General features: G+C 40.5%; 4 protein-coding genes across 5 annotated transcripts; 3 read left to right on the forward strand and 1 right to left on the reverse strand.

Moving 5' to 3' along the window:
* Window positions 1–63023: 63023 nt before the first annotated feature.
* Window positions 63024–181223, forward strand: gabra3 (gamma-aminobutyric acid type A receptor subunit alpha3). The gene is made up of 11 exons (XM_080866706.1): window positions 63024–63313; window positions 94455–94552; window positions 127367–127488; window positions 132988–133055; window positions 151119–151339; window positions 159246–159328; window positions 160122–160265; window positions 162408–162560; window positions 164919–165124; window positions 174619–174657; window positions 174803–181223. Exons 2-11 carry the CDS (start codon window positions 94470–94472, stop codon window positions 175109–175111), a joined length of 1428 nt encoding a protein of 475 aa, XP_080722832.1. The 5' UTR covers window positions 63024–63313; window positions 94455–94469; the 3' UTR covers window positions 175112–181223.
* Window positions 181224–199268: 18045 nt separating this feature from the next.
* Window positions 199269–220367, forward strand: tmem164 (transmembrane protein 164). The gene is made up of 6 exons (XM_080867805.1): window positions 199269–200113; window positions 209595–209644; window positions 211992–212058; window positions 213696–213774; window positions 217029–217129; window positions 219843–220367. Exons 1-6 carry the CDS (start codon window positions 199676–199678, stop codon window positions 220047–220049), a joined length of 942 nt encoding a protein of 313 aa, XP_080723931.1. The 5' UTR covers window positions 199269–199675; the 3' UTR covers window positions 220050–220367.
* A 10625-nt stretch (window positions 220368–230992) lies between these two features.
* Window positions 230993–249021, reverse strand: ammecr1 (AMMECR nuclear protein 1). The gene is made up of 6 exons (XM_080866069.1): window positions 247149–249021; window positions 242303–242413; window positions 238702–238816; window positions 237978–238068; window positions 237763–237859; window positions 230993–236072 (listed from the first exon to the last, which is right to left on the reverse strand). The coding sequence occupies exons 1-6, from the start codon at window positions 247619–247621 to the stop codon at window positions 235958–235960; spliced, it is 1002 nt and encodes a 333-aa protein (XP_080722195.1). The 5' UTR covers window positions 247622–249021; the 3' UTR covers window positions 230993–235957.
* Window positions 249022–254439: 5418 nt separating this feature from the next.
* kif4 (kinesin family member 4) lies at window positions 254440–271020 on the forward strand. Of its 2 annotated transcripts, none has more exons than XM_080866796.1 (31): window positions 254440–254656; window positions 255432–255576; window positions 255704–255818; window positions 256001–256191; window positions 256274–256363; window positions 256481–256647; window positions 258061–258155; window positions 258296–258415; window positions 259311–259486; window positions 259618–259679; window positions 259792–259924; window positions 260106–260164; window positions 260340–260445; window positions 260702–260809; window positions 260954–261130; window positions 261394–261497; window positions 261590–261734; window positions 262828–262938; window positions 263081–263164; window positions 263292–263405; window positions 263501–263656; window positions 264780–264877; window positions 266079–266208; window positions 266342–266512; window positions 266599–266718; window positions 266832–266909; window positions 267617–267718; window positions 267797–267964; window positions 268169–268294; window positions 268917–269024; window positions 270246–271020. In XM_080866796.1, exons 2-31 carry the CDS (start codon window positions 255454–255456, stop codon window positions 270432–270434), a joined length of 3726 nt encoding a protein of 1241 aa, XP_080722922.1. In that variant the 5' UTR covers window positions 254440–254656; window positions 255432–255453; the 3' UTR covers window positions 270435–271020. The 2 variants fall into 2 exon arrangements, with proteins under 2 accessions (XP_080722922.1, XP_080722923.1); XM_080866797.1 differs by having other exon boundaries at window positions 268169–268282.
* Window positions 271021–280955: the final 9935 nt, after the last annotated feature.

A 280955-nucleotide genomic window follows, 5' to 3' on the forward strand; every position in this document is an offset into this window, starting at 1 on the left:
TGTGCATTTTTGCGATGGCCAGCAGGGGGCTACTCCTCTGTTTGTGCAACTGAAGTGCCTCAATAAACACTCTCCTCATGTGTTAGTTGTCTCAGTATGTCGTTTTATAGTATATTTAATAGAATATAAAGTTCATTATTTTGAATGTGGTCCTATTTGGACTCAAAGTGATGACAAAACAGGGAATGGTTTCGAGTGAGGCTAACTTGTGATTAACTAGCGAACATTTTTAGTTGGGTCCATCTCTCACATGTGATATCTGGTTTCAAAAGAAGCGAGACGTTCAACGCTAAAATGTTCAAGTTTTTTCTTTGAAGACAAACTAGCTCAATGTATTCTCATTTTTAATTGGTCTGCTCATGTCTACGTGCCAAGGCAACAGGAATTGTAGGTTTGATAAGTGCTACTTGTCCACATGTGTTTCATTTGAAGGCAGTTCAGCTCTCATAGGATACGTTTTTGAGCCACAGTGGAGCAGTGGCAGTATATAATGGAGCGTAATATGGAGTTGAAACCTGTCTGACAGCAAGCTAGATGAATACTTCCAGTGTCTGGGCATGCACAGTCTGCTCTACATTATAGACAGTTTTTCTCTCCCATCCACAGCATTCCCTGATTAATGCGATTAACTCTCATTGGCATCTATGACAAGGAGACCCAAGTCCCTGAGATGTGCATGTTCCATGCACTTTTTTTTTTTTGCGCCATTCATATGTTGCATAACACGTGTGAGTTACTGGGTCACCCTTGCTCCTCAGATATAAATAGTATCACATGGTTAATGCATTGGTGCCTTCCAGTCACTCGCTTTTCCTCTTGCTGTTGATAGGCATCAGTCAAACGCCCCAATCGACTCTTAGTAACACATGATGCTGTATGTTTAACTCAAGTGTTTAGACAACATGCTTTATCCTTTCTTCATACAACTTCACCATCAGTCTGGGACATGAGTGGATAGGTGTGTTTTCAATGGTGGTGGGGGGGAGGGAACTTAATGAGAGTTCATTTAACATTAATTTGTTGTGGGATTTTTTACACTCCCTCTGATTAGAGAACACAATCAAGGCTTCTCGCGAAGGGGTTTAATTTACAGCAATGAAGTCCTTAACTGTGAGGTGAAACAAAAGCTTTAGCTCATGTTTGTTCATTCTCACTGTAAGAGGGATCCCTGTGACTAGTTTAAGGACAGAAGCTTGATGACCTGAAGAGGCTGAATATTTGGAAAGATAGCAATGTTGGTCTGAAACTGGAAACCAGGCTTTACAATATTCTCATAAATACGTGTCAAAAGTATTTGCTCATATGCCTTCAAATTCAAATTCTTAGCATTTACTATGATGTTGACCCACCCTTTGCAGCTCTTCAGCTCTCCTGGGAAAGCTTTCTACAAGGTTTGGGAGTGTGTTTCTGGGAATTTTTGACCATTCTTCTAGACGCACATTTGTGAGGTCAGACATTGATGTTGGATGAGAAGGCCAGGCTCGCAGTCTCTGTTCTAATTCATCCCAAAGGTCTTCTATCTGTTTGAGGTCAGGACTCTGTGCATGCCCAGCCCCTGAAATACAAACCACACCATAATCCACCATCCACAAACTTTACTCCTGGCACAGTCAGACAAGTATCATTTCCCTGGCAACCATCAGACCTAGACTTGTCCATTGGATTGCCACACAGAGAAGCGTGATTCGTCACTCCAGAAAACTCGTCTCCACCGCTCTAGAGTCCAGTGGCGGAGTGCTTTACAACACCATTGTGCTTGGTGATATTGGGCTTGAATGGAGCTCCTTGGTCATTGAAATCCATTCCAATGAAGCTCTCTACACACTGTTTTTGAGCTAATCTGAAGGCCAAATGAAATGTGGAGGTGTGCACCAATTCACTTTGCAGAAAGCTGCTAACCTCTACACACTATGCACCTCAGCATCCACTGACCTTGCTCTGTGAGTTTACATGATGAATCTCTTCATGGCTTAGCTGTTCCCAGTTGCTTCCACTTTGTTAAGTGGCATCCTATCACTTATTGATTGATATCCAAGATGGCGCCGCGTATGGATGCCCTGGTGCTTCAGTGCGTTACTTCTGTTTTGTTTTTGTGCATAACTTCTGTGTCTGGGCACTCCTCTGGATATTCTTACACCAGAGAAGAGCTTCTTAACTACAGGACTACAACACCTGTGGATTTACTTCCAATATTTGTCGCATCTGCGGCAGATTTACTGCAGACTCTGATCAGGAAAGTGAGACGCCGAAAGAGAGGTAAGCGAGCCGGCGCACTCGTGCGTCTGAGGAGACGTGGACTGCGAACTGCTCTTCCTGGGATCTTCCTTTCCAATGTTCGCTCACTCAGGAATAAAATAGATGAGCTGGCCCTGATGAGAAGCATGAACAGAGACTTTGCCTCCTCCTGTGTCTTATGTTTTACGGAGTCGTGGCTCTGTGAGGACATCCCGGACAGCGCGCTCAAGCTGGAGGGCTTTCATCTGCTGCGCGCGGACCGGCAGGCCTCTCTCTCTGGTAAGACCAAAGGTGGAGGTGTCTGCTTCTACATTAATAGTGGCTGGTGCACAGATGTAACAGTGATTGCTCAGCACTGCTCTTCCTCTCTGGAATACCTTTTTATTCACTGCAAACCGTTTTATTCTCCGCGGGAGTTTGCTTCATTCATCCTGGCCGCTGTTTACATCCCGCCAGATGCGGATGCGCAGGCAGCTCAGTGCGCACTCGCGGAGCAGATACTGCACATGGAGCGGACATTCCCGGACTCTCTCATCATTGCTCTTGGGGACTTTAACAAAGCCAATCTGAGCCATGAGCTTCCCAAATACAAGCAGTATATTAAATGCCCGACCAGAGAGGAGACCACTAGACATTAGACCACTGTTACAGCACGATCAGCGGGGCCTATCGTGCGGTACCCCGCGCTTCACTCGGACTTTCTGACCACGTCATGATCCACCTAATCCCCGCATACAGACAGAGGCTGAAGCTCTCCAAACCTGTCGTGAGGACCAAAAAACTGTGGATCAACGAGGCTGTGGAGGAGCTTCGCACGTGTTTGGAGTCTACAGACTGGGACACAATGAAGGCTGCTTCTAACAGCTTGGACGAGTTTACGGACACTGTCACCTCCTATATCCACTTCTGTGAGGACAGCATTGTGCCATCACGCACCAGGGTGAGTTATAACAATGACAAACCCTGGTTTACTCCTAAACTCAAAAAGCTGTGGCTGGAAAAGAGAAAGGCATTCAGAAGCGGAGACAGGGACTGCTACAGAGAGGCCAAGTACAGGTTCACTAAAGAAGTGGATGTTGCTAAACATCAGCACTCTGAGAAGATGCAGCAGCAGATCTCAGAGAATGACTCAACTTTTACTGCCGTTTTGACGAGTCATCAGGCAGCCTTCACACCTCCAACGGCCCCAACAATAGAGACACTTTGGACACTCATTCCCCCACCTCTCCCCCCTCCATAGAGCCATCACCACCTTCAAACACTTCACCTACAACACCCCCTCCTCACCCCACACAAAAGAGGATTTCACACCACCTCCTCCCACCACAACTCTTCATATTCGTGAAGCAGGTGTGAGGAAGCAGTTTAAGAGTCTGAATGCTCGGAAAGCTCCCGGCCCAGACGGTGTGTCTCCTGCCACCCTCAGACACTGTGCAAACGAGCTGGCCCCAGTGTTTTCTGGCATTTTCAACTCCTCACTGCAGGCATGTCATGTGCCTGCCTGCTTCAAGTCCTCTACCATAATCCCTGTCCCCAAGAAACCTAGGATCACTGGACTAAATGACTACAGACCCGTGGCTCTGACATCTGTGGTCATGAAGTCTTTTGAGCGCCTGGTTCTCTCCTATCTCAAGACCCTCACGGCCCCCCTCCTGGACCCCCTGCAGTTTGCATACAGAGCCAACAGGTCTGTAGATGACGCCATCAACATGGCCCTACACTTCATCCTGCAGCATCTGGACTCCCCAGGAACCTACGCCAGGATCCTGTTTGTGGACTTCAGCTCTGCCTTCAATACCATCCTTCCAGACCATCTCCGAGGCAAGCTTTCCCAGATGAATGTGCCTGATCCCATCTGCCGGTGGATCACTGACTTCCTGTCGGACAGGAAGCAGCATGTGAGGCTGGGAAAGAATGTCTCGGACTCCCGAACCATCAGCACCGGCTCCCCTCAGGGCTGTGTTCTTTCTCCCCTGCTCTTCTCCCTGTATACTAACTGCTGCACCTCCACCCACCAGTCTGTCAAGCTAATCGAGTTTGCAGATGACACCACCGTTATTGGACTCATCTCGGACGGGGATGAGTCTGCCTACAGGAGGGAGGTAGAACGTCTGGTGTCCTGGTGCAGCCACAACAACCTGGTGCTGAATGCCCAGAAGACAGTGGAGATTATTGTGGACTTCAGGAAGCACACAGCCCCACTCCCCCCCATCATCCTGACTGACACCCCCATCACCTCTGTGGACTCATTCCGCTTCCTGGGTACCACCATCACCCAGGACCTGAAGTGGGAGCCCACCATCACCTCCGTCATTAAGAAAGCCCAGCAGAGGATGTACTTCCTGAGGCAGCTGAAGAAATTCAACCTGCCAACACGGACGATGATGCAATTCTACACTGCAATCATCGAGTCCATCCTCACCTCCTCCATCACCGTGTGGTACGCTGGAGCCACTATCAGGGACAAACAGAGACTGCAGCGTGTTGTGCGCTCTGCTGAGAAGGTGATTGGCTGCAGACTCCCATCTCTGCAGGACCTGTACACCTCCAGGACACTGGGGCGTGCAGCTCGGATCTCAGCTGACCCTTCTCACCCTGGGCACAGTCTGTTTGACCTGCTCCCCTCAGGCAGGAGGCTCCGGTCCATTCGCACCAGAACCTCTCGCCATAAGAACAGTTTCTTCCCCTCTGCTGTTGAACACATGAACAATAACCGTATGACTGTTCCCACCACTAACACATGACCCTACGCTGTGTTCACTGCATCATTTCATGTTTGGCACCGATCACCACCTGCACTCATGTATATATCTATCTATCTACTTAGCACTTTTAATTCTTATTCTCATTTTTATTTTCATGTCTATTTAAGCTTAATTTATAACAGTATTTATAACAGTATGTTTGCACTGAAGCACCGCAGCAATTTCCTAATGTTGTAAACCCGCTCAACATTTGGCAATAAAACCCTTTCTGATTCTGATTCTGATTCTGATCATGGTACCACTGTGGAATTCACTGAGCTCCTGAGAGGGATCCATTCTTTCACAAATGTTTTTAGAAGCAGTCTGCATGGCTACGTTCTTGATTTTATACACTTGGGGCCATGGAAGTGATTGGAACACCTGAATACTTTTGAATAATTTTGCCAATATAGTGCATTTATATATATGAGTGATGGGATCAAGATGAGTGCAAATAGACACACAAGTCTGACAGCAGCATTCAAAGATCCACAGGTGATTTCAGGTCTTCAAACACAAGCAGATACACACAAGCCAAACTGAGCTTTGCTGCCCTCCTGACTCATGACCTAATTAAGAATGACTTGGACAACCCTCCAAAAGGCCCCTAGAGTCAGAGCAGAGCTGAAGCATTTAGCCCATGCAAAAGCACAGCGCCAGGTGCAGCAGAGCATTTTGTTTTGGCACTGGATGTATGCACTGCATGACTTTTCTATGATTTTTCCTCTGTTCGCCATAATAAACTATGATTACACTCATAGGTCAAAGCGGCACTGCGGGAGCTCACCACCTCGCGCTCGCTGCAAACCTCTGAGAGAACCAAGGTTTAACATCAGTGTGCATCACGCCGCTCATTGACCGCAGCGATGAGATCGGAGGCTTTGAAAGCACACGGCACACGACTCTGAAGCACTACCTTGAAGCAGGCTACCAGGCAATTGTTGCTATGCTACCACAGAAAGCCCAATCAAAGTGCAGTGTGTTGCTCATTGAGGCTGAACTGCACCGCAGTGTTCCAAATACTTGTGAGGAGCGCTGTTTACACTCAAACCGTGGATTGCACACAAGAAAGAAAGAAATGCGCGTTAATGCTTCCGTTCTGTCCGCCTTGGGTTACTGCAGGGGAGAAAGGAAAAAAAATACATGTAAACAAGTCAGACAGATGCATCACATGAATAATCCACCTCTGCTCAGATAAAGTATGAACTGCAGGATGCTAAGTGGAAATCCTGCTCATGATTCGTGACCTCAGACTGGCGTGAATGACATCTGTTGGTGATTATTAAACACGCTCATCAAAACCGAACACACTGGGTGTTCCACACACGGCTCGATTTGTTTATTTCTGATGTTTGGTGAGCTCACAGCAGCATATTCCAACATAACTGGAAATTAACAGATATGTTCTGATTGGCCATAAAAACAAGAGAGCCTGAAGGAAATTAGCTAAAATGTAGTATCTATCTTCTTCTTCTTTTTTTTAAGATAAAAAATGATGACATGTGGCGCTTGTCCTCGGGGAGGGGGTGGGGGAGTTGAATAATTAATGAGATTAAGCAAAGGTTACATGTATCATCATAATTGTAAAATAATCCCCCTCACCCACCCACCCCGTGTGTTTCTGTGCAGCTTCGTGTGGCACAGTCCGCAGGAGGCCGGCAGCTTTAACACACTCTTACCTGTTCATTCTTTGAAGTGACAAAACTAAAGGCTCGCAACCCCTGCAGGCGGCACACAACTAACTGACCTGAAACGCTCATTTGTCCTCCACACACCAGATGAGTGCACATCTCAAGCAGTCACATGGCACGCCAGCTCCAAAATTAGCATGGGCGAGGCGCAACACTTGATGCTAAATAGCTATTGATGGAGGAGAAGCACTAATAGGAATCTGTAATTCTGTCCCTTACCTCACCCGTGTCCCTCTGCAGCCCTCAGTGCACTATTTCACTTTATAGCACTTTTTTTTTTTTGGGGGGGGGGGGGGGGGGGGGGGGGCATATTTAAGCAGACCTTTGTGGCCTTTTATTGATACAATCACAATGAATAATTAAGTGTTTGTAAAGGTCTGGCATCAGGTTAGTCTTCTTCAATGGTTTATCAATATCAAAGTAGCATGTCTGTAATGCCAACAACACCCAGGGAGGTCTTTAGCAGGCTCAGTCTTTGTCTTAGCGTTAGAGTAAGCGGATGTAACAGTTTCTAAGGACATGCTGTTGGCATGCACGTGCCATATATATATTTCTCCTTCCAGACTTCAGCATGCCACTGATTTATCTTTTATCAAACGCAGCCTTACTATGTTTCTCTGAGGATTGGCTTCAAGCCGCAAAGGGTTATTCTGCTATCCATCTGGCAAAGGGTAGCTCATGTGATGCCCTTATTTGCATTCAAAGTGTCATCACTTCAGTTTTCCTTACGTCCAAATGTCAGAGCCTGTTGCAATACAGCCTTTGGTGTCTGGATAACACGGAAACAATGGATGTCAATACTAAAGCAGACATGGATTCTCCACTATATACTAAAAAAAAATGCGTTGCACTTCATAAATAGTAGGTTTTGTCAAAAATAGCACTGTAGCACCCCCCCCCCCCCCCACACCCCCCATCTGCATTCTACGTGGGATTTCTACATGGAACTCCTGCGAGAAAGGGTTAATGAATTCCTCACACAGATAGATATTGCCATGGAAACAGCTGCGTGACTGCTTGCAGCTTGTATACACACAGGAGGGGAAAAAAAACAATGGTGCCAAAGGTATTTTGAAATTCAGCGAGCAGAGGCTTTCCAGTGCACACAACTGCATTTTAAGATTTTTGAATTTTGATTTTTTTTTTTTTTTTTAACAAGCAACTGTGAGTGAGGAGTAGCCACCTTGTAACCTCCACCCCTGCTTCCTCCCTCCATCTCCTGCTCTCCGTCTTCCAAATTCAAAGAAATGTGATTGACACTGGAGATGCATTTGCAGCGGCCGCAGAGCTGATGCATTCAACAACGACAACAAAAAACACACGCGTGAGGTCTGGATATTGTAGATGGGAAATAATACTGTGCCATGTCATTTTGCTTGCAATAACAAAGTAAATGCATGCAGAGCAGACACTCAAACACACACATATGCACACACACACTAATACAATTCCAGCAGAAAATAATTAATTTACAATATGAAATAGACCTTAAACAATGTGCCTCGCAGCTGAGCTGAAAAAGAAGGAATGGATTGAAAATCAATCAAAGCCACCTGCGCGCACACACAGACGCACGCACACACACTGCATTTGTACACGCAATATTTATTTGTCCCTTAAGATTATACAGTCCTGCTCATGTTTTTGAAAATGGGCAGCACGGCACGTCGTGTGCTGGTGGGAAAACCTAATCCATCTCGGCACAAAAACATGCTCTTTTAGTGCCATTAGCCATCCTCCCAATACTGAGTCAATAGTCTCCGTCCAAATGGACTTTTATGCTTGAGTCTGCAAATATGACTCTATAGGTCGGCTTCTGCAGGCATTCACCACTGGCACTCAGTTGCCAGAGCAAAATAACTGTGTTTAGATTCATAAATATTTTCAGACGCATTGAAAAAGCTTTTAAGTCCATAGAGAGGAGTTAGCATAGTGATGTGAGGTGCTGTAGGTGCAGGCAGCACAGAGCGGTGTGTCGGTACACAAGCAAACAAAGAGATAGAAAATATAAACAGGGACAAGTAGTGACACTAAAGGAGGATAAGCCTGCTTTGCAACTTGCTGCTTCTTGTCCGTTTTGGACCCGGTCCTTGTGCACTTTGGAGTCTCCCTGGAACCAAAGGACATTCCATCAGCATGCGTCTCACGGGTCCCATTACACGGGACGTGTGTAGCATGCTCCATTTATTTATGTGCTTTTTTTTAGAAACACACTCAACTTTCTTCATGCTTTGCAACCACATAACTCACCAGGGCTATAAGAAAAGTCGTGCTGTTGGATACTGCGAATTTTGGTATCGATCCCAGGGCCAGTACTGCCGATACCAATATTGATACCGATACTTATACTAACCTATAAAGCCGCTTTTGTAGTGGAAAGTGGTGTGTCATGATTTATTGAGATGAATCATCATTAATTTGCAAATTCTAAACACATTTTCATGAGCACTAAATGCCCGTTATTTTTACTTTCCACAGTAATTAGTTCATACAACAAAACACACCTCTCAGCTTTTTACATATTTTGAAACTGGGTTTTTTTGACGAACTGAAGCGTAAATGCGCCTGTTCCTAAACCTCTGTTGTTTAAAGTCAACACAAAAAGGTTCAGACGTTTTTCATAGTACATGTGTGAGGTATATATATTTTTTATTTCCAAGGAAAAAAAGTCAGAGGAATACATACTGAACATAGAGAATAGAAACAAAGTATCGATGCTAACACGCTACTATCGATCTGTTACCAACTATTAATATTTGGATTGATCTGCCCACCTCTAAAGACAATGAGAGTAGAAACCACTTGTGTTAAAATGAATTCAGTCAGCCACAGCTTACATCACACCTTTATGTTCATTTAACCAAAAATGAGTCATTTGCAGAAGTCAACACAACCTCAGCTGTAGTTATTCAGTAAATGTCACAGGTTGGGGATCACACGGGACCAGACCAGTGCAAGTTTTTTGCTTTTTTTAAAACCACATTCATCCAGGTTAATTAAAAAGTGATGGACTTCAGCTACCTCTCCATCTCGTCACACAGCAGCATGAACTGTGGTCAAGCATAATTACACAGCTGTAAGGAGATCATAATTGGATAATATTTTTTAGTAATTCCTTTTGGGATCTGATCCTCCCATGGGAATTTTTAATTGATGAGATAGCTCACAGCTGCCAGAAGTTACAAGATTAGGTGACTATCATAGCTTATCACACAGACACGGAGAAGCAGGCTAAGTCATAAAGCAAATTAGTCAGAGGCTCGGTGACTTTGTCGGGCAGGTATGTGAAGAGATATTGTCTTTTTTGCTAAATGAGCTGTGAATGGACGTTATCATTTTTTTATAGCTTGACATGGCATGGCAGCCCTACATAAAGACATTTAAAGTACATTTTTAGGTCTTTTCAGTCAATAAATCAAATATAATCTTATTTAATCTTTTCTTTTCATAAGAAAGAGAAATTAGTAAAAAAAAAAAAAAAAAAAAGGATCTGTAGCACAGGAAGAGTAATGAGGATATAAACACAAAGGGGTTTAGGCAGTACAAAAGGAAATAACTGTTTCCCAGATGTTTGTTTTTTTAAAGAAATAGACTTATTTATTTTCTTGCTTAGTGAGTTCAGTAAGAAGACTGATGCAAGAGTCAAGTCTGTACAGCAGATATTAAGATACAGTGAGACGCTGATTAGCTGATCTTAGGATCTCCACTGGAGATAAGAAAGCAGTCAGTTGGATTTGTGTGTAGGTAACAAATTTGCCGGCAGCGTCTGCAGCGCTAATTAGCTAACATGTAGGCACTTCTTATCCCAAACAAAAAAAGAAAACATTAAAATGAACTGCTTTTACATGACATCATACACAAAGGCTACTATGGGATGTCACTGCCTCGGACAAAGACATAGTCTGACACATACAACACATAAAACGTAGAGCCTTAGTCACACAGGGCCAGAGATCAGTCACAAGGAAACAAAAACTGCATTCCCAGACCAATTGGTGAGTGACTGCTGGTTGTCCCTTGGTGAAATCATTCACAAAGCGTGTGTCACACCAAAAATCTCCTTGTAATTGCGTTGGTAACCAGCAGATTGCAGCGCTCGTCGATTCCTAGCATGGAAAATGCTGACTTGTTAGGAACAGCTTAGTGAAAGTGTGAAAAGTTTATTGTTCCCATTTTTAATCTGAAGATGAATAGTTCAGTTTGAAGTTTCAGTGCTAACTGGCAAGTTAGTGAGTTTTTGGCAAAAGGTCACCATCTTCAATAAAAACTATGAGTGACTGAGGAAATCTGCTTTCGGCCAAAGCAATGACAAGGAGGTTTTTGGCACAGCACCTCCTTTGTGAATGATTTTCTTGGAAATCAAGCAAAGTTGGTTGCGAGTTGGTTGCCAATCAGTCTAGGCCTGTGTGATGGAGGCCCAAGACGTCAAACAATTCTTTAAGAGAAAGCGAAGGTTCTTAGAGTGCACATTAGTTATTTGAAGCTTGTTTGCAGAACTTTGTAGAAAAGAACTTGACAGATTTTCATGGAGTTTATTGGAGAGGTGGTGCATAGTCAAAGAAAACACCCTTCCTTTACAATTTGAGCTATACAACAATTTTCTAAAGTAATGCACAGTTGAATCAGTTTCTAAGCTGTAGATTTTAGACAAAGTTTAAAAAGATGAAAATGAAAAATGAAGTGAGGGCTATGCCATGGTGATGTACTAAACTTGTTCCATTGTTATAGTTTTATGGCATTTCACCATTAGAGGTACAGCAAGTAAAGATTATCCTTATTGAATCATCCTAATAGCTTTGGAAATATTGTAGTACTTTGTATAGTTTTATTTTAATATAAATAATCTATCAGTGAGTCAATGTGTTTCCCAAGTCATCGTTCATCAGAGTTACAATGATAAATTTAGTGATCCTAAAGATATAGATAAAATCTTCACTTAATATTCACCCTTGAAACAGTTGCTATTATTAAGAATTTAGAGCCTTTAACTGTAGCCTCAAACTACAAAGAATGAAAAAATAAAAATCATAGTTTTTTGCAACTTGTTGTGATGTATCTCAGCACTTTTCAGCTGGCAGGTGGTTCTCACAAATGCTGTCAAGTCACAAGTCTCCATCATCCATCCACACCTCCAGAATCATGACTAAGACCAGTTGTAACTGACATAAAGTGATATTTCAAGAATTCCTAATTATTTCCAAGACACTTTTGTCAACTGGGAGTGGGGTTGTTAAAGAAAAGTATAGGGTAATGATAAGTAACATAAACTCAAAGGTAAATCACAAGGAGCATTTTTTGGTATGAGAACAAAATGTCTTGTGATGGGAGTAGGTCTTATGGCTCTGTCCTCCAGCTTGTAGCAGGTGAAGCTGGAGGTAAGGAGAAGCGAGGGAATGTCTTGAGGTTCCACTGAACAGAGAGGAAATCTGTATCTGTTAAGCTGCGTTGATTCATTGGAATTGATTGATCAACCCACCCCAGATATATTGTTGTCATTTTGTATGCCGGGGCAGTAAAATCTCACTTATTACCCCGTTACAGTAATGTGCAGCCGTTATTTATTGCATGCATTATTTAGTCTGCTTCACTTTTGAATCACTTCCTGTTGTATATGCCGAACTTTAACCTGCATTTCAACCACAATCCTTTCACAATACATACCTGTCCATTGGGCACACAATTATTATTCAGGGTACTTTTCAAATAAAATGTGTTCCAAAATTTAAAAAGAAGAAAAAAAATGCTAAATAAAATAGCTGTGTCCAGGTTGAGGACCGCTGGGTACAGGTCCGTGAGCCATTTGGTACCGAGCTGCAAGAGTGAATTTGTGTTTATTATTACATTTACAGAATACCATAGTTTTTGTCTTGGTCGTATCATTTTATTTTGTTGTATTTATCCGCGACACCTTAAAGGCCGGTCCGTGAAAATATTGTCTGACATTAAACCGGTCCGTGGCACAAAAAAGGTTGGGGACCGCTGCTATAAAGGACAAGTACAAAAATCCATGCGTGTCAACTTCATATTTTAATTATTTAATATTTTCATTTAAAACCAGAAAGAAAGAAAAAAACAGGGCAGCTTACATGGATGAAACATTGTCTTAAATCTTTACTGACAATCTAATTACCTCGCATCAGTCAGTCAGTGCCAGCCTGTGGAAATGTTATATCAGGCTCACCGTGTAATCTGACTAATTCCACTCTTGTTGTACATTACAAGCCATTTTGCAACCCACCTCTACCCTTTCATGTGCTATCTGACTTCGTTTTGCATTTGTTGTCACTGACTTATTCCCGGAATATTAATGAATGACTATAAAAACAATAAAATTAACCAGTTTATCATAACGTATGGTGAAGTTCTATTAGGGGTCAAAAGCCAGAAAGTTTTGGAATCATTAAACTATTGCACCCTGGTAACTCTTTTTCCATTGCGCCTTTAGTGGCATCACATTATTTAATGAAAAGTGAGATGGTTGTGTTATTTTATGCTGTATAATCCAAAGCACATGCCATGGTTCGGGGCACGTCTTCAGACACAGCTGCTTGCTGACCTTCAAACTCTTGCCTAAACCCAAACAGCTATTTACAGCTAATCTGTCAACATGCGCATTTCTGTCAACATGTCCACTTCTGTTGACACACCTACCAGTTTCTGTCAGAATCTCCACATTTCAGAGCTTCACAAAGCTGTTACTATCCACTGAAGGAAACACGGATAAACACCGCTCTGAGCAGGGCTGGACTGGGACAGAAAAATTGCCCCTAACATGCATACACATTTCATTTTGTTTGATTATAGATAGTGAAACAGGATTTAATCAAGTTGATAGAGTTGTTGTTGTGCTATTTCTTACTTGCACTGCAGTATGTGACAATAATTAAAAGCTACACTTTAACTATTAATAGTGGTTCATGGTCAAAGTAGCCATTCATTTGACCTAAATCTTTGAATCTCTCCCTTCCTAATTATGTCCCTCCATCTATTTTCTTACATTAACTTCATCTTCCTCTGTTTCTTCCTCACTTCTCCACAGCTGGTGCTAGCAACAGCAGTAGCCTCCTGTGACTGTGAGGGCTGGGTACTAGTTGTTGCTGGTACTTGTTGATTTGACACATTTTGCTGCATCTATTTTTAGTTTCTTGTAATGTTTTGTCTTTGTTTTTTCAGCTCCACCTTTTCGCCACTTCTGGCCCACGAAACTTTTTCTATAAGCTGCGTGAGCTCACATTGAAGGTAGGGGAGGGCCGGTCGCATTCAGAGATTTGATTGGGAAACCCTGTATCAGTAATGAAAATGAGTCAAAATGAGTCATTCTAACCGGCCCATCGGCCCAAAAGTACATTGGCCCACCGTGAAAATGCTCGGTATGCCAGATTATCGGTCCAGCCCTGGCTCTGAGGTTCCTTTCCAAAGAAAGGAATCTGTATTTAAAACAAAGGTACACCATATATTTTCAGTCCCCTTTTCACTAACACTGCCAGAACCTAAAACATCACTGGCCACTTAAAAATGTAATTTTTATTCTATTACTTCAGCTCTTTTAAAAGGCTTCATCCTTGCCAGGGTGATCATAGCCAAAGCTATTGGCCGCATGTCAGCCTAAAGAACAACCTCTGTCCTCTCATGCTTCTTTGGCAAGGCTGGTTGCATCATTGGTGCACATTTCCCTTCTCAGTTACAATTATTCCCATTGCCCTGCCTTCGCCAGCAAGCTAAACCCATTCTTGGGTACTCCCAAGAATGCAGTTAAGCTATCCTTGGCTAAAATCTTGAGACTGGGTTTTTCTCACAGAAATCATGGAAGGCAATCCAAAGCCAACCATTTGGTTGCACAAAAAAGCCATGAATCTGTAAAGTCCTTTGTAACTCCTCAGAAATGTTGACACCACACTAAAACATACAGTATATACTACATGAATATTTTATATTGCTCATCTAAACATCATTTAGTCTTGTACTTTTTACATATTCTTTAAGGATATTCAGTATATTAGAATGAATCATGTTGAAATGATAGAAACTGTGGTTTTCTCCTGAAGCTCTGTCTCCTGGAAAGGCATTTTGAAGGGAAAACAATTGTTCTGCCTTTTATTTTGTCTTCCACTTTGGAAACCTTTCTGTGGGCCTGAAGTTCTACACTCTGTATACCAGTGAGAGAGTGTAGACCACGTGAGACGCTGTAGTTAGCACTGCATGGACCATGGCCTTTCTCTCATTTTGTGAAATTGATTGATATTATACTAAAACTGGAGCCTGTTAAGATCCCATGTGATAGAAACATTACTTCTCACACTCAACAGAAAGTCACTTGCTTCTTACGAGGATGGACCTACATTTTTCACTGGTTACCCACACGGACACTGGTCGACTGGAAATAATAGCTTGACCATAGTTATGTGATCTTGGTTTGGATTGGATTGAGTTATACTGAAATGCTGTTCTGTGCAGTAGTGCTGTGCAATACTGCAAATTTCAGTATTGATTTGATATCAAGTAAGTACAGGGCCAGTACTGAACTTATAAAGGCAGCATATGGAGTACTCAAAGCACTCTATAAATAAAGGGATTAAACGGCGGTATTTTCCTGTTTCATATGTTCGGCTATGCCCTCTCTACTTTTGGTTTCCACGCCCCAAACAAAACACGCATTAAGAGGCTCTGATGCCTGTGTCTCAATCTCGCGGCCCATGTCACCTCTACTTGTGGCCCGCATAATGACTTGAAGAAATATTTAAAAAAATTATTCACAAAAATGATTTAATACGAAGGCAATAGGCAGAGTGTTACAGGCATCGCCCTAAAGAATGTGGCCTCATGGGCAGTGTAGTGCTGCAGGGAGAATGGACTGCCATACCCGTTATGTGTTTGTGAGCGCGAGGGAGGGAGAAAAAGGAGAGTGGAAAAGTACGACCAGAAGCGGGAGATGGAAGCATGCAAATATAATAATGACCACTGCAGCCAAAAAGAGTGACTGACGAGCCCAGTTGTAAGTAAGCTATTAAGACTTGACTGTACACTGTGTTCATGTTTTTCTCCAAAACAATAAGTTCTGTTGAAGCAGCCTTTCAACGCTCTCTCTGTTTCTCGCTAGCAAAGTTGACCCAGACAACAAAGTAAAGCTAGTTTTCGTCTACGAACCCGACATGGAACCCGACACGGAACCCGACGTATTAGCCAGAGGTCCCTTTACTATGGTTTGGAGCCGCGGACCTGTTTTATATATGCGTGAAACTGTTTTCTATACGAGATCTCTGCAAAAAGTGCAGCTTTACCTAATGTCCACCCTACCCTACTCATTTTATATTAAGATTTAAAAATCTAGTCGATATTGGTATGGCAAGTAACCTTCAGTAAAAGTAATAAATCACACGATAATAGTACATTCATGTAGTTGTAAAAAGCATGATAATATAATAGGTAATCCAAAGTATTCCGAATACGTTACTCTCATTGAGTAACGTATTCTGTAATCTGTAGTGGAATACATTTTAAAAGTAACCTTCCCAATACTGAGTGTAAGCTTCACATTATGTTACAATATGACCCGTACCAAAAGTTGGCCACAGGAGAAGAAAAGCAAGCTCTGGGTGGTCACCGCAGTCTGGAACCTGTTTAATGCAATCATAGTTAATGGGTTAGAGAGTATTAGAGATCAACAGTGGGCCATTGTGACAGATGGCGTATGCATAATGACCCACGATAACCGCTATCATCATGTCTTGTAGAGTGCACTATATTCGAGAGAACTACTCAGCCAAACCATGGACAAAGTCCAAAACAAATATGACAGCCCAGGGCCGCCATGTCCAGGTTGGCTGTTAAATGAACCACTATCAAAAACATAGCTGCCTGTTCTCTGCAGTTACAGTCTGAACAATGATAGCCTCTGCATGTGTCCCTAAACGGACAAGCCTGCAGGACTTTCCTAGCTATCTGTGTCTGCCAACCAAGCTAATAACCAGCCGAAAATTTCAAGATATGGTGGTATATCACTTTATACCAACAAAACTGACTGCTCTTACTAACTTGTAACTGGAACTTAGCACATAAACCTGCAACATTACAAGAAGACTGGCTGCCAAATTGTTATTCATCTGTTGTGAATGCGTCAATACATTGTAAAATGTATTTGCAAACTATCCTAACCTGCACAGGTCTGAATGTTTGACCAAAATATTTAACCATTTCTTTTTCTGAAAATAAAGAACTTCTTCATGCTTAAAAGCACAAAACAGGCATCTGTGCCAGGATCTGCAACTTCCTATGGATATAAAATGCTCCATCTGGGATGATATTATCTTCAGCAGGTTAGAAGGCTTTTGTTACCATATTTCACAATAGGCTGAATTTCGTGCGTGGTTGAAAATATCTGATTTAATCATCAGGAAGGAAGGGCTCCAATGCTGGACAAACAGGGGGTCAGATACATTCTGTGCTAGTCTTCCATCAAATCTTTTCAAAAACTTTTCTGTGTGGATCTCTGAAAGATCAAATTCCAATTAAAAAAAAAAATAAAAAAATATAAAATATTTGACTCCAGGTGTAATGGCTAATTATATTTCTTAAATAAATCATTTACAACTAGATGCTGCTTACTAGGATTCCAAAATAGGACATCTGTCTCCATGAAAAAAAAACAGTGTCACTTTTGTTTTCACATAGGTTACTCTGTGGTTTCCATTGAAGCCTACTACACCACCATCCACTGTCCAGGTCTAGCTGTGTATGCCTTTCATGCACATCTGTAACATATCCGGCCATTGCAATCCCAAAAGACCTGCATTTTGTACAAAATGTAAATAAAAAAAGAATGCAATGATTTAGAAATCATTTAAACCCTTCATTATGACAACTTTTTCAAACTTTATTTGTAAATCAGCAGTTAAGAACAACAAGCATGATTAGAAATCCTTTTACTATCCCCTGACCTTCTTCTTGTCAGCAGTCTAACATTGCTCAAGCAAGTACTACACAAAGTGTGACCGGTTGGCACCCATAAGATTCAGATCAGTGTGCAAGCCAAACCACTAAAGGACATCATCTGGATCATCAATTTGCACTCAACTATCCAGATCCACTGCTAAATCTACCCTGGCATAATTGGATGATAGAAATTGTAGTAAAACAACTAAGGCCACCATTGTCTGCCCATTTGACAATGTGCTAACTATGCATAGAGCCTTCATGTGACACCAACACACACATAGCTGCAGTGGCATATTGCCACTTTCAATTCTGCTGTTGACACTTTCTCATAGATTTCTTCTCTTTCTCTTCATCTGCATAGATACTGAATTGGATACTGTCACTGTTGCTATTGCTTTGCTGCTGTAATAGAATTAGGTATTAGCTTAGAGACACTGTGGGTGGCTCAGAGTAAGCTATAGTATATTGTTAATATCTATAAGCTCTGGTAATTTTTTAAAAAAAGGATGAAAGTCAAAAGTAATTATCAGCCACTAAGCTGTTTATGCCTCATTACTCATGCTGATTGTAATTACATCAATACATAGAGACATAACAATGTATCTGTTAGTAATTATATTGATTAAAATAATTAATATCATTATTTCTTTATTGTTTTGTTAAGCAGGTCTTAGTTTAACCATAAGTTTAAGTCAATACCCTCACGCTCATCCTATAACACCATTTTTATTGTTTCTTCTTTCTTTATTGAATCTTCAAGTTTCAAACTTGTCAAGCTTAGCATTAGAGCTAACGTTACAGGGTCATGAAGTCCTAGGTCTAATAACATCATGTGAAAAACAAAGTTTTCATAAACAGGACTCTGTGCAGTCTTGTATTTATATACACACTTTTCTATCCATTTATCCATCCATCCAATAGGGTCGCTGGAGTCTAGCCCAGCTACCATAGAGCAAGAGTGTACAAATACAGCCAGAAACAAATGTATTGTCCACAAGGCATCTCTGCTGGGGCATCTTGAGGTTAAATGCCTTCTTTGAGTACACTTTACTTGGTGGCTCATGAGACATTCTCAAAAGCATCGGTTGGGGCGTATAAGTGCACAGGAACGTGAGGCTTTTTCTGGAGTATGTTTTACTTAATATCCAACATTACTTTTCATTTGTATCAGGTTTCCTTCTGGCTCCTACTTTTCTAGATTCCTGTAGACTTTAGCATGGCCCTGGTGTTCCAAATCATAACAGGAACAGCTGCAGAGCCCACACTAGGGGAAAGAAGGTGTGTGCATATGTGTTTGCATGTGTGTGTCTCTGTCCATGCGCATTTGTGTGTTTGTGTGGTGTAGTTTCACCTAAGGGACTTGAGCTATCTCAAAGCAGCTGTGCTACTCTTTCAGAGAGGTGGCCTCACATAGATGGGAACAAATTAATCAGGTATAAGTAGCACATATTAGTGTGATATGGCAGTTCATCATGGGCCAAATTTTTTTTTTTTTAAAGGGAGACAAACTTGTCATCACGTCGAATCTGATTCTAAATGCATAAATTGATTAAAACTGTGTAAATATTCATAAAGCAAGCATCAGACTCAGTTGGTTATGAAATGATTTATGCCGTCATTAAGGACACGTTGCACAGGCCTATGCTACAATCACAGTCAGTATTACAAATAAGCACATGACTGACTGACTTGTTTTCTCTCCCTCTCTCTGTCTGAGATGGTCAGTGCTGAATTAAGCGCACTTGAAGCCTGATTATGCATTCTTCCGTAACGCAGCCTTCAGTGGCCACTAATTTAGAAACAGAATCTTCCCCAGGGCTTCTGTCTGCTTTGCTTGGTATATAGGGATTCACATATAGATGATTCACCTCTTATTCCCAAAGCACAGGGAACTGTGAAGTCATGGGCAGGTCCTACTGGGTCAGGGTTTGAACCTACATATTTCCCCTGGCAGGCCATGCTTTCACACTAAACCAATCCAGAAAAGTATCAGCCATTACTGCAGGCAAGCCGAGGCCTTCTCTTGTGGTGTCAAACCAAATGCAAACTAATCTGTCAACCTAAATGTGCACGGCTCAGTATTCTGCATGTCTAAGAGACCCGAGGGAAGAAACTCATATACTGTACAGTATCAAGCAAAGACAAAACCAGAGCCAACTACAGGGCCTGGAAAGTAAATACAAGTTTTTGCAAGGGAGAAAAGAGACTTGAAGTTCTAAAGCGCAGGTTGCACATCAGTGCTTGTCGATGCTGCAGTCGTGCATCAAAATATTCAAATAAACACAGCAACTTAAAATTTGTGGCTTATGTCTCTCACTGTTTCAATGCGTGACATATGACCAGCATCACCTGTCCCCTGAGTATCCCATGCCTATTTATGTGTGAAGATCCAGTGTAGGTGTGTGAAATGTGCCACATTTGTGCCTTCTGATCTCATCTGACAGAGTTGAGAAAAAATGGTGGCGACAAAACAGTGCTGATTCGTGCAGATGCGAACAGTCCTATGGGAGCCCTTTTGCACACGCGCTTCATTGATTTCCCAACTGATGGTAACTGCGGAAGCAGAGGTCAGACCCTAATGCCCTTGCAAAGATATTCCCCCTCTTAGGAGGATAAGATGTACCCAGTTAGTAGGCAACCGAGTTTAATATCAGATTGTCCACAGTGTCAGCTCTCATCCCATATGGAAAAGAAATAGAAAAAACTTGTAAAAGACTTGCATCAGATGTGGCCTACTTCATCCTGTGGTTGATCCAGGACAAGCTATAGGTTTCTTTTGGAAGCCACTGCATCATTCGTCCCACACTATCAACCCAGAAGTGGCGTGCAACTGTCTCCCTGCATATTTATCATGCCATTAGCAGTGAAGGACAAGAAAGGCCAGCCAGGGACTGAAAAAGAAGGAAGAAAAAAAACATGTAATTTTAATGGCACTTGGATTTAACTTACATTGTCCATATTAAAATATCAAGTGCTGTTCTCTGGACCTGGAGTTTTCCATCACTTTTTGTCAAGATGTATTAAAATCTAACAATGTAATGTTTTCATTTTCTCCATTCAGCAATTCTTCTTTCATTCCTAGAATACTATATAAGCAGATGAAAAATTATATAGTATATTACTAAGAACAAAAGATACCTGAGATGTACAATATAGAAGGTAATAAATTATGTTATTTTATCATTTTTTCTGCTTGGAAGGATTGTTTCTGTTTGACCAAAAAAAACAAAAAAACAAGTAAACTGCTGACATCCCTTTTCTGTTCTGCTGCTAAATGTGCTCTTGTGCAATCAGAACTTGAAAGACAAGATTGATTGATGAATGTACCTCCTTCTGCCTTGCAGTATTGATAGACCACTCGTCACACCATATCTCATCACTGGTATTGATCGTGCTGTATTTGAGGGTGGGGGGCTCTGACCTCAGACACTGTTGTGGATTGCCTGACTGTCACTTCCTTCACATCAAGGGTCACACACAGCCTTCGCCCAACCCTGCCATACCCCTATAAGCTCACGCCTTCTATTGTTCATGAAGAGCACTCTGACTGATTACTACCTTAAGTGTGCTGTGCATGTGCAAAGCTATCTTCTACATTGCAGTGGTAGAAATGCTTGGTCTAAGTAAAAGCTATTAAATTAATGCCAGAATTCCCAGAATTCCACTTGTGTTTGTACAGCAGCGTAATGGGAATACACCTGTACTAAATATTTAGCCACCAGACTAAAGGGGAATATTAGCTGGATGTGATTAATGGCTACAAGAGTTTTGGTGGCTCATTGCTAGCTAAACTTTAAAACTGTTCTAGGCAGCACAAAAACTGGAATCCATGTCACATGCTAAATGAACACAAGTCCTTGCAGCTGCATGTCATGAAGTTGTTTGGACAAAATTTGCATTTAAAACATATATGGTCCTAAAGGCAGGGGGAACTGTTGCCTTACTATACTAAAGCAGGCACATCTAATGATGCTTGCATAATAAACTTGTACTTACAGTAGTTTCTTTCCACCACATTTTTTTAAAGCAGAAGAAACAGGACAAATAAACAGCCCTTGTTTGGGTGAAAAATGGAGCAGAAGAACATATGTTGCTGCAATAAAACAAAAGTATTCTCACAAATTAAATTAGCTGTGAAATCCAAATAGACACAGCTTGGCCGGCCTTAAGATGCACTGTCACAGATTCATTCAGACACAGCCTCTGGGGAAAAAACACCTTTAAAGACAACTATATGTGCTCTAAACACATGTAGATACGTCTATTTATATATGCCTGTGTGTGTTTACATGTGTTGGTGTGTGCTCAGCTGTTTCCATGTGTTTTGCATAATAAAATCTGCTTGAAATATTGCAGGTTGGGACTATTTGTGCCTCCGTTCATGTTTGTGTTGGCATGCGTGGGACAGCTCTGGAAGTGTGACAGGTGAAGTCTCAACCTGGCCCCGCTGGGCCCACCTGCTCCCTGGCTGGCAGGTGACGCAGAGGGGGATGACTGTTGCTATAGGGAACAGGCGGACCGGTGAAAGGGTTTCTTTCAGAGGGCAATCTGGAGGACCATGGGTGAGCACTTAGATCCTCAGGGCTGGCATCTGCTGGCACTTGTGGACTGGCACGAAAGAAAACACATAATTAACTTCATTATCTCACCTGGCATTGTTAGTCTGGGTGCTGCTAGCATATTCTTAATGCTTTAATGGTGGCGCAGGTTGTGTTAAATGTGAGGGGGTTGCATCAGTCCTCTCTTCGCCTCCAAGGTATATTTCTGTCTCCTTCTCATGTTTGAGCGCCTCCTTCAGAAGCTCCCACCCCATTCATGTTTGTACCATTATAGCTCATAAGACTGTCTCCACTTCTCTCCCTTATGTGTGTTTGTGCACCTAATGCCATGAACACACAAGCTTCTGCTGATAGCATATGTTTGCACTGCCTAGCCACGTGACAAGAAGGAATCCCACATGTGGAACTGAATGCATGTCCTGTTTTTTTTAAAGAGACAGGATGTTACAACAGCTGAAAATATTTTTTGAAGAGGTGACTAATAAGGGGAAAATCCATAGTGAAAAAAATGTAGATATATTTTTGTACTGCTTAAATTACTAGAAGGTCCATCATCATACCCCCAGGTAGATTTACAATGTTAAAAAGCATTGTGGACTTCACAGTGATAGATGTTTGCAATTGGTCGAATCATAAACTAGGTCCGTGGAATGGCGAGTGTTTCAAAAGACGGTGTCAGACCACACTTATTGGCTGGGGAATGTGTCAGTGAATCTGCTGTCTCAGCAGGATCCAGTAAAGGGGTGGGGGGCTGGAGTTTGGAGAGGTGGGGCAGGGAGGTATGGGAAAACCCCCATGAACTGAACAAAACCCACAGAGATTTTCAGTCTCATGAAAGCAGGCCTCACAGTGGTAGCAAGACAAATGGCATCCAAAGTGTGTCTCATGAGTGAGGCATGGGTTAGTGCAGAATTACTCCACAACAGCACGCCCATTGGTTCAGAGAGGAAAAGACAGCTCAATCCGCTCCTGGGGGGAAGGGGCTGGTGAGAGGTGGACAGCGTGGAGGATCCAAGCGAGGAAGCATGCATAGAAAAAAATAATAATTAAGAAAAAGGACCTCCACAGATCTTCCGGTGAGGGAGCGCGCCGAAATAGAGACTTGAACAAATCTGATAATAAGATAAGTGCTGCAAATGTATACAATGTGGGGGTGGGGGGGGGGGGACTATATTAGACAATAAAGGCTTGCAATATAGTTGCCATGGAGATGAGCAAGTCTCCCAAGCCTCGTCATTTCTCTGACTCCTCCCGTGAACGCTGAGATAAAAATAGACATGGGCAGAGAACAAAGAGCTATTAAAAAAAAGAAGAAAAAGAAGACAAGAGTAGTGAAGAAGAAAGGTTGTGAGGGGAAAAAAGTGTGACGTGTGTGTATCAAAGGGCATGAGTGTTTCCGTTATCTGTGTACATCTTTGACTGGTGAATGAAAAAGGTGTGAAGCCACAACACGACCATGCTTTAAACACTGGAGTGGAGTTAGTGAAAGATACAGCCAGCTTGTCTGAGCAAGAAATTCCCATCATTCCCAAATGACATCAAGAAAGCAACAATTTGCTCGTATTCTCATTCTGTACAGTATGTTTGCATTTGTGTGTCTGTATTAGATGTGGCATGCTTTGTGTTCGTGGCATGTGATTTCATACCACAAACCTGACAGCTTCTGAGTAGAAATGTGTTACATTAAAGACCCCGTGCATATTCAATATGGCTGATTTCTGACTGCACTTTTGACTCTATGCTCCCATAATGCAACGCGCAAAGAAAAAAAAACGAACAAGTTAAAAAGAACAAGTGAGTGATGATAAATTGGTTCCTACTAATCTGTGGGTTCAAGTAAAAAAGGCATTTGCCACATTTAATGTGAATTTTTCCACATGTTTGCTTTATTTTATTCTTGGACTTTGCCTTTTTCTCGCTCTGTGTAATCTTCGTGTCATGCATTCGTTTTTTCTTAAACTACTCTTTTCCAGGACGTGAAAGCGAGGTACACGACTGTAAAATTGACATCATAATTCTCCGTGCATTGCAGTTTTGTACGTGCAGATGTTGTGTAACTAGTAACCCATGAAAAGCAACAAACCTGAAATGAAAGTAGGTTTTACTTTGTTGACTCAGGGGAGAGGACAGGCCCAGAGAGAGACCCAGAGAGTGGCAGCTGGCCGTGGCTAACAGGACAACTGCTAATGGGACACTCCATCTGCTGCTCCTGTTTTCCTGCCTGCCACCCATCCTTGTTCCAACCTCTGGGCTTCTAGAAAATGTCCTGAGCTCCGCTGCTAAATGGCATCTCATCATATCATGACAGTATTTATCATGCACAGTGACACTCCAACTTTTGTGGTGGATGAAAGCAAAGAGCAAATGATCAGATTTGATGAAACCAGCAATCCACTGTGTATTGTGTTATATACCGGATGGCTGACATCTTACTCAAATATGCAAAGGGAGTACATTTCATATAACTACATTCAATATGTAATGCTACCCTTGAACCACATTATGGCACCAGCAACATTCAGGCGGTGCTTTCATGTTTACCTTTAGCACAAAAAAGCCTCTTTGTCCTGTAAGTTTGTTTTCTGCTTCCTATGGCTCGTTCAAAAAAAAAACTATGGAGATGCCTAGGATTAATTCACTTTTCACCACATTTGTAAATAAAAGCAGATCCTTTAAAGCACAGGCACATTTTCCATCTTAGATGTGGTGTGCTGCACAACAACACCCCATTCATTTGATGCTCAAGCTGCTCAAGCCGACAAGTACATTATGAAGCGTCTGTGGTGATGACATGGGTATTCCATTAGGAAGTAAGGAGCGTCATGCCCCCCTTGGACCTCTCTAATTTCCAAAGTGCAACGCATCACTCTCCTCCACAGCATATATAATAGCCTCTTTTCTCCTGGTCTGGATTTATAGCCGCCACCAGTCAGTTGTCTGCATGCCAGACGCCAGAGTTATGATGATTACGTTGATGCGAGCGCCCCTGCACTTCCTCATTCCTTCACGCTCCTGCCTGGGTGAGCAACACATGGATCAAACCTGCCTTTGCAGCACCATCTGGTGACGACTGCAGAGATTCAGGGAAACTTCTCACATATGAATGAGAGAGAGGAGGGGGGGGGGGAGCAAAGACAGAAATTCAACTGCAACTCATTTTGTGCTCACTTCCTGTAATACCACTCTGATCCTCTGGATGGTGTCTGTAACCTGTATGCTTTCTTTCCCCCTGTAAGAGTTCAGGGATTTCATGACATGCATACAGACAACCAGCATAAGAATTCATATTGGTGCATTATTTTTAAAGCTCTCGCTGTTTGCTACACACAAATGAACTCATCTGCTCCCCCAGCTGTTAACTCTGCAGGGAGTGCTAAAGAGATAAATGTGGACTTCGTTATATTTAAAGATAATGATCCTGATTTTTTCCCCCCTTCTGGTAATGTTAACTGACTTTTTACTTTAGTTTATTTATGAAATCTATGATTTCACACACACACACACACACACACACACACACACACACACACACACACACATATATATATATATATATATATATATATATATATATATATATATATATATATATATATATATATATATATATATATATATAGATATAGATATATAGATATAGATATCAAATCAAATCACTTTTATTGTCACATCACATGTGCAGGTACATTGGTACAGCACATGTGAGTGAAATTCTTGTGTGCGAGCTTCACAAGCAACAGAGTTGTGCAAAATACAATAATGTAAACAAGCAAAATACAAGAATGGCTACATCTGAAACTAATAAATATATGTACAATATATAATAGTATATGCATTTCTGGATGTGTATACTAAATATTTTTCTACGTGTGTGTGTGTGTGTGTGTGTGTGTGTGTGTGTGTGTGTGTGTGTGTGTGTGTGTGTGTGTGTGTGTGTACACATATTTTACAAATTAAATAGAGTAAATAGTATATATCTATATATCTATATATATTAGGGGTGCAACGATACACAAAATTCACGGTTCGGTTCGGTTCGATACTTTGGTGTCACGGTTCGATATTTTTTCGATACAAAAAAAATGTTCATGCATTTTTAATTTGTCATTTATTAAAATTATAAATATATATTTTAACTCAAAAGTACAGTTTTTAAATTTAACCCTAACCCTAACCCTTATGCGCGTTTTTTATTTTGACAGCGAATGCGCACCTGCGGACCACTTATGTGCAGCCCTGGTTATATAGCTCGTCATATTGCAGCCACAGAAATTATTTTGTCCATGAAACCATAAAGCTGCACTTTCTTTTTGCCTTATAGTCTGATTTGTCATAACTTCTCCGTTTTATGGTAAGCTTTTATTTGGCTGTCACTTCTTCACCCTGACCTGTCTTATTTGGCTCAGCAGAACTGAAATGCTTTTACACACTCACTCACATAAGCTCAGCGATTCTCTGCGCGATCAACCTCTCACATGTTTAAGCTTGCTGCGGGAGATTTCACTTGTCATGTTTGCATAGTAAGCTAACGATTAATAAGACGATGTCAGAGGAATTGGTGCACAAATTATCATCACTCACAGATCAGTGCTGTCGCTCTCTATACACAGTTCGCACGATTGCAAAGTGAAAGCAAAAAAACAAGCGCAAATTCAAACGCTACTTCAATATGTCACATATTGACAGTGGCTCACCGATGCCAATGACATAATTACCCAGCTACATTTCTGAAAGAATGCAAAAGCATTGACATATATTTTTCCTTCCTACAATAGCCCGACGGGCAGGGAAGAGATAGATTTTGGTAGCCCGACTGAAAAAATCGCTAGCTCCGGGATGTCGGGCTAGCGATATTGCAAGCCATGTATCTGATTGAGGAATCACTCATCTTTGGAAAAGAGAGTTTATTACAGAGAAATGGCTCTTTCCAAAATAAAAGCTATACTATCCGCTTCTTCTGGGCTATATTCTCAGCAGCATAAGGAGAATCATGTGCTAACAGCTGTCTAAATGACTCGGCTAAAGTTAGTAGCATGCTTGTTGTTTTTGTCTTTGCACTAGGATGATGTCGGTGTAAATGTGCAGTCATATTCGTTGTGTTCCCACTAGTGCTTTCAGGTTAATCTCGTTGAAATGACCTTAACGCCACAACACGGCAAATCTCCGTTAACAAGCTACCGCCGATCGCTCCGTGCATGGGGCTAGACGGCCAACACGTTAACGAGCTAACTGCGCTAACACACTAGTTCACACCAATGTAATTGAGCATTGCATGGCACATCCAACATACTGTTTTACTTTAGTCCATGACTCGCTTACCTTCAGGGTCATACGTCACATGAAAACCAAAATAATTCCAAACGCCAGATCTGAATGAGGGTCAATTTGCCTGTTGCAAGGAGAGCTTAACTTCTGTCTCGCTAGCTTGCCCTGTGCTCTTCCTTCTGACTATGCTGTCTGTGTTGAGCGCTCAGTGGATCTGCGCTGGACAGTGCAGCCTAGGCGGAGTAGTCGAACACAGATTCACTGAGCGCTCCACACAGACAGCATCGTCAGAAGGAAAATTGATAAAATAAATTACAAATGTTGTATTGTTCGATACATATGCGTACCGAACCGAAAGCACTGTATCGAACGGTTCAATATCGATACGAATATCGTTGCACCCCTAATATATATATATATATATATATATATATATATATATATATATATATATATATATATATATATATATATATACTCCGCACAGTATATAGTATATAACCTGCCTCAGTACTACATGGAAGCTCCTGTCAGGCATCATATCGGCTAAGATGAACAGGCACATGGGTCAATACATGAGCGGGACACAGAAAGGAATTGGCAAGAATACCAGAGGCGCAAAACACCAGCTACTGGTAGACAGAACAATCAGCCGAGACTGCAAGACCAGACTGACCAACCTGTGCACTGCCTGGATTGATTACAAGAAGGCCTATGACTCAATGCCCCACAGCTGGATACTGGAATGCCTAGAATTGTACAAGATCAATGGGACCCTAAGAGCCTTCATCAGGAACTCAATGGGGATGTGGCGTACAACACTAGAGGCCAACTCCAAGCCCATAGCACAAGTCACCATCAAGTGCGGGATCTACCAAGGAGATGCTCTGTCCCCACTGCTGTTCTGCATAGGCCTGAACCCCCTCAGTGAGATCATTAACAAGACTGGCTACGGATACCGACTACGGAACGGAGCAGTTGTCAGCCACCTCCTGTACATGGATGACATCAAGCTGTATGCCAAGAGTGAACGAGACATCGATTCACTGATCCACACTACCAGGCTATACAGCAATGACATTGGAATGTCGTTCGGACTGGAGAAGTGTAGTCGGATGGTAACAAAGAGAGGGAAGGTAGTCAGAACTGAGGGGATTGAACTACCAGAAGGCAACATTGCAGACATAGAGGACAGTTACAAGTACTTGGGGATCCCGCAGGCGAATGGGAACCATGAAGAGGCCGCTAGAAAAGCTGCAACCACCAAGTACCTGCAGAGGGTCAGGCAAGTCCTGAGGAGTCAGCTGAATGGTAAGAACAAGATCCGGGCCATCAACACGTACGCCCTGCCCGTGATCAGGTACCCTGCTGGGGTAATAGGCTGGCCAAAGGAGGAGATAGAAGCCACTGACATAAAGACAAGAAAGCTCCTTACCATGCATGGAGGGTTTCACCCCAAGTCCAGCACCCTGAGGCTGTACGCTAAGCGGAAGGAAGGGGGCCGGGGACTGGTGAGTGTCAGCACCACAGTCCAGGATGAGACAACGAACATCCAAGAATACATTGGGAAGATGGCCCCAACTGACCGAGTGCTCAGTGAATACCTCAGGCAGCAGAAACCCAAGAAAGAGGAGGGAGACGAGGAACCATCATGGAAGAACAGAGCCCTGCACGGTATGTACCACCGGCAGATAGAGGAGGTGGCTGATATCCAGAAATCCTACCAGTGGCTGGACAAAGCTGGACTGAAAGACAGCACAGAGGCACTAATCATGGCAGCACAAGAACAAGCTCTGAGTACAAGATCCATAGAGGCTGGGGTCTATCACACCAGGCAAGACCCCAGGTGCAGGCTGTGTAAAGATGCCCCAGAGACAATCCAGCACATAACAGCAGGGTGCAAGATGCTAGCAGGCAAGGCATACATGGAACGCCATAACCAAGTGGCCGGCATAGTGTACAGGAACATCTGTGCGGAGTATAACCTGGAAGTCCCGAGGTCAAAATGGGAGATGCCCCCAAGGGTGGTGGAGAATGACCGAGCTAAGATCCTGTGGGACTTCCAGATACAGACGGACAAAATGGTGGTGGCTAACCAACCGGACATAGTGGTGGTAGACAAACAGAAGAAGACGGCCGTAGTGATCGATGTAGCGGTTCCGAATGACAGCAATATCAGGAAGAAGGAACACGAGAAGCTGGAGAAATACCAAGGGCTCAGAGAAGAGCTCGAGAGGATGTGGAGGGTGAAGGTAACGGTGGTCCCCGTGGTAATCGGAGCACTAGGTGCGGTGACTCCCAAGCTAGGCGAGTGGCTCCAGCAGATCCCGGGAACAACATCGGAGATCTCTGTCCAGAAGAGTGCAGTCCTGGGAACAGCTAAGATACTGCGCAGGACCCTCAAGCTCCCAGGCCTCTGGTAGAGGACCCGAGCTTGAGGGATAAACCGCCCGCAGGGGCGTGCTGGGTGTTTTTTTTTTTATATATTAGAGAAGTGCAAAGCAGCCGGTATTTGTATTTGTATTCGAGTAAAATTCAAAATAGGCATAAAAATCTATTTTTTCTTGCATTACACTTCTAATTAACGTTATAGTGTAAGTATTCTTTCATTATATCCATTATAATAATTATGGATATGCAATATTAGTTGATGTTTTTGCATAAATCCAGCAATGAACATGTAACAAGGAACATCATTGAAAAGAAAATAACAACAGCCATCGCCTCATCCATGGTTAAAACCAACAACTAATAAAATACCATTGTGAACATTATGAACCCCCCCCCAAGGACACTGAACAAACAGTGAAACTGACTTGGAGGGGCAGAACATGGCTGTGATGATGAATTGGTGCTGGTGGGGGATTGGTGCTTCTGGTGGGGGTTGGCAGACAGTAATAAGATGCTTTAAGTGCATGTGATTATGCATAACAGATGTTGACAGATGTTTGATATAACTACCTCTGCTGATCTGACTTTTGCACACATTACATATCAGTTTGGTACAGCACTGACTGTCAAATGCTTCCACACAGAACTTGATCAAGTTGTTTTGGCTGGTGGAGGACCAAGAGGTGGCTCAGCAGCAGCAACACTCTTTTCCATTTGGTTGACCAAATCCATGTGGGGAGTTTCAGCTAAGTTAATGAGCGACGGAACGCTATGCTAAGGTTAACTAGCCTATCCGGTTGTTCAGTGATGACGCGACGAATCCTACTTCCGGGTCTAAAGTAGTCTGTGTTTAATATGGCTTTTGTGTTGTTAACATGTTTAATGTTTTGTATTTTCTTCTATTTGATCTCAAAAAGCTCCTAAAACAGTCAGTGATCCCTGTTGACCTCCCTCGGCTTTTATTACCGCTAATCATTTATTTAAGCTCAGTTTTTAAAACCTTAGGATGTAACTACAGCCCAGCCCATGCAGCAGTATATGAATGACTAACCTCGTATTGTGGCTGCATTATCTCAGTTGTTCTCCTGGCTGAAGTTTGGTCCTTTTACAGCATCCTGCCATGCGATTACATTTGTTCCTGACCACCGAGAACACTCACGTTAACTTTTATCGAGTGGAAAAAAAGTTAGCTTGTTTATATTATGTTAACATAGCTGTGTCGCTAGCGGTCACGTAGCACATCATTATATACCAGCTAGCCAAACTTCAGTGACCCTACAAACGTCACTGCTGTTTCGTTTTCTGTCTTCATATATGTTGGAAGTGATAACAGAGCTGTACGTTTTAATTTGTTTCCAAAACCCCGCAGTCAGGACATGCTATATTGTATTTAGATAGAAGCTAGCAAGCTAACTTCCTGCTAACTTCTAACTCCGTTAAATGTCATAAATGTCCGTTTTCATGGATGCCTGGATGTTAAACTCAATTGTTACACCTGGTAGAGCAGAACGCTGATCATTTTATTAAAGATGAAAGACTTTAGACAGTTTTTCAACTCTCAGTAATGCCACAGTGATCGTTTGATATATGGACCTGCAGCGGAGTTTAGACCCAGAAACGGCTAGTGACGTCAGACTGAACAACCGGATAGCCTATATCTTGCTGTCTGCACAAGACAGAGTAACTTATATGTAACATATAATTCCCACAAGTGCATACAGTTCGACACAACTACACAAGCATTGTTTTATCCTTTCAAACCGGACTTTAACGTTACTCTGTCAACAGCCTATTGTCTAAATCCGGTCCCCAACCTTTGCGTCACGGACCGGTTTGTGTCCGACAATATTTTTACGGGACGGCCTTTAAGGTGTCGCGCATAAATACAACCAAATAAAACGAGTACCGGTACCAAAAATAAATAAATAAAATGTATTCATAACACACGGGAAAAGACACGGGGAAACTGAGGTAACGACAAAAACAATAAATATTAACGATAAAAACGAATAAAAACCCTGGAAACCATAAATTTCACACCCGAACCTCAACACGCACGGCCCGGTACCGGTGCATGGCCCGGGGGTTGGGGACCGCTGGTCTAAATGACCGAGCTAACAGAGCTACGTAAACAGAGCAAACATGAGAACACCCGACTGTAGACGTCGGTAATGCAGTGTAATGGAATAATCTCCAGATCTTCGCAAAAGTTATAAACTGCCTCTGGAACCCAGTTAAGGTACAAAAAAATCTATTCAACAAAAACAGCGATGTAGTTCCGACTTTTATCGCATTCACCTCTTACACGTCACTCACTCATCTGGGCATGCATGTCTAATAAGGAAACTCAGCTTTTTGATAAAATGTTTTTTCTTGTTCCCGAATACAAATATTTTTTAAAGTATTTGTTCAAAATAAGTATTCGTAAAAAACATGATATTCGTGCCTATCCGAATACCACCACCCCTAATATATATGATATATATATAATATATATAATCTTGTGATGACAGCAGCAACTCTGATGTTGGCTACTGGAATTGTGGAAGTGATTTTCTACATAATATTTTCATGCAAACATAAAGATTTGGTTTTTTCAGTGGAGTGGCTTGCAATTAAATCAAGTATTCCCAGGCCTGTGGAAACCAAAGGATATGATCAGCGTGTAAGTTTAATGTTTGCCCACAGAGCTCTTCCCGAGAAAGCAGTGTTCAGACACAGTAGGGAATGGCTCATTATCAGCACATTCGTTGCATGTGTATTTGTATGCTGTTTGTATTTTAAGGCAAGCCAAGCTATTTTTATCCAAAGACATGTGTGGCTGCTGAAGGAAAAATAACGAAAAATCATTTTTAGAAGGTGTCACTCCAAGATTATTTGTGTGATGTTAGAAGCAGGCTTTCAGTGTCACTGCAATTAAAGAGTGTACTTAATGAAGTGTTGCAGCAACAGGGTTATTATTAGATTACACAAAGGCAGGTGTATCACTTTGGTAACCTATTAACCCACAGCATGCATGCTCTGATTCTCAGCGTGTGATGGTTTTTGCCCGATTCCTTCATGATATGAGACTCACAGGATTCAGCAACACCTACTTGTGTTTATTTACAGCAAGACAAAATTAGCTTGGCTTGACATTTCTCGGTAACACAAGGCAGAAAGGACCTTAAAGTTTGAAAAAATAAAAATGAAAAAATGTCATCCTCAGGGAACAGAGGCCTCGCTAAAGGCATTTTATCTGTCTTTAGAGACAGATAGAAGACAATTCATTGAAATTAGATATTGATTTGTATTCAGTTGCACAATTTATCAAAGAGTATGGGGCAAATTTATAACGTGGCGAATGTTTATGTGTGATCTGAATAGGAGTTTATACCAAAGACTGCTGTTTTTTGCTAGTTTGTTTTTATATACAGACTTAGGAAGGCTCCATTATTGTGTCAACTAGTAGCTTAAGTACCTTTTGCTGTAGCCTGGTCAACCTGTTTTCATTCACAATACATCCCCTTCTGAAACATTGTAATGCACTGGATATTCTTTTAGCATCATTTTCATTGTGCAAGATAAGACTGCCATGAGACCAGCGCTATCACTACACATGCAACTTTGCTGATCATGGAAATGTTGTAGAAGTTTGTCTGTTTAACCTCATGAAAGGTACGTTGTAAGCTAAACCAAAATATTTTCACAAAATCTAAAAAGAGGGTGACATAAACCAGAATTTTGTCCTTCTCCTTGCCTGACTATATAAACCATTGCTAAACTATAAAGCATATGCAGAGAGGTTTTACAGCAAAGTGTATATGTAATTTTATATACAACATATTTCTTTTATACAAATCCACAAAAATAGAATACAAGAAATAATTTTCCCCTCACCCCCAACCGGTCCTGGCAGATGGTTGCCTCTCCCTGAGTCTGGTTCTGCAGGAGGTTTATATAATCTTCACTAGAAATTTATTCGATGAGTTGATGAAATTTAAAGAAGAAAATGAAACCTCTGATTTTAATATCAGTTGTGAGCCACAATTTCGCTCACTTTGCTTCAAGTGAAATAAATATGATTTTAAAGATTTTAAAGAAATCGGCAGTAGCAGAAAGGGAGTCACAGTGGCTGGGCATTTATGGACTTGCTTTCTCATTCCAACTCCAGCACTTTAGATAGAAACACAAAAAGCTTGCAGCACCAACATTACATTTATTAGCGTTTTATCCCCATAATTGATCATGACTGCAAAAAAACAAGAACTAAAAATTCAGCCTCATTACCAATCACACAGACACGCTCCATAGTTAAGAGCAAGAGCAAACAACTCCATCACTAGTCAGATACACAAGAGCCCACCCTCACCTCCGAGGGCCTGACTATTCATGCAACACATGCATATCTCCCAGCTTACATTGCAAAAAGCCACACCGCAGCTTCTCTCATCACTCTAATTTCCCTTGGGCCCTTATTTACAGTATATGAGGACGTTTTTAGAGATAGGCGCAATATCCATAGATGAAGTATCCAGATGTGTCTACTCTCTTACATGTGTGATAAAAGCCTGACCTTTCTACCATTTGATATTATGAGGCGCCGCCTTAGTCCGTCGGACTGTTATGAGGGCAAGTCATTCAGAGTGCACTTTATGCACGCTGTCTTTACAGAGGACACATGCTATTTAGAATCCGCACATAAACCTGTCACTCTCTCTGGAGACCTGCTCGTGGTGGGCGGTTTCATTATCTCTGGTGCTTTTTGCACCCTAGGAGTAGGGTGGTCCTCCATATTTTGTCCCGTTACACTGCATTTGGCACTCTAATCAGCTAAAGGGGTACATGATTTACATTTACGTCAATTCCCCCCTCATGTATCAGCACTCCAGACATAGCCAAGGTCACTTGGCACCCAAATCCAACAGATTGTCAGTTCAGTCTTAGTTATTAGAGTTGTTGTTAATATTTGGTGCTCTTCTGTTCGCCCCTTTCTCTCTTAAACTGAAATGGGATTCATAATGTATTTTCTTACCATCTAATTTATGACAGTCTTATGTAACACAGTGATATTTAACAACACTGTTAACATTGTTAATTATGTTAAACATAATTAACAATTGGACCTGTCTAATCAGATCCTAGCTGGAATTATTGAGGAGCCTGATGGTCTGAAGCATAGATTAGGTGTTATAGATGCAAATGACAGAAAGATATAATAAAAGTTCATGAGATATGAAATGGGACTAATTTCACTCTGATATTTCTGTAGGCATTAAAACTTGTTTGTCGTGTCAGGTCCGTTTTAGGCCAACCTAAGCTAGCATGTCTATCAGAGCTAAAGCCTTGTTTTCCATGGTAACAGTAAGTGCCTCCTGCTGATTAGCTGCACCATGGGACCAAAAAAAGAGGAACATGTGTCTCATGTTTGGTGTTCCCTAACAAGTTTGAGAAACAAGGCATGAGAAGGGAGTTTTTGGTGACTACACAGGGAATATACACTGAAAACATTATCAGTCATTTGAGCGTATAACCTACAAGTTAACTGTTGTACTGACCCTCATTAGACCGCGAATCCTTTGCAGCTGAGCTCTGCTGTAACTCTGATGCATTCTCTGCGGGGGACAAATATTCTCTGCTCGAGTGAGCTAAACAGTTTAAAGGGATTCCTATATATTTTTCAGACTAAAAAAAGTATTCATTTACATAGTGTTCATGGCAAATTAGTCATACTTAACTGTGCCAAGAAGTAGCAGCTTTGAACAATGGATGTGTGTTTTTGTGAATCTGGCTCTGGACACTGCTGTAAGAGAATTAAAGGCAAAGAAAAATATACAACCATCCATTTTCTTTTCTCTCTTGTACTGTGCTCATTACTTCAATAAGCAATGTGTTGCAGGAGATGGATGTTTACTGTGGTAAGGGGTAAGCGAGCAAAGCAACCAGGTCAGCAGCAATTCATTTCTATTATCTATTATTCTGCATAACATTTTTCAGTGTGGGGAATTCTTCTTCCTCAATAAAAATACAAAGAGCTGAAAGAGTTTGTTCAACCCATGTGCTGTCCTCCAAAGCTTTTCTCTGCTTAACAAAATAGAAATAGTTTGCAGCAATGTGAGACAGTAGAAAGCAGAAGTTTGGATTAGCAGGCGTTTTATGTCTTTGTCTGAAAATAAAAGAAATAACTGAAATAGCTAAAATTACTTTTCTATCACTAAGTATATTGACCAAAATATTTCAAGGCAAATCTTGCAACTTGGCAAACGTTTTGGTAAAGTCTCTGCAGTTATTGCAGATAATCATTTACTCTGCTGCACGTTCACTCATGTCTTGGGGAACGTGTGTCCTTGAACTGTTATCTTTGGTGTTATAGCATTCAATGATTAAAGAATTACTTATTCTTCAAGTGTTGAGTCTAGAACTTGAAATGTCTCTGTTTGACGGACTCGTATTTCCAGCTCTAAACATGCAACATGTCATATGTACGGTGGCCCTGGGAGGCCAAACGGACTGCAACTTAAAAAAACACCAGCAATACAAAAAATGCTGCAAAAGCACACAAAACACAACGGAAATAGGAAAAACAACAATGGAAATAGGAAAAAAGAAAACAGAAATAGGAAAAAACAGATTTCCAAAAGCACAAGGGAAGTGTTTCCTGGGAGACAATAACCCGACAGACCAGTTGCAGGAACCAAAATATGCTAAGAATTGGGCTGGGAGACACTTAAAAGAAGTGGAGTATCTATTAGTTTTGTGAGGAAAGAAAAGACGAGAGGTAAGTGTGTTAGCTTGCCATCACCAGTGTGTGAATGTGTGCGTGAATGGGTGGATGACTGGATATGTAAAGCGCTTTGGGGTCCTTAGGGACTAGTAAAGCGCTATATAAATACAGGCCATACAGGCCATTTAGCCCAACTATTAGCCTAAAAATCCATCATCAGTATTATATGAATCATGATAAAACACACCTACCATTTTTTCAGTTCCGGCAACTGGTCTGTCGGGTTATTGTCTCCCCCAGAAACACTTCCCTTGTGTTTTTTCCTATTTCTGTTTTCTTTTTTCGTATTCCCATTGTCATTTTTTCCTATTTCTGTTGTCGTTTTTCCTATTTCTGTTGTATTTTGTGTGCTTTTGCAGCATTTTTCTTATTGCTGGTGTTTTCTTAAGTTGCAGTCCGTTTGGCCTCTCAGGGCCACCGTACATATGGGTGTTATTCCTGCCTTGACATATTAATGTTCATGGATCAACCCCCATGACTGGTAACAAGCAACTTACCAATCATGCGGGTGATACTAGTGATGGGCGGAGCAACCTTTGTTCATATAGAACTGTGTTTAAAAACAAGTAGTAAGTATTTTAAGTGTCTTAATTAGTATTATTTCTTAATTAGTTTATACAATATAATAAATATATTAGCTTTCTTATTAGCCAAATTTAGGTTACTCATATTGGTTTGTTAGTGATAGTTATTCCAAATATCAGCTAACTTCTTGACTAATGCTAACTGAAAGCTCATTGATCAGCATCATTGTTGATTGTTGTGGAAGTTTTCTATTAAAATAAAGCCTGCAGACGAGCGGTGAGCGGTAGCTAACATTCTTTAATCCAAGCACACAAAGACAACAGACAACCAAGCTTGATGGAGCCCCTGCATGTCCGCGGGACAGACGGTCAGCAGAGTTCTCACTGAGCCTAGCATGGCTCTCAGTTAAATACCTTCTCCAGGAACAAAAGGCAGTACACAGCTGTTTCACACCTTAAGGTTCACACTCCCTTGCTACCTCCCAGAGTCCTCGAAGAGACAAAAGACTCTTCCTGTAGTCTGCTTCCCCCAACTTCCTTACTACGCCCCCACCATTTGTCTTACAGTATGGGTGTCAGACATGTTAAAATCCAGTGGCACCAAGGCATTATACAATAAAATAATGTGATTAATACATAAGTAAAAGAAATTCCTATACATGATCCTGAACCAACATTATTATAGCAACAGTGGAATAGCAGATTGTGATTAGTATGTAACAGCAGTGCTCCCCCTTGTATTAATACAGTGAATTAATTGCAACATATTGAACATTGAATAGAATCATGAATGGCTAGCCTTGAGAGAATGGCTCCCTGTTTATAAAATAAATGCATTTCTTTATGTAGTCCATAAAAATGCTTTATCTTTTAAATTTGGCTAAACCTGCCGATTGTGTAATATATATACTGCTGCTCTGTCCTGGATGAAACATCTTACTTTATGTCTGCCCAGAGTCTCTAGGCAGGCAGTTTTACATTCATCAGTATTTGCTTAATATTTCCTAAGTGTATTGAATTGAATGAATCAGCCAGGAGCAGAGGCCCTGGAGGACTGACCCCCGGCTGCCAAGACTGGCAATAGGGACATGGAATGTCACCTCTCTGGTGGGGAAGGAGCATGAGTTAGTGCGTGAGGTTGAGAGGTACCGGCTAGATATAGTCGGGCTCACCTCTACACATGGCTTGGGCTCTGGAACCAGTCTCCTGGAGAGGGGCTGGACTCTGTCTCAGTCTGGAGTTGCCCCTGGTGAGAGGCGGCGGGCTGGGGTGGGTATCCTAATATAGGGGATATTAGGATACCCACCCCAGCCCGCCGCCTCGGCTTGCTGCCGGTACGTTGGGGGTTTTCCCGGTGGACGAGAGGGTTTGTTCCCTGCGCCTTAGGGTCGGGGAACGGGTCCTGACTGTCATCTGCGCTTATGCGCCGAGTGGCAGTTCAGAGTACCCAGCCTTCTTAGAGTCCCTGGGGGGGGTGCTGGAGGGTGCTCCACCTGGAGACTCTGTTGTCCTGCTGGGAGACTTCAATGTTCACGTGGGTAACGACAGCGAGACCTGGAGGGGCGTGATTGGGAGGAACAGCCTCCCTGATCTGAACCCGAGCGGTGCTCTGTTATTGGACTTCTGTGCTAATCACAGTTTGGCCATAACGAACACCCTGTTCGAACATAAGAGTGTCCATAAGTGCACGTGGCACCAGGACGCTCTAGGCCGTAGGTCGATGATCGATTTTGTAATCGTATCAGCAGATCTGCGACCATATGTTCTGGACACTCGGGTAAAGAGAGGGGCTGAGCTGTCAACTGATCACCACCTGGTGGTGAGTTGGATCAGGTGGCGGGGGAAGACGCTGGACAGACCTGGTGCACCTAAACGCGTAGTGAGGGTGTGCTGGGAACGTCTAGCAGAGGCCCCAGTCCGCGAGATCTTCAACGCACACCTCCGGCAGAGCTTCAACAGCATTCCGAGGGAGACTGGGGACATTGAGTCCGAATGGACCATGTTCAGCGTCTCCATTGCCGAAGCTGCTGCATTGAGCTGCGGCCGCAAGGTGGTTGGTGCCTGCCGTGGTGGTAATCCCCGAACCAAATGGTGGACACCAGAGGTGAAGGGAGCCACCAGGCTGAAGAAGGAGTCCTATCGGGCTTGGTTAGCCTGTGGGACTCCGGAGGCAGCCGACAGGTATCGACAGGCCAAGCGGAATGCGGCTCGGGCAGTGGCTGAAGCAAAAACTCGGGTGTGGGAGGAGTTCGGAGAGGCCATGGAAAAAGACTTTCGGACTGCCTCGAAGAGATTCTGGCAAACCGTCAGACGTCTCAGGAGGGGAAAGCGGTGCTCTACCTGCACTGTGTATAGTGCTGGCGGAGCACTGCTGACGTCGACTGAGAAAATTGTCACGCGGTGGAAGGAATACTTCGAGGACCTCCTTAATCCCACTGACATGTCTTCCGAGGAGGAAGCAGAGTCTGGGGATGAGGGGAATGACCCGCCAATTTCCGGGGGCGAGGTCACTGAGGCAGTTAAACAACTCCTTGGTGGCAGAGCCCCTGGTGTTGATGAGGTCCGCCCCGAGTTCCTGAAGGCTCTGGACGTTGTAGGGCTGTCCTGGTTGACACGCCTCTGCAATGTTGCGTGGAGATCAGGGGCAGTACCTGTGGACTGGCAGACCGGGGTGGTGGTCCCCATCTTTAAGAAAGGGGACCGGAGGGTGTGTTCCAACTACAGGGGGATCACGCTCCTCAGCCTCCCTGGGAAAGTCTATGCCAGGGTGCTGGAAAGGAGAGTTCGTCCGTTAGTCGAACCTCGGATACAGGAGGAACAATGCGGTTTTCGTCCTGGTCGCGGAACACTGGACCAGCTCTTTATCCTCTCCAGGATACTTGAGGGTGCATGGGAGTTTGCCCAACCAGTCTACATGTGTTTTGTGGACTTGGAGAAGGCATTCGACCGTGTCCCTCGGGGTGTCCTGTGGGAGGTGTTGCGGGAATATGGGGTGTCTGGCCCATTGCTACGGGCCATTCGATCCCTATACAACCGTTGCAAGAGCTTGGTTCGCATTGCCGGCAATAAGTCGGACTCGTTCCTGGTGGGTAATGGGCTCCGCCAGGGCTGCCCTTTGTCTCCGGTTCTGTTCATAATTTTTATGGACAGGATTTCTAGGCGCAGCCAAGTGGCGGAGGGCTTTTGCTTTGGTGGCCTCAGAATCTCATCTCTGATTTTTGCAGATGATGTGGTTCTGTTGGCTTCATCGGGTGAGGGCCTCCAGCTCGCACTGGAATGGTTCGCAGCCGAGTGTGAAGCAGCGGGAATGAGGATCAGCACCTCCAAATCTGAGGCCATGGTTCTCAGCCGGAAAAGGGTGGAGTGCCCACTCCGGGTCGGGGATGAGTTCCTGCCCCAAGTGGAGGAGTTCAAGTATCTCGGGGTCTTGTTCGCGAGTGATGGGAGAAGGGAGCCGGAGATCGACAGACGGATTGGGGCTGCAGCTGCAGTAATGCGGACGCTGCACCGGTCCGTCGTGGTGAAGAGGGAGCTGAGTGTAAAAGCGAAGCTCTCAATTTACCGGTCGATCTACGTCCCTACCCTCACCTATGGCCACGAGCTGTGGGTAGTGACCGAAAGAACGAGATCGCGGATACAAGCGGCAGAAATGAGCTTCCTCCGAAGGGTGGCTGGCCTCTCCCTTAGAGATAGGGTGAGAAGTTCGGCCATCCGGGAGGGGCTCAGAGTAGAGCAGCTGCTGCTCCACATCGAAAGGAGCCAGCTGAGGTGGTTCGGGCATCTGACAAGGATGCCCCCTGGGCGCCTCCTGGGTGAGGTGTTCCAGGCATGTCCCACCGGGAGGAGGCCCCGGGGCAGACCCAGGACACGTTGGAGAGATTATATCTCTCGGCTGGCCTGGGAACGCCTTGGTATTCCCCCGGATAAGCTGGAGGAGGTGGCTGGGGAGAGGGAGGTCTGGGCCTCTTTGCTTAGGCTGCTGCCCCCGCGACCCGGCCCCGGACAAAGCGGATGAAGATAGATGGATGGATGGATTTATTAAATACCAGCAAGCACTGATAACATTTTCAATACTACAGCTAATTAAAACTTAATACAGTTGCAGTAAAGAGTGACATGAAAAAAATATTTCAGGGAAGAAGTTTGTTCCAGGAGAGAAATACTACTAGCACTCTTTCGACCACTGAAACCAGCTGCCTCTTCTACATGTTGTGCACGTACATTTCTGTTGTGATATTGCAAGCGTGGCATCAAGCTGTTCTGTCATAAAACCTTAAAGGACCAATCAATAAAAATTTACCAAATACTAGCATACTGTGTGCAAAATCTGCTGCCCTTTAAGAAAAACTAAGAAGCATGAACAGTTTTTAATTCTAGTGATGACATATCATGAATACAGCATTGTTTAAATTTACATTTTTTTTTTTTTTTTTTTTTTTTTTTTTTAAATGACATCAGAAACAGCAGTATGCGACATTACGTGATGGCAGAGCTTCAGTTCATCCTTTGTCATTTTTTTTTTTTTTTTTTAATAAATAGGACAGGGGGAATGAATGAGAGAAAGAGGGGGAGAGAAAGAAAGAAAACCAAAGGGGAGAAGAGACGGTGAGAAGGGGGGGGAAGAGAGAGAAAAAAAAAAAAAGAACTCCTGGGTCACCTGTATGGAGAAAAAAAAAAAACAAACAAAAAAAACAAACAGAGGAGACAGCAAACAACAAAGAGCAACATAATAATAGAGAAAACAAAGCACCATCACAATAAACTAGCTAGTCATAGATATCAATATTTACTAAATAATAAACGATATTGTGCAGCACGCAAGATAGACAGCGCACAGTGTGCTTTGAGGCCACTGAAACCAGCTGCCTCTTCTACATGTTGTGCACGTACATTTCTGTTGTAATATTGCAAGCGTGGCATCAAGCTGTTCTGTCATAAAACCTTAAAGGACCAATCAATAAAAATTTACCAAATACTAGCATACTGTGTGCAAAATCTGCTGCCCTTTAAGAAAAACTAAGAAGCATGAACAGTTTTTAATTCTAGTGATGACATATCATGAATACAGCATTGTTTAAATTTACATTAAATGTTTGTTGTTGTTCCATCTTTCATCTCCATTTACCCCTTTTCACTATATCACCATCATGTTCCCTGCTGCACCACCAGCTGACTTGCTGGAGACTGTGGTGATATGTTGCAGTTCACCAATGAAAGAGCATCAAATTAAAATAGGGTGAGTGTTCTCTGTTTGAATTCTAAAGCAGGACAGATTGGTTACAGCCATTCCCCTTGAGGTTCATTAAATATTGCAGCCATTTATTTTGAAGGATGGCAACAAGTCGGTTCCAGGCCTCATCCTGTATTTGTCCATGAGAGCTGTACAGTATGCAGTATGTCTGCAGTTGTCTTCTGTGGATATTTTCACCTATCATACAGCAAAAATCAGAGGTGTAACTAACAATATGAGGATTACCTGTACAACTTGCTACATAATGCATCATATGAGCTTCCAACCTATTTGCACTCACTAACAACCTCTTTGTTAAGGCATTGATGAATGTATGCATCGTAGCCCTGAACACAACATGAGAATATCCATCACACCACTATTGTAATAATGGAAGAAAGGCATCACAAAGAACTGCTGTCACATCAGCTGTCAGAAAAAAAGAGAGGGAGCAGACTACACAGAAGCTTTCCCTAATTCAGTTTGGATGGTAGGTGCTGATAGCAAAAACAATTACTGTAGCTATGGGAAGTGATTTCACTGAGTGCTCTGGTGCTGCAAGAGCACAAATAGCAAGGAAACAGACCCAGACTGCCACTGCAGATTAGAGTGTACCAATGAATAAGTCCCAGAGTGAACAGGACAGACCAATGAACCCGTGTGGCCACAGTACTATGATGAGTGGGAGCTTTACAGGCAGTAAGAAAGAAAACCTCACCTCTCCATTATAAACTTTCTTGTTCTTTATAAGGCTTATATTTTATAGTCGCATGAACCAGTTTAACACAGTACTTCTTAGTATATTTTAAAGGTAAAAAGACACTGGGTTGTATAAATGCTAAAATACTGAAATGATAACGGTGTAGAAAATTGTAAAAGTGTACAAAAATGCTAAGAACAGCACTCATACACACACTAAAATACCTTCTGCTTTACTGCTGTGCAGCGCTTCCCATCAAAGCTTAGTATTAAAGTCGCACCATGTGTGTGTTGGGCTCCTGTGAGATCACTGAGGGCTGTGGTACTGTAATAAAGAGCCAAAAAGAAATAGGCTGAAGAGGGGAAAGGAAGACACATGAGGAAGCAGAAAAGCTTCTGTGTACTGTGAGAAAGGGAAAAATGGGCCAAGGCTAATCCCCAACTTTACAGCTCAACATATGATTATGTGGTGCTGGAGTAATTGGTTACCAAGTAAAATGCCTTTAAGTCAACGAAATTATGTTATTTCCCTGATTTAACCTTTTTGATTTTACATTTCTTACATTAGCAGACCTGCAGTTCTTTAAACATGGAAGGATCTAGAGATTATGTGAAACCCTTTAAGCATTTAATGAAGAATATTCATAGTTTGGGCCATGAATATCTGGAGTTCAGTGAACTGCCTTTTATTTTATTTTTTTAAGTATGCAAGTGCAGTACAACTTAAAAAGCAAGAACTGTTTTCTGCATTTCTTGCTTCATTAGAAAAAAAAGCATGAAGCACATGTAATAAACTAACTCATAAAAGCCTATTATAATGCAAAATGAAACTTGTGAAACTCAGTCATGCTATGCCAAAGTAATTGAGTAATAGATAAACAATTTAATGACAGAAGAGTTCTTGGTTTTTCCACCATCTGCTATAGAAGTTTCAGTTTTTTTACGAGCAGCATTTCTTTATCGTGTAGATAAACTAAGACATACTGTCGAAATTACATTTCTTTTTCTTATATTAAGACATCTCATTTAAAGGTGTAATTAACTTATTTTCACTGATATTTAGCAATTTTTGTGAAAATGTCCAGTAAAAAAAACTGGCAGCAAAACAACAAATAATGGTTTTTGGGCTTTATAGCTCATTTCTTCCTTCATGACCTCTGAGAGAGGGATTTATTTTATAGCTTACCCATTTGGATTTTGTTTAGGTTTAAAGATAGAGGCATGGCTGCTTTGAATAACAGGTGTGCCTTCAAAGGAAACTGTGGCCTGTAGCTTACTTGGATTCATAATGAATTAGCAAAGCATTTATTAAGTGCTGGGATGTGATGAGCAAAGACTATGATCATATCAGCACCCAGGATTGAGCCATTAACAAAGCCATAATGCACATGTAATATTTTAGCCTACTAAATAAGGTTCACGTGTGAGTTAACCTTATTATTCTCACAGTACACAGAAGCTTTTCTACTTCCTCATGTGTCTTCCTTTCCCCTCTTCAGCCTATTTCTTTTTGGCTCTTTATTACAGTACCACAGCCCTCAGTGATCTCACAGGAGCCCAACACACACATGGTGCGACTTTAATACTAAGCTTTGATGGGAAGCGCTGGGAAGCGCTGCACAGCAGTATAGCAGAAGGTATTTTAGTGTGTGTATGAGTGCTGTTCTTAGCATTTTTGTACACTTTTACAATTTTCTACACCGTTATCATTTCAGTATTTTAGCATTTATACAACCCAGTGTCTTTTTACCTTTAAAATATACTAAGAAGTACTGTGTTAAACTGGTTCATGCGACTATAAAATATAAGCCTTATAAAGAACAAGAAAGTTTACCAAATTTTAAGCACTTTGTATCAATTATCATGAATTGTGAGCTTAAGACCCAAATGCCACCTGATGAAGAACAGAAAGCTACAGGCACATAGTGTGGATACAATAAATAAACATCCAAAAAAAGAAAGGCTGTGAATACAAAAGAATGACAAAAAAAATACTCGCTGTCTCACACAGACACACACACTGAGGACTAATCAAGGGAATAGGACGGTCGGTAACAGGACACAGCTGAACATAATCAAGGAAAATGCCAGATATACAGTAACAGTACAGACAAGACACGAAGTACCAAAGACTACAAAATAAAATAGTAAATTATAAAGTGAGATACTGTATCCAAGGTACTTGACACTCAAGTTCCGAATGGCTTTACTTGAATATCTAATTATGAAAAAGCAGAATACCTAAAGCAAAGTCTTTTCATTGCGTGGCTTCACAATCAACAAGCAATGGCTTTTGTGTGTTCCTAGTATAGACGTGCTACCAAGTCTTTGTTTATTTTCCTTTTGTCATCACAGTCATCAGTGATTTAAAACCTGATCAGTTTAGTATTAAAATTAATATAATTTCAGCTATAATGATTGCAATGATTGTTGCAGTGTTGCAGTTTTTTGTATCCCGCTCTCTGCCAAGTTTAGCTGTATTTCAGGCTTGGGGGGATTGTTCCAGTTAGATAAAAAGAAATGTCTAACACATATTCTGGCATTTGGCAGTTGATGCTTCAGTAATGCTGCTGGGAGAGTCATGCATGCACGGCTACACCTAAGCCACCCTTGTGATGTAAACTATGGGAGGTTTGCTTTTTTTCCCCCCTTTTTTTCTTTTTTTAATGAAATCACACTTTACAGTTTGTGATCGTGTTGCAGATACATGCTGTGGAGTTTGAGCAGCATCCTCCTGCATTATCAAGCTGTGCTCACTGCTCCTGGGACACCAGATGAGAAAGTAAGTGCTCAAAAATTCCACAGAGCTTACTGGGGGCTAGAAGTTAAGAAGTAGATTATCCCCACCCTCGGTTATCAAACATGAAGAAATCAACTGATTGCAGCGTTCGCCTTCGCTAAGGTTCAGCTCTCTCATTTTACCACGACATACCTCAGTTGGCATGAGATATTTTTTAAGGAATAAACAACTGAAAAATGTTTTACAGGAACCTTTAATATAAATGTGTTTTCTATCTAATACAGGAAAATTATAAATCAGGCAAAGAAAACAGCTGAACAAGAAGTAAAAATTTAACACTGGACTTCAGAGCATACCGGGAGCTCCTTTATATGGTAACGATATGATCCTGATGCTTTCATTTAAACATATAGTGGCAGCACCCCACCCCTCCTCTGCACAAACACATCCTCCAACCACATACACCCATATTTAGTTTTCAAACTCCACTGCAGTTTATTTCACACCTCAAACATTTAGTAAACAATTAAACAAATACAAGTAATCTGCAATAAATTACAGGTAGTAATAAAATACACTAACAACTCTTTTACGCTACATCTGCACCTACACGGGTATTTTTGAAAACGCAGCTGTTTCTATGTGTTTGGGTCTTTCGTTTACACGTAAACGACGTTTCAAATCACCAAAAACTGGGATTTTTTTTAAACTCTTTTTTTGCGTTTACATGTGGATGAGGAATACAGAGTTCGTCACCCAACATCAAAGGTATGTGCCTTTTTTCACGTCACGCCGCCATGTTATTGTTTACATGAGATGAATTGCATAATGGCAGATAGAGACAAAATACTGTTACTGTTAATCTGACTATCTGCAGGTTTTACACGCTTACATATACACACACAGTTACTGTCCCTCCATTTAGAAAGGCAGAGGCCTCACGGTGTAATCATTAGTGTGGATACTGATTAAGAATCCACAGTATTGTTCTTCTATTCTTTCTTCTATTTAGTGTGACTGCTTGAAAAGTATTCATTTGCAGTTCGGAGGCATAGGTGTGAACATCTTCTGCCCTGATAGCAGCTGGGGGGGACTATTCTCCGCCCGTGAGCACTTTGGAACGGGCAAGGTACCCACGGCAGCACCCGCTGCTTGTTGAGAGTATAAGCGATACCCGCTTTCACGTCAAAAAGTCGTCATAAATAAGTCTCCAATAACACCAGAAAAAGTCGCTAGATTTGTCGCTAGTCGCTTTTTAGAAAAAAAGTCGCTAAGGGGGTCTGAAAACTCGCTAAATATAGCGAGAAAGTCGCTAAGTTGGCAACACTGGTCACAGAGTAGACCCGCTTTTTGTATGCTATTTCCTTTATCACCATTCAACTTAGAAAAACCATTCAAGCACCATTAGATTCCTCTTCTTTTGGAGATGTGTGCTTGTATTTTTCTCATTTTGGCTGTTATGTTGTTTTTTAAATTATTCAACTTTATTCAACAAAAATTTCCCATGTATTTCAATGGAGAGACCCTTCAAATCCTCATTCAACTTACTCATTTTTAAACTCTTACTACTTCCACATACGTTGACGTAGAGCCACCATTCAAACTTTAAAACGAAGACAAGACATTCAACTATTCAACTTGTATTTATCTTTTCAATATCTATTATACTTTTTCTTCAGTTCCAGTTTAAGTTTCATGATGTTTTTTTTACCCGTTTCAGAGTTTATAATTGTTGTGTATGGGACGGAATGTTGCGGCTAGAATGAGACAGCTCAACTGCTAGAGTGAGAGGAGCAAAAAAATTAATCTTCAAATCTTTTTTAAAACTGCTGCTGTGTCCGCAGCGTTTGCTCTACAGGTATGATTTTATCCTCAAAACGTAGCCATCGCTGTCCTCTTTTATCCAATGTGTTTATTATTGTACTAGGTGTTATGGTTCTTTCGTAAATGTCACCAATGCACAGCCTCCTCCCTCCAACTCTTCCATGGATTCTAATGTTAAAATGGCTCAGAAGGTTAGTTTGAAAATCAGAAGAGCATGGTGTCTTTCCACTGTCACCACGTCCATATAATAAACTTCACAGGCATGAAGACTGAGAATTCAATAGACTAGAAATTGCTGTCGCTCATGGTGAAAGAATTTCGTCAATACGACTTGTACTTTTCATTTGGGAACGATTTGTTTCTTTTCTGTTCATTTTAAGCAGCAAAAGTGGGCAACTTTAGCAGGCCAATTAAATAGGGTATTCTGATTGGCCTGTTAAATTCAAACTCATTGTTCATTGGTGGATTTTTCTTCCGCACGCAGGTGGTTCAGATCTGGGCATTTGGAGTCAGATGATGACTTTTAGAATCATTTTTTCTGACTGAATGATTAAGACTTACTGCATTTAGCTGTCTGTTTTCCCACATTTCAGTCATTCAGTGATTAAAATAATATGAGGTTTCAATTTTTTTATGCAGATGTATTCTGACTCTACAGTTTCTTTTGTCATTACTCAGCTTTTTCTAATTTACATTGTAAATATGTTCGTCTACCTTTTAACTTTTTCTGTTAGAATGTCAGCTTTCAATAGTTCTGAACTTTTGTTTTCAGGTGAAAATTTCTGTATTTTTCATCTCATTCAACATTTTTAACTTAACATTCAGCAATTATTTCATTTCAGCTCAAAACATTCAGCTATCAGCATCCACACTGCAGTTTCTTCAGAAAATGCATTTTCTAGTTTTACGTGTAGTTGTTTTTTTCCCCCTGTGTAATAATATTCAACATTGCTATCAATACATTTTTCAAAAAAATGCCTCTCTGTGCAAAATGGGTTCAAAAACATAAACAACTGTGGGATACTGTTTGTCCGTGATTTGAACCGGGGGAACAAATTACGGCAGGATCAGCCTGATATTATTTGTATCCCGCTATAACTTTACTGTATAAAAAGCTAACATCTCCAAAATGTCAGGAGTAGTTGGTTATTACAAGAAGTGTTTGTGAACTAAAAATCAAGAATGTGGGATACTATTTGTCCATGATTTGGACAGCCCAGCGCGTGCTCCCGACGCAGGGAAAACCAATTCTGCAGGGGAGACCTACCTTGGCACTTGTGCAGGTGAATCCACAGGGAAGATATGCTTCACTATATTTTCTAGTCTTTGGCTTGGAAGGAAGTTGGTTTGGAAACATATTCAGCTATGCTTCATCTCCTGCTTTGCGTTTGTGCGGGAGCCCCATCAAAAACCTGTCCATTATGCTAGCAGTGTCCAAGCGTTCTTTTTTTTTTTTCCTTTTCATACGGCTCTGCGCCCCCCTAGGGGGCGGGCCCCACACTTTGGGAAGCTCTGGCATAAGGCATCTTGAATCACTGAGAATAGAGTCCATGATAAGTTCAACTAATCTAGACCACAATAGATGAAAGCAAGGATTGCTTTCCTGAGGTCACCAAGGGATAATAAAGGAGAAGGAGAAAGAACGAACCATCCTCTTCATGTTATCATTAAAAAGAGAGAATAGAATGAGCGTTCTTGCGGGTCAGGTCACTGAAGTATCTAGCCTGAAAGCAGCATCACTGAATTAAATCCAATATGAGACCACCTCCTGTCTCTCATTTCATTGTGTATTTCACTTTAAGCTCTAAAATAAAAGCCAAATTGATGTTACGTTATAAAACAGATTGAGATCCTGCAGGAAATGTGCAGTTTCAAATTAAAGACAACCTTCACTGTGGGGATGAACATTCTCAGCTGGCAGAAAACAAAATTTACACATTATATTCTTCCACACTAACTGCACTGATGTCTGTGGCAAGATCCCTGACAAGCTCTCCCAATTTATACTCTGTTCCACCATCTGCACTGCTGTGCCTAGTGTACCTACAGTATGCTGTCAGATGAAGTGCACTGCAACATGTCAGTTTTTATTCCAAACAGGAGAAAGATGTGTTGGGAGCACACTGTAAGGCAGAAATTCTACCATATGTATTTATTTTTCATATTTCTTATTTTACATGTTTTGTCCTCTGTCAGAAGAACTTACTAAAGTCCCATTTGGAAGACAGTGTGGAACGAAGCTGTGCAGTGCAAAGTCAATCGTTCTTAGTCATCTGTATAGACTAGAAAGACACTGTAGGGCTAGGACAGCTAATGTCTAATGAAAACTAAGCCTGATAACAAGCGCCATGGCCAGGTAAATGTCACAGTGTGGCATTCATGTCAACTAAAGGATCCACATACCAAAGGTATAGTTGTGACATCCTTCACCTGCCAGGCACTCACAAGAGATGTTTTTCTTTTTTATCAAATGTATCTATCCAGCCTAACCCCAGCAGTCCATGTATTTTTTATGATTCAAGTCTGCTGCTTTCCTTTAAGCCACATTTGATGTGGATTCCCAATAACAGCCTACAGCTGTCCTAGTAAGATCTTTCTTTTAGCTAAAAGTAAGTGATCAATATGCTAACATACTCATTCTAAGATAAAAAATGTAGGAGTACACAAAGGCACAATGAAATGAGGCACTGGAAGGGATTGTGTTCTGTACATGCCACAGGATATTTGCTACCATCCTCCACATAGAACTGAAAATGCTGCAAAACCCCAAATGAGAGACAGCACCTCTTTTTCTGCAATCAAATAGTTTGACTGGTAAGAGTTAAACTTTCTCTATAAAGACGAACTACATGGTCAATTGCGGTCTCTTTCATCTGCAGCAGACCATCCCCAGCGCCTAATTTGTTAGCATGCATTTGTAGTTGGAAAAAAAAAAGATGAAAACTGAGGCTCAGTGATATGTGGGACAGTCAAAACAGCAGAAATCAAGACCTCAGTGTCCTCAGAAAGCTTTTGGCAAACAGGGGTCTCACTATAGTATCGGACCATGGCTAAGAATCACACACGGTCTTCTTAATTGCAAGATAAGATCAAACTGATTAATTGTTTGAACTTTGGATCTTGCAGGTCAAACTGTTGTGTTTGAGATTTGTCAAGTGCTACCTTATTGCTTTGGGTATTTAACGTTGCGGTCAGACTGTAAGTTTTGTTGCCATGTGTTGCTGTAGACAACAGGATCAAACAGCGCAACCCTCCAACCCAGCAACTAGAACATGACTTTGTACAAATGTGAACCAGAAGGTGTTATGAAACCACAGGGATCACTGCAATTAAAACTGAAACACTTTCCAAGACATTAAACTATAAATGTGAACCTAGAGTTCTGGGGAACATTTACTGACATCCTCAGAGGTTCATGAATGTTTGTAGAAAATGTTATGCATTGATTTTAGAGTTATTTTAGCGAGATACACCAGTATCAGTAGACAGATAGGCAAACCTTTTTTCTGGAGTGTTAGACCCTTTCTGTGGCTTAAAAAACAGAAGCATTAGGACCAGTACAACCTGACTGTACTTTGCTATTATATAAATTTGTGGTTTGATTTTCTGAACTTTAACTGTACCAACCACTGAAGTAAGCAATAAACTGCATTATGAGGTGCGTAGCCACCCCCACAATTTATATTTTCAACTGTGGAGGAAAAAGTGAAACCTTAACCATCAAAAATAAGAGCAAAAACCAGCCATTTATCCCTTTTTGTTTTCTTGCTTGCCAAATAATGCTGCTTTCAGTGTGGGTTCAAGACCACTCTTGACTGTGTGACTGCGTGAGTGTGTGCCACTGGGAAAACTCCCCACTGTGTTACCTAAGGTAGAGTGTTACTCATTCTCTCCTCCACACAGAATCCGATCAGTAGTGGGGATATCTTCAGGGTGTGAGTCTGCATTTCCCACCTTGATGTCTGAGCTCCATTGTCCCAGTGGTAGGGGTTTAAATGTATAGCAAATCAGCTCACTGCTGTACTCCTACTTTGTGCTCACATCAAACAGTGGGTATTTTGTTTGTATATGTTATTCACAACAGCATCCCACAGTGTGATGGAACAGCCGCCTCATTATCAAAATAGTCATTTATCAAATTCAACATAGGCTCCTTAAATGTCAGGCCATGTGCACATTATCAGTGTGCACAAGTAACAGTAAAAAAACAGATTCTGTTTTCTGGTAATTATCCCTCATGGGAGTTTCGAAAGAGAAATAATAGTTCCGCTGCACTTTGCTATATCCAGATAGTGTTATTGCATGCAAGTTTTTTACTCGGTGCACAGAGTATCTTTGCTCTGTGAAGCAGTGCAATCAGAGAAATTTAAACATTTGGATCCACTAAAATAAAAGAAGCACTCGGGTCAATAGCAATCTAAAGTCCAACAGCAATATAAGCCTTTGTATAATTTAGCAGCTTCGGAGATTTTCACAGCAGACAAAGAAATCTTTATATCAGGACAGAACCAGTGAAACAGAATCTAATACTTAAAAATATATTCTTTGTTAAGAACATAGTTTGTTGGTTTGGATGCTTTTGTTAAACATGTTTATATGTGACTCTACAACCAGAGGTAGGCTATAATTTAGGACAAATATTGGGGGGAAAAAGAGAAACAGGTGCTCTGGCTTCATCTAAAGGTCACAACTTGCATTCACTAGCAACCCAAATGTTCACCATTTAACACAGTGTTAAAAGGTTTCCAGTTATTTTGTAAAGCAAAGCTAACCAGCTCTTGGGATGGCTTTCTCAGTCTTACATGTACGAGGAGGGTATCGAGCTTTTTCACCTTTTTTTTCTATCACTGGTGCTGTTTGTGTATTAATTCTTGTATAGTTTCACTTCTATAATACAGTCCTTTTTTCCCCCTTTTCTTTTTTTTCTCAGTGCTGTCAGAAAATACGCTGCAAATAAAGTCAAACCTTAATTCTGTTTGGGGATTTGGAAGATTTTTTCCGCAAGTCTTGGCATTCACGACTGTTATTAGACTGGCAACAGGTTAATGTGCAGGTTTCTGTGATTTACTCTAGTCATGTTGCAAGAGATCTTCCTTTGTTAGGTTTGCAAAAGGACACAAAATCCTTACAAGACTTCATAAGACCCCTTTATGACACCTTATGACTATTTTCACTTGTAATATCTTGTCCTTACTTTACATATTATTCTTTTATCTTAGTTAGCGCCTTAGTTTTGCTTAATTTTTTGGGATAGGGTTTTTAGTGTCCTACCTCTCATATTTATACTTTCAAGTGGGCGTTGTATTCTGTTATTATATGTTACCTTATATATGTAATCAAAGTAGTTGAATTAGAATACTGCTGTAGATCATATTATACCCTTTAATATAGAGTGTGTGAGCTGTATGTAGTTTAGTTCTCATTATACTTTTGAGTTAACAGAACATATTCACATATTAGTTCATTAGATAAATGTGCATCACTCTGTATCCTTGATCTGCTGGGAATGTGTTACACTGTTTTCTTGACATGCTTAATTGTTGAATCATGAAGAGAAGGTTGTAAGCAGGAGACTCTGTGTCTAAAGACAGGGGAGATAGATAGACCACATTCCACACCCCCACCTTACAGAAAGCAGAGAAACAACTGCCGAGGTCATAACTTAGGCGCTGTAACAGAGAAAGAATATGATGTTTTGGCTTTTACGACTAGCTGGGGGCCACTAGAGACTATAAAAAGCTGAGCAACCCGTCACCATTTTGAGACATGTGCCTGACCCTCTGGTAGCATCTCTCCCGTCCGGACGTTGTAATGCTCTGACTGTTGAATTGTATGAAAATAAATGATTGTTGATTGAGCATTTATACACCGAGTATTGTCCCTCCTTCAGCCCAAAGATTCAAAGAATTGGGAGATTTCAACAGCGTCTGCAACAAAGCAATTCCCCCTGGGACTAATAAAGTATTCTGATTCTAAAAACAAATCAGAATCTCGTTGTTGTCATTGTTCATTTTCATATCCATATGTAAACAATAAAAATTGATTAAAAAAATTATGACATTAAAAGCCAAACCCACAAACAGGTGCAGAACTCCAAAGTGTAGAACAATTATTTGGAGTAGGAACAGCGAGTGCTCCCAAGTATAGCTCGGCTTTTTTATTCAAACAGGCAGCACAGGATGACTAAGCCCTTCCATGGAGTTGGTTTTGTTGATTTAATATGCTTCACTGGAAGACGAGCCACAGTCTTGGCTGCACACGAATGCTATCTTCTGTCACACCTATGCATCCTTCTCTGAGACACACAAATGTTTCTCAAACCAGCGCTTCTTTGTATCTCTGTATGTGTGTGTGTGCTAGAAAGTGTTCCCTTTGATAACTGTAACTTTGTCCTTTAGTATGTGCTGAGGCTTTGCTGATGTGCTTTGAGTTGTGACATTTGAATCTGGGCTTAAAGTCACCCAAATTCCTCGGGGTGAAATACAGCACTGCTCACTTTGACAGGTCCGGCACATTCAGGGGTGCGCCGAAGACTTAAGGTGGATGTAGACATCAAGCCATATTGTTTCATTGATCATACAGAGAAACCCGGAGCTGACGAGATAATTGCTTCTGTGCCTTTCATTACCGCGCCTCCTCCAGTCATTGTAAAGGTCACGACCCTTCCTGTCAGCCTCTCTTTCCAGCCATCAGACAGGTTTTATTGATTGTCAGAAAATGGGCAATAATCAATAATTTTATTTTATTTCCTGGAAATAATAATAGTATTCATTAAATTTCTTAAAAGAGCTAACAGTGATTTATGTCGAGGTCATCCATCTTAATAAAAACATCAACTTTCCACCACTCCCACAAACAGAGATGAATGCATTTAGAAATACAATGACTGGTAAATGCATATTATAGCACATTATCTATTCCTGTAAGGCATCCATTGCTCGTGATAAATTTCCTGACTTTGAGTCCCAGATTCAATAAAGTCGTCTCTCTTCCACTTCAGCCACCCGCTTTTCTGTTCTGTATCTGCCTCTGATGATGTCTTTGGCTGCTGATGAAAGGCCCGGCCACATCCACATCTTTTTTAAGATGTAAAGTGTATTCAGCCTTGGCTGCAGGGTCAGGGTGTGTTTTTTGTTTATTTGTTTGTTTAGTTTTTGTCATATTTCTAATTTTTTTCTTCCATATGCCTGATCTAAAGCGTCCGCCTTCCAGTGTAAACAGAAAGCTGAGTGATGGGCAGGATAGCAAGTTGATGTTTTTAATACTCGCGTTTTCCTTTCCCTGGTGGCTGGCCTAACTAATGCCTACTCTATAATTCTTTCTTACTTGCTTTTCCATCTAAAACGCCATAATGATGTATGGTTGTCTCTCATAACACATCAATAATTAATTTCTCTTGGTTTACTTTGAATTACTACATCCTTGCGTAGCTAATGCCAGTGCTGCCAGCGCCAGCTGTATCTACAAAAAGATAGCTCTCATGTGTCTCCCCTTTTTCTAGATAAGCTTCTTTTCCTCTTCATTTTCAGAATTCATAACATTTTCCTACTTAACATGGAAAACCTTGTCTACAACAAGGGATTTGTAGAAAGCAATGTTTGTTAAATAAAAAACTTTCTTTGCCGTGAAACGTTGGAGGGAAAGAATCACGAAAGGAAATCTGTGCAGATAAAACCCTACATTCACGTAATATGGACAAACGAGTTTTGTTAACTTGTAACGAATTCATTTGATTCAAATGAAAGGGTGATGTCAGATCCACGGTGTAATTCAGTGATCTAAAGCTGTTGTGTCAGAATGACTGCTGCAGGAAATAAGAAGTCATTCTTCTGGGTATTCTCCAACACCCAAAATCATGAAAGCATAGCTTCGGCTTCATAAAATCCAAATCACAACTGCAAACTCTTTGAAGCCTATAGAGCTGACTGGCAGGCAGGTTCTCTTTCAGTGATGCTCCATGTAGCTGAAATCATCAGGGCCAGTCTGAAGATGCACATCTAAGAAACAGACACTATGTGAAGTCTACAAGTGAAAGATCAAACCTTATGTTAAGAGAATAAAATAGTGCTCAACATCACAATCTTACTAAGGCTATCCAGTCAGGGTGCATGCATCTGCATCATCAAAAAAGATTAAGAAAAAAAAGTGCAAAATGTACAGCAGGGCTCTAATGTGAGTGGCCTTGCAGCAGACATGCAGAAGGCTAACCGCTACAACGTGCAGACTTTCAAAATTTGGACCCTCTGCGATGTTTGTCCTCCTTCTAAATCTCCCTGATTCATAGAGATTTATAAAATAAAATAAAAACCACTACTCGTAGATTCAAACTCTTTTACCAATTTCACTACTAGATTACGAAGAATGTGTGTCATAATTCTCTCTTGGAATAGAAAGAGACATTTAGAATGCAGCTGCTCTTCCAACATTATTAGAATTTTATGAGCACTGTCAATAGTATTCATCGTTGTATCACTATCACAGTGGCATTCGTACAGAACTGAGCTTTTACTGAATGTCTTTCCTTTAATATTAACATTAAATGTGCATTATTCATCGTGTCCTTATTATTCTATTTGGCAACAGCAGCTTAAACCGAGAGCTAGCAGTTAGGATTGCTGTAGCTACGCAGAAGGAGTTCTGTGTGATCCAGTTTGAACCCTGGGATCTATTATGATACAAGTTTCCTAAAAAAAAATTTTGATATCTTCCAGTAAAATGTCAGGAAAATTATTGCTTTCTAGGAATTTCCACATTCACTTCAAACCATTTCATATTTAAGGAAAGGTTGTTTTTTTTAACTTGATCATTTAAATCCAAGGATTTATAGAATAATTATTAATTATTAAGATATTTTTCCAAAGCCATGCTTAACAATACTTAGACCTAGTTCATGACTTGTAAAATGGGATTCTGATTGAGTGTTTTTGGTAGTAAAATAAGACTGGAGATGTCCAGTAGTAGCCTTAGCTATTAGTGGTAATAATCAGCGATAATGAATGATTATGAATGAATGCTTATGGCTGTTTACAGATGTTGTCATATTTAGCTGATTAACCAAATCTCGATAGTTTTGGAATTGATCTTTTCTACTCTATGAAATTGCTTCGTGTTTTTTGCCTTTTTGCACGTCAGACTTTTGAGGGTTTTGTGAGCACAAAGTGTGTAAACTGAGCGCCAACACAAAATCTCATTTGAGCATTTGTCTCCTGTCAGAATGTCAGAGGTCTGAGATGTAAGTTCGCTCAGCCACTTGAACATTAGTTTCCTCCTTTTGCCACATGCAGCAGTGAACATCCAGACCCTTCTCACAGTGTCGGAGCGTTCCCCAGCAGCTCAGACAGCCTTGGAGAGGCTACGTTTTTTGAAGCTTCAGCTAGACACTTCTAGTTATTCCAAATGCAGAAGAAATGCATAAGTGTTCTGGTAGATATGAGGATGACACAGTTCACAGACTCTCTATATTAATTTTGCTTACCACAGCTTTTTTGACATAGGCTGGTCACGCTGTCACACTCATTCTGCCTCCCTTGCATGCCTTGCAGCAACAGCGTAAGAGACTCTGAGTGTTGCTAAGGCTTAGCTGTTGATTGTTTATAACTGAAGAGGTGAGGATGAAGATTTTAGGTGGGTGGGGGGTTAGATTACTAAGTAATATATAATAAAACCAATGTTTCTACAAACTGTTGTGTGAGTCTTTAGTCTGCCTTATGTTGCAGCTTTTGAGCCTGGGTCGTAATAATAACTTCTCATCTAATAAACAGTACATTTGTACATAAATATAAAAATACTTACTGTATCTGTGTATGTATCAGTTAAGCGTTGCTGTATCATGGCAAGTTAGAACAATTCTTTGTAAAATAAAGAGCACAGATTCACTACTGGGAACTCAAGTCAATCTGATCCAATAGCTCAACTGTGCGGTCTCTGGAGGACTGTTTTTGAGACCAAATATAAACTTCTGTTCTGTGCTCAACAATCAAATAGGCTTCAACACACTTCTGGGACAAGCAATACTTATGTAGTCTCACGAGACCTGTTTTACATATACATCTGGGGACGACTGCGCACGGGCTTCTATTTAAATAAGTTCTTGGCCTTCTTTTCAGCCATCTAATCAAGGACTGATTAAGGACCAGAATACTAAGAAAAATGCGATGAGCTTCAATTAAGGAGTTGATGGAATAGAAAAGCAGCCTGTAGCCCAAGCGCCAGGCACCGGATTGAGAAGCATTGCTGTAGTGCATTTGGCTCTAAGCACCTCTTGTCCTCAGAGCAGCTACACATCTTGTGTAGAAAATGCCAGAGTCCCATCTGGGATTATTTTGAGCTAAATGGTCTGAATTCAGATTGCTGCCGAGTCTTTTATTTGTGCAAGTGGTAGTCATGGCCTCATTATACATTTAAATCTCACCCCAGCAAAGTCACTAACTAAATGAAACTGCAAAACGAATGTGGGCACAGAAAAAAAAATTACTCACATAGTAAACAGGCCCTATCAATGAGGCCTAATGGGAAGCCATGCAACAGTTTTATAGCATAGTGTAAGGGAAAGAAAGTAGGTGGAAACTGGAATTGTAGATGGGCAGCTGGCCATTTGGGCTTCCGTTGCTTCCGTTGCATTTGAGTGCCTTTTTTCTTCTTTAACAGTGGGTCTGTTTTTCACTCCCAAAATACAACTAGAAAATCAGTTCATACCACCACTGAATGTTTGGTGGTAAACTTAATTATCCTCACCGCATGCACACGCAGTGCTCTGATCTCCAGCAGCAGCAGCAGCAACACAGTGTCTTCTCACTCTGCTCTGGAGAGCAGGGCAGACAGCTTTATAATCGTAGTGGGGCCATAAAGAAAAGGAGTAGGAGTAGGAGGTCTGATATTGTGGCTTTATAAATTAAAATAAATTAACTTATCATTGATGTGAACTGGTGACTCATGCAGATTTAAGCAGGTTACTTCCCCAAAGCAAACGGAGCCTAATATCCGACAAAACTGTCGACTCCTTGTGCTCTCTGTCACATCTGGAGTCTTGCAAACAGGGTGGAAGAGCTAAGCATGTGTCTATAAGTGTGTTGAGAGGTTTTCCACGAGAAAAGTCGATGATAACTATTTGAAAACGACACAGAATGGCCAAGAGACTTCCGGACATTTCTACCATAAACAGAAAGAGCAGAAAGGGTACAGAATGGTGCATAGAAATTCACCAGAATGTAGGTAATGAAAAGTCTGATGCTCAAATTGCCCTGGGGGAGGACCTCTTGACCCCCCCTTCCCCCCCACCCCCACACACCACACACACTGAATGTTTCCACCCCAGCGCTCTGACAAAACAAACACACACACGCGTAAACACACACAAACACACCAAAAAAGCTGTTTCTTACTGGAGATAAGCAAAGCTGCTGAAAGTAAATAGACTGATGGATGATGTGAGGACATATTAATGAAGCAGCAATATCTTTCAGTTAATTGCAGGGCTGACAATGATTTGTGTGGCTTGATTTCGAGGCAATGATGCCAGCACTTCCTCAGGAAACAGTCACTCCAGCTGAGGCATCATGCAGCAGTTGGATGTGGTGTTTTGTGTCAAATGTCCATTTATATAGATTCTGCTTTCCATTGGGGGTTTTTTTTCCTCCCATGAGAATAACACACAGTTCAAGATGAAAACGACCAGGGTGCCATGAGATGCCTGCAAATGTCATCGTCATAGGAGACAGGTCTGCAGAAACACACCACAAGCTGCTGTATTTGATTACTGACAGAGGAGATAGAACAGGAAGTGGCCGGGCGGTGTTGTAGAACCGCCGCAAGACGGGGTGAGCCTTAAATGAAGCGCTGACAGCTTCAATGAAATGCTTGGCACTAAATGGTGAAGGTAATTAACGCTAATAAGGATCAGCTGATGGCAAGTCGATGCGTTCTGTTTCCTGCCCAAACTCGCGGAAGGTTTCATCTCTAAATACCCCGCTTCTTCACATTTAACGCACCACGCACACGCTCCTGCTTTATGAATGGTGATGGAATGGAGTGTTCATTTACTTAAGCAGCTGCTCAAGGATGCCACAAGGGGGCTCCGCACTTGGTTAGTTACAGTGATGATCTAATCTGACAGGGCAATGCACACATCTGCAAGAACACAACACCCTGCTCCATCTTCATGACAGCAAAGCCATCAGGTTCCACAAATCACTTGTTTACCGGAGCCTCTGAAAACCTGTGCACCTGTGGCTCAGACCTGGCTACATATACACACACATCCACACGGCATAATGAAAAGTGAGCCACCTTTGCCTGAATTTTCAGTATGAGATCATTATTGTAGAAAAAACACAGCATGGAGACTCATATTCGAGAATACGAAATGTCTAAAAGGTCACACTCATTAGGTGCTGGGGGGGGGGGGGGGGGCAAAGGGTTGGATGTAACAATGAGACAGCTTAACAACATATTCATATTGGCTATGTACATTCACATCCTTCACATGGGATGCTGAGAGCAGACTTTTAGGCCAGCAGCACCTCTTGAGGCACAAGTGCCTCATTCAGGGTGACCCCAGAAGCTGTTGTTATCAAGCAATGAGAGTTACTAAATTGCGACTAAACTATGGACAGTGACTCCTCTTTAAATGACACAATACATGTCAAATCTATTTTTAAATACACTGTGGTCCTATTTCTGCATACCCCCCCCAAAAGAAAAAAAGGCTGATTCATCTTTGTCCGACTAATTAAGAAAAGCAGCCCAGACGCACACACACACCTCAGTGTCGGTCTTTCCAGAGTTTATAATTATTAGCTGGAGGACATGATTGAGTCATTCCTACTATTCTGTGCCATTTCAGTGTGATCACTCTTCATCAAAAAATACAAAATTTTGAATTATTTTAACATTTCATCTAAAAGAGGGATTTTCAACCTATAAGAAAAATGTATTGGTCCAGCTAAGGATATTATATTATAATATTTTTTAAAATCAAAGTCTTTACCCATGACGTGCCAAATGTCCACCCTGTTACAGGACATTCAATTTTCTATTAATAACTGTTTTGAATACACAGTTATAGTAATATTTACATTTTCTAAAAGCTACAATGTCCCTTTTTAAAATCTGCAAGGAAATTTCATGTTACAGTGCATAGCAATAACAGGGGTGACGGTAACAGGGGGGAGATTTTATGCTAAACTTAGCCATTACTACTAGTATGATGAACAACAAGCTAGTACATGGTGACCACTAAGAACCATTTTTAACATGTTTATTAGCCACATTATAAAAATTACAAAAAAAATTGTTTCCACTATTAATAAGCGTAACAGGTTGGACGTGTTATGCTTTGCCACATTACAAAATCTTGCTAAAACATTGAAAAAAGGGTTGATTAAAGAGTGGTACTTACTCGTCTTCTTCTTGAAAGTTTTCCCTCCAAAATATGTTACATCCGGGAGTGTCATGTGACTAAAAGAATAATCAGGTGATGTGTTCTATGGAATTCTTATCAGAGTAACAGGGGTGACAGTTGATTCAGGGACACAACATTTTTTAAAGATTTTAAGTATTAAACATGCATTAATAATAAAAAAGAACATTTGATGAGGAACATTAGAAATAAGCCAATCCAGAAATGATGAAAAATTTAGATTTTCTTTTTTTTTTTTAAGTTATATTTGTAACTGAAGTCGAGCAAGCATGACTGGGGACATAGTACTTTAGTGACTTGTGCTAAAATAAAAGTAATTTACTTTTAATGTATTTATCCTGTGTATATATCAATGTGTTCTATGGTAGAGGGGGGTTAAACATACAAGAAAATGGTTTAGAAATAAGCATTAGACAAGTTTTACACTAAATATACCATATTATGTCATTAGGACTCAAATGGCACCGAATAGTAAGAATGACCCGATTATGCCGGCTCAAGGAATTTTTGGGGGGAGGGAAATAAAGCGAACTATAAAGCACTTGGTAACTGCAGAAAGCATGGAAATGGCACATTGTGCTCAATTCATTTTATCGCCGTGGGAAAGAAGTGAAGCAGATGTGAAATGTTCTCGGCTGGTCCCCTTTTATGCGAGGCGTCGACTCTTACGCGCACATAAAACAAACAAACAAGCTTCCGCGGCTTGTGGCGTCCGTGATGTAGACACCCGAGTGGGGAACGTTATAGCTCTGGGATGCGTGGCTGAGAAGCAGCCTGGATCCTGTACCAGCGCTCTCTCTCCTCAGCTCACATGCTCCTTTGAAGAACTGGCCAGCACCTCTCTCTCTTTCTCCTTCCCCTCGCCCACAGCAGCTCCCAGCAAATCAAGTTTATTACAGCCTCTAATTACAATTACAGTCTCGAAGGGCTTCACAATGAAACAATAAATGAAAATGATAAATGAAAAAGGCACACCACCCCAACCTTAGACCCCCAGTGAGAGCGGGGAGAAAAGCCTTTCAACGAAACCTAATTAGGGACAAGATGCGAGATGCCTTAGGCTGGACCACACAGCGAGGAATTCCCCTCTTTCCAGGAAAGCAGTGGTGGATGTAGTGAAAGTTTGTGTAGTGTATTTCGTTTAAAAAATAATAATAATAACAATTTGCTGACTTGGTGTTGCACTGTTTCCATTTTGCACTGTTGATGTAAGCAACAGATAGTAGATGAAGACTGACAGGAGGCACAATTTGTGGTCTTTTTTATTGACAGAAATACAGAAGTGTGCGGATTTGTACTGTGAACTGTGAAAAAAAAGGTTCTTATATCGCCTGCAGACTTAAAATGCAGGCTTCACTGGCAGGTCACTTGCAGCAGTTTTGTCTGTTCTTGACAGATTTGTGTATGGCACGGCACACCCGGGAGTTGCAGAGTACAAGAGCAGTCTTGTACTATTTGCTGCTGACTGAGCAGAGGTTAGAGGTGGCATTACGCGCCATGCAAAAAGGGCACTTTGTTCAAACAGAGGTTGAGACGTCTTGTGTTCCTACTGCCTTGCCCAGATTTTTCCCATCTCCACTCCTTGATCAGACCACAACATCCCCCCTCCAAGGTCACAGAGTGGGGATGATCTGCTCCCATTTCCTACCACTGCAATGACTCAGATGAGATTGCTGTATCACTGTCAGCAGCAGCTCTTAGGCTTGGCATCTCTTGTCTGTCGCGGTTGGACCTTGGGCACCTGCGTCAGTGCTCAATCCGCCGGAGTAAGTGGGCCCACTCACTGCTGCCTCTCGCCTGGGAGGTTGCTGTGCAATAACTGCACAAGAGGGGCGGTGGGGGGCGGTGTGTGTTTTGGGGGGCTGGGGGGGAGAGCCCCCTTCCAGCTGTCGGGAACATCAGTGACGAGCTGATCAGTTAACAGTGAGCCCTCCCGCAAACATCCACGCGGGATTTGATCAGCGCGACAGATCACCCCTCCTAAACCAGCCCCCGGGTTCAAGGTTTGCCCCTCCCGCCCAGCGCCAATCTGAGATGGGCAGAAGGAGGGGGCGGGAAGGTTAGTTTGAAGAGGGCAGAGCTCTGCGAGAGGACGCCGCTTCCCCCCGTTATTTCACCGCTGGATTAAAAAAAAGAAAGAAAGAGAAAAATTATCCAAATCCAGTGGCCGGTAACAGCTGAGGGAGAAATCAGTCGGACCAAACGGCAGAACCTCATCAACTCCAAGGAAAGCCAGGAGTGAGAGAGAGAGAAGACACACACACACACAACAGCAGGAACATCATCCTCATTGCTGCTGGTGAGACTGTTGTTATTTTTCTTATTATTAGTCATTACCTCTGCTGTGTCTTCTGTGATGCGATTTTTTTTCCTTCTTCTTCTTCTTGTTAAGATCTCGCACACGTCGCCGGCAGGATAATTGCCGGAGACGGTTGCAAATGGGCTCAGCGGCAATGTTTCATTCACATGCAACAACTGCTGTTTGTGTAGCTACCGCAGTATAATTGATGGTTTAACAGGTCTCCCCTCGCATGCTGAAGTGGAAAAGATGCACGGTGAGGGGGATGCGCGGCTTGCATGCGACTAGCTCTGGCTCTGCTCAACCGCGACGATTTCGCCCGCGAATTAAAGTAGTAAGCAACAAATGTGAGGGGGTTGTTTTTGTGGAGATACACCTGTCACAGGGGTGGTTGAATTTTATTTATTTGTTTGTTTATTTAAAAGCTTAGGTCGACTTCTAAGGACAGTCAAAATAGCAGCACAATGCGACACTACTGCTTGAGCGGCTGTTACTTTCCCTTAATGGGCAATTAGCGGTGAAGACGCGCGAGACGTTTCTGGTAATGATTAAAAAAAAGAAGGGGAAAAAAAAAGCCGCACCTGCACAGGAACTCCGGGCTCGTGCTTTGACCCCGCGTGCTGGGAATCGTGTTCGGAACGAGCTACCGCAACCTGTGACAAGACTGTTGAGCACAGGCTAACTTAACCTTGGATTAAAAACCGTCTTCCATTAAAGCGAAGGGTCTCAACTCCACCGCCAGTGAAATAAACACCACTGCGGTTTGTCTTTTATTAATATCAGTATTTTTTTTTCTTTAATTCACCGGGACTGACAAGTTTACCAAAAAAAAAAGCAGATTAAGAGATGACGACAGTGGAAAAACAGTTCCATGTGCATGCGCGTTTTTTATTTCTTATTTAAACGATTTTCTTGCTCTTAATCATTTAAATTCGGCGTAGTTGTGTGCTTTTGCCGTAGCGCAACACGAGAGGGAACACGACTATCTCTTTCGTCATCCTCTCTGTCAGTTAGCCACGCGTGGTGTAGCTTATGGAGTGTCAGTGGGCGCACATGCTGAGCGATGTCCAGCTGGAATGATGCAAATGTAATAATGACATGAGCTTCCCAAGTGCACAAGTAAATCCAGCAATCCCAACCCCTCTTTAAAATCATGTGAAATTGGGTCAACACACACAAACAAGACACAATTAGAGAATTTGCATCTCCTGTTTGTTTGCTGCCTGAGACAAGGGTGACAACAAATGGTATCCATGCTGTCAGAGTGCTGAATGGAGTCCCTGACAGGGTAGTCCTTTGGTTCTGATCTTTTCCTTTTTTGTAATAGACAGTGTGGCACCTTTTCAGACATCTGCTCCTGCATGTCTTTTTTTTTTTAGTGTCATGGTGAAAAGGTTAACAAGCAGGCTCCATATGCAGACACACGTCAGGAAGAGCTGTGGTACACCTGCATGAATCCTTGCATTCATCTTTTCCACGCTTGAATCCAGCCTGTGTCAGAGGCCAGGAGCTGGTTTTAATTGCCAGACCTGGGAGGCGTCGCTCAAGCACAGCACTGAATGGTGCTCATCCTTTCCCTCCCTCACCCTGATGTTGCCACGTTTTTTCAGGCGTTTGCTCCTCTGCAACATCATGCATGAATGTTTTTTTTCTTCCTACCACACCTCATGTTTTGATGTGATGCACAGTCATCCGGCTCTCAGTCTTGCAAGCTACAGGGCTCGTAATGCGATGACGCCCGTGAGTGTGACCACAAGTAAATGACTTTTCTCAGCCAGTTTCTTCATCTGTTGAGACATACGGAGAGAGAGTCTCCGCACACACACAGAACCCTTTTCGCAGTGCATGGGTGTGTGGTGAAAAAGGAAGTAAACTCAGATTTATTGTCCAGCAGGGAATGTGTCAGCCAGAGCAGATTTTGTTTGAAGGAGAAGGTGCTGTCTCATCCGAGAGCTACAGATGGATGTGCCGTGCTTGTGTGAGACTTGTGTGAACCCGTCGCATCTGAAGTGATTAGAGAATCTATTTTGTAATTGCTATTGTTGGGATTCAGCATGCAGATGCAGGCAAATAAAAGACAGAGGCAGACTGTTGCAGGGATTTGCATTATTGTTACTCGAGGCACCGTAAGACGTGATGCAGTAAAAATGCAAAGTATCTTGAGTGATTAGAAAATAAATGGGGGTAATGGCTCCCAGGGAAAAGTAGTATAAGTGTTTATATTTATATATATGTATATACATATATATACATATATAATTGTGAGTTTGTATTTTGTGAGCAGAAAGAAAATAATTCCTGCATAAATAATGGCGTTACCCTCCACTTCACTGAATTTCCGTACAAGTTAGTCTTGTTTTTGAGATGGCAGTGTGTTCTGAGGTTCCACCACACAGGTCAAGTGGGCACAGGAGTCAGGCATGATGCAACGCTCAGAGGATGATAATGAAAACAGCTGACAAGAGGTAATCATCAGAGCCATCCACATACACCGAAACCTCGACCAGGACAGTGTCAGTCACGACCAATAAGCTCTGAGGGGAAATTTTACAGCTTGGCTCCACAGAGTGACAGTGATGATGAGAGGTGGAGCAAAGCAGGACCATGGGAAGGCAGAGCAGGGTTAGCACACAGATTCTGGATGCTCTCCTCATCCCGGAAAAGCCTAATGTTGTTGTTTTGGATGAAGTCAAGAAATGCAGTATGTTGAAGCTGCTGACTTCTTTTGTCTTAACTTTTTTTTTCTTTGTCTGCATACTTGGAGCTTCCAAGAATTGCACTTGCCTTAGTCTTTTTCCCTTAATGTGAGATCCAATCATTTCCCCATTTCTGTGCACGAGAGACGATTAATCACAGAAGCTCCGTTCACACAGGAATAACGTTACCACCAGACGCCCGCTGATTTATGCTAATTCCCATGATTGTCACTGATTTTCACCCTGCGAGCAGTTGCTCCTTTAAATGTAGTTTATGTTAAAGCCTCCGCCAGTGCGGTGACTTTTATTACTGTATTTTTGGCTGAGACAGAACAGTCCTGACGAGGATGATCATGTGTGGAACGCAAATCCCAGTCATTTATTTAGGAAGTAGAGAACCGCCTGCCAAGGCTGCATAAAGCGTTTTCAACAAGTGCATTATGAGCAGAGCAAATTATCATCTGCTGTTTGATAAAAGACTGCAGGAGCCCGAACTGTAGTTGCGCAACGCGCCAACAACAATTCCAACCTTTCTTGTTAGATCATCAGAGGTCAGACTTGATGTTTTATTTTTTGGATGATTTCTTTTTCTTTCAATTGAGCCGTTTTTCATAAAGGCTAAGATAACCTTTAGACGAACATTCAGCATGTTGCAGGATTCGGTACACTTCTATCTTTAATGAATTCATTATTTTTTTCAGTGTTTCCAGCTGAATGGATTTGTACTGGTGGGGTGGGGTGGTGGATATAGATGTACACACAACAAATCAATATAATCAGCTGCTTCTCCAGTGAGTCTCTTATCTTGCGGATGGACTCCACCTCCACCATGTTGGACTGCAGCTGGTGATGATATTCGCCACAGTTCACCCATCTGCTGCAGGTTGGCCTTAAAGTGGCTCTCCAACTATGAGTGGAGGATCGCTATCACCAGCTGCAGTCAAAGATGCTGAAGTTGGAGTATGTTTCTCTGAGGAAATATTCGAATGATATCAGGACAGCTGCAACATCAACCCGGCCAACAAGACAGAGAAAATACTAAAAACACAAAACATTCAAATGAGTGATCTTTAATTTATCTGAGCAGTGTACCCAAATGAAGTCTGTGTCAGGCACACGGTTACTGTTAAATGAAACGTTCTTCAGCTTTGGAGTCTCTATATAATCTGTATGCTGTAATCCCTGAAATAAAATTGTCATTTAGGGACTTGAATGCATAAGAAGCTGAAGGTTGTATAACATATAGCGTCACCTTGCTCTGACTTATTTTCACCCACTCTTCAAAACCCCACGCGTCTTTCACACTGTCAATGACCTTTAAGATTGACAGTCAAATCTTTCAAATGTCAGAATCTTCTAAGAGCCTAAAGCTTCATATTGGGACCGCCTGTTCCTGAGAGGCAGACTGTCTTTGCAGGTCCTGAGATACTCATAAAATGTCAGCGATTGTTATAGACATTCAGGATCTGAAATGGTGTTTAAAGAAGGATACTTTCTTTCTTTATAACTTTAAAAATGCGTGTGTCCGCTAAGAAATTACCTAAGTCATGCATTTATTTCATCATCTATCAGTGGAAGGGATTTAAAGTATTAAATCGGGGCTTTTGATCGAGGCTGGCAGTCGACTAAAAGGTATTTTTGGCTTTTTAAAGCAAAGACATTGAGTAGCCTGATTTTTGGTTATGATCCAGATAAGCTGAGAAACATTGCTTAAAGGTTATTGGCAAAGACGGCAAGTGTACTTTTCATGAATCAAGGTGCTTGGTAAAAAATGCAGTGAAGTGTAATGTGTGCAGAGGGAGTGGAGGCACACGGGCAAAGATTTACATGACTACATAAATTTCTTGCACACTAGTTTTTGTCTCCTGTCGTGCATGTATGGAATTTAAACCACACACTTAGAGACACAGAAATAATTCAGCCCCAGTCATCTCTGCCACAGGTCTGCCTTGATTGCAATTATAAGTGTGATGCTTCAGGTACCGCTTTTGTCACACACGCTTCCATGAAGCTACACCATCAATGCAGCTGTTGCCCTGGTAACATAGTGTTTTCGGCTGAAGATAGTGGGGATTATTGGGAACCAAAGGTCCTGAGGGGTGAGAGAGAGATGCTTTAATTGTCTCTTCTTTATTTCTTTCTTTCTTTTAAGTATTATATTTAAGTATTTGACTATTTTTTTACTGTATCAAGTGGGACTGTGTGTGGAACATCAAGATACAAGAGATCAATGTGAGGGGCATGCATGTTTGTTCATTATTATGTAACATCCTGGTGTTTGCTGCTGTAATTCTACTGGCAGTTCTTTTATGCATATTTTTGACTGAGCTGTTAAATAAAAAATAAAAAATAAAAGCAGAATAATCAAACACACAAGAGCAAGGGCAAAATCTGACTGTGCCCTTTCATCTAGATGGTGCCTGTTGAGTTTGGGCTTTGAACCAATTTAAATGGCTTCATATTATCTACCAAAAATGTGTACGTGCAAATGACCCACAGACGTTTTATCTAACCCTTCGCTGACTCGAGGCTTGGCACTGCCCTTAAGATAACACTTACTGTAGGCCTCAGCTGGAATATTGAATAGCATGGAAAACAGTAGTATTTTATCCTCTCACTTAATTCTTTTGCTTGTGTTTAGTGTGGTAGTAAAATACCTTCGAGTTGCAGAACAAGCAGTTTTAAGATGACATCTTGGGCTTTAAGATACAGCGTGCTTCATTCAGGTGTCACTAAAATTTGATTTATCAAGAATATATAGCCCGACTGATATAAGATTTTTAAAAGTTATACCGATATTTGGTCCTTTAAAAAATCAGATATATCAACTAATACTTAAATAATGCAGTAATGTGTAAGTAATCCAATGACTAGTGTAACAAATGACTTTTTCTGCTGAGTAATTAAGTAATTTATTGCATTAAATGTGGAGTAATATGTAAAACATTATTTAGGTAGCGACTAATCAAAACTCATAACAAAGTTGAAGAGTAAATCTTTACTTATCATCCATTTTCAAAAGTTTTCATGACGTTTTCACACAGCCATCTCACTGTCCAATACACATTATTCTTTTCTGTAGCCTGTCTCTGCCTGTCTCTGTAGCTTGTTTTGGTGTGTGTTGCCCTATTGAGGAGACAGTGGCTGTAAGGATCTTTCTTGACTATAATGGAACTGGGTGCCATGTTTTTGTGGTGTTCGTAAGTTTTTAAAAAAGAAGCAACAACTGCAGTAATATCTGTTTTTTAGAAATTATGATCAAGGTTCTCAAAAAGTCCACAAACCTTTCCATGGGTGGTTTCATGTGAGAACTATTTTATTTAAATGGAGCTACATCTGGCAGTCAAGCAGAGTTTACACTTAGCTAACATTAAAGCTCAGTCAAAGGAGACACACTCATCATTTACATCCTGTCAGAGTAGTCGAAGCATGAGCATCTTGTCATTGGTTGATGATTGCTTTCTTCTCCAGAGCAATATTGTTTGCAAAAGTGTTGTAGTTCAGTAGTTTATACATGAAAGTACTCACTGCAACTTTGTGGTCTTTTGAGAAACTAGGTCAAGATTTCTAGAAAGAGACGTTGTTGCTGAGTTTTTAAAAATGTAACTTTTTGGTGCTTTGAGCTCCCCAAGCAACTGCCATCACATCCCATTATATCTGTACAACAGATAGACCCAAAACTGGGCAAATTGCAGCGAAACAATCTCGATGGATAAATGGCGCTAAAGGCGAGGGGAAAATATGTAAATCATTTTGGTACCGTGAACTGTCCCTTAAAGACATAGTCTATGCAAAGTACTGTAAAGATTTCTATGTGATTCAAAGCATATTTGCATGCAGACAGTTTGTCTTTTTGCTCTCTGAGACCATAGTGTTTATTGTTTTTTATCACAAGCTGCCAGATGATTGTGTCTGGTTTTATTTAATGTGTGTAGCTTTTGGCCACCTTCATGTCATCTCAACCCACACTGTATTACACCAGGTACCGCACAGTAAAAATGTATTCTTCACAGATTATTTTACATCACTGTTGCATTGCTGTGCGCAAACATAGAGTAGGTGTCATTATAGCTGCTGAAACATATCTTTAAGATGCAAAAGGGGATTTTACAGTTTATATTACAACATAAAGTGTTCCTGTCAACAACTGTGACTATGAGATTTCTCGCCATTCGCCACAGGAAATTTGTTAGTCTAGGTTATAATGCCTGACAAACATAAATGCCTTAAACAAAGGGAGTCATTTAGGGATAAGAAATGCGACATCCTGAGAGCCGTCAAAGCAGCAGGGATGCAAGAAGAATAAATATCAAAGATGATTTTTTTTTTTTTTAAGAAAAAAGCTTTAATTGTGACACGATCTTGCTGGAAAGTGGCTCATAAGTTTTCGGAGCTCTGACAACAACAGCATGGTCACCTTTAGTCTTTAACCTTGACAGAAAAACTGTCAGGTTGCTCCTGTCTGAGGATTTCAGGCTGCACACCGAGCCATAAGGCAGCTTAAGTTCAGAGACAAGCCAGGGCTAGGTCATTCAAAGACTACTAAACATTAGGAGCTCTAAAAAAAAATCAATGCTAAAACAGGCGTCAAGTGAGATGGTAAAACAGAGGGGATGCTCCTGTCCTTTCACTTTAGTGAAAAGCTTTCAAGCAGCTTAGACAAAGCAGGCGCTGCAATATTAAAGCAGTCATTGTGAGCACTTAAAATGCTATCTAGATATTTGAAAGATCATTTTACTGTGTTTTTTATTGCAGCTATAAATATTCAAAACTTACTGAGAGGCAACAAAAAAGCAAGCATGGATTTTCTAAAATGTTATGGCTTCACAAACACTTTTATCAAGAGACAGTGCCACTTTATTAGATTTTGTATTTGCCCATGAAAGTGCATTGTAGACACAATATACATCAAAAACAAAATCTTTTATATCTCAGGTTTTCGCTGTTTGGTTGCAGCCTGCCACAAGCTTTTATTGATGTGATAGTGCATCTTGCATAAAAAATATATACTACACTAAAAACACTTTTATGAAACCTTTATACAAGAGCCAAAGGAGAGACCTGTGAAGGGTTATTCACTGTGAAACTAGGGCTATACAAACAGCAATCCCAGCTGTCAGCAGTGTCAGTTTGTCCTCTAAGAGTGATGGGAGGGTAGTGATATTTATATAAAACAAAGCCTTTAACACATGATGTGCACAAATGTGAGTAGCAAACCCAACTGTGGAAAAGATGATGAAAAGATGATGTTTTTCTGTAATCAGCAAGAATACCACTGTAATGTCCCTGAGCTGTGGAGTCAGACCTTGGCTTTGCCTCGACACATATCCATGAAAACCGCAGACAGGCAAGGTGACAACTTTGCTGGATTGAGACGCCCACCTTGAATAGGCCTGACTTCTTGCCAAGAATGTGAACACAGTTCCCTGGGAGGACAGAATGACTTGCTGTGGTGATTCTGTCCTCCTGTATAACCTGTCGTGAGTGACCCCCAGTGCTACGTGTTTAAAATAGGAAGAGCTGGCAGTCCTGCAAAGATGCAGTACATTTTCTGTCAGTGGAATTATATAGCTCAATGATTCTGTTGTCTTAACTGGGTGGCACAGTGGTGGAGAGGACACTGTTGCCTCATCCCTAGAGGGTTCCTGGTTCAAACCCCACCAGGCTGAGTTTTCTCCTGTTCTCCTTGTGCCTGCAAAGGTTTCTTCCAGGTACAGCTTCCTCTCAAGATATTGTCTAAGCAAATTGGGGCTGTTGATGCATATTCACAGTTTAGCGTCACATCAGTTAAACTTGTGGGATAGAGTTGGCAGAGGGGTTTGTTAATCAGTTTCAGCTACTTTGGTGTTAATGAAATTAAAAACATGTCCACTAGAGGGGCAACAATGAAATAATCACAAAACAGAAATAGTTTTAAAGGTGGAGGCCATTGACATTTTTTCCCTCCACATCTTTTTTGACTGTTCAGACTGTTCTAGTTTTGCACTTGGCTAGGGTCAGTGTAACTACCGGTGGCATAAGGTGATGCCTGGACCGTACAGAGGCTCTACAGGTAGTCTGGCACAATACATGCCATCGCCAGAAGGTTTGGTGTGGCTCCCAGCGAAGTCTCAAGAACATGGAAGCGATTCCAGGAGACAGACAGTTACTCTAGCAGAGCTGGACAGAAGGTCCTTAACCCATCAGCAGGACTGGAATCTGCTCCTTTGTACAAAAAGGAACAGGATGAGCACTGTCAGAGCCCTACGCAACAATGTCCAGCAGACCATTGATGTAAATGTGTCTGACAAAAAAAAAATCACAAACATGGTGACTTGAGGGCACAACATCCTCCATTGGTTTCTGTGCTCTCTGCCCAGAATCCTGACGCTCAATTAGCATTCGGCCAGAAAATACAAGAACTGACAGGCCCACCATTGGTGCCCTGTTCTTTTCACAGATAAATGCAGGTTCACCCTGAGCACATGTGACAGACAAAAAAGGGTCCAGAGAGGACGTGGTAACATGACCGGTTTGATGGTGGGACAGTGGTAGTGTGGGAAGGTATATCCATGAAGGGACACAGACCTCTATAGGCTGGGCCACAGCCCTGTGACTGCCATTACATTTTGGGATGTAATCTTGGATCCACTGTCAGTCCCTACACATCCTACCTGGTGCTCTGGGTCCCGGGGTCCTCCTGGTACACGACAGTGCCTGTCCTCTTATGGTGAGTGCAAACAGTTCCTGGAATGGATACCATTGACTAGCCACCAGGCTCACCTGTCCTCAATCCAATAGAACACCTCTGACACATTATATTTTATTGCCATGAAGTTCTATGAATCACATACTCCAGTGAGCCAAAAGCATCCATATCTAATGTGCTGTTGACCTTTCACATGCTTCCATGTGAAAGGTCAACACGCTGCCTAAGTCTGGACTGAAAAGAGCTCTAAAGGTGCACTGTGTTATCTGGCATCAAGACTGAAGCTACAGAACCTTTTGAGGTCTGTCTTTCCTCGTCATTGTGAATACCAATGCCTATGAACAAGCCCATAACCTCCATAACATACTGCTCCTTTTTGCCAGGTCCTTCCCACACAGTAACCACAGATATACTGGCTATTTTGAGTCATCTAGTCAATCATTAATGTATCGCCTCACCGGTTCTCTCTACCCACAGCTTGCTGTATATTGTAGATTTTAATGCAGAATGTTTATGTTTTTTTAATCTGCATTTTCAAATTTCAGACCTTTTGAGCTATCCTCTTCATAGTTATTAACTGACTATAGTTTCATAATTATTATTGAAACAAAGGCTTCGTCTTTTATTCTATACATTTGTGTATTACACAAGTATTTGAATGACATGACATGCTTATTCAGATGTTAGTCAGGTTTATTACATTTTCAGTAGAAAAGAAATGAGGATGAAGTGAAATTGGAAGCTTGCGTATCATAAAAAAGAATGCCGTCTTTTTCTCTTAATATTGCCCGTTCCTGCCCTCATGAGCTCACTCCTATTTTTTTTTTTTTTTTTATGTAGTTGACTTGAATTTTACCTGCAACACACACACACACACAATAAACTGGAACGGCCCAGTGGTCTGTGTTTAGTGTTGTGTGACGAGTTACGGTCAGAGTTTTCAAGAAGTAAGTCTAAAAGTTTTCAATTATGGATGAGGAAAGCAGGAAAAAAGAGCAGGGGAGCTTTAGTGAATACAAACTCACTGGAAGCCATTGTTGGGAGTTTTGCTGGCCTTGAAGTCTATTCAGAGAGAGGGCACAAAAATAAATTGTATGTACTCAAGATGCACGTCAATTCAAATGCAGCTACTGAGCTATAATTTAAAAAATGCCAAGTAATCAATGCTTACAATTATTGTTTGCCACTTGACTAATTGATTGAATGTTTCTGTGCTTAGCTGGATTTTTCTATTGATGGGTAAATACCACTTTGCAGCAAATGTTTTTTAAGTACTTTTCATGATAAAAGGCTGCTTTTGTGAATTAGATTGCTCAGTGTTGAAAGCAAAAGACTAAAGCGGTGTGACCTCACACGGACTGACTGCAGTAAGCTGCAGTAACCAAATAATGCAGGCAGGAAGGAAGGAGCGGAAAATCACGCTCAATCACGATATCGTTTTTGTTGCGATGGGTTTTTTGAGTGTTATTAAGAATTACACGTAGAAGCTATATTTTATTTTGATGATGTTAGGTAATGCAGACAGAAATAGCGGTGTTTTATACTGTCATTTTCCATAATGCTGATAGTACGATTACTATGTATATCTCAGGTGCATTCTGTGAAGCAGATGAACTTTGAAACATTTACATCTTTGAACTGATAGACGAGTGAAAAGATTATTGTGAGCGGTGCCTCGGGAATTGGAAGCACTCACAGCTTTGCTGGGAACATTGGCTGCTGTTTATTTTAAGACCAGACTGTAACCTCACAAGTTTACTTTCTATCAGAAAGAAAGAAAAGAAGGCAACCATACAAGTCAGGAAATTACGACCATGGTGCTGTCCAAGATTTATGAAGCTGGTGAAAAACTTTGTTCTTTTTTTGTTTTAGTTAGTTGTGTACATTTTGGGGCCCTGAATAAAGCAAGAGTACAAGGAGTCTTCTTTCTGTATGAAAAAAATATATATAAGCCTTTTTTAAAAACAGGTTAGCTGTTACTTCTGTTAAGATTAAAGTCCCAGTCAAAGATTATGAAGTGTAGTGATGTTATATGTGATAACTGAGCCCTGTGTAGATGTCCTTGGTGTGCATTAGATAAGTTCTTTTCCAGGACCATTAAAGCCAGTGTTCTTTATGAATTACTTGTATCTGTTATTTAAGTTACATGTTTCAAAGTCAGGATAACTATCTTCTAGTCAGTTGCCATAGCTACATTAACCTCTGGTTTTATCCTAAAACTAAATTCAAGTGATCTAGGCCACATGTAAATTAATGGATGCTTTCTACCTTTGTAACCACAATAATAGTCAACTGTGTGTGTCCAGACTGAAGGTGCTGGAGCCCAACAGTCCACCACTCCATTTGTGCTTGAAATAGTGTAGCTTGAACCATGTTCTACTGAGTCGCATTCACCACTGCTGCAGTCACACTTGTTGTTGTTGTTGTTGTTGTGTTCATCGCAGCCTCTGCCCAACCAGCAAACTCCACCAGAGTGATAACTTGCTACTCCAGCAGTCAAAGCTGCCGTGATCACAAAATCACCCTCACCAGTTTGCCAGCTTGCGTGGCAGCAGCCTGCACTTACGCCTTCCACAGAAACTCAGTCGCACTTGCCACAGTTGGACTAATGCAGTGACAATCTCAAGCATCCAGATGCACCAAGATGATGTTTTTGGTGAGGTACAGTCAGGGTTGTGCTCACCCCTTGCTGCGTTCAGCATCATTCTCGCCAGAGACGTGCTTACCTCAGCCACAATCGGTCGTGCTCACTGGAGTGCTACTCAGCCTGAGCAGCTGGCGTTATACTCTACATGAGACCGAGCAGCCATAGTCGGAGTCACACTTGCCAGAGGCACCCTCAGAGCTGCCATCATTCACACTAAGTGGGATCCTACTGGCCACACAAAAAGCGCCAGTAAACAGCTCATCCACAGAGACTCACAGCAGGGCCCAAAGCAGATTGCAGCTCTGTTCAGATTCACACGCACCTCATCCAGCTGAAGAGAAAAACAGTTATTATCCAGTCCGGGGAAAGACAACATGGAGTGGTAGGGGACACTGGAAATGCTGCGAATAACTTGCTGTACATGCGTTTGTGCACTGTAGCAATGTCTCTGGATCAAAGTTGTCTTTCCATCCATCTGTGTGGTGTAATAAGAAGGCAATGAAACTCAGTGTGCAACTTTAGATTTGTGGGATCCACATTTGCAACGTAAGGCCTTTTTTTGATGCAGCGCATCTGCTCTTGAGATAAGATTTGCTATTTCTTGCAAGCCTGATGTACTCCATGGAAGAACACCATCAGTAATATCTCTCTGTGTCATATGGAGAAATGGGTGGCCAGCTCTTGCCTATGGCAGAGCCAGAGCCTACATAATGTATTCGGCTGACTGACGATAAGTCTAAATACGAATTGCCTATTTAAAATTCAGTCCGATGACGGTGCTTGTTAAATACATTACCATTTGAAATAATATTCTTCTTGCTCACTTGGGTAATCTGTATCAGATTAAGGTAATTATTCAGGTTTCAGTGGAAATTGTTGAGTTTTTAAGATTGCATATTTCTGCAAATACTCATCAAGGTAAAGCGTTGTGACTGATGCTTTATTCCTTTCTTATTTTATAATTAATTCTTTGCAAGATATTAATAGACTTTCTCTAATGTTAAAAATGCTCTTTTCAAATTGAAATTTAGGTCGATCTTAACTGGAACAACAGATCACATTCAATTTATTTCCGCAAATGAAACAACTGTCTCGCCTTTGAAACTATCCCCATTCACTCTGCTGCACATTTATATTGTGTATTGTTATATAATACATCCTTGAATCCTTACAGTATATCCTTGTTTAGGTAGGATACAAAAACAAGAACTCATATTTAACACAATTTAGCACTAAGTGGCAAAGACAAGCCTGTAGAGCTTCAAGGTGAACTGCTGCATGGATTTTTGATTTATGGTTCAAATTATTCTGTTGGGCCAGTATAGTGCGTGTACTGAACTCTCCTGCTCTTTGTATGGCTATTACCTGGGAGTGAAACCTTGCATTCCAATTACAGTTTGGCTATATAGCTGTCATGCATGTTAGTAATGACTATAGCTTCTACTTACTCTGAATCTTAACCCTGCCTGTGAGTACTTTCCCTTTCAGTATGATCGATGATACTCTTAAGTTACAAGACTTAGCTCTCAAAAATTATTTTAAAAAACAAAGAAGAGTGGGATTTAATTTGTAAACCTTGCTATGTATGTTCCAAATTGATCTTCTTTTCATTGCAGAAGTCAGTATTTACCTTGAGGTCTATCTCGATATTGGATTCACCACGACCATCTGTCTTTGGCATCTAAATTTGATGACTCAATATAATAATTCAGCTCTATTACGTCATAGCTTTAGCACAGTTTTTCGGACTTGATCCTGAGGACGGGGCATGTACGCTTTCAAAATTTTTGGCAACCAGTTCAATAGACATTTAGCTCCAAATCACAAATGCCAACCTCATGTTTGTGCTTTAGGATTTGTAAGTCATTAGAGTTCATCGTCCGTACAAAATTTGCTCTTTTGACTTGCTGCTGCTGTAGAGGAAATGTCAGAAGATGTATAAAGTCAGCCTCGCTCCTCTGGGAACACAAATGCCTGTCCAGTATTTCACGTCAATCCATCGGACAGTTATTGAAATATTCTGGTCTGGTCCGGAGCAGCAAATTGTCTGACAAACTGACGCTGCCGCACCGAAAACCCTGCAGCTAGCAGTGAAGAATCCCTGACATGTTAATGCACGGACCGTCTTTCCTACAATAGTGATTCAAAGTGACATACAGAGCATTTGATTGATGGCAATGACATGGAAGACCCACTGGAGAATTAACAGCCCGAGTCGTGTTTTTGCACTCATGCACCTGAAAACATGGAAAGAACCACACAACTCTACGGACAAAATGAAGTTGGACAGAAGCTGTGCCCTGCTTCTTCAGACCCTGTTTAACTGATGACTTTGGGGGACTATCTGTCAGTCTTATGAATGGTCTTTTATGTTGAAATATTAATGCTGTTGCATTTTCCAGACTCACTTTATGTCCTAGAAAGCTTTGATGTAAGTCAGGGTGCACTAGGTTAATGGACCAACAAATAAATGATTCTGCAGTGGTAACAGACAACTTGTCAGTATTGCTGTCTAAAAGACCAGGTCACGTCCTCTTTTAAAACACCCAGTCGTATTAGGCTCATAAGTAGGCACCTTTCCTTACATAACTAGTCAACTTAATGCTGTCTGAATTTCATTTAGCCTTTGCAGGCTAGGGCCTCTCTCTAGTGAGTGCAAGCCTGTCCAAGACTCACTCTTGTTTCACTTTCCCTCTTCACCTTCTTTGTCTCCTTAGATAATGAGGTTCTTTTTCACAGGTACACCAGTTGTTCCACTAGCTGCTATTTAAGCTACCAAACAAAGCCTACAGAATAAAATAAAAGCACTTACCTCTTCGTGTTTGTGCGTCTTCATTTCCCCAGGTATGTAAAACAGGCTGGTGTAAAAGACTTAAAGCCAAGTCTAAATGCAGGCGATGTCATTATTTTATAGCCATTAGACTGGACAATCCACGTTTATTGTTATAATTAAAAATAAAGCAGAAAAGTTTCCTAGGTGGCACATTGTGACTCGTTTTAGGTGTCGGTGATAGTGACCGTATGATTTCTTTTAACCTTTTTGCGGCAACCAGGCCGTGGGTGCCGTTCAGCCCTTCACCAATTAGTAAAGCACACCTAGCTCGGCAAAATGAAATCCGCTGTGATGTGACAGCAGATTAAAGTAATGGTTCATTAGTGTTTCAGAATGTATTGAAGTAGCACTTGGAAAAAGCATTTTGCATAGTGCCTGAAAACTTCAATATGGTATGGATGGTACAGCTCATTAACAAAACTAGACGGTGTGAAAGTGTGAGAGGCTGAGCTGCTGTTGCTCCTGGCCTCATCTTAAAATTGTCTTGTTAGCCGTATACTTTATTGGATGTGAAAGATAAAAATTAACAGGATTGTGAGCTACTCTGTACAGAGTGATTCCTTGTTCATGATTTATTGTGTTCTGGCTTGCAGCCATTGCTCTTTTGGGAAGCGTATTCGATGGAGCTGTGACTTGGCATCTGACGGTGAACAACTGACTGTTCATAGCTGAGTAATGGATATTCTTTCCTCGAAAGCCTTTTACAGATAATTATTCTGAGTTCATAACATGACCATGAGATTAATCTGATTTCTTCGAATCTTTGATGACAGCTGTTAGCATGGTAATTTTTAATATGGGTTATGGAGAAGAAAAATGAACTTGGATTCATTGTGAAATTTCTTTCAGTGATGAAAGCCTTGAAAGCATCCCCTCCAGGTACCAAGTGTGTTGAGGCTGCTGTGAAATCCAACACTTTAGACGGTAATAAGGTGAGCGAGCGCTGTCTCAATGTATCTGTATCTACTTGTTTTTCGATTTCATTTTCCCCTGAATTTATTGGCAAAGGACCGCGATAAAAGGATTGGTTTGCTCCAACAATCAGACATCGGTGAGGTGCTTAAGAAAATGTATCAAGCGAGCAGCCAGCAGGTTAATCATATAACAATTACTGCCATCCAAACAAGTGGAGCATGCTGTGACATGAATAATGCAGGTTACCCCCACCCCAGGCCAGTTAGCAGGGTGCATCGTCACCTAAATCTGATTTCTCACGTGATAATTTAAATGCAAATGGATTTATAGTAACGAAACTGGGTCCAGACTTTGAGCCTTATTGCTTATTTTTATTAGCCCAGAGTTGCCTCAGGGCAATTTATCTTCTACCGTATACGTTATCTTCCCCATTTCATTATATCTGAATTCACATGTCCTTTCTCTCTGGCGAGCCAGTACATGGCGTATCTATTGCACGCTTTGCCAGGCAACGCTCATTTGTATTCCCATAGCAATGTCACTGTTAACTGATTGGCTAAACATGTCTCACTGTGTTCAGCCTTAGTTCTGTGCAGCAGCATCAATATAGCTTCAGAGTAAGATGACGGCAAATCTATCAGTCCGGCTTTCACGTACATCTAAAGAGATATGTTCTTTTTTCTTACTGCACCGTCAATAATGGCTTCTGCAAGGATGTTTTAATTGAAGTAGAAGATGTACACAGTCTCAGATGTGGACTGCCACCATGATGAAATTGGTTTCTCCATTTTTGCGACTGGACCATTTTTTAAAATTTAGAAATATGTAAGGAAAAGAAAAGGCAGCATTTAAAATAAAGCATTTACACACAAAAAACAGATGATCAAAGTGTCTCCAGCCTAATAGAAATCTACCATTAGTGGGGGAACTCTGTAAACAGTCAATACTTTAAACTGTTCATCTTCTCAATCCTTTCCTTCTGGTGCCTACTTCTTCTGATTGTCAGCCAATTTGATTCGCCTCCTACTGGGCAAAGACTTTGTTCCAGCTGTAATCATAATCCATTGAGGAGATGCAGAACTTGTCACAGTCTGAACTGGGATATTAATTTTCCCTCCATGTGGGGACCTGCTTTGCTGGCCATGTAATGCTTTCAGCTTTGAAGGAATTTTGCCTGCTTAAGCCGTGTGAAAATACTCCATTTGACATCTATTTTCTGCTAAGAATATATTTGTGCTAATGGTCAGAGAAAAAACATCTCTTATTTACAATGAGCAGCACATTTAAAGCTCGCGTGTTTTCGTTTCCAGTAGCATGCAAAAAATTTGTGGCTTTTATTAGGAACTATAAACGATCCAAATGTGGTACTTTCGATGTCTGTTAGTAGATCTAAAATTTGTGCCTCAGACAAAATCTTCTTTTTTTCATCTTGATAAATTAATGCTCAAGGAAATATTAGTTGACAATCAGTCTTCTAGTGATCAAAACATGTAGCATTTCATGCATTTTTGAAAGGACACCAGATGGAAATTTCATTTCTTTATGTGATCTAAAGTTATTTTTTCTCTTAAACAACCTCTGATCTTGGACAAACAGGGACTTGGTTTCGTTATCCCAAAAAGCTTTGTGAAGACTTTTTTCTATTTATTTTATGATGGTGTTAAAACTGCATTAGCAGAAAATTACTTGATTGCTTCTCAACAGCTGACAGCTGGGATAGGCCTCTCCGCAACCCTGAATCGGCTAAGTGGTCAAGAAGATGAATGGCTGGATGGATGACTGATTAACTTTTTCTGTCATTCATATTTTTCTATTATTCACACAAAGCATTTACATCCTCAACGATACCATAGAGGACAGAAATATTTTGCCTTTTGTAAAAAGTAAAAAACATAAACAGATTCTGGACAACATGGCGATAAATATATCTGTGATAGAGCAGACGTATCAGTGAGATTCTATCAAAGGTGCAGAATGGAAATGTCAAGACTCAAGGTCTTCATTCTGGATTGTTCAGGCTTTGAGCTGCACACAGTGTAACAAGGCCAGCGTTAACGCATGTGCACAGGTGGTCAGTGCTAGAAAAGGTAATGCTCTTCACCAGGAGTCCTTGATGAACTCTGACAGATTACACCTACGAGGCAGCCACCCTGTCTCCGGTTTAACATCTGCTTTCCAGTTTTTCAAGCTGTGGCGGCGCTGACTTGTGTGCAGAGCCGCACTAGTTTAGTTATAATTGTAAAAGTCGCACTGATTTACATGATTATTCTATTTATCTGATGAAATCTCTTCCTCCCAGCAGAGTAATGAATGTTATTGCAGGCAAAATTGCCCCATTACAGTATCCTTATAATCATGTTTGATTTCAGCATTTATTTTCTCAGCTCCACTCTTATAATAGGAATTACTTTTACAAATAATTGATAGCGACTGGAAAATATTGTGAATAATGGGATGCTCTCTATGACATATTAGCTTTGTTCGCTTTGCTGGGTTAGAGTGGGAATGCATTTTGTTGAGCTCTGTTGGAATCAAATTCCAGCCACTTCTTTATTGTATGCTTTGCAGATTTAATAAATGGATCTCAAATACAGTCGACTCAGCAGTATTTATAGAGAAGCTGTGCTCCATGTGTGCAAATGTGCTCAACTGGGTAAGCTTTATGCTGCAGATCTTTCCCATTTGTAGCTTGACAGGTGAGAACTTTTGATGGTGTATAGAAATATTGAATCAAGGTGTTAGCCAAATCGGCTTTATTCAGACCGAAGGGACTGTTGGATCAATCTGGCTGTGAATGTATTCTGCTCTCTCACTCTTACATGTGAAAGGGGAAGTAAAAATGGGTCGTAATTGATCAAACTGGCCGGGGAGCGGCCTTATATGGCTCACTGGTGCATTTGAACAGTGCGGTAGCTGCAAGTATGTACAGGAATTTGCACTTTCTCTCACTGTTTTATCACTTGTTTCCTCGAGAGAAGCTAAATCCCATGAAAGCTTTGCCTTGTGGAATATCAAATCTCATTTGATGTCACATGCACGTACTGTCACCACACTGTGTACATTTTATTTCCGAAAAAGTTTCAAGTACTCTCTGAACATCAAATGACAAAGGTTTAAGGGCTGTGACAGTGTTTTGCTTTCAACCACTTTGGTCTCATTTTTTTGGAAGCCAGATATCTGTTTTTCCCTCTCTGCTGTCATGTAAATGTATGCGCTCGGCATGAAAAGTCCAAATCCGTCTCTATAAAAATAACTCCATCTGTTATATATTTTTTATTATGTCCTTTATGCTAATAAACCACTGATGTCATACATTTTTCTGGCCCTGTTAACATTCAGTCAGGAGAGGATGTTTCCTTAAGTAGATCTCGGTAAAAGCAGGAAGTGAGAGACTTCGATTCCTGCCAAGTTCAGCACTAATAAAACCTCTTCGAAGTCACTTCGCTTTATATTCAGACACGATTAAATATGTTTAGCTTTCATTAAACTGGACCATCAGGCCACTTTAGCTGTTTCACGCCATAATTTTATCATTCCTTTCACCACTTGTGAACAACTCTGCAAATGAGTCAGCCAAGCCTTAGCAGTGAGATGGAAATAACTGAATGAAATATATCGTTCTCTCTCCTCCCTAAAAACAGCAACATAGACTTATTGTCATGTGGCGCTGTGTTCATAATGGATTCATTTTACTCTCATTACATGTCTGTGAGGAAGAAACCCAAATCTTGACAAATTATCTCTGGCGTAACATAATCGTGATGGGTCCCAGTAGAAACTGTTTTGCCTTGCAGCCCAATGCATTGATCATTTGGTTGAGAACAGTCTGATGATCATTATATCACACACAGTCCCAAAGCAGAGAGGAAAATCGTGCTTCTTCCCTTATTAGAGCTCCACCTGTCTGCTTTGTAGAAGGAATCATTTACAATGGTGGTTCCCAGACTTTTTTATTTGTCAGACATGGCCGCAGACAGATGAACTCACTCCACGTTCCAAATAGGTTATTATGAACTGGACCACATATCATTAATACACATAATACATCATTTGCTAGGAATTAATAAAGTATTCTGATTCTGATTGCACAGCAAAGTTTACTCTCAAGCATTTTATGGTTTTTATTTTTGTTTTTCCAGTTTCAAATTTCAGCCATATTTCACAATATCTAATAAAGTTTCACATTTTGCATTTAGCTGGATTCATACTCTCAAGCCACTTAATAGCAAATAATAACCAAAACCCATTTTTCACTGTTCACTGTACTTTTTCAACCATTCATTATATTTTGCAAATACAGTTAATCGTTATTTAGTATTTTAGCTGCCAAAAGAGCATAAATGTTTGAAAGTTTTACCATTAATATTTCAAATGACCACGCTGTTTCAGCTCTTATTTAAGCTAACGCTTTGAACTATTTATCAAGTTATTTTTGCTAACTTTCCAACTGTCTACTAGCATTTGCTATTTGAATTCCTTATCCAGGAGGCTACATTAAGCTACTTAAACACCTGTTGTTTACTTTAAGCTATTTTAGCTGTTCATTTATCTTCTTAATAGCTCAATCACACTACAGCAAAAGTACGTTGGCAGCCTCCTTTCAACTTTGAAAACAGTCACAGACTGAAAGTGAGTGCAGACTTGGTCCCCATTTCCAGAGCAACCATTTCAAAGGCAACAAGATCATGAGTTCATTGCACTTGGTGATATCAGCAGTTGATAACCAGTTAATGTTTTCACTGGTCTGACTGTAGGGAGTTATTTCAGCAAACCAATCGATGTGTTTTTTCTTGATCTTTTCTAATTATTGTTCGTGTTTGTATTCATGTTATTACTATTAATTACCAATGACATGATTGTTTTGTTTCATTACTTTAGGACTGTTTTATTTAGTCAATGATTTGTTTCAAGAGAAAGAAACGTATTCAGTTTCAGTACTTGTGCTTTCTTACGACTCTAAATCTGTGGGTTTCTCTGTATTAACTACACTGAATGAAGCTATTTTCAATTCCTAACTTGTCACTCGGTTTTGCAGCTGGGAGTAGCTCCACATGAATGTACGCTTTTAATTCTCTGTGCTTTAATATGATTTTAGACAAACCCCACGATATTAATGTGTCCTGCTATCCTGAACACTAGTGATTCCCTCAACTTTGAAGCAATGAGTCTTTTTTGATGTATGTTGTAAATAATAGACTGCTGGTAGATGCACAGTGCATAATCATTGCATCAAAGCAAATATGACAGGATTTGGGGCTATTTTTAGTTAACAGCCACATGGATTAGATAGCTATAGAGCTGTGCCCTGAATTCAACAATTACTGGAGTGATTGGTATTTATTGGCTGATTAGATTTCCTGTTTTTATTAAATGTTCCTCGTCGTCCCGGCTGTGCAGTAGCTGCAGCGGTAGTATTTTGCACACCGTGAAATGGCCTGTATAATACATTCAGTTTGAATTTCACTTTCTTTTATGTTTCAACTGGCAGTGTAACTACGAACAATAAACAAATTTGTCTCAGAGTGACATTTCGCTTGTAGGAAACTAGGCCCTGACACTTTTTATTTTACCACCTATTATCACTCAGCATAGTTGCCCATTCAGATAATTCACCTCCTTTGCGTCAAAGGCATTTACAGCCTTTAATTCTGTAAAATGTGATTGCATTATTCATAACATATGCTTTTATCCCCAGGAAAAAAATAGACTGACAGCAGAATTGAAAACAAATGTTAGAAGAGCAGGAAACGGAAAGTGGTTTAGGTCTACTGTCACTTTAGGCGAGCTATTTTTAATTTGCCAACAAAAGCACCATGTCTTTATTCCCCCTCCTTCGTTTTCTCTTTTTCAAGCCCAATCTGAGCCCCAGGGACGGCTGGAGCCCTCATTTACATGACAGGTATTGGTAAATCTGGTGCAGAATTGTATACAGTGAATAGAAGCCAGCCTTTTAGTGCCTGTTTGCCTTTTTTATTGGAAAGGACTTAAGGACACTTAATAAGAGTGATGTCTCGTATGCTTTCTAGATGAATTAACAGATAGATTATGGAGTTTATGGGCTGACTAATGAAAATAATTAGGTCATCTTTTTTTTTTTTTTACGTAGTCATTTGAAATAGTCAATATTCTGTATTTTCATCTTTTTAACTAGAAAATACTTTTTCAGCCACAAATTACAAAGACTACTTGTGGTGAAACCGTGTTATGACTGAGCCTAAGGGCACAGAAATGTCTACATATTTTCAAAAGATTTATTCACCCCGGACATTTGAAGCCTTAAAGATGACACATATGCAGTGATGAGTATGAGTGGAAGTGACTCGAATAGGTGGTAATATATGTCAGGAAATTAGCAATGCAATTTTCAGACAGATGTTAGAAGACAAGGAAATGATACCTCTGGTACCAGAGGGCATCAAGTAGCTTTTATGGGAACATAAAATCTTTAATGGCTAACGAGCCAGGATTATTTTTAACAAAAACACAGCGCAGAAGGGAATGAAAGAGAGAGGCAGAGCCTGGAAACCGAATGTGATGTGTGTAAAGAATAAAACAAAATCTTGCATGGCAGACTGCAGCTTTCTGTTTGACCAGCATTTCTTAAGCACAAGATTGGTATAATTTGACACTGGGTCTTGGCATGGCCTCAAGCATGACATGTGTTGAAATGATTAAAAGTAGCATTTCAGCTGATTTGCATGAACCATGCTCAATTCAAATGGCTACATTTACAATTCACCTCCTAATGTGGCTGCTCAAGTAATCCAGTTTTAGGTGAATTCATGTGAAATAATGAGAGTGCTCTTGAATTCTGGTTCAGTTGTCCTGATAAGATTATGTGATAGGTGGGCATGGAAACATGTTCAGATCCCGTCTCTTTCTTCTTTAAAGAGACCATCAGGATTGCGTTTCCATGTTAGAAAAAAGCCCCACTGTAATATTTCTCATCCAAAGGTATACGTGATGCTTTATTTAACAATGACAGCCACTGGTTTATAACAGAGACTGTAAGCATACATCGATTAGGCATATATGACCACCTTCCTAATATTGTTTTTGGTCCCCCTTTTGCTGCCCTGAGAAGTCGAAGCATAAACTCTACTAGACCACTGGAGGTGTGCTGTGGTGTCTGGCACAAAGATGTTAGTAACAGATCCTTTAAGTCCTGTAAGTTTCAAGGTGGGGCATCTTGTCATCTTAATAGGATTGAGATCTGGGGAATTTGGAGGCCAAGTCAACACCTCAGACTCTTTGTTGTGCTCCTCAGACAATCCCTGAGCCATTCTTGCTTTGTGGCAATGCTAGTGCAAGGTGTTCCCCAGGTAAGCGACGCAGCTGGCGATCCACATGATGTTCTTCCATTTCTCCAGGGGTCACTTCTGATGCTCGTGCTTATTGTTGGCGTTTTCGTCACTGGACAGAGGTCATATAGGCACCCTGTTTGGTCTGCAGTCTCTTCTGCAGGCAACAAACTGTATTCTGACATCTTTCTATCAGACCAGCAGTTTTTGCAGGTCTTCAGCAATTTGAGGTAGTGTAGCTCATTTATTGGACTGGACCACACGGATCAGCCTTTGCTCCACATGTGCATCGGTGAGTCTTGGTCTCCCATGACCCTGTCGCTATTCCTACCTTGGACCACGTTTGATAGATACTGACCACTTCAGACCGGGAACATCCCACAAGAGCTGCAGTGCTACTTATCAAACAGTTTGTTCATTGCAGTTTGCATTGTGATGCGGTCTTAGCTATTTAATCTGACAAGGAAATTGTGAAGGCTTGTCCTAAATGCCACCAGCAGCAACACTGAGGCATCTCTTTATTTGCTACTTCGGGTCTTGGAAAAATTTAGGTGACAAACTGCCAAGAAGCATCAAAGACTGTTTAAAATAATTGCCAATTCTCGCAAGCACAGCTGCCAGTATAAAGACTTAAAGTAGATGTGGATCTTGGCTTATCTTGGTGCTTAGCTACTTCAGTCAATATTAAGACACCCTTATTGAAACGGCTTCACCTCAGCTCCATCGCAGATATAGTGTAGGAAGATAGTCACAGGTTGGAACACTGTTAATGCGACTGCATGTTTGAACACCAGCCCGAGTTGTATTTTTGCATCCACTCATTTGTTTACTCCTCCTGTAATGATCAGTGCTCTAAGGTAACATAGAGATCAGTGATTCCCCTGAGGAAAGGGTTTGATCTTCTCTCTGTGCGGTGGCAATGGAGAGGGAGGGCTGAATCTCACAAAAGCATGATGAAAGCCTTGAAATTGCCACACGCCTGCTTCACGTGTGTGCGTGCATTCATGTGACTGCGTGACTGCTGTACCCCAGTCATCGGGCTTCTTGTTTCTCATCTTCTCAGTGTTTTCAGACTGCATTCAGTAGCAGCTTTGCCAATTTTTGAATGCATTCATTTTTAATGCAAGGTAATACCTTTCTGTAAATTGCCCCGCTTCTTATTAGCTGCATTATTAATGACCGTTTTAATTTTAAGATAGCAGTTGTTCTGCATCATAAAGAGAGCGCATATAATGTATAAAGGAAACTGTTTTATGTAGGTGCATGTACTAATATGTTTGTTTGAGTGCAACAGCAAATGCAGAAGATCCTAACATGAAGCAACAAACTGAACATGTGTGTCATGCAGTGAGTGGTAATAATAGCTTGTATGTTTTCAGCATCATTTGTTTTGAGAATATGTATTTAGAATTTTATGAATTTAGTTTCAGTTTAGCTGTAGGTAATAGTTACATAGACATGAAGGCATAAATAAAGGTTAGTTTTTTTACTCTAGCCTAACAGCTGTGGAAAGAGTCACAGTATGTGCGTGATTTCACTATGAAGTTGCGTTTATATAGTGTATATGATGTCCCTCACAGACAGGCCCAGAGAGAAGAGATCTCCATTTTTGAGCTTTTATTTACATGCATATCCAAGTCCTTTATTTGGTTTTTGGATGCAGTTCTTTAGTTGTTGTTCTGGGTTCTTTTCTGACCTCCTGATGGGTCGTGAATGTGCTCTTAGATTAATTTTGGTAGGCCAGCCACTCCTGCAAAGGTTCACCACTATTTTAAGTTCTCCATTTGTGATAATGGCTCTTACTGTGGTTTGCTGAGGTCCGATGACCTTAGAAATGGCTTTATAACCACAGATGATGTCTTTGTTTCCCATCTGTTCCTGAGTTCCTTTAGGCTGTGGTACGATCTGTTTCTTTTTGAGATCTTTAAGCCAGCTTCACTTTGTGAGGCTGTTTAAGTGATTTCTTGATTCCACATGTGTAGCAGTAATCAAACCTGGGTGTGGCTGCTGAAACTGAACTCAGCTTTCCAAAAACGAATTTACTAATCACAGTTACAGTTACTTTTTCAGGTAGATTTGGATGGACTTCTTCCTCCTTTATAAATGAAATCATCATTTGAAGACTGCATTTTGAAACATTAATGTATAAGAAATATGAACAAATCTAAGAAATTAACAGGGGACAAAATCATTTTCACGTCATTGTACATTTCTAGTTTGTGCTGTGTTAAACACTATGGATAAATATAGTTAGACATGTCCTTGTAAAATTGATGTTTGGACATTTTTACAGCAGAATTAATGGGCCTGCTCATTCTGGAAACCATGTGTTTATATACTGTTAATCCAATTATGAACTATTACTTTCAATATCTGCCACCAAAGACATTCATGACAAACAATAAAACAATGAATTGAATTTTAACTAAGCACATGCATCACTTCTTTGTCTACAGATGGGCTTGAGCCCAATAATATCATTCCAGCCAGGTCTCAAATCATAAAGTAAATTGGATGTGGAGTAAGGGATAAAAAAGACATTCAGAAAATTAAATGAATGTTACTGTTGCGATAATAGAATTTCAGTCAATAACAATTCTTGATAAAGTGAAGCATTGTTGCAAACAATTTGCAAACACTTGAAACCTGAGTTGAGTGTTAAACTCTGTTCTCTGTCGTGTTGCACACCTGCAGAACAAGTAGAATATAAACATGTGGTGGCAAAACAACAAACTAACAAGCTGTCTTTGATAATTACCACAGCAGTCTTTATTAGGGCTGAACGATTATGGAAAATAATCTAATTGCGATTTTTTGCCCCAATATTGCGATTGCGATGCGATATGCGATTATTTTTTAAGGTCTTTGTCTTCTGTATTATTAAACAAAGACAAGCAATACATCATATAGTATGGCCAATACTATATTACATTAATTTTAAACTGTTCTTTCCTGGAAGACAGACCTCTGTTATGATGACATGAGGTGATGCATGAATTGATGACTGACATTTTTATTTAACTTCTTCAATCACAACAGTATATTTGAACATACACAATAGTTTATTTTTAGCTTACAAACATCTGAGCATAAAGTGCTGACAAGGAACCCTGGTGTAAACATTAAAATGAAAGTCAGTACAATGTGCAGATTGCAGAAATATACATTAAAAAAAAATCAGTGGCTTTACCACACTCAGTTTTTCGACATCTGTGAACTACTAGACAGTCATTCAATTAAAAAATAATATTAAATAAATAAAACTAATAAATAAAAAATACACACATCTTACTGATCTCTGCAGTCAGTAACATTACACATAAAGTGCAAACATAATAGCAATTGTATAAACACACACACAAACACGCCTTTAAAGTTTAAAGGCGTGAAATTGGACGGTCTAGCCTTCTGAATCAGAAGGCTAGTTCTGATTAGCGTCACCGCTGTCTCGGTGGAGTTTAATAAACTCGGCCGTCTGCTTCTTGCTATCTAAAATATAACCAGACACTGGTGTAAATTCTCGACTGTCTCATACTTCTGTTTAATAAGTTTTCTGTTTGACGTTTAGTCAGCTGTGTGAAAACCAAGGAGGAACCCACCCGGGGGATTAATAAAGTTTTATTTTATCTAATCTAATAACTTTAATCTCAGCCAAACCGATTTACTCACGAACAAACAAAACACTGAAAAAAGCCCAACAATAACATTTTTAGGTTGTCTAAGTGACTTATATATTACATTTAACCCGAGCAGCGAAACTCCGCGGTGATCTGAAAATGATGTGCCGGGAGTTGTGCCGTTCTCGGCCGCATCAGTAACCCTCGAGCTCCCGGCTAGCTGTCGAGCTGGTGGGTAGCAGACGCCTCTGAAAACGTCGAAGCACTTTTGCAAATATGGGATATCTTGATAAACCGAGCAGATATTTGATGTTTACACAACTACTTTCTCGCCTGAAAATATGTTAAAAGTTTATTTTGTGACCCTGAAAGATTAGTATGAGTAATTTTAAAACTCAGTAGCGGCCGCCATTGCTGGAAACTGGAGTTTGGCTGGGCCGCGCTATGAATTCTGGGATATGGTAGTAATTTGGACAGCCTTCGGCGCGTCGCTGTGACGTAATCGGTCTACAAATGCGGCCTCAGGAGGATGCAGCCCATGAATTTGGACATGTCCAGAGTATAATCGCAGCCTTTGCGGTTAGAAAATTGCACTTGATCATGTCGCGATATTATCGCAAATGCGATATATCGTTCAGCCCTAGTCTTTATCTAAACCTCATCACATTTTCCGGCAGATTATTTTAAAGCAAGTTTCTAACAAGTGCATGTTGCGTGTTCACAGCTGAGCCTATGGAGCTACATTTTAAACTTTGCTGAAGTCAGGAAGATGATGTGACTTCACTGCAGAACCCAAGGGAGGAAGATGAAGGAGAGGATGAAGGCTGCCACAGAGCCGTTTAGGTTATCCTCTCATGCACACAATGTCTTGAAGACGTTTTTCCCCATCCTGTGCCCCACTTAGACTGGCAGCCACAGTTTTACTGCATGGCCTGAGTTCTTCTCCCAGATAGCCAAAACCCTTGGGCAACCATTAATTAGCGCACAGTATGCGAAGTTGTTTATATAGCCTATGCATGCTTGTTAAAGAGATAAGGTCTAATCATTAATTAAAGTATATATTAAGTACTAAACCATGCAGTTTACAATAAGCATGTGCTTAAAGGGATTCTGAAGGCTGTATAAACAGTATTATTACTGACTATTGTAGTCAAATAATTATGTAGAAAAAATAATTATTACTGGTTACAATTTCAGTTCCATAAGTGTACATCTTTAGCAAAGAGTCGTGCCTTATTTCATTGTCTGGTGTGCTAACCAGGCTCGTTTTGGATCAGCAAACGGAAACTCAGAGGGGACTGTTTCCAGCACGGAAGAAAATGAAGTCTTTGCTGATGGGGAACAGCTGTCTGTGTTCTTACTCTGTGCACCAGTAAGCTGCAGTTTTGTGTGGTTGGTGCATTAAACTGCAAAACTTCTGCAAGGTTACACATGTATACAAAGAGTGTCTTTTGAGATCACCTGCTGATGCAAGGAGATGCAAAATGCAAAAATACTGTGAAATCTAACTGTTTTTGACACATTTGTCTTCATTGCTGTTCTGTTTTTGTGGTGATGCAAAAGAACCTTATAAGCCCATGTCATTTCAAATCACTAGTGTCCTAAAAGAAATTCTCTATTATGATAAGAAAATAAAGGCGCAGAATAAATGAAGCCAGCTCTCGTAAATAAGTCAGGCCATCCCTGTTAAGCACAGAGGAAATTTATACACATTGCTTTTCTGAGTATTATTTGGACAATGTGTCATTTTTTTCTTCCACACTGATCATTTAAACACTGAGTTGGACATAAAGCGTCTTTTGATTTTAACCCACATAATAGACAGACTCACAGGATTATGTGTTTAAGACTGAAAAACACCATAAATACCATGAATATAACTTATCGAGCACAGGAGAACAGGCAGGTTATTGTTGAGGCTTTGGTGAGTAATTTAAAAGAAAAGCAGTCTTAGGTTTGGTTTGATCAGTAATCAATTCTGTACTTACAGTTGCAAGAAAAAATTTGAACTTTTCACATTTTCACTGAATAAATTGTAATGATTCAAAAGGCAGGCTGGGAAAAATAAGTGAACCTTTGTGCTAAAGCTATTTAAAGTCAGGCATTCAAATTAAGGAGATGAGATTAGAAGTGTGAGTTTTAGAGGTGCCCTGCCCTGTGAATTCAGCCATGCAAAACCCAGTTGCTGAGTCTGCTTTTCTTGAGAAAGAATGACTCGTGCAGCCATGCTTCAATCACGAACGCTCTCATCGCACCTTAGAAGAAGCTGGAAATCCTCCAAAAGCATTTCTAAAGACTTTGGTGTTTCTTTATCCACAATAAGAAAAGCTGTCAACAAATGGATGAAATTCAGTAGAGCTACTAGGTGTGGGCGTCCTACTAAGAGCACACCAAGAGCACACTGTGTAATTTTAAAAGCGTAACAGAAAGAATAGAAAGAATAAACACCTGCAGAAATCTCTACAACTTGCTAAAACATTTGTTCACAGTAGAATCAGTCAATTGCTATTACAAACCTAAAGAAAATATTTTTGCTTGTTGGTGTCGATTGTTGGTGCATCGCATGCAAGAATTTTAAAAAGGAGATTTGGGTTTGTGTCCAAATTGCAAGACAAGCTTTGTCAGTTTAGAAGTATCTTCTCTATTTTCTCAATTTTGCCTCAAGAGCCTTTCTGAAAAGATCAGACAAAAGAGTTCTCCTAAGTGGCCCTCATCAAATACATTCACTGCTATCGTTTTGTTTTTTGGAGTGGGGGAAAAAGGAGACTTTGCGCACCAACATCAAGAACTAGCCCCAACTGTGAGGCAAGGTGGAGGGAGCAACTTGGTTTGGAGCTGCTTTTTGACCTCAAGGGCTGAACAGTTTGCAATAGACTGTAAAGTAAATTGAATTAAACAGTGTTACAGTGTTACAGAAGTATGTCAGGGCAGTCTGGGACCTACAAATAAAGAAAACCCAAGGCACACAAATAAAGAACCGAATAGTTGAGAAAGAATGGAATTCAGACCAAGACTCCTGAACATAATCCAACTTAGATATTGGGGCATCACCTATGGTAATTCACGTTAATAGAACCTCTGTCACCTAGAATCCATAGTTTTGGGTCCAGTTCAATTTGGATCCCCATTACCCCTGAGATTATTTGAATGGCCCGTCTGCAAAATTCTTCTATCACTGCGCAATTCCACAGCATGTATAGGAGATTGCCATCTGTGACCTTACATCTCAAGCATCTGGGGCAATAATTACTATCAATTTTATGTCGTATGTAAGGGGTCTAATATATCCTATGAAATATGTTAAATTGCATTTGCCTGTTCCAATAAGTGGTGCCACTCTACCTCTTCATAGACATAGCCCAGGTCTGTTTTAAAGAGGGCTGTTTAATCATTAAAAGGTTTAAAAAACATTATTATCCGGAGCTTTTAAACAGCTACAAGAAAACACTGATGAGGACGGTTTCTTTTTTTTTTTTTTTTCATCAGAATTGTTGTCTAAAGGCAAAGAAAGATGCCCAACGGATTTACTTTACCAAATTGACCATCCAGCCTTGCCGTAATGGTCCATTTGATTCACCTTTTATTGTTTATTTTATTTTCACTTGCTGAATACGGGACAGACTTGACTGGGGGAAAGAAGGGGAGAAAGAAAGAGGGAAAGAGAAACAGCTGAGAAGAGGGACGGGGGAGAAGGGCAAAAAACAAAAACCAACAGAACGGGCAGAGAAAAAAAATGCATATATCAATCACCTGGGTCACCTGCTGAGAAAGAAAAAAGAAAACAAGCAGAAGAGAACAAGAGTAATAGAATAAACAGCATCACAATGATATATGGGAATATGACAGTAAATACTAAATATTAAACATTATTGTGCAGCACATAAGATCAACAGAACACAGTGTGCTTTGAGGTAGGAGCCAAAAAGGGTGTAGTTTGATGAGGACGGTTTCTACTAAAAGAGGTTCTGAGTTACTATATTTAGTCCAGTTGTTTGTGTTATTTCATCATAGCGTAGTCATGTTGTTTGTTTATAATCATGACTTAGATCGGACAACATTTTGTGAGTAATTCAGAATCACATTTATTGGCCAAGTATGTGCACAAATACAGGGAATTGGGCCTTGTTATTTTCTTTGCTCTCAATGTATTTTGCAGAGTAGACAGACTAGAACAGCATTCATCTATCCATTCTCTTCCGCTTGTTCAATTCGGGATCGCGGGGGGCTTGGAGCCTATCCCAGCTACCATAGGGAGAAAGGGCTGGATACAGCCTGGACAGGTCGCAATAACAACATGTATAGCATATTTATATTGATATGTGCAGTGGTGCAGAGTGCGAAGATGAAATAAATTATGGAATAAATAAGGAATGGAAAACTGGATATTTTGGTTGAGTCTCCAAACATAACACCATCCACTTATGTCTCCTCTTTCCTTCTGCAGACCTGCGCAGAGACTATGGCTGCTGCACGTTGGAAGCCTCAGTCAGTGGATATTGGCTTTTGGCTCCTCCTGCTCCTCAGCCTCATTCCTGAATGCAGGTACACAAAAATATATATGTCACGCTGTAATGCCCATTCAAGTTCAGTACTCGGGTGTCTGCTGCTGATGTGGGGTTGTTTTTTTTAGGACCTGTTTGATCAGGCTCGCTTCTGCAGCCTAACCAACTTTTTTTATTTGCATGGAAAATTTAAGAAATGTATGAAATTAGAATCTTAGTTGTGACTGTCAGATGCAATAACTGTAATGCTGTATGGATTACTGAACCACCTATACATTGCACCTGCTCTGCCATGGGAACCCATGCCATGAAGCTCCCGTTGCACAGTTTTTGTGCTGATGTTAACACCAGAGGAGATTTGTTACTCTGCACTTATTCCGTCCGCAGAGCATTGGCAACTTGTTGAGTCTTCATTTAATTTTCCGTGGTCTGAGTTGCTGTGGTTCCTAAATGCTTCCATTTTGCAATACTACCACTTTGAGATTGTAGTGGAACATCCAGGAAGGCAGAAATTTCACAAAGTGAATGTTGCAACAGTGGCATCATAATACAGCACCCCGCTTGAGTTCAATGAGTTCTTCAGAGCGACTCATTCTTTCCCAAATATTTTTACAGTAAAGGCAGACTGCAAGGCCAGATGCTCAGTTTATTCACCTGTGACAGTGGGACTGAAAACACCTGAATTGAAATGTTAAGAATTATGGCTCAATTCTTGTGTATATAGTTCTGCAAGAGCTTAATAATTCAGTGTATAGAGAAAAACTCATCTTCTTTTGTTCTTGCACATATTGAAGTTTTTGTACCCAAGGACCTCAGAGCACTGTGACTCTTAAAATAGAATACATGACATGTGTCCTCAAGAACAGAACAGACATAAAGTGAGTTATCCTCCCATCTAAATGCACCTAGTGCTGTCTTCACCACTCGTCTAAATTTCACTGACTGCTGAGTTAATTTGCGTTGTGCAGCACAACATAGCTATGATTGTCCATTCACAGCATTTTCACTCCTGCATCCTGTGCATATTTTTTCAGGCTGCGTGTTACGAGTCAGCGAAAAAAGAAAACTCCAGCATGTCTAGGAGTCATTTTAATCATACTCCTTGTAATTTCAAACGCAGAGATTGCACAGGTTGCCTTGTTTGCATTGTTGATAAGGTAGGATGTTATGGCAGGCAGACGCGACGGAGTGTAAATCACTTTAAGATTTTACACGCTAGGAAAGGCTTGCCGAACCTGGAAGAAAGCCGGTCGGGGAAGGAAATCAGAACACTGTGACAGGGATTAGCCCAGTTTGCTTTGTCACTGTGCCACTTGGCTCTTCTTGCTTATTAGGAGCACACAGTGCTTGTAATTACATATATTAAATAGAAATGTGGGACCAGGGGAAGGTGCTGGCCAAGCCTGGCAAGACATCTTTTTACAAGAACCTGTGCCCTGGTCTTAAAGTAGCTTTCAATTCAGCCAGGTTCATACAGTGTATGTAGATCAACAGATCTTTAGTCAGTGATGAACACAGACTAAACTGACTGAAAAAGTGTCCAGACATATAAGACAGAACTTAACTCTAACAGTCAGCTGCACTTGTGCCACATTGTTGTATTTATAAAAAAAAGTTTGACATTTATCTAAATAGATGCAGCAGAACCAGGCAAATTACTTTATTTAAGACATTCTTCTTCTTCATGAAGCTCTGGAGCCTACTTCTTTCAGCCGGCCCAAACACACATGCATGCACACAGTTCTTATTTTGCAAACTTATTGTCTCCAGTAAACAGTGTCTCAGTGACTTCACTGAACGTTTTTCACAGCTGATCTCTGGAGGTGTCACACTACCTCGAGCTAGAGTTTGCATCAAAATTTGTATCCGTACCATAACTCAGTCAAACAGGAGCACGCCGGCGTAACACACATTTTTAGAAAGAGTGTTACCTTTTCTTCTCGAGGTTTTGACTAAACTCCCCTGGTCTTAGAAAACAAGGTGTTCCCTTCATCTGCAGTACTTGGCTAAGACTGATCTAATTTTAAGGTTTACTTCAGTTTAAAAGCATCTGGTGATGGCAGCCATATCTCTATGATCCAAAAGCTCAGGCTGCAGACTATGCTAACGTTTAGTTTCTAACATATCTGATATGAGAGCACATATCCCTTGCATGGCCATCTGGCTTTGAGCACAGCAGCCCTACCCACATGCTGCTGCAGCACTGCCCGAGCAGTCAGAGAAGGTTTTAATGCATGTGCCTGATGTGACACGTGACAGGGACTCACTAAAAATCATCTTCCAGTTATTTCAGACGCAATGTAGCACAGCAGTCTCTGCTTAAAACATTTTTCTTTGGTTTAACTTGTACTACATGAGGCTTCACATTTGCTTATTTGAATAAAGACTTTTTTTATGTGTTGCCTCTCCTGAAATCTAAACCTAAACTGAAAAATGGATTTTTTTGCATCTGAAAGTAAAAGTATATTTTAATTGTCCATCAAACTTTGGGTATAATCCTCAGACCATGAGCTTGCACATGCTCCCAGAATATCTGCATATCAGCAAAGCTGTTTCTCTCTGAGAACTGCCACCTCCCTGATGCCCACTGATGCTATCAACAAGCTCCAAATCGGCTTTACTACAGTTGAAGCAGGAGACTTTCCTAATGGATTAAGGTGTAACAGACAAATCCTCTATATAAGGATCTGTCATTCTGCACATCAACAAATTTCCTCACCCCACACTGAAAGTCAGGGCATGATTAAGCTGTCCATGGACCACATATAAATGAGAAGTCTGCATAATGGCGAAGGTCCATCAGTCCTTCAGCTTGCCTCGCTTCCACTCTGCCTTCCACTTATACAGTCAACGCTTAACAAGTGTCGACAGTCAGGCCATCTTGTTGTCTGTTTTGTTTGTAATCTATTGCCAAGCTTCTGGATAACATGGCACATAATCAATAGCTATAAGAATGAAAGTGCTATATGTACACTTTGCCTGTATATTGGCTCTGAAGTTGCCCAGGCTCTGCTGGCTTTGTAAGCTCATCCCACATGAATTATTTACAGCAGGGCAGAGAGGGGCATCACTTTGAGAAGTGACCAGGTCAACAGTTAACATTCTGTTTCAGTGGTGTTGTCAAGGTTAATGTTTCACGGGTCTGGACAAGGGTAAGGTATTCATGGCGGAACTGCTTTCCTGATTGAATGACCAGCCAAATAGTTTCTCAGAGGAGTCAAAAGAAATAGAAAGTCAGAGGTTTGAGAATCTACTTAATGTCAAATCATAGGTTACCTGTCAAGATTTGCCAATTGTATACACCGCGTTTCCTTTCTAATTTGATTTAATTAGTTGGCTTATCAGTTATTTTGGCTTAGCCAGTGTTATAGGGGCCTCAATCATTTGAACAATTGAGTCACTGGTCAAGTGGTCAAAGAGCACACACACACACACACACAGATCTTTTTTCAATCAAGTTTTTCATTGAACATTAACGTCCTTTTTCACATTCAGGGGATTTTTTTAGTTTGTTTGTTAAGCAACTTAACACTGACCTATGAGCCATTCAAGTTTCGACCATAAAAAGGCACTTATGGGATGAAACAGTGTTGTGTCTACACATAATAGAAAACTTGGCAAAGAACCAATGACGTCTCAGGCACTTTTTACCTGAAGCCTTTTTGCAACACACAAGTTCTTTTCCAATTTCTTTAGCTGAAGCTTTAAAAAGGGGAAAAATAGCAGAGTTTGACATGAAGTAGTAATTCTGCACCAAGCTGATTCCCAGAAGTTGATTTATCTCAGCATGATATGCAGTGCATCCTCCAAAAATATGAGGAAACTGAACAAATGGAGGACAAACAAGTGTCAGGCCAAAAAAAACCACAATGTACAGCAGATAAACGGTATCTGAAAGTCATGTTGTTAAGAAATATGAAAAATTCAAGTCTGAAATAAATGGTACAATAAATGGACTGGTCCTTTTAAAACACATTTCTACTCTAGCTGAGTACCGTATTCCCTGGACTACAAAGCGCACCTAAATATTAGCCGCACAAGCTAAAATCAGGGGAAAATCCTGTTTTGTACATACATTAGCCGCACCTGACTAAAAGCCGCAGGTGTTTCAATGTTGACTTATCATATGTAAGAGAATATGCACAAAGGGAATTGTCAGGAAAGAGATGGCTGTTTGGAGACACATCACTTTTATTAATATTTTGAAAAACAAGTTATAGGTACATATTTGCACATGTAGTACATAACAGTAACCTATAGCACACCAGAAAAATAGATTCGGACTACCTTTTAGGCTCAGGTGCAGTGACACAGCTTTAACAAGAAGAAAAGTCAGTCATTCACCACCATCTTTCTCTTCTTCCTGCGCACTAAAACCACCAAAGTCCTCTCCTCCAGTGTCGGATACAAACAGGCTCAGGATGGCTTCGTCATCCACTCTTCTTCTCTCCTTCGTTGTCACTTTCAAAACCAAAGAAATCCTCGTTGTCAGTGTCAGAGTCGAACACCCTCAGAAGGGCCGTGGCAGTGTCCTCTCCATCATGCAGCAGTCCAGCCCTTCAAATCCGTTGGTGATCGTGGATGTTTTCACACTTTTCCACGCTGTCAGAATCCACCGGTGGAGTTGGGCATAACTTGCTTTTCGCAAGTTTATCGCCGCTCATCATCCACGCCTCCCGCTGAACGCGTACCGCTACTTTGAAGTTTGTTTTTCGAGCTACTTCGTATGGCACTACGTTGCCTGGCGGACGGACATGTGACTAACATACCACTCTTGAACCCCGATCCTTCCGCCAGGCAACGTAGTGCCGTACAACAGCGGAACAAACAAAACAAATCGTCTTACGATATGACAAAAATCATGGACAATCCATAGAAAAGCCGCACCTGACTAAAAGCCGCAGGGTTCAAAGCTTGTGCAAAAAGTAGCGGCTTATAGCCCGACATTTACGGTAATCAAAGCGCTTTATACAGCTTGCGTCATTCACAGAAGTTCTTTTTATCTAACATTCACACTCTGATGGATGCATAGACGAACATTTTGGGGTAAGTATCTTGCCTCCAGGAATACTTCGCATGTAGACGTGAGCAGGCAGGGATTAAACCAGCAACCTTCCAATTAGTAGATGACCTGTTCTACCTCCTGAGCTACAGCCACCAATAGTACTTGACAGGTGTAACTTGGCCTTCTGCAGATCCATCTAACATGCAGAAAAAACCTCATCAAAAGTAGTCTCAGGGGAAGGGTGGCTGTCAAGAAGCCATACTTAAGGAAAGGAAGCAGGGAAAAAATGTATGATAAATTATACAAGAACTAAACTGACAGACAGTGACAGAGGTCTTATGGAGTGATGACTCCAAATTTGAACCTTTTGGTTTAAAATCATTGTCAAAATATGTGGAGGAGGTCAAAAGAGAGGTACAAAAGTGAGTGTCTACAGCTGTAATAGATGTTGAATACAGATTTAGATACAATACATGCTCCGTCATGACAATGATCGCAAACATACTGCCAATGCACTAAAAGCATAGATACATAGATAGAAAAACACACAGTGGATCATCTAGATGGAGAACAGAACAAAAAGCACACAGCATCCAAAGACGAGTTTTGAATGTCCTTCTAGAAGCCTGGGGAACTATTCCTGAAAATCTCTTCACCTAGTTCCAGTTTTCCTAGCAAAATATAAAAAATTAAGGCGTGGCTCAAGAGGGAGAGAGAGAAAATTGCAGGGGCAGGGCTGTAGGTCACTTGGACCACAAACCAGCTCAACCACAAACCGTGCCAAACTGGGTCCTTTAAGAGCACCAGCAAGACGCTAATATAGAACTGAACAGGGATCATGGACAAAATATACAGTTAGATCAGGTACAGCATGAAAGGGAAAAAATTTTATTGATCCGTGCTCTAATTACTTTGAAGTTTCAGTCAATTTTATATTGATATACTGAAGATCTGGTCAATAATGTTCCAAGCAACCAATTAGCTGACATCCCCAGCAGGCATGAATCAAAATGAAGACAGAATAGATTTCCCAGTGTCTGTGCAGCTGGGTGTTAGACACAGACCGCTCATTCCTGAAAATGCACAAATGTTGAAAATAATGTGTGATCCTTGTTAAAATGGCCCCTCAGATATTACCAGTTTATAGACTTGTTGGATTCAATTTTGCTTTTGTTGTTTTAACATAACTCTGTGGGTTCTGTTCCTTTCTTTTTGGGAAAAGCTCTGACTCACTTTCAGTGGAGCACAATCATTTTCAGTGCATCCCATATTTTTTGCCACCAGCAACATCCACCCCCGACCCCTTCTGAAGTTGAGTCTGAGTCAGTAAAGCTATGGATAAACAAGCCGTACAGATTAAAATACTTAAACGTAGCGGTGCCTTTGAAATTGTCACGCCGACTCCAGTGTTGTGAACAAAAGATTGCAATAGGTTTTCATGGACTATATAGACGTAGATATACAAAAAAAAAGTGTATAAAAACGTTTTTTTACATCTTATGAGCTAATTTGTATTTTTCATCAAGTGATATGCATCAAAGTTTATTTTTTAGATCATCATCATAACTGCATCTGTGAATTCTGTTCCTCAGAGTACATGGGCTGTTTCAGTTTGAAAGTGATTTTTGTTTTTTTTATTTAGTTATTTTTTATTTTATTTTATTTTACTCTTCATCTGAAAACACAGTAGAAGTATTACAGTTTACATACTGAATTACACATTATTTGCTTGAAATTTAACAAGCAAACAGGTTCAAATAGCTGTTTGGTCAACAGCCAAAGACTTTATACAAGAAGAGCAGCTTTAGGGTTTGGCTACCAGGGGAGAAGTATGTGGAAGTCAAAGGGAAAAATTTTACTGAAAAAAAAAAAACCTAATGCAAAGAATAGTTTATGGTGAACGAGGCAGGAATAAATAGCAATCGGGAGAAATACATATATACAAAACAAGAGAAATGCAAACAAGACAGGAGGAGCTGGCGATGGCCTCCAGGGATGGCAGAGGGCTTTCTTTACCAGGGCATTTATAATGAGAGGAGATTGAACCTGTCTGTGCCTCCTGAAGTCCATTATGAGTTCTTTTGTTTTAAGCAGAGGTGGGAGCAAGTCATTGTTTTGCAAGTCTCAAGTAAGTCTCAAGTCTTTATCCTCAAGTCTCAAGTCAAGTCTCAAGTAATGTCAGGCAAGTCAGAGTCGAGTCTCAAGTCACTGGTGTAAAAGTCCGAGTCAAGTCACAAGTCTGAAATTTTGAATTTCAAGTCCTTTCGAGTCTTTAAAAAAAAAAAACGAAAAAATAATGTTGCAGTTATGCTAAATGTAAATATTAGACCATGTAATTTTTAAATCTGTGTTTTTCTCAACACATGACAAAATAGTGAACTTAGAAAATATACACAAATTGTGAAATTGCACCTCTTTAGAATGCAGCTGAATTAAACCTAGCTCCAAGAATAATTTTCACCGACAGTTCTGAGATAAGCTGCATGTTATTCTTGGATGCGGTTGTAGGACCAGCTTTAAAATCGCATGACAAAAATATCATACATATTAAAAAAAACTGCATCACCAACGTAGCCTGGACAACATTTGCTAGTTAGATGAAGTCAGCTATCTCATTGTAGCATATTTATATGCATATTTATAATCATACGGTTCTTGGAGTGAGTGCATACACTCATGAAGTTTAGTAACTTCAGGTCACTGCAACAAGCCCAGGTACAGTTTACCGCCGGATGGGTGCAGGACCTTGAAATGCACCGTGTAGAACGAAAGACCATCGTACCCAGGGCCGGCCCGTGGCATAGGCCGTATAGGCAAATGCTAAGGGCGCTGTCCATCAGGGGGCGCCACGCCAGTGCCACAAATGTTGAAAAAAAAAGAAAAAAAAAAGTTGGTACTATTATTTCTAAATACAAAAAATAATCCCACGTTAATGAAAATGCAAAGTAAAGCTTATTTAATAGAAATATTATTTGTTACAACATTACACTACACTGCTGATGTAGGGGGGCGCCACCTAAAATCTTGCCTAGGGCGCCAGATTGGTTAGGGCCGTTTCTGATCGTACCTATCATAAGTTTACCAGTCTCACAAATTGTCTTCATAAATACACATTCGTTAACCGTTTATTAATAGGACCTTTGAGCTCAAGGGTAATTAATTAGTAGTGGAAATAATTTCTGGTACGCGTTACAGAAATGTAGCAGTGACAATAATATTGTATGCTGTAATCGTACTGGGCAATTAGTGATACAAAAAACCTGTTTTATCCTGTGAATAAAAGTATATGTTTTTGTCAATGTACCATAATAACAGAAGCGAAACGCAATATTGTGTCAGGACAATTCACTATTTATGCACAATAAATAAAGGAGCATAGCGCGACAATTTCAGTTCAGCGCCAGACTTGCTTGTAACCTATATCACCAATTATGTTAAGAACATGACGTATTAACTACTAAAAAACACTGACCTTCGTGTAAATGCTTGGAGCAAACTAACCTGTGAGCTGGAGTGTTCTGGGACGTTATATTTGATCTTTGAATGGCTGCAATCCAGGCCATCCGTCGCGTCTTTGTTACTTCGGAAACATGGCTCGAACAATTTCTCTTCAACGACGTGATCCGATAACAACCGATCTCTTTACCCGTCGGCTTCCCGTGGCTGTCATGCGACCGGCTATTGCAGTTAATAATACAACAGCTTCTTGACATTTTTGTGTTTCTTTTTATCGCTGTGTGACTGATTTCAATTGAAAGCCTGCATGCGCTAGTACCTCTTGCCACAAGTTCCCAGAATCCTTTGCGGTTCTACCCCTGAATGACGTCACATTTTCAATCTCTATATAATATGCATGTTAAATTTTATATTTGGGGTGAAATATCAAGTCTTTTCAAGTAAACCGGTTCAAGTCCAATTCAAGTCCCAAGTCATTGGTGTAAAAGTCCAAGTCAAGTCACAAGTCTTAGAACATTTTTTCAAGTCAAGTCTAAAGTCATAAAATTAATGACTCGAGTCTGACTCGAGTTAAAGTCATGTGACTCGAGTCCACACCTCTGGTTTTAAGAACGTTCAGCTTCAGGTTATTTTCTAAGCACCAGTGGGACAAGTTCTCTACCTCCATGTACGATGTCTTATCCCCATCGGCGATGAGCCCACCCACAGTGGTGTCATCGGCATACTTGACAATGACGTTGGTTGGATGGGTTGGTGTACAGTCAGGGCAGACCGATTGAGGCCAGTTGGTTAGGAAGTCCTTGATCCAGGATCAGGTGGCGGGGGGATCTGAAGGTGGTCCAGTTTGGTGGTGAGGATGTCTGTGATATTTCTTTATCACAAAATCAAAGGGAGCACAGTATCTTTTGCTTTCAAATTCAGTTACCACAGAATCATTTTTAATTATCTAAAAATAATTATCAGCAAGCTCATAACTTGCTCACATATTAAGTTTTACTCTCATTAATATTAATGTGATATTTACCTTATAGTAAAACTTAAGCTACGTTCACACTGCAGGCGAAAGTGCATCAAATCCTGCTTTTCTGACCCTATGCGACCCATATCCGATCATGGTATGACAGTTTGAACAGCACAAATCTGATATTTTGAAATCCGATCTGGGTCACTTTCATATGTGGTACTGAATCCGATACATATCTGATGTTTTAGAAAGCGACTGCTGTTTGAATGGTCAACATTAAATCCGTCTTTTACGTCACTGACACAAGACAAAAGGCAATTATCAGCGCCGGAGAAGACAAACAAGAAAGCATGGCGGCGGACACTGGAGACGGAGCGAGTCAGTGGACTTGATTAGCATGTGGGGAGACAGTTCTATTCAAGCTAAACAACTCTGTGTCCATATATGCCTCTGCACGGAGGTAGCAGCCACTACTCCAAACAAAGCCATTGTTAAAGCACGGGCTCTCTTTTTTTCTCAGTGTCCTTTTTTCTCTAATTAATTTGTCAAAATTCTGTCGGTTACGACTGTGCAGAAATCGATAGACTGCTGCAACAACACCTACTAGCTCTGTAGCCACCATTTTTACTTCCGGAAACAGAGCGCGTTGTCTGCGACGTTTTCTTTTGCACATGCGGGGCCGCTCTGAGGGCCATGAACCGTTCACACTAGAGCTGTTTGCTTTCACATTTTATTTGCAGTGTGAACAACCAGACAAAAAAATCGGATTTGATCAAAAAATTGGAATTGAGCATTAAGGCCTGCAGTGTGAACGTAGCCTTAGTGTTCCTGAAATATTCCTGCAGCTCACTTGAATTTTGGTCTAAACGTGGTAAAAATGTTTAACACAGTCTGCAGAAAGATGAACAAAATACAATGGTGCTACTAGGTCTTATGCATGAGCATCACTATAATGTTTTGGATGAGGTCATGTTGATCTGGAATAAAGTGGAAATATTATTCCAAGGTGCCTTATGTTGTCATTATGCATTACAGTTGTATATTTGGAGAACAGTGTGTGGTTTTTACAAATGCATTTTTGATATGTGGGTTGGACTTGATGCATGAAGACCTTATAAATGTACATATTTTTTCGTGTTTTGAGTCTGTCTTTTCTACGTATTGTAGTGAAATCTGTTTTAACAGCCAACAAGGGGGCAAACAGAATGTGCGTAAGGTGTGTAATATTTAAAATCTTGCATCTATTTACCACTAATAAAGTGCTATTTTTACCACAGCCCTACACCTTCAAGACATCTCAATATATTGACTGTTTATAAGGCTGATACGATACGACACTTGAAATTGAATTTAAGACGAGAACATCTGTGTGTTCAGTTTTCCGTTCAGTCAGAGCTGTGCACATTTATTCTTGTTATATCACAGGAAAAGATTCATAAAATATGGGAGCCGGTGTCGTTCTGGTTATAATTAGCTATGGGAGACTACATGTCTTTAGGAATTTCTTTTTAAATGACTTGCAGATTTAAATGTGGTCAAGATTTTGTATCCACATGATGGGCTCAATGACTATATGGGAAATTACAGTGACTGGCTAGTTAAAGCTGTGCAGCAGGAAGCAATTTTTCCTTAAAGAGTGAAAAAACACATATTGCTGACTATTAGATTATTAATCGATTACATAGCACTTCCTTCCTTCCTTCAGCTGCAGTTGTACCGGTAGCTTTAGCACATGTGGTGTCGCAGGTGGTGGTGTGATGTACACCACCAGGTTGTCACATCTCATTGAAATCGGCAAGCACAATGTTGCCTGGAAGCTTTAGACAGCATCCAGGTGTGCCAGTTGATCTGGGTTTACAGTCCACTTCCCATTGTTTTTATTTTCTCATTAACCAGCTGGTGCCCATTCTTCAGACGTAACATATTTCTGTACAAATTACTTTGTACAGCAGATGGAAACAGACTTTTTTGTTTTTGTTTTTTAAGCATTAAGCGAAAAGAATAGAGACTTCTTCATAATTCATTTAGAGGGATGGGAATCAAGATCTGGTTCTTATAGAGAATCAGCTGATTTTACTTTGGGTCCCAGGGGAGGAAAATAGTGGCGCAGTTACAGCGTGGATATAGATGCATATAGATATAAATATTTTTATTTGGCTGAATATTTTCTATAACCAAGATATGTACAACTTCTTTTCCTATCACATTCAAGAGCTCATAGTGCAGATTTAACCTACATAGTTATTTAACGTTCTTAACAAATTCAGTAAGTTAATCAACAGAAACTTACTATACAAGTAAGTTTTCATAGTATCTGAAGTACTTTTTTACAGGTGACAATATGCAGCATTTTCAGGCTTGATAACATAGCTCAAACATTATCATTTTATTATTAGCCAAAGCCCCTAACCAGTACCTAGTACCTTAAAGATGACTTAATAGAAAACTAATATGGCTCCAGGTTATTACTAATAGTTAAACAACTAAGGTCAGTATTCCATCAAGGTCATGAAAAGTGTTTAACACTTCAATGTTACTGAACTTTTGAAATTCTTCCTAAAATGTTGTTCAGTGTTGTGGACGTCAACTTTAGCTGCTAATGAGGGGCGGAGCTGTGTGTCTATCTGTCTGCAGTGGTTGTGTGTGAAGTTGTCAACTGGAGGGCGTGAAGAAGTTGTTGGTATAAATACTGCTGCAAATGAGTATCTAATCTGAATTTTTGGTATCAAGTTGTATTTTGTTGTTTGTTTGTTTTTTGGACAATGCTACATTGGGTAGGTCCTCCTTGTGACGCTAGCAGCAGAGTAGGGCTTGTAGGGATCCAACTTGCTTTTTTGTGCACATGCCAAAGGAGCTTGATCGTGCTGCCACCCAGACCAGTTTCTTGAGGAATGATTTTCTGTTGTACCAACCACTCAACTTGGGTTAAAACAGGAACTAAAACAATTATGGGGATTCTTCTATAGTTTTCTGCAGAACATCTCCTCTTTCACAGCTGTTACACTAAATCTGGGATTTACCTAATTTACTACCTGTGCTCCTGGATTGATACATCATAGAAATTCTACACAAATGAGACCAACTTGCTTCCAGCTTCGTGACTTTTGCCCAGCCCACTTGGCTGTTTTATGTGACAGATTGCAAAACTTTGCAGGCACATTGCAAGCCAACATAACTCTAGTGGCATGCTGCAGGCTTTCATGCACAGAAACGGCAAAGATGAGAAAAAAAAACTATGTAATATATCAAACTCCCTGACAGGTGGCATTCTAATGAGATCATCACTTCAGCTGTCAGTGGTTCTAATGTTGGAGTTTATTGGTACAAACACTGAATAAAACAGGACTTGATCGATCTATTAATTGAATACTGAAAAAAAGTACATAATGGATATTTTAATTAATAAATATTTTAATTAATAAAGGTATGATAATGATGATAATCTTTGGGTGTAGCATTATTTCGAAAACTCGCATCACATGTTTAAGTTCAGCCAACATCAGGACATCAATGGCCTCCTTCAGAAAAAAATAATGAGACATTTTTTCATCTTACTCTTAAAGACAAATTAGTTTGATTTTCAAATTAAGAGTCCATGATTTCATTTCTAATTCTCAAATGGACCTGAGTACTGCAGATGTGCGATTGTGCGCATGGAAGGTCAGTTGAATGTCCTGGATGTTGCAGTGTAGCTGCTGTGACTGACTCACTGACCACAGGCTTTTACCGCAGGAGCTATTCTGCCAACACCCATGAAAAATGTCACGTCAGATGGTAAATGTTTGCTTCACACATTTACCTTCAACACATGATTGGATATATTGTAATAGATGACACAGTAGTGAATAGTATATACTAGTTCAATAACATTTACATTTTTAGAGGTCGGAAGATGTTTGTTTCTGCTGGAGGCAGCTAAAAACAGAGAGGGGGATATCAAGTTGAAAAGAGAGTAAGGCGGGAGAACATGTGATTCTGAGATGGAAAACGATGAAAGGATAACACTTCTGTCAAGGAAGAGAAAAAGTGCCGTTCCAGTGATTTCACCTCGCCGTCAGATGGAGATACATATGTTGGTCATAAAAGCTGCAAGATTCTGCTGTGTATACTCTTTAAAGATGGATTCCTAATCAGTAAATCATGACAATCTAAGAAACGTAAAAAGAAATAGACACCCATTTCTTTGCTAGAAATTCCATGGATTGCGACATGTATGACCGAGATTTTAGGTGTAGACTTTACTGCAAAGCGTGCTCCCATGAAATTAATTCTCTTGTAGCTGCAATATATTCAGAAAGAAACTGTGAAGTAATTCTGAATTTAAAGGTGGGAATTGTCATCTAGATCCTAGATGGCACCCAAACGCATATCTAGGATTAAAAATAAAATGAAAATGCCATATTTTCTGCACTATAAGGCACACTTAAAGTCCTTTAATTTTCTCAAAAATCGACAGTGCGCCTTATAATCCGGTGCGCCTTATGTATGAATTCTGGTTGTGCTTACTGACCTCAAACCGATTTTATGTGGTCAAAAATCTGTCAAAAAATGTTTAGTCTTTCATCTTTCATCTTTACTGAAATGATCAGTGTTGCTGCAGGAGTAACAATTAATTTTAACATCCGTTAACGTTAGCAGGAAGTTAGCTTGCTAGTTTCCACTTAAACATGATATATCATGTTCTGACTGAGAGATTTCTAAAAAAATTAAAAAGTACAGCTCTGCTATCACTTCCAACATAAATAAATACAGAAAACTAAAAAGCAGTGACTTTTGTAGGGTTACTGAAGTTGGGCTAGCTGGTATATAATGATGTGCTACGTGATTGCTAGCGACACAGCTATGTTAGCATAACATAAACACAGTGAAGCTGGAGGATGAAAGCTAGCTTTTTTCCACTTGATAAAAGTTAACATAAGGGTTCACTAAGATAGGAGCAAATGCAATCACATAGCAGGATGCTGTAAACAGACCAAACTTCAGTCAGGAGAACAACTGAAATAATTCATCCACAATACAAGGTTACTCATTAATATACTACAACAGGGGTAGGCAACCTTTCTGATGACGAGTGCCATCTAAAATTTCCTCAGAAGTCAGTGTGTTATATGATTGCATTAGCAATAAATTTAATAACACTCTATATTAACAGTTACACAATATAGAGAACCACTTTATAGAATTATATTTATTTGCAGATGTTGGCAGCTATCAGCGAAGTTATCAGCTATTTTGAAACAAAAGAAAGACACTTTTTATCCATAACAAGAATTCCATAACAGCAAATGAACTGTACAACAGAAAATGCAAATGCTATTTATGGTCTCCTCACAACAATCATAAGAAAAATAAACTGAGCCAATATGGCATGTTTGTTAATACACTCGGATCTCTGGTCTCCCACTGAGAGACACAGGTCTCCGAGTGTCCAGCATTCAGACGGCTACCTGAAGACACTCATGTGAAAGAAAATCTGCTCACACAGATATGTAGAGCCAAATACTGTCAATAGGGCCTCTGCAATGCTCTGAAGACAGTTAAACTTGTCAGGTAGTGATGTTCAGCAGGTGAAAATGCAAGCTCCATGAGCACACACAGCTGTAGATTCCAGCTGCTTCGATGTTGCATTAACTGGCATTAACTGAGCCAGTTAATGCGAGACAAGTCTAGCTGCTCATTAAAGATTTCTGGTTTGATCAGAAAATAAAACATTGGTCCATACACCTGAAAGTCCCAAAAACGCATTGTGAATTCTGTCTCGAATCTACAGATGTATCCGTGTATTTCTTCCTTCCCTTATAACTTCCCTTCAACTCATTCATGTCACCTAAAAGGTAAACCTGTTTCTCCATCACCTGTTCAGCTCTGATGATTCAGTAAGGACATCTCCTGGTTTCATCTGCATGTTTCCCTCCCACCTGATAACCAAACCAACATCATGACCAGCAGCTTTTACAGCTGTGGCTCCAGCAAACATCAACTGATACTGGAAATTAATGTTAAATAAATTCTAACAACAGCTGATCAAGCTTAAACGTGCTGCTGTAGTTTAACGCGACCACCGGCGGTTTCCTCTTTCTGGCGAAAAGTGGGCGATAAACAAACGAGAGAAAAGCCGATCAGCTGATCATTGAACGGTTTCATGATTGAAGTAGAAACAGGAGAGGGAGGGGGAGAGAATGACAGAAGACGAGGCAACTGTGCAGTGTAAAGACACAGAATAACTCCAGCTTTGTGTCAAGACGAAACGCGTAATATTTTCTCTGAATACGGGACGATTCTGTCTTTTTACGGGACGGTTGGCAACTCTACTAACTAACCTTATGAATAAAATAAAGTTCACTATCAGTAACATCATAGCACCGACCCAGCTGTATAGAAACTCCATCATGCTAGCTAGTACGCAGTACGAGTTATTGTAACTGACTGTAAAAAGTCAGCACAATGAAAATAAACTACCCCTAAACTTGGTTTATATCTGACCCAGATAAACTGCAGGTCATAACCTCTTACCTGAAATTCAGTTCACCTGACACTCGGACCAGCGGCCGCCTCGGGTCTCTCCTCCTCCTGCCTCCCCGGGTCTCTCCTCCTCTTGCCTCCCCTTTCCCTCATCCACCTGCTGGCCTCCACCACTTGCTAATGTTACTGAATCTGTGGAAGCTCCGCGATAGCCACCACCAAACAACTGAGTTATTTTTACACACCGGCCAGCATCTGGCCAATCCACAACCTTTCATTGTTTATACCGTTACAAAAAAAAAAAATCATCGGCCCATAAAAACGGAAAATCACCATTGGGCATACCGGGCATTTGCCATTAGCCCAGCTATGGTCGTGCCAGCTGTGGCACGCGCGCCTGGGGTTGCCGACCCCTGTACTACAACAACATGTGAATGGAGCAGCTGCGAAAGAATTTAACGTAATGAATCAATGGTATGGAAGTGGAGGAAACGCATCCAAAATTTGCCGTTTTTTATTCCGCGGGTGCTCTCTAAGTGTAACCCTCAAAAGTTTCGGGAGTCGGCTGCACTTTGGTATACAGATAAGTTCATGGTCGACTCTTTTCCTGTGAATGCAAAATAAGCTCAAACCATAGCCCCTCCACCACCGTGCTTGACAGTTGTAGTGCTGTGTATTATGGCCAAACAGCTGTACTTTGTCTCGCTTGCCTAAAGGACATTGTTCCAGAAGCTTTGTGATTTGTTCAGGTGAATTTTGCAATGGCTGCTACTTACTGTTTTTAATTCCCATGGAAGCAGAAATGATGTGCTTAGACTCCGAGATCTCTCTTTTTCACACGACTGCTGTAATCATGTTTCATAATGAAGACTAATAGTTTGTCAGTTGTTTATGTTTTTTCTTGGAGAGTAATTTGCAAAATCCAGATATTACATATTTTGCAAGCAGAGAGTTAGGGATTAGGGTTACTTAGATGTGAGAGGGTTAAAGTTGTAATTGATATCTTCATTGCTGCTGATGGTGCTGGTAGAGCTTTTGTAATCCCCGATGAAATCAGTAGTGCAGGTGAAACTCTGGGCCTCCAAAGCAGATTGGTGTCGCAACACGTTTCAGATCATATCTCTACGTTAGATAATTTCCTCCTGTTGTAAGGAGTTGTTACACCAAAGCATATATCTATTGTGGTGGCATACTTCCAAATAAAGCATCCAAGGCTTTCCTCTTGCAATGTCTCATCACTACTGGAGTATTAAAGCACGTGTTACTTTAAATTCAGTATGGTATAACCTTGCTGTGGATCTCTGCATGGAGTCCAAATCTGATTAGACTCAAATAGCTGTTATGACAGCAATACTGAACTATGCTGACCTTGCTCTCATTATTTTTGAGATTTCATTTCTCTGGCTTTTCTTTTTCGCTGCAACTCGATCATTTCTGATTAGTCAGTTTTTTGTCTGCGAGCTGAACGGACACCAGAAAGACATTTCTCTGCCCTCTCGCCGACCTTGGTTGTCATGGCACTGAATTAAAGCTAGTTACAGATCAAGGACAACAAGAGAGGCGAAAACTGTTAAATTCCAAGATCAAGTAAGTCAGAGGCTTTTACAGCGATGGACTGGGGAATTCAGACTGTGTGTGGGATGACCATGCAAGATGAATGTGTGTACTGAATGGAAAGAGGAGCTAGTTTTTCTAAAAATGAGCAACTACTAGCTGAAACATACACCTGCTGTACACTTAAAGAAATTACATATTAATGGTTTTAACTCCTATCATAGTATAATATACGTGTAGCTTTTATTTCTGGTGACAGAAATGTCACATACATACAGTGGGGCAAAAAAGTATTTAGTCAGCCACCGATTGTGCAAGTTCCCCCACTTAAAATGATGACAGAGGTCAGTAATTTGCACCAGAGGTACACTTCAACTGTGAGAGACAGAATGTGAAAAAAAAAATCCATGAATTCACATGGTAGGATTTGTAAAGAATTTATTCGTAAATCAGGGTGGAAAATAAGTATTTGGTCACCTCAAACAAGGAAAATCTCTGGCTCTCACAGACCTGTAACGTCTTCTGTAAGAAGCTTTTCTGTCCCCCACTCGTTACCTGTATGAATGGCACCTATTTGAACTCATCATCTGTATAAAAGACACCTGTCCACAGCCTCAAACAGTCAGACTCCAAACTCCGCCATGGCCAAGACCAAAGAGCTTTCGAAGGACACCAGGAAAAGTATTGTAGACCTGCACCAGACTGGGAAGAGTGAATCTACAATAGGCAAGCAGGTTGGTGTGAAAAAATCAACTGTGGGGATCAAGGGATAATCTCCCTTGATCTGGGGCTCCACGCAAGATCTCATCCCGTGGGGTCAAAATGATCATGAGAACGGTGAGCAAAGATCCCAGAACCACACGGGGGGACCTGGTGAATGACCTGCAGAGAGCTGGGACCAAAGTAACAAAGGTCACCATCAGTAACACACTACAACGGCAGGGAATCAAATCCCGCAGTGCCAGACGTGTTCCGCTGCTGAAGCCAGTGCATGTCCAGGCCCGTCTGAAGTTTGCCAGAGAGCACATGGATGATACAGCAGAGGATTGGGAGAATGTCATGTGGTCAGATGAAACCAAAGTAGAACTTTTTGGTATAAACTCAACTCGTCGTGTTTGGAGGAAGAAGAATACTGAGTTGCATCCCAAGAACACCATACCTACTGTGAAGCATGGGGGTGGAAACATCATGCTACGGGGCTGTTTTTCTGCCAAGGGGACAGGACGACTGATCCGTGTTAAGGACAGAATGAATGGGGCCATGTATCGTGAGATTTTGAGCCAAAACCTCCTTCCATCAGTGAGAACTTTGAAGATGAAATGAGGCTGGGTCTTCCAACATGACAATGATCCAAAACACACCGCCCGGGCAACAAAGGAGTGGCTCCGTAAGAAGCATTTGAAAGTCCTGGAGTGGCCTAGCCAGTCTCCAGACCTCAACCCCATAGAAAATCTGTGGCGGGAGTTGAAAGTCCGTGTTGCTCGGCGACAGCCCCAAAACATCACTGCTCTCGAGAAGATCTGCATGGAGGAATGGGCCAAAATACCAGCTACTGTGTGTGCAAACCTGGTAAAGACCTATAGTAAACGTTTGACCTCTGTTATTGCCAACAAAGGTTATGTTACAAAGTATTGAGTTGTATTTTTGTTATTGACCAAATACTTATTTTCCACCCTAATTTACGAATAAATTCTTTACAAATCCTACCATGTGGATTCATGGATTTTTTTTTTCACATTCTGTCTCTCACAGTTGAAGTGTACCTCTGGTGCAAATTACTGACCTCTGTCATCATTTTAAGTGGGGGAACTTGCACAATCGGTGGCTGACTAAATACTTTTTTGCCCCACTGTATTTCTGTGCAAATCTGGGACTGCAAACTTCCAAAAATACCGATGACACAGCAACCACAAGAGACAGAACAATTTTCGACAAATCTGATGGTAGTACAGCTGGAAATTAACGTTTTTCAATTGATTTTATTTTCCTCTTCTTGTTCTTCTGTCTGAACAGATTGTGCCACAGTCTCCAACTTTAAGCCTAATGGTAATCAATGGGCTGAGGAGGCTCCAAATTGGCCTGCTCCTGTTTCTTTAGTGTTAAACAGATGTTGGGAAGAATTGCTGGACATGCCTGTCATTAATGCTGAACAATTATTGAAAACCTTTTTCCAAAGGTTTCTTTCACTCTTCTGCTCTGAGTGAAAAACTCAATGTAAATCTCCCGACATCGTATGAAATCTGTAGCAGTTTCTCATAAGTCAATACAGTGATATAAAGCTCAGAGGAAATGTTCCCAGTGGACACATAACCTAAGTTGGCATCTACTCCAAACACACACTAGAAAAGTATGTCCAGTACTAAAAATGTCCCCGAGGTGCCTGCCTTAAAAAGAGTGCCAGGTGTGGCATACTTGGTAAAAGGCCTAGGGGGGGCTAACTGAGAAAATACTGGAGGGACTCCAGCCCAGCTGCCAGGGGAGTGCCTGGAGTTCCTGTGGGAAGAGCGCCATAAGAAACTGCATAGGGAAAGATTCAAGGTTTAGTAGAAAGATGATTGGATGAGATGGACTGTAAGAGGAAAATTTATCAGGCTGCATGGTATAAAAAGTCTAGGAATTTAGCACATAATAAGTCCGACATTCTTATTTCTTTGAATCTTAACCAATGCACTGGATGCACAATATGATCGCACTTATAACTGTAATGATGGTAGGAACTGGTACTTATATAGTATAAATATGTCATTAAAAAAAAAGGTGTTATTGTAAAATGGATTCTTTGTACAGGGAGTGAGTGTGTGCACAACAATTTCACAGCATCTGAAATGATAAGTATCAGGGACCAAGCAGTAAGGCATAAAGGACACAGGTGTTTAATTTAAAAAAAAGGGGTTTTATTGACCCCAAAATATGAAAATATATTTAACAAAGCCAAAAAACTTAAACAGGCAGACCAATAAAAGAGGTCAACTCAATAAACTAAACTCAAGATAACAATTAACAAACCCTGAAACAAACATAAGACAAACTGACCTGCTGAAATGACACAGGGGGAACATAAATACTGGTTTAGCTAAACCAAATGACACATACAGGGGGAAAACAAAATGGCTGCCGTATAACCAACTAATACAAAACAATTAAACAAACTTGAAACACCCCCCAGGCAATGAAGCATGTGGTGCTATCCAATTAGGCTGTCAGTGGTACTTCAGCCTCCCAGTCCTTTGCCACACCTTTAGCCAGACAGGAGGAGAAGCCAAACCCCAGGTAACTCAAACAAAGAAAGATGTATTAATATAACATAAAACAGAACTTTGACCTTGCAGTGTTAATATGTGTGCACACCATATAAACATTGGAAGGTGCGATGGAAAAATAAATAAATTTAATAAAGAAACAACATTGAACAATAAGTAGAATATATTTAAAGTAGTGACTGCAAAGTAAACTAAAGTGGCGGTGAGGTGTGGAGCTTACCATGTGTGGCTTGCCATCACAATGAGAAAAATGCTCCCAAAGAAAGTGATGGACAACAAGAACACCGTTAGCACGGCCAAAAGGCCTTTTGTCATTCTGATGTGTTTAAACGCCTGTTTATCACATTTTCAAACAGTTTCCACTCCAACAGATTCTGAACTTCTTTGACTAGCTCCTCTCAAACACTTCAACTACAGTGAGTGAAAGATGTGAGAAATCTTGGCCTAGAGGAATGACTGCAGATGAGACATTTGCAGTCGGGCAAAGGTACCGTTTGATATTACCCAAAGCACTTCACCCCCACCCTCCTACTTCAGCTTCTCTCTGGTGCATATTATCTGCTTAAACCAGGCGAGTGGATGACAGAATAAAGACGCAAGCAAAGAAAAATCAGTCACATTGAAAAGGCTATGAATGATACAAGGCAAGGGACAATATACTGCATAATGCCACGCCGGATAATATTATCAATATATTGTTGGTAGATGTGGCAAGAATATGAGTGGGAGGATCTGGTGAGGAAGATTAGTTATAATGTAAAGGTTATCTCATGCATAAATGCAAACTTTAAATTCAAAATTTATTGACAAAAGGCCTGTAGAAATCTCTTCCCATCATGCCTTCTTCCCAGGAAGATGGAAATATTTGTCTTCATATGTTTAAATTAATTAATTAATCAGTCCCTCCCATAGCTGCAGTCAAGAAAAATGATCAGCTTCCAGTATATCTTTTCTCCCAAAGCTCCAAGCAGCTTCACTAATCCCCTCCATTCGATTTGAGTCGCCTTTGGCTCTCAGCGGCAAGACAGCGAGAAGTTCAGCGGGTGCGTCGTCAGGCCACTTTGGATATCAGGATTCTTATCAGTCATCCGGCAGCTCTCACGTCAACTCAGATTGGGTGACGCACATTTGAGATAGAGACAAGGTAGTTGGACGAGGATGCTGTGGCATTTCCTGAGGTGCCCACTTGGAATTCAGACTGCATGAGCAGTAACAGCAGCAGCAGCCAAATGCTTAAGAGATTAAAAATTTGTTGGAATGGAAGTTAATCAACGAGACCGTTTGTTTGTTCCTTCCTTTTCTCCTGTTCTATTATCAGGGTTCAACAGCTTTTCAAGCCGCTAACTTTAAAAGGGTGCTCTCGGTAATATACGAATGATGCAGCACTACAATAGGTGCGTCAAATCCACATGTACTGCTTTAATATGAGCTGTAGAGTGCTGCATTTACTGTCCAATATATATTGTAATTCTCCAGTGTACAAGTATGTATTCACTATGTGCACAGGAACAAAAATCATGCCCTTCTTTCTTCATTTAAAAACAATCCAAGGGCACACACTGTTGGGGATTAACATATGAAACACAATTTATGAAGTCCATTGCAAGTACTAGTGTGAAAAGCATTGCACTGTTGTTATTACAATGTAATCTACCAGGAATGAGCATCTATGTGACATCTTTCCAGTTGTTGCCTCCTCCTGTTCCATCAAATGTTAAAGGGGACCCGTTCTGCTCTTTTCCAGCAATATTTTTTTTTTATTTTGGGACTCCACTAGAGTAGCTTTGCATAATTTACTTTTAAAGCTGCAGATAGAAAAAAGAAAAACCTTTTATTTAACTGATACTGGCCCTTTATGCAGCTCTCTAAAAGATGACTTTCTTCTGATTGACTGACTGCAGAAAAAGAGGCTCCTCTTCCTGCTGCTGTGGAGGTTTCAAACTGTTCCTGGCAACTAATTTGTTTGTTAAGGCAAGATAGATCTATGCTTTCATGCTATTTACACCTAGCTTTTGACCCTATCATCTCAATGTCGCAGCAGAAATCAGACCAACATTTTTCACATCTTCTATCATCCAATTCTGGTGGAATCACTGTGTGAACAGTAGCCTCAGTTTCCTGTTTTTAGCTGACAGGACTGGCAGTTGGGTTTGAATATCAAGACAAGACATTTGTCTTTAAGTGATTTAATGTTGCTTCTACCTCAAAATTCCAGAATAGCTCAGTAGGTATAGTGTTTGCCCCATGATCAGAAGTTCGAGGGTTCAAATCCACTGAACGGCTACCCTGAGGTACCCTTGAGCAAGGTAACGTTTCTACACACTGCTTCCTGGGCTCTGGGGTGAATTTGATGTCTGTGAAATATACAGACAAAAACTTTGGCCGTTAATATCAGCCACGGCCAAAAGTAGAAAAAAATAGTTGGAAAGTAGTTCCTTAGAGCAATTCAATTAGATTTTATTCATACAGCTCCAAAAAACAACAACAGCCACCTTTATATTGCAATACTCGATATTGTAAAGCTAAGACTCAGAGAGAACCCCAACAATCAGACGAACCCCTATGGGCAAGCATTTGGGAATGGTGGGAAGGAAAAACCTGCTACTTTAAATTTTGCCTGTGTTTAATATGAACATCCACCATTGTAACAGAATCGATGACAGTAAGGAAAAGCAAATAGGTCCATCTATTTTGTATTCTTCAGCGCACTCTGCTTCATTGCTAGACAAGTCACATTCTTGTTAATGAAAAGGCTGGTTTTTTGTTTGTTTTTAAATGGGGTTCAACATGGATTTGGTTTGTTTAGCTGTGTTTAGGTCAAAGCTACTGAGAACCTTCAGGAGAACAAAGCATTTTCAGAGGTGACTCATGCTGCACAAGTGGGTGTAACCTGAAGGTTCAATGAATAAAATCCTCACAATTTTTCCAGTGGCCTCACCTTTCTGACCCTTCTCTCTAATAAAACCACCGAAGCTCATTGCCTCACACTTGAGATTCGCCCCTCACTGTCTTCACAGACATCCTGTTTGAAATGAGGATGCATCACACTGAGGAAGTGACGGGGCGTTTAAGTTGGTGGTAGGTGTATAGCAGTAAATCTTCAAATCCAATCACAACTTTTCTCTAAAATCTGATTTGGTTACCTTTTCCTCTGGCCAGTCCCGATGTAACCTCAGAGCTCCTTTAGCTGGTAATGAAATTCAGTCCCTGTTGTGTGTACAGCGAAGATTTAATCAAATAGTTTGAAACTGCTTTATATATTCAGCATCCTGAGGCTGTGGGATAAAATAACTGGCCCCACAAAACGAGGCAGATCCGTCACCGAGCGAAGCACACATTTGCACACAACAGCACACTTGAACTTTAGCTTCCACAATTACTCCTCTTCACTAAGGTTTATTTGCCATCACTCTGTCAGCTCATGAAGCACCTTCATCTCTTCCTGCCACCCGAACAGCTCTCATTACCGCTCACTTCCCTCCAGCCTCGCTGCTCATTCCACACCTTCTGGCTGCCAGCAGGCACCAGCATGCCCTGGGAGACCAACACTACATCTCTTCCCCGGCCAAGAGTGCAATCCTTCACCTGTCAGACTGGTTCAGTGCACTAACCTTGGATTGGCGCCAGTCCACTCACTCAGTGCATGCCCGTTCCACTAACTCAGACTGCTGGGCCCACACGCATTTTGTTCCCACCACCAGCCCAGCGAGTCTGCTTCTTCTTCTCAGGGTGTCAGTCATCCATGTAAGACGCTAACACTACAGCAGAAAGTGACCACATCGAGGTTAGCTTTCACAAACAATATGGTGTGCCACTAAAAGTATCAAAGGCCTTTGATGTTTAGTCCCTTTCATTTCAGCTGAGGAATATTGGAAATCAGGGATGCCCTTCAGAAATGGGACTAAGTAATAATTAATTAAAGAGACGCCTTTTACAGAACATTGCTAATTAAGAAACTTTCACAGGATAACATTTAAATCCATAGTGTCTACTACAGAAAGTAAACTTCCCAAAAAGTTTACGCATATATGATTAGGTTAGAAACTTGCCCCTCCCTTCCTTCCCTCCCCATCTCCAGCTGCCTCCCTCTTCCCGCTCCACCACAACCACCCACACATGCAGGGCCTTGGAGTAGGGGTATGTCACCAGGGTGCAGAGGAGGCTACCCCCCCCCCCCCCCCCCCCCTCTGTCCCCTTCTGGCTGCCTCTGCCTCAATTTTATCCCACAACTTAGACATTCACATTACTCACACTCTCATTACACATACATATAGGATCTTGGGGGTGGGCACGATACACGGACTCCAAAGTACCATCAGGGTGTACACCCCACCCCTGGCATCGTTGCCCACCTCTCAATTTTAAATACACGTAGACATTGAGGGCTAGCAGGAGGGACCATGCGCTTACCTGCTGCTCTCTGGCAGGTAGCTCCAAGCCCTCCTGGGTTTTAAATGCACCTTAGAACACACATGCATCAACATTACAATGAGCGGGTGGAGGGAGGTTTGGAGTCTTCTCTCACCCCCATTCTCTGCGACCTGCTGGAGCAGGGGGGCTAGGAGGAGGAGTTGGCCGTCCGACTGCGGTCTGGAGTGTGGAGCCTTCCTGCTGCTGCGGAGTCGGGGCGGTCTGCCTCTCCCCACCGCAGGGAAAAGGGAAACACCACCTGGGTCTGGGTGCAGTTCCCCCCTCCAGGGGCGGGGGCACCTAGACCCGGTTTGTAGAGTACGCTTGGGGAGTGTGATCGTGTGTACAACGTCTCTTTATGTCTGTCTCCACGTTGGTTGAGTGTGGAGTAAGTGCATATGAGAGCATGAGGGTGGGAATGGATGTTTGTATCTGTGTGTGCCTGTATGTCTGTGTCTATATGTCAGGTTGGGTGTCAGGCGCCACCTCTCTGGGGACATCTCAGGCCCTCCAAGGTTTGGAGGCCTATCTCCCCCTACCACCACTTCCCCTGCCAGTGGCGGACTCCCTCAGACATCGGTGCGTTGGTGGTTCTTTGTGTCCGGGGATGGGCGTCCAGGAACACACCGGCTCACTCCTTGGCGGCCGCTTATCGGGGCCTGGAGCCTGGGGCTCGCTCGGGCCACTTCGGAGGTGGGGTGCCCCCGGCCTCTCGGCCTGGGGCTCGGTCACTCAGGCGCAGCTGGCTGCCGGCGGAGCTCACGGGCGCGTCACTGCAACTCCCCCTGGCTTCTGCTCCGCGGCTGCTGAGTGAGCCCTCATCTGGGACTCTCCTCAGCTCTTTCTGGGACAGTGGCGCGGCTGCCCCTCTGTTGGTCTTCCTTGGTCTCTTGTGTTCTGGGGGCCTCTGGATGTCTGAAGTTTTGATCTCCTCCACACCTGCTTCACGCCCTGGAGGACGGGGCTGTGGCCCCCCCACACCCTCTAGCAGATTATTACATGAAGGAACCTTTTAAAAAACAAAAAACAAGCGCGTCCATGCTCACAGGTGTACACACGGGTGATCACACCCACAAACTACACCCTTTTTGGCTCCTACCTCAAAGCACACTGTGTTCTGTTGATCTTATGTGCTGCACAATAATGTTTAACATTTAGTATTTACTGTCATATTCCCATATATCATTGTGATGTTGTTTATTCTATTACTCTTGTTCTCTTCTGCTTGCTTTCTTTTTTCTTTCTCAGCAGGTGATCCAGGTGATTGATATATGCATTTTTTTTTCTCTGCCCGTTCTGTTGGTTTTTGTCTTTTGCCCTTCTCCCCCGTCCCTCTTCTCAGCTGTTTCTCTTTCCCTCTTTCTTTCTCCCCTTCTTTCCCCCAGTCAAGTCTGTCCCGTATTCAGTAAGTGAAAATAAAATAAACAATAAAAGGTGAATCAAATGGACCATTACGGCAAGGCTGGGATGGTCAGTTTGGTAAAGTAAATCCGTTGGGCATCTTTCTTTGCCTTTAGACAACAATTCTGATGGCAAAAGAGCCAAACGGGACAGGCAAAAAAAAAAAAAAAAAAAAAAAAGAAACTTTTCCTTGTGCTCCAGGAGGCAGAATACCCTTGATTTAATACCCGTGTTTATCCCATCTAATGATGCCATCAGAAAATATGCCACCAGCAGCTTGGTTTTAATGCGCTCTCCTGCCTTGTACTGCAACCATGGAAGTGACAAAACAGCCAATTTAAATTCCAAATTAAAGCTTTCTCTGCAAAAGTACTCAGTCAAAATCTAAGCCAAAAATCCAAACTAAATTAAAGTGATTAAATATTATAATTTAGGCTTTAAATATTTTAAAACTATGGTAACACCAACCTCAGGTTAACGGCGTGCACCATTCGCCGCTCCAGTGAGTCGGCGTTTTTGATATCATTAATTTGGTGACAAATGCTGCAGCGTTGGGTTTTTAATTTCAGGGCTGTAAAATGCTTTACTATAATCTGTTTCTGCAACACTGTGTGCTTGCTGCTCCTAAACATCGAGGATAAAGCTCTGCAAAAGTCCATGCAAGTTTGTTTCCTGTCTATAGAAAATAGTCAGTCGTCATCACTTTAACAGGGAGTGTAGTGCTGTTGTGTACAAATATTAATTACTGTCTGGATTTTGAGATATAGCAGCTCACTGTCTGCCTTTTCATGTAAGTGAGCAATTGTGCAGTGTGGGGAAACTGAGACTTTTTGTGGAAAATATGTAGGAATCGGCTATCAAGAGGACCAAAAGCACAGAGTGACTCCTGTTAATGGTTGTTAACAAGTAATCGTTCAGTGTAACACTTCACAGTTCAATTCTTTTTTTAATTTGTGTCATCAAAATAAATAACATAAAAATGGGCTTACACCACCCTTTTAAATAAATAGACAAATGGATATTTTACATGAAAAAAACATGGACTGTACCATTGTCATGTAGGCAGTAATAGACTGCAACTAACAAGTCTTTACTTTCATTTCTCTGTCTATTCATTTAACTAGCAGTAGCTAGTCATTGTAACTCAGATATAAGGATCGTTAAATACACAATATATTCAAACCCTCTGCGGTGTGGAAAGAGAGGACATGCTCAAGGTGGGCGCTTTGAAGGTTACTCTGTGTCCTCTCATCAACAATACTTCACTGGCCTTTGGATCCAGTCCACGAGTTAACATTTAATGCCTTAGTGTTGCTGATAAATTAACATGTGTTCAAATGCACATATTACGTCATATTTTCGTCAAGTTAGTGGGTTTAGACACCCCTGGAAACTGGTACAGTCCACTCCCACAGACAAAACAAAGCAAAGAACCAGGTGGCGATGTTACAAATGAAGTGAAGCAACCAGGAAAATAAAATGGATAACGAGAATTTCAAATGCATTTTTCATATGGATAATTTTGCAAATTGAACAAAGAACTACAAAGCACAGACGTTTGTTATCCTTTTGAATTGAATACCATTTATCTGCTCCTGTTTCAGGCTCCTGCTGCTGCCATGCCGTTTTCTGCAGCACGATATAACAGAGCCATTGTTAAAGTTAGTTGTAACACCTGTGCTCTTCCTAGATACAAGTCAAGTACCCACTGTGAAAAAGGCCCATTGTTAGCTTAAAGGTCCTGCACACCCACACAGCTGTTTCCACTTATCCTTATTATTAAACCTGCTCAGGCTGGAGAAGAATACAAGCCGAAGCTCCGAGCGCTAGCGCACTGCACCTTTTTTAGAGCAGTCATATCGGTTTCATTTACAGTCACTGCCTCAGTAAATAAAACACGAGCCACTTGTGTTCAATGTCACAAGTGGCTCGTGTTAGTCTGTGTTAGTCACTCATTTGATATGAAAATGGTCAATAAGAATTAAAAAGTACGAGGTCCAACTAATCTTTCCATGTCTTCCTGCAGCCACTAATGAAAATTAATTAATTCTCACAATTCTGTTGCAAACTGATCTGATGATGAATTGGGGCCTTTTACTGATAGTTTTCCGGGCTGTCTTCACACAGCATCGGTAAATATCACTCATCTCATGTTCAAATATTCATAATTCACTTTTAACCATCAAAGTCCAACTTTAGAGTAGCTACACAGAATAATGCGATCAGACATCCTGGAAGTCATTAATAATTAACAGTATTTATATGCTGAGCCTATGACTAATATCAATGTTTAATAAAAGAAAGTATTTGTCAAATTTGGCGTTGACACGAAACTAAGACATACAGCAGTAATTGTTTTTTTCGGGGGTCTTTTTGCTCCTATTGCAACTCCCCCCCCCCCCCCCCCCCCCCCCCCCCGAAATTCAAACATCGTGTTATGTGCAGATATAATGGCTGTTTGGTTCTTTGTGCTTCTTTTAAAATTGGATTCATGTGCTTGTGTTGAGATGGTGTGAATAATGAAGGGGGTTGAGGGAGTGAAACACAGCAGCTGGCACGATTATAAAACCTCTGTGTTTCAATAAAAATGATGTCAAATACAGAGGGAATGTCCCATTTCTTTAGTCCTCATCAGTGAATTTAAACAGCTGGCGCCTACTGGAAGAGGTTACAAGAGTGTGTGTTTTTGTGTGTGTGTGTGTCACAGAAAGCGTGTGTGTTTCAGTTAAACATGCAGATGCTACACGCCACACATTTGCTTTGTTTTTTTTCTGAAGTGGATATTTGTGCAGCAGATGTTGCTCGAACGGTTTCTTAGCGACTAAGGGGTTCTCATTAATTTTTGAATTTCCATCGGTGCCGTCTGAGAGGCCACAGAGGCTTTTTGTTTGATATATGATTCATGTTAAGTGAGATATCACCTATTGCAGTTAAACTCTTCCCAGCCATTTCTAAAAGCTTTTTTTGTATTTTGGTGTTTTCGGTGTGTCTGAGCTACTTCAAACACACATGCCTGTCCATTTTTGATAAGTTGCGTGAATGGAAAATCCAGAATTATCCAGTATTACTTCATTCAAATATTTATGAGTACACTGTTATGCTGTCATATTTTAATATATTTTTTTGCCAGAGCATAATTATAGAGGTAGGTGCTTATTTGACAGTTGGAATATATCAAAACATGCCCTGCTCGATGGGGTTCAAGTCGTGAGCTTGGAGTTAAAAGGCTCGGTCTCAGTGGAGTGCACTCACAAGTTACGAAGCCTCAAACATCTGACATCATCTGTCTTATCACTTGCCCTCGGTTCTGGAAGTTGCATTCTTTATTATTTTCCATGTTCACCTTGGTGCAGAGGTGGCATTAGGTTTTGATTCTGTCATTTTGATGGACGCGGTTGTAAAAAGAAATCCATTGTAATCAGATTTTGTCTTTTTTTAAAATATTTTTTTAATGGTAAAATGATGAGTCATACTAGAAGAGTCAATTTTGTTACAATAACTAATATACAGCATAGAAAAGAGTGTCCATTTATGAGGGCATGAAAAGGAAAGACGAACAGAAATTCCAGTTGTGTCATGTCAACAAAACGAGAAGAAGATTAATGATTTTTTTAAATCTTGTGCAGTTACAGCAGAAATGCACAAAAACACCACTGTCGTTGTTCAAACAAAACGTGCACTTAGTGAACTCGGTGTACTTGCGCCTGCTTGGCATCATCAAGTCTATCAAGGGAGATTGCTGCAGAGGCAATTTCTTCCATTTTACATTTTTCCTCTGGGTAGACAACTTTTTTGGGCCCTATTTGATTTTATTGTGAAGTCTCAACTCGTCCCTCTGCTGCCACCCTGAATGCTAAAATTACCAGCAGCATTTCAGCACAAGTTTCATAACTGAGGAAGGTTTTCACCCGGGGAAGTGATATGAACCCTCTGAAAGTTTCCGACTTTCTTGGGACTTTCTGAGCATGTGCTGTTAATACTTGGGGGTACAGCCAAACCTGTGAACCTGTCGTGGTCATACAGTTAGTCCCAGGTGCACAACTTTTGTACACAACCTCAGTGAATTTTAAATCAAACAACCAAGATGTGATTGAAGGGCATACTTTCCAGCTTTAATTTAAGGGTTTACAACAAATTAGTAACTGTTTAGTAATTGGAGCCATTTTTACTTGAGCCTCAGGCTCAAAACCAGTCGGACAATTGGCTGTAAGCTGTTTGCTGCCCAAGTGAAACCACTGTTTTCAAACAGCTCTCGAACAAGACATTTCAAAGTTCTGAAAAAAATAAACTCATTGGACAGATAAAACCAAGATGAACTTTTCAACCAGAAGCTGTAAAACTGACAGGACTTCACATTGTAAATGGATACTGACCCAAAGCAATCTGCAAAAACAACCCTAGAGTTTCTCAAGGCAGAGAAATGAGAAATTCTTCAGTGGCCAAGTCAGTTACCTGATCTCAGTCCAATAAAGAGCTTGCTTTTCTGCTGTTAAATACAAAACTGGAGGCCGAAAGAAGCACAAACAAGCAGCAACTGTTTGCTGCTTGAGGAAACACAGCATTTGGTGATGTTCAAAATAACAGAAAACAAAGTATGAACCTAACTGTAGACATGGTATGAGACCTCAGTGGAAGATTTTACAGCACATGTTGAATGCTATGTTATTAAAGACACAAATCACTGAGTGCTGCAAGTACTTTTCTCAGTAGTGTTGTGTGAGAGTTATGCAATGTACTGGTAGAAGGCCCCCAGTGTTCTTATTTCAAAATGAGCAGTTTTCAGATGAGTTAAATACTTAAAACACACAAGAGCAACTTGTTTCTGTTTACTGTGAAGTCCAACAAACAATGTTTCAAAGAGTCAATCACAAATAATTGGAAGTGTAATTTGCAGACAGTGGAGGTGTGCCGTCTTTCGCCTCCGGCTCTTCATCTAAGAGCTCACCCCATTAAACTTCTATTACTGTCGTCCATAATTAAAACTGATCCACTGTCAAAAAATAAAATAAAATGTTATTTCATACATGCATTTTATGCAATAACCATCTTGCTTCATTAGCTTTTCACAGTAAAAGTCACCCAACCCAAATGCTTTCCCTGTGAGGCGCCAACAATTTAACGCAGCCCCCAGTACATGTTAGGAAATCGATTAGTAAACAGTCAAGGTTTCTCTACTAATGCAGAACATAAAAGAAAGTTAAAAGCAATAAAAAACACATTGTAAAAGAAGTGCTAACTGTGCCGCATTACATTACCTTTATAATCAATATAAATACAAAGTTCCCTGTAATATTGATGGCACAGTATCCTTTATATAAACCAGAGGGTTTTAATGTTTAATTTAACACCGAATAAAGTATAACTGGCAGAGTTTACACATTTCAACCTGCCTAATATAAAAACAGCACTTTATCATATTTTGTAAAGCTTTAAAAGCATTTATGCTTGGTGTATTGTACAACATGAGTGCCACTACATTATGGAGGGAATAATCGCTAGAACACGAAGGAACCCTGATGCTTAATTGATATTTTTTATTGCCCACACATGCCCTCATAATGGCCACTTAGCTAAACTGAAGTACTTTGCCCAGATGCCTCAAAATTATGATGCGTTTTGTGTAGGAAGGCCATTTTTAAGATCCCTAACTCCCCGAGCTGATAATAATTACAATTGCATACATTTAAAGAGGTGACCTTCACCCAGTAAGTGTTTTAATGGATAATGCTGTAGCTCCAGTGGACTCTTTATATTGACTTGTTATTTTAGCAGGCATTAAGCTACAGAAAGTCAAGAGAAAACACAGTTTCCCAGTTTTCTGGGATTTCCTTTGAGGATCTTTCACGGAATATACACGATTCGTTTCCTTCCTTACAGAAGTGTGAAGGGCTGCATGTGGAAGAGTGCATGTGGGCATGGAGGGGTGGTTGACGAGGATTACTTTTATATTATAGGTCAGCTCCCAGGGGGATTTTAACTTAATTAAAGATGGTACTCATTAACTCATCACTGTTCCACATATAGTGGCCTTTTCATTTCACTACAGTATTGTTATGTTGGGGATTGTGGGTCGTGTAAATTAATAACTAATGGTTGATAGCATATGATGAATTCTCTAACAAAATGCTGCTGAGTGTTTTCTTTTTGGGAAACAACTCATTACTATAAATGTATTCTTTTTCTAAAAACGGAGAGTCCACCCAGTCGAGACAGTGGGAGATACTAACAAACAGCAGGCTTTCACACTGTTGTACGCAGTGTCAGCATATCAGTGGTTTTGCTAAATCTGACAGCTTTTGTTATTCTTGAACTCCACTTTCTTTTCCTTGTTTTTCCCTGCAGGGCAGTAGTTGGACACAGAGAGCCGTTGCCTGATGACAGTAAAGACAACATCACCATTTTCACCCGAATCTTAGACAGGCTGTTGGATGGATATGACAACAGGCTCCGTCCCGGGTTGGGAGGTAAGCAGTGCTTAGTTCCTAAACAGCTGTACTGATGATGGATACACAAAAATGTTAATCACACTGTAATCCCAAATGCTGAAAATCATTAAATACATTAATTAATCTACCAGGTCCTATGTCATTTCCTTCCTGTTGCGTTAATGAAATGGATTATTTTTGATTAAGTCGAACTTCTTTTGCAGATTAAGTGAGATTAAGTCATTTTACTTATTTTCATACTTTTCTTTCACTGTTGTGGCTTTTTCCCATTAATATTAGTTAATATAGAGTGGGTGTGCTGGGTAAGTTCTGGATTTAAGTAGCAAATTATCATCGTGTTTTGCAGAGTGATGTTTGCTGTGCAAAGACAGAACTTTGATGTAAACCTCAAGCTGTCGTCCTGATGCGTGAATCATTGCGTACAGTAGAATAAAGCGTAACAGTCGCATTTAATTTAAATATCAGGAGTTGTTTCATTTCAGAATAGAATTACTTACATCTTCCTAAGGGAGTGGGAAAAAAGTGCTATAGTGCAAAATTTATTAACATAGTTGTGTAATAGAATATGAGTCCTGTTAAAGAAAATGTTGAAGTTGAATTATTGGCGTTTTTGTAATCAAGGGGTGTGTGAAGCATGAATCCATCTATTTAACTTGTGACTTAAATGCATGGGTTACAAGGTGTCAGATATTTATGGATCTTTAGCCATTATTAGGGTTGGCGAAAAATAATCTTAATTACAGTATGTCTTTTGACTATGTTTAGTCAAAAGAACAGGTCTAAGGAGCAGCATTTCTATGCTTCACTGAGGCACTTATTGATCCAACTGAACACTGTGGTTCAGTCCAGATGTATAGGAGACACATTTATTTATAAATAGAATTGATATATTTTTTTCTTTAAAAAAAAACTGTTACATAACTGATACAGTGGGGCAAAAAAGTATTTAGTCAGCCACCGATTGTGCAAGTTCCCCCACCTAAAATGATGACAGAGGTCAGTAACTTGCACCAGAGGTACACTTCAACTGTGAGAGACAGAATGTGAAAAAAAAATCCATGAATCCACATGGTAGGATTTATAAAGAATTTATTCGTAAATCAGGGTGGAAAATAAGTATTTGGTCAATAACAAAAATACAACTCAATACTTTGTAACATAACCTTTGTTGGCAATAACAGAGGTCAAACGTTTACTATAGGTCTTTACCAGGTTTGCACACACAGTAGCTGGTATTTTGGCCCATTCCTCCATGCAGATCTTCTCGAGAGCAGTGATGTTTTGGGGCTGTCGCCGAGCAACACGGACTTTCAACTCCCGCCACAGATTTTCTATGGGGTTGAGGTCTGGAGACTGGCTAGGCCACTCCAGGACTTTCAAATGCTTCTTACGGAGCCACTCCTTTGTTGCCCGGGCGGTGTGTTTTGGATCATTGTCATGTTGGAAGACCCAGCCTCGTTTCATCTTCAAAGTTCTCACTGATGGAAGGAGGTTTTGGCTCAAAATCTCACGATACATGGCCCCATTCATTCTGTCCTTAACACGGATCAGTCGTCCTGTCCCCTTGGCAGAAAAACAGCCCCATAGCATGATGTTTCCACCCCCATGCTTCACAGTAGGTATGCTGTTCTTGGGATGCAACTCAGTATTCTTCTTCCTCCAAACACGACGAGTTGAGTTTATACCAAAAAGTTCTACTTTGGTTTCATCTGACCACATGACATTCTCCCAATCCTCTGCTGTATCATCCATGTGCTCTCTGGCAAACTTCAGACGGGCCTGGACATGCATTGGCTTCAGCAGCGGAACACGTCTGGCACTGCGGGATTTGATTCCCTGCCGTTGTAGTGTGTTACTGATGGTGACCTTTGTTACTTTGGTCCCAGCTCTCTGCAGGTCATTCACCAGGTCCCCCCGTGTGGTTCTGGGATCTTTGCTCACCGTTCTCATGATCATTTTGACCCCACGGGATGAGATCTTGCGTGGAGCCCCAGATCGAGGGAGATTATCAGTGGTCTTGTATGTCTTCCATTTTCTGATGATTGCTCCCACAGTTGATTTTTTTCACACCAAGCTGCTTGCCTATTGTAGATTCACTCTTCCCAGTCTGGTGCAGGTCTACAATACTTTTCCTGGTGTCCTTCGAAAGCTCTTTGGTCTTGGCCATGGCGGAGTTTGGAGTCTGACTGTTTGAGGCTGTGGACAGGTGTCTTTTATACAGATGATGAGTTCAAACAGGTGCCATTCATACAGGTAACGAGTGGGGGACAGAAAAGCTTCTTACAGAAGACGTTACAGGTCTGTGAGAGCCAGAGATTTTCCTTGTTTGAGGTGACCAAATACTTATTTTCCACCCTAATTTACGAATAAATTCTTTACAAATCCTACCATGTGAATTCATGGATTTTTTTTTCACATTCTGTCTCTCACAGTTGAAGTGTACCTCTGGTGCAAATTACTGACCTCTGTCATCATTTTAGGTGGGGGAACTTGCACAATCGGTGGCTGACTAAATACTTTTTTGCCCCACTGTATGTGTCATGTTCTACATCTCAAACTGGTGCTTGAGGAAGTGAGTTAGGTGAGGTCGGAAGGCTAATTTGGCCCCTTATCAACACAGTCAGCAGTTGCTGCAGCAGTGCCTGACACATATTTATGAAGGTTATAAACTTCTAAGCCTGTAGCACACTCCTGTTCATCAGCACACATACTTACAGGTGCCATTGGCCCAACATGCACAGGGTGCAGGTTATTTTATATATCCTTATGCAATTTTCATGTTGCTCTTTTCTAAATGTATATATTCAAACAAACTACTGACATTTTCTTTGTGGTGTAAATATCAGATATTAGACTAGTGTAGCTGAAACTTCAATTTTCTTCTCAACTGAAGGTTTTTGGCTTCATGAAACCAAACTGACACTATGCACTGCTAGTGGACAATACGGAGCATTTTTTTTTTACATCACTCTTGTGGAAAAGTGCGTTCCCTTGGGTGAACATCTTTGTTCAATCATGCCCAAATGGCAAATAAGCACACACGTCAGTGGAAATCCCACTAATTGATGCCATTTCATCCAAATATCCGTGCCCTAAAGGACAACAGCAAGCCCACATGCTCAAACGTGCTTTACCATTTCTCAGCCAGTCAGCTGGAATGTCCAATTCTGCTCTACTGCTTGATTCACATGCCATGAGCATACCTACTGGGCAACAGGCCTACCATGCTGGATGACTCGGGCTCTGTGGCAGTAACCAGGAAAAGGAACCAAACATAGGTTGTTCGTGTTATATTCCCATCTCCAAAGGCAAAACAGATGATCAGGTGTCTCTCTGTACAGAAGTGACTGCCTATAGGTTAAAGCACAATTCTATCAACACCTCTTTACTCACAGTTCTTTAGGAAAATTGTCACTAAGCAAAGCAAATAGTAGGACTGAAGCTGAAATGATTCTGATTGGTTAAAATATGTCAGTTATTTGTATGTAAGTAGGGTGCCATAGCTGTACATATTTCTAAAGTTGCTTTATGCACTGGTGTATCATAGCTTTATTACTTTTTATGAAGGCACAGAATGGGGACCTGTTTGAATTTTTCATATTTGAAATCCTCTTTGATATTTAATAGACAGGAAGGTGGTGACATTTATTATCCTCTTATTTCTTTATTCATCAAAAATATGACAGGAATGTATAAAATATATAAATTATAAATTTAACATTTTATGATATATTTTAAAATGTATTTTAAATGTAAAATATTGTAAAACTATTTGACACAGGTTTAAATCTGCAGATTAGATTAGGAGCATCTGCCCTTCACACAGACCAGGCGCCACGCTTTTGTATAGCAGGGACGCTTTAATGTCTAAAGCTGCTGCCTGCACAAGAAGAAAAGCACCAATCTTCCTCCTGCTGGCCACCCCATGCCTTCTGAAAAAACAGTCATGTGGGACCATCTCAGACAAGCAGACTGGGCAGAAACTGGAAAAATGCCATTTCATTTTATTTTCAGCAGCATCTATTAGCTCTGCCCTATGCTCCAGTGCTTTGTTGTAAACAGAAACAGGGCAAATCATTCTGTTCCCCTGCCTATGTCTTCCATGCAAACTGCTGACTTGGTGTTGTGATAATCGTGTATTTGTGAGAGCTATTTGAGTCACAGAAATGATTAATGTGGAAGTGGATCTCCTCCCTTGGGATGGAAAGGGGGGGGTCTTTGCTAAAGGATTAAAGACCTCACCTGTGGGTGGCCATTTAGATCTGGGACACAGTTAGAGCGAGGATCCATTCACTTTTGGAGAAAAGCCTCATCACTCTCTAGTCGTTGCACCACCGGGAGCAGCTATTTGTCTCGCCAGCGGCCCAAGAGCCTGCTTTACACGGTTACCCCAGAGGAGCTGATTCAGCCCACACTGAAGAGGGCAAATTTTGATCTGTCATGACTTTCATCTCATGCCCTACTTAATGCGATGTTAAAATCATTAGTGACGTGTTTGGAAACAATCCTTCCACATCGCATATTTCATATCACAATTAAAGGTCTGCACTAGCATGCCGTATAATGATCAGTGTGATCGGTGTTGCAAATTCAGGAATCATCTATAAATCATTATGACAGAAAAGCAATTATGGGGCTTTTATTGTTACATAACATGCAAGGATGCATGTCATTAAAACTGAAGAAATACATCTTCCTTAAGAATAGACACAGTAGAAAGTCTTATAGAGTTATGACAGAATCAGACTCAGTGTTTGTATGTGTGTGTAACTGCAAAACATGTGTACATTATCTGAGTTAAAAAATGCTTAATGTTAAGCTGCTGCATATTATTCCTGAGCCAGTAGTCCTTTAAGGCTGACTAAAATCATTTTGGGTCAAAAGGGAATCTCATCTCTGAAGATACAGACTTGGGCGTGGCCCAAAGCAAATTTTATGCCTCAGTGGTCAAAAACGAGCTTGAGCCAAACAAATGGTAGTTTTACTGAATGGATAACTTTCAGAAGCATCTGTGAAGCTGCTCGCAGCAACATTTTGCCTCCGAATTGAGGTCAAGGAAGAAGGAAAAAAAACAAACAACAACTCCTGGGCCAAATCCTTAGGACTGTTATAGCCAGTGCTGTGTGTATTTTAGAAAATGTCTTATATTATTGGTGTAGCATTATGTTCTTAAACCAGCAGCCTGTGCTACAAGAACACGGATTTGATGAAATGATCCATAAAGACAGTTTGAATCCAGGTATTAAGCCGTCCAGGAGGACACAAATTCCTCCCTGAGCATGCATAAGTCTTCTGCATTTGTTTTATTTTTTTTCCTTCAAATTGAGATGTTTCTCTAACCGTTTAATACTCTAGGCTTTTTCTAAGGTAGCTTAGTTAAAATCCAACCAGCAAACTTCACTGTCATGCACACAAACAATCAGCTTAACAAAGACAGAGCTCCAGCAATGCTTTTTTTGTGTACAGACTGAGTAATGACCGTAATGTGTTCTGGTCCTCGTTGTCTCTTTTCCTCAGAGAGCGTAACAGAAGTGAGGACAAACATCTATGTCACGAGTTTTGGACCCGTTTCAGACACAGACATGGTGAGTATCAGTTTCCTCAGCTTCCTCCTCACTCTGATCAGAATCATCAAACCTAAGAAGGCTTTCATCCCTTTACCTGTTACTGTTTGGCAGAGGTGCTTAGTGTGGCATTTGGATTGTGTAAGCATCTTTGCTTCAAGGTCCTTGTAGAGGATGTTGGATTTGTTGGTCTTAGCTATTCATGCATTTTTTATTATTATTATTAGTAGTAGTAGTAATGGTTTTGTGTACATATATTTATGTTATATACTAGCAGACAACTTTCGGATGGTGCTTTTCCTTGTCAAAGTGGTCTCCCTGTAAAACACAGCCTTTAAAAGCCTCAGATGACCCTCTTTAAGCAGCAATTGCCTGAGAATTTTTATGCGTTGTCATGAGACCCTGTACAGCATTTGACATATTTGATCATGCAGCTCTAATTGACCACCTTGAGCTCTGGGTTTGTTTCCGAGGCTGAGCACAGAGCTGGCTTGACAGCCTGCATGACATAGCAAGATTAGTGCGTTTTTGCCAAACTTTGAGTGTTTCGGTCTCACTGGAGCTCTGCTTCACTCTGTTCTGGGGCTCTAAGCGTAGCTCCTCTACAGCAGCTTGTGTTCACACTGTCAGACTCGAACGCGAGTCGATGAGGATCTCCTGAGGATGTCATAAACTTGTGTGAAGACGGTTACAGAGGATGTTAAAGGTGAACGGGTTTACTTCCTTAATGGTATATGACAGATGTTCTTTATGTTAACTAACTCAACTGTAGAGTACAGAGACACATAAATATTCATGCTGTCATGGTTAAGTGTGCCGGGTAACAAAGACACAAATAAAATGAGTGGGTGTATATCTGTATATAATTAGATAAGTAAATGAAATATAATTAAATGAGATGAAGTAATTAAATGTCAGTATTAGTACACAAAAGAAGAGATTTGTTGGAAGAATCAGAAAATTAATTAATTAGTGAAAAGAAAAAAGAACAAATAGAGGAGGAGACCAGCCAACCCACGACAAAAGAGGTACCGCCATGCAAGTCAGAATTGATATTAGTCTACGTGGTTGGTGGCTTCTTTATTTTCCTATGCTATGCAATCCCTGAGTCAACACACACCTTTCTAATGGCCCAAATCAATCCAAAGTTATTGCGATCATGTGCAGTCAGCTTGCAATCTCAATACTTTAGATTCGCAGACCAGGCCTGCAACCACTTGCAGTCATTCGCTTTCTTTCAAGCAACTTTGGTGTCTCAGGATGGCGATAATCAACAATAAATCTATCTCTCTATCAGTTGAATGGGGTCTGAGATTGATTCAGATGTGTTGGAAATCTGTCCACATTTATAAATTAGACAACAGTTATTTGCAAATGTTTCCAGAGTCGGGACTCAACTGTTTGGAGACCAGTTGCTACCTGTTCAGTAACTCTGCAGTCAACTGTGGTTGTTTCAGCTACTTACTTTTGATTGTCAAATGCGAAAATGTAATGCAATAACTGGGCAGGCACTGGCTTTTGGTAGTCACGAGAAAATTGCCATCCTGTTCTTATTCTACTGTGACTGAGCGATAATCCTGACTTTTAATAATTAGAAATTATTGTAACTGTAATAAATAATTTCATTATATTAGTGTTTAAAATAGGGTTGCCACTGTAGTAATCATGGTAGTTAAATGACTTCTAATCCCAAATTTGATACCTGAAAAGACTACAAATTATTTGTGTATAATGCACTTACCCATTTATATACTGTATAGTGCCGGCATAGTGATGTGTCAGTAGTCAAAAAAAGGTTGTGGTCTAATGATGAAAAAACACCTTTCCACATCCAGGGGTCGGTCCAGTTGTTCTTTTTGCTGTAATTTTTTGTTTGTTTGCTTGATTTGTTCTCTTTTAAGCAACAAAATGACAATATACATGGATACATAACAAGGGCAATATATAAATCCATTCACCCATTCGCTTATCCTTTTCAGGGTTGCGGGGGGCGCTGGAGCCTATCCCAGCTGTCATAGGGCGAGACGTGGGGTACACCCTGGACAGGTCGCCAGTCTGTTGCAGGGCGAACACATAGAGACAGACAACCATTCGCACTCACATTCACACCTATGGGCAATTTTGGATTAATCAATTAACCTATCCCCATAAGCTGCATGTCTTTGGATGGTGGGAGGAAGCCGGAGTACCCAGAGGGAATCCACACAAACACGGGGAGAACATGCAAACTCCACACAGAAAGACCCCGGCCTGATGGTGGAATTGAATTCAGGTCCTTCTTGCTGTTGCTGTACCGCAACAGTGCTAACCACCGTGCTGCCCCGCAATATATAAATATTCAGCATATTGATTGGATGTTCAAACGGCGGTCTTTCAACATTTATTTCAACATAATGTGAGCTACAGTGTGAACACACTGCTTATTTGACAGATGAAATGATAGTGTAGCTTCTGATCAAGCACAGTTCATTTCATGAGCTATTTCTATGTCGATCTAAATAAGCATATCCATAAGTATGTGCTCTATGAGCTATGTGACTGTCATGTAAGGCTGATACAACAGCTGTGTCTTTTGTATTTTGCAAACAGTGCTGGCATCATTTCAGTACATGAACATGCTGACAAACTGTTGTAAAGAAGGAACACTCGCACATCAAAATCTTGATAAATCTTCTCTAAACGTCTTGGAAAAGCTTGAGGCTCTTTGTTAACATACTGACTTGGTTATCCATGGCTCCAGTCACACGGGCTTAGAGATCAGAGGCGACAGCCTGGCAACCACCAACTGTTACAGGAATATTCCCCTGCCAGTTGCTGGAGATTGCAGGCAGACATTGTGATATCGATCGCTAATACCCTCAGTTTCACTGAGACCATTCAGGTGCCCCCTGTCAACAACCGATCGCTAGGGAAAAATGTGCATTCCCTGGCCAATTGATGAGTTGTTGCTGAAGGTTGCCGAGTGACAGAGGGTTTTGCACCAAAAACCTCCTTGCCGTTTCCTTGGTTGCTAGCAGTTTGCCACAGTTGTCTTTAGTTTGCATGGAAGACTCATCTGCAAACTCTTGTTTATTAACCACAGAGCAAAAGTGAACATTCATAAAGTGCAGATCTGCTGACAACTCTGTATCTTTCAAACAAAAACTCTAGGCCCATAACTTTTCAATGATCATCAAATTCACATGTAAAATACTACATTTCCATATGGGACTCGTTCTTTGCATTTTTTTTCTCAACATATCGCAGGCCTTTTGATACACCTGCACTCACAGCCACCTTTTCACACATGCCACATTCCAGCTGCCACAGAACACATCTGTCCCGCTGTACGCAGCCTGCTCCAAATCCAGTGGCAGGCAGTAACTAGCTCGTGAACATAGCATTAAGCAATAAAGGAGACACTTGGCTCATGTGTTGGCAGACACCAAATAAAGTGCTAGAAGAGTTTCCTGGGATCAATGTTCACTATATGGACACAAATAAAACAAAATAAGAGGAAATTTTTATATGTGAATAAGTACCCGTATGCTAACAACTGTGCCATGTCAACTAAAAGTTAATGACATATCAATGTCCCTCCTACAACTAGCCTAAAAAAAGTGATTACTCATTTAATGTTTGCATGTGACACTTGCTGAGTATGATTATTAATATGAGAAAGACAGCAGTTTCCCTGCTTTGAGAGAAGGGCTCTGTTGCATTAGTACAGAAGACAGTGCTTTCTCTTTTTCAGGACATGTCACCTTTGGGGTCTCTCAGAGCTCAGTTCTAGACCCAGTCTTTTATTCTCTTCACATGCTCCACTTGGCAGTTGCATGAATCAACAGAAAACACCACGGGACACAGAAGCCCACTTGTGGTAATGCTTTGGTCAGAGCTGCAGTTAGCTAGGTCAGTGCTGGTTCACACACGCTGGCACCTTTGTCTTGCTGTCAGTGTATGTGGAGTAGCAGCGTGGGAAACACAGCATCAACATATTATTATTATTATTTTAATTTCTTCATTGTCTTGTCAGTTTTAGGTCATTACCCAAGAAGGACTCATCTTGGCCCCAGGCTACACTGGGTTTTCTTGCTCCATGAAAGCTGCATAACGGCTCCAAGTACTTCCTTTCAAGATTTTCCACAGCCTAGTCTGAAAAGATGATCAGGCTTAAGCCGTCAAAAGGCATCCCACAATGGAACTGACGTCGAAAGTCAAGTGTCTGAATATCTGCATTGCAAATGTGTTTATAGGACATCTTTTGCATATGTAGTGCCGACGCTCTTTTTGTTCCTCTCGCTTGCTCACATCTTGTCTGTACCAGTGAACTGCTTAAAGTGTTGTGTTTGCATTGTTGTGCATACATTGCAAGGGTCCAGTTCAGATAGCAACTTTATGGAGATTAACATCTCTTTTTTTTTTATACTCCAGTAATCTCCTCCTACACTATCTACTAAATTCTGTCTTCAAAGGTATTGTGTAGCATTGCATGAATAAAATGTTGGTCATAGATCAGCACTCTGAGCTTTTTCGGTTCCTTTAAGCAGAGGAAGAAATAACACAAGACAAGAGCAACTGCTGTACAAGGAAAACATGTGGATAGTAGGCTGGGTTAAAATCCCCATTGTGCATTTTAATAAGGAGTTGTCTGAAATTGGTGCCTGTCTCCACATCGACGGGTGACTTCTAGGACAAGTGAAGTTGGCGTAGTTTTTCTTTCAAATTTAGAAAATTAGTGCTGTCTTATATATAATCCTATAGGGTGGGTTATTTTATGGTTGTATATTTGAGCTTTGAAGACACTCGTCAGAGCCGACGGTGGCATCTCTAGAGTAGGTTGAGGTCGCGGGATCGTGTTTTCTGGATGATGAGTTTTCAGGCTAACAAGCTGAATGAGCGTGGAGCAGGACAGCCTCTGAGTAGGGCATTGCAGTAAACAGTACTGGGGAAGCAAAAGCCTGAACCATTTTTCTAGGTCAGTTAAAAAAGAGGAAACGGCTAATCTTGGAGGTATTTCAGAGGTGGAGAGAAGCTTTTTGAGGTATTCCCTTGATGTGTTCACACAAGAGAGTTTTGTTTTGTCTACAGCTAACCGCAGTTTAACTGATTACTTTGAGGCAGCTGCAGAGTCACTGAAACAAAAAGGCAAACCAGCTCTATAGGAGCATAAGATATCTTTTGAATTAGCCATTAAAGTATCTTATCGTGCAACGCTGTCTCCTAAAAAAAAGCGTTCTCATACTAGACCTCATTCTTATGTGTATAAGGGGAAACAAACAATTTCAAGAAGAACAATATCACCAAACAAAGTCTCATGAAATCAGATCAGGCAATAGGTTGATGTGGGATCATGAAAAAACAAACACTATACTTGTAGAGATATTTCTCTCCAAACTGTTACAAGAAATTCACAGTCAGAGCACACTCAATGACCTCTTAATCTTATCTTCTGCTGTATACATCCAACTACCGATCTCCGTAACATCAAGTGTCCTAGAAATGTCTGCTCGCCCTGGGGCCACACATTTAGACGTCACTTGTACCCCTTTCCGCCACATCTACCTTTAGTGTCCCATACTGGAAGAAGAGGAACGCTCACATCTGCGTATTCATCGTGCTTGATTCAAATATTAGGCCAGTAGCAGGGCACTTTGTACAGTTGTGTCTGACTAAGAGAAGATTTCTGCACTTTGTCACACTAAGACACAGAATGTAGGTTACGATCTTGATGCTGATCTCTAGTAAGTAGGTTGGTGTGTTTCTCTATCCCGAGCTCCCCCTTTCTCACTCGATCTGGTGGATTTTTTTCTGTCTTTCGTATGTGTCTTTCTCCTGCCCTTTCGGTAAGTCAATGGAGTCACGTCGTATCCACATGCATGCTGTGTCACAGCACATGTACCTGTTTCATGGTGGGATTTGACAGGCCTTTGCTGATGAAATGGGAAGCGATTTAGGCTGTCACATGCACTGTGCTGAGGCTCGGTTTGACAAAGACGGCAGTGATGGCCCGATCTCACCAGGGCTGCAAAATTTTCTGGGGATAAAAATTACTGGGTTATGTGAAAAAATGACAGCCTATATTTGTATGTTTACAATTCAGAAAAAATTTGCTCCAAAAACAAACCCCCTACAAGTTAAAATTCTGGAGAGAACAGATGAATCTTTGTGCTGCTAAAATTTGAAGGTTAACTCCTGGAATCTGTATCAATCATGTTGTCCTTATTCAAGGACTTGCTAACCCAGTTATGCCATTTTTAGAGAATAAACCAAATTTAAATTGGTCATCACCACCACCTTTTATAAAAAAAAAAGTGAAAAAAAAAACTTTACTCTGAAAATAGAGCTTTTTTCCACTCACTGTACAGGTCATTGTATTCCCCAGTGTCGCGGCATGATTCATGTGTCGGACAGGAACAACTTGAAAGCAGAACAGGAAGACTTTTTTGCAACCTAAAAGCCTATATTTTTCTTCTAATAGCAGCCAGAAGTAAGAAGGCTGTAGCATCCTTCATGGGGATGGGAAGTGATAAGAATTTAGCTATTCCAGTTCCATTATCGATATCACTTATTCATTCAATTGCTTATCGGTTCTCACTGGGTTTTCGTTGGCCTCGATGTCACCACACACCATCGCTAAGAAGCATATCCAAGACATTACATTGGTGCAACTTGACAGCATGCTGTGTGGTCAAATCTTTGTGAATGTTGGAGGTATTTCACCTTTTTGTTGTGATCAGCATTAGAGTCATTACTCAAAAAAAGTAATGTATTACAAATATGCCACAGAACAGAACTCTTTAAAGCAATACTCCCAGAATAAAGTTTTCTCTATAAAATGACCCAAAACACAGTCTCATGTGGCTACAGATCTATACACCGAGACAAATCATTATCTGAATGAGGCTACACATATGATCTCTCTCCTCGTATTTAGGTATGAACACAAAGCAAAGACAAAAACCAGTACAAAGAGACTATAAAGTGATCGCCACAGCGATTCACCTTAGAAACATGAATAGGTAGAAACACAGGCTGGAGTCTGACTGCTTATCAGTTTGATACCTGTTGAGGTTTAGGGTCTGCCTGCTGGGCGGGGGTTGGCTCAGCTAACGTTGCTTTGGGTTCTTGGCTAGCTTAGCGTTAGCATGATGTCTGTGCAGATGCTTGCAAAGAGCCAAAGTTGTGTTAGCCGCATAGTGCAATTGTCCCCGATGCACTTTGCACCATAACACTCTTGTTTTTTTGTCCAGTAAAAATAAAAGTAATGTCCATGTTCACGCTGTAGACTGCAACTCTATAGTCGTCCTTCAGCACACAAACTGAAATCAGTTGATTGTAGCGCAAGTGAAAGTGGAACAGATAAGCAGGATCGATAGGCTAGCAGACTACCAATTCCAAGGAATTGAACTACTAACTTGAAACCCCATGATTCCCATCCCTAATCCTAATCCCTTAGCAAGTAAATGGCAGTGGCGGCTTGTGTTTTTTTGATTACAAGCAAAACTGTTGTATGGCTTCTATGCTTTTGAGTCTTGCAGCTGCAGCCATCTTCTCTTTTTTTTAAGGGAAATCTAATGTTAAATACTGGAAAAGTTATAAGGAGCTCATTGTATTGTTTGAAATTGTAGTGAGCCGGTAGCACAGGCTTCAGATAGCTCTAAATGTCCTGTTCTCATACATTCAGACAGACCCAGAGTATCAAAATTTACTGGATACTTTCCCAAAGTGCTGAAAGTGCCCAAAGTGACAGTGAACACAGCTCAAGGACAGAGATGAGTTGGCACCGGATAGTGAAGGTAGTATCCCTGAGATGTCCAACCATTCTGACACAGAATCTGCCTATGGAACCAGAGCAACGCTTCACCAACGCAGCCCAGAGCAAAGCCACAAACAAGTCATACTTTATGCAATTGATTTTTAAAACATAAATACACGCAAGATGTGAACTTGACCAGTGAAACCTTACTCGAGCTTGTAGGCAGTTATTCCATATTTCTAGATATTTCAGTAATCTAAATATTTTGAATGTTTCTGCACAAAATAGGTTAAATCTGCAGAAAAAAATCTTTGTTTGCACTTATAAAGGATGAGAAAACTGTATTCTGGTCATTTAAAATACCAGAATACTGCAATGCATTACTGATTCAAACATACCTCAGGTTTTAAAAATGAAATATTATTAGTATTACAACAAGTAGCATTAGATTCTGTAATTAAATGTAAATGTGTTCATATAGATTTACATTTAAGTGCTTGGTTGCTTGAGGGTTAAATAGAGGAAAGCTAATCAGCTTCTTTCAAACAGGATGAATTAAGGGACTGCACCAAAGGGCAGTGTAAGATAAATACAGACTAGAACTCAAGGGAAGTTCAAGGATAAAAAAAACATCCATGTTAAAGTAGTACAGCAGAGCCACTATAAATCTAATATAGCAGATCTACTATAATGGTATTCAGTTTTTATACATATGCCACACATCAGTTTACATATATTCCATAGTGTGTCCTGGGGGTGGGCGATAGAAACGATATATAATAGAAACGATATAAATCGTATATCTAAATTTGGCCAACGATAGAGATTTTGACTATATCGCTCTATCGCGATAGCGCATGTTGATGATGTCATCAAGCTGTGCCTGTTTTGGTCGAAAGCATCGCAGCGGTTACAACCATTATCATCTGCAAATTATGGCGGGTGACAGTCATAGCAAAGAGATTAATCACTCTTGAAATAAGGGGAAAGCCAAAAACTGCGCTTCCTCCACTTCCGTAACATTGATTCATTAATGTTGAATTCTCTCGCAGCTGTTCTATTCCCATATTGTTGCAGTATATCAATAACTAACCTCGTATTGTGGATGAATAATCTCAGTTGTTCTCCTGACTGAAGTTTGGCCCGTGTATAGCATCCTGCTATGCGATTGCATTTGTCCCTGACCACCAGAATCCCTCACGTTAACTTTTATCGAGTGGAAAAAAAGTTGGCGTTCATCCTCCAGCTTCACTGTGCTAAAGTTATGCTAACATAGCTGTGTCGCTAGCAATCATGTAGCACAACATTATATACCAGGTAGTCCAACTTCAGTAACCCTGCAAACGCCACTGCTGTTTAGTTTTCTGTCTTCATTTATGTTGGAAGTGATAGCAGAGCTGTACGTTTTAATTATTTTCAAAAAATCTCTCGTTCAGAACATGGTATGAAATGTTTAGGTGTAAACTAGCGAGCTAACTTCCTGTAACTTCTAAAACTTAATTGTCACACCCGACAAAGCAGCAACGCTGATGATTTAATTAAAGATGAAAGAATTTAGACCGTTTTTTAACTCTCAGTGTTCGTTTGACTTTGGGACCTGAAATGGACGGAGTTTTGGACCCAGATTACTCCGCGAAGCTCCTCACTACGGCAGCCGTAATGCTCTGACAATCCATCAAGCAGTGCGGCTTACCAAAGTTGTACTAAAACATTTTTTAACAGATTTCTGCACGCCCAAATTGGTTCAAGGTCAGTAAGCACAACCAGAATTCATACATAAGGCACACTCTCGATTTTTGAGAAAATTAAAGGATTTTAAGTGTGCCTTATAGTGTAGAAAATACGTTATACAGAAGAAAAGAATATATCGTGATATATATGCTTCAAATTATATCGCAATATGAATTTTAGGCCATATAGCCCAGCTCTAGTGTGTCCTTTGTTCTGGCTGCCCCTCCCTGAGCTGGGTTCTGCCGGAGGTTTCTTCCTTTTAAAAAGGAGTTTTTCCTTCCCACTGTTGCCAAGTGCTTGCTCAGAGGGACAGATGTCTGGTTGTTGGGATTTTCCTCTGATATTGTAGGGTCTTACAATATAAAGCACTTCAAGGCAACTGTTGTTGTGATTTGGTGATATATAAATTGAATTGAATATGTTCCATCTAAATCACGTGATTTCCATTGGACACAAGATGGAAACCCTGATCTCTCATAAATCTCTCTTGCATTTTCTACTGCGGACTGTGAAAACACTGTCAGGGGACACTACGTATGCATTTTTTTAACATGCATGGATGGATTTATTCTATTTTTGTAGTAGTGATGATGGATAAACCAAAATTTCCTTTCTAAATGTAATTCATTCATGTTTGCATCACTGCATGCAGCTCCAAACAGTCATAATTTGCTAATGAGTCCCATTTCCATATTGCTTTTATGTGATTACTGCTACATACTTGACTTTATATTCGTGGAACAAAATGTTCCTATTTGAAGTGTGATGCAGTGAAGTGCTAAAACATGTTTACGGCTCAGAGCTGCAGAAGCTTGTGAGCTCTGACAATAATTGGAGTTGGTATGGGATTCACAACTCAATGCAAGTCTCACGCAGGTTCTACTCTCAGCAGGGAAAGGTGAACAGCAAACAAGAATCCAAGTGAGACAGAATAATTGGCAAGGGGAGAGAGAAAGGCGAAATTGTAATTATTAATCAAGCCTCTGACTGATCGACACGATGCCCACAGAAGAGAAGAACTGGGCCCAAAAGCTGTGTTAATTCTGTATCATTACCACACCAGCGAACCAGTATCTTATCTCTGGGCTGCTGTGCACTGTCAAAAACAAGACATGATGACATATTGTGTACCACGCATAGCATTTCTGCACAGTAAATTGGGGAAACGGCGCTTGTGCACAATATGCTATCTTGTCAGAGGCACTAAATCAAACCTGTCAAACCAGTCTGCTAATCTAAAGAAAAAATGTCTCCAGTTGTAGTCACGAATAACAGTAGCATGGGTTACCGAGTGGAAATTCCCTGGCATAAACGGCTTGTTCAGGTTGCTTGGCTAAAAACTGATTTGATAAAAAGAACTCATTGAAACGAAAAAAAGAAAAGAAAAGAAACAATTTAAAACAAAGCCATAGTGACATTATTACAAGAGGATGTAATAATTAAATGTTTAGAATTTAATGAACTCATTAATTTATGATAAAAGGCTGCATTAATATTCTATCAGATATTAGACACAACCTTCCTGCCATTACCAGAGATCCAGACACTCGATCTCGTTTTTTAACATCTAGACTCATTTAGCCCAGTCTCGTGTACATCCTACCTCAACAACTGTTCATATTTTCCTAATTTCCTTTCATTCCATAATTCACTAATGTGAATTATTTTTTTTACTGCAGTGGCGAGCCCTTCAGTATCTACTGAAATTTCTCAGCCATTAAACCCAACTTGAAAACATTAGAGACCCATTTAGTTGTGGCATGTGAGAGAGTGGCAGAGATTTGGTTTTACCTAATTCATTTTAGTTCATTTGGTTCTGCAGTACCCAAGGCAGAAAAAACATGAACACAAATATGTTCGATTTTATTAAGAGTTGTTCCCATAATGCACTGTTCTCTTTATACGCAACAAATAAAATGAAACCTTATCTGATTTCCCCAGTAAACCTTCTCACAAGATGGTGAAACAGACATACAGTGGGGCAAAAAAGTATTTAGTCAGCCACCGATTGTGCAAGCTCCCCCACCTAAAATGATGACAGAGGTCAGTAATTTGCACCAGAGGTACACTTCAACTGTGAGAGACAGAATATGAAAAAAAAAATCCATGAATCCACATGGTAGGATTTGTAAAGAATTTATTCGTAAATTAGGGTGGAAAATAAGTATTTGGTCAATAACAAAAATACAACTCAATACTTTGTAACATAACCTTTGTTGGCAATAACAGAGGTCAAACGTTTACTATAGGTCTTTACCAGGTTTGCACACACAGTAGCTGGTATTTTGGCCCATTCCTCCATGCAGATCTTCTCGAGAGCAGTGATGTTTTGGGGCTGTCGCCGAGCAACACGGACTTTCAACTCCCGCCACAGATTTTCTATGGGGTTGAGGTCTGGAGACTGGCTAGGCCACTCCAGGACTTTCAAATGCTTCTTACGGAGCCACTCCTTTGTTGCCCGGGCGGTGTGTTTTGGATCATTGTCATGTTGGAAGACCCAGCCTCGTTTCATCTTCAAAGTTCTCACTGATGGAAGGAGGTTTTGGCTCAAAATCTCACGATACATGGCCCCATTCATTCTGTCCTCAACACGGATCAGTCGTCCTGTCCCCTTGGCAGAAAAACAGCCCCATAGCATGATGTTTCCACCCCCATGCTTCACAGTAGGTATGGTGTTCTTGGGATGCAACTCAGTATTCTTCTTCCTCCAAACACGACGAGTTGAGTTTATACCAAAAAGTTCTACTTTGGTTTCATCTGACCACATGACATTCTCCCAATCCTCTGCTGTATCATCCATGTGCTCTCTGGCAAACTTCAGACGGGCCTGGACATGCACTGGCTTCAGCAGGGGAACACGTCTGGCACTGCGGGATTTGATTCCCTGCCGTTGTAGTGTGTTACTGATGGTGACCTTTGTTACTTTGGTCCCAGCTCTCTGCAGGTCATTCACCAGGTCCCCCTGTGTGGTTCTGGGATCTTTGCTCACCGTTCTCATGATCATTTTGACCCCACGGGATGAGATCTTGCGTGGAGCCCCAGATCGAGGGAGATTATCAGTGGTCTTGTATGTCTTCCATTTTCTGATGATTGCTCCCACAGTTGATTTTTTCACACCAAGCTGCTTGCCTATTGTAGATTCACTCTTCCCAGTCTGGTGCAGGTCTACAATACTTTTCCTGGTGTCCTTCGAAAGCTCTTTGGTCTTGGCCATGGCGGAGTTTGGAGTCTGACTGTTTGAGGCTGTGGACAGGTGTCTTTTATACAGATGATGAGTTCAAACAGGTGCCATTCATACAGGTAACGAGTGGGGGACAGAAAAGCTTCTTACAGAAGACGTTACAGGTCTGTGAGAGCCAGAGATTTTCCTTGTTTGAGGTGACCAAATACTTATTTTCCACCCTGATTTACGAATAAATTCTTTACAAATCCTACCATGTGGATTCATTGATTTTTTTTCACATTCTGTTTCTCACAGTTGAAGTGTACCTCTGGTGCAAATTACTGACCTCTGTCATCATTTTAGGTGGGGGAACTTGCACAATCGGTGGCTGACTAAATACTTTTTGCCCCACTGTAACCCCAGCTGTGCCCTTTGAAGCTTTCACTTCATGAAATTTCATTTTTTTATGGTCTTAGAGGGGTGCAGTCAGGCAGTTTAGGAGGAATTTAATTTACATCTAAGCCCATTAAAAGAGGACATTTATTATCAAACATCTGCAGCTGGTGATAAATCTGTTGATGATATAGTGAGAAAAAAATCAAATGGAAACTGTTTGTACTTACACATCTAACTCAAAAGTCATTATTAGCATTTATTTGGAGTCATCGCTGTGTTTATCAGATCAAAGTCCAGATTTTCTCGCCGTTTAGCCACATTGTGGTCCTTTCACAACATGTGAGAAAAATGTCAGTCTAATCTATCTGTCCATCCCAGCTCGTTGCTATCTTTGGTGAGCAGCGAGGGTACAGAGGCTTCATCAAAGCTCCGTAGCTGAAAATTGCTGCTTCTCGAAACAACTAAGGGCTTGAAAGATAATTTGTGACTTTGTAACTGTGACTGAATCCTTTCATAAAATACACTCACTGGCCACTTTTTTGGGTCCACCTGTCCAACTTCTCTTTAATGCAAATATAATTAGCCATTCACATGGCAGTAAGAGTGCATTTAGGCATGTAATCATGGTCAAGATGACTTTTGGAAGTTCAAACCAAACATCTGAATGGGGAGGAAACAGTATTTAAGTGACTTTGAATGTGACATGGTCGTTGGTGCCATATGGGCTAAACTAAAAATTTCAGAAACTGATGATGTGCTACAATTTTCCCACATATACTGTCTATAGGGTTTACAGAAAATGGTCTGAAAAAGAGAAAATATCCATTAAGTGTCAGTTCTCTGTGCAAAAACACCTTGCTAATTCGAGAGGTCAGAGGAAAATGGTTTTTTAGCTGATATGGAGGCAAAATTAACTCAAATAACTAGTCTTTACAACCAAGGTATGCAGAAGCTAATATGTTACAGCAACAGAAGACCACACCAGTTGCCACTTGTGTATACTAAGAACAGGAAACTATATTTGCGAGTCTCACCAAAATTGGGCAATAGAAGATTTGAAAAGCATGACGAGTCCTGATTTTTTCTGATGAGTCTGAGTCTTGTGACATTCAGTTAGAATTTGGTATAAACAGCAAGAAAGCATGGATCCATCTTGCCTTGTATCAATGATTCAGGCTGTCGGTGATGTAATGTTGTGTGGAACATTTTCCTGCCACCTTTTGGGTGTTTAGTACCAAATCAGCATCATTTGAGTATTGGTGTTGTCCGTTCCTTTATAACCACATTGACAAAGGCGCATTATCCCAGCAGGATAACCCACCATATGACAAAGCTCAGATCACCTTAGATTGGTTTCTTCAACGCGATATTAAGTTTATTTTACTTAAATGACCATCAGATTTATATCCAGTAGTACCTGTGGGATTTAGTGGAACAAGAGATTCATATCATGGGTTACAAACATGCAGCTGGCACATCTGCAGCCACAATCTCTGAGGAATGTTTCTATCACCTTGTGGATTTATGGCATGAAGAAATAAGGCAATTCTGAAAGAAAAGGGGCATTCAGTGAAGTGGCCAGTGAGCTCATCTTAGTTTACTTTAGTCTTGGTTTAATTGTTATTCTAATATTGATTATAGCAGTCATTTACGGTATTTTGTTGTGAAGTACCTTTCTTTAGTTCTTTTTCACATTAAGTAATGACTATAATAAGGGTAGCCTTAGATAATTACTTTCTATAGTAATTAAACTGTAACTTCACCCCACTGCTAAATTACAAAAGAACAACAGTCCAAGACTGCACACCCACACAAAGGCTGACTATTCCCTCCACATCATACCTGAACTGAGTTCCTGCTTCCAGAAGTATGTCATCAAGAGAATGTCTCCCATTTTTTCCTGTGTTGCTGCGGTAATTAATCCTACTGAAAATTCATGAACCCAAATTTCAGTCAACTCCAAAAGTAACAGTTTCATGCAAATTGTTTTAGAATTTTTTAATAGATCTGCTCGCAAACAGTGGGCTAAAAATTGGTTGTTGCGGAAAACTACATCTCTATCAATTAGAGTTGTTGCTATATCCCCAATAATGTCAAAAGCAGGGATATTTTTTATTGTTTAGTCAATGCGAGACCAAGAGAGGAGTAAAATGAGTCAAGGAGCCCATCCTGCCAGCTGCTACCTTTGCCAAGTCATCTAAAAGTCTAGGTTAGGGTTAATGTCTAGGGTTAATGTACAGTGATGCTTCTACAGACATCAGAAGTCCAAGTTTAAACTATAGCTCCAAACATCACTCCTGTGAATCGGGAGCCTTGAGGATTAATTGAAAATGAGCGCCGTTTCACAGACCTGCCACTGAAGGGTGGGCAGCTGAAGGAAGTGGACCACCCACCTCTGATTGGTCTCAAGCTGTTGACTTTATGTCAGCACTAGCTTTACAAGGTGACCCTTCATCTGCTCATTTTCAAAACTGAATATCCAACTAGGATTCCAGGGAAATAGATTCAGTCTCAGCTGATAGTGAACAGATTAGAGTACATCCTGTACAGGTCAGCAGTCCTTCACAGGTTATATATACATGTCCACAATACATAACATTTAAAGGCACCTTTTTGTTTTAAGGTGAGCTTATACATCCTGTTGAGGAATTTTCAACCCATAAAATGCAAATCTTTACATTTTTTTTATCAGAGCCCAATCAAATGATTTAATTTACAGCTCAGCATGCTCCACAAATTTTCTTGTAGTCTAGATCCAGTTGCCACTTTTATGATGTCATTGGTTTTTTAACTGCAGCAATAAACATACATCCTTAGCAAATATGTTTTTACAGTTATGGAATTTGTACTTATTTGTGGGCTGTCTAGGTAAAAAAAGGCAGAGCATCTGCACCTTTCACTTTGAATCCATCCAGGGCACATCAATCACCCCAAATATCCATCTTTCTAATAAAGGCAAGATGCCAGCAATCTTGTAAAAATGGTCTGTGTATTATGTGAAGACAAATAATGAATGCAGTTGCAATACTTGTGTCATGTGTTTAAAGGGGTTCTTTAAATTAGAGTTGTTTGCCATAGTTAATCTATTCATGATTCTGACTGCTGTAAAAAAAGATATTTGACAGCCACTGTTGGGTAGACGCTCCGCTCTGTCTCCTCTGTCAAGGAGAAATCAATCACTCAGTCCCTGGAGGAACACCAGCTGGCATCTGAATGGTTTGTGCCATTTGGCCTTGTGGAGATTGACTATACTTTTCCTCACTTCTGTCTTTCAGTCTTCAAATTAATTCCCCATGTTTACAGAAGGTTCTGTCCAAAAGAAACAAACAAATGATGGCTTCACCCCAGCTGGGCCAAGCTCACTATTGTCAGTTTACATCACTGCATGTTTTACACTAATTGAGGCCTGATTTGGCATCTCATAAAGACGTGATTAACATGCATAACAAAAGGATAACCTTGGCGATGGGGATTTAAATGTTTTACTAGGGTTCCTTTTTTGTATGCCAAGATAGAGCAAACTTTCTTAGACTGTGCAGGAAAGTTTTTGTTAAAGATGCACAGGACAGAACAATAAATCAGTGTCATGGTTGCCCTACTGTCCACATGTGTTTGGTCATTAGTCTTTTTTGTGACCTGGAGAGTCCTTTGATGACAGCACTGAGAACTTAATGCATGAAGGAATCAGTCTGACATAATTAATGGGAAAAACAGTTAACGATTTACTTTTTGAACTCTTTAGTAGGTGATTGTGGCTCAAGAGTTGGGCGTTCGTCTTGTAATCGGAAGGTTGCCGGTTCGAGCCCCGGCTCCGACAGTCTCTCGTTGTGTCCTTGTGCAAGACACTTCACCCGTTACCTACTGGTGGTGGTCAGAGGGCCCGGTGGCGCCAGTGTCTGGCAGCCTCGCCTCTGTCAGTGCGCCCCAGGGTGGCTGTGGCTACACTGAAGCTTGCTGTCACCAGTGTGTGAATGGGTGGATGATTGTGTATAGTGTAAAGTGCTTTGGGGTCCTTAGGACCAAGTAAAGCGCTATACAAATACAGACCATTTACCATTTTAAAAAAAGAAAGAACCAGAGACTGCAGTTAATTAATAAATGGGGCAAAGATGAAATAAAGTGATTGAGGGTTGCGCACGTTAGTCACATTCTGGCTTTTATCAGTCTGTGAAGCTCTCTGTGGGCTTTATTTAGAGCACTGCTGTGAGGACAGATGCGATGTAATTATTGTATAGCATTGCAAGTTTGCAGGCCTTTAGGAGGTCAATCGCATCAATTAACAGACGTCCATCCTGTGCTGTTTAGAGGAGACCTGTTGCTGTGTTGAATGAAAGCTGCACACCCTCTCCCACTGAGCATGACGGGATCCTGTTGTTAAAACCAATGGGAAATGACTTAATCAAGGTGTCACTCAGGGGGGCAGCCAGTTACAGTTCACAGTACCTGAGCTGTTTCAGCGAACAAGCAAAAAGCTCCAAAATGGCTAGCAACACGTGGACCGTGCCTTTGTTGCGCACTGTTGTGGCATAGCTTCCCCACATCTTACTCTGTTCAAGCTTCAGCTCTCTGTCTGCAAAGCCGCTGTACACAGCTGGCGAGGAAAAGCAGTTGCTAGGACACCAAGACCCATTGAATGAATAATGTGAAATAAATTCATTTTGAACAGCTACTTCCCGCATTTGTTTTAGTTTGTTTGGTCTTTCGTGTGTTGGTGACGATGCAGAAATACTGTGTCACACATTAATAAAACATGAAACAGATGTTCTACAAGCTTTCTCGCTGAGGCTCCAACACCTTAAGTGTGAGAGAAACACAACATTGTTAACGGAGCAGTAATCGTGTCACACAAAAAAGGAAATGCACTTTGACTCATTAAAGCAGGAAAAGCAAAAGTGGAAATAAAGGAACAAAAAAGGTGGCTCAACTTAACATCATGTAGCCTTTTTTTTGTATGCTTTCACAAATAAGAGCATCGTAAGGCTTGAATGAGAGCCATGTTCCCAGTTTTGTGAATTGTTGCCTTGCTAACTATTTCTTCAAACTCTCTTCCCATCAGGAGTACACCATCGATGTCTTCTTTCGCCAGAGTTGGAGGGATGAGCGGCTGAAGTTCGATGGGCCCATGCAGGTTTTACCCCTCAACAACCTCCTGGCCAGTAAGATCTGGACTCCTGATACTTTTTTCCACAATGGAAAGAAATCTGTAGCCCACAACATGACAACTCCTAACAAACTGCTACGACTAGTCGACAACGGCACGCTTCTATACACAATGAGGTGAGCATTTTTTGTGGTGATTCGGAGGTCAACACCATCACTTGAAAAAAAAAAATCTGCAGGTGCTGTTTAGTAGATATATTAACCGTCTTAATTTGGCATGAGAGCATCCTTATTTTGACATTCCTAAAAGAAAAAAGAAAGCATAATAAAAGATTTCACCCACTGGCACTCAGCACTTTTTACAGCCAGAAGTTCTCCATATGTATGAAAGGGTGACTCGCTTCCTTATAAGCTTATGCTAGGAAGCTTGGGATACAGTTGACTGTGACAGCATTCCTCTCCTATCATTCAGCCTCAAATACACTAACCGGTCGTTAAGTGATGACATGACGAATCCTACTTCTGGGCCTAAAGTAGTCTGTGTTTAATATGGCTTTTGTGTTGTTAACATGTTTAATGTTTTGTATTTTCTTCTATTTAATCTCAAAAAGCTCCTAAAACAGTCAGTAATCACTGTTGACCTCCCTCGGCTTTTATTACCGCTAATCATTTATTTAAGCTCAGTTTTTAAAACCTTAGGATGTAACTACAGCTCAGCACTCACGTTAACTTTTATCGAGTGGAAAAAAAGTTAGCTTGTTTATATTATACTAACATAGCTGTGTCGCTAGCGGTCATGTAGCACATCATTAGCTACAGCTAGCCAAACTTCAGTAACCCTACAAACGTCACTGCTGTTTAGTTTTCTTTCTTCATTTATGTTTGAAGTGATAACAGAGCTGTATGTTTTAATTTGTTTCCAAAACCACGCAGTCAGGACATGCTATATTGTATTTCGATGGAAGCTAGCAAGCTAACTTCCTGCTAACTTCCAACTCCGTTAAATGTCATAAATTCCGTTTTCATGGATGCCTGGATGTTAAACTCAATTGTTACACCTGGTAGAGCAGAACGTTGATCATTTTATTAAAGATGAAAGACTTTAGACAGTTTTTCAACTCTCAGTAATGCCATAGTGATCGACCTGCAGCGGAGTTTAGGCCCAGACACGGCTAGTGACGTCAGACTTAACAACTGGATTATTATTATTAGTTGTAGTAATAGTAGTAGTAGTATTATACACTACCAGTAAAAACTTTTAGAACACCCCAATTTTTCTAATTTTTGACTCATCAAAGTAGCCACCTTTGACAGATATAACAGCTGAACACACCCTTGGCATTCTTTCTACAATAGACATCAAATGTTTTTCAGAAAGTTTTTCATATATCTGTTGCAGAAGTTCTCATAAATGTGTGGCACTTAAAGGTTGCTCTGCTTTCACTCTTCTGTCCTGTTCATCCCAAACGATCTCACTGAGGTTTAAGTCCGGAGACTGTGCTGGCCACTCCATGTTTTCAAGCTTACCATCTTGTTCTTTTTTCCTGAGGTAGTTCTGGCATGTCTTGGACTTAAGTTTTGGATCACTATCTGGCTGTAGGATGAACCCCTGACCAACTAGGTGCAACCAGTGGGTACTGCAGAATTCTGTGGTAGCTGTTTTAGTTTAGTTTCTCACTCTGTACAAGTCACCGACCCTGGATCCAGCAAAACAGCCCCAGACCATCACACCTCCTCCTCCATGTCTGACAGTTGATGCCACACACTGTGGAACCATCCTTTTCGTCTGCTTGATGGCATACTGTTGAACCTTATTTTTTAAATCTGAGCACTTACTTTTGTAACATTTCAAGCTATGCATTGGACTTAAACAACTTGAATCACAATAAATAACTGAAAAAAATGGGGTGTTCTAAAACTTTTGACCAGTAGTTTATGTAGATGGGTTGATTCAAACAAAATTGACCCACCATATGAAAAGGAAAACTATCCATAAAGATCAAAGCCATTTTCTGTATCAGTGTGTAAAAATGCTTCTTAATGTTGTTTTGTTGGACGAATAAAACTCCAGCCTGTGGGCAGTTTTTGCCAGGCCTGTAATGGTTTTTCAAATTCATCATCCTGTATTTAGTCAAGTCAAGCAAAATTCTGTCGCCAATATTAAAACATTTTTAAAAACTTAGTTTTGATTTATAATAAATGGGTTTTTTAAAAGATCATATAGAAGTTACTGGAAGTTACTGTATGTGTCACCATGTCCATGCAAAGTTTCATTCAGATTGGCCCAATGTTAAGGGTACATAGAGGCATATTTACATAAATATGCTCTAATCATTATATACAGATATTTGAACATGGCAGTCTATTGACTCACTTTCCCAGCTTGCCTCAACTGGCTATTAGAGGAACAGCAGCAATAATAGTCAATATTGAATCATTGAAAACATTTTTCAAGCTGAGAATTTACAAAATTCTCATCCTTCATCAAATGAAATCGGAATGTTTGTCATATTTTTTTCAGTTAGAACATGAACATTTGATAGAAAGAAAATTGGAAACTATAGTCCCGGATTCCAAAGAAAAGTTAGAAGATTATGAGAGAACCTAGTTTAGCTTTTACAAGATGATGTGTGTATATCAGCAAATTCAATAGCTAGAGACATTTTATTTAAAAGCATGAATGCAAACACCGTGGTGGCACTAGGGTGAAAATTAACATCTTAGGAATAAAATTGTGCTTTTTACCTGTCTGTGAGTCAGATAGCTGACTTGCAGCCAGTCTGGCCCATATATGTATCACACGCAGACAGCCGAGTGAATAATACTCACTTGATCAAAGGAGTGTCATTGTGTGTATGTCATGCGTAAAGTACACTGTAAATAGCATCAGCAAGACAGTCATAGTCACTGAATACCATTATGTACTGAATAACAGCAAAAATAATTCTGTGATTGCTTTGGCTGGAAACACTGAACCTGTCGATCAGCATTCACCAGCTTTGCACTAGGCTGTGAAAAGGCTGCAGAAATGTTTTTATGATGCTCGTGCACAAGGTCAGTATAGATTTTTAGGGGTGAAAATGAAATGGTGAAAAAATCATTTTGTGCTCCCACATGAGTAGATCTGATGCTGTGGCAGTTCTGCCAAGGCCAACAAAGATCCCTGAGCTCTGATGTAGTATTACAAGGACTAACATGTTTAAATAAGCAGGGAAATGTATTGTGAGATGATGAAAAAGTTGCATGATTAAGTATGATAATCCTTGGCATCCTTGATAATCCTTAGAGGCCCAAAAGCATTTTTGGAACCAGCTTAGTTGTATTATGGAGCTAAAATAAACACCAGCAAATAAAACTCATTTATAGGAATTCTGTATTTCCCATTGCAATGCTTTTGGGGGGGGGGTATGGCATACTTTAATATTATTAACACTATTATACATTAGAGACCTTAATATTATTACATTATATAATATTAGCATTAAAACCATAGTTCCGCAGTGTGCTATTTGTCCTCCCATCATCCCCAAATGGTTGCAGCACATGGCTACCCCTCCTTCCTGTTAAAAGGGAGTTTTTCCTTCCCACTGTCGCCAATTGCACGTTCAAATGTGGTTATTTGATCGTTGGGGTTTTCTCTACATTATTAAAGGGTCTTAACTTAAGAATGTAAAGCACCCTGAGGCGACTGCTGTTGTGATTTGGTGCTATATAAATAAAATGGAAATGAACTGAATAGTTCAAGTAAAAATAGTGTTATTACATAAATCCAAATGTTGTTAACCATCTTTACTGCCTGAATAAAGAAAATAAACACTTACTTCATGCAAATTTACAACTGCATCCCCCTCTATCATTGCAGAGTTGAGCCAAAAAAGTAAAAACACTAAGATCTGGAATTCTAATGTGTGAGCAGTCGGCGAGAGAGATTAACTGTTTTGAACCGCTAAAATGCATGTAGGTGAAAATCTGCACGCTCAATGTACAGCATCAATAATGTCATGTCTTATATAAAATTCTGTCAAATATATTGATATCTTGCCAAGCCCTAATGAAAAACTGCAAAGTATTCTTTAGACCATCCCTACTTTTACTGACTCTATCATAAAACTCATATCATAAACTTAATATGGAATGTATTTTTGAAAGCACTGGCAAAGAACTTTCTCAATTTTAGGGCTACCTTTCATCTATCTTAAGCTTTGGGTGATTAGTTGAAGGGGATCTGCATGAAAATATTGCTGTGTTATTAGAGGTACTGGAAAACACTCCCAAGGAGAGACTGATACCTTAAATTTCCACATACTGCACAGGTATTAGGCTTTAGAATATAAATCTGTCTCACGGGAAGTTTAGTGCACAGTGCGTCACCATAGCGCCCCGCTTTGATTGACATTCCTCACTAAACAACTGCTTAAATCCATTTAATCAGCACGTCTACAGGATCTGAACTGACAAATGCTATGAAGGCCTCGGCTCTGCAGGATTGCATCATTATTTCTGAATTTAGAGAGCTGGTATTGTCTGCCAGCGCTGCTGCGGTTATTTTTTGTGAAAGCATTTGTCACTCATTTACAGTTCACCTCATTTTAACTCAACCTCCTTGCTTCTTCTTCGGCATTTCTCTGTCCCTCACTAATATTAATTTGTGAGAAGACTCAGGTGTACTTTTTAAAGAGAGAGAGGTTTATGCAGGTTTATATTTGTCATTAAAAGCTGTTTCAAGAATTTATTGTATGCGAATGTATCATTTACTAAGTGGACTTAACAGCTTAGAGACCACCAAAAACAAATACAACTGTACAGCCGTACTTGGGGATTTACAATGCCAGAAAGCCCTTTCAACACGGCCAAAGCTGAGAAGTAATGCTTCACTTAACACGCTGCTATGTGACTATAAAAGCAACACAATACAAAAGCAATGCCGCTAAGACACAAGTTTTTGTCTTGTCTTTAAACATTTGGTATATTTAGTATATAAAAAACTAAATAAATAGATTGTTTTATATGATCTATAGCTTGCTAGTAGCATGACTCCTGTGTCTCCCCCCCCCCCCCCCCCCCTTTTCCAGAGTGAAATACATTTTTACTTTAACAAAAGAATTGTATTTAACTAAAGAAAGACTTCAGTGATGGCAGTGGGTGTGATCCACATGAACAAATAAAGACAGGCATCAAACAAATATAAAAACTGGTATCTGTGAAGGCAAGTGTTGTATTATTGTACACAGTGAATACACTGCAAAGCAGCTAAGCAGTGTGAGGATTAAAAGTCTGAAGACATGGTTCTCTGCTGGAAGAGGGTGGACTGATCACTCTACCTTGAAGCAGCAGGTTGATCAGTGGATCAGTGCAGCTATAGAGGTCTGTTGTGGTGAAAACAGCCACAAGGCATAGCTGTTGATTTTCTGGGCAGCAACTGTTCAGACTCTCCCTTATGGCCACAACCAGTCAGTAGCGAGCAAAACAAAAGGACCGACACAATGAGCTTTTCCTGAAGGATGTCTGGGTTCACTCTAAGAAGGGAGTTCAGGAGGGAGAAGATTCCGATGAGGTTCTGGGACACACTTGGGAAATTTTTACTCCCTGGTGGTTTGGAAGCTTTCTGATATCCGAAACACACATATGCACACATACACAAGAAGTGGAGGAGGTGGTGGGGTTCTGCTTAGACTGCTGCCCCCACAGTCCTGGATTAGAAAATAGTTGGGTGGTACCCATCATGTCTCACATTGTTCAAAAGAGCACAGTGGTAGCAGTCGCCTCATTAATTCTTTGCTTTGTCTTCCTTTATTATTGTTCTAGTCTGGCTGTTCTTGCATATGCCTGCAAATGTTTCAAGCCCTTCAAGAAATTAAGAATTTCTGTGGGGGCAGATCAAAACGATGCTTTCCAAATGAAGCTTTCTACTCAAATTATACTAATATTTTAGTAACATGTTTTAACAGCTATTCAGTCGATTGTCATTCACTTTGCACATCAATATTTACTTTGTAATAACGATCACTTAACTTGCACCAGTCATCAGATCCAATTTCAAATTGCCCAGTGCTTTGGTTTATGAACAGTGCTGCCATTCCTGTCACCCGTCATCAGCAGTACTTTAATAAATTAATACTGGAAGGAGTAATACTGTTAAATTAAATTTGAGTAATCAGTCACTGTCAATCAGTTAAGTGTTTTTGTTTGATTTGATAAGTCTCGGGTTATGAAACAGAGCATAAGTGATGGGTGAAATAATACTTTTTTATAATATATATACATTTTATTTTTTTTGTCCGGTTGCACATATAAGTGTGGCCAATTCTTTCTGTATATATTTAATTATCATATGATTTTAAATATATACATATATTTTAATATATATATGCTAAAACTAAAATTAGGCATGAAAGGTTTAATAAGGCTTTGAAAGTATAATAAGCTAGGTCTATTTAAATACATTAAAGTGGAATATATTATTTTAGAGAAAATGCCAGAACAAATTGTAAGGCAAGAGGAAGGGTTAAGAGAAGAAAGGCAGAAATGTCGGTTCAGACAAGAATTCCATTCAGCGGCTTGAAGGCAGCAAAGAAACATTAAGCAAAATACATTTAACTTAATTTTTAGACGCAATCACACTGTAATGTTAGACAACCCTACCAAAAAACTACTAGTACTAATTTTATTTTTGCAATTTTATTATTTTCGTTAATTTTTTTCTCTCTATCATATATTGGAACATGTGGTCCATTTCACCTGATTACAATCCTGAGTCTGAAATGTAAACACCTCTAGAATATAAAAAATACCATTTACTAGGTTACTAAGGGTGGCTAAGGAGAAGTGGCTGACAGAAAAAGGAACCTTTTTTTAGAGGTTTCAATGTGTGTTCATTGGTGTTTTATGGTTCTGTAAACGTTGCCAAAGTTTAGCAGACTTCACCTCCCCAAAAAACACCAGCATGTCTGCATTGTCATTGTGAGTACCATAAATTGCTGACACATGCTGTGTAAGGTACCTCTATGCCCAAGCGCTTCTTTGCAAGGCTGATGATATAGTTGTAAGCTCTGTATGAAGACAGCTTGCCTTTTTGTCTTTAATCAAAACCATTCTGTCTTCTTGTAGCCTTTGTTTCTGTCAGAGTATAAGTACAGCGCGTGAATGTTGATTTTAAGTGCCGTGTGATGCAAAAGATTCTCACATTTATGTTGTAAAGCATTAGCTTGTGTAGATAGTGAGCCACTTATCAGTAATGAGGCAGCAACAGAGAGCACAGAAGCGAGTTAGAGGCAAAAACAGGCTTGGCATTGTTGTAAATACAACACAATGAGCTAATTGGAAACAGAAAGTTTGTCTGTGGAGGCAGCCCGCGATGTTACACATTTTAAGGCTGTGGCTACAAATAAACTTGTGGGACTTTCTGCAACATTAAACAGTGAGACCAAAAGAATCTACCCAATAAAAACCCAGTTTTCAATGGATGTACAGGGTAAATATGGTATAATTGAGTTTAAATAACCCAGTTTGGGGGGTTTATGTGTGAGTTAGTGCACCAAAGGATGGCATTTAATTAGTTGCTGTGTTGTTTGAACTCGGCAAATGTAGCCCCGATGTTGATTAAACATGTATGAGTGAGATAACGTGCACAATTTCTCTGTTTACTTGCAGAGTGCCTTTTGTGGCCTGGCCATTTGACCAACTGAAACAAATTTGGGTGCTCTCTGGAGATTTAGTCCATGTCTGCCTTCTAATTACCACTGACAGGGTGGTGATGCAAAGGAGGAGAGAGAGAGAGGATATAATCTGTTCTCCTTCAGTTTTTATTCACACGTACACAAATCCCTGGTTTTGAAATAAACTCAGAGATTAAAGCATTATTTGGTCTACATTTGGATTTGTGGGAAAGCCCATTTTGATGCACGATAAAGCAATTTGCATAAGACCTTCCCAACATGTCTCACATATCTCTATGAAAATGCTCCAAATTATGTTTCTGCAGAAATATTTGACATCATTATGCATCATCATTTGTTTATAATGACCTGTTCAACCATCCTGCAGACTGAACAGTGATGCATTTTCTTTCCCTCTGCCCCCACAGGTTGACCATTCATGCCGAGTGCCCCATGCACCTGGAGGATTTCCCGATGGATGCACACGCCTGTCCTCTGAAGTTTGGAAGTTGTAAGTCAGTCCAGATGGTCAAAACAAAAGTGTTTTATATAAGATCAGACATCTGAAACAGTGGGGATGGTTCTCTGCAGGTGTTAGGAACCTTTTCCTGAACTATAAAAAAAGAAGAAAAACAAAACAAAGGCTAAAACTACACTGCAGTATGATGTTTGGTAATATAACAAAAGCAGTTAAGAGAAAATTTTATTAATAAAGATCTTCTCCCTCTTTGGGCTGCACCCTTTAGGCATCGCCACAGCGACAGTTAATGTGCTTAAATTACTTTCAGTATGCTCATAGTGCGGGGCATGTAACCATCCATACACAAGCATAGGCTATTTACTGTTTCAAACACAGCATTAGATATAGTTTGATGTGTTAGCATCAATGCTTATATCTCTCAACATAAAATGATGCTGATAGGTAGAGCATTCATTTTGGATACATTTAGTTAAAAAAGTGGCAATGGAGGAAAAGTCAGTGATCCCCTGAAGCGTGAGGATTAAATCTCAGGGTGGTGAACACAGTAAAAGGAATTTTTTTGTGAAACCTGATATCATTATCGGCCGCAGGTCTATCAGCCCGATCAATACTGGATGGATGCTGCGTATTATCATGAATGACTTACTGGAATTTAGGAAAAATGTCTTTTAGATCCTGAAGTCAGCAGTTAACTTTTTGCCAAAGCAAATGCTGATAATCCTACAATGTGCAGAGGTAGGAGAAAAACAGAAAATATTGCACCCATATTTTGAGCTCTCACCTATGCTGTCTGTTTTTTGGGGGCTGTCTTCTGTTTGCTCAGATGCTTACACAAATAATGAGGTGATCTACCTGTGGACCCAGGGTGACGAGAGGTCTGTCGCTGTGGCAGAGGACGGCTCCAGGCTGAACCAATATGACTTACTGGGACATGTTATTGGCAAAGAAACCATCAGTTCCAGCACAGGTATGCCATTCTGGGTACAGACAGCAGCATACAATACACTGTAAGGGAAATCAGAGTTTGTCTGGAACAGGCAAAAAGTTGATTTTGAGTACTCAGAAGTGATCGAATTCTCACTTTTGAAAGATAAACTGCATATAATCTATTCCACTGAGATATAGTGGCTCTTGTGTAATTTGTCTTCCAAATTAATAAACAGTCTGCAGTTTCTCAACAGTTTCTGTCAGTTTAAATTCATCTTGCATTGTTTGGCTCCATCGAGAAAATGATGACTGAAACTATTCAGCATATTTACCAAGATAATATGAAGACGTTTGCCAGAGGTGAAAGTTTCTTTTTGGTTTTTTTCACTTTCCTTTGGGGTTCAGCCAAGAGTCAACTATGATAACCATCGTCTAGCCCTTTCTTTTGATTGCATATTCATTTGATCTTAAAATCTTATCTTCAAAACTGTTGCAGAATCCTTTTTATCTGTCACACAAAAATAAATGTTTTTGTTATTTCCCCATTGGAGGGCTTAAAGCTTATGTTAGCAATTTAATATAAAGGGATGAAATAGCACGTGAGGGCAGGGTACTCACATATGCTGCAAATATTTACAGCAGCAGCATCTCACTGGTAATAGATCATTTGAGTTCAAACACCTTCAAGAATGTGCTGCATTTTTATTATACTTATCAGTCACTATCATGTACCGCTAACATCAATCAGCAGCTTTAGTTAATGGTGTAATAGGACTAGATAAAGTACCAAAGAGCTTGTAATGGTAAAGCTAAAAATAAAAAGTTGCTTTAGTGGGGCATTTGGAAATCACAAGAGTAAAACAGCTTACCAGCGAGCCACGCTGCTCTCAGTTTTGAGAGATTTAACCTTTGCATTCAAGCTGTTTGCTTGTGAAACTTTCAAGAGGTGAGCCACAGAGTCGCTGATATCTGTCAGACTTCAGTTGTCTTTGGAGACTAAAGCACCAAGAATCCACTTTGTTAGATGGCACTCCTGTTTTCCAAGAAATAAAAGTGTGTGTGTGTATGTGTGTGTCTCCTTTAAATAACTGCACCTGTTTAACTCTACAGAGGATGCGTTCCTTGAGAGTATCTTTATTGTTTGTGCTGTTTGGTGGGTTGAATGTAAGTCAGGAGAATTGCAGCGATGGAAGAAGACCAACAGAAGTCTGACAAGTACCAAAGATTCATGATAGAGTCAGTGCGATTTCTTTCATAAACCACTTCAGCTTATGGCGGTTGGAAAAGCTCATTTCCTTAGACTTTAAACCTAATGGACTATAGTGATCTAGGGGGATGGGAGGATTTGAGCCCGTTCAGCTCTGGTTTGATTCTCCTCAGAAAAAAACAAAACCAAAAAAACACCTCAGGGATGGAAATCTGTTTTTCGTCCTATCTTCGTAACACAGATTGCAAACATGGCACTGAGAGCTGGCAGTTGGAGAAGATGTGAGTTTATCCATTTGCTAGTATAATTGACATATTTATATGAACAGCAAAAAACATCCCAAGGAACATGTAAATGTGCACTTAAAAGAATGTGACACTTTGTATATGTCTTATTAATGACATCAATGTGATGTCATCTGCCAGTCTGTTTGTTTACAGTCTTTATTATTTAGTTATTATTATACTTTTTTGTCTCTTACGGTTAAAAACTCTTGCTGTAAGTAAAAGATGGACATAGCTTCTCATCTGAGCCAATGCAAGTTACTTAAACTTACATTCTTACTATCAGCCAGCAGGTGGCGACTCCTGTTGTTCCAAAATCAAATCATGTTGTATAGAAACCTTTGAGAATGCAGTCCTTCAGCTCATTAGGACCTAGCATTCTCAGCTTGAGGCATTAAGGCCAAACTAGCCAATGGGTGTTGACACAGTGGCTATGTCCATCTTTTATATACAGTCTGTAGCTTAAGGTTTGGAAGTGTGCATCAACATCTTTGGAATATTTTAAGCATCTAAGCATTTTCTGTCTCAATACTGCTCACGTCTTGTCACATGCACGTTAATGTTCAAACATTAATGCATCAATTTTCAAATATTTTTCCTTGTGTTGCTCTGAGCGAGGAACAAGTATATTAATAATCATGACCCTGTCTGTGTCTCTCCATCTTTTTCTGTTTGTCTCTTTTCCCCTCAGGCGAATATGTAGTGATGACAACATATTTCCATTTGAAAAGGAAAATTGGCTATTTTGTGATTCAAACCTACCTTCCGTGCATCATGACTGTCATACTGTCTCAGGTCTCCTTCTGGCTAAACAGAGAATCCGTTCCGGCGCGCACAGTATTCGGTGAGTGCTATCTCGTGTTTTAAATCCAGCTCAAATAAATGCATTAAATGATTCATTGAAGAAGCTAGTTAATCAGAGGGCTATTAAATGATGAGGTAACAGAAATGCACTGTCTAAGGACTTGGCAAACAAGTAAACGGTTTGAAAAGGTTTGAGCATGAAAGTTCTCTTTTTTTAGCTTTAGTTAGCTTAGTACATTCAGGTGCACAGGAGCACTGAAAATAATTTATTTTATCAGTTCTGACTTTATTCTGCTGTTAATACAGAGAACATAAAACAAGATTTAAAGCATTTACATGTCATATTTTTCCTTTATTTTTCATAACAATTCCTCTTTAATATAGAGACATTTCCCAGTTGCCATCGCGACAATTGACTGTGTTTTCTCCCTTTAAGCCATGAATAATAATAGATTCAATTTGTCCATCGAACTTGATTCATGCTAAGAACATTGCGTCAGATGTGATCAACTCAAAGGTACTCAAATAAGGAATGTAATTTTCCTTCTCCTGCAGTTGTTATTGCGCTGCATAATCAATATGAGTAGTCTTATGTAATTCTAAACACGGTTAGCATTTTTGCATTTAGACAGGTACATGCAGAAGCATATATTGCGCAAAAGATTTTAAAAATGTATGCAAGGCAAAGCGTTGCTGAGAAGATAAAAACTGTTCCAGCTCCCTTTGTGCAGTCTGAATAACCATATCTCCTTCACTTCTGCACAAATACACCCACTATTAGATTTTTCTTACACAGTCGTCTAAGAATCACTTCAGCCCCATAAGAGGTTGAATTTTTAGGGGACAATTTCCTTCACATTATGATAGTAATTTTAATCAGTGCCGTTTTCTCAGTGGACGGTTTCAAGCTGTGTTGGTTTTAGTTTTCTCGCCATCATGCTTACAGTCCCTTGGTTTATGAGAGCATGTGGCTGTCATTACCTGCGTAATCTAATTTATCTTTTTTGTTTTTGCATCCTCAGTCACCTTCCAAGTTATATTTCTAGTTAAGACTCGATACTTTTTGATTTATACCTGCATTTTATATAAGAGCATTACTCACTGTTACCGCAAGCACCAGATGTCCTCGTCTCTGACACCAGTTAATTGCTGTTGTAATGAGGACTGCTTTTTGTACAGATGAATATTCTAATTTTATGTAAATGGTGGAACAAAGTCAAGATTAGAAATGCATTACCTGCAAATCAATCAGCCCATGAATAGCCATGTATCACTCTTTTGTTGCAGCCTTTTTAAGCCTCCTTTGTATCCGTCTTTTATCAGATGAGAAAGGTTGGAACAGATAAAGCGATGCGCTTCGATGGGCGAACATTGTCCGAGCTGCCTTTCATTTCCATTCGCCCTGACTGTAAAGGCCAGGTTGTGAAATGATCTGCGAAATTTAGAAAGTTTTAAGACATCGTTTTTGCCTTAATTAATTTTAGCAGATGTAGATCTGCTGCTCATTTTTCAAAAGTGGTGTCATTTAGCGATTTACCTTTGCACGCAATCCTGCAGCTTAGACAGGTTGTGCTTTATGTATGCAGGTCAATAGCATGTCTCTTTGTTTGTGTATAAGCTAAAGGAAACTTTCAATATTTTCATTCGTTGTACTGTAGATAAGTCTAGTAAGAAAATACATTCATCAGACTGGTTTGAACAGAAGAACATAGCCTGAAAAATCCTCCGTAGTGGGTCATTACAGAGATTCTACATTCTCATTGTTTGAACTTGCAAGACTGACCCAGTGTACTTTGAATGTTTATGCACCACTGAGTTATGTCATCTGTATGAGGCTAGACTTTTTGATTTCATACAGTAGATTATGTAAAGCTCTGCAATGCAGGGAACTACACCATCATTTTTAGTTTATAACTTACACCTAATACCAAACCCAGGAAAGTGAATCTATATTAGGTTTAAAGAGACAGTACGCATTAACATTTCTTTTTCTAGCCATAATCCAGACTATTGTTATGTTGCAGTGCAGCTTTCTTTTCTCTTAAATCTCTAAAGAGATGTTGGTCAGTATAAAGTGAGAGTTTAGTGCCAGGATAGCAAAACCCAAACAAACCATGACTGAGTTGTAAGTAACTTTCTTTTAAAGGGACAGTTCACTGCCACATTGTTATTTATCCAATTTTTGAAGAGAATTTCCCAGTGACTGAAGACATTGGTAGAAAATTTCCTTCTCTTGAATGCACAGGAACTACATGGCACTTGCTTACGCTTAATATAAAGCACCTTGAGGCGACTGTTGTTGTGATTGGCGCTATATAAATAAAATTGAATTGAATTACCGCAAATGTTTAATTTCAGAAATAATGAAATATCTGCTGATCTTTTATTTTCTCCTCAGGTGTCACCACTGTCCTAACCATGACTACCTTGAGCATCAGTGCTAGAAACTCCCTTCCTAAAGTGGCCTATGCCACCGCCATGGACTGGTTCATGGCTGTGTGCTATGCCTTTGTCTTCTCTGCCTTGATTGAGTTTGCCACAGTCAACTACTTCACCAAGCGCAGCTGGGCATGGGATGGGAAAAAAGAGGGCATGGAAATAAGGGTGAGTGATTCTCATTTGCAACAGTTTCATGTAATCAAAAAAAAAAAATGATGGATGTGTGACGCCTGCTCTTTCGATTCATCGCAGCGCACCAACATTAACTATCACCAATATGTGAGGACAAAAACAGAATGAAAGGCAGCTAGTTCAGGGGAAAGGCTCACGCAACTTTTCTTTGCTTACTAAATTCAAAATTAATCCAAAAAAAAGAAGTTGCTAAAAATGTCACTTGATTCTGGAGGAGTGATGAGGGGAAATTGCAGTTTGGAAACACATAGAAAGTATCCTTAATGCAGCATGGAGTACTTTGTAAAGCCTGTAAAGAGACCTTTTATTTATTCATTGCCAAATGGAACAGAGACAGTGGGGCGGAACAGTGAGAGCAAAAACAGAGGTAAACTCCCAGAGACGCTGGCCCTGATTTATGATGGCAGCATATGTTCAACTCTCATCCTAAAGTCAATGCAGCCTTATTCTCCCCAGAAAAGATGGTGCATTTACATCTATATAGTATATTGTTTAAAATGAATCACGTGATATTGAAGATAAATCACATCTTGTACATTATCAATAGCCAAACAAAGAAAATAAAATAAAAAGATCTCCGTGCCTGAGCCTATTTAATGGTTTATATTGAGGGAACAACCAGATATGTATCCAAAGAAGTTGTTGTTCAAAGAGAAAAAAAAAACACCTAAATCAAGCCACATGTTTCTCATGACAGCTTCAGCCTTTAAATGCAATATGATCTGTATGATTACCTTACTGGAAAGATCATTCCGTCTGTAATCACGACAGCTTGAAAAGTTTTCAATGAATTCTGATCAAACTTTTTTGTAGTGTAGAGCACGAGCCATTAAAAAGTGTCTTAGATCCACCACGGTCTTCATGGTCACCCTCGTGATTTATTGGTCGAAGAGTGACAAAAAGCCTTATAACTTAAAAGGTATGGCAAGCGTTGTGTTTGCTGTCAACATATAGAAAGATTTAAAATATCATGTCACATTTGACCTCTGACCTCTTCTTTAACTCAATGATTTGAAGGTCAAAGTGATAATAACTGATTGATAATAATTGAAATAATAATAATGGTGATAAAATAAGGCCAGACCTTCATAAAATGACCTTTATGTGCTTAAAATTTCACAGCCTTTGTTTGTATTGGAAGATTTAGGAAATGCTGCCAGTATATGGAGGTTCTAAATATTAACACTATAGTTTGCATCTAAATGTCATGTCACATTTGACCTCTGACCTCACTTTTACATCTGCCTTTTTTTGAAGTTATTTGTCGTATGTTTAAAGTATTGTCAAAATCTGCTCAGTTAGTTAAAAATATATACAGTAGTATAATATTATATAATAATATAATAATTATATCCAATTATTTACAAATCCATACCTATTATCTATTACCTACTCCCACATAAAATACTCTGCTGTTCCCTTAAAAGTTAATCCTGCCCAGGGCGAGCCTCTCTGGTGGACTTTTCATGTGTTTGTAAATGATAGCATTAAATCAAAAACAATTGTAGGCACACAGACGTAGTGAAATGAAAGAAACTAAGTCAGATTAAAAACTTACATTAAATATCAAAATAGTCTTCTTTTCTTTTAACATCAATCTCACCAGGCACTAAATACCAGTTTAAAATCAGGCTGTGTCATTTACTGTTATGATATAAGATTCTCATGTTATTTAGCTCTTTTACAAAAGCCTTAGATAGACATATGTAAAAATGCTCCTAGAAAGTCAAAAGCAAAAGACTTTAGCATGTACTGAACATCACCTTTATTTCTCTTAACTTACATAGTGAGTCACTGACATTGGAACCATGGAGAGATTCTTGGAGGAGCATTTTGCATGTCAGCCAGTTAGAACTATAGACTGCATATAAAACACTGACGTAGCTTCCAGGTCTGAAAAGTGAAAGTGCTAAAGTCGCTCAGGTTTGGATTCTTTCTTGTGGCCAGCAGGAGGCAACTTCTCTGGATGCAAGAAGAAGTCTCTCTTTGGGGAAATGACCCTACTGCTCACTTAAACTTTGACTTCACTAAACACTTTTCTGCAGTCCCCAGCCATGAGAGCTATAGTTTCAAGTCTTACTGAATGTGCATGATATTCTTTTTACAGCTTTCTGTCCTCATTAGACTCAAAAAGGAGCAAAAGGCTGGGTATGCTTTGGGGTGATCAGTCAGACTTTTCCTGTTTTTGTCAAAAAAACAAAAAAACAAAACAGGGTCTTGGTGGCTACACCCATCTTTTATATACAGTCTATGATCAGAGTGAGTTCATCTAAAAAAGGGGGGGCTGCATGAAGAAGTAGCTTAAGTTCAATAAGGACAGACCTGGTACATAGAACTGAACATTAGAACAATAAAAACAAAGCACACCAGCATAAAAAGACTAATATAAGTTAGTAATTGTGCAGCTAAAATGAGTTTACCTGATATATGTATAACACAGTCCATTTCAAACTGAGAAAAGGAGTATTAACTGTGGCTTATAAGCAAAGCTATATTAAAAGGACAGCCTTCTGGGGTGCTTGGAAAAACATATAAGACTCATATAAGAAACATTATGAAGCTGTGCCAGTGGTAAATAGTGGCAGTGCTATTACTGTATTGCTGTGAGCGCATAAAAACACAGCCACAGACACAACATAAAGGGAAAGTTATTTCTTCTGTGACAGACAGTGCCACGAATCTATTTTCTGCTACCATTGTACAAACTGTTTGACACAATCAGTACAGCCTTTTCCCGCTTTTTCTATAGTTTGACATTTGGTCCTCGGAGCGATTGGCAGAAATGCATATTGCTGCCACAGAACTTTTCAGTTGGTGGGGATAATTTGTTACACTGCTGCAGAGAGGAGGTTTTTTTCTCTTTTCTTTTTCTTTTTTTTCCCCGCCCCTCCTCTTTGATGGCTCGTCTTAATGGCAACAGCCTGGACTGGGTTCTCAGGGACTGTGCTGAGCATGCAGTTGTCATGATAGATAAAATAGAATGGGGTCACAGAGGGAGACGTGACACTCCTAACACACTGCCTGCTAGAACGAGCTACTGGAATCCAAAGCAATCAGGCACTGCATATATTTCCCTTTTTTGTTTTAGCAAATTTAGAAAAATGACTGTTAATGAGCACGAGCTACATAAGCAAAACCTCTTCTTCAGGAGAGAAGTTTTAGCTAGTAAGTCTTTTTTAAAAATCTAGCCCCGCAGCCATCAGAGCTAGGGTTTCAGCCACCACTCCTACCGGAACCAAATGATGACTTCATCACCCTTAGGCTGCTTTCTTTTTTTAGGTCTCAGATATGATCCACAGATGAGTGTGTGCGCACTAATTTACTTTACTGGTTATGGAGCATCGATGTAGTTTTCCTTTGCTTTTATTCGACCATTTTCTGTGACAGGCAATCTGCCTAATTAGCTCTCCCCTCTCCGGCTGAAGGTGAGGTTATTACAGAAATTAGCCGGTGGGGAGTTTGGTTGGAAAAGCCTGCATATTCTCAGCACTCTGTGACACATGATTGGACACTGCTATGTTGGATATCATGTGCTGTTTTATCAGCAGAGGCAGAAGCACTGGCTGTGGGTTGCACTGGCTGTGGGTTGCTCTGCTGCGGCCAAGGGGTGATCGCGGTTTCGTGTGTGTGTCTACGCACCTGCAGTACATAATAACTTCATCAACATTTTACCAGAATAATTCATTATCTCTTATTAGCACAAGCACTTGCATGTCAGTAGAATGTATTCTGGAAGTTTTGATGCACTCAGGTGGAAAGAACAAAGGTGAGTTGACATTTCTGGAGGCCAGGGGTGCACTTTTGTACTTTTTCAGTCCCAATAATGATAGAGATACTTGGGTGTTAAGCTGTGTTCCTCACTGCAAGGGGATACTTGGAAGCATTCTTTTGTACAAGTTTTTTGATGTAGCAAGCATGAAATACCACTAAATTGCTGACCCCTTGTTGTTGGCGTTTTCCATGCGATGCTATATTAACAAATGTAATAGGCCGCCTACACACTAGACCCTACAGGAACTGCTCTCCTAAAGAAACCCATGTCATGAAGCTCCTGGTGCACCATTTTTGTGCTGATGTTAATGCCAGAGTTAGCAGACTGTTGGTGGCTTTCACACCCTATGCACCTCAGCACATGGCAGCCCCACTCTGTAAATTTACGTTGCCCGAGTTCATCCAGTTCTCAAGATTCTCACAGCTCTTTGTGGAATAGCTTGCAACTTTTACGAACTGACTTGTTGCCATCATGGCACCCTATTACAGTGCCACACTTGAAATCAGTGAACTCTTTAGAGTGACTCATTCTTTAACAAATGTTTGTAAAGGCAGACCGCATGGCTAGGTGTTTGATTTCATAGATCTGTGGCAAAAGGACAGAAAACACCTGAATTCAAATGTTAGAATCCTTTTTTTCCATATAGTGTACATTAACACATCCTTAAGTGAAATCAGAAAGGTCTATTTCATGTTTATATATAATATCATAACTAAATGACATAATTATTAAGAGAGGCCACCCATGCAACTAGCAAGTTCCTCCAAATTTTGATAGTGCAAGTGCCTCTACCTAAATACACACTTAAATGCTCACGTCAAAACGTGTCCACAGGAACACAAACAGGGACATCGTGGCTCCCTATAGACAGTCTGCACACTCACATACCCACATGCTCACATACTTGGGGCTATTTATTACGCCAACACTTCAGCTCCAGTCTTAGAGAGGGACAGACTGTCACAAGGTTCAGTTACACGCACACATGCACACACTGAGCTCCAAACAGCAGGACACAGCAAGGCACAATTACCCCCAGGACACTTAAACACACTCATCAAGAAATTCTGATGCAACAATTTTCAGAAGTTACAAAGACAAGGTCAATAGATGCATTGTATTCATGGAGTATTTTTGCCTGCAGCTATTGAAATGACTTTGAATAGTACACAGGAATCTGTGGCTGCTAGTGAATTATGTGCTCTGTTACATAAGGTTCATAAAAACATGCATACAGCCCAGTGCTACATACTGTTCCCCAAATAATTAGACCATATAAATTATTACCTACAAGGACAATGGAACAGCAAAAAAGAAGAGAAAATTTGCTACATTACTGTGCAGATAGCATCCATAGTCTAAAAGACTGAACAGTTTGGGATGGTATTATTAGAGCTTAGAGGTGTAAGTGCAGAACATTCACTGATCAGTGTGAAAATTGGTTTTAGAAGTTTGGTACACAGCCTTCATAATGTACAGCAAGTTAAATTGAGACGGCCAAACACTTTTAGTACTCACTGAAAGTTTCACTATAAACAGACATAAACTGACCTCTAATTTAGCGACCATAAAATTGCAATTTATGTTTTCTAAATACAGGCTAATAACCACTTTCATTCAGGCTTTCTTCTCCAGACTGGTGGAGAACTCTAAACATAGTATTTCTGTTGATTAAAAATGCCCTTAAAGGCAGCACCGCAGGAACATTTGAGAGTTTTCTCAAGTTAGCCATTCAAGTTAACTCAGGGGAAGGCAAACAGGCGGTTAGCAACTACAGAATCCTTTGTTAGAACCCACCTGTCATTCAAAGCGGCTACATACTTATTAATTTGAAGCTCCCTCTCCAAACATACATACCGTAGGCCTCTTATACAATTTCCGTGAAGATACTATAGTGGCCAGAATGGTAGCATCTGTTAGCATCTGTTAGCTGTTGAGGACAAAAATATAGCATCTGTTAGGTATCAACTCTAAAAATATACTGTCTGCTAGCAATCAAAGCTAAAACAATAGCGCCTGACAGGTACAGTGGCAAAAGGTATAGCGGTCATTAGCTATCGAGGCTAAAATTGAGTGTCTGTTAGCTATCGAGGCCAAAACTGATTTTTGTAGCAGGCTGTGAAAACACAGGAGTCTGTGTGGACTTGCGTTTGGAGCCAGTCTCAAGTGGCCATTATAGGAAATCAAGTTGTGGTTTGGCTTCATTTCTCAGGACTGGTGTTTGCCACTTCGGATACACATATTCATCAGCCAAGTCATTCTACTGTCGGACATGACACTCACCACTGGCAGTGACTGATGGCTATCTGCTGTGTTCCATCCATTTTGCAGTCGATCCAGTTTCACAAATTTTATGATTGAATTTCTGCTCTTTAAAGATGCGTGACGGGTAGCCATATTGAGCTATATTGTTACTACAATTGATGTATCCCTGATGCGTGATATTGTAGTAATTTGCCTTTCCTGCTGACAGAAACCTCCAATAGAGCAGCTCATTCTGTGTTAGAATTAGGGTTGCCAACTCCCTGAAAAATAAATAAGGGACACCTCGTGGCCAGGGCCGGGCGACCCAGTTGTCTTCACCCTTCCCAGTGTGGTGAATTTTCTAGCTCTTTTTTTGTGTGTGAAATTATTTTTTTAACCATTTGACTTGAAGTTGATTTAAGTAGATGCATATTCTATTCTTTGTGATATGAACACATGTGAAACAAATGATCATTTAGCCATTTATTTTTAGCTCAAAATGACAACATTAACACAATAAAACAGGTCTCTTTCTTAAACAGAAGCCTGTCATGCTTAACTTTTGAGAATATAAGTAAATCTTTCTTTAAAAGCACTCTGTCCTGCTTAACTTAAAATAATAGAAAACAATAGAAAGAAAAATATTCTTGTAACAGTGCACATTTAGTGCATTTAGTACAATTGGCTTCAGTTGAGGTATTATTTCAGCTTTTCTAATGCTAATCAGCTGCTCCTGTTTTTAAACCCGCTTGTTCCCATGATTACGCATCATAACTCATCATCATTATTCATCTATGTATTACTTTTATGTATTAGTCATCTATTTGTTGTAATCATCTATCCTTGCAGTTGTTTATTACACAAAATAAATTATATTATCACACTTCTGGCCACATAGCGCTGATATTCACTGCACATGCCCATATTAACTTTTTCCAGCCAGGTGTTTTCCTTTTCCCATTCTTCCCTTTCTCTGAGGGGAACAAACATTGCTGCTCTAATGCTGGGCTTACACTGTGCGGTTTTAGGCCCATTTTGAGCCGATTTTTGAGTGATCGGCCCGATTTTGGCCTTCATCGTGCGTCGTGTAGTATACGTGGGGTAAAGAGAAGTGATTAACACCTCACGACCAGCTCCCGATCATCAATCGCTCGTGAGGGTCTCACCACAGGGGCTCACACTGCTCACGCGCAAACACGTAAACGTTGGTGAAAAAGACGGCGCAGCACGGCTGTGCAGCGTGTGATCTGGACACAAGCGATGGAGGCACAACTTGTAGAACTTTGGAAAGCTCATCCGAGCCTTTTCGATGTGGCATCACAAAATTATCACGACCACAACAACCGTGAAAATAGTTGGATCTACATCGCTGCTCAATCACAGCTGCCTGATCAATGTTTTTCATTAGCAATTTAGCAAAGTTGATGGTGGTGGTGTGTCTGTGTGAGTGAAAGACAGAGAGAGCGAGCGACAGATTTTCTGTTATAACCTTCATGTTATGGAGGCACAGTGTGAGCTCTCAGGTCGCATCAGAGCATCGGGCGGTATAGTGTGAGAGTACATCGTGACATACGAACTTCTAACCCCTGCGAGTCAATCGTGCAGTTTGAGCAGGAGCTGAATAACATGACTGAAAAAATCGCACAGTGTTTGCCCAGCTTTAGGTGTACTGTCATCCGAGACTTGCACCGCAGTGTCGGCGTTTGTTCCCCTGTTGGCCATGCTTCTTGTTGTGGTCATCTGTTGTCTTCCGGTATTTTCTCCGCAAGCGACCTTTCCTCGACCAATGAGATGAGCGGTAATCTGAATTGTCATACTCGAATTGTCATAAGTGTGCTGTCAGCTCATTGGTCACAAAGCAGGAGAGGGGCTGGGAATTATGTTTTCAAACAAAGTGTTAATTCCATTAACATTTATAGACTACTTTTGATTCTCACTGTATTACGGGACAAAGTGCGTCCCTTATTAGCTCAATACGGGACGTGTGCTTTTGTTTCGAAATACGGGACGATTCCGTATTTTAAGGGACGGTTGGCAACCCTAGTTAGAATCAATATCATTGAAAGGTACCTGGTTATCTGGGAGCAAGAGTGTGACTCTTCTGTCTTTCTTTCTTTTTCTGTTCAAATTGACTTAAGATAGCAGGTGCTTCAAGCACCGGTTTAAAGCAATCAACTGCCTGCAAGTTTGTTAGCTCTCCTCAAGGTTGAAGGATCATACTCATCCTGTTGCCCTGCTCACTCAAGGAAACACACTTATGACAGTAAATATATTTCCTCCTCAATCCTGCTGCCTCCAGTACAAAGTCAAAAAAAAACAAACAAGCAAAACCTACTGGCAGACATTAAAAAGGACTCCCTGTGAGATTTACACGCACTCGAGACACTGAACATAGCCACGGCACATGTCTTGTCACGTGTAAAACCATTGCTGTGCCTCCATTCGTGAGTATATGTGAACACTGAGCATAAAGACCAAACAAAATATTTGGTGATGAGCTGTGCGCTGTAAGAGATTCACCGTGAAGCACTTTGGGGTAGAGGGGACATTAGTTATGCTAATTAAAAAGATGGAGAGAAGCAAAAAGGAAGGAAAATTAAATGAAGCTAAAAAAAAAAAAAAGTGGAGCAAAAATTAAAACTGGGCTCAAAGCAAAAGTGAAAAGGGGGAGCTGTGAAAGTGAAAATCTGTTACAAGACACGCACTGAATTAGTTTCATAAAGTGGCCACAGTGGGGATGAATGGTGTGAAGGAAATTACCACAGTACAGACTCGCACACTGGATGCCACACAGGAAACTAAAACTCTGCCTGGTAATCAATCTTAGTGTCCTACTTGCTCTCCCACATCTACTGTGTGCGCTGTACTGTTCTTCGCTAGGCTGACAGGATCCTCTAGTGATGCAAGTTTAGCTATTTGAGCCAGTACCAATTTAGCAAATAAAATTCTGGCTCCCTGTGCGACTTCAATATGAAAGACAGTCTAATGATTTCCCTCTAGTAGAACTAAGACGGCAGTCTCTCCAGCCAGCTTTATCACACAGAGCCTTTGTCGTGTTTGTTGTATCGCAATCTGTTTGCCTGCAGAGGTCTGGCTGCTCTCATTGATACAGTTTGTCAGACATGTTTTCAGGCGCTGTTATTTTGCTTTTCCTTCTAATCCTGCTCTGTGCTGCTACTGCTACTGCTAGCAGTATCAGACGCCAGTCCAGCCTGGTTCTGCAATGATGCAAATCAGAACTGTTCCTATTCCCATACTCTTAATTTCATCATGATTTTCTTTTTTTCGATCTTGGTCCTTTACGTTCTGCAATCCAGATTTGTATGATGCAGATTTGATTTGACGGTATGTTCAAAAGTAGTTCCAGCTAGATACTGATGAATACAGTATGTAAGTTGGGTAATTTTAATATAATTGGTAAACTTTTTTTCTTTTCTACTTTTCTTTTCAGGAACCGTTTCAGGCTAACATGGCCAGGATTAAAGATATGGTTAGGCTTTTGTTTTGTTCTTGTGTGTGTCGTGTCTCGTGGTGTTGCTTCTATTTCCTCTTTATGAGTTCAAATGGAAGTATGGTTGAGTCTGGTGCCCCCCCCTTCCTAACGACCTTTGCTTTACTTCCTTCTTCCTTTTCAGAGAAGAGAATCTGCGACTTTGTCCAAAAAGGCGAACAACACCTTCAACATTGTCGGAACCACCTACGCCATCAACGTAGCTAAAGATCAAGGTTTAACGACCATTTCCAAGAGCGCGGGAGCATCGGCGAAGCATCCCTATATGCCTGACCCCTACATAGAGGCCAAGAAATCCTACAACCGCGTCAGCAAAGTGGACAAGATATCACGCATCATTTTCCCAATTTTGTTCTTCATCTTCAACTTGGGTTACTGGGCCACATATGTCAACAGAAAGCCCGCTATCATGAAGGCAAACAACCTAAACTGAGTCTGACCAAATGCTCGGCTTGATTGGGTTTGGTTTCGGTGTGCCAAGTCCATTACATCTTTTTTTGTGCGTGTGTACGTGTGTGCGCGCATGTTTTGTGTGTCTGTTTTTTCTTAGGCATCTGATATTTTGCACGTCCGTATAGATCGAAGGCAAATTTGACCATACAGTAGATTCACATAGAGTAGTGGACCGTGGAGGAAGCACATTGTCACGTCAGTCTGTGTTTGTGCAGCATTTCTTTTTAGTTTCGTCCCCTCCACACTTAGCTCTGGCCCTGTTCTCTGTTGTGAGTAACCCGGTGATCTTTGCTGTACCTTTGACGGCTTGCTGTTTTGTAGAGTAGTCAAATTGCATTTTCCACCAAATTTGGACATGTTTGCGCTTTTCTTATGATAAGTCAGGGCAAGCATGCGTTCAACGTTCTCGTTGTAGCTCATTACCAATAATAAGACTGTCACGTGCATTGAGTTGAGATATGCATGCAGACATGCACACGAACACATGCATCAGAAGACACCAAGAGAGCCATTTGCTGGTCGCTTTACTGTTATTCTGTTAGCTGGGGGCAGCCTGTGTAGGTCCATAGGAACATCGTTAATAATCGTCAGTGTCTGACCTTCAGCTTGCGGTGAAGTTCAACAGTCCCAATACAGTATTATCTGCAACTGCTTTCGCGTCTCATTGGGCTGCCTGTACATTTTCTAGTTCAGTGGCTCTTTGAGGTTTAATTGGCTATGTCCTACGACAGAGAAGCTACGTGCCTTGGTAAATACACACATCACGAAGCAAAAAAGGCTTTGACATGCTTACACTTGCATTTCCACACATATAGACGACGGTCTGTGTGTTTACATTACATACAAACATTTACAAACTGGCATCCATGCTCTGCAGTGTAGTGCAGTATGGGCTGTGCATCACGCACCGCGCCGGGGGAGATGGGTATAAAGTGTAAATGTTTCCCATGAGTGCCGAAGGCTAACAGACCTTTCAGCACTAGTGAAAAGCTGAAGCAAAGATATTAAAGGATATATCATAGTCCGTGTGCCATTTATGTTTTGACATCTCTGTGAGCTGAGCAGTCATTACAAACTACCGCCATTACCTCAGACTGAAGTCGAATTCACACATTATTTTTTTTCGCCGTTCAAATGCAAATAACGTGACACGTTTCACAAATTAAATCATAGCAGACACTCGCCCTTTAAGTAAACTGTGAGCAGGCACCTTGAAACCTTTTTTTTTATTGTTTTTGTTTTTCACCCTTATTTTGTTTCCATCGGTCACCGTAGCCACACTCATGCACAAGCGTTTTGATTCGTGCTGTATTTTTTGCCCTTTTATACTTTATCGTGTAAAGTCGGTCGGTGTTGATTTGATTGTCTCCATATACTGTGTTTTGTAGTAAAAGTCGAGTCACAGTCATGCAGCATTTCTGAACACATTTCGGAGACACTGCCATCGCTGGCGACAGTTGCATTGCAAAATTCATAATAATAAAACAACAACAAATTGTTCTGATCGCGCCAAAGAGCCACTGACGATGGAGCGATGATCGCTCGTGCATTGAATTTGTCTCTGATTTGTTTAGCGGTGTCTGTATTCCTGTGACACTCTGTGTTATGTGTGCTAAGCATTTATGCAGGTGTAACTCTAAAGCCATTTCTGTTGCTTTTTATGCTAAGCAAACTGTTTTTCATCATGTTAAATACCTGCTCTGACAACCACTGTACTCGATACTCTTTCATACATTAAGCTTACCATTTTCAGTGGTAAGCTTAGGACAGTGAGTGAACCGTGTTGTGGCACCTGTAAAGGTTTGTTAATACAAACCACGTAGAAGTGTTCAGTCATAGCTTAATGCATGGTGAAGTCTGTACACGTTTTTTCGTCTTTGGCCTCAAATATTGGTGTTTGTCACTAAGGAAATAGGGCTTGGTATCAATGTGTTGTACTTCATCCCAGTTACTCATAACCTCTCATAACCCAGCATCTGTATAAACACGCATAATTCCAACTATTTGTGCATACTAATGCAATGTTTATGCTTTACAGCTGGTACAGAGTTTTGGGAGTGTTTTTACCCTTATTTGGTCACACACGCACAGTTCGCACATACTGAACTGGCTCTGCAGTCATCTTAAATAATGTTAAGCCAGTTCATACATGAAGATACAGGACAACAACAATACAATAGAAAATTTTGTTCCATGATTGAAAGAATTAAGTTAAGTACATCGAACAAGTTGTGAATTTAACCGACATATAACATGATGAAAACAAGCTATTCTTATCAAATAATGTGTATAATTTAACACAAGATGTATTATTATATTTTTTAAAAACTGATATATAATCAAATGAAGAACAAATGAGATATTTACATTTTTATTATTATAAAATGTAATCAGTGGCTATTTGTAGAGCACTGACTCTTTTAGCCATTACAATAAATCAGTGCGTCTAATTTCAAGCCATACATATGTGGACATACACACAAAGCTAGACCCTATCTCTCTCTTCCACATGCAGCTAAATTGCAACAGCATGTGCATTTCTTTGTAAACCTTATACAGACATTAGAAACACAGTGGCTATAATGGCAAAATAAGGCGTGATACTAACCTCTGCACTGAAATCGAGGAATAGAAATTCATTTCATTTCATCGGGCAAATTAAATGTATAATAACAAACAGGGTGAAGCACGTCGCTGTGTCTTAATGATACGTATTACCTCTAAATATTTCTGAACACCACACATCATCCCGGCGCGGTATAGCTTTTTTTAATCCGATACATTTCATTGATTTATACACTTTTCAATGAAAACACCCTGTTTCCTCTTCTTTATTTCTTCTTTTTTTTTAGAATTTAGTCTCAAACAAAATGATCCATTTTACACATCCACTGAGGGTTTATAAACCCTGCTGGCTGCTGCTAAACAGCATTAATGTTTGTGTATGACTCTTCTGGGTAGTGGGATAAATGTACTGTAGGTACGTACTTCTAAGCAGAAACAGTCACTTTACTTAATATGCCCAAAGACCCTTGTCATGTCAGGATCTGGTATAATGTGATAACCAAAGATCAATTTGCTTTGTGATTTCATGTGTACTACAGCATTCATAAACTCATGTCTAACCCCATTCACAACATGAAATTAGTGTGACTGCCAAGCTGTACTGACTGTACTGATCAAGTTAAATATTTACAGAATAACATACTTCTCTACACCTCTTCAATTATAAAAAAAATTTAAATCCGCATATGTTGTGTGTTTGTGACTAGCAAACAAGGGTAAAACACTTCCGGAGCTATAAGACCATGACCACTTCACTCTGCCGCTAAACTACAGCGTAATCATCGTCATCCAGTCTGCTTGGAAAGACCATAGCAGCCAACACATGTCATAGTGCAGAAATAAGAATCTGAGCAGTTTTTAAAACTAGAAATTGTAAGAAAAAACTGTGTTTTGAAGAGTCTGCATGTACACCTGTGGTAATTGTTTTATTTCGTTTTGATTGATTGATTGATTTGAACATTCCTGGGATGATTTCGATGAGCAGGACTCCACTGTACTGTTGCCATTTAGGCTCTGCTATGATTGTGTTAGTCACGTGGTAAATCCTTTTCTCACAGGGCCAGAGTTAACTTCAGCAGAAACATGTCATCCATATGAGATAGAGTATATTAAGACTATATTACTATATTAATATATTTATGCTATTCAGTACAGCATTAAATATTCTATGTTTTATACGACGTAACCTCAACAGCATTTATGCAAAACTCCTGATGCGTAGAAAGCTGTAGATAAAATAGGCAAACTAAACAAATGATTCAACTAAATGGCAACAATTCTAATTGCGCAGAATAATTGCTCAGAATAGTACTAAGTTGTGAATTTGTAGATATTGTGAAATTAATTCCGATAGTTTTTGTGAATATTGATATGTCATGTCATTTATTTTTACATTTGATAAGTACTGCTGTCTTACATTGAGCTCTGTAACACTACGTGTTATGGTATTATAAAGATGTACAGTAGAGATAATACTCATCGAGCTATTAACACGATCCGTACCTTGTGTGCACTTTTCAAACCTAACTGTGAATAAGCAGCTGTCTGCAAGCAGAGTCGTACACACTGTGTTCTCTCTCCAGCAATTTCACTGCATGTCTCTACGCATTGAGAGATCAAAGACTTCCTCTACAAAGACAGCTCCGGGAACTTTGTGGACTTTGTGTTTTCGTTAGGAAGTGGTCTCTATATGCTCAGTGACTGGACTCTGTGTTGCCCTCTGTCATTCGTGTGCTTACTGTATGGGATATAGCAAATGGAAATGAGGATTAAAAGGACCGTGTATTTTGTCTTGGAGTTAAAAGGCCCTTCTTGGTGACATCCGAGCCTCAAAGGTGCACGCTTTCAACACGCTGGACTCACCTGATGCTCCTTTAGAGGCTCATTTGACGACTATTGTTGTTTAACCCTTTGTGTGTTTGTCTGTGCTGTGCATGCGGGTCCTTTTTGTTTGTGGTTGATTAGGGGAAAATTCAGTTACAGCCTGAAGACATCCTACAGGGAACAAACATATTGCACACATTCAAGTCAAAGCACAGTCACCTAAAATTTATTATATTTCACAACATTTATAGCCACTGTAGATTACACACAAATCAGACAAAACAGCAAGGGCACAACATCTGGCTTAAAGTGTATGCTGACGATTTTAATATATGTCATGATAAATAGTCTATATTTAATGTTGTACCTCATTTATATGGTTATTTAACATGTGCTGCCTGCTATTAATGAATTGTCCAAATTAACAGATGCAGTGTTATTCCCATACATTTTAATGGTCAGGATTTATGAAATTACAGTTTTCTATTACACACAAAAAACTGTTGGTAGATGTACACACACTGGAGGTTACCTGTAAAACTTGATTTAATGCTGCACATTGGCCAGAAGGCACATGAGCCAGACATTACATTACACACATTACGTTACAAAGTAAAAAAAAAAATGCAACCCTCGAGAGCCTTTCACTATGAGTAAACTGCCAAAAACTGCCAGACGGCTTTTAGAGGGGAGGGAGGCATCAGTGTTACAAAGAGTAACTGCAACTGAAGTGACAGCAGAGAATTAAAAATGAAGTAAAATCTGCACAGCACAAGAGTTTTGATGATGAACATTTGATGAACACTAGCTTGTGTTTTTGACAAAGGCAGCTGTGCTGTTGTCCACAGACTTTGAAAGTTGTTGCTGTCTGGCTGGAGTCCAGTTCTGACTGCCCTGTAGGTGCCTTCAACTGCACAGGAACGGCGTTATGTGTAAAACTACAACCTTTAAATTTAGCTACAACCGCACGCCTGAGAAAATTAGACCACCACCCCGCCCACGACATAGACACAAAAGGTTGTTTTCATGCTTGTGCAATGATAAATGAAGTTACTCATTAACACTAAAAGGATATTGTGCGCGCTATCTCTTAGCCCGTAAAGTGCTTTGTTTTTCTTTGTTTTATTGTCTGCGCGCCTGTTTTGTTCATCTCCCAGAGCTCAAACGTGGAAAAAGGCTTTGACTACAGCAACACTAAAGACCTGTTCACACTCAGTGGAGTGAACACCATCTTCCACTGGGATAACCACTCCGTTTGCTAAAATGAGAGTCCCGACACACATCTCGGAACAACGTGATGACACACAAATGTTTTGTGAACCCAGTGGAATTAGCAGGACACTGAGTAAAGCATCAAAGATAAGTTTTATTTTCACTTCACCAGTGACCTGACATCACACAAAGGATGCTTTTCTTTCAGTAAGATGCCAAGTTGCATAGATCGCACATGCCATCAGTAAATTTATTGTATAATTTATGCAAACTGGAGACCAGTTACTATGGTAAGCCAGTAGATGATGACACCTAACTTGCTAATAGGGCTAATGCGCTTCTTTTTGTGACGTGAAGTTGGTTTGATGAAGGATGGAACTCACTGATGTAAAAAGAGAAGAAAGAAAAAAAATGGGTTGCTGTGGTAAAGGACGCTCATCTCTAATTACTTGTGAAGCAAAGCTGTTAGGCATAAGCTCTTTTATTTTAACCTTTCACCTTTCTATTACACAGGGTTTGTGTGGGGCTGCTGACAAGCTGTCTCCATCCTTTTGTCCGGGAATCGCTGTTCTTTACAGTAAATAAAGTTAAAGTGCTTTCATGCTTCTGCTAGTGTGACTGAGTGTTTGGTCAGATAAATGTCTGATTTCAGTTAATGAAAACCATTATAGAGAATAGGCTACTGAACCTCAAGTCTAGTCCACCAAAAGCCACTCAGGGGAGTCTTCAATCTCACAGACGTGCAACTCTGCACAAGGGACAATACCGTCAGAATGCAGCTAGCTCAGGGGGGTGACTTTAATGTAATTCAAAGGTGCAGAAACACGTCTTAACATTACAGCCAGCCAGCTCACGTGGAACAGATTCATATGAATGCAGAACGGACAAGGTTAATAGGGTTTGTGTAAACCCCAGCCTAGTCATTGCCTGAAACCAGACACACCACGTTTAGAACAGCAAGACAGCAAAAACAAAGTGGACCAAAGTCACATGGATTATGTAGAAGAGAGGAACAACTGCAGCTGACATGTGACCACTGCAAAACAAAGCACAACCAAACATCCCAGAGAATTTGTTTCAATTCAATTCATTTTCAGTTTAAGATAGATAGATTGATAGATTGTCTCCATGAGCAAGCGCTTGGTGACAGTGGAAAAGAAAAACTCTTTTAACAAGAAGAAACGTCAGGCAAACCAGGCACAGGGAGGCCCTGTCATCTGCCACAACCAATTGGAGGCGAAAGGAGAAAAGACACACTGTTGAAGAGAGCCAGAGATTAATAATAACTAATGATTAAATGCATATTAGTGTATAAACACATGGAGAGTAAAAAAAAAGTTAAGTGAAGATGAAACGGTCAGTGCATTATGGGAAGTCCACCAACAGCTTAGATCTATTGCAGCATAATTCATTGATCATTCTGGGTCCAGCTGTAGCTATGTGTTTTATCCCAAAAGAAAGTTTTAAGACTAATCTTAAAAGTGGAGAGGGTGTTTGCCTCATGAATCCAATCCGGGAGCTGATTTCACAGAAGAGGAGCAGGAAAGCTGAAGGCTCTGCCTCCCATTCTACTATTAAATAGGCTACTAATAGGCTAATATAATAGGAACCAAAAATAAGGCTGCAGTCTGAGAGAAAAGTGCCCTGTTGGGATGATAAGATACTCTGAGGTCTTTAAGATAAAATGAGGCCTGATTATTCAAGAGGAGAAGTCTTATAAAAGAAATAATAATTAAACAAATACTGGATCTTCAAAGGCAGATGGAAAATTTAACTCGAGAGCTATTCTATGCTAAGTAAACTATATTAATATTTCAGAAGCTCTACCATTATACAGCAAATGACCTTCAGTACAGATACGAGTGAAGCTATGAATGAGTGCAGCTGAGTGTGGCAGTAGCATAAACTAACCTTGACAGAGAAAAAAAAAGGTATAAAAAGATTGTGACATTAACCCAAACATAATTATGTGACAACCAAAAAGACTAGAAGAGTCTCCCAAGCAACAAGAAGCAGAGAGGAAGTAGCCAGCTCTGCTGATGTAATCCTGTAATCCAACACTTGAGGTTATTCTTGTTTAGTTATGGTTCAACAATCTGGCCAAAGGATTGATAGAATTACGATTGGCAATCTGACTCACAATTTAGGACTAATTTGTTTATTTGAGTAATTCGGCATGCTGCATACTCTGTTAAGTGGCACGGCAACCACGTGAATAGGCTTTATACTGAATGGGATGCTAATTAAAGTTACTGAAAACGGGCACAAAAAAGTGTTCTTACCAGAAAAAGGGGAATAGCCAACTCTTTAACACACCCGAATCTAGAACGTTATATACTGTTGTGTACAACACGTCACTACTTATTGTGAGTTTTTGCCACATTAAAGTGAGAACGTGCACCATGTTGGGTTTTTTTGGATTGCTTGATTGTTTTTTGAGGGGTGGGGGGGTGGTATTTAGATGAGATGTTGACTGCTATCTTATCAGTTAATGCAAGCAAGCTCACTTAAGCTGTGTCCTTTCCCTCTTCACACACATTATACTGTATATCCTTTCATTCATCCATCAAGTTTACCACTTGGACAGGAGCTGACACCAGGAGAGAGACGGAATACAGCCTGGATCGCACGCCATTCATCAGATACTTAATGTATAACACAGAAACTTGTAATATTTGTCCATTCATTCAGTTAGCGACTCAAATTAGTATAAGTGAGACCTGGCCATGGACTGCAGCTGCCAACTGTCAATCAAAGCAGCCGTGTTCCCATTGTACGTGAAACTGAGATGAAACCATGATTATTTTGAGACAGCCTCAAGTTGCAACTCCCACAACTGCATTTTTTTTGGCACTTGTGCTTTGGCTTTATTTTTCAGCACCAGAGGTTATTGCTTGCTTAATGTTTGACAGTCTGCACTCCTCATCCTTGGAGGCAGGTGCCTTTGCTGGCATGGATTTAGTATCAACAACCAATCACAATCAACTACAACCTCACCTTGAAGTTTTTGTTTAAAACAATAGACAAGTCGAACTGCAGTAATGCAAACATCTTCAAAACACTCCGAAAATATGGTGCTTCTGCAACAATAGAGTCACACAGTCGAATTATCTCTAGTTTAATTCCACTAATCAACCACTGACCCTTTTTAAATTAAGATACAGATATATTTGAGGTGTTATTACTTTTCCAAGTTGGTTATTTGTAATGATTTAGCCACCAGAACACCTATTCAAGAGTTCCCTAATTAAGAGAATAAGTAAAAAAAAAAAAAAAAGTGGACATAATTCTGATGCAGGGGCTAGAGGTCAGGATTTGTGATGACACACAGGAAGGAGATCTGAAGCGCAGCGAAAAACAAGACATGTCCCTTGATTTAAAAAAAAAAAAAAGCACAAAGAATCACGAAAAAAACCCCAAAACATCAGGGAGCCTGACTGATACAATCACAGAGCTGGCAGAAAGATCTGGCAAAGAGTGGGTGGAAGAGCTGGTGTTTAAATTCAGAGGGTGAGTGAGCAGTTAACGGAGAGCAGGTGCACCAGCCAGAGAACCAGCGTGACCAGCAGAAGCCATGCCTCTTGGGACGTAGCAGTGACAAACACCACAGACAAGGAGAGACAGAAAGAGAGCAAAAGAGGTTTAAAATGTTTTTTAAGAAAAAGAAATAAATAAATAAAATGAAGCACGAGAAGAAAAAAGGGACCAGCACATTTGGCTTTGTTTGTCCAACTGCTATTTAACGCACCAAATAATATGTGTTTGCTACTTTGAAGGTTGTCTACCATTTCCTTGGGTGTGTGATAGCTGAAATATAGCAGTATCTATAGAATTGAATTTTAGATATCAAAAATCATTTCCACTGGTCACTAAAGCTGTTATCCACGAGTTTAAAATCTCAAACAAATCTGCGCTCTTGCTAAATGTGGTGGAAGCAGGTTAAAAACACCAAATTACTGGGTGTCAACATTTAATTTTCATGGTTAGCTGACATTAATAGGGGCGTTTTGAGCGTGCTCTTACACTTTCTTGAATAGTGTTCAGCAATCTGGTCCAGTGTATCAAACCAAGAGCTTAATAAGATCCAGATTTTGCCCAATTTTAGACACTACTATTGGGCAGCTAACATACAAAAACTTTTACAATGGGTTCATAACGACCCCCCTGTAACAGCCTGGGTACAAATGGAAACTGCATCTAGCTGTTACTCATTATCATCAATACTCAGCTCACCACTCCCTTTTTCTCCAACCCTTGTTGGGGATAATCTAATAGCTAAGGAAACAGTAACTATTTGGCGACAGTTCAGAAAACACTTCGGGCTACTTGGACCGTCTTTGCTAACACCTTTATCAAAAAATTTTAATTTTGCACCTTCAAACACTGATGCGGCCTTTAGTAGTTGGAAAGATAACGGACTTAGGACTGTTAAGGACTTGTATAGTCAGGACACCTTTCTATCTTTTGCTGACCTATCGTCCAAATACGACCTGCCTAACTCCAACTTTTTTCGCTATCTTCAGGCTAGAAATTTTGTAAAAACGCAGTTCCCTCACTTTCCCAATCGGCCTCCAGAAACAAATCTGGATATCATCCTGCAGACGAACCCTCATCAAAACAGACTGATATCAGCCTTGTATAAAATACTAGATGCTTTGGTCCCCAAATCCATTTCTCATATTAAGCTGAGATGGGAGGAAGAGCTTCAGACAACCCTGCCAGAACAGCAGTGGGATCGTGCTTTGAAATTGATTCACTCGTCTTCAATTTGTGCTCGTCATGCTTTGATTCAGTGTAAGGTGGTCTATAAAGTACACTATACAAACGCAAAATTATCTAAAATCTATCCAACCATCAGTGATGCCTGTAGCAGATGTGGACTATCGCCTGCCAACCATGTCCACATGTTTTGGTCATGTTCGAAACTGAGTGCATTTTGGAGGAATATATTCGACACACTTAGCCAAGCATATGGCCAGACTGTCCTTCCTAACCCACTCTCTGCAATTTTTGGCATTCCTCCTGACTTGAACTTATCTGGTCCCCTCAAACAGGCCCTAGCCTTTACCACTTTACTGGCCCGGAGGCTTATTCTGTTGAAGTGGAAGCTTCCCCACCCCCCAACTCATGACCATTGGGTGAGAGATGTACTCTTTAACTTAAAGCTGGAAAAACTTAGATTCTCTCTAAAAGGTTCTATTAGGGAATTTAATAAAATCTGGAAATCATTTCTCTTGCTGGTCGACACTATTACTTTACTTCCTGAGTCTGCAGTGAACTGAGCGAAGCTACATTATAATGTTTTTTTGTTTGTTTTTTTAATCTTATTTATACCTTATCTATTTGTTTTTCCTTTTGTTTTGCTTGGTCCTTTCTCTGTTATTTGTTTTCTCTGTTTTTGTTTTGTTTGTTTTTGTTTGTCTGTTTGGTTACGGGGCGGGGGGAGGGGGGGGGAGTTGTGGTTGTTGTTGTTTTTTTGGGGGTTATGCTTGTTATGTGTATGGGTCCTGAGGTGTTGGGTTTTTTTTGTTTTTTTTTTTCTAAATTTATTTTTTGGGTTTTTGTGTGTGTGTGTGTGTGTGTGTGTGTGTGTGTGTGTGTGTGTGTGTGTGTGTGTGTGTGTGTGTGTGTGTGTGTGTGTGGGCAGAAACTGGTTTTCTGCAGTGTTTTGTCTATTGTAGACCTGGTAGGGGGAGAATTTGGGTTGGGGGGTTGGAGGGTATAATGGACATACCACTGTTCTGAAATCAAGATGGACTTAGCTGTTGCTAACTTTGTATGTCATTGTTGAAATTAATAAAACAAAGTTGAAAATAAGATCCAGATGACTCAAACCAGAGCTGGTTATCTTCCTTCTTGTTGCTCAGTGAGGGGCAGTATGGAAGGCTGGAACAGAGACCTGCCTGCTGCCTGGTTCAGTAAATTAGGGAAAATTGGTGCTTTATTAAAACCTCCTTGCAGATTTTCACATATAACATAGACATTTTAATGGCACCAGATGGGTCATTTACCCTAATGCCACACTTGCAGTATAGGCAAATGTGTTATACTAAGTTTATTATATGTTTTAACTATTTACTCTTGTCATGAGGCTATGAATGTAAAATGACCGTTTATTATTTTCCCTTTAGTTTCTATTTCATTTTTTATTGATGCTATGGATTGTCATTTATGTGAGGTTACCTAGTTTTTATGCGTAATAACAAGCTGAATTGAATTAAAGCATTTAAAAAAAAAATACTTAAACCAACATATGAATCACAAATATGCTACATTTAGTTGACATAACTTAAAATCCCAAATTAATACGATTATTAAAATGACATATCTGCAATGATGAAATGGTTTCAGGCTACATATCCAAGCTGAATATATTCATCAGCATGAACTATCTGCAATGATTAAACAAATTTAGGCCACGTATCCATAATGCAAATGCTTAGGGTAAAAACTAAAAAAATGAATGTGCTAATTATTGTTAGCACTACTTGCATTAGCCTACAGATGACTATTATTGAATTAAAGATATCTATGAATTAGTTTGGACAAGTTAAAATGTCACTTCTTCATGCATTAGACACCTTCAGCCATGCATGGAGGAATAGATATCATAGATATCCTTATGTAAACTGGAAACCTCGCAAAAATATTTCTTACTTTTTGAAGTAACTGCCTGTGAACCAAGTTTGTGACTGCAGCAAATTTGTTCTATAAAAAACAGTTTTTTAATATGACTTACTGCATGACTTTTATCGCTAAATACATATCTCCTGGGAATGACACTGTCACAGCTGTCAGACGGTTGGAAAAGCATCTATGTGGACTGATACATACTTCGATCAGCTTTCAGCATCTTCCTTACTGTTATTTATCGTGGTGTCTCTGACACTCATAGAGATATTGAACTTTATTACTGATAATAGCCTTGAAACAATAAAGGGTACTAGCTTGCTATCTTGGAGCCATAGCTGTGGCTTCTCATGAGTATTAACTTTAGTTTTTGCAAAGACTGGTGTTAGCTGCAACTCACTTTGGAACAGAAAAAGGAACTAAATTGTTGAAAATGACTGAATTGGAACAATCAGTATAAAAATGATTCACTGTCCACTGCAAGCAGAAGACCAGGCACAGTGTGACATTTCTCTTTTACTAACAAAAAAACTTTACAAACAACATATGAATGAAATGTAAGTAGCTCTGTCAATAGGGTATAGTACTTTCTTTGGTGTTGACCTTTACTAACATCCATTCTATTAGGCACACTTGGTCAGCTGCTCTTTACTGCAAATATCTAACCAGCCAGGCACATGGCAGCACGATCAAGGCAACCTGCTGAAGATCAAATTGATAATAACTTAAAATAAAGAAGAAATGTGTTTTAAGTAACTTTGAACATGGCATGGTTGTTGGTGGTAGGTGGGCTGGATCCAGAAACCGTTGATCTGCTGGGATTTATCTGTGCAATCATCTCAAGTATTTACAGAGAATAGTCTGAAAAAGAAAAAGAAAGAGTATCCAGTCAGCTGCTGTTCTATGGGTAAAAATGCCACGTTGATGCCAGAGGTCAGAAGACAAACTGTCACACTGCTGTGACCTGATAAAAAGGCAACAGTAGCTCAAAAACCCCCACTTGATTCCAAAGTACACAGAAGACCCTTATCCTATAAAAATTATTTTGAAACAGAAACATCAATGGTAGGAGGTGGTCCGTGTGCCTCCACCCCAGAGAGAAGGGTTACATCTCCTGTGTCTAGGTGCGGCTTGCCCCTCTGAGGGCGGGGGTACCTGGACCTGGGATATAGAGTATGTTTGGGGAGTGCGACTGTCTGTGCAGTGTCTATTTGTGTCTGTCTACACGTTGGGTGAGTGCCGAGTATTTGGTTGTGCATATGGGGTGGGAATGCACGTTTGTGTCTGCGTGTGCCTGTTCGTCTGTGTCTATATGTCAGGTTGGGTCTTAGACTCAACCTCTCTGGGTACATCACAGGCCCTCTAAAGTACGGAGGCCTATCTCCCCTCACCACACTCCCTGCCGGTGGCTGATGCCCTCAGACGTTGGTGTGTTGGTGGTCCTTGTCGTCTGGGGCTGGGCGCTCATGTATGTACTGGCTCACTCCTGGTGGCCGATTGGCGGGGCCGGGCGCCTGTGGCCCAGCTGGGCCCCTTCCGGGGGGTGGGATGCCCTCGGGCCTCTGGGCCTGAAGCTCGGTCCTCTCTGGCACAGCTGGCTGCCGGCAGAACCTGCGGGCACGCCACTGCAACCCCCTCTGGCCTCTGCTCCGTAGCTGCGGGGTGACCTCTCCTTTGGGGCTCTACTCAGCTCTTCCCAGGAGGGTGGCACGGTTCCCCCCCTTTGGTGGTCCTCCTCGGGTCCTTGTACTCTGGGGCCTCTGGATATCTGGGGCCTGGATCTCCTCCATACCTGCTTCATACCCTGGTGGACGGGGCTATGGCTCCCCACACTCCCTAGCAGATCGTTACATGGAGAAACCTTTGGAATACAAGCATGCTGATCCACACAGGTATGCACACAGGTGTACACACGGGTGTTCACAGACGCGGACTAGAGCTTTCTTGGCTGCTGCCTCAAAGCACATTGTGCGCTGTCTATCTTGCGTGCTGCACAATATCGTTTATTATTTAGTATCTACTGTTATCTACTGCTAGCTAGTTTATTGTGATGGTGCTGTTTTTTATTATGTTGCTCTTTGTTGTTTGCTTTCTCTTCTGTTTCTTTTCTCCATACAGGTGATCCAGGTGTTTTGTTTGTTTTTCTTTCTTTCTTCCCCCCCTTCTCACCGTCTCTTCTCCCCTTTGGTTTTCTTTCTCTCCCTCTCTTTCTTTCATTCTTTCTCCCTGTCCTATCCCCCAGTCACGTCTGTCCTGTTTGTAGCAACTGAAAATAAAATAAATTCATAATTATAATAAAGGTCAATCAAATGGACCAATATGGCAAGGCCATGATGATCCACTTGGTAAAATAAATCCGCTTGGCATCTTTCTTGGCCTTAAGACAACAATTCTGATGGCTAAAGATCCAAACGGGACACACAAAAAAAACCAAAAAAAAGAAAAAAAAAAGAAGAGCATCTGTGAACCTTGAAGCAGATGAACAGACCAGCAGAAGACCACACCGAATGCCACTCCTGTCAGGTAAGGACGGGAAACTGAGGCTAGAAGTTGGAAGTCTGGAAAAAACATCTGGTCCTGACTCTTGATTACAGCTGCAATATTTGAATAGTAATAGGTCAGAATTTAACGCTTTCCTGCCTTCCATCAATGATTTGCTTTGTTGTTGGTGCCGTAATGCTGTGTGTGTGTGTGTGTGTGGGGGGGGGGGGGGGGGGGGGGGGGGGGGGTTCTTAGCACTTTCTGGACCCCTTAGTACCAACTGAGCATGATTCAAAAACAACAACCTACTTGTGTATTGTTGCTGACCGTATCCATCCTTTATAATCACAGTGTACCCATCTCCTCATGGCTGCTTCCAGCACAATAACACACCATATCACGCAGCTCAAATCATGTCAAAGTGGTTTCCTGAAGACGACAAGACAGTAACATGACATTCATTGTACTTAAATGGCCTCCAGGGTTACCAGATCTCAAACCCATCCAGTCCAAAGCGGTGGAATGGGAGATTCACATCATGGATGTGCATCTGATGAATCTGCAGTGACTGTGTGATGCTATCATGTCAATATGGACAAAAATCTCTCAGCAATGTTTCTAGCATCTTGTTGACTCCATGCCACAAAGAATTAAAGCCAAAAGAAGGCCCAAGATGGTACTAGCAAGGTGTAACTAATACAGGGCACTAATTCTTCATACATACCTAATACTATGTAAAATTCACAGTACAGTAATATGACCATGTGGCAGTGGGTCATTGTAAAGACTTGTTAAGACTTGTTGTTAATTGTTATGTAGGTTTTCTACGAAAAGGTTGTGAACAAAACGTGTGAGGCGAAACTCAAATATCGAACCTTTACATCAGCTTCGATGTCTTTCATCCACCTTCAGTCACACCTTGCAATTTTAGCATTTTTCTCAGTTACAGAACGTCAGCTCAGCTCGTCGGTTTGTACTGAAGAAGACACCGCTGGCACTTGGTGCTTTTCAGTGATTAGTTTAGGTACTGTAACCCTGCAGGCAGATACTTTGCCTGAAGGCTGTTTCAGGGCTGCCTCTTGTAGCTTTGTTGTTAATTAGCTTGCTTGTTTGCAATACAAGTGATAGTAATGCTGGAATTGCCTCTATCCATGCCTAGTTTCTTCTACTATGGAGCGTTCGATGGTTTGTGTTTACCAGAAAAGAAGTATGCTAATCTGGAAAAAACATGCGAGTGGAAACAGCTCTGTGGAAAACGTTTCATCAATCAGTAAATATTTTGGAAAATAAACATAACAGGAACTGAAAAGCATCACGTGTAGTAGGCATTTTAGTGGCATGATAGGCATGTACAAAGCAGAATTAGCCTGATTCATAAGGACTAATTTAACTTCACAGTCAAATCACAGGATTTATCACCCAGAGAATAATTTTAGAATTTCTGTTTTAGATCTTGGTTGTTTGATAAAGAATCAGTCAAATCTTTTTTTAAAAATTCCCTTTGAATAAGCTGATTTTTTTTGCTCAGCAATTTTGTATTTTCAATCAAGCCATGCTAAATTACGCCTTTGAAAATGGTCCAAGTTACAGGCCCTCATAGCTTACATGGGTGGCCCAATTTTTATTAGTAGCACATGAAACTCTCATGGCTGAAAAACACATTAAAGAAAAGAAAATTAAGAAAAGAAAAGAAAACCAGCCACCTCTTAACAACAATATCATGTCATATGTTATGACTGCAATAGCACCAGGTGCTACCAGTTGTTGTTCACTGGTGAAAATGTTTTTTAATTATTAATATTATTTTGGCAAAGGTCTCCTTTTGCACCTATGTTTTGATCTTCTACCAGTGCTTGTTTCTTTAACTCTAGTGCAATTTGAAATTTTCTTTAATACTTTCCTGCTTCAGACCTGATAATTTTATACAGACATCTCCGGTACTTTATAAGTCGTTAGGGCGCAAATATGCTGGAAAAAATTAGTATCAAGTAGTGCCAAATTCTGACTCACTCCTATGTTCTTGGAGGGCCTGGACCCCCTGCAAAGTAATGATAGTATGAAAAGTCTTCATCAATATGCTAAAGTCACAGCATGAAAACATCAGCTTATCCCGAGAGGTCAGATGGGCTGCACACATTAATTTTTTTTTTTTTACGCAATGTCCTATCTAATAATACTGAACTATGATGTCCATGAAACAAGCTGTAATTTTCTATTACATGCCTGTGTGTGACACATTTCACTGTAATCTATCCATAAAGAAAATTGTCCCCCTCCAAAAAAAACGTAGCCCCCCTCTCTCTCTCAGGCGTCTCATTTGATGGTTTGTCATTTTATCTGCCTGGGAAGAGACTGCCTCGCTATCTCTAATGATTTATCAAGCATATAAAAGCAGACGGACTGTTCTAAAGATTGCAATGAGGCTGTTCATCTGGCTTTAACTTGTGATGCTGCACTCTGCTGGCTGCACTCTGCTGATGCTGAAACGAGTTAAAGTCCCCGTGGCTGCACGCTGTGAGCGACTATAAGGAACGGGGCTGGAAAGAAATATGTCACGACCACAGGAAAGATAAGGGAAGAAAACTTGATTTGGAGAAAAGTTGCCTTGTTTACTTGTCTTAAATGAAGTTGAGACACTGGACACATAAGAGACGTGAGCTGAAGTCAAAGGAAAACCATCAGCATTGTGATAAAGTTTGTCCTTTTTTGTGTGTGTGTGTGAATTGTGCTTTTATAATGCAAACAGAGTGGACACTTTTATTTATCAAATGGCCAGAAATGCAGAGATTGCTGTCATGTAAGGCAACACAAACCTATTGCCCTTACTCGAATGCTCTTGCATGTATATCCCCCACCCCTCCTCTGCACCGCTCTGAGTCAACCAAACCCCTGCAGACAGCTGTAACAATACCCAGTGAGTTCTTACTCTCTGACTTACAGAGCAAACATAACAAGACTTTTCTGAAATCTCTGCTATTACTTTACCTTTTCTTAAGAAATGTATTGATCTTGTAGAACAGATACCACAGCAGCAATATGGATTGGGTGAGAAAGCTCCCCCCTGCTCTGCTGTACCGTGTCGCTGGGAGTTTCATTTCAAATCCCCCTCCTATGCCCCATGATTTTTTGCCCATGTTTTAGTATCGATTAGCGGGTAAAAATGAACTATGTTGGCCTGTTTCTGTAGCTGTTAGCACACTTGACAGTTGCGGTACATTAGATTAACTGCAGAGTGGAAAGCTCAGATGCCCTGCAGTCAGTGTGGAGGATCCTCGTAGAGGAAACAGCTCAACAGCTGCATTCGTCCTTGGAAAGATAACGCAGTTCGAACGGCTTAAACAGAGAGGCAGAGAGGAGAAAATGAACTGTGGCATATTGGCGGTAATGAGAAAATGAACCCTGAATTATAATACTACCTGTGTGGCTTTTCAGGGATGGCTGGAGGATTAGGCTGCAAGCAGAGGAATTACATTTACATATAAGAGAAATAAAGCGCAGCATTTCCCACACACATTGTTCTTTGCTGTTCGCAGTTTGAACTGTGCATTTCTCAGCTTTATCTGACATTATAATGTGGCTCGCTGGGTTTTGATGGTGCCAGCATCTGCCTCGGTTTGAGTTTCATTGACTGTGCGCCTCAAGTCGGCCCACATGGCATCTCCCGAGATGATACCCTGACGCATTTACCCATTCCAGTCCCTCCTCTAAGCGCCCCTACCTCCCCCCAGGAGATGCATGGATGAGCAGGCTCATTCACCTCGTGGGGTGTTCCCCATGCATGACTGATGTTGAGATTAATATCCTTGACTGAGTCCCGCTCTGCAGTGCAAAGAGGAGGAGCAGGCCTATGAAAGCAAGGCCTCCCCACTCAGGAGTCCATTGATTTTTCTCACTATTCTGCCAAACACAAACACAGAGTCACAAAACTGTTTATCTGTTGTTCATGTAGAAGCCATCACCTCGAGGGCACAGCTGGCCATGTCTGATCCCCCTTTTTTCTTTCTTTCTGTGTGCATGCAAAATTGAGACTGCTGCAAGAAATGAATGCCAACCAGCTCATCAAGGAAATTAGCCTAATTTAAACATATATACATGAATTGTAAACACATAGACACAGAATGTAGGAAGCAGAATCCAAATGGAATGATAATTCATGTTAAACTGAAATGTCCTACAATTATTTCTATAAATTGAATTTTATAATGGGAGTTGAAAATGAGGTTTGGCAGCTGCACAGTGTGGAGTTGGCTCCAAGCTCTCTCTGTCAAAGTGAAAATGATTCAAAGACAACAAAATACTGTTTGCAGTCTTTTCACTTAAAGCACATTAACCAGCTAAGGAGCCAGAACTATAAAAGCAATTGGCCTGTTTTCTTTTTAAGAGGGTTGGGATTCTCAGTAAAGTGAGGCTTTTTCAAACATTAACAAAAAAGAAGAAGAAAAAGGGCCTCATGTGGAGTGAATCCACACAGAGCAGGGAAAATGGTAACATCGCCCCCTGGTGACACTGACAACACCGAGAAACTGCTTGTTCTTTTTGAAAGAAGTTTAAACTGTAGTCTGAGTGAAACTGAAATGAGGACTTGCTTTGTTGAGAAAGCGATGCGATATGCGCAGATCCAGAACATTACAAATGGCTTTGATAGCATAGAGTGGGACAGGATGTTATGTGTCTGTGTGTGTGCTTTTATAGGACAGTCCGTGTTATATTTTAAAATGAGGTTGAGTAGTGACAGCACTGTCATGTAAATCCTAAAGCGTCCGAATTCTAAAGACTTTTCGGTACACAAATTCTTCTTTTTGCAGATAATGTATCGTGGAGGGAACCTTGAGAGGAAAAACATGTGTTTAGCGGTGCAAAGTAAATCTCAGGCTAATGTTAAAATGGCAGCTTTGTTGAAAAAGCTTCTGACCAAAAATATTCTTTTCAGTTTTCTTCCTAAGCTTTGATATTCTGTGTGTACCCACACAGCCTTGAACCTGAGTCATCAAATAAGAAGAGGTGCATTAACAGTCCCGAAATCCATTTTCTCTGTAACAAAAGCCAGGCTTCTGTTTTCCTCCCTGTTTCCTGCTCATCTTAGTTTCATCTAAATGATCTCTTTCCAGCAGGCCTAAAGGGTTAGATTCACTAAGTTGCTTCTATCTGACTGTTTTTTCTTTTCTTTTTCTTTTCTTTTTCTTTTTTGAGGTGTTCAGCATCTATCTACTCTATCTACTTAGCACTTTTAATTCTTTTATGTCTATTTAAGCGTTATATGACAGTATGTTTGCACTAAGTACCGCAGCAATTTCCTAATGTTGTAAACCTGCTCAACATTTGGCAATAAAACCCTTTCTGATCCTGATTCTGATTCTGATCTCAAGCCAGGAAAACGTTTCACTCTTTTCCCCTTGAGATCACGTGCAAGGAGGCCAGTTGATCTTTAGCCCTCTTTCCGCTCTGCTCCACATCCTGAAGCGAGGCCTGTTGGACTTTGTAGCTTGTAAACTGAGTCAGAGCATTTTCCCTCGTGGGACTGAGAGAACATACTGTATTACCCTTTTCACGATGTTGAAAATTGGGTCCAGTTTATTTTCCTGGACAGCACTGTGAGAAAGGCTCTGCCGAGTTGCCTTATCAAATGTGAGCAGCTTCTCTGGTACCTGAATAGAAGCCTGTCTCCACAGCAACCTGTTTCCATACTGCTTAGTTACATTTTTACGTGGCTTTTCCGATAATAATAAAAGATAGATAAATGTGGCTAAAACAGAGCTGGAGTAGAAATGAATGATCAGATAATGGCACTCTAGTATACAGGATGATTTTATGCAGGTGCTGTAATACCGCTCTAACTGGTTTTAACTCATATCTTTTCTTCCTTATGCGATCTCACTGTCGATGTCAGGAAATTAGATAACCAAGAAATTATATCTTATCTATGTCATAACTTTTCAAATGAACCTCCAGTGCTCGTCCTTTCCATTTTCCACAAGGAAGCAGTTTTGGCCACAACTACAAGTAGTCAAACATGCCACCAAGCTATGGCAAAAAAAAAAAAAGTAAGTACATGCAAATCAAAGCGAGCACCTTAGGAGACACATTAGTTTCATCCCCGGTCTTATTTTTACTGCTCTTTCTTTCCTTGCCTTATGAGTCCATTTTCATCCAATCCCCACGACATCATCCAATCCACAGCGTCTCTCCTTGCATGTTTGTGAAAAATATTTGCTACACTGAAGTGCACTCCAAACCAATTAGTGAGGAGAGTGCAGACGTCACTACCCTCTTCTAGAATGGAAATTCAATGCTAAGCAAGGAAGAAAGAAAGCAGCTTACAAATGAGTTCTCCGAGGACTTTCATGAGCCTGTTCCTCATCCTTAATAACCTGGTTTTCGAAAGGCAGTATTTTGGTCCCATTATAATTTTAATCATATAGCCTTTATGTTCCTCTGGCCTTTCTTGTCCATAGATATGAGATGATGGAGAAAAGTTTGGTGGCATGCATTGGTGGGGTTTACATGGAGAGCTGAAAAGATGGCAAATAACTGCATGAATTCAGTTCAGTTCAATTCAATTTAATTTAATTAAGTTTTATTTATATAGTGATAAATCACAACAACAATCACCTCAAGCTGCTTTATATTGTAAGGTAAAGACCCTACAATAATATAAAGAAAGCTCCAACAATCATTTGATCTCATACAGTGGGGCAAAAAAGTATTTAGTCAGCCACCGATTGTGCAAGTTCCCCCACTTAAAATGATGACAGAGGTCAGTAATTTGTACCAGAGGTACACTTCAACTGTGAGAGACAGAATGTGAAAAAAAAATCCATGAATTCACATGGTAGGATTTGTAAAGAATTTATTTGTAAATCAGGGTGGAAAATAAGTATTTGGTCACCTCAAACAAGGAAAATCTCTGGCCCTCACAGACCTGTAACGTCTTCTGTAAGAAGCTTTTCTGTCCCCCACTCGTTACCTGTATGAATGGCACCTGTTTGAACTCATCATCTGTATAAAAGACACCTGTCCACAGCCTCAAACAGTCAGACTCCAAACTCCGCCATGGCCAAGACCAAAGAGCTTTCGAAGGACACCAGGAAAAGTATTGTAGACCTGCACCAGACTGGGAAGAGTGAATCTACAATAGGCAAGCAGCTTGGTGTGAAAAAATCAACTGTGGGAGCAATCATCAGAAAATGGAAGACATACAAGACCACTGATAATCTCCCTCGATCTGGGGCTCCACGCAAGATCTCATCCCGTGGGGTCAAAATGATCATGAGAACGGTGAGCAAAGATCCCAGAACCACACGGGGGGACCTGGTGAATGACCTGCAGAGAGCTGGGACCAAAGTAACAAAGGTCACCATCAGTAACACACTACAACGGCAGGGAATCAAATCCCGCAGTGCCAGACGTGTTCCGCTGCTGAAGCCAGTGCATGTCCAGGCCCGTCTGAAGTTTGCCAGAGAGCACATGGATGATACAGCAGAGGATTGGGTGAATGTCATGTGGTCAGATGAAACCAAAGTAGAACTTTTTGGTATAAACTCAACTCGTCGTGTTTGGAGGAAGAAGAATACTGAGTTGCATCCCAAGAACACCATACCTACTGTGAAGCATGGGGGTGGAAACATCATGCTATGGGGCTGTTTTTCTGCCAAGGGGACAGGACAACTGATCCGTGTTAAGGACAGAATGAATGGGGCCATGTATCGTGAGATTTTGAGCCAAAACCTCCTTCCATCAGTGAGAACTTTGAAGATGAAACGAGGCTGGGTCTTCCAACATGACAATGATCCAAAACACACCGCCCGGGCAACAAAGGAGTGGCTCCGTAAGAAGCATTTGAAAGTCCTGGAGTGGCCTAGCCAGTCTCCAGACCTCAACCCCATAGAAAATCTGTGGCGGGAGTTGAAAGTCCGCGTTGCTCGGCGACAGCCCCAAAACATCACTGCTCTCGAGAAGATCTGCATGGAGGAATGGGCCAAAATACCAGCTACTGTGTGTGCAAACCTGGTAAAGACCTATAGTAAACGTTTGACCTCTGTTATTGCCAACAAAGGTTATGTTACAAAGTATTGAGTTGTATTTTTGTTATTGACCAAATACTTATTTTCCACCCTGATTTACGAATAAATTCTTTACAAATCCTACCATGTGGATTCATTGATTTTTTTTTTTTTTTTTCACATTCTGTCTCTCACAGTTGAAGTGTACCTCTGGTGCAAATTACTGACCTCTGTCATCATTTTAGGTGGGGGAACTTGCACAATCGGTGGCTGACTAAATACTTTTTTGCCCCACTGTATATGTATGAATTGCATTTAAGTGAACAGCTGTTTTTAGCCTAGATGTTGCCCTTGTGGAGAAGTGTTGATATATGACTAAAGCATGTCATTTTCTCTCTCACGCACATAGATTGTATTTTCTCTTGTTTGTGTCCTTGTACTCGTGTTTTGGTGTCTTCTCATTCCCGTCATTCTCAACCAGCTACAATAGATGGTTTGGTAGCAGAACTAGCTTCTGATGGATTTCTTACACTTCAAGAAAATCTCTTCTTCCCTACTATCACTTTCTGAGTGCTTTTTCATAAGGATCATGACTGGTATTCATCTTAAAAAAAGAAGCACATTGGGGATTATTTTTGTGAACTGGTGCCAAATAAATAAAGTTAAATAGAACTGAATTGAAAGCATTAGTGATTTGTACTGATAAAGCAACGGAGACTTAAACAGAAACATTACTATGCCTGTATTGACTGGCTGCTAAATTTTTCCTCTCTCAAATGCAACGAGATGCTTAGTATTAGGTTTCCGTATTTTCCCTGAACGCCCCATCGGCAAGTGTCACGTGTGTCAAAGAAGAGACTGTTTTATGTGCCCTCAGAAGAGAGACTCAGGCAGTGTGTATATTCATTGAACCAAGTTAATTCCTCGGGTCACTCAATAAACTTTTTTTTTAGTTTCTTTTGAGTTTTTTACAATTTAATTGCACATTCAAACAGTCGTAAATATCACCTGTGAACATCAAGTGATTAATGAGACGTAACAACATAGCTTAGATATACAGACATCAATATCTCGAACTTTAATATTAGCATATAATTGAACATGGTATCGATTAATTTGGAAATTCACATAAGAGGAAAACTGCATTCTTTTTTTCATTTTGGATGTAAGATTTATTTATATTTCGGCTTCCTTCTGTACAGCTGTGTACTGTATTTATTCTTATTGTATTCTAATTTTTGCGTCATAACTTTTGCACTGTCCACTTCCTGCTGTGACAAAACAAATTTCCCACGTGTGGGACTAATAAAGGTTATCTTATCTTATCTTATCTTATCTTATCTTATCTTATCTTATCTTCCTTTAGCATTGTGATGAGCCTGTAAGGCAAAACTCGGGGTCAAATCTATAATGTATACCTGTTCGTTTCAGTAAGGCTCGGTAGATGAGCTAGCTACCTAACGGCTGTCGGCGCTGTTGCTAACACATGCTAACTATACCAGCTCTCCAGCTTGATGTGTCTGAGAGCTGATAGCCAGCGCACTGGCTTGCTTTGTATGATGCCGACTACAGTTTAACTGTCCATGCTAGCGAGCTAAGTGTGTGAGGAACGTGAAAGAAGAGAGGCTTGGCAGCACCCTCTAACACCACCACCACCACCACCGGCAGCATCCACTGGTAATCTTGACTACGGCTGTCTGTTGTCGCTAGCTGAAGTTCCTCCTCCGTTTGTGGATGAGGTAGTTTAGCTACTCAGACGAACCGGGGCGGCAGTCGATACATGTCTATCTGTCGACCACGAGGCGAGCTGCGAAAGGCAAATCTTGCAGTTCATGTTTCGCCAAGAGGTCGGTGTGGCGTCTTTTATTCCATCCTGTTCGTATCTTTTCCAACACGAGAAGAGGAATATGTCCAGATATAACATATACAGCCTGCTGGACTGGATCTACGGCGGGGTGGACCCCAAGTTTGAGGGCAACGGGGGCCCCGAGTGTGCTGCCTTCCTCGCTCCACAGCAGCGCATCAGCGAGAGTCTGGTCATCGTCCTCATCTCCTTGGTGGAGATTCTGGTGGCACTGAAGAAAATAAACATCTCCAAAGAGCTCAGAGTAGCCGGGAAAGACTGCATAAGGGCAAAGGAGGATAGTCTGGGCAAGAACCTGTTGCTGGTTACCCTGTGCATGACTTTCGGAGTGGAGGTTGGCTTCAAGTTTGCAACCAAGACTTTGATATATCTGCTGAATCCTTGCCATGTCGTCACCATGGTGCAGGTAAGCATGACACTGGAGGGAAAGAGCTGATGTGTGCCCTTTAGGATTACGAGTATGACTAGTGGGGATTTATTAGAAGATGTCATCTTCTCTTCCGAGCTGTCCTCTCAAAGCTGATGGGTTGATGGGGTATAAATTTTAGTGTGCTGGCTGGACTTCGAAGCCCTTGTTTTCATTAACTGGTTGTTGACCTGATCTCACCCATCTCCAGCTCTGGTGGAGCACCCTGATCGATATTTTGCAATCACTGTCTCTTAATGGCTTTATGGCGCCTTGAGATACATGAGCATGCTTTTTATTGAGCCATGCGAGGCTTAGAACAGGGGAAGAAATTATAAACTAATATATGTAGCACATTTAAAGCTTTTTAATAAAGTAATAGAAGCAAATTGATTCTAAAAACCACAGGAAATTCGGTAAGAAAGTACAAGTTTGAGCCTTGTTTGGACATCATTGTTCCGTGTGTTAGGGAGTTGGTCCAGTGCTGCCACGAAAGAAGACATCTCAAGTTCATTCCTTGGCTGTGAAACCAGAGCTGTCCCCCTCTTTGTCTCCAAATATTATTTTATGAAGCTGTTGTATCAACAGCCTGTAAGCCGGTGAGGTCAATTCCAGCCTGAGGTCGATGTCAAACTCTTTAATCAGCATTAGGGAGCTGTGTCTTTGCTTTTATGTGTTAAATAACACTTAGATCATGGTAAATGGACTGGTTCTTATGTAGCGCTTTTCTACTCATCTGAACACTCAAAGCGCTTTACTCAACTTGTGCATTCACCCATTCGCACAAGCACATTTTTCTAAGTGCTTTATAGCTAACATTCACACACATTCATACTCCGATGGATACACCCGAGAGCAATTTGGGGTTAGTATTGTCGCGAAATCGATCAATGTAGAGCAGTGAGACAAACCATGGAGGGCCCAGAAAAATAGGTTCCAGACATTAGTCACAGTTAATGGTACATCTTGTACATCTTTAATGGCTACAAACAGACATAGAACTTCTCTTTTCTATAACACCTTCCATACAAGGTAATAAACTTCAAGCCCTCAGGGTCTCTGGGGCTAATTATTGACTGTGGTCATCTGTTGCCAAGTAGAGTAAAATATAGTGAGACACCAAATGAGTTAAGGCCTCAGGCCTGACACATTCCTAGATTATATGTGTTATATGTATTGTAAGCATGCATGCAATCATCCTTCTATGTTCTAGTTTCCCTCAGCATGTATCACCTGGACAGTCACGCCAGTGACGCTTAAGACCCTTAATGAACCGAACATCAACTCGAAATAAGCACAAATATGCAATGTGTATGAAATCCTTCTGACCGTACTTGTAATAAAAGTTAACATAATGGAAGGATCCTCAAATGAACATCTTCAATAGACAACTTTAATGCAATATCAATATCCCAATAGGGCTGCCACGATTTGTCGACTAGTCACGATTACGTCGACTATCAAAATCGTCGACGACTGATTTAATAGTCGAAGCGTCGTTTGAAGCTTTGTAAGATCACAAAAGACGCAGGAATAAGTGGCAGGATTTAAGAGTGTAATAACGGACTGAAACAGAAGATGGCAGCATTGCATATACAAGGATGCCAGCTGCCGTTAAACCCCGAAGAAGAAGAAGAAGCAGCTGTGTCCCAGAATTCATAGCGCGGCCCAGCGCAGTTTCCAACAATGGCGGCAGCTAGTTAGTTTTAATGTTACTCTTATTATTCTTTCTGGGTCACAAAATAAACGTTTAACATATTTTCAGGCGAGAATGTAGCTGTGTAAACCTCAAATATCTGCTCAGTTTATCAGGACACCACATATTTTCAAAAGCGCTCCGACGTTTTCGGAGACATCTGTTACCCACTAGCTCGTTAGCGAGCCGGGGGCTAGGCTCACTAGCGCCGCGAGAACACCGGACTCCCCGCAAATCGTTTTCAAACCCACCGCCTCTTTCGCTACTCAGGTTAAATATATATGAGTCACTTAGATAACTTAAAATGTTATTGTTTGGCTTTTTTTTTTAGTATTTTATTTGTTCCTGAGTAAATCAGTTTGTCTGAGATTAAAGTTATAGTTTTTACACAGCTGAATAAACTCAAGCAGACAACTGATTATCAGAAGTGTGAGATGCTCCAGAATATACTCCAGTGTCCTGTTATATTTTAGATAGCAAGGAGTTTATTAAACTTCACCGAAACAATCTGCAAATTTCATTAAAATTTAATAAACTATCATCTTGTCTTTATTTTTAGTTAGCACAGACCTTAAACACTTAAAGCTGTAAGCTAATGATAGTTATATAAGAGCAGATGCTGCTGGTGCAATAAGCTGTAGTTTTACGTCCAATGGATGATGATCTGATTAGTCGACTAATCGCAAAAATAATCGGTGACTAGTCGGCTATCAAAATAATCGTTTGTGGCAGCCCTATATCCCAAGGATATTTGGCATGCAGACTAGGGGAAGCCAGGAATCAACCACCAACCTTCCGATCAGTAGATGACCTGCTCTACCACCTGAGCTACAGCCGCCCCATCATGAGTCAAAATATGCAGTACCTGCTTGTTTACACATGCAGACTGCTTGATCTTCATGGTGCATGACTGCCATGTGACAAGTCATCATGAAAATTGAAGAGTAGAGCAAAGCTGATGTGCTCAATGATGATGGATTTTTCAGGTTTCAGGGAGGTAGCATGACAACCAGCGGACACTGAAGAATTGCTGGCTGTGATGAAAAATTGACTGACTGTAGTAAAATGTCCTTGATGTAAGGGCGAGATGGACAGCAGTGTATGTGTTGTTGGTGTTAAAAGGGGTGTGATCAAATGAGGAAATGGGTTTTAAAAGGAAGTTGTACAGCTTTCACAACTTGTGAAAATCATCTACGTATAGATTTTTTTTTTCTCCCATCCAGAGGAGGGGTGGGTGAGGGGGTGTTGACACTGGCACCAACTGATTATTTGTAGCACGTGCTTGCTGAAGCTTGAATCTGATGTGGGGAGAAAAAAAGCTGGAAAAGAGAAGGCGTCATGCATTCCTGCATTCTTGCTTTATTAAAGGTAGTGCCTGTGGGCTCGGCTGTCTTTGTTGAACATTCTTCTAAAGAAATCGTGGCTTATTAATTGTTCTTTGTTTTGTTTCATGCATGCATGAGCTCCTATCGTGATCACACTTTCCTCATGTTGCATCTCTAGCGTATGGGTGTGGTTTTAATCCCTTTCAGGCCTGATGGAAACCTCAGATAAAAACATCTAAAGAGGGATGCAGAGCTCTCCAAGCACCCATTTATTTCCTGTCTCATTTGAGCTTGTTAAAGCTGTGCATCTGGAAACAATAGTGAGTTTCAGTTCACTCTTAAGTACACTCAATGAGGAACGAACACCACCTCTGTGCTGTTGAAAAGAAAATACCCTCTCGTTGCTACACTGCGTCAGTTTGCGTGCCTTTCAGTGTTGTTATGCAGCAGCTGGTTTTCATGACTGTTAACCAAATCCACATTTTGAAGAGGACTGGCATTATTCTTGAAAACACAAATTTGGTTTGCTAGTGAGTTTGATATTTTCCTTCTCCGAGCACAAAGCAATGCGACTTTGGGAAAATGTGGTGCTTGTTGGCACAGTCATAGTATCTGTAGGTGGAGGAATAGAGGCGGTGTCAGTAGGAGCTTTTACAGAGCAGCAAGTATGAGCAAATATCAAGGTGAGAAAGCCCCACAGGGGATGGAGTTTAGTGTGTGATGACTGAGTGCTTCACATCCAGCAGCACGGGTTTTTCGTACGTTTTCCACCACATAGTACCGCAGCAGTCATCGTGGCACGCTGAGGGTCTCCCGACTGATCAGTTTATTATCGTGTATTTCCGTTTGAGGCCAGCGGAAATGGGTGTGGTTCCATAAACAACTAAATCAAATAATGGGTATATCAAGTTGGAGAAATCTATATATGGAGGGGCACGCACTTTATGCTTCTTCTATGGCTTGCGATTGGTGCTAATACGAAGACAGTACGAACTTCCCCTGCCGTTTTATAGATTTCTAGATTTCAGAACTAGCTTGCACAAAGATAAAGAACAAAGAGCTTGAACATAACAGCTATTAAAAGACCTATTATACAAATTTCCAGGTTCATAGTTCTGTGTTCTGCTTATGATGGACCTCTGTGCAAACTGTTCATCAGTCCGACCTTACTGATTTACACTTCAATGGGGAATGAAAAACACCATGAACCCAGAAGGAGAAAAGTCCCAGCATTTATTTTTGTTTGTTTCCATCACGTATAATGCCAGCACTGACAGGTAGTGTCAGTGCTGGCATTAACTACCAAATGCCAGCACTGACATTTATGCTTGTAACCGCTTATGTAGGTTACGTTGTATGTTCTACATAGATTCTGTGTTGAACTCTGGTGCGGTCCCTCTGCTGTCTGAAACTGAAACAAGCCATTCTGTTTTTATCGACATAAAGAAGTTTTTTCATTGGCTCTCCCTCATAAATATGTTTGTACGTGAGCCACCTGCAGCCCACTATCACCTTAAGTGGATCAAACCAGTGAAACATTTAGAGTGAAAGTGTTTACACAGCAAGTCCCACAAATATCTTCATATAAAAAAGTGCAGTTTTAATAACAAGTCTGGTTTTCTACATGACAGAAATTCTGCTGTAAATGAAAGAAATCTGTCAGCATTTCTGAGCTGTAGCTCTAAGCTGTGTAAAATGACCAAAAATGTTGGTATCCAAGTTTTTCTTAATTCACAGACAGTGGATTCGCTCTGAAAATGGAAAATTATGTACTAAATAGTCATTATGTTATTTAAATGTTTATTTGTTACTTCAGTGCACTATAAATGGCCATGCAGGTCTTTATCAGTAGGAAAAGCTGTAGGAAAAAAATCCTATTTAAAAAATACAGTTAGTCTAAAATCCCTCTTTCACATTTTCTAGTGGGCCAGATTGGAGTCTTGGCAGGCCAGTTCTGGCCCCTGGGCCTTATGTTTGACACCCCTGGCGTAGAGCCTTGGATTCTGTCTGAGCTCTTTGCTTGTCATCATGAGTGTTCAGGGATAAAGGTTAAAGGCATTTACATCCATACAGTGTAACGTTTATACGCTGTCCAAATGAGGCATCGCCTGCCACTGGATTCTCCCTTTTTCTTTTTCTTCTTTTTTTTCCCACAAGTTAAAGACACACGACCTTCTTTTATCAAGTGAACTTTCTTCCCTTGTAGATCTCGCCAGGCACAGCTGAACTCGCAGCTAACAGATATCACGTGGGCACGTGATAAATGTTGCTGTCGGCTGCAGGAAACGTCAAGTCATCTGTCTGCAAAGCAGGTATCTTGCATTTCTGCAGCAGCTTTGAATGGATGCGCGTAGGCTGCCGATAAATGGATGTATCGCAGTATTAACAGTCTGTGTATGGCAAAAATAATCAGCACCATTATAACAGATCATCGGCCTCATCGTTAGGTATAGCCACATTTAATGTAGCAGCTGTCGCAATAACCCTGAGCATCACAGTATGTTTACTCATGTGCATCGCACTCGAAACACTGCGGCATGTCACTCTATGGTTGCACTCGTTAAAAGGAAGTCTGACTTATTAGCAATGATGTATTTTAATCTATAAATAACTCCTTTATCTTTCTATGCAAACAACTTTCAGCTGTACCCTTACCTTGACACAAGTTGGTACACACTGTGAAGGTAGTTTAAATGTCCCCATCATATTCGCCCATGCTGAACTATATTTGTCTGCAAGGTCATGTTCTCAAATTTTTTATTTATTTTGTCTTGTTGAATGACTGCTTTCCCTTTTACTCCCTGTAATTCCAGAAAATGCTTCGAGTCAACACTGGTTTGACTCATTACTGTGATTATACAAGTGGAGATAATTCTATTAACTGTTGTTTTTGTTGTTGTTGTTGGCGGGGGGGGGGCGGTATTATTGGTGCTCTGAGCTTTCTTTGCAGTCTAGACCCTTTCCCTGACATTTATTTACATAGTCATATTTATTTCCTCATATTAGTTCTCCACATTGTGGACACTCTGCTCCGTTTAGCCATGGGTGCACCGCTGCTCTGCACAGCCAACAGCAACATGCCTGGTTCTCCGCTCATCCACTTAAATATAAAATATCAAATATGGAGTTACCTATAGTTCGTTGTATGTTAATCCTATCAATTGCTTCATCTAGCTAGTTCTGGCTAACGTTAGGGCCTTGATATCAAAATATGTTTAAACAAACAACCTGTTGCTAGGCAACCAAGGATGCCATGAGCATTTTTCATTGATTTCTATGGGTGTCAAAATGACTCTTTTAGCAATTCTTTGTTTCTTGCACACCCTGAAATTCACTATATGATGAATGAACCCATTTTAGAGTGAAATCTGACATGCTGGTATTTTTATTTCTAACAGAATTACATGGGTTTGAAAATTACAAGGGTTCTATGATATGGGAGCATTTTGATGCACTTGTGTGGTTGAGGTTTGCATGTTTTAGTGTGGTTGACGACTACAAAAACACCCACTCGCAATGCGTTGCTTTTTGAGCACATGATGCACTGTGTGATGTGTTTCCTGCAGAGAAATCCTACAGCTGTAAACTGTGTAATAGACCACAAAGAACAAACTGGACTTATTACAGATTAGCTTCACCAGCTTTAGCTTCAGTGTATGTGAGGAGTGGGCCCAGTTCCAGCCTTGTTAATCCATCCTACAGCTCAGGTAACAAAACAGGCTCTCATATTAATTATGAAAAACTTGCTTCACACAATTCCGTCAGCACGCTAAATAGTTAACCAGCCCAGTTTGTTTGCTTTCAGCGGCAGAGCGAAATTCACACTGCATACCAGTCTGTCTTTTGTCACTGAGCTCGCCTCCTGGAAGGTTCATGGTCACAACTCTGTCAATGTTCACAGCAATCAGGAAGTCATTTCCTGTCAATGCCAATTAACTCAATGAGCATCGAAGAACATGCCAGTGACGACGCACGGGAGAGAACTGCGTTTCCTGAACCAGGAAATAAAAATATCTAGTACCTACTTATTAATTGATGGCCTTTCTCAGAGAGCGCAAATATGATTCATTTCTGTACCTTTTAGTTTGTTCAGTGAAAAAATGAACGTCAGATCTGGCATTAACTGACACCTAATTTTTACTGTGCATACCTGATTTGCATATTTTTGTACTTGCATCACAGCAGATTTTATACCTTTTTTTTTCCTTTCTTTGTTTTTTAATCCAGGACTTCTTTGAAAATATACAGCAGTCACTGGATTACACTTAAGTAGTCTTTCTCACCTATAAATAGGATCATGACTTCTTGGACCAGTGTCCCACCCAGAGATCAATCCTAGTTATAGGCTTAAATGGGATTTTGAATTGAATTAACACAGAACGTCTTTCCCTGAATACTTCTTGGATCAGACCCAACCTTAGCATAATTTCAAATGAACTCAACTTATTTTGATCGAGGAATATCAGTGTCCGTCCAAGGTTGGAGTGCCGGCATGACCACATGAATTTCTCTTTCTTTTTGCTTGCATAAAGTCAACAATCAGAAGTGTTTATGGGCTAAATCTTCTTGCTCAGTAATTTGCATGAAATCCATTTCTGAGTCTATTCTCTTGTGTGCTGTTAAAGTAGAGCTAATGGCACCGCTGGAGCCAAGACCTTTACTGCTGCCACATACAGAAAAGCATCCACTTACTTCTCTTAAAAATGTGTGCAAATACAACCCATTATAACATTTGACATTTTATGATATTATGTTAATGTTATTTGCTGAATGTTGACTGTCAGTTTTTTTTTTTCTTAGTTGGCTCGTACTGCAAAACTGTGGAAGTTGTCGTTATAAGAAAAATACTTCAGCGAATGTTGTGAATTATATACTTCTATCCTTCACGGCATTAATGTTCAAATAAAACAATATTTTGCAGTGAAGGCTGCCCTAAGGCTCTGGCTAACAGTCAAGCAAGGAGTGACAAACATAAGAAAGGCAAATTTAATGTTCTCCTCTGATTCTGTGATGCAAAAAGTGAACAAGGTCAAGCCGTTACAAATAAGTAAAGGATCAGAGGGTAAAGTGACACTAATGCCAAAAGGGTAGCGTTACACTAGCGATTAACAGGTGCCATAAACTGGTGATTGGCTGAAAGGTGATGGAGAAAATGACGGCATCACTGCCACGTTCAGGCAAAATATTAAATCGTCACACAATATCAAAACTGATTGACACAGAAGTGTTCATATGAGACTGAAATGAGCTAAAGAAACCTTACATAGTCTGTACAACCAATTATATGCAACATTTATTTGATAATAGCTCGCAACTCTATGGCATGTTTATTTTATAACGACTTCTTATTCATTTAAAATGAGAGACTTGAGGGCTCCAAGTTGCAGAACGTTGTCTAATTGCTTTGATAGCTCAGACATGAGACAAATTATCAAAGTGACAACGTTTAACTGCCAGCAACGTATTGCCAACCCCTGTTTACAATGGAGGCTGACAGTAATGACATCTGCAGGAACCAACAAACTGTCAGCTTTGGCAAGCACGTTTTATCCACGGCAAAACATTTTCACGCATTGTTTCCTTCTCGTGACTTTATTGTGGTGTTTTAAAACGCGAAACATGACTCACGTGTTAGAATGAGGGGGAAATATGTAGAAAAGACTGAAGATGTAAATATAACTATGAAAGTCTGAGTGTTTTTTAATAGTCCCACACACGCTGCAGATTAATAAAGTTGATAGGCACGCCACAGATCAATCCCGGAGACGCATTTAAAACAAAAAACAAACCAAATATATCAACTGTGTGTTTGGAGAATGAATCTCGGGTCAGTTTCTTTTCTGTAATTCTGTTTCCAGCCTTCAGGCAAACTAAGTTTTCGTGTGTCAGATGGTGTTTTGAACAAATTCCTGTTTGAACTATTCTCGGGGCCCAGTAGCCCAATCACCATGCACAGATTGCAGGCTGTCTTTTGATCCACTCTCCTTTACAAGAATAAAGTCAGATTGTTGGTAGAAATCATTTTTGGCAATGGAAATATATCAGGAAGTCACTTCACCTTTGTTTTCAAATGCTGCCTCCCTTTTCTTGTGAAAGCTGACTTCCAAGTAGTGAGCTGTGAACTGAGATTGTTTAGCATGAAATCAGCTCATTAGTGCCAACACCCAGCAGCTCTAATGCCTCAAATTCCATCCTAATTGTGGGCCTATCCTCTTGTCTGAACCTCTTCTATGTATTTTTTTTTTTTCTTAATTTGGACTAAGGAGACCTCACAGTTGCCTTTGGGATGTTCTGTTCAATGCTTCTGCTCTTGTGTTAGCACAAACTTGTTAAAGCAGTTCATTTTCTCTTGCAGAACTCGGAGCTGAAAGCTCTTAAAAGCCTTCGAGCTGTTCCATAACAACCGTATGAGCTTAATGCAATAATGTCGTTGCTCATTTCTCTCTGCTTTCCTCAACAGATCTTCCTGCTGGCCTGCCCGCCATGTAAGACAGCTATGGTTGTGTTCAGGTGAGCGTACGTGCACTCCTGGGTTCTTCCTGTTTAGTGTTTTCAACTTGTCGTCTACATTTAAGTTAAACTTTAAAGGTCTGAATTGGCAAAATATAGAGTTTTTTAGTGCAGACTGTAGAAAGGCCACGACTGCCATATGAGCCGCTTGTCCTGCTGAATGTAACGTCTAATGACTGGGCAGACAAAGCTCATGGTTTTTGTTTTCATATAATCCAAATTGTGGTTGACGTTGATTGTAATTACTTATTGGTTTCCCCCATAGTAAGCAGTTGTATAGTAATGTATTTGGGTTTATAGTCTCCTCTTCAACAACTCATCCGGTCTGAGCAGTTAATTATTCAGCAGAAATGACTCTGGTTTTGCCGGTGGGAACATGATGTGGGATTTACTCAGAAATAAATACAAGCAGGGTCACTTTCTGTTCCAGTAGCCCACGGGAGCCTCACAGTGAACACAGTGTACAGAGTCATAGCAACTTTATGAAACCACAAAAAGCTGGTTCTTACATGGGATAGAAATGTGAAACATGCCCCAATAAATATCCAATCGTTTGAAGAATTACTGAACTGCCAACATTATTTATCCACCAGGTCAAGATGTTCGTTCACATAGTCGGCTAGTTCATTTGTTGTCGTAACAACATATTTTAATTTGTCTCATTTATGTAAGAAATAGAGTCATGGCCTTTTGTTCGAGGCGCTTGTCATTTGTTTGTGTAAACATGGCATTTTACTCTGTGATGGTGGTGTGGAACCAGGCCCACTAACTGAAACATGCAAACCTCAAGTTTATTTCACCACATTTACAGTTTCAAAGTGACTGCCGTGTAGAATGCCCCAACTAATCCTGCTGCCCACCAAAGAGGGTTTGGTCTTCTACCTGCAATGAACACAGCACATAACAAGTTTAAAATAGATCCTTTTTTATTATTTTAATATTTGACATTTTTGATGTGCTACATTTCCTGTGACTGCTTCACAATAACAGTCACTGTACCTTTCTGTAATGTGAAGTAGTAGCTGCTGGAAACGTTTGCTTGTTGCGTGTAAAGCTCAGATTCTCCTGCAGTAGCAAATGGTAAATCTATGTTTAAGATTACATCTTTATCCCTTTTATGTATGAAGGCAGTTCAACAACCACTGGACTGTACTTGCCAAATAAAAATTGTAAAATTAGCAGGAGCAGCGTCATATTAAATAGTTACTACATAAAGTAGAAGTTTACGCTACAACAGTATCAGAGGTTCAGGTCTTGGCCTATGACATGCAATTAATTACAGTGATGGAAAAATATAAGGTCGCTAATGCTCGTTACGCTTTGTAAATTTTGAATTTGAATGAACCGCTTTTCAGAAGAGTGACAGCCGGACTTATTTGAAGCGGCATTACTTCGGCACTGCTGTTTTCCCGGCGACCTCGTCTGTCACAACAGTTATTTTGGCTCATTTGACAAAAAGAGCAGTCACAGGAGATAGATGGAGCTCCACACTCTGACACACATGCTCCTTGGCTTCTGTTCTGTATTTGGAGCCTCTTAACATTAATGTTAGTTCAAAAGACACATTTTTCCTTATGCTGGGTTTATTTATACAGGTTTACTAAATAAGCATCGCAGCTCCCACTAGGAGCAGATAGGCTATATGTGTGCGCTGGATGGTGCAACTAAAAGCTTCAAACCAAATTATACTAATTAGTCTGAATGAGTAGATGGATGCACTGATTTGTTAAATCGTGACATCAAAGCAAATTTATTTTGAGAGTGATCGCCTGAAACTTTACTGACCTGACTTTAGACAATAAGCGCTCCCACAAGAAACTGACCTTGACAAAGAGTAAGAGACAGCTGCTGCTAACAGCATCAGGGAGGAGTCTGATTGGTTTTCGGCAACATGGGATAGAATCTAAGCTGTCCTCCACCTGTTCCTCTGTCCCTTATATCAGCTGGAATTGATTCATATGTCAGTAGTGGCAGAGTCTTCTATGGGTTGAATGCTTTGGGGAGGGCAAATGGCCTGCAGAAGTCAAGAGGGGAGTGTAGTAATAACAGCCCTTTTCCCTCCCTCTCCTATTCTGTTTTTTCCTCTTTTCTTTCATTGATGATAAATCTGAAAGAGATGCTTTAGACAGACTCACACTTGTTAGAAAGCCTTTATTGTTTTAACCATAGCTCAACCCCGGTAACTTCTCTCCTCTGCGCTGCTCTGTGTCTGGAGAGGGAAGAGAGCAAAGTGAAACCAGAAGGACAGGAGAGAAACTAACATGACTCAGAAAGGTTTACACAGATTAGGTAAATAGCAAGTGACCTTGTAGGTATTTTTAATGTCTGACATTTTTATTGTTTTCAGGCTGCAGGTCCACATGTTGAATGGTGCATTACTTGCTTTAATGTTCCCTGTAGTCAACACCAGACTGGTAAGTAGACCGTGATCTTCAGATCTCATTTATGAGCAGCCCTCTTCTAGCCTTTGTTAGGTCTCCAAGGTGTACAAGGTTAAGTGTCGGACTCACTGAGCAGCTAAACGAATGTTATCACTTACCTCTGGAACGGCGATGTTGTGTTGAAAAAGACTACACTGTGTCTGTGCAGGTATCATTGGTTTCCTCTATAATATCGTAAGCTCTAGAACTTGCTGTGTAAAGAGACCTATGATGATGATTATGTTATGATTTGGCGCCGTATAAAACGATTGAATTAAAATTGAAAGCTCTGACTCACTCAAGGCGCAGCTTGAGTGGGTGCAGGAGATATTTCACAAATTTAAACTTGATCTGTTTGAATGAAGTCACTTTGGTAAGTTTTAAACTTAAAAAAAAAACCCAGCATAGCCATTAAGACTAAGTGCTTTTCCTTTTATAACAGTTCTCACAGAAATAAGGCTGAGCTGTTCTGCCATATCTGCAGTTCCCTATCAGATAAACTTGTTTTTCTCAAGCAGGGAATGAAGGCTTACACAGCTGTTTTGCATTTTATAACATCAATAAACTTTATGTCAGTATTTCTTACAGAGCACAGTAAACTATGATTGCACCCTGAACATTACGTGCCTGCCAACCAACAGGAAAAGAGGCAGTTTACATCAGTCACTTGTAAATTAAAAAAAACACTGTGGACAAAGATCTCATGTGTTTCTTGAGTTATACCATTAAAGGGAACCCATATTATGCTTTCGTGGTCGACACAGTGGATCATCTGTCTCCATCTAAGCCTGTTCCTACCATTCTCCTCAGTCACACCAACCCTTTACATGTCCTCCTGCTTTACATCCATAAATCTTCTCTTTTGCCTTTTCCTGCTGCCTGACAGCAGGACAAACAAAGGGTGTAGCCATATTCAACATCTGTTGTTCAATATTTGCACTGCATCTGTCCTCTGCACATATCTAAACCATCTCAGCCTTCCCTCTCTAACTTTTGTCTTTAAAATGTCCTTGAGATTCACTTGTTTCTAAACTATCCATCTATCTTGGGCTCTGCAGCTCTTCCTGCTGTCTTTTTGGTTGCGCCACTGTTTCTAAACCAGACATCATAGCAAGTCTGACTGCAATCTTGTAAATCTTCCCTTTCACTTTTGCTGCCATTCTTCTTTCACAAATCACCGCGACACTCGTCTCCACCCACTCCACCCAGTTTTAAAAAAACAAAAAAAACATGGTCAACATATGTACACGTAATCCCTGAGAAACGAAAGCTCCAACTTCAAACTGCTGTAAACACTCAAGTTTCATACAATTTTATTATTATTATTATTATTATTATTATTATAGATTTTGTATGATGACAGTGATCATTAATGAGGCCATACATTTTTAGAAGAAAGGTGCCTTATAAAGGCAGCTAAAATAGACAGACGGTGTACCTGCTGTTCTTCCATCTCTTTGTTCACTTGGGTAATGTTCTGTCATGGTTGCTTGTTAAGCAGTAGCATAGCTGGAGACTGTGAGGCCACAGGTCTTTAAGATTTCAGGGCCCAGAGCAAGTTGGGGGCTGTTCTGCTGTATCTGGGTGCTGTAAAAGAATTAAAATGGTTTGTTTGCTTTTCATTTTCTCAGCTGCCATTTGAGAAAGAGATCTATTACATCCAGCACTCCATGATGTACCTGGTGCCTGTTTATCTTTTCAGGAAAGGAGGTAGGTGTTTCTTCATTCTGACTTTTCACATGTCAGCCGAGCAAAGTGATAATATCTCCATGGATGGATTCACTTTTTGTCTGTGTCATTTGAGATGCTATGGATACCAGCTTTTTGTTTTGTCTGTTCAGTGTCTGTTAATGAAAGATTGTTTGGTCATTTCCACTTACATAGATGATACTGAAGAGCAACTATAAAACCAGTTTAACTAAAAGGAGTTCTCTAAAGAGCTTGGAAGGAAAAGCGTCTGGACTTCTTTAAGTTGCTTGAAGACGTTTCACCTCTCATCCGAGAAGCTTCTTCAGTTCAAAGTTCAAATGGTGTCGAATCCCAGATTTAACATGTGTCCTAGGGGAGTGTCCCCCCAAGAGGGTCATGAACTCCCTGTTGATCCTCCACCTAATCACACGAGCCAAGATGTGAAAAGGGGTGTAGGTCACAATCAGCCAAGGTTTCGGGTGAACCCGCTATAAAAACCTAGCTCTTTAGACTACAATGACCTGGATGACATAAAAGGAGTCTCATACAACCATATACAGGAGGCCCTTTAATACAGCTAACTTTCAAACAGTACTACTAAATTGCTCAATCTCTATATAGCAGATTTCATACTGCTTATGGCTGAAAGTACTGCACCTCTTACATGTTACATCTATAGGAACTGCCATTGGTGCTTAATGTCAGAGAAACCCATACTACGAAGCACCAACTGCAGTTTCTGTGCTGACGATAATGTCAGAGGAGGTTTGGGACTCTGCAGTTATCATGTAATTTTGACAGCAAATTTTGATTTAGTTAGGACCTATTTGGACCATTAAAACAAACACACACACACACACACACACACACACAGGGGCAGATCAAATGTGCTCATCCAACCTTACAGTACAAGGAGATCACTTCCAAACTTGTCCTTTCTTTCAACACAACTTGATTATGTCTGAATTGAATTGCATCTCTCCAGAATATTTTCGTAAAATGTTTAATCACTGAAGTGTCAGTACATTTCATCATAGTTTTTGCCCTCCTACATTTGTTTTTATTTAGCCATCTTCTTATTTTCGCCCGATGATAAAAGTCATGGACAAAAACTATGACGAAAATCATTGGTCAACAAAATTAACAGTGGTGTCAGAAGAGTGTTGGTGAATTTTGCATATAGTGCATTTCAACAGTTGTGAACCCCACTCTGTAGCTTGGCATGGGCTGAAGTTTCTGTCGCTCCTAGATGCAATAAGACCTTTTACAGATAACTGTGAAATTTCATCCCTCCCAGACATTTCAAACACTGACTTGTTGCAACGGTGGCTTCGTATTACAACAGAGCGAGTACAGAGCTCTGTAAAACAACCTATTTTTCTGCAAGTGTTTGTGTATGTGGTAATAGGCGCCAAAACACCTGAATTTCAAAGATTAAAAGACTTTGTCCCCCTTGTCCATGTGGTGTCCCGACTGACAATGTCTGTGGTAAAACTTTGTGCTTACTTGTAATTGTCCACTAAGGGAAAAACCAGTGTGTCCAAGCCATGTGACTGCACAACTTTGAAAAAAATTCACTGACAGTTATTTTGTTCACACACCATCACTTGAACCCAACCACCAATCCCCATCCCAACCCGTCATGGCAGATGCCTACCCCTCCCTGAGCCGCCTTGTGCCAGAAGTTTCTTCCTGTTTAAAAGGGAGTTTTTCCTTCCCACTGTCGCCAAGTGCTTGCCCATAGGGGGTAATCTTTTTTGATTATTAGGCTTTTCTCTGCATTATTGTAGTGTCTTTACTTTACAGCGTAAAGCTTGAGGCCACTATTGTTATGATTTGATACTGTATTAGTTAAAGTTTAACTGAATTATTGGACTAATTTTTTGATTATTTGGCAACAGTAGATCTATTATGCATTAGACATTATTGAAAGCTCAGTAAAGCACAATAGAGAGCCTTTGAAAGCTGGATATGGACTTGGGTTTAAAAAAGCGACCAGGTTATAGTTTCTGATTATGGACTTGGTGAGTGATGCCTTTTTTTGTAGCTCATGGTGATCCACACTCAGTTATGTTTACTCTCTGGAAGTTTCACTTCTAGTTTGTTAACTAGTCTTATTTCCTTGTTGTGTGCCTCTTTTTGATTTTGCCAATCTCAGTAAACTAGTTAACATGGTTCCTAAAAATTGTTTATGCAACGTGTTGTGAATGCAGACAGATTTGAACATGAGCACAGCTCTTACTGAAGACATCTGAGCTGTTAAAACCCAGGGGTTGATAAAAGGAACTAAATGAGTGAGTCTAAAGCAGGACATCAGTGGGAGCAACGTTTATTCAACTTTATTCAAACCTTGATCTGTAAGCACAGATGACAGTTCATCTTGTTTAACTGGTAAAACTGACATCGATGCAAATTTTCAAGCTTGTAACCCAGTAATAGAATAGAAGTGCCTGATCATGTTTATTAGCAATGTAACAGTAGAGCTCAACAGATGGGGTTATTTTCTTGCCTATGCAAATCCAATTCCAGAAAAGTTGGGATGCTGTTTAGCATATAAATGAATGCAGAATGCAATGGTTTGCAGACCTCAAAGCTGTAATTTCTTCACAGTAGAACACATTTTAAATTCACACATTTTACATGTGAAAAATATTAGCTCGTTTTGACTTTGATGGCAACAACAAAAAGTGAAAATGGGCAGCGGTTCTCCATTCTGCGATAAATTGCATTTCAGATTAATGTTCCTCATCTACAGTGCATCTCTATCATCAAAAATTCAGAAAATCGGAAGAAATCTCTGTGCGCAAAGAACACAGAAAACCAATATTGGAAACCTGTGATTGTCATTCCCTCAGTGTGCATTGCATTAAAAGCAGGAATGATCCTGTCAGAGCCTAATTTCTGTCCCATTCATAAATGCAGCTTAAAGCATTAAATTGCATTACATTTACAGCATGCCAATATCTTCAGAATTAAGGTTGTACAATTAGAGCACATTTGATACGACTTCCTGGTACTTGTCCTCCGAATGCCAGCAATGAGCAAACAGGAAAAGCCAGTTTGACACCATATCCTGTTTCTTGTTTTTTCTGTGGTTCCACTTTCTCTCTATGAACTCTGCTGACGTGTTAAGGACACATAAAAGAGGAAGTGTATAGAAATAGCTTTTGGTTCTTCTCTAGTTTACATGTCGTCAAACGGGTGGCCAGGACTGGCACATATGACACATTTTGTGTGTTTGCTGTCTCTTTAACTCAAAGTGTTTCTTTTTGCAGGTGTGTACAAGCCTGAGCCTCTGGGAGATATGTGGTGGGCTGTGCTCTCTACAGGCATCCTGTTCTTCTATCACTTCACCTTCCTGCAGCTCCTTGGCCTGGTAAGATGGAGCCCTCTGCTGGACACTGTGTGCTATTTCACTATATTTTTATTACACCATCACTGCCTTAGACATAAAGTTGTGGTAAAGCTTTAAGATTTAAAAAACAAACAAACTGAAATTGTAGGTTTTTGTTTTTAAAAAAAATAATAACATAAACCTAAAAAATAGTAGTTACACAGGTACAGAGGGAAAAAAAGTATTTCAGCATTGGCCTAGACTGTTAAGGTCTAAGCTTAATGAGCAAACCCTTGTGAAAATACTAGATATTTTTGTTTAGAGTTCACAGTGTAGCTAGAGCTGTTCATCCATTCACCCATCCACTCTGTCATAGGAGGGGTTGGAGCCTGTCTCAGCTGACATTAGGCGGGGTACACCACCCTGAGCAGGTCAACATTATCGCAACCATTTACTCTCGTATCCAACTTAAAATGACCAACACGCATAACTTTGAACTATGGGTGAAAACCCACACGAGGAGAACTATTGGTCAATTTAAAAGTGAAGAAAATGTATATTTGGATTTAAAATTATGGCCTTTTATCTAGAGCTAAAAAACATTACACACTGCAGTTGATAAAATGGAGCTTAGTTAAGTACTCTGGATGATTTCTCATTGAGCAACATGCATACTTTTCCCCCAATATGTCCTGGATAGTTAATCATCTGCCAATTTTTGGATTGGTCTGCAGCAGGCAGCTAAACAGAGACAGCAGGTATAATCATTGTCATGTTTTTAATCCATGCATGTCTGAACTGGTCCCCACAGTGATGCACACATGTTAGGCCTGTTTCTGAACATGCGACGTGCTTATGAACACCAACAAACAACCTCTTTTTCCCATTTTACAAAGTTAATACTTAAATTTTCACATAAATAATTTACAATAAGTAAATATTAAAACCGAAAGAGCTGATTCAGATCATTTTATACCAGCTTGTACAAGCAAACTGTAGGTGCATTTCCTTTATACTACTCTTAAAAATAATAAGTGAGTAATAAAAATAAACTAAACAGGGTGTCACTGGGGTAGAAAGGGAAGAGTGAGGTTTATTTGTAATAGAAGCAGGAAAATTTGGCAGGCGTAGGCTTCTGAGCGATGAGGGCCAAACTGTGACAGCACAGGCTCAGAGCTTCATGTGGACTGTTGTCAGCATGCTGTTGGTAATACTTATCAAAATTCTTCAAGGAAGGACAACCTGTGTACCAGTTGCTGCAGTTGCTGCAGATGATACAAATATCCTGTTGTATCAAATCCCAAAGGTTCTCTATTGAACTGAGATCTGGTGACTGTGGAGGCCAGTGAGTACAGTGAGCTCATTGTTGAAGAAAGCAGATTACGGGGTACGCTGTGATTATAGAAGGATGGACACGGTCAGCTCCCTGTTTGGCTTGTTCATGCAGGCTGTGGTGTTTGAATCGTGCTCACTTTGGTACTAAGGGGCCCCACCTGTGCCAAGAAAATATCCACACCATTACAGCACCAGCAGCCTGAACCACAGTCTGACTCTGACTCTACCATCTGAATGACACAGCAAAAATCAAGAGATCAGACCGAGCAACGTTTTTCTAATCTTCTGTCCAATTTTGCTGTGCAGTGAGAATTGTAGCTTCAGTTTCCTGTTCTTAGCTGGCAGCAGTGGTAGCCATCCGGTTAAAGGTTTGACATGCTGTGCGTTGAGAGATGCTCTGCTGAATACCTACAGTCCAGCCATTCTCCTCTGACCTCTGGCATCAATGACACATTTTCACCAGCAGAGCTGCTGCTCACTGGGTATTTTCTTCTTTTCAGACCATTCTCTGTAAACCCTAGAGATGGCTGCGTGGGAAAATTCCCAGTTGGGTCAGCAGTTAATGAAATACTCAGACCAACCAGTCTGGTGCCAACAACCACATTCAAAGCCACTTAAATCACCTTTCTTCCTCATTCTGATGCTACGTTTGAACTCAGATTGTCTCTACCATGTCTACATGCCTAAATGGTATTGAGCTGCTGCCACGTGATTGGCTGAGATATTTGCATTAATGAGCAGTTGAACGGGTGTACCTAACAAAGTGTGTGTGTGATATTGTTAGTCATAAATCCTGAGATATTAACACCTAATTATTGATGATCCACTGATGCTCCCTGTTTGGCTTGTTCACAACTTTAGAGTTTATAGTAAAAAATTATGCAGCCTGTTGCCTCCAAATTGATCTCCTATTTTGGACCAACATTCAGTTTATTTTCTGCTGGATGCAAATCAGCATTATTCCCTAACAAAGCAATTCATCAGCTTTAAGTTCCAGGGTGTTTCTGGCACAAAGAGGGCAGAGAGTAGCTGCTTGATTGAAAAATGATAGTACAGAGTAATCAATGAATTGTGATTGTAAGGCCCACAGTGCTGATGTTTGTCTTTTCTAGCATGTGCTGACTAAATGGTTGTAAAACCCCTGAAAATCTTTAGTAATTACAATGATACGACTCATTCAACAGCCGGTTAATAAGTCATGGAGGATTTCCAGGCAATGAAGTCTGACATCAGTCAATTAAGTGTCTGCTTTTTGGAGCTGAAATCTATTGGAAGAGAATGATTGTAAAGATATGTACAGCAAAGTCAACCATAATGTTTGCTTAAAAAAATTAAAATAATGAATTATCCACTGGATAAATTTGGATTCATATTGGCATCAAATTAGGTCTTACTCTGTCTCGTCTCTGCTCTCCTCCAGGCGACTGAGGTCAACTTGAATAACATGCTCTGCCCGGCTGTGTCCGATCCATTTTACGGCCCTTGGTACCGGGTTTGGGCGACGGGCCACCAGACCTTGCTGACGCTCATCCACGGGAAGCTCCTCACACTCCTCTCGCAGCACAGCGGCACCGCCTGCAGATACCTGCTGGACACACTCAGACTGCGCAGCAAGAAAGTTGACTGAATGTCCACGAAGGTGCATTCAGACCTAGCCTTTCACTCCTTTTACTCCAAATGCCTGCTTTTACAGTGTCTTTTTTTTTGTCTTTCTTTTTAAATCAACATTTTAATGCATCTTTTAAGACTTGTTTCACAGAAACAAGCGAGCATTTCAGGGCCAGTGAATCTTCGTGTCATTCTTTTAGCGTTGTAGTTGGCTTGCATGCACAAACGTACCGGGCATTTTAAAGCTGGCACTTAGAATTGTGGCGTTGGCCAGATTTTAGCCCTTGTTCGTTTTTTTGTTTTTGTTTTTTGTTGTTTTTTATTTTCAGAAATATGTCAGCGAATTTGTGGCAATTACTCCAGCTGCTTCTTTTTAAGCTTTGAGGACAGAAAATAGGGGTCACCCAAATGTCACTACTGATCTCCAGCTGTTACACTTTTCTGATTGTTTTCGGGGGGTTTTTTTAAAGTTGCACTAGATCATATGTTAGCGAGTTTATTTGCTTCAAACTTGAACTTTGGAGCTGAATGAAAATCTGAGCAGTTGTAAAAGTTACTGCCTGTGTATAGCGTGAGGATTTCTGTTTGACACTCTCAGTGTTGTTACGACTGAAAGCTTTCTGGCGTTCTTCTGTTCCCACTTGACTCCACGGCTGTGCGGGTTATGAAAGCATCGCCGTGGAGGTTTCTTTTGCCTTTCTGTCTCCAACTTGTTCAGATCATTCCAGTTGTGATAATCAGGGGACAGGAGGGTGTATTAGATGCTGCGACTCAAAGCAGTGAAAGAGGATCCAGAAATCTACAGTGGGATGTTAATATTATCTCTGTGAAGGAGTTTTTTTGTTTATTAGTCTTTGTTTTATTGTGCCGTTAGACCATAATAAGTGAGGTATAATCTCGAGTGGGAGGAATTCGGTGTTTCCCAAGATAAAGTGTCTTTCTGGGTTGGATTAATGTATCTTACAAAACATCCATTCTCTCCACCGCAACTGTAACGAGCCACACTCCAGTTTGTATTTTAAGAAATGCATCTGATGTTCTGCATCAGGTCACTGTGGGTCATTTATTCATGGCCCGTTTGAAAGGAAGTATTAACTGATAAGTTAGAAGATGTCAGTCATGGTATGTATCATTTCAAATATGAGGGATGTGTGTGTATATTACTGTAGCATATTCTAAACTTCACTGCAAAGAAGGGATAAGAGGAACTTTTGTATTTCTATCAGTTTGAGTGTATGTGCTGTATTGAAAATAAAGGTGATTGTAGCTCATCACAGTTCTCCTTGTGTGTATGTTTAAGCGTGTATTTTTTGCCTTTTAACCATGTTGCTTGCGTTAGTATTAAATCTGACTTTATTCTGCTGACGACCAACAGATATTACCACTTTGTGTCTCCGTTAATACCGTGATCATGAATTGGAGCTCGCCAAATAGACTGGCATTGTGGGAAATGTGCATATTGTTACAAAGAGCTGAGAAGATTAAGAGGATTTGCCATGCAGCCAGCATGGAAGTAAAAAGGTATCTAAGCTCTACACTGCAGAAAATGCCCTGCTTCAAACAATATAAATTATAATTCAGGATTTCACACCACAGCGCTCATGCTGATAATGAGGTCCATAGTTTTTTGTGGGGTTTTTTGGAACTGTAATACATATTTTTAAAGTTTTTCCTCTGTGCACTGTCACAGTGGATTTTAAATCAAGTGTAATGAAAATAGAGACTTTTAGCTTTAATTTAAGGTTGGCTAAAACAAAATTTGCATCAGTTTTTTAGGAATTTTTGCAGAACTAACTGTGCAGACTCTTTTTGTCTGCCACATTCTAATCTGACTTTATATTGGAGCGGTTTACACCGTGTTTTCACATTTATGGGGCAGGACGGTGGTTAGCACAGTTGCCTCACAGCAAGAAGGTGCTGAGTTCAATTCCACCATCACGCCAGGGCCTTTGTGTGGAGTTTGCATGTTCTTTCCGTGTTTGTGTGGGTTCTCTCCGGGTACTCCGGCTTCCTCCCACAGTCCTAAGACATTCAGTTAGTGGGGTTAGGTTATTGGAAACTCTAAATTAGGTGTGAGTGCGAATGGTTGTGTGTGTCCAGGAGACCTGTCCAGGGTGTACCCTGCTGGGATAGGCTCCAGCGCCCCCCCGCGACCCTGAAAAAGGAGACGTGGAAGTGAATGAATTAGGCATGTGTTGATTTCACACTGAGACAATTTTAAAGTCTAAAAAGTGTCCTTGGGTGTTCATGATTTGGTTGATGTTGTTTTTCTGAACCAATGAAAGAATACTGTAGTTCTTCTGTGACCTTACAGTGAGCTGCTCACTGCTTTTCTTATTTGCAAGAATGTTTCAGATTGTTGATTTGGCCACTTCTACATTTCTTTTCTTTTTTTTTTTTTTAATTTATGAGGGCCTCCCTCATTTGTACTCGTATCTCTGCGTACATCATATTGAGAGTTTTGATGAAAAGCTACAAATTGCACATTTATCACTTGGATCAACTCTATTATCTGCTTAATTTCTCATAGAATAACAAGGGAACCGGTCTGAACCTGCCCTACTTGCCCATCAATTATCCAATTGCTTTTGTCTGACAATGGGAGACTATAAAAATGGATGTAATATGCTTGTCAAATATCTTGAATTTATTTATTTTTAGAAAAAAAATTACCCAGCATGACATACTAAGTTCATTATTTTTATGAATTGACTTAAAACTCAGACAGAACAGAGAGACCGCAAAGTTTAAGAGCTGATCTAATTAAGCTCACTAGAAATGAGCGATGGAGGTGGCAAAGACCAAATTACTCATCTTGTTAGATTCAAGATTGACAACCACCGTCGGCCTATTTTAAAAACCGGTTTTCTCCCAGTCCCACCAGTATTGTCTGTTACTCTCTCTGCAACCTTGATATCCGTAGGAGCATATTTGACAGGCAGCAAGCACAACTCGACAACAAACAGTGACATGCTAGATTAACTTTGGACAGCCATCCATCAAACATTCTGCCCCTATTATTGTTGCGCCTGTTAATAAGGGTTGCACACACGTTTCATACACTGAGCACAAACTGTAGTAACATAGCCAGTATAAAAGGGAACACCACAGCCAAAAACCAACTGGATTATTCAAACCAAATATCAAACCAAGTTGAGAGAGAATCCTAAACAGTGAGCTTGTCAGAGACGGTGGTGCTATGCTACAAGAAGTTACTAACAAAGTCTCAATTCATGTAGCTACAAACTAGGGGAAAAAATTTTTTTTTATTTTTTGTTAAAAAGCCATCATCACAAACCAACTGAAGGCTAAGATTAAATAGGGAGACCACAAAATTCATTTCTTCTCATTTTACATCTCTGCAAGAAGGGAATGAATTTGTCCTAAATTGTCAAACTGTTCTTCAGATAATAAGACCTTCAGATATACTACAAAATCCGTTTGCTGCCAAGTTGCAGCATGACTCATGAGCACTCAAGCCTCAGCACTGTACGTTACGGTTGGCTGTTCTCTCTGAGGCCAGACAGGGTAAAAAGCTTTAAGTGCAGCATATTGACTGAAGTGAGCTGCAGAGAGTCTTCACGGGCCTGTAGCACCTCATGATTCCAGACAGTCAAGAGTGGAGGTTGATCTAAAACCACCGCAGTGGCTGCAAAGAGACGCTGGATTACAATACACGTTGCTCTCCTTGAAATACTGGTAAGCAAAGTAACATACTGCTCGGCCAAGGAGGGAACTTTTTGATTTGTTACGGTTGATTACGGAACTCGATGGCACGTTTTGTAACTCTTGGCACATGACGTATAATAATTGCTCCGAATTATAGAAAATTAATCCAAGAGAAATTGAAAGAGGTGGCGTTTCTTGCATTTACACCACCACCATTAATTTCCCTCACTCACCGATATCATTTATTCTGGCAGATGGAAGCCCGGAGGCAGACTCAGGAGAGAATGTGATGTGTCGGACAGATTTGACCTCACGCCAGGGTTCACGTGTGCTTACATGCAGGCAGCAGACTGAGCCACTCAACTGTCTCTGAGCTCTTAGCCCCAAAGTGTCATGTAACAAGTATTTTCAGATACACCTGCCCAGACTGTGACGGGAGTGCAGCTCAGACATTTCGGTGGGAGAAATAGTAGAAAAGTAGAGCAAGTATGTGAAATCTCTTATTATGTTCACAGCTCCACACAACCCCTAACACACACACATTTGCTTTTTTTTTTTTTTGATTTATTTTCATGAGAACACAAATATAGAAATCTGTCAGATGATGCATTAATAATGATATCCACTTTCTAAATATAGTGTAGATTCTACATGCATTTTACAACAGAGAGAACCGCATAGCGCTGCTTTTATGTCTCATTGCAGAGATGCTTAGTTTGACTTGTATTTCCTATATATAATTAGTATAAATTATAGCATATGCAGTGCTATGCAAAAGTCTTGACCCACATTTCTTTACAGTTTGCAAGGAAAATGGGATATCAGTGCAGGGATTTATTGAAATGTGCCAACATACTTGGAAATACATTGTTAGGCACAACCTGAACTCTTTTAGACAAGCTCTCTTGTAATTTCTTTAGGTAGCCTTTAGGAATAGTTCTCCCGGCTCATCGAAGGACATTCAAAGATACAAAGGAGTATTATGGCCAGATTAAGGAAAAATAATATTATTGTTAATTTTGAGAAAAAGTCAGAGTCAAAATTTAGAATTTAAAGTAGTCGTTTCAAGTCAAACTACTGCCATGGCCGCTCTACGCATGTGACCAGCTCTCATGTGGCTTCAATAAACCATAGACGGATCAGCTGAAGTGCCAGAGGTGACTGCTGTTTTGAATTGGTGCTATGTAAATAAAATTGAATTGAACAGAATTTATGCTACCACTTCTTCTTGTTTCCTGTAATGTCCATTTTCCTCAGTTTCTAGGGAGACATTGCACACCATGCTCAGAATCACCTTAGTGTACAAATACAATTTTGTGCCTGTCAAAAGTGTTTTTGTGACTGGTTGCTAGCACCTAAAGATAAAATTAAAGCTGGTTCTTTGCTAAGCTGTCAGTTAAGTTTAGGCACAACACTGGTTCATCCCTCGAATTTTTTTATGCTTGAGGGATTAATAGGTCAGCAAAACATTCCTCTAGAAATGGTCAGGTACAAAGAAAAGCCGTGTCCAAAAAAAGACCTTCAGAAAGTCAGGGGAACTGCTGCTCTAGGCCACTTAAAAAAATTGAAAGTGTGTCCTTTGGAGCAAAATATAGAGAAATGAGAGGGGCTCCAGACATTTGCAGTGTACTGGATCCTGTTAAAAATAATTGCATTAAAAGGCTAGTCATGCTAGCTGTACTGACCTAACTGCTAAACAGGTGCGTTCTGACTTATTGTAAACTGATAGCTTGTTATAGAGCAATACAAGTGCAACCAAAGCTAATGTGGATGTCAATCATTTTGTTGGTATTTCATCATAATGTATTGAATAAATGGAGAAAAGTGAACATTTTTGCCATGCTATTTCAATAAATTCTTGTGGAGTATTAATTATTTCTACAAAATTCGGTAGTTACATGTCCAAGTTGAAGTTGAAGTGTCGGATAGATCAAAATTGTTACTAGCTATGCATGTTTCAGCCCTTCATCCCATAGGGTGCAGGCCATCAACAAGATCTGTTGTTGGGTGTTATTTAGAGTCTTTGCCTTTAGCTGGTTCCAAGTAAGGCCCACTTTCTGGGAGTTTGCCTGGAGGTGTAGCTTGACCTTTCTTTCTTTCTTTTCCCTTGAGGAGTTCTATGTCAGGGCCTCTCTGGTAATGCTCTGGATTCCATAGAATGTGCCCAATCCAACCTCATCATCTTCTCACTCATTCCAAGCAGGGTCATGTTGTACTTTTGCATTTCTACTCCTGTTGGTGTAGTCTTCCCACTCTGGTACACAGTCTTCCATATCCCACGAATTAGGGTGTCAGAGAAAGAGTGTTTGGTCCTGTGGCTTCCAAGAACTCCTGGCTTTCATTACACAGCATCATATTCTTCAGATGCCCATCTTAGAGTCTTGGAGTTTTCTACCATTGATGTTTCTTTTTTTTGTGTGTGTCCCGTTTGGATCTTTAGCGATCAGAATTGTTGTCTTAAGGCCAAGAAAGATGCCAAGCAGATTTATTTTACCAAGTGGATCATCATGGCCTTGCCATATTGGTCCATTTGATTGACCTTTATTATAATTATGAATTTATTTTATTTTCGGTTGCTACAAACGGGACAGACATGACTGGGGGTTAGGACAGGGAGAAAGAATGAAAGAAAGAGAGGGAGAGAAAGAAAACCAAAGGGGAGAAGAGACGGTGAGAAGGGGGGGAAGAAAGAAAAACAAAAACAAAAACAAAAAAACACATGGATCAGGTGTATGGAGAAAAAAAACAGAAGAGAAAGCAAACAAAAAAAGAGCAACATAATAAAAAACAGCACCATCACAATAAACTAGCTAGCAGTAGATAACAGTAGATACTAAATATTAAACGCTATTGTGCAGCACGCAAGATAGACAGCGCACAATGTGCTTTGAGGCAGCAGCCAAGAAAGCTCTAGTCCGCGTCTGTGAACACCCGTGTGTACACCTGTGTGCATACCTGTGTGGATCAGCATGCTTGTATTCCAAAGGTTTCTCCATGTAACGATCTGCTAGGGAGTTTGGGGAGCCATAGCCCCGTCCACCAGGGTATGAAGCAGGTATGGAGGAGATCCAGGCCCCAGATATCCAGAGGCCCCAGAGTACAAGGACCCGAGGAGGACCACCAAAAGGGGGGGAACCGTGCCACCCTCCTGGGAAGAGCTGAGTAGAGCCCCAAAGGAGAGGTCCCCCCGCAGCTACGGAGCAGAGGCCAGAGGGGGTTGCAGTGGCGTGCCCGCGGGCTCTGCTGGCAGCCAGCTGTGCCAGAGAGGACCGAGCTTCAGGCCCAGAGGCCCAAGGGCATCCCACCCCCCGGAAGGGGCCCAGCCAGGCCACAGGCGCCAGGCCCCGCCAATCGGCCACCAGGAGTGAGCCGGTAAATACATGAGCGCCCAGCCCCAGACGACAAGGACCACCAACACACCAACGTCTGAGGGCATCAGCCACCGGCAGGGAGTGTGGTGAGGGGAGATAGGCCTCCGTACTTTAGAGGGCCTGAGATGTACCCAGAGAGGTTGAGTCTAAGACCCAACCTGACATATAGACACAGACGAACAGGCGCACGCGGACACAAACGTGCATTCCCACCCCATATGCACAACCAAATACTCGGCACTCACCCAACGTGTAGACAGACACAAATAGACACTGCACAGACAGTCGCACTCCCCAAACATACTCTATATCCCAGGTCCAGGTACCCCCGCCCTCAGAGGGGCAAGCCGCACCTAGACACAGGAGATGTAACCCTTCTCTCTAGGGTGGAGGCACACGGACCACCTCCTACCATTGATGTTTCTGTTTCAAAATAATTTTTATAGGATAAGGGTCTCGACCTGGAATCAATCCTTGCTCCAAGCTCCTACCCTTTAACCTGTCCATCATGGGTGACCATAAAAGGCACAGCTCTTAGTGTCCCTATGGCACGCAAGCTCCCTGCCCATGACAAGGTGGCAACCCAGAGAATGCAGAGACTGAAGAAGCATGAAGAAAACATGCAGATTGGACAAACTGATGCCAACAGTAGTGTATTATGAAAATAATACTTGTGTATTTGTGAGCTTTACAATACATTAATGCCACGTTTGTCAAGTTTTCTGTTCTTAATGTTGAAGCAACCAGCTGTTACATGCTTTGAACAAGACAACACAGTTTCAATTTACACCTTGCGTATCAAGTTGGTGGCACATATTTTTGAGATAGATATCTTTAAGTCGTTGTTAAACACTTTACTAGGAACATAATGCTAATATTGGGTAAAGGCTCCTTTTGCTCAAAGGATCCTTAGTTTTGAGCAGATTGTACAATATTCATACCACATCCCAAAGATATTCAAGGGATTCACATGTTGTGACATGTGGGGAGGCCATTAAAGTCCAGTGAATTCACTGGTATGTTCGTGAGACCTTTTGAAGACAACATGATGTATTAACTTGCTTTAGGTCATAGGTGTCAAACTCTGGCCCGCGGGCCAAATTTGGCCCGCAGCCTAATTACATTTGGCCCGCGAAGCCATACCAAATTACTATTAGAGCTGGTCTGCTGGTATTATACAGCTAATATATATATTGTTTAGTATTAAGCTTTGCTTGTTCCATATTCAGTTTTTCAGCAAAGCTTGTTTGAGTCCATAAGAAAAGATTCATTCTTATATCTGGAGGAAGATTTTTTTTTCAATAAATATTAACGTTAGCCCGCGACTTTGTTCCAGTTTTGAATTTTGGCCCACTGTGTATTTGAGTTTGACACCCCTGCTTTAGGTATTCATTAAAAGATAAAAGCTTACAGAGTAGTAATTCAGCATGTGTGGACTGTAATAACGTTCAAACCACGATTGATTGGTATTGAGGGGCCAGAGTCTGCCAGGAAAACCCTGCACCATTTCACCATAACCTGCCTACACTGTTAGCACAAGGCACAGTCAATGAATTTGCACTGTTGAAGCTAAATCTTGATGCTTCAACAGTAATTATCTGCTTTTAAAATTAGGCTTTTGAAAAAGTTTGCACTGCATTTAATCATTAGTTGTTTTTAATCTATGGCTCTTCTACAGTGTGTCTATTGTCCTGTCTTCCTCACCTCACCACAGATAGCTTCCCCCTCCCTGAGCCTGACTCTGCCACAGGTTTCTTCCTGTTAAGGGGAGCTTTTCCTTCCCGCTGTTGTCAAGTGTTCACTCATACGGGGTTTATTGCTGAGGTTTTCTCTTTTTTTGTAATATATCTTGAGGTGACTGATGTTTTAATTTGGTGCTATATAAATACGACTGAGTTGAACTGAATTGAAAATAGAGATTTATGAGACCAGACTACACTTTTCCTGCCTTCAACTGGCCAGTTATAGTGAGACTATGCCTACTGCAGCCCCAAAGTTTTGTTTTTGCCAGGTGGGAGTGAAACCTGAAGTGGCGTTCTGATGTAATCTATCTGCCTCATGATTGGCTCTGATTTTATGATTACCACATTGTTCTTGGGTTTTAAAGTGTGATCTGGCGCACATTTTCCTAGCAAAGATGGAACTTTACACCCTGGTACAACACAGCAGGACTTCAGGGAAATACTTAAGTTTTAAAAAAGCAGTTATGATTGTGTTGATAATTTGAGCTTTGGATCATTTCACGATGCCTAGTGGTTGCAAAATGCAAATATGGCCCAGTTTTGCGTTAAATTATTGGAGCCAGAAATATCACATCTTCATTTAGCCCATTGTCTCAGCATGTACCCAGCATGCTCCATTGCTAATCCAAACATCATAAAAGTATGTGTTGCCTGAAGTCATTTTGAATAATTATAGAAAAGCACTGATAGAACACTGCATACTAACATGAGGCTACAGGGGGATTGAAATGTGATCAAAATTTAAAGGGCCAATTCACATACGCTTACAGCCAATTTATTAGGTATACATTGTCATCTGGTTGTTAACGACAAAATCTTAACAGCCAATCATACAGGCAGGTAGACATGGACCAGAGAACCTGCCAAAGTTCAAACTGAGCTTTAGAATGAAGAAAGGTGATTTAAGTGGCATTGAACATGGCTTATGGTACCAGACTGGCAAGTTAGAGTATTTCAGAAATTGCTGATCTAGCTGGGACTTTCCCACATAACAATCTCTAGGGTTTACAGAGAATGGCCTGAAAGAGTGAGCAGAAGTTCTCTGGGTTAAAAATGTCCTTGTTGTTGCCAGAGGTCAGAGGAGAATCAACACACAGCCTCTCAAACCTTGAAGCAGATGAGCCACTACTCCTCTGTCAGCTAGCAAAAGCAGAAGCTACAGATCTCACAGGTGCAGACAACAGAAGAATGCAAAAACGTTGCCTACTCAGGTGAGTCGTGATTTCTTCTGCGACATTCAGATGGTAGGGTAATAATTTGGTGTTAACAGTGAAAGCATGAATCCATCATGTCTTATATCAAGGGTTCAGGCTATTAGTCATGGCTTAATGGGGTAACTCGGCCTCAAGAGTCGGTGTCATGCAGGTTTTAGATGTGTCCTTGATCCATCACAGCTGATTTAAATTGCTAAATTAGCTCCTCAACATGTCCTGAAGTTCTCTAGAGGCCTGGTAACGAACTAATCATGTGATTCAGGTGTGTTGACCCAAGGTGAGATCTAAAACCTGCAGGGACACCGGCCCTCGTGGACTGAGATTGCCCACCCCTGCACTAGAGCAGCGTTGGGATCCGCAGCATTAGTAGATTTGTATCATGTGTGTACAACAACTGTGTCAACATGGACCAAAATCTCAGAGCAATGTTTCCAGCACTGTGGTGAATCTCATGGATTTTGTTTTTTGAGGATTTGCCTGGAAATTGCCCTCCACCCCATCACAGCAAGGGTAAAGGAAACATAATGTGCTCTTAGTAAACATACCATTCACAGTTTTCATTAGGGGAAACCTCCATGTACAATGCAAAACAATGAGAATTGCTGAGGGCAAATTTGGTGTTTAAAAAGAAAATAAGATGCCAGAACACTCACGGGGGATCACATTGTTCTGCCAATTACACCAAATATTATCCTGCTCCATTACTGAAGACCATACAAGTTAACCGGACTCTTGCCCATGCTGCTGCCTTTAAACTGGACCATGTTCCCTGAAAAATAAATGTTTAGGCATACATTAGTTCAACACGTAATTAAAGCAGGACAAACTGTAACTGTCCAAACAGCATAATGCATAGGTGTAATATAAAGTTTAGACCACCATCAGTCAGCTGAAGATACTGGAGGTTAGTTTAGCTAATTTAGTGTACATGCTGCAAGAAAGTAGAATGACACGTTCTCTTTCAAGTTGATTTTGTAATTTTTTTTATTGAATAAATGATTTTAAAAGGTAACAATGTTTAAAACTACATGATCTTCACAGCCATTGCTTACATACTCAGATAACCCATCTATATATATTCTTTCAACCCTCCCCACACTTGTCTTTTGCAATTTTTTGCTAATTTCTTTTTTTATGTTTTTTTTTTTTTTTTTATTGAGTCATACTATCATAATAAATGCCCATTTCAAGTCTTGTCACACTAACAGCTATTCAATAGGAAAAAAGGAAGGGTCTAGCTCTACAGGGGTTGGATTTGAAGTTCCCAGTTCATATTATTCCATCAACAATTTGTCAAGTTACTAAAGCAGAAGGAAAAAAACAAGGATCCAAAATGTTTTTTTGTTTTTTTTAAAGAAATGAAATAAAAGTTGGTATGAGGAGTTACACCAGGTAACCCTCCCAGCCCATCAGGCCACTGCAACAGAAAAAAGTCATTTTGTACAGTGACACGTCTTAAGAAGTCAGTGTCTCAAAAATTCAGAACATAGAAAACCACTAAAATAATTTTGAAACTAGATCCAAAATATTCCTTTGAAAAGAATTTATTTTGATGTACAAAAACAGTCATTTTCCTTTTTTTTTCTTAGGTTTTTTTTTTTATAATAAAACTCTCAAACACAAGTGTATTGTAGTTCTTATTTCTTTTGTCATTATTATTATCATTATTATTATTATTATTATTATTATTATTGATTCATTTCTTCTTTTTTTCTAAATTCATCTATCAGTGCGATTGTATACCAGTGCAGCTACTGGGTCCAGAGTAAAGAAAACAGGCTTTTTCATCTTTAATGGCATAAAAAATAAGGAATAAATCCATAGTTCATACAAAGTATAACTGCTGGTCTTTAGGGGGAAAAAAAACATTTATAAACCCATAAAGCTAGGAGGCACACCATGGGATTTTCATTTTTGAAAATTATAGCAATAATAATAATAATAATAGTAATAATAATAATAATATTAATAAAACAAAACAAGTAACAACAACTTGCAACCATTTTTAACCATCCTTGAGGCCAATTACGGCTTCAGAGATAGAGTCAATGAAAAAAAATCATTGAAAAATTGAGTTGCTTATTAAGTCAAGACAGTTGAGAAAAATCGCACATTTAAAACAAACGAAAAGAAAAGAAAGAAAAAAAAAAGACAAAACATTTTGTCAATTGCAGGGTTTTTAGTTTTTTTTTTGTTTTTTTGGAAGGACAGGAAGCCAGGCCTGAAGAGCAGCATTTGGGCATGGCCGCTGGCATCTTTGGTTCAGTCAAACATACGAAGGTAACACGAGCTTGAGCATTCCACGAAATATGAGAATGACCACGCAAGGAATGCTGAGGCTGAACTCTAACCCTGGTATGGAACCAAAACACAATCTGCTACAGACAAACTACAAATGTCGTTCCATAAGATCCCATGAGGTATTAATGCTTTAAACAGTTAAACCAGTACAGAAGCAGGACTGTTTTCTGTGTCCTTACGTAAAATATTAACTCTCCGTCCCATTTTAGGAGATGCTTTCCTTCAACGTGGCTTAAAAACAGGATCGTTCACTAGTCAACAACTCAAACTCTTTGAGGAGGTCAAACGATTCAGCAGCTAGAAGAAAAACTAAGGATTTGTTGTTTTCTTTTAAAAAAAAAAGAAAAGGGAGAAGAAGAAGAAAAAAAAAAAAAAAAAACAGCATCAAATTTTGCAGGAGGCTAAAGACGACCACGACTACTGTCACCATCTACCGAACGACATACATCACACACCTTGACAAACTAGGCCATGAGGCTGGGCCACAGTGTAGGGAGCGATCAAGGGGAATGAGGTTAACTTGTGACTTCTTGTCCTTTCAAACCTGCAAGGGGTGTTGACTTGCACTGGTAGGAAAAAAACTAAACAAAAACAAACAAAATACAAACAAAATAAAAACACCTGTTGAACAGATCTGCATATATCAAGGATAGTAAAGGTAAAACATGTAAGATTTTCTCTTAATATATCACTGGTAAATTGTAATGACGACCGCAGACAGTACATTCCATAGCCCCTGTAACGTGTTGCTTCTGGGACTTTTCCTTCTTCACTATATTCCGTATTTCCCATAGGGAATTGATCCCAAAATAACCCACAGTGAACTTCGTGAAAGCAGAGGTTGCTGGGGGCTACTGTATGAATTGGTGACTATCATACTTCGGTATTAAAATGTGCCGTCATGACTCATTTCACAGGAATGTACTAAAGAGAAAATCTTATATGTATCATCTTTAAGTATGATATGATCAATGAGTCCGCATGACCAGTCACGAGATGTGACCACCCCAATATGAGGTCAGATAGCACCATATTTGTCTTAAATCTCTTAATGGTTAATAAGAGTGTGTAAGCCATAGATCAAGCATATCATGGATAAAACCATAGGTCTCATACTCATACATACATGCAACAAAATACATTGCATGTGTATACAAAGACATATGTAAAAGAGCATGGTCAATTTGGTTTTGCAGCAGAAAAATTCAGGTTGTGCTGTGTTTAAATGGACCAGGAAATGACCACCTGGCTGTTCCTCCTCGTCATGTAGTGTACAAGGAGACGCAGTTTGAACACCACAGCGGCTGACGTCACCTTTAAGAGCAGGGGTTGGGTTTTTTTTTTTTTTCGCCAGCTGGGTGAAAAAACTGAAGGCTGCGGGCATCCAGCTGCCCTCTTAGAGAGAGCACTGGCATTCTAAAGCAGGAAAACGTCATGTGGCTCTTTCCTACGCTGTGGTGTGATGATGGAAAAGAGAAGAGCGACAGAGGGACACTCAGGGCATCATCTACTGGTCCATTGTTTTTTTTCCTTTCTTTAAATCATTCATTTAAGGCAACACAACTGAAATCTGGGTCATTTCGGGTTACTGTGGATGGAGTGCCAAAAGCCCTTGACATTTTTGCATAAAGAAAAAAATACCTGTCAGTTAGTAAAGGCTGTTACAAAGAAAGATGTTGGTCAAGTAACAAGAACCTCTCAAAAATTCCAGTTAGCGAACTAAAACCCGAAACAAGCGACCCGCACGACGATCCTCCAAGACTCAAACGTTCTGACAAGTAAAGCCAAGTATCCAGGTGTGTGTGCGGATGAGACTCACAGCAAGTAAATATCTGGATGGGAGATGGCTTGTTGAGTCTTTATGTGTAGGCTTTTTCATATATACGTAGACCTCGACTGCGAGCCACTGAGCCCCGTGCAGAGAATCTGTTCCAACTAATTCAACTGTGTTTGCTTCAACCTGACTGCCCATACAAGCTGACAAAAACGTTACTAGCGCCGTGGACACACAAACAGGATCAATGGGATCTCACTAAAGTACTGGAGCAGAATGGCAGTAGTGCAGTTTCAACAACTACGTTGACTGGCTGCACTTCTAAACAGCACAATGACATGAACGTCTACATGACACAAACATGGTAATGAGATCACTTCCTTTGTGCGTCTTCAATGGATCAAAATGACAGCTTTGATACATAATACTTTGTGGACGAGTGACCATTGTTAGCTATAATGTAAAGAGACGAGACAATCTTTCCCCATTAGCGTGGGCAACATGCAGCACATTCAGCAAATGACTAAACCCACCTGGTTTGACAAGTATATCAAGTGATGCGGTCTGTCTCGAAACTGGTTTTGCATTCAGAAGCTGGAGACTTGATACATCTACCAGAGGTTAAAGAATGCAAAACCAAACAACGGACTACAAAGTGTGGAATAGAGAGAAGACATTATGGCTTTGAGTAGTTATAGCATGTCCCTGTCAAGTGACTCCCTGCCAGTAAACTCAGAAACAAACACATACGTTCAACTTAAATCTAAGTATTACTCAGCCATGCTTTTTGGGGTGTTTTTCCTCCCCTCTGTAGGGACCTGTAGTTGTGCCCGCTCCCCCTCTCCAATGCAGAGAATTTTACACTGTTTATTAATAAATCACTGTGACACGATTATCCCTGGACAAAATGGCTTCCTCCAGCAGTTACTTTAAACTGAAAGAAGTTAAAAAAAATGATTAAAACAAAAACCGATAAGGGACACAGCTGTTCATGGTTTAGAGCTTCCACACCAAAACACTACAAATACTCAGAGGGGGAGGTTTCCAAACTCTTTTGTAGGGGAATCTTTAAGTATCATCCAATTTCTACTAGTTTTTTGTCTTGTGGCAGACCAATGTCTATATCCACACACAGAAATCACACACACGATTGTGAGCTCAATCAATAAATATTGCCAGCAAAAGCTGGTCAAGAGCCACCACAATCCTACCATCTATACTTTGGAGTATACATATTCCAATACATAGTTCCAACTACAACACTACAAGAGTTTACAAGCTAAAACAAACCTCAGTCTTTTTTTTTTGTTTTGTTTTTTTGAGAGGAATCAAGAAGAGACGACAGCCTTTGAAAACTGCAGTTGCCTTGCTACATGGTGTTACATGTTTAAGAGTAGGTTAACGTAAAGATTAAGAAAAAAAGAAAATTCTTAGTAAATGTAAAAATTGTAGCAAAGCTTAAACAACAGAAGCGCGAGACTAATCCACTCGAAGAGACTTCCTTCCATCCACAGACTTAAACACCTGATTAGGTTCGCTGAAAAGATTAATAAAATCTAACGTTTGATTAAATTTCCAAAAATATGAATGAACGGGGGGTTTCAGATATAGGAATACATATGCTGCAAAAACGTAACCACAGGCAAAGAAAAGGAAACGTGTGGATTTCTTGTCAGAATCAAATAACGCTTCGTTGCCACCCGTTGCCATGTCAACGTCTGGGAGACGGCCAGCATGGCAACGGAAACTATCATCATAAAATGGTACAGTAGTAGAAATAGCTAGACCAGGAGGGGGCGGGCTCTCCTGGGAAAAGGTCCGCGGAGAGGTCCAATGATTGGTCATGCGGCTCGCTGTCAGGAATAATGGTTGTAGGGTGGTAGAGGGTGCCCAATGCCATTCTGGTAGTGATGGTGCTGGCGGTGGGCGATGTACTCTGCATAGCCCATCGTCATCTTCTCGCTACGGTACCTGGGGACAAAAAGAGATGTGTTGTGATGGCTAACTGCTCTAATCCAGTGTTAGGAGAGTCATGATCACTCTCACTTTGCTCTTCATATACAGTCCAGTGTCAGTGCTAAAATAGGCTGCATGTTCAGTAGCTATCAAAACTAAAGCAGCAGGCCCACAGATGATACTTTACTTGTATGCGTGATTTCTTTTACTAAACCTGACTCATACAATAACCATGATGCAACTTCCTGGAAAGAATTACGTTTAAAACAAAATTTACATAAAAGATGGATGTAGGCAATGTGCATCACACGTTGGCTAGCAACGTGAACATTTTCTAAACTTCAAGCTCAGCATTTCCACTGTTGCCATCTTAGCTTTTTGAAACCAGACATCAGTATCACTCAAAGAGACAGACAGCGCACACACTGCAGTAAACCATACATTAACTTTCTTTTTTTTACTAAAGGGGACCATAAGTTACTAAATGAACATCCTGTTATATTCAGCAAGGCTTTTAACTAGTAACTGAGACCAAACAGGAAGATATTTACTGAGGATATAGATTGAGGAAAGTCAGGGACATCTTTCCATATATTTCAGTACAACTGGTCTTGTTTGCCACCAGGGGTCAACCCTTGCTGGCCATTAAAAGATTACAGATTTCTAGCACTTCTGTTAATACAGTCTGCTAATACAGTCTACAATATGGACTTTAGCTGTGTTATGCTAATGAGGGCTAATGTGGCCTCAAGAAGGGATATTCAAGCAGAGGAGAGTCTTTTTTTTTTTAGTGTCCACGAAGTAGCAACGAAAACTGCAGCCAGAAATTTCAATTTCACTTAACCTCCTAGGACCTGGTGTCCGCATATGTGGACATCACATTTTGGGATGTCTAGACCAAAAATACTACATTTTTCTCTACAAGAAAATACAAAATTTAGGTTAAAAAAAAAATAAATCTGCTAATTCTTTGTTTTTACATTCATCAGGTCCCAATCAATCCAAATAGCAAAGAAAAATTCAAAATGCATGTCATGAAAGAGTTCGGGTTTTAGGAGGTTAATGGGAGCTCTAAAAGCAAATGAGTCACCGCAAACTGATAGTTTTATACCAGAATATATTTAATATTTTATATTTACATCTAAATATTTTATAGCCTAGTGCAAGGCAGAATGCATTACTGGTGAAGTTATGATCCTGATTTTTATATTACTGAAGAGTAAATAGCAGCTAGCCACAGTAACTGGATGCAGCTTGATAGTGTTAGCTGAAACTTTGTCCAAAAAACAAAAAACCCTTGGACAAAGCCCCTTGAGCTAAGGTTTTAAACCATTACTTCACATAACAAAAGGGTGATGTCACTGTGGTTACACCCATCTCTTACATCCTGGGTTTTCTTCTTTTGCCTGCCACTGTCTCACTTCAGCCTCAACAAAAGTGGCATGGCAGTTCCTGGAACATTTGCACATAGTTTCCTCAAGAGCCACAAAAGGTTTAATCAACAGACTCAACATATGCCTTTTCACATATGCACATAGGTACATCCAGACACACTGACGTATACAACTATTTGTGCTGGTTCTGTTAAGCCTTGTGCACGTCAGGTAAAAGGATCTAAATGAAAGTGTGCTGCAAGAACAGAGTACAGCAGTGACGCATTAATGTTTCAGCATTAGATAATTCAATCAATTAAATGTAATCTTACCTGGTTAACTTAATGGTCTTCCTGAAGTCATTTGTGATGGGAGCTTTGTAACCTCCCTTTCGTAGTAAGGAATCTATGGTTTGAATGTGGTCCCAACCTAGTTAAAGTAAAAGGAGTGAAAAGCAATTCCACATATTCCCTACTCTGTTCAATACAACTCGGTCTTTATTAAAAGCAGAGGAAGCTAGATTGTTAGAGGCACAAGAAGATCTTACCTTGCTCCTTTGCAACCTCTGGTAGGTAGGTGGCGGTGCGTTTTGATCCTTTTTCATTGAAAAATTCTATCCTAATACCGTGAACACCCACCTAGAATTCAAGACAGGCACAAAAATAAATCCCTATAAATCTTTTCATCCAATGAAGACAGAGCTGTGGAGAAACAGGTTATTCCATTCAAAATGCACTTCCAAGTTAATGATGGAATCTGTTTTACATTTTTCATCTAAATGCAATGTACTGCATGGTTGAAGCTCCAGTTTATTACACGATATTCTCATTTCTGTTCACATATTATTCTTAATTTTCAGTCTTCTGCTGGAAATTAAAACTACAATTAAAAAATGGTACTATTGATCAAACTGTAGCTCCAAATCATATTTATTTTCACAGATAACAGCTGGTAAAGACATCTACTGATGTTTTGGAAAAGCATACAGCACCCAATCAAACTAATCCAATTTTGAAAGCCAGAAAACTTTAATTTAAAGCAGACTTTTTTCTCTTTTATAAATACAATGCTTTAGAACTATGCTGCCACTTCAAGAATGCTGGGTATGCCTTCAAGTGACAAACCCAGAAATAACGTGTGGACACATTCGTGTACAATAATAGCTTGAAGAATGAGATGCACGTGAGTCTGCATCAAAGCTGCAAAGCACCACAAAAGTGCGGGGGCAAAAGCCTGTGCTCAGCCATGTTCAAGCAAATAACATCTCTTACCTCCCAGTCAAGGTAATCACCGACGTCTTCAAAGTTGGTGAGAAGAGACACTGAGCAGAAGAGGCGAGGCAGCTCATCCCTTGTCATAGGGGGGAAGCGGCTGTCTTTAAGGGCACTGGAGACATCAAAGTACAAAAGCAAAACAGCATTACAAGAGGTGACTCAGCACAGGGATTCAGGGTGCTGGTATGTAACAGATATAGTAGCACACTTTGCAACAGAATGAAATATGTTTTGCTTGTTTTGGGGGGGGGTTTGTCTTTTTTTGGGGGGGGGGGGGGGGGGGAGACGACTAGTGGACTTTCCATGTCCACAAGTCTGTGTGATATAAATTTCCTCATCAGACAGTGACTGTGAAGACCCATTCGGATGGCCAGCCGGCCTGTTTTGTTTTTGTTGACTTGTCCACAGAGAATTTACATTACAATGTATCAACTGCACATGCACCTCAGGTGGCGTTCTTCAAAGGAGTATGACAGGAACGACTATTTAGCCATCGGGTCTCCAGCTGTCCGCATCCACAACAGAGTATAATCGAGGCAGTCTCAGTTACACCACTTGCACCGTTTAGTTGTGACTCAACTTCTCTTCTACGACTGGCCATAAACAAACCAAGCCTATTTAGGAGTGGGGATACAAGTGCACAAGCTTGTAATAAAGCATACTTGCAGCCATGTTGAATGTCGGATACTGCCTTTCATGAAACCAGACTATTTGAGGAAAAGGAAAAGCCATCTCCTGAACATATTTAACATTTACAAGCTAACTGACAGGTTTTAATTCTATATGAGCTATTTATCTGTATATACTACAAGGATGTCAAAGGAACAGAAGCAGGTCAGCACTGCTGCTTTCCACAGTGGCAAAAACCAGTAAAAGGTGGTTTAGCCTCACCAAAAACATGAATTACACCACTGTTTACTGATAACACTAGTGGAAGATCCATATGTCTGATTACCCCACCTTTCTTGAATTGATTGGGAGGATCTGACGCTTTTCCCATGATTGTTTGCTTAGCATAAGATGCTCCATTCCCAACAACTTTCTATCTATTTATTTCCTAATCCACTACGGTTTCTTGATCTTTTGCCACTCAGACAAGTTTTTGTGCAGATTGCACACTTTTTAATTGTCTTAGGCCTAGAGCTGGGCGATAGAACGATAACGATATGTATCGCGATATAACTTTTACTCGATAGAGAAATTAAGCTATCGCGATAGACCTCACCGCTCTTGTCCTCTTAAAAAAAATAAATAAATAATAATAATAATAATAATGTCAGCCAATCCAAATTAAGTAGCGCAGAGCCGAACCAATCACAGCCGCAGCGTCACGTCACGTGACTTGTTAGTACAGCACAAGTGCCAAGCCGCACGTGTGTTTGTTTGGGAAGCAGCCAGCGCGTAATGGAGCCAGCGCGTAATGGAGGAAATGAGTGTGCCGACTAGAAAAATCAACCGAGCGTGACCGAAGAGAAAACAGATGATGGTTCCAATGCCGGAGAGATTGTCGAACGGAAGAGCCATAGAAGTTCCGTAGTGTGAAGGTATTTCGGCTATTTCAAGTCTGACAAAAAACAGAGTAGCGTGTACTGTAAATTGTGCCGAAAGCAAGTCTGGAAATACAATAAACTGGTGCATGCGTCACACTGCGCCACGTTATTGTTTCGGTGAAATGAATTTCTACAATACTGTTAATTCTACTCTCTTGCAGTGTTTAAATGCTTACATATACACACAGTTACTGTCCCTCCACACATACGACTCGGTTCTGCTTCTATGCCCCAGCTTTGTTTACTTTTTCCCACCGAGGCTTCTAGACTTCTGATTGACCAATATTTCTGCACGGTTAGGAATCTAGCGCCACCTGCTGCTTTGGCATGTTCATAGCAGCGTTTTCCTTCATTTCTGCCTTTATGTGTGGACGGGATTATTTTTTAAAACGAAAACGGAAAATCTCCGTTTTCAAAAATACCCGTGTACGTGTGGACGTAGCCTCAGACTCTGACTGGAAGCGCTAATTCGTCATTCGGCTTTTGTCAGACTAAAGTAACTGTTAAAACTGTTTGAAAAGCTCAGCTATACAACAAGGAGAGATTGAGAATTTCCTTTTAGTTCTCAGTTTATTTGATATTGACAAAAGTTAGTCAATTTTGTCTGTTCTTCTGTAAAACAAACTAAGATTTATTTTTAGAATTAATATTTTGTTTCTAAGTGGAATTGACAATTTAGTCTGTTTCATTTGTTCTATTTTGAAACTTAAACGCTTTAGCGGCTGTCTTTTGTGTAGTTTGCAATATTTGCCTTTTATTTATCTGAAAAAGTCTCATGTTCCTTAAGTACATCTACCCTGTTGAACTTATTATGGGAAATAAATATTTAAATAAAAACAAGCTGCTGATTATTTCACATTTTACTTGTGAGCAACGGCACATTTAAATCTTACAAATATAGTTATTTGGCTTATATCGTGATAGATATCGTTATCGCCTGAAATGAAAAAAAAACATATCGTGATATGAAAAAATCTCATATCGCCCAGCTCTACTTAGGCCTTTTTTCAGCGATTTTGCCTTTTTCTTTTTCTTTTTGCTTTGGTCATTCATAATCATCACAAACGGGGGTAGTTAAGACTTGGTGAATGTGAGTGTCATTCTACAGACACGTCTTAGCAAAGACCAACACAGCAGTTAAGACCAGCTGTTGAAACTTATCCAAGATCCTAATGGAGATAGATTACATGCCAACACATACCACACACAGGCAGTGTAGTTCAAGAACAGTGATGCGTGGCACAAATGTCCTAACAACTGCTAGTGAATGGTGCACTTTCGTGTTGTTTAGCCTTGTCGCATGGACAGTGTTATGGCACCTGCACTGAGACAAGACAACTGCATTTTTGCATGAGCATAAATGGTTATGTAGCATTCTGCTTGACAAATGACAAACACAATGGTGGCACTGCACATTCAGAACCTAAACAGTATTTTTATTTGTCTTCTTTAGACAAAGGTAAATCTTTATGTCGCTTGTTTTTAATACCAAAAGAAAAGGTGGTCACAAGATAGGAGACCTCCATGTATCTCCAGAACAGCTTCAGTCCATGTTGGCATTGATTCTCTCAGTGTTTGGAAGTCTACTATAGGAGCAAAAACACTGTCCACAGTGTTCGGCATCTGATAACCGAGGGGAAGAACTAACGTCTTTCCAAAAAGCCTACGATGACTTCTCCTTATTACACCCTTCAGTGATCTGCATTCCTGGGATTCAAGGGTTCATGTTTGTCCTTTAATCACACTACTTTTTTTTTCCCAAATAGATGTCATTAATTCAAACCTTTACGGAAAACTAAAGAACATTATTGTGGAATATTTTCCAAGCCCCAGGATCAGGAATCAAAGACAAACATCAGTTCCACTCAAAACGCAGCACAAATGAAATTTAAAAAATAAATGAATTAAAAAAAATAACCTTCAATATGACTTCAATTTACTCTTTTTTCCCCACTAATAACATTTTGTGCCGTTTCTGAATGTTTCTTCTCTGTGACAGAGGTCTGCAGCTCTGAAGCACAAATTAGCGAGTCCCCATTTTTGCTTACCTGGTAAGGGTGTACTCCCTGAGTCCTGAGTGCAGATTCATGGCAGAAAATGTACCTATACAACCCCTCAACCGCTTGTCTCTGCCTATTTTCCATGTGACAAACAGCGGGCTGAAAAACAACAGACGAACAAGATACTGTGTTAAAGTAGTTGAACATTAATGTGTTTACACAAGATGAGAAATGCCTACTCAGGGCTTATAAAAGCTCATTAGAAGTACACATCGCCGAGTTTTTTGCAGCTAGTAAGACAGACCTTTTCACATTGGACTGAAATGGGACAAGTGTCTCACATTATTACGGATTAATTGTCATCAAAGACTTTAGCCCATAGCACTGGGCCATATGTCCAGCCACAACAGAATAACCCAAATCTCTTTTTGAAACAATGATTTTCTACACTTACTACATTTTCCAGCTTTTATGGTAGCGGGTAAAAATAAAAAATAAAAATAAAAAACATACTGGAAAAAAGAAACCAACTACACAAGTTTTTTGTTTGTTTTTAAATTCCTCATTGGACTCACTGTGTGGAAAAACACCGAATTACTTAGTTACATGCTGTTTCACTGGAGCCAAAAGTGCATTAGGCAGAGAACAGGACAGTAAAAGGTACACACCTCCTTTTGGTTTGCATACATTCATCAAGCATTGCTGAGTACAACAGTCAATGCTGGAAGGCATCATGGCATGTCCATGGCAAAAACCATGCAAAACCGGGTGTATGGCCCATGGAGAATTATGGAAATAAGAACACACACCCCATCTACCCTGCATACCTTTTTGTCATCTGTCCAATGTGTGTCTGAAACACTATACTTAAAGGGTTTTTTTGTCATCTATAGCTTCACATTGTAAAAAAACGAAAAGAAAATAATAAATACATAAATTTTATATACACACACTATATATGTATATTGCATCATGTACAGTCATTTGATTATGTAAAGTTTTATTCTCACATGCCACTGTAGGGCTCCAAATGATCTCTTTCCAGATTAAAACCACCAGTCAGATTCTAAGTACAGATAAAAATAATTCAGCATTCAATTCAAAATTCAGCATGACACTTTTACAGTTTAGCTACAAAGGTTTCACAGTATTATTATATCCCTGCCAAATTATTCAGTGACAGAACAGTCTTTTCCAGCATCTCTGAGTTCACTCCTAAAATATTGGACATGCGCAAAGCCTAAGAAAAAAAAAGGGTGTGTTTTATCTGAAAACATTTAAATGATATTTTATACAAATCAAAATGACTCCTGGTTCAATGAAGTTTCATTTATCTAAAAAAAAAAAAAAAAAAAAAAATACATTTAAAAAACTAAAACTTAACTAGTTTAAGTGGCTTCAGCTGGCAACAGAAGTGAATGATTTTCTTCCGTTAGATGGTAATGTAGTCAAAAAAGGAGCCATTATTCATTTATTTTGGTAACGCAGTGGATCAGTACACTCAGAAACTTAGCATGATTTCTACATTTTAATTTATTTATTTTTTTTAAATTGTAAACCTTAAATTTCAGTGGCTGCTTCGCTTCACTTCAAAACTTTTACAAAATTTGTATCCAATAAAACATTTTATTAAGCAATGCCTACCCATTCAACATTGCTCATTCCTACTAGGGGTCCACTATGCGTGTAGTTCCCAAAGCGCATATGGATGCATCTCAAAACCAGCTCTCTGCTTTACTAACAACACACGCCGAGTCTATTTTTAATGGGAGCCGGGTCAAGCTGCACAAACCAGATGGTGAGGGCAGGAAGTCAGATGCAGGAACGGCACAGAGCATCCGGTCTGGAGTTTCAAATTAACCTCACCCAGACTAAAGGGTCTGGTATGATTTGAAAGAACTGAACAAAACGGTCACAGTTACGAGCACGCCATATTCCTGCTGTGTCAGCTAGCAGCTAGTCAGCTAATTTAGCTGACGAGCCTTGCTAACATGACTGTGGGAGCAGCTGGTGGACGGCATAATTTATTAGTCTCCTTGCAGTAAAAATACAGCAAATATATTTTAAATACACTCAAATATTTCATTACATTTAAAGCGGATGCTAAATAGCTGTAAATCCAAAACTAGATAAACAGAAAAAAATGCAGACAATGTTTAATGTTGTTTGATCATTGAAATGGATGCACGGGAAACACAACAAACTCATGTTTATGTCTTCAGAACACACATTTTTATCCCTCAAAATTTTGATATCATCACAACTAATGTGACTTTGCAGAGCTGATCGACTAACTGCGCAGAGCAGTGCATCTATGTCAAATACAGCAGCATTGTTGCAGCATTTAAATAATTCAAACTGACAATGGCCCCAAGAGAAGGGCATGTCAAGGGCACCCAAGACCATGAGTTGCTCAAACCTGTGGGAGTTTTTCTGTGTGGCCATTAGCATGCTACATTCCTAGACACGAGTACATGTCTGGGTTTAATCTGAAGGTTAAGCCCTAGCCCAATGCTCAGCCTTAAAGACTGGCCAGCCAGAGTTAAAAATGGACAAGATTTGTGCCTTTAAGAGAGGCTCCCAAATGTAAATATTGCATGATCACTTCAGTAAATTTGTTCTGCTGTGGAGAATATACCCTTACTGCAATATTTAGAAAGTCAGCACCAAATACTCGCCATTTATTAAACTGCATGACACTTTGCTGGACACGGAAATATTCAGTAAATATGGGATTTACCAAGGTCTGTGCCCCATTGCTGGCATTTCAAATACTCATACTCTCCTTGCAGTGATGCACTTATCCTGATTACCAACGCAATGTCGCTTAATGTTTGAGGGGTTTTTTTTTGCTAAGAGTGGACAAGAGACTGTGGAGTAATTTGCACTAATTTTTTTTTTCACAGTTTTTCCTTCTCCATAGTCTCTTATTGGGAGGTACAACAGAAAATGTGGGCTTGAGTGTATCATCACTGGAAACACCTATATAGGCTGCAAGACCAGTATGGGGGCCAACATGAGGAGAATTCTCTTATGAAGGATTTTTGCATTTGTCAGTGCAGTCCTGGAATTAATGAGCAAAAAAATGACTACAACTTAAATATGAAAAATAAACATTTTTTAGTTTTACCACCAAGAATGCATTTCTTATTTAGCTTATTGTGCATTAGGTAAGTCTAGCAACATAAACTCTGGCCTAACAAGCTCTATTTTGTCAGAGACATGTCAGGTGACACCCACCACTGAGTTTTGAGCAATCTGTATATTTGAATGTGTAAGCATTTCTGCCTACAGTTTTCTGACATGCAGTTGAGAGAGACTTGGAAATGTCTGACAGACTTCGAGGATGCCCTTTTATCATTAAAGATTCCTGCAAGCTGGATTTCCTTTCAGAGGTCAAGATGTCAAAATCAGCATCTCTGCATATTCAACACAATAAATGCAAATAAACACTTGCAAAAAGCAGTGTGTACAGGGGACCGTTTGCCATGGTAGGTAATGATTTCCATAAACACTGGAATGTTTGAGCTGGTAGATACAAACAACCCACAGCATGCATACACCCAACATGTATACAGCAATGTAATTTATTGTCTGTCTAAAGGGATAAGAATGCCTCTGTGTCACGTGACAGTACAATGGAAAGACAAGATTTCTCATTATTTTAGTAATGATCACACAAGATCAAAAAGTTATTTCAAAGTCATCTGGTCTATTATATTTATAATGGTTAATGAAATTGTTGGGTAGGGCTGCCAATGTAAACAACCGTCTTACAGGCTTATGTTGGGTTAAACAACCGCAAGCCAGACGCTATAACATAAGGTGGAGACAAAATGTCTCGGTTGAGGGCGCAGGAATCATACATTTATTGATTTTTTTAAACAATTAATACAAAAAACACCTCGTTCAACGAATGCTTCGCATGGTTAAACAGCGAAACAGTTAAACTATCTTTTAGCTCTATTTATCTAACGCCGCCACTGCTCTTCTTTTATCGCCGGTTAAATTAAGCAAAGATTAGTGCTGCTAAGTACTTAGCAAGCACCACCTTTTCTTTGTTGTTTGGTGCCAAAAATCGGGTATTTTTATGTGTTTCTACACTGGTCTTGTCCACACTACACAAAAACTTGCTGTGAAACCCGCCGGCTGGTTTCGTAGTCATGGTAGCCGAGGTTCTCAGCATATTTACCATTAATTTAATTCCTAAAAGCTTGTTAATACTTCGTTACTAAGCTAATGTAGCTCAAAGCTAAGCCTAGTATGTGGCAAAGCAGAGTTCATTCAGGGCGACTTAAAATATTCTTGATATTAACATACAAAATATTAAAAGTTAACACGTTGAGTCGTATGTTTCACCTAACGAAGCTATCGGTGTTACACTAAAATAAAGTCAACGACGTTATCTTCGTTCAAACCTCTATGATTTTAGACTAAGTGGCTAGCTGGTAACAGCTAAAGCTAGTAGCAAACACCCTTAGCTTACGTTAGCAGTGTTATTAAAGAGTTCGTCTGACAGCACTGTAAACGGTTTCTTTCGCAAAGTGCCAACAGGAAATATAAGAGTGACCTTTCACTCTATCCAGTGACATAAAAGATTACTTTATAAGCACTATATCAAATTCGCTGTAGCGTTAGTGGTCAGCTAGTTTAGCGACAGGCCAGTGTAGACAGTCTCTTCGACAAGGCCCGATATTCCAACTTGGCCAATTCAAGCTGTATTCGCGAGCTTTTCGGTGTAAATTCACGAGAAGCAAAAGGGTGTTTCGAAGTGACAGTTTGAACAGAACCCGGAGCTGAAGCCACGAAGCGTGCTGCCACATACATTTTCTGGGAGAATAGCATAGTGAGCCTTTGACATGCAGCAAACAACAGCAGACAAGAAAATACTCACTAGGGATCATTTGTAAACCTGGGTGTTCTCGGAGGTTGGTATCCGTACAGATGGCAATAAAGCACGTCAAAACAGAAGCAGCACATCTCCGCCGAAACGACCATTTTTCTGCCTCCACTTCCCGAACCAGGTCCTGGGCTGAGATTCGGGGAGAGGCCGGATGTATTATATCCGGCCGGGGCTGGGGACAGAGCGTTTGTGCCGCTGCTACCACTACTACTACTGCCGCTAACGTTACCCCCGGGTCCCCCCAGGCCGTTGGCTCGGCTCACGTTCGCCGCCGCTGCAACTGTCGCGGAGGAGCCAATCCCCAGCTCCGAGCCACAATGTCCGGTTCCTGCCACCCCGCTTCCCGCCCCCACCCCGCCGGGACCCCCTGATCCGGGCGATCCCGACAGTTTCTGCTTCTTCACCCCGCAGCACCCGGCCGCCATCTTGGAACAATCTGCACCGACACACCGCTTCCGACCCATAACCGTCACCGCGGGAAGGGTGGGGGGGAACGCCGACCAGACGTAGAAATCCCACTGCGTTGATACGTACGACGGACAATACTCCACTTTCACTCTTTTATTTTTTGTCGGACGACGAAATAACCGATGTGGCGAGAAGACTGCAGTGTCACCCTAGCGTTGCCTTTAAAAATGCGTGACTTTGCTACGGAAAATCCATAGCTGGGATAAGCAGTTTTTTTCTCGAGTAGTCAGCCAGTCCAGCTTTGGATCTCGGTGTTCCAGTGGATCACCTATAACGTCAACTCCCAGCCTAATAGCCCCCCGTTCTCCCTAACACGACACCATCCGCATCCGAGGAGATCACAGTCAGTCCCCCTTAAAACACACAAGTTCAGGGTGGGCACGGTCCGAACAGGCCGCAGATGACAGTAGCCAAGCGGTCCAGATGTGAAGCCGACAGCCAGTGCGCTGTAGCCCCGCTGCACACCTCTCCAAGTGGAAGCCGGGAGCTTGAGTACGCAGGACCCATAAGCTTCAGCACAAATTGCGCACAGTGTCTTGGACAGCGTAGCCCCTCATTGCACCAGCTTGTTTGCTACTGCCTCACGAACTTCTAATTACACAACAGGCCCAGTATGTTGGAATTCCAGACGCTGGGATAGCGCAGAGTAAAATGGCATCTGACAATGCAGGGTTGTCATGGCACAATGAAACGCGTCAGCGCCCAGCAAGTCATATCAGTAACGTTAGCCCACAGTTTGCACCTGCATGATGCCTTTTTCTTGAATCTGGTGAGAAGGAGGGGGGAAGAAATCTCAATAACACCCCCGCGTCAAACGGACAGCTGAAAGTTTTCAGTATAGGTTTGTTTGGAGGTTGTCATCCGTTCATGGGGATACACAGAGAAGAGCATTCTAGTCCGTGAGCCGTGAGAAATCCTCTGGATTTGACGAGCCCCGCATTCGTCTCTCAGCTGCTACAATTCGGTGCCGTTTGGGTAAAAGCCCTGTGATCAGTCTGTGGGCACGGGCATCGGTGTCGTCGGCACACCGGAACCGGATTCAGAAAACGTGTTGCGCCCACTTGCTACACATAATGCGTAGCTTCTGGTGTATCAGATTTGCAATTCAGAAGAAGTGCACGGGGCCGTGGAAGCATGCGCGCTCTTGACGTCCATGCGTGTGTATGTGTATATGCGTGCGTGCATGGTAAAGTATCGGTGCCGACGCCCCCCAAGTTATAAAAGGCATAGGAGCCGACTGACTGCTGTAAACTGATTTGACAGTGTCTGGATTTCACAGCGCTGTGAGTTCGGATAAAGTTACGCACACCGATGCACGTTCTTTTGAGAAACTGCCTCTAATGTAATCTATTCCGAGTGGCCGATTTGAAATGTGGCACACAGACATATCATATGGCCGCTCTCGGGGCTGCTGCTGCTGCTAGAAATGTCGTGGCTTCATCTCATCCAGGACCCTGGAAGAGTAAACAAATAAATACATCCACACACGTCTAATGTCGAGTTCTGTGTTTCCTGAATCGTTCTCTTACCCCACCTCCTTCCCATTCTGCCCTTCAGTCAGGAATTAATATATCAATAAAGAACGGAGTGGGTAGACATTAAACACTGCATGTACAGCAGAGGGAAATAATGCTTAGATGCAGTTGGGAAAGGACATCTTCTTTTCTACGGGCTCTGATAAAGGATGTAGACAGTGAAATTAGCACCTTCACTCCCGTATATTCAAAATACTTGCAGTCAGCTACACAAATACACCTGCCATTAGGTTCACTTTCATTTGAAGGGGGATCACTGATGTCTGTCATATTTAAGACAAGTATTATTTAGACCATTTGCTGCTTTGAACCAGAGTCAAAAAACCAAATTTTTAACTAGATGCTTTGACCAGATTCAATTACATTTGTTTTACAATGTACTTTGTAAAGAAATTACATGCAAAATTTAGATGTGATCAAATTAATTAAAGTCAGCATTTTGGGCTTTGCCTGTGTGTAGGTCTTATCAACACCTACTCCATGATGCAAAAATGAACAAAAATATAACATTCTCATAGATATGTGAACATAACAATAATAACAGGCGACAGTAATATCATTATGACCACAGTGAGAACTCAGCAAAACAGAGAAGTCAAACCACTTATTTACCAAGCCAGCTCTTCCTCATATTCTTTGTTTTTTGTTTTTATACAGCTGTGTGAACATAGGCAGTGACATGCAAGTTTTTGTTTCCTCTGTGCAGTTATTCCGCAGTTTTAGTCTCTTGACTGTAATACTGAAATATTTACCATAGGTTCTTACAGCCTGTTTATTAAATATATAGTTTTATGATACTACGTGATGTTTTTGTCTAACTTGAAACAAATTCTTTATATTTGTGCGTTTGGACAGTTTTAAGCTCAACCAGGTCATTAAATTAAAATGTTCATCTTTAATTTACTTAACTCTTTCCCCAGTGCATTCAGAAGTTGTTCCAAATTATTATCACAACATAGAAGTTTGGTGTCATCTGCAAATAATATTGTTTGTAGTGATCTGGAAATTACACAATGTCATTAATGCATAAAATGAACAAGAATGGTCCTAATACAGATCCATGAGGAACCCCCCAGTTTTAAGTTGTTTGTTATTAATTTGAACAAAAGATGTGTTTGATAAAAGGAGAAAAAGATGTATGTTTGTCAGTATAAATTTATTTAATTCCATTTTATATGTGTTGTATTATCATTTACCCAAACAGAATAAACAACAGTTTTTAGAATCTTTTAAATTTAAGTGTATCAATTTCAGTTTTAACCAAAGCTGAATTACTAAATTTATATGGCAAAACAATTTCTATTTGAGGGACTCAAACAAAATTACAATTTGGCCAACTTTCTAACTCTGAATAGTTAAAATGTACAAAATAAACCCCCACAAAAAAAACCCCACAAAAACCCAGAAATAGTGCAATTAATTATCAATTATATTCTAAAATAACCATGTCCAGACAATACATGAATGCAATTTTTTTAAAAAGTTAACAGTTGTCATCTTTACCAAATGTCAATATTCAACAAACGTGAAGTTGAATGAAAGCAGAAAAACATATTTACTTGGATACATCTGTGCCACATCAGAGCTAAATTTAGCTCTGATTTGGGTCCCATCAGACCCCGAGAACAATATTAGGCTTTTTAGCTGATTAACTTTCCAGCAGCCAATGACTTTTTTTTCTGTCAGCTGTTTGTTCTGTGTTACAGTGGGCTTACCAAAGCATTTTCTTTCTTCTTTTTTTTTGCTGGAAACGGTGCTGCTGAAAGCAGTTTCTTACAGATAAAGGTGTTTTTCTGTGTTTTTTTCACTTACATAAGCAGCAACATCTAGTTTGACATTTGCTATCCTTAACATTATATAGTCATTTGGTGACATTATTACTTGACTTATATTTTTTTGTGCTGGATTGTGATATGAGATGAAATCCATACTTTGAGCTCCAAGATGATGTTTTGCAGGTTCAACACAGCTAACTGTCGTCTGCTAAATATGAGAACAGACAGCAGAGGGGCAACATCAAACTAAAGTTACTCAGTCTTTGTTCCTTTTTTGTGCTACTAAACACATAATACTATAATAACACTATGATAATACTATGCCTATAAGATAACTATTTTTGCTATATTCAGAGCTAACGACAACATTGTCATTTTACAAAACATGGCTACGGGTACTAACACTCTCTTAACCAGGTGTCATGCCTTAACCCTCGACTGTTTGGCATTTCACATTCTCTCACATGTTTTTTATGTCCATACATCTGTATGTTTTAAAATAATCATTTATGTTCAACAGTGTCAAAGGCTGTTTTTTAATCTATAAGTACTCCACTGGCATATTCCCCAATATCAATTGCTGTTGCTGTGTTATCAGTAAACTCTAAGGAACTTTATTGTAACCATGGTCAACAAAAAAAGAAAAATAATCAAAACAATATTATTATAGTATCTACAGAAAGTTTAAAAAAATAATTTAAGTAATATTATCAGCTAAATTCATATATAACTTTGCTTGTTGTGTGTCTTTTTATTTGTTTTTTATGGCAAATAAATCTCAAAATTCAGTCAAGTTCCTTAGAGTCCAACTGTAACGACAAAAGCACTGAAAAAGAATAATTACACAGTACAATATTTTCATATGTGCTTAAATTAAACATCAGTATATCATCCTTAAATATTACTGTCAGCATCAGTTCAATGCCAGTGTAGCAACCCAACAGCATCCTCGGTTCTTCCAGAGCCAAAAAATTTATGTCAATTTCTGTAATGCTGCCTATGCCCAAAGTATTAGTATGCATATACTTATATTATCATTGACAGTATTTTCCTTGATTTGGCTTCACCTCCTTGGCTGTCAAGTTCAGACATATTTCTGTTTATCAGAGCAGTAACCTACAGACACCGCTCCCATAAAGTGCCTCATGACTGACTCAGCATAAGGCTTCAAACCTCTTTGAAAATGTACAACTAATTATTGTTGGCTGTGCTGCTGACTGATCCCTTTCCGGCTTTCGCCTCCAAACAGGCTTTCTTGTGCAGAGCACTGCAGGTTTTAAGTGTTCTAAGCTTCCATTTTCCTGCTTGGCTGAATTGCTTGCTAGTTTTTTCTGTTGTCCCTTTTATGGGGAAAAACATGTAACCCTAACATTGGATATAAATGTAGTCATATTATATACTCACATTTTGTATCTATGCAGGTTCCTGAAAGCACTCAAAAATGATGTGAAGTGCGCAGACAAAACAGTTGTAAAAAATTGTTTTAAAAGAAAAATAATAGTAAAAAAAAAAATGCAGATGCCTGCATTTATTGTATTACACAATAAATGAAGCAAGTAAAAATTGTCTTGTGTTTTCTTATGTGGCAACATATAATTTCACTTATTGTCACATGGACCTCTACACAGTCAGTTAATCTCGCTGACATCTCAGTGATTTATTTCTGTAGGCAATTGTTCAAGTTTACTCAACTCAACAGATATTTAGCATATTTTTAATTATTAATACATTTTTGTGAAACAGAAATGAGTTTGATCATATGTTAAACTTTCCGTGGTTAATGGCAAACACCATTATGGGGCTTTTAGCTCAGTAGAGCATGAAGCTGGTATGTACACATAGCTTAGTGCAGCTGAGCAGACTGTATTCTCTTTGAAACCCTGTTCGTGTAACCATTGGAACTGAGGCACGGGTGATGTCATTGCAATGCAATCCACCACGTCCAGATTATCTTTTGAAGCTGCAACAGGAAAGGGGGAAGCAGGCTGAATTTCCTCCCCTTCTAGCTGCAGTCTAAGTGCGTGTACTGTTGTCAAGGTCGTGATGGCTTTAAGTAACCCCCACACTGAGAGAATTTATCACTGGCTCTGCAGTTTTACCTTTTTAAGAAAAATACATGTATCTGCACTAATCATTATGTGAATATAAATGGAAAGATTAGGCTGTTTTGTTCCATTCATTTACTGTCTGCTCTATTCCTGGGAGCTGGGACTGTCTGGCATGTTGTTATTACGCCTTGTGGTGGAATTTCCCACAGCAGCAGGACTCACTTGCCTCTGAGATCACAGCTGAGAGGAGACATGATGATGAACATGATTCACATAAGCATGGAGTTAGGTATAGGGGCAACACCAGGGTTTTCTGGTTTTTTAAATCAATAGTAAGGATTCATTGGTTCTCAAATCTCCTTCAACATATTGTGACAAACGACTCAATAGCAAAACAATCACTTAATGGTGAGCAATTGCAAAATACCTCTATTTCATAGCACTGTCAGTGTGTCGTAACTGTAGGGTTTTAGAAATGGCAGGATAGTGGCTAATTCTTAGGATGAATATAGGACATGCCCGTGGTTGATATGTGTTATTATATTTCATTTAATCACACTGCAAAAATGTGATATGAGGTCAAGAGCTTCAGTCAGAGGAGGGGTGGGGCTGAGTCAGACATCTGTGTTGGCTGGTGAGGATAAGCTCTATTGGCGCTTATGCTTCTCCCAAGGAGTTCCAAGTATTGACAGAGGTCAAAGTTTGCATATGGTCCAATTATGTGCTCACTTGTCCCATTCATTCAATAAATTTCCTTGATGTGTTTGGTTGGACTGGTTACTGTCATAAAATGATACGTTACTGCATATTATCAGAAACACATAAATGCAATGTGAATCTGTGCCCCAGTTTCTGCTGCTCTTATTGTCAGCTTAGCTCTGTCTTCCCTGCAGAAACCTTGTCATCATCGTTTTATCTGGACTCAGCTGTTTTCCCCCTCTGGCTCCCAGCGTAATGACCTTTCTCTTCCAGCCAGCAGACAAGAGTCACTCCCCCATTTCTCCATTGTAGGCTGAAAAACTCATCTCATCGAGTGGGGCATTATGTCACTCACCCATCTCTCCTTATATTCCTCCTGTCTTTTTGAAAAAACAAATAGTCCCCTCTTGCGCTTTCATTCTTTTGTTCATTTATTTATTTGTGTTTATTAATCCTGGCATCTCTACCTTAGCTACTGAGTTTCGTGTTGTTGCCTGGACAGTAAAACTCTAGTGCTTTCCTCACTGTGTCTGTGGTTAATTACTTTTTTAGTATGGCTATTTAAATATCAAGTAGGGATTTCATTTACTAATCGCACCTTCAAGTATATTTCGAAGTTCAGAAACATTGAGGAGAAAGGGTGTAACGGATAACACAGAACAACGTACTAACGCTGTACTCTTCCGTTTATCCTGTAGAGGTCGGTAGCGTTGCGTTTCTGCATTGACTCTGCAGTAAAATTACAAGTAGAAGAAGAAACAGGAGGCGGAGCTGAGTGTTTGAAAGTGGCGGGCAGTAACAACTCCTCTTAGGGACCTGACTTGAGTAAAATTTAAAAAGTCGAGGAAGTTAGCGTTAATAATTTGATATATTTAAGGCTTAATGTTTATTTGAGAGCGTCTATCAGGCAGAACCAACGAATGTAGTTTTCGCTATACTTAATTAAACACTGGCTCTGGAGGAAACGTGTGAAGGTAACGTTAATGTCAATGTTTGCTGATAACTCCCGCTAGTTAGCTACGGTTAAGCTGTCGCTGGTTTCAGCTGAGCTAATTAACAGTCATCTTGATGCATTTTTGGTAGTGCTTTCTGTTCTGGAAAAGTAGCACCGCTAACTATGAAATGTGAATTGCTCGAGTGGACTTAAAGTATGGCTGCTGTTTGTGTCCTCCAGACAAACAGTTAAAATTTATCGTCAACGATACAACCCCCTCCGTGGAAAATGGTAGATTTCCACCAGGACAGGGAGTCATTGCACAGCTCTGTTTTGTTCCGATTAATCTCCAGAAGGGCTGAAAGCTGTGGTGCACAGAGACTGATCACGGAGTCGCAACATAGGAAGTCAATAATGGAGCAATTTTTTTAGATACTGACACCACCCATTGTTTTATTAAGTCATTTTCACAAATAAGCACTTATGTAAAAAAAGACAACCGCATAAATGTTTGACACTCAGCCATATAAAGTGTGTAACCGTAAACTATCAGAAGAGATTTCTATTTTATTTCTAGGACGTTTTTTTGGTCTGTCAAATTGTCTAGCAAAAGTAAAGTCTTATATTTGAACATACAGGGAGTCCCTATTACACCACCTGCCTTAATATTGAGTACTCAGAACTTTTTTTTTATTTTGTATAAATTATAAAGTTTTTTTTAAACATATTTGTTCTGCAAATATATAGTAACATGCCTTTTAATCACATCAGTGCCCAGCTTTTTTTGGTAATCCCTTCATTTTGTTGTTTTGCAGTTATTCATTGGAATATTGCATCATGACAAACGAGGATGAGAAGGTCATTCCGGTGCGAGTTGCCTTACGATGTCGCCCACTAGTACCAAAAGAAATCAACGAGGGATGTCAGTCCTGCCTCACTTTCGTCCCTGGGGAGCCACAGGTGCTCAACTGCCTTTCTTTTACAGGCATGCCTCACAATATATCAAAATCAAACTACACTGTGTTTTCGTTTTGTACTTACATTGCATGTTGTGTGTAAAAACTGCTGCATGTTTGTTTGGTTTCAGGTGATTGTTGGCACAGAGAAGGCATTCACTTATGATTATGTATTTGAGCCCACTGCTGAACAAGAAGAAGTCTTCAGTACAGCGGTTTCCCCTTTATTGTCTGGGCTTTTCAAAGGTAGCTTTTAACTTGATGCTTTTTAAGTGAATGTCTTAAGATTTAATCTTCTTCCTGAGACGTGATTATGTAGGCTCGAAAAATAAAATAGCTGTGTTTATTTTTTGTATTCCTTTAAATCTATTGAATAATTTTGCAGCTAATTATGCTCCATCCATCATGTGATGTTATTGTTACTGTAGGCTACCATGCCACAGTTCTTGCCTATGGACAGACGGGATCTGGAAAGACCTTTTCGATGGGAGGAACCTATACAACGGCTCAAGAAAACGAGCCATCTGTTGGAGTCATTCCTCGAGTTATCAGGTGCATCTTTGCAGAAAAGGAGCAAAGGACAGACTGTGAATTCTGTCTGGCAGTGTCTTACCTGGAGGTTGGTGAATGTTTTTGGTTTGTGGTGTGTATGTACAATAGCCCTATAAAGTAAAGTAGTTAAGGTTTTCTTTTGATTGTAGATTTATAATGAAGAAATATTAGACTTGCTGTGTTCATCCAAAGACAAACCTGCTATCAGCATTCGGGAAGATCCTAAAGAAGGCATCAAGGTGAGTGACTCGTATGTTAAAAGCAAATTCAAATTTTTTGACAGCCCACCTGAACCACATATGTGCATTTTTCTCCATCTTTAGTTGAACTTTTATTAAAAATGTCCTGCTTTCCAGATTGTCGGCTTAACTGAGAAGCAGGTATTTTCTGCCCCTGAAATGGTGAGCTGTCTGGAGCTTGGAAACTCTGCTCGTACCGTGGGCTCCACAGCCATGAACGCTGCCTCTTCACGTTCCCATGCTATCTTCACCATCACACTGGAACAGCGCAAAGGGACAGATAAGTCAGTTTGGCTCCCTTTTTCCTTGATAAAACATGTTTCATCTTATTGTCCAAACATTTTTTTCTGATATAGACACAGAATACCTGCTCACAGTGCTCAGATATAAGGTGACAGTCATTTGAATTCTGTACATTTTCATATTCCTGTTATGGGTATTTGTTATAGAATTGCTCTAAATGTTACAGTTTTAATTTAACATTTGTCCAGTAAAAACTTTGCCTTGGGTTGTTATTATATTGTCAATCTTTGATTTACTGGAACCGGCTTTGGACACTATGTTTCTGTTATTTTGCCTTTGTACATCACCACAGCAGGTTGTTGTTGTTTTTTTGTTTGTTTTTTTAATGTAATCCTCAACATGAGGCATTTGGTTCTATTTCAAGGGGTATTATGAAAGAACTGTATGAACTGCTTAGGAATTAAAGTTGTTTTTGTACATAATGCCCCACTGTCAAAGTGTCAAAAGAAACTGGACAAGCTGCTTCATGACCGGGTGTTGCTTGTTGCCTCATTAAGAGATTAGGCAGATAAAAGATCTGGAGTTGATTCCAATTGTTGAACTTGCATTTGTTGGTTTTTCATAGAGCTTGGCGATATGAGATTTTTTCATATCACGATATGTTTTTTTCATTTCAGGCGATAACGATATCTATCACGATATAAGCCAAATAACTATATTTGTAAGATTTAAATGTGCCGTTGCTCACAAGTAAAATGTGAAATAATCAGCAGCTTGTTTTTATTTAAATATTTATTTCCCATAATAAGTTCAACAGGGTAGATGTACTTAAGGAACATGAGACTTTTTCAGATAAATAAAAGGCAAATATTGCAAACTACACAAAAGGTAGCCGCTAAAGTGTTTAAGTTTCAAAATAGAACAAATGAAACAGACGACTAAATTAGCCTGATAAAAACATAATGAATACATCAGACAAAGAGAGAAAATGTATGAAGTTGCTGAATCAACAATCTAGTCCGTTCTTTAAAAAAAAAAACAACAACAACCTAATCCACTCACCAGCTCAGCAACACCAAAAGGACCACAGAAGGCACCACCACAACCTAAAACTAACAGCAAATATTCTTGTTTTTTAATGTCATTATAAGGTGTTTGTTTGTTGAATTTTGAGGTGAAAAATGAATCCATGTTCGAATAAGACTGTAACATGACAAAATGTGGAACAAGTGAAGCGCTGTGAATACTTTTTAGATACATTGTATCAGCTAAATTGTTGATTTACACAGAGGGTGGGCCCAGAATTTCAGTGTTTCTCTTTTGTAAGCTACTATAATATTTTCCCTTAAACTGGGTTAGTGTGTTTGTGCACGTCCTCATTCTACAACACCCAACAGGCATTTCCAAAATATTGCCTACTGCAGTCTGAATATTTGTACAATCCTTTGTTTCAGGGCTGATTCAGTTGTTTCAAAGTTGCATCTTGTGGATCTGGCTGGATCCGAGAGACAAAAAAAAACCAAAGCAGAAGGAGATCGTTTAAAGGAAGGTAACCAAGATCAGTTAAAAGTTGTAAGCCTTTAATGTGCGATCATCACGGAGACATGTGCTGCTATGTAAGGTGTATTAAGCTACATTTCTGTGTTTAATAACAGTACTTCTGGTCATGCCGTCCATATTTATGTGCAGGTATCAGCATCAATCGTGGCCTTTTGTCTTTGGGAAATGTGATCAGTGCTTTGGGGGATGAAAGCAAGAAAAACACCTTTGTTCCTTACAGAGACTCTAAGCTCACCCGCCTGCTGCAAGGTAAGCTTTGATGTAGATGGCCAGATGTTACATTATGGTCATTAGGTCAGACATGGATACATTCTCACTGTGAGGATTTTCAAAGTCAGTCAGGGTTTTATTTAGGTTTTCAGAAGGCTTAGATGCCTGGAGTCCAGGATTGGTGATGCTTTTATTTACCTTTAATCTTGAATTTGAAGAAAAATGCAAGAAATAAGACTCATAATTCACAAACATGAATTTAATTTGAGTTAAACTGGATATGTGCTGCCCTTTTCTTTTTCTTTAAGTGTTTCTTTGTTTTGCTCATTATATTCTCTAGCAAAACCAATTTTATTAAAACATTTTAAATCTGTCATATATTTTGTCCTGATTCCTTTAAAGTTGTATTTGTGGACTCTGCTGGAGTCGATAATTCCATTTTAAATCATTCTTATTTAGCTTATACCAGACTTTGGTGTGATTCCTCGATTCTTCCACTGTCTGAAACAAGACTTTTAAGGTCCCTTTCATATGAGGCCTTTAAGCCAGCTATGTTCTGAATGGCTGCATTCTGCAAACAAGGTTTGAACAGCAAGTGGAGGCTGCCATTCTACTTTCAGAAAGACCTGTATGACTGAGATGATCATAAGATGTTGTCACATAGGCCCGCTTCTACTTTCAGCAGACACAAACATTATGCCTTTCTATGGTAGGGCTTGTAGTATGTGGTATTTTCTTTTTTCCTGCTTGTTTCACTTCCATTACCATGAAAAACTGAAACATCTTCAGACTCCTTGAACAGGATTCGCATTAAGCTTAGGTTTTTATTTATTTGAGGGAGAAAAGCTACGGGTGTTCAAAGTGGTAACAATGCATTGTAGAACTTAACTGCACCCCTGTAAACGTATACATGTATATGTGTGTTTGTCCTCAGATTCTCTGGGAGGCAACAGCCACACTTTGATGATTGCTTGCGTCAGTCCTGCAGACTCCAACATGGAGGAAACCATCAACACGCTGCGATATGCTGACAGAGCTCGCAAGATTAAAAATAAACCAGTTGTCAACATCGACCCCAGAGCTGCAGAAATGAACCGCTTGAAACAACAGGTGCAAAAATGGGTGTTGGCCCTCATTATCATCAGCACTCAAATTACTAGTGTTGCAGTTTTTCATTGAGTGGTTTAGTTTGAAAAAGATTAAAGCATGTTCCAAATGTTTTCAATGGTACCCTGGTGTAGGTCCAAGAGCTGCAGGTGATGCTACTTCATGCACGTGGAGGAGTAGCTCCGGTGCTCTCTGGGTAAGACAGCTTTCTCAGTAAACCTCAGGGTTCAAAGAGGATGCCAAATAAATGCAGCCAGGATAAACATCACCTATAAAGCAAAAGGCCATAATAGTTGCCCCTGTTGCAGGTCAGAGAGTGCAGAGAACGTGACTAAACTGCTGGAACGAAACCGCGCTCTGCGGGATGAGAACAATAAACTGAGCAGAGAGCTGAGTGAGGCAGCTGGACAGACGGCCCACATGTTTGAGAAGATCATTATGGTGAGCCTGGTCACAGCAGCATCCTGTTATTACTGCTTATGAAAACAAAAGGATTGGATTTGACACGAACAAAAACAGTTGCAAATTATTTACAGTTGATCTTTTGACCTTAGTTTCTTTCTTACATTTCCACTGTTTTGCATCATCATAGTTTTTATATGCTGTTTGTTTTATTTTGTAGACAGAGCAAGCAAATGAGAAAATGCAAAGCAAGCTGGAGCAACTGCGGCACCATGCAGCGTGAGTTTGCTAAAGCAAAAAGCCAGCAAAGCTTTAGAAGAGGTCTCAAAAAGCTTTAACAGTAGCTGTGCTGAAATCTGTTCCTACAAAAAGCAGTTTCATTTTTTAATTTGACTCAGGATTTCAGCTTGTCAACAAATCCACTGAGTCACATTGATGTCCGATGGTTTTTCAGATGTACTGTAGATCTGGAGAAAGTGATGAAAACGCTGGAGGACCAGGAGCTCAAGGAGAATGTTGAAGTGATGAAGAATCTGCAAAACATCATCTTGGAGCTCAAAGTATGGATGTCTTCTTACATTACAATCCAGTCAAAGAAATATAAGTCAAGTAATAATAGAGTAAATTGGTGCTTCTTTTTTAAATAGAGAGCTTTGCCTGATGTTAAATATAGAAAGAAATGGGTTAAATAAATTTGATGACAACTTTCTTTTGCTGCTGTGTTATTAAACTATTTTGCAATTCTTCAATTTTTCCACTATTAAATTTGAATATTCTTCTTGAATGTTATGGTTTACTCCTTGTTTGCTTTGTCAGAATGAGAGTGCGGGCATCGCCGCCTCCATTGATGCAGTGGCTGCAGAAGAGGATTTACCTGAAGTGTCTGGGAATGGCAATAAATGTTCACCAGAGGGATCCCCATCAGTATGTTTTCAGTTTTGTTTTCTTAACGTATCTTCCACGAGTAGCGGAGCATCACATTTCTTTTATCTTGGCCAAACTAACTTGACTGAAGACTGAACCAGATGTAATTTTAGATGTTTTCCAACTCTAATACTCTCCAAATAGGATGCCACTGCCCTAAAGGACTCCCCAGAAGCCTTCACAGCCCATCATGCATTGCGGCAAGCCCAGCTCTCCAAGGAGCTGATTGAGCTTAACAAAGTCTTAAGCCTGAAAGAAGCATTTGTTAAAAAAATGTGCCAAAATGACAGCCAGCTGGAGCCGATGCAATCTGAGCACCAGGTCAGCATTACAGAGTCACTTAACTGTCATCTCACTACAGTAGACAAGTTTAAGCGAGGTGTTATTGACTGCCAAGTCACAGTTTATTATTGGCATTTTTAAACTTTGCAGACGTTTCCACTTGAATAACAAATTCTAAATGGTTTTATTAGTAGAGGCTGTCACATACACAGATCTCAAAGTGTAGTGCAAATACGTGTAAGCCATATTTCAAAATATCATGAAACGGTAGACACATTTTAATCTTTCGGACTCTCTTCCAGAAAAATGTACAAACTCTACAGTCTGCTGTGGATTCACTGCAGAAGGAGAAAGAGGAACTCGTTTTGGCCCTTCAGTCTGCAAAGAAAGACACCAACCAGGCTAAGTAGGAAAGCCCTTTCTTTGTTTTGGTGCTTGTTGTAATATACGTGCAGGTTCTTATACTTGACCTGACTTGACTCCACCATCCTCGCCCAGGCTCAGCGAGCAACGGAGGAAGAGACTGCAGGAGCTTGAGAGCCAGCTGGTAGACATGAAGAAGAAACTTCTCGAGCAGTCCAAACTGTTGAAACTCAAAGAGTCGTCTGTTCAGAAAGTTAGCAAGCTCATGGAGGAAATACAGGTAACGGTTTATTTTCCTTTAATGGTGTGTTGAATATTTTGTGTGGCATGGGTTTTGTTTTGTTTTTTAAACTGATCTTTAAATTGAAGTATGAGACAAAACAACACAGTTGGGAATTGTGATATAAACCACAGCTGAGATGCTTAATCTAACACTGAGTCCTGTAAAAGCAGGGTGTAGGGCTGGGCTATTAGTTAAATCTTATTTCTAATTGTGCTTTTTGGCTTTAGGGGATTATGAAAACAAGATGGTTGATTTTTTTTTTTTTTTTTTTTTTTTTTTTTTTTTAAATCTCTTTAGATTCGTTTTCATTACAAAGTTCTTGTGATACCAATCCAAATCTCAACTGGCTTGTTATACAATACATGCTTTTATTTTAGGTTTAGAATTGCTTTATGTCATATTTACCTCTTTCTTTTCGTTTTAAAAAATTTGATCTCCTTCTTTACCGTTTTTGTGTTGGCTATTTTTAATGGGAGAAATACTTTAGAGCAGCTTTTTTTTATTTTATTTTTTTTTTATTTTTATTTTTTTTAATTACTTTTTCCTTCATAAAATCGCAAACTAACAAACAGTTTATTTGGCTTCAGCCATGATGACAAGTCTTGATGAACAAAGGCTCTCTTTCTGTCTAGTGAAAGCTAAAATTGTAACAAGATCACAAGTTGTGAACCTTTGGAAGGATCATTAACTGCTGCCTGCAGCTGATTTGTCTGCAGATCACACACGAGAGCCTGTGATCGTATCTCCATATCAGACAATTATAGTTTTTGTTTATATTAAAAATCTCTGGCAGAGTTTTCAGATATTGTTTTTATAGTCAGAAACTAATTAAGTCAATGTGATGAGAGCCACCATGTAACTGATGAGTCATTTTTGGATCATCAAGCAGCCTCCGTAATTGATGTAATAGTTTATCTATTATCTTTGTTCAGTAACATATTTCTCTTCTGCATTATATGGCACTTTGTGAGCATGCAGTACAGAAACCTTTTGTCACATGGCGTCATCGCGTGTACTCTGAGCTTTGTTTTTCTTTAAAGCGTTTGAGTAACTACAGACACAAGTTTCAAATGTCGCTGTGTTCTCACAGGCTATGAAGACCCAACGTACACAGCTAATGCGGCAGATGAGAGAGGACTCTGAGAAATTCAGGCAGTGGAAGAACAAAAAGGACAGGGAGGTACTGCAGCTGAAGGAGAAGGTGAGTAGAGATAAGACTCTTATGGAGACATAAGAGGGATGACTTCAGTTGTTGCACTCTCTAGCCTTTTCTTGTCAAAAACCTGTTTATTCTGGAGGTTCTTTGACTTCTGTAATCCGTTTATTTTGTATTTTTTTTGCAGGATCGTAAACGGCAGTATGAGCTGCTTAAACTGGAGAGAGATTTTCAGAAACAAGCCAACGTCCTGCGTCGTAAAACCGAAGAGGTGTGGCCATTCACTGTTGCACAGTTTGTTTGTTTTTTACCATTTGAAATTTTTGTGTTCATAGGGTTGAAGAATCACTGGAAAAGGTTTGTAGCTGTTTATGAGGTGCTCTTTTTTTTGCTTAAAGGCTGCAGCTGCAAACAAGAGATTAAAAGATGCTCTACAGAAGAGAAGTGAGGTAGCAGAGAAGCGCAAAGATGCCCAGAACAAAGGCATGGAGGGAGCAGCTGCGAGAGTGAAGGTAGAAAAACTTGAGAAATGGTCAAATATTTTGTGTTGGAGATAACTCGGACTTAAAGTTTCACAATATGAACCGTTTTCCTTTTCTGTCATCAGACATGGTTTCTCAACGAGGTGGAGGTGATGGTTAGCACGGAGGAGGCCCGGCGCCATCTCAATGATCTTCTGGAGGACAGGAAGGTTTTGGCTCAGGAGATCAACCACCTCAAACAGCAGCTGGAGGCTGGGGAGAGGCCGGCTCCCAAAATCAGGGTGAGCTGACACATCTGTACAGTTGTTATAGAAAACGAAACATGCAGCAAGGCCCTGTTTCAGTGCCAGGTTTGGCTAACAACACTGAGTTTGATAACCCTGGGATTAGCTGGGTTTAAGATCTAAGCTGGTTACTGTGGAAACGGACTCTTTGACGGGCTTTCTTTTGCAAACTTTGGTGTTTCTCTCTGACTCTGCCCTCTGGCTACACCTGAACCAGCTGTCTGACACTGTTTAATATCCTCATTCACAAAGTGGCTATCAAAGATCAGAGTGGAGCCAATTAAGCTACAGAAGTTTACATTTTTACACACGCTGAAATCTCAAGAACACGTTAGCTTGCCGTTTGTTTGCTAAAGTTTTTTTTAAGTAACATGAGCAGTTGAATAATAAATGAGTGATAGAAGGACAGAGACAGTTGTCATTACACTGTATATTTATAATCGCCTCAGGATAAAATCTTTAGTGTCTAACTCTGTTTCTCTAGATAGAAACAGAGCTGTGTAAGTGTTTAAACATGTAACACGCTGATCAATAATCAACCATTTGTTGTGTTGTAATCGCTCACAATGATGGAAAAATGTCTGTCACAGTTGAGATCTTCCAGATGAAGCTGAATGATTCTTAAATATGTTTGTGACCTTTTAAATTCAGACTGCAGCAGGCAGCATTCAATAAATCGGCCTTTAAATGATGTTAAACAATATTTTGAAAGGTACAATGTGTGAAATTCAAAGACTGAACTCATCTGAACAGATGAGAACCACAGATTCAGACCGGATGAGGACCAGATCCAATTTAGATGTGGTTATTTTCCAGCTCATCGTGTCCATTTTGGATCCATTCACAGTGACTTATTTACATGAGTTAAATGCAAAACCAACTTGCTTAACTCTTAGTTTTAATAGCAACTCTGTAAACATCTCTGCTACAGCAGAGACAGCCATCATCTATCAGTGAACTCTGATTGGCTATAATTATAAACATTCCTCTGGGGACCATTAAAGCAGAGTTTGTCTATAAATCTAATTAAGTGTTTTCTTTTTTAAATAAAATAGTTAAAGTGACATGGATGCAGAGAAATGTGGTTAAATCATTTACTTTATGTCATCTCTCCATGCAGCGTCGGACACTGATCATATCTGAACTGGAGAGCCAGGGGGCGCTGGAAACCCCTCTGACGAAACAGGTGGAGAACCTGGAGACAGAAATTGGCCTCAGGTGAGTCATGAAAACCAGCCAAACAAGACACCTCAGTCTGTCAAAACCAGACAGTATAATACCTAGCTGCCATGACATTTCCTTTGGTTTGATAAGTTCCACTGGCTTCATTCTGTTTCGAGGCCACTTAGATGAGCGTCTCTGCTGCTGTCATCTTGGTTACAAAAGTGACGAGGAGGGGTGGGTCTGAAAGCATTGTAGTGGCTAATGACCTGTGATTGAGAAGTCGTTAGTAACTGAGGACATAAACCTAGCAGCAAAGTGTTTACAGAGGTGAGGCCAGAAAGCTGATTTCTCATAGACTTCTATAGGACCAAAAGCCTATGTGCCTAATTGCAACTACTGCCACCTGATGGCCTTCACAAAGAATGCAGGTTTTAGGCACTTGCCCATTGGCTGAATTTTTCCAACCTGAAAGTACATCCATATTTTTTACTGTCTGTGGTCCAAACTGTTTGTGTGATTTAATGACTATTTCAAGCAGCCCTTTTTTCCCCCCTTTATATGTGAAAAAAACTCTATTGTCTATTTCTAAGATGCTCTCTGTAATAAGTAATAGCGGTTTTAAAAAAAAACAAAACAAAAAACCCTGAATTTGTTCACTGATTATTTCAGGGTTTTTTTTGTTTGTTTGTTTGTTTTTCGATTTTCCTTGAAGCCTCTCAAGCTTTTAGCAAAAGATAAGTTTGGAGTCCAGTTTATGCCAAACTTACACCAAACCAAGGGTTCAGAGCTGCAAAGAAACATCTGATGTTGCATTTAAGTACAGTTGTTGCAATTTTAGTAATAACTGTACTTAAATGCAACATGTGTGAGCTGTCACTTTATCATTTTAATATTGCAATAAATTCGCAAACGTTTAATATACTTCTTTTTCTTGGTTCATGCAAATAGCGAAGGTCAGTCGTGTAAATGTTGTCAACAACCAGTAACTTGGTTCTCTCTGGTTTCTCAGCCACAGTCGGTATCTTCATTTTTCTTTTAGGCTGTTTTTCCAGAACAAACGATCACACATGCTGCACTTGTGGCCAAAGGTTCTGTACTCAAGCTAAAAGGTCCGCTGTATTAGCAAAATCCTGCTAACGAAGCTATGTACAAGCTTGTTTTATTTGGACTAAAATGCTGTTTGCGTTTGTTTTGTGCGTATATGCTACACGTTAAAGGTTTTATAAGATCTGCAGAGTGATTTGCACCTTCACAGGAATGCCCAGATAGCGGACCTGCAGCAGAAAGTTCTCGCTGCAGACAGCGAGGGACGTTTTAAGCAACGCATAGACAACATCACCAGTATAGTTGAGACCAAGTGTGCCCTCAAGGTCCTGATGTCAGAGGTAGATAAAATGAAATGAGAATGCATGCATATATTCCATGACCATAACTGAATTGTTTAATTGTACAATAGTCAAATCACTTAATGGTGTTTGGTTTTAGAAAAGAAAATCTAATATTTTTTTCTTTTTTAAGTTGGTTTCTGCTAAAACAGCCCATGCCAAGCTAGAGAGCGAGGTGACACAGGAAAAGGCAAATGCACAAGACTTAAGGAAGATGCTGGCTGAAGAGAGAAATGTCATGTCCACCATGGACATGGAGCACCAGCAGCAGCTGGTTGAACTCGAGCAGAGGCATCAAGAGAAGGTGCTTCATAGATGGGCTCGCTTTAGACTCAAAAATATTGACCTGTCGCAGCTCCATATATTTACCTTTCTACCTTGTTTCTTCAGGTTCTTTACCTCCTTAACCAGCTTCAGAACAAACCTATCGGTGAAGATTCAGACGAAACAAACTTCACCATCAAGGAGAGTTCAAAGGAGAAGGAGCTCCTGCAGCGCCTCAATGTTCAGGTTTGTCTGGACAGATTTTACAGCCGTTTGTGGTTTAATTAACTTTAGCTTGCTTTGTTTTAATTAATTAATGCAGAGTTGTGCCCAGAGCTTATGTTGTAATATCATTATAGGAGGAAGAGCTTGAAAAGCTACGGGAATTAAGCGAGCAGAACCAGAAACTGGTGGAGCAGAATGAAGAGTACAGACGGGTAATGGTGTTTTTTGTTGTTGTTGTTCTTTTTTTCCCTCCAATGTCATTATATTTCTGTTGTCATGACTAGCCAGTTGTTCAGCCAGTTAAGTATGGCAGTCTGAGTGTTTTCTCTTATTAATTTTTTAAAGCAATCAATTGCAGCAGATGGCGGCCCCTCCCTGAGCCTGGCTCTGCCAGAGGTTTCTTTCTGTTAAAAAGGGAGTTTTTCTTTCCCACTGTTGCCAAGTGCTTGCTCAAAAGGGAAATTTCTGATTACTCGGGTTTTCTCTCTACTATGGTTGGGTTTTTCCTTACAATATAAAGCGCATTGAGGTGACTGTTGTTTTGGTGTTTTATAAATAAAATTAAGTGGAATTATTTAAGGCCCCCCTAAAGACGTTCATGCAATCCTGATTATGTCCTTATCTCTACATATTTTGCATCATACTAGTCTTTGATTGTTATTGACGAGGGCGCTAAGTGCTGCAGTGGAGACAGAGTAGACTACAGTTACTACCTGTATGCTGGAAATGTTGAAAAAAGTGTTTGCCTAGATGAAAAGAAACCCTGTCATAAAGAAAGTATTTGTGTAATTTCACTCACTGCCAGAAGGAAGAAATAAAAGTTCTGCAGTGCAGGTTTGAATAGTGAAAAGCAAAAAAAAGCATTGCAATTCTCTTCACCTAAGTTATATGACTAACCTAAACCTGCCCGTGTCTGCAGAAACTCTCAATGGTGCACCTGGCAAGTGAGAAGAAAATCCTTGTGCCTAAAATCAACAAAGAAAACAACCCAGATGATTCGTTTGAGTACGTCCCTCCAAAGGTAAGTTTTTCTTGCAGATTTACTTGAAGTAGCTTCAATTTATGATTATTTGAACATAACATGGTGCTTTCTCTGTAGCCTAAATCAAGGCGCTTTACCACAGCTAAAGCGCAGCTGAATGCGACCATCAACATCGAAGAGCTGATGTCACCCAGCGAGGACGAAAACGAGGAGGAAACGGAAGAGTGGCGACCTGAGAAACAGGAGAGAGGACGCAGAGTCTCAAAGAAACCGAAACAAACCGGGGTAAGACGGGAAGAGGAGTCTGGCACTTTTTTTGAATTGAACTCCTTGATCTTATAGAAACAGACTGTCCACAGTGAAAACAAATCATGTGCATCTTATCATCATGTCATTTCTTTGAAAATGTCACATATTTCAGACCAAAACAGAAATGAAACTGTTTGCATCAGGATAGAAGGCCTATGAACCTGGTTTCTCTTCTTTTAGTGTGCGTGTAAAGGTCGCTGCAGCAACAAGCAGTGCAGGTGCCGCAAAGGGAAGATGACATGTGGGGAGAACTGCCAATGTGATCACGAGAAGTGTCGAAATATGGATAACCAGGTGCCCGCTGAGGCAGGTTTTTCCTCATTCTTGCTCCCTGTTCTTAATTTGGGATAAATAATGGGTTGTTGGTGTAGATGTAAGATTTCCGTGCAGATTTAGAGCTGTACAAGCATAGCAGTCACTCTTAGCTTTTGGGGTAGAAATATATAAGAATCAGATTTCACACCAGTTTCATGTATGAAAAATGTGCTTAAAATGAACTTTTACTAACTGCTTTAGAAGAGAATAAAAGCTCATATGCTGCAGGGCTCCAGTTTTACTCATTAATTGCATCACAAAGAGTTTAGAGATCAGCCACCGAAGTCTGGCCTGATGTACTAGAAACAACATGTATTTTTTTTTAATGCAGTGAAAGAGTAAAACTGGATCCCCACAGTGTTTGGTTGTCAGTTTAATTTCAGGCCATTTCCTGCACGCTTCTGGGATGGATTTTTATAGTGTGTATTATACAATAAACATGTTGTTTCATAATGAAAATGATTGAAAACCTAAGAAGTGAAAATAAGACTCAGAACTGAAGTGAATGTTAGCCTAAGAGGTGTGTTTCTGTGTAGTCAGGTCTGGCTTTCACTGCCCAGCATATTTCTATCAGTGAGCATTGTTCTGAATTTGGGACTGTTCATTATTTCAGGATGCAAGCTCCATAGAAAGCACTTCCCGAGACTCTCTATCTCTTCAGGATTCCAGTCCAGGCAACAATACGTTCTTCAAGCCGCCGTCTTGCACTCCCACAAAAAAGGTAAGAACAAGAGTTGACTGGCATGCACAGGACTTTGTACCAAGGCTGCGTGTGAGTGAATGTAAACATATTTCTCAGTTACATTAGTTAACATTAGTTTTCTCATTCAATGAGGCAACTCAACTGTAGAAATATAGAATTGCAGCGAGAAAAAACTGCTACAGTCGTATAAATCATCAGTTCTAAGATTTTAAGTATCAAGATAAGGAGGGGAGGATCTGATCCTTGAGAGGGTCTAAATGATTTAAGTACAACGAGAGATGAACACGTGGGATACTGCACCTTATTGGGGTTTTTTTGTTTTGTTTTGTTTTTTTAGCAATGTCAAAATGCCAAAGTTTTTTGTGAAAAGTGCACCTGTACAGTTTCCAGAGGAATTAAGAGTGTAAGTAGCATCCAGGTGCTGATAATCAAATTGAGTTGATTATTGGATTATCAGTAGGTGAGAGCTCCTCTGAAAGCAGACGTTTAGGCAGTTTGCAGCTCTGGTCATTCAGGTGTATGCTAGCACACGCAGGAGAGACGTCATCAATGATCTTGGAGAACAATTGTTGCTGCCCATCAATCTGGAAAGGGTCACAAGGTCAACCTGAAGTCCTGGAAAATATTCAAGGCAGTTGCCAGTCTTCTCAGGAGTGGACGTGCCAGCAAATCCATCCCACAGTAAGACTGTGCAGTGCTCAGAGGAACTACTAAAAAAAACCCAGAGCTACTTCATACTCTACCAGCTTCAGCTAAATGAAAAGGAAGAAAAAACAGTGTGGCTTGTTTGTGTCTTCTCTCTAAATAGAGCACAGCATCACAGTTTAGCTTTACAGAGTTTTGTCTGAACAAACCACAGGACTTCTGCAACAATGTCCTGTGGTCAGACACGACCAAAGTGGAGATGTTTGGTGATGATACCAAACGCAGCATATCAGCAAAAAAGGAGGGGACCTACGACGTGAGAGGCTAATAAGGTCATTTAGGAAAGAAGGTGGTTCTATAAACTGTTGAATCATGGGATGCATTTTTGCAGTTTTCCACAAACGGCTTCTGGATTTTCTTTGTCTTTGTTAAATGACTGGGTGTTGTTCATCTGAGGTTGTATTTAAGTAAGAAGACTTTTTTTTTTTTTTTTTTTTAACATCCTGACACTTAAAATCGAGAGTAAACTTAGACTGTTTATGTCTTGCATGTTGCATAACCAGCTAACAGTGTTGTGCTCATTTACTATTTTAGGTGCTAAAAGAAATTGGAGATATGGGACACACCACCGCAGACTTGAAGGTGGCAGAGGAAGAGCAGGAGGACAACGATGATGAAGAGGACAAAACAACAGTCAGCTTCCTCAAGAAGAAGAAACGACTCCTGACGAGTTTCCAGAACAGTTTTTTCTCGGGATGCACTCCAATCAGAGAGGAGTCCTAATCTGGACACTAGCTGTCAATGTTTTTTAGATGAATGTTGTCCGTGCGTTTAAGTCTTTCTGTTTATATGTGACTAACGTGTTACTTGAAAGTAGCTATTGACACTTCAGTTTCAGTAGATGCTGATCAAAGAACTGTGAATAGCACTCAATGATTCACAATGACACGATCAAACTGTACATGACTCATTTATCCCCCCAAATGATAATAAACTCACTTTTCTAACACATTAAACCGGTTGTCACTACAGGTGCATAACATCTTCTTATGGATTAAATTTGAGTCCTTTTTACTGCGTACTATCTGCTGAATAAAGTTTTGAAGTCTATTCTTTTTCTTTTTTTTAAAGCAAATTGATGTTTTTTCTTTTGTAACTGAAAGATAATTTATTTGAATCCTTCTGGTAGGATTAATGTGGAACTTCTGATTTGTTTTGTTGTTGTGTAGGTTAAATTAGTGTAAATGATAGATGAAATAAATGTTTCACCAGGAAAACAGTATTCAGTTGATGATGCTTTTGGAAAATGTACATCATGTCCCGGCTGAGCAGTGTGAGTACTGAATGTATTAAATTCTTCCAAATCAAATTCTCAGGTGGAGAATAAGCACTTATCAAGATGCCAAGTCATGTATTGCATGAAAACATTGTGATGTCAGGTTTTGTTGTTGCTTTTCTCCAGTCCACACATCCGAGTGCCTCAGCTGAGAGCAATCTTAGGTTTGTTTGTTTAACTGGTTCATCAAAGCAACTCCTGGTCAGATCTCATATGGTCATGGGGGGTTGTACAAAAACATTATGTACTGTGATACACAGGCATGAACAATGAATCCTTTAAGTATACAAAGGACGAGGCTTTTAGATTTGTACTGTCACCTCAGACACCACATATGAATTCTCATACCCATGTTTCATTACCGTATGTAAGGCTGTCTTTGCTGAAGAAATTAAAATGTGCAGAAAAGAGACCACGACCAACATATAGATGACAAGTTGTGACTTTTTAACACAGATATGCTCATTTATTTTCAGCAGATTAAATAATTGACCCTCCCTCTCCGGACAGCTGACAACAGCTAAACAACAACTGGTTATATACCAACACTTCCCCTGGGATTAACAGTTTGATTCACTTCTCAGATCAGTTTTGAGAGTTTATTCACTAAGTGTCTAAATCCAACATTATTTGAGCTACTTCAAAGAATGTTTCACTAATAGCAGCTAACAGTGGATAACAGCAGCAAAAACAGGAGCACTTACAGACAGAAGTTCAGGATATCCTCAACTCACCTCTCTGAGCTCTGTTTCATTATCTTTTCAGCACTCGCTGCGGAGCTGTCAAGAAGCACTGAAAGGGGGGGAAACAAAAGAAGACACGATAGCAACAGGTGCATGTGCAAGCACAAAAACATACATTAGAATATAATTGTTATATTTAAAAAAAGGCTCTGACTCTGGTACTTTAGAGCTTTTATTGACTCATTAAAGTGCAATGCTCTCAATTTGGAGCTATTCTGAGGACACGTGTGTCCACAATCCTGCATGTTATGTCTGATTATTGAAGACAGAAAAGAAGTCTGATCATCAAAACAAGCTGGGCAGGGACTAGCAAACATTTGTCCCAGGGGTCTGTAACTTGATGATCCAGACATCATGAAAGGATCCATCTGACCTACATGTAGATACCACACTCATCTTCTTGTTGCATTTTTTCTGAGCCAAAATAATTGAATAATCTAGTCATATTTTAAGATTTGTGAAAACAGCTTTTGGCTACAATGTCATATTGAATCACGTTCAGTATGACATCACACTAATCAAAGATCTTTAGGTACTTATAGTAGTTTTTACTTTGGGCACACACAAAGTCCCGATGACAGCGTCAGTGCAGGATCTGAGTATGAGCTGGCAGATGATGAAACTGCGGTGAACAATAAGTCTGGAAAACTGGATGTTCCTTGGTAAAGATTATAAAGTGGGTAAAACGAACATGCCAAAAGCAAACTGTCACAAGCTGAACGGAAAGAAGCAACAAATTGCAAAGAGAATATCCACTGATCCCAAAGCCAATTCCAGCACAAAACCAAGTTCAGCACAATTTTTCATGGAGATCACCGATTTAACAGTTAAATGTCTCATAAGGTGCTTCAAAGTTCTCCTCTTGGAACATTTTCATCCGATCTAGAAGCTCTTATGGGATGTTATTGGCCATGACAGCTGCTTCCCAGGCCAAATGAATTACAAGACAAAGCATCACTGTTAAACAGAAAAGTCTGCTTGACTTTTTTTTACCCGCCCCCAGATAAAAAGCATTCAGGCTAGTGCAAAAACACTTTACCAGAAAAGGCCACGGAGGCGGAGGACTAAATTACAGATTTACGCAAGAAAATAAATAGATGGGGATGAGCACGAAGAGGCGCATCTAGTTTAAGAGGAGAAAGATTTCATCAAGCCTCAGGGAGATGGGTTATGAAGGCTCCCTTCATGAATACAGAAGACATTTTGTCTCAATAACACAGCAGGATGAAAAGGAAATGAGAGGTCTCTCCCATTTGATTGGATTCAGACGTGAGGGTCGAGGACACCGAGGCGAGAAGTACTTTGAGAAACAAGAGGCGATGAGTTTTAAAGGCAGCGTCCTTCGTAGTGTGCAGCTGGCGTCACGTTTATGAATGGAAACTTTATCACACGTCCAAATAAAATGCACAAGTTGAAGTGTGTCATTCAGTGTAATGGCTCCCTGCTCTCATGAAAACATAATGGTTTCAGCTCAGGAAGGTAATCTGAGCCAGAGGCCTGTTTTTTTTTTCTCGTGCACAGCATGCTGGTCACCAATAGAGGGCACTAAATGTCAGAATACAACTTCTTGTAATTAAGGTTACTTCTCATGGGGTAATCATGGTTCAGGGGTGGAAGTGTGCACCTGTCTACCTGCAGAGAGCGTCTGCTGTCAGATGGGTGCACAGTCAAAAAGTGTGTGGTACAGCCGTCACTCCCTTTCCTCTTCTGGCCCACAGCATCGTCTACATTTGGCACTATGCAGTTGGGATTTTGGAAAACTGGACAGGAGCAAAAAACTGCTCTCTGCAGTCTGTCTGAATGGAAATACCTCTGCAAGCACGGTAGCATAAATTATTATAACTATAATTAAATAAAATTATACATTATTATTTCAGAATTTTCTGATTGTTTTCATGAGATGTCAGGAGACATCACATGATCCTCTACTGTTAAAATAGATTAATTTCTGATGTTCTGTTCAACAGATCTGTGGCGGCTAAATGCATAGTGAGGGTGTGCTGAGAACGCTAGACGCCCCAGTCTGCAAGATCTTCAACTCTTTCCCCTGGCAACTCTTTCCTTCAACGTCTCTTTGAAAAGCTGTCAAAGCAATTCAAAGGGACATTGAGTCTTAATGGACCACATTAAATTGCTTAATCTGCTGCACTGAGCTGCAGCCACAAGGTGGTTGGTGCCTGGTGTGGAAGTTGCTATGAGCCATTTGATCCTTACACAACTGTTGCAAGAGCATGGTCAACATAGCCGGCAATAAGTCAGAGTCGTTCTCGGTGGGTGTTGGACTTCACCAGGGACAGAATTACTAGGTGTAGCCAAGTAGTGGAAGGATTCCACTTGGGTGGTCTCAGAATCTAATCTCTGCCTTTTGCAGATGATGTTGTTCTGTTGGCTTTATCAGGTGGTGGCCTCCAACTCACGCTGGAGTGGTTCGCAGCCAAGTGTGAAGTGGTGGGAATGAAAATCAGCACCTGAAAATCTGAGGCAATGGTTCTCAGCCCACTCTGCGTCGGGACAAGTTTCCACCCCGAGTGGAGGAGCTTAAATATCTCGGGTCTTGTTCACAAGTGAGGTGAGCGGGAGATCAACAGATGGATTGGTGCTGTGGCTGCAGTGATGTAGACGCTGTACCGAGGGCAGACCCAAGCTACACTGGAAAGAGGTTATATATTTCGGCTGGCCTGGGAATGTCTTGGTATTCCTCTGGACAAGCTGGAGGTGTTGGCCAGGGAGAGGGAGGTCTTGGCTTCTTTGCTTAGGCTGCTGTCCCCATGACCCAACCCCAGATAAGCAGAGGAAAACGGATGGATGGATGGATGAATGGACTGAGTCCATGAAGTCAACGTAGAGTTTACTGAGGTCACAAATGTCGCAACCAGAAGAGTCGCCCCCTCCTGGCCATTTACAAAAAAGGCAGGTTTGAGGCAATTCAAAGCTAATGGCTTCATTTTTTAGACCAAGAAGTGGTCACCATCTTCGTATGCAGTCTAGATATAGCATGCACCGAATCAACAAATAAATATAATAAAAATAATTAGAATACATTATTCTTTACATGTGCATTCTTTAGGTTTAAAAATCTGTTATCAAATAATCCAAGTTCATTCAAGACCTTCAACACTTTTGAAGCCACTTAAAGTATCATTAAATATTAATGACTAAATGAGCATCAGTCAGCTTTTAAAAACATATAGTATAGTTAGAGCAGTACACAGTGTGCACTGGGTGTTCTGTTTTAGGAGTGTATCACTAATCTAGATCTTTGTGGCGAGATTTGATCAGATTTGGTGGGCAATGGTCAAACAGGCCATAAACGCTAATCTGATTTCATTCGAATGCTGTTTCAAACCCTGATTGGGCCACTGAAGTAGCAGATGTCGCCTTTGTCCAACTGAGCTTTGCCACCTTCCAAAGGAGCAGGAAGTACACAGATAAGAAGCATAAATAAGCTAAACTCTGGAACATAAGAGAAACTGTGAGTCATAGTAGGGAGATAAATAAGCAATAGGTTTTCAGAACCTTTTCGTGCAGTTCTCCGGCTGTTCCGGGGATTGTCACATGTTTGGCACAAGTCAACCAAAGTCCAGCAAAACTCTGAGGGTAATTAACCTAAAGCAAGATATCAAACTGTAAAACCTAGTCCAGATTTAACATAGAGAAAACAAATCAAAAGGAGACATTCGAACCCAGAGCTACGTATTTTCTTTTAAAATCTGACATATTCGTAAGAAAAACTGGCACAATTGAAAGAACATCAATAACCCCGATGGAGTCAATCATTTCTGAAGTGAGATCACTGTCCTCACCACACCAATCTCAGCTAAGATTCTGCATGTGACCTTGTACGTGAGATCATTTTATGCCCAGTAAACTGATGTCGCTATCTGCTTTAAATTGCACCTCAAATGATTATGACCAAAGTCGATTCAGAGGAACAAGAAACGACTTATCAATGTGGAAGATTAATGCTGTGCACATATTCTCCCTCTTAGAGACACTGGACTCTGCACTCAGGTGGAGCAATCTCTTGAATGTCTGAGATAAGATAGGCCAAGTGCATGAATAAAAGAGGCACAAAATGCCATTACTTAAAATAAAAGATGATTGATACACATTTGCTTTTACTTTTTTCAGGGAGTTTGCGCTGTTTTGCATAGTGGGAACATTAAAACAGTGGCTCCCGTGAAAGGAGGAGAAAAACAGCAGAGCACCAGCTGCTTTTCCTGCTGATCATCACTAGGCGTTAATATGGATCTGATTGGTAACCATAACAAGATTGTTTTCCCTTGTTAGATGTCATAAAAGGTATTAAGTCATTAATCAAGTAAAGATGGATGCAAAAATGCAGGGGACGTGAGTGTGACTTACAAGCCTGTCTTTGAAAAGATCCGGGACAGTGTGTAACTGAAGTAAAAACAGTGCTTTGCATTATTTAAACTCTGCATTTAGACCATATAGCGCAACATTTAACTGCTGAGGGAAAAGTATAAAAGGTCATTTTGACTTTCATTCAAGCATCACATTCGAGAAACGTTGTGACGAGGGCAACGAGACACTGGGAAAGCATTAGATATTGACAGTTAACCATGTCACACACGGCTCAAGCCTCTTAATTTCAGCAAATGTATTTTTTAGTTATTAATATTTTTGTATACATATATTTATCAAGATATAGACGTGTATGTCTGAGCTGAACGGATGAACAGCTTCTTTGTTTTTCAGAAAAACGTGGCATTTCAGGACAGCCACTACAAACAGAGGTTTCTTCCTGTTAAAAGGGAGTTTTTCCTTCCCGCTGTCGCCAAGTGCTTACTCACTGAGGATCGTCTGATTGTTGGGGTAAGATCCTTACTTTACAAATTAAAGTAATCCGAGGCACTGGTTTGGTGCTATATATATTTCATGAAAAAAGATTTCCCCTTTCGGCCTTGCAGCCGGTCTTTATCCTTTCAAGCTCAGGTCCTCCACCGGAGGCCTGGGAGCTTGAGGGCACTGCACTCTTCTGGGATCTGCTGAAGCCACTCGCCTAGCTCAGCAGATCCCAGGAACAACATCTGAGACGAATTAAAGTGAACCAAATTCAATTGTCTTTGTGCTGTTTTTACGTTGAATGCAGTACCACTTTTACACAATATCTCAACCTCATTCAGAGATGTGGTTGTACTGGCACGTGTTGAGCAGCTACTTTAAAGCATCGCTAAACACTGTGTTACTGTGTGCTACTTTTAGTATCAGTGCTTTGTGTCACATGTCGTGCTGTTTTTCTCCAATGCATCAAAGTGCCCTCTTCCAATCTTTAATGCACTGCTTAATCAGCCTTTTACTGTCCTGTTGTTCAGCCTGGCTCTGTTGCTACACTCCACAGTATTTTGATTCCTCTTGCTATTGCTTCATACTTCTCAGCTACATTACTGCTTATTCCACTAAGTGTGCTTAGGTGTGTGTGTTTGTATGCATGTATGAGAAAAACAGTAAATGTACATTGCACCCCATCCTATTATTGTTACTACTGCTATTGTTAAAACAATCCTTTAAGATAGAGGCTCACAAGAGCTGAGCTTTTTCAAACTCAGAGAAAGCCCAGTTCTCTGAGGGTTTCGTTTTTTATTTTATTTCGCAGGCCATTTGAGGCAGTGAATACATATTTTGTGCAGGGCGACAAAAGAGATGTGCTTGACACTGGCCCTACCCTCCGTGCCACTCAGTATGGAATCAGGATGTTGGACAGAGGGGCCGGGCGCTGGGCCTGTTAAATATTGACTGCGAGTATAATAATTAACTTTGCACCAACTCCTGATCTCATAAACTGGCCGCTCTGCTTCGTTGCCATTTCTCTGCTGTCACTGCTGACATTTACGTCTTAAAAAACCAAACCATGCACTGTCAGTATCCACGAAGGTGTGACTTCACCTGTGTCGGTCCCGTGTGCTGAGTTTCTACTCGTCTTGGCTGTAACCCGCTTTCTGCTGCTCCCAGCGCTGGCTCTGTGTGTCACGACACCCTGCTGCTCAAACCTTTGGCCTCCTCTGCGAAATCCACTGCGCCCCGTTGAGCGAGAAGGTGAGTATGACTTATTTTTTGTTTGTTTTTTCAGTCACAATAACAAAACAAAACCAAGCAATGACCAGGCAAGACCCAGCTTCATCCTTCCTACGTTTATACCTTCAGAACATAACTAAATGTAGTGTAAGCACTGGATCGTTGTTTGGATCAGTGATCAGAAGAGACACGTGCTGTTTTCAAATGAATGCTAATGTGTCTGCTTGAAAGCAATTTAGTGCAGTCTGATTGATTTGTTCAAAACAATTAAAACAAACCAAGTACAAGAACAGCAGCTGGTCTAAGTGTAACTGCTGGTCTTTGAATTGCTTTATTGTTCTGTTTTTCTTTTCTTTTCTTTTTTCTGTGCAGTTTTACTACAAGGCAAAGTCTACACAGACATAACCCTGCAAGCTGAACAAGGCAGGGTGAAAAAGAAACTTACTTTTACTTACGTTTACTACAAGACCTAAAACCAACTTGATTAAAGTCAAACTGGGTAATCTGACGTTTGAGATTTATCCTCATAATTACTTAGTAAGAACTTGATAGTTATTAGAAGACTCATTTAGGCGCAAGCAGGAAATGCTAGGATAGCAGGTACACAGGTCAGACACACCCTTTTACTCACACATTGAAAGCCCTCATGTTGACAGCTGCCATAAAATCTGTGTTATCTCTACAGGCCTTGGCCCTTTGGACATGCTGTTGGAGCAGCGTGAGCAATGATGCCGTTTACTTCAGGTTATAAAAACTGGGAGGAGGAAATTGCCAGGTCAAAGTCACTTGCAAGAGGAGACTCCTCTCTTACTAAAGCAGCTGCCTCCGAGTCCAAATGCTGAGTCCACCTCTGGGCTCTCTTTTGGTGCTTCTCTCCTCTTCAATAAACTGGACCCTGATCCAAAGACAGGTTTGTTCATCAGCCTCGTGCTGTTTATCATCGGCGACGAGCCTTCTGGTGCTTGCTGGATGTAACAGCAACTCCATGTGGAAGCTGTGTCAGTTCCAGTGGAGGTGCTGTTACTTGCAGAGATCTACCAAAGACGACAAGAAGCCAGCACGCAATTGCTTTTATTTTCCATTCTGCTTTTTTTGTGAGTGTGGGTTACTGCATCTTTGAAAGATCGATATGTAGCTAAAGAGAGATGGGGCACAAGGTGATGACCTATGAATTGACAGCCAGTGATTTCCAGCCTCTGCCTGTCAGTTCTGTAGGCCACTGCCGCGTTCGTCCTGCTGAGCGTGTACAGGTACACAACGGTTTTATCTCCCACGTGCCTTCACTAATAAATAAACTGTGACTTTTTTGTGATTTTTTTTTTTTTTTAAAGATGGCATTGCTGAAGAAAAGCATATACGGTGAATAAAGCCTTATTGTGTTGCTCAGCGAGTCTCTCATTTTGCACTGATGGTCTATTCAAATAACCCCCTGTAACCTCAAACAGTGAAATTGTAAATGACGAGCTCACCCTGAAAGTGCGCCAGCATATTGCACGAATATATTTATGATCTACTTATCATTACAGGACAATGATACTAACTGCAAAGAGGAAGTAAGCTCAGTGCAAAAGTGCTGATGTGACACTGGACCAGTGCAGAACCTGATGTGTCTGCATGCCTGTAAATTAAACTGGCAACAAGTAGTGCAGATAAATTTAACCCTACTAAAAAACCTGTCATAAATCAGTGATTTCCATATTGGAAATTATATAATGAATGTCTTCATAATATATAATGTGGCAGGGAGCTATATAATGTCCTCTTAATTAAAATACAACCTCCAGGCAAATGCATTATTATAACAATCATCCTTAAACAAAGGATGTTCACTTTTTGAATGCACCGTTTTAAATATGTTGCATGTTTGTGGAACTCTTAAATGTTGTATCGGATATTTTTAATAAATAAAACACAATGAATTCTTATCAGAGAGTTTGTGTGTTCATGACATTCAGCCATCTTCGACTGCTCCTCATAATACAGTGTGAGGCAGTGCAGGAGGAGTCTTGTTTGACTTTAACTGAGGTAAAAAGGTAAGCTACCATCAGCTCTGCCTGTTTTTATCAGGGGGTTATGATGCAGTGATGATCAGAGAAATTCCTGCTTAAAAGAAATGTTGTTGTCCCTGTGCTGCACAGTGTTGCACAGATAAGACAGATGTGGGAAGATTAATGATCTTTATTGCCGTTATGCAAGCATATTGCCAGCAAATTACAGTTATACTAACCTCACATGGTGCCTAACACTTCAGCAAGAGATAAATACTGACACGTATAAATTCCAACAAGCATATATTATAGTTTTTTCTTTTTAAATACTTCACTTACATCAATAAAATGAAAATGGCTACATCTGCAGTAGTAGAGTATTGGACTAACTGTGCAAAATGAATATATATATTTAAAATATATGGAAGTATTTAAACTTGTACTCCAGAAAATAAACTTCAGTGCACCCGTTTGTTTCTGTTGATAGTTGAACTGATATGTGCAGCAAGAAACTAACAGTGACATGAACTGGAGTGCCTACTACCACAGTGTTGCAGACTATCCTGACAATCATGCACTCCCCAACAGAGCCATCCCCCAGCAGCAGGGCGCAAAAAGAAATCGACTCACGACCTACAAACTCTCCAGATTCTGAGCGAGCTTTTGTGAGACCTGCTGGAACTAGCTCAGTCCACACAGTCCCCACCCCACAACATAAGGATCCAAAGGGTCTGTGCCAAGCACCACAGCAAGGTGTGGGGGTCTTTACAATATTAGAGTCTGAATGTGGTGGTTGATCAGTGAACTCCTGCTCTTTTGGGGTGGCTTATATGAGGGGGGAATTGTGACACAGGCTAAAATGAATCCAGTGTGAATTTCGTGCTGTAAACTTCTGTATTACTCTCTGTTGTAGTAAAATACCTCTATATTAGTCTTTGGGAAGTCACAGCACAACGAGCCACTTTACAACATCCGCCATTTTGACTTAAGGAATGAAGCAAGCAGCGCACGTAATTTCCAATATTTTCTGACAGCAGTCACACTGAGCCAACACAATATGCTATCTCTTAAACATATGTGTAAGATTTTATTGTGGATAACGTCCAGCTATCCTTCCTGACATCAAACCAACGTTGGCGCGATTTTATTTATTTATTATTTCAACAATGTAAGTTTCCCTGTGGCAGATCAGACACATGCA

The sequence above is a fragment of the Rhamphochromis sp. 'chilingali' genome (assembly GCF_963969265.1).
Source record: "Rhamphochromis sp. 'chilingali' genome assembly, chromosome: 19".
In the NCBI taxonomy this organism is placed as follows: Eukaryota; Metazoa; Chordata; class Actinopteri; order Cichliformes; family Cichlidae; genus Rhamphochromis; species Rhamphochromis sp. 'chilingali'.

What these genes read in the sequence shown, in the direction of transcription:
- gabra3 (XM_080866706.1), top strand. Translation starts at nt 94,470, where the DNA reads ATGGCTGCTGCACGTTGGAAGCCTCAGTCAGTGGATATTGGCTTTTGG. An exon ending in CCGTTTCAGACACAGACATG is followed by an intron (nt 133,056 to 151,118) that starts GTGAGTATCAGT and finishes TCTTCCCATCAG; the next exon opens with GAGTACACCATCGATGTCTT. An exon ending in AAGAGGGCATGGAAATAAGG is followed by an intron (nt 165,125 to 174,618) that starts GTGAGTGATTCT and finishes TTTTCTTTTCAG; the next exon opens with GAACCGTTTCAGGCTAACAT.
- kif4 (XM_080866796.1), top strand. Translation starts at nt 255,454, where the DNA reads ATGACAAACGAGGATGAGAAGGTCATTCCGGTGCGAGTTGCCTTACGA. An exon ending in TGCAGCGCCTCAATGTTCAG is followed by an intron (nt 266,719 to 266,831) that starts GTTTGTCTGGAC and finishes ATATCATTATAG; the next exon opens with GAGGAAGAGCTTGAAAAGCT. An exon ending in CTTGCACTCCCACAAAAAAG is followed by an intron (nt 269,025 to 270,245) that starts GTAAGAACAAGA and finishes TTACTATTTTAG; the next exon opens with GTGCTAAAAGAAATTGGAGA.
- tmem164 (XM_080867805.1), top strand. Translation starts at nt 199,676, where the DNA reads ATGTTTCGCCAAGAGGTCGGTGTGGCGTCTTTTATTCCATCCTGTTCG. An exon ending in ATGTCGTCACCATGGTGCAG is followed by an intron (nt 200,114 to 209,594) that starts GTAAGCATGACA and finishes TTTCCTCAACAG; the next exon opens with ATCTTCCTGCTGGCCTGCCC. An exon ending in TTATCTTTTCAGGAAAGGAG is followed by an intron (nt 213,775 to 217,028) that starts GTAGGTGTTTCT and finishes TTCTTTTTGCAG; the next exon opens with GTGTGTACAAGCCTGAGCCT.
- ammecr1 (XM_080866069.1), bottom strand. Translation starts at nt 247,621, where the DNA reads ATGGGTCGGAAGCGGTGTGTCGGTGCAGATTGTTCCAAGATGGCGGCC. An exon ending in AGGTTTACAAATGATCCCTA is followed by an intron (nt 242,414 to 247,148) that starts GTGAGTATTTTC and finishes GTTGTTTTTCAG; the next exon opens with CCCGCTGTTTGTCACATGGA. An exon ending in GTGATTACCTTGACTGGGAG is followed by an intron (nt 238,069 to 238,701) that starts GTAAGAGATGTT and finishes CTTGAATTCTAG; the next exon opens with GTGGGTGTTCACGGTATTAG.